Source organism: Tenrec ecaudatus, chromosome 15, assembly GCF_050624435.1.
Source record: "Tenrec ecaudatus isolate mTenEca1 chromosome 15, mTenEca1.hap1, whole genome shotgun sequence".
NCBI lineage: Eukaryota > Metazoa > Chordata > Mammalia > Afrosoricida > Tenrecidae > Tenrec > Tenrec ecaudatus.
The window spans coordinates 26,182,562-26,467,274 of NC_134544.1; the positions used below are offsets into that span (position 1 = coordinate 26,182,562).

The following is a 284,713-nucleotide window of genomic DNA, read 5'->3' on the forward strand; positions in this document are numbered from 1 at the left end:
GGGGCACAGCCCGGAAAGGCTTAAGTCACACACAGGACTGGAGGGGACCTGACAGGAAGAGGTTGAACTAGGGTGAGTCTCAGGAACTGAGGCCACCTACTCTTTGAATTCTTTTCTTACAGTGGGACCACCCCACAACAGCGTGGACCGGTGAGCACATGGTGGTGGGCTTCCGGGTCCACGCTGCTCTAGGGCGCCCCACTGTGGGAGGTGCTGCTTCTATTACTTGGCGATGTGACTATTAATCTACTGCCTTTGAGTTGATTCTGACTCATAGCTAATGTTTAGGCCAGAGTAAAATTGCTGCCCCACAGGATTTCCCAGGCTGTGAATCTGTGCTGAAGCTGATTGCCTCCTCTCAGCCCCCTGTGCCTCCCGGGTGGCCTTCTATCTGTGTGTATAAGCATAGACATACATGTTACATGGTATTTCTCCTTTCATCTGGTGCAGTGGAAGAGTTTCCACCTTCGGGCTGTTGTGCGTAATGCTGCAGTGAACCGCGGTGTGCAAATATTAGCTTGCTGCCACTTTCAGGCCTTGGATGTTCATCGGCACGGAATAGCTGAGTCACGACTATTCTGCGTTGGTGGCTTGTGGAGGAACTGCCAAGCTGTCCCACAACGGCTGCACCGTTTTATATTTCCAGGGCAGTGGGTGAAGGTTCCAGTCCCCATATTCTGCGTGGCTTTGCGGAGGGTGTGGCAGGGCGAATGGCCGTCTTGTGGGTGTGCTGTGTTACCTCACTGTGGTTTCGACTTGCGAGTCCCCGGTGACTATTGGTGCTGAGCGTCTTTCCTGTGCTTCCAGGCCGCTGCGTGTCTTCTTCGGAGAAATGTCTATTCAAGGCCCTCGCCCCCCTTTACTTGCTGGTTTTCCTCTATTCTGGTCCAGTTGTAGGGATTCTTCACTCATTCTGATCAAAACCTGACCAGATACATGGCTTCCAAATATTGTCCCCACTCTGTGGGTGATCTCTATGGTTTTTTGAGAAAGTCCTTTGATGCACAAAAGTCTTAAATTTTTAACGAAGCCCAGTTATCTATTTTATTGTTGCTTGTGCTTTTGAATTCAGAATTCACTATTTAAAAAACAAGGTCTTAAACACACACACACACACACACACACACACACACACGGTTTTTTATTTTCTAAGAGTTTTATGGTTTCAGTTCTTACATTTAGGCCCTGGCGGTCAGCAGTTTGAAATACCAGCGTTGCGAGGGAGAAAGATGGGGCTTTCTGCTCCTGGAAAGAGTTAGTCTCAGAAACTCCAGGGGCAGTGCCAGCCTCTCCTTATAGGACCGCTCTGAGGCGCCATCGACCGTGGTTTGAGTGACTGCTTCACCAGCCACGCTCCTTCAACATGTTCCACTGTCACGGAAAGGTCAGCGGTGGGACATCTGAAGAAGACCTGGGAGGATCTTCTCCCATAAAGGCCTAGAAAACTCCATGCGGGGGGGTGGGGAGGGGGGGAAGGAGTGGGGGGAAGCGGAGTTCTACTCTGTCCTGTGAATTGGAAGCTCCTGGATAAAACATGGTAACAAAATCAAGCAATCTATTGTAAGCTAATTTGCATTTATGATGTGAGGTTTGGTTCATTTTTACTTCTTACCACAAAAGAACTCATCAATTAGGAAAATCCAGGGGAAACACACACACACAAACAAAAAAACCCTATTGAGGATCATCCCTAATCTTTTTTTTAAGTTCTATTTTATTTATTTTTAATCATTTTATTGGGGGCTCTTACAACTCTTAAAACAATCCACATATCAACTGTATCAGATACAGTTGTACATCTGTTGCCATCATCATTTCCGAAACATTTTCGTTCTACTTGAGCCCTTGGTATCAGCTCCTCATTTTCCCCAACCTCCCACCAGCTTGACCCTTAATTATTATAAATTATTATTTTCATATCTTACACAACTGTCTCCATTCACCCATGTTTCTGTTGTTCCTCTCCCACCCCCAGGGGTGTATACGTCGATCGTTGGAATCAGTTCCTCCTTTCTCTGATCACCCCTCATCTTAACACCTTTCTTCTTAAAATAGGGTTCTTCCCCTTTTTCTAACCCTAACCGCTCAAAGATTGTTAAGTTTGGCGGGAACCCTTTCTGAACTGAACCTTGTATCCCCAGATCCATGGAGTGTTTTAAACAAAACCAGCATCCGACCACAGTACAGGTCCTGTTCCCCGATGTGCTCCAGGCAGTGCTTATTTGTTGCCCTCTCTGTGTGGGCAGCTGCAAGACTCACTGGGTGACTGCGTGGTGGTTTGGCATCCTCTCATGGTTGACAGGCCAATGTGTAATTTTTTTTTTCTTTTTGTAAACTCTACTCCTTCATTCACTCACTACTACTTTTGAAGCAGAGGCTCCCTCGACTTGGCCCGACTTAGATCAAGTTGCCCTCTAGGTTTGACTGATTTTGGTAGCAGCATGAGTGGGCAGTGTCTCTACTCTTGATATCACTAGCCTTTTTTTCTGTTTTGTAAAACACACAGGTTGACAAATGTGATCTTGTTGCCAAATGGTCTTTTCTTGACAAGAGTGAGGCTTTTGTTTTAAAAAATATTTATTGGCCGTTTGAAAGAAAGATGTAGGTTTCTACGCCCGTAAAGAGCTGGTCTCAGAAACCCGCGGGTCGGTTCTGGCATGCCCGGTAGGGCCTTGAGGAGCCGGAATCTACTCAAGGGCTGTGAGTTTGGTTTTGCGTGGATTAGCTCTTTGCATTTCCTCGATGAGATGTTAACTTAGAGATCGTTCCCGTGCCCTTACTGATTTGCAGGCGCTTTACAAAGAATGGACAGGGACACCATTTCTGTACATCTGTGACGGTGTCTTCCTTTACTGGGATTTACTTGCCGGTTTGTGTATGGAAGGTCTTTCCCCCTGATGGGTTCTGAACCGGTGTCGTGCTTGGTTCGCCAAATTCTTGAAGATGAAGTTTTGTTTTCTTTGGAGTCCAAGTGTCTTGACATGCATTGAGTGATCTGGTAAATGAACTGATACTCGACGATCTACTTAATGTGTTAGGTTACAATCTATTATGCCGTCTCCTGCCCCATTCCCAACACACACATACAACCCCTCCCCTGTAGCCCCAGTTTGAACTCCGGGTATCCCTGAGGCCCTTTGGAACTCTTTGAGTGGGATGGGTGCTTATTCTTTACGAACAGACTCAAAGCCATGGGCTCTAAACACAGGCTGCTCCAGTGCCAGAAACAGCAGCTCTGTCCTCTAGTCTCCCTTCCCCTGGAAGCCCTGCGACCTTGGGCTGGCCTTGAACCCTTGTGGTCCACTGCTCCATCAGTGCCTGCCGCACCGCCGCCCCTCACTTCCTGTCTCTTCCGATGCCCAGCTTGGGGCAGGGTCCGCTCCTCTGGCTTTCTGGCCCGCCATTCTCCTCGCCTCATCAATTTCCATCTTGGAGCCTTTCATCTCAGGCCCCTTCAAGGCAGGCCGTTATTCACTGGATGCTTCTCTTTGTTTCGGCGGGCTCTTACATGGGTCTGCCTCGTTTCCTGGACTCTGTCTCTTGCAGCTGAAATTAGAAACCTGCAGAAGCATCACAGATGCTAGACTCTTGGGCTGTTATCGGCCTGAAATAGCCCAAGACAGAGTCCATCCGGCTGTCATTCCAGCGACAGCCCCCGACACAGGGCTGCACTGGCCCGGGAGCCACAGGGGGCTCCTGTTCCTTCCAGCCTCTGGAGGATGGCCTCCTTCCATTGGGTCTGTCGTCGCCTCATGGAACCAGGCACTTGCCTTTTCTAGTCCTGTTTCCCTCCATCATCACCATCATCATTATATATTATTTAGTGTGTGACTTTCAAAAGCTTCAGAAACGTTTCAGCGCAAGACTGCACGCCAGTGAGAATTCAACTTGGCTAAAGCTGCAAGCAGATACTGAACCTCAGCGGAGGGATGCTGGGCTGTGGATACCACGGTGTGGTGTCAGGGCAGGTGGCTCTGGACCGCGTGGCTCATTTGATCCGCAGTTGGCCGCCCCAGCCTCCTGCAGGGGGCGCAGAGCTGCCGGCGCAGCGCAGAGAGGCAGAGTGGGAGCCAGATTTAGGGGTATGTTTCAGAAGTACCAGTGGACTATGACATTAGGTACCTCCCTTTTCCCGATGATACCTACCTCATGAATGGCTAAGAGAATGAAGGGATGCAATTCAAGTCTGCTCAGCACTACAGAGTGCGATTTATAAATGGCAATACTAACTACTGTATTTGCAAGGTCAGTAGCTCTTGAATGGTCAAGAACACAAGCCTGCCTACAAGTAGCATCGTAGGACAGGTACGCAAATAGGTTGGATATAGTAAAGTTTGTTGTTTGTTTCGCAGAAGGCTTTCAGGGAGGATGTGGGTGTAGAAGGGAATTCACAGCATTTACACTACTAATTAATAGCCATCAATTAATCAGAGCCATGTGGAATGGACACCCAGACCCTTCTCGCGCCCTTTGTGAACGTCCAGCGCTGATGGACGGATGTATCGATGATAGTCGACGTCTTTGTTCCATTTCCTTTGCCCGGATGGCAAGTGGCCAACACGGCCCTGTGTGCAGGTGGGGCTCTTTTTCCTGCCTCTCTTCCCACTCCTTTCAGGTGGAATGATGCTCTTTGGGTGGCGGGACAGGCCTCCTAGTGTCGTATTGGAAATGTACTTCCTCGTGGAAACACGTCACTGTCTGTTGGGTCTTAGCTAGTCTGTGTCAGCGATCCTGCCAGCAGCCACACCGGTGTGGCGGTGGAGTGGCTTATCCGTTGGCCTACTAACTGCAGGGTCAACAGTTTGAAACCACGACCCGCTCTGTGGGAGAAAGATGAAGCTTTTCGCTCCCTTTCAGAAACCCACTGGGCCAATTCTACTCTGCCCTAAAGGGCCGCTCTGAGTGGGGCATCCACAGGATGGCAGTGGGTGAGAGGGTGGTCTTGGGAGTTTGTTTCTGAATTCCAAACAGAACTTAGAACACAGCTTGTCTGACTGTTGGTAGAAGGAACTCTCTCTCTTTCTCATGCCAAGAGGGCAGGCGGGACACTGCTGGGGGAAGAGGCGATGGCATGACATCTCTTCGGGATGGACCCAAGAGACAGTAGCCCCCCCTTCTCCTCATGCTGCGCTGCACTGCCCGCAAGGTCGGTTGCAGGGACTCCTCGGGACATAAAGCTCTAGGAGTGTGCTCTGCATTGATTCCTAAAGTGGTGTTTTGAAACCGTGGTTGAGAAAGACCATCGAGTCAACCAAAGAAGGTCACAGCAGCAGCAGGAACCTATTCACATCAGGCAAGGGGAGATGTCCCAGTTAGAGTCAATCCTGTGGTTGACTGTAATCCTGGGAGGGCGGATGGTTGATGGCTGATGGAGAGGAGAAACCCCGGAGGGAGACCAGCTGCTTTCTCATGGGCACCGTTCCCGGGCTCCCCACGAGTGAGTCGTGACTTTATTCTCCTGGGTGGACCCAGACCCACCCTGTCTTACACGAAGACCCTTTGTTAGTTTTCACTCGAGGAGAACTGTAGTTTCCATTAGGTGTCTGCACCACTGAAGAAGGGGGCTCCAATAGCTTGAGCTTCAGCAGAGCACAATCCTAAGGTGGGTGGACTTGCTCTCTGGAAGGTGGCTTTTGCAAGGTGACTGGTCAGGACAGAGGAGCAGATCGGGAGAATCCCCCCCCCACCCCCAACCCTTGAGGAGATCTTCCCGAGGCTGGGGACAATGGAAGCAAGTCAGCAAGGACACTTAGAGGTCAGTGAGCAAGGGCTCGAGCAGACCCAGCCTCTGCTGGGTAGAGTGTGGTAAAGGAACAAGGGACATAGGGACACGCTGGTCTTATTCAGAAGCAGTGCACGACACAGGCGGGCTGATGGAGGGTGGGCTTCTAAAACAGCAAACTCCTGACCTATTGTTGTGTTACAAATAGTTCCGTTTTGGAAAGATGAGCGTATCAATGACACGTTCCCGAATGAATAAGTTTTCAATGACAACATGCTCAAAGGAGTGATCCAGACAATTGCAGAAAATTGGCAATTTTGAAAGTCAGGGCTGGCGCTACCCCGTAAGGGAAGGATGGTATGAGGGGCTGTGTCGCATTGTACAGTTGAATAAAAAATGTTCTTATCTCTCCATTGCTGTTGCCAGGGCGCCAACCCTCAGGTTAAATGGAACCTTCTGGTCTGTGCAGGCCAGAGTCGTCTGGAACGTATTGTCTCTTTGTGCTTTGACCGGTGTGGCCGACTTCCACGGGCTTCGGGATGTATGGTGGCTGGTCCCTGCTGTGGCTGCCAGGCGAGGTGCCTGGAGCCTATGTAGAGCTTATGTCTGAAGTCCTCTCTCCTTACTGGGGTGTAGAGGATGCCCTGTGGTCCCCCTGTAGCCCGACTCTGTGACCTTTTTCCTTCTCCCTCTGTTTCTGAGGGGCCAGCGTGGGGGAGCAGGAGCCTTCTCACTTCCTTGTGGGAGCCCCAGGATCGGGTCCCTGCCAGTGTGCTTAGTATGTGTGGCTCATGGTGCCAAACTGGTCTCAGCAGCGTGTCCAGGCTAAGGTGTATGAGGCAGAAAGGCCAGGAGATCTGTTCATGAAAACCAGCCACGGAAAAACTCTGTGTATCACAACAGTCTGATCCAGAGCTCACTGGGGGGCGGCACCGAACCAGGAGGCATAGGGTGCCAAGTGCCCAAGGTCACCACCGGCTGGGGCCGGTTGAACAGCAGCTCTCAGCAACAACTTCCTTTGATATAATAAACCCACTGGCTCCCCATCTCAGCTCCTGCTGCTGCGCTCTGGGGCTCCCCGTCCCAGCAGGGAGCCCTGGCATGCAGCAGTTAATGCATTCAGCGGTTCACACCACCCGCCACTTGTCTGAGAAAGAGGTGGCGATGCGCTTCCCACGGAGTGGTTCTGCTCCGTGCTGTGTTGACGGCCACTCTGCGCTGGCACGGGCGCCACGACAGTGGGCTTTCTGGCGTATCTATTTCCTGGCCCTGCGTGTCTGAGTCTCGCACGTCCTTAAAGCTTTGCTCAAGGGCTACCGCTCCCCCGTCACCTCTGAATACCCACAGAACCCACCCTCGCTGCTCCTCCTGCCCTTGGTACGTTCTCTTCTGAGGTCTGAGCCTGCGTACCAATTTTCCTGGGCTCCGGGGGCGAAAGGCAGGGTCCCCAGGCCCCTGCTCCCCTGGCTTGGCTTCAGCTGGCATCACCTGTGCTGCCCTCACAGGAGAGGCTACCTTCCTGAGCTCCCCACCCACTGCCAGCGAGTCACCGCTGACTGCCAGCCGCCCCAGGGGCGGGGCGTTCTCAGGGTTTCAGCGACTGTCTGTCTTCATAGGAGCGGAGGGCCGCCTCTTTCTCCTGGAGGAGCTGGTTGGTTTGAACTACTGACCTTGTGGTGGTTAGCCCGCTCCACCGCCAGGCCTCTAGGGGGTGCGTAGATACGCTCTGGGGTATTTGTGGGGACCAGGGTAAATCAGGGGGTTCACAGATTAAGCTCGGATACTTTTCTCTCTGTCGTCTTTGGATTTAGTTATTGTCATCTGAGGGTCATACAAGTGAATTGAAACATGGGTTTTAGAGGACATAATTTAGTCCATGGCAGGGAGTTAGATACATTGGGAAGAACCTTAAATCTCGAAGAGTTTGCCTATTTCCTGATAGCAAAACTTCTCCAAGCAGGGGATTTTATGAATAAATTGGTATTTTCAAAACTTGATTCAGTAGTGCGGTATAAAACAGAAGAAGAAAGATACATTGTAATAGTGCTAGAGAAGGGGTGGGAGGAGGGAATTTGAGAGTAAAATAGACACACACACACACATCTTTAAAAGAAGCCATTTGGTAACTGGTTGTGGGAAAAGAGAAGACAGTGAATACATTTTTCGGTCTGGGTTATGACAGTAGAAAAGCTGGGTTTGGGCTAAGGCTAGTTGATTATTCTCAGTTAATTCTGAATACAGAGAGTTAAGTGACTGGTTTATGTTTGCATGCCTAAAAAAAAAAAGTTCACGGAAAACTTGCATTTACAATTTGCTTCCATTTTCCCCCTGGACTTTTTAAAGCCTCACTTGTTATACTTGTCTTCAGAAGAACTCCACTCATGAACCAAGTGAACTCAGGTGCCTTCATCCCCACCCCTGAGACCAAAAGAACTAGATGGTGCCCGGCTAGCACTCCTAACTGCCCAGAAAGGGATCACGTTAGAAGGTCCTAGAGAGAGGGGGAGACAACCGAGGAACAAAACTCCAAATCGTGACAAAGATCAGCCTGATGGGTCAGATGGAGGTTGGTGCAGTCCTTGAGACAGTGGCTCCTCGTCACCCTCTTGTCTGGGAATGAGCCCACCCACCCCCACGGCCTCAGTTTCACCCAGAACAACCAGGCCACGGAGATCCAAGCGGCCAGAAGGACAGCGTTTACCCAAGGACCAAGTTCAGAAAGACTAGGAAAAGGGCGACGGAAACAATCAACAGGAGGAAGTGATGCTACGTGGCAGAATGTCACTGAACAACAAAAAGTGCATATGGATTATTGAATGGAGCATTGATATGCTTGGTGGTCCTATGCCCAATTCGTAATTAAGATGTGGTTCGGAAGTCTGTCTGTCCTGTAGAGTCGCTGTGAGTCCCAACGACGTGTCAGCAATGGGGTGGTTTGTTTTACTTCTTGCTCACTTATTGACAGTCTGGTCTGACACGTCACCTCGACCACAAAAGTCGTCATGGAAAGCATCCTGAATGCACAACTCTGTGGCATTAATTGCACACACAATGCTGTGCTGTCACCAAGCGCTGTTAGACCTTTCCGGCACCCCAAACAAGCTCTGTGCCCACTCTCTCCCTCTCCAGCACCTGGCTGTCGTGGCCAGCTGCTGTGGGCCTGCTTCCAACTCACAGCAACCCTGCCCACGGCGGAGCCAGACATCGCCTGCTCGGCCACTGTCCTCACTCCCAGCCCGTCATTCCCGCAGGTGAGCCCCTGGTTGCAGCCACAGTGTCAGTCCGTCTCGTTGGGGGTCTTCTCTGTTTTTTTGGCTGACCCTCCACCAAGCACGATGTGCTTCGCCGGGCACTGATTCCTCCTCCTGACACGACCGTGTCTTGCCCATCCTCATTTCCAAGGAGCACCTGGCAGCTCTTCTTCCTTCTCTGGGAAGTCCATGCATTCAGGGTTCTACACCAGCACCATAAGTCAAAGATAACAATTCTTCTCGGAGCTGCCTTATTCATTGCCAGACTTCTGCACGCAGGTGAGGCGATCGAGAGCACCCTGGCTCGGATCCACGAGTAGTGTAGGTCCCACAAAGTGACATCTTTGCCCTTTCTTTACCACTTGCAAAAGGCCCTTTGCTGCAGATTTGCCAGATGCAATACATCGCTTGATTTCTTGACTCCTGCTTCCATGGTCATTGCTTGTGGAGCCACGTCAAAGGAAATCCTTGCGATCTTAGGTTTTTCTCCGTTTATCATGGAGTTCTCTATTGGCCCAATCGTCGGACCTTTTTGTTTTCTTTCTTTTTTTTTTTTTAATTTTAACAATTTATTAGGGGCTCCTTTTTGTTTTCTTTGTACATTTTTACATGCATGCTATGTGTGTATCATCCATACTGAGTGCTGTCATCTTGGATCTTCGCCTGCTCTGGTGAGTTAGTGTGTCAGGCACGGGGCTGCTGTCCACCGGGAGGCAGATCGAACCCACCAGTCACTCTCTGGGAGAAAGATGAGGCCGCTTGTTCCCATACAGATTGATAGTCTGGACAGCCATCAGGAGCATCTCTATTTTGCTGTGTGGAGTCATTAGAAATGGACTTGGTGGCAGTAGGTGGGGGTGGAAGCCCCAAGTAACGCGAATCTGCGTCCGCCTGGGTATTTGCTCATTTTCACTATCTCATGTAGGTGGGTCACTCAGTACTCAGTTGTCCTGTGTTCCTTCTACGTCTGGCTGCTTTGACTCAGTGCCATGATTTAAAGTTCCGATCATCATGTCCCAGCAGGGACTAGGCCTTCCTTTCTACTAGTGGCTGAGAACTGGTCCAGGGTGTGCGTGTTCCACATCTTGGTTATCCACTCATCTGCTGGGGGCATTTAGCGCGTCTCCGCCATGACCCCTGGTGTACAGGTACTTTTGCATCTTTAGCGTGCACACTGAGGAGTTGACTAGCTGGGTCATTCACGATTCACTTTCCATTGAAGAACTCTCCCATGGTGGCTGGAGAGGTGTGTGTTGGAGGACGCGTGTGGGTGATGACTCCCACTAGGGAGGTACTCCCCTCGCTCCAGCTGTGCATAGCCCTGGAGACCCCCCTGTAACTGAGCTCATGTGCTCACCGAGTGCCTGGCCCGATGTCGGGGAGGCTTCCGCGGCTGTGAACTACAGTCAAGTGAACTGCCTTTGTGGAATAAGGACGGAGCCCTGATGGCTTGCCTCTGTTCAGTGCCCTGAGGCTAACATGTCTAAACTGGTTTCTTTTTCCCTAAAATCTGAATCTTTCTTTAGTACCAGGATGGTAGTTTTTAGTTCTTAAAGCACAGGGAACTTCAGAGAGAAAGAGACTCAGCTCTTTGTAAGAAGAGAAGCTGGGGGGAGGCTGTGAGTGACATTCAGATCCCAAACCCTGGCAGTGTCTGGTAGACCAGCCATTCTCTTGAGGTAGAAGGGATTGAGGCTTAATTATACATTTTACCTACCTGCTCCTCAGTGCTGGCTTTAGTGTGGGAAAGAGTGAGGCTCTTGATCTCAATTAGCCTGCATTGTTAAGGATGTATTTTAAATGAGGACGATGTCGTTCCTGCCGCCAAGTCGGCTCCAACTCATAGCGACCCATGGACAAGAGGCTGAAACGCTGCCCAATGCTGCTCCATTGTCCTCACCGTTGTTCTGTGCCTCCTGGACGGGCTCCCTCCTCTCTGCCCCTCTGCTGTGAAGAACATGGTGTCCTTTCCCAAGAACTGGCCCCTTATGGTGACATGTAAACCGAAGTCTTGCTTCTCACTTCTAATGACGATCCTTTGGCCAAGACCGATTTGCGGGCTCTTCCGGCAGTCCATGGTACTTTGAATAGTCTTCACTGGCCCCGTAACTCACACGCATTGGCTTCTTCTTCAGCCTGCCTTCTGTGCGGGCAGCCCTCGCTCCTTCCACCGGTTGTCATTAAAACTTTATCTTTGAAAATGGTTTGAGAAGGACGACGGCCACAAATGTAGACATCTGCTTGACACATAGTTGGATGGATGGATTGTGATTAGAGCTGTATGAGCTCCCAATAAAATGATTTAAAAAAATAAACAGTTTTAGCTTATGTGGAATAAAAAAAAACTTTCTCTTTGGTCAGATGCCTGGGATCTTAGGTTGGAGGGTCCCTCTGGAATCCATGGTTTTGCAGGTGGTTGTGTTTGCAGGCCAGCCTGCTAGGTCGGCATATAGTGAATGCACTTGGGCTGTTAGGATGTTCCCAGTGCGGGGCTGAGGCCTGGGAGCTGCAACCCCAGGTTTGGGGTACAGATCCTGGTGTGTTGATAGTGACGAGTGACACTTTGCCTCTTTCCTGTTATATACGGCCCTCTTGTTAGACCTCTGCCAGCCTCTAGAACTCCTTATGGGCCTGGAACCTGACCACACTGAGGCTGCCTTCACCCATGATAAAGAGACTCGCCCAGGTATTTTTCCCCGAATGACATTGAGCTGATTTCTTAGAGGAGTGTGTTTCACTGTGACCCCAGGATGCTGGTTGAGGCATATTTGCATTTTTGGAAAACAGTGCTATGAAGCCTGATGAATCACCACAATGTTGAATGTCCAAGAACTTGGGAAATGGGAAAAGGAATGAACGGGGCAGAAGGTAGCCCCTAGACCAGCCGTTAAGGCCGTACCTCTTTCTGTAGTGGGCTCTGCAAAGCTCAGACCGGCAAGGCCAGGGAGGTCAGGCTGAAAATGAGTCCGGATGTCCAGGGAGTCTTGTTCTGGAAAAAAAAAAAGTCCCCAGAAATAGGACATTTATGTTGCATTCTCATCTATGGTTTGTTTGTTGTTTTTTTGGTCTTAGAACACCTGATTTGAATACTCTCACTCAAAGCAGAGCCAAGACCAGCCCCTACAGCAGCCTCCAAGTGGAGCAGCTCTTTATTTGGGAGAGCTGCTGACTTGTTACCGAGCAGGCTCTGTCCACCTTCCCAATGAGGACGCTCCTCCCTGCTCACCCCTCTTTCCCACCGCCTCGGCAATAGCTGGTGGATGAATCACCTGTATGTACAGCATGGGAGTCAGCTGAATGAGCCCTGAGCTGTCAGTGAGCTTTTGTGGGCATTTAGTGTAAACTTAAAAATAGCAAGTCATTGTTTTCCCATGGGCTGGGGATCCTCTGGGTGGGAGAATATCTGGAGGGTCTCTGAAGCCCTGGGAATAGATAGTCTTGACCCAGCCCTGGCAGCCCCAATGGGTGACTTTGGCTTAAAAGATAAATGCATTCTTGGGGCTACAGATATAACCACGTAACTCTCTGAAGAAATTGACCCAAGTTCCCAGGATACCGGTGTGGGGGTGTGGGAGGGAGAGGGAGATTGTTGAGATGTTGAATGGGGAGGAAAGGTGTGTTGGGAAAACTACTTTAAAAAAAAACAACAACAACCAGGAGATGTTTTCTTGGACCTTTTCTATGCCTTGACTGTCTGTCCTGGAATCAGGGCGGTCTCCTTCCCACCCCCTTCACAGATTTCCTCCTTGATTCTAAATCAGTGGTTCTCAACCTTCCTAGTGCTGGGACCCTTTCATGTAGTTCCTCATGTTGTGGTGACCCCCAACCATGAAATTATTTTTGTTGCTACTTCATCACTGTCATTTTGCTACTGTGATGAATCGGACGACCCCTGTGAAGGATCATTCGATGCCCCCCACCCAAAGGGGTCAAGACCCACAGGTTGAGAACCGCTGCTGTAACTACACTGTCTTCAGGAAGGGGCAGGTAACTGTGGGCAGTTAGGTTGGTGGACCCAGTCACTAATACTAGCCCCTGCCATGTCAGGCTGTTCCCAAGGGCTCTTGGAGACCCCCCACAGTTCCCTTTCCACAATATAGGGATGAGAGCCTCCTTCCCTCCCCACACCCTTCAACTCAGAGGGGTCCCAATTGTGACTTCCCAGCTTGATTGTACCCACCTGCCCCAGTGCAGAACCACATGGGAGGAGGCAACGCGGACAGATACTCCTATGGAACCTTCCCAACTGGCATGTTGTCTGGGGGTGAAGTAGCAGGCACTTTGATGCCCAACTCTGAGGCAGAGTTTCCTGTCCTGAGCCTCATGCCCGCTCTCTGTGCCAGCTCCCTGGAGACTTGGTTCTCCACGAGCTTGGAGAGTAGCAGACAGTGGTCCAGGAGAGCTGGGAGACATTCGTGCAACCACCCATTCATGGTCTCCAATGCCGGGAGATTGGCAGGTGTTTAAAAGTGGGTGAGATTTCTTTCTTCCAGGGCAAGAAGGCAGGACTGTGCTTGCAGGAAATGATTCAAGAGCCTTTCATCACACATAGCTTTTAGATTTTTAAACAAAGGTGGAGGGAGGGAGGCGGTGGTTGGTTCAAGGGAACTCACAGGTAGGTTGTTACCCCACTGCTCATATTTGGGGAGATAAGTATGAGGAATGTTGTTCTGTGGAGGAAATTTGAGTGAAAGACTCAGGCAGCGGGGGTGGGGCTGGAAGGGCTGATAAAATAATAGAAACCAATGTAGGGAACTTACAGAATGGACTGTCGATAAACTTTTTATTGAAGTAAAGCACATTCAGAAAATAGTTGCGTCATAGAAGCCCTCGTGGCATAGTGGTTACATGTTGGCCTGCTAACCCCGAGGTCAGTGGTTGGAAGCCACCATCTATTCCGAGGAGGAAGACGGGGCTTTCTACTCCATGTAAGAGGCAACAGTCTCAGAAGCCCACAGGGTAGTTGTATGCTGTCCTCCAGGGTTGCCATGAGTGTGATGGGAGAGAGTTAGTGAGACAACTTAAAACACTGTCACATTGGAACACACCTGTTAACAGGACCGCTATTGTCTTTTTCAGCATTATCTTCCATTAAATTTTTTAAAATGCAAGTTCATTTGTTTGGCCTCCTTGGTTGTACAGCGTAACTGAAACGCAAAGGAGAGTGTTCTTTCTACTCACCACCATTGCCATACTGTTCAGTGTCGCGTTACTCAATTGAGAATGCGCTGGAGGATTTTGGGAATGTTGATGGCAACCTATGTACAGGTGTGCTTCGTTCAGTGGAATGATGGAGTGCCATACGATTTGTAAGGGTCCCCCAGTAAAATGGTTACTAAGGAAAAATTAAAGCGTATTCTAGAAGGACTGAAAGAACAAACATGAGTGGCTCCTGAATTCATATCTGACTTTTTGTGAGGAAGGTAAAGGTAGGTCGGGAGAGGCCCCAGTCCAGGTGTCCAACTATTGGCAACTGTGTGTGTGTGTGTGTGTGTGTGTGAAGGACACGGGGTCTAGCGAAAGCATGCCTGGGCCATCTTTAAGGGGAGTTTCAGGTGGCATAGTGGGTTACACATTGGACTGCTTACTGCAAGGTCAACCATCCATGTCCGCCAGCAGCTTCCAGGGAGATGAGGCTTTCCCCTCCGTAAGGAGGCACAGCCTCAAAACCCCCAGGGGCAGCCCCGCTCTGCCCTAGAGGGCCACTGTGCGTCGGGATCAACTCGGCAGCGTATGTCTGGTTTTCAGCATTTCTTCACGACAAACCACTAAGGGAGGGCTCCCTTGCTCACGCCTCGGACTGTGACAAGCCCACGGTGGCCTCATGAAGGAGCTTGCAGAAACAGACGCCTAGTGTGTCCTGCCCAGCGCGCAGCTGGGAGAAAGGGGTCTGAGGTACCACCACGGACGTCTGCGTGTCCAGTGCTGCCCTATGCTTCCTGAACAGTGTGCGCAGCTGGCCCTGGGGACAGCTGGGATCATAAGGGAGCTAGCCGGGCCACTGGTGCCCTTGCATTCCCATAGTGCTGGCGCGGTTACCAGTTGGGCTGCGATCGGCATGGGCGGCAGTTCGAAACCACCAGCAGCCCTGCGGGAGAAACACGGGGCTTTCTACTCCCATCAACAGTTACAGCCTCGGGATCCCGGAAACCGCAGGGGATCGCTCTGAGTCAGCAGCGACTCAGTGGCAGCGAGTTTGGTGTGGGTTAGGTGGAGCAGCTAAGGAAACCACCCCTGAACTGTAACCTTGACCCACCGATTCCCGATGAAAGATGGAGGTGACCTTTGGTGGACAGGCTATTGCTTTTCACTCTCTTTATTCCTGTGCCTCTGCTCCGGCCTTTCTTGCTCTCCCTTCCCCTCCGTCGTCTGTTGCTTTCATCCTCTGGAAGCGAGGTGTGCTCTCCCGTGCCTGGTGCCCCTTGTGCTCTGGGTGTTTGGAAGCCACTGGCCTGCTCGGCCTCCTGGGGGGGCCTAAGCTCATCCCAAGGCTCGCTTCCGTTCTGCCCTGAAGCAGGGTAGGGTGTCCGGTTCATCCCAGGCAGTGTCCGTTAGCAGTGAGCGTGCTTTGCCCCTGGCTTGTTGGCATGCCCTCTGCAATTAGAGAGAAGCACTCTGCCAACCCTTCTTCCTTGTTTGCCCTCATGGCCCTGGCTCCATTGGAGGCAATCCTGCACATCATGAGATCATCCAGGGGGTGTCAGGGCTCATAGAGGATCCCTGAGGCATTTGGGATGCAGATTGTGATCTGCAGTCAGACCTGGCGAGTCCAAGTCCAGCCCTCCTGATGGCCGTGCAGGGTGGCATGCTCTGGGCTGCTGTCTGCTTACGGCACAGTGCCACGGCCGGCGCTGGCATCTGTCTTCTGAGAGGAGGGGCTGTGGTGCTGGGAGGGCCTTGGACCAGGTTCTTGGCTCCACGTTCATGTTAGGGCTGAAAGCTCTTTTCTCCTGGGTCCAACTTGAGCATCAAGCTTGTTTATAGGGGACGTGGGCCGCTTGCCCTGATGTTCCTTTCTTCTCTTTTGGCAGCCGAGAGCTTGCAACCAGTCTGACCTGAAAGAACATAGTGTCGTGAAGGTGGAGGGAGGGCTTAGACTTGGGACACACGTAGGGGGTCAATGGCATGCTCGGCCATCGCCGTATGGCCTGAGAAAGACACACCTTCTGTGGGCGTTGGCCTCTAGAAGGCATGGAGATGAGTACTCTAGTGTTCACTGGGAAACGCCATCATACAGATGAAATGACACTGGATAAAAATACTTAGTACCGCGGCAGGCATGTGGTGATCAGAGAAGTCAGTCCCTTTCCCTCACCGTCTCTAGAGACGAGCATGACAGAGCCGATCTGTGCTTTGGAATTCTTCACGCCCTCCTGCCGTGAGCCCCTGCACTCCCCTCTCCGGCAGAGTTTCCGACTCGGAGTCCTCAGTGCCTTGGGCTGAACCTGAGATAGCCTCCTGCCCCATCTCCCCTGTCTCCTTTCTGGGAAGCCTCACTCATGGGATTCCCACAGACCCTTAGCACCCAGGCCAGGACAGCTGCTGTGCCTGTTTCCTCCAGAGGTGAAGAATCTGTAATACACCTGAGTTTCTCTAGGTCAAATAGGTTATAAAACCCAACCCAACCCAACCCAACCCATACTGACTCCATATAGGGTTTCTCAGGATGTAAATCTTATAGGAGCAGAAGCCTCATCTTTCTCCTTGGGGCAGGTGGTGGATTTGAACTGCCAACTTTGTGACTTGTGGTTCAATGCTCACCTAATAGTGCCTCCAGGCCTCCTTAAATTGGGTCTGGAGTACCTACCAGGCAATGCTGTGGGCACGGGACATGACAAGACATCTTGACTGAAAAAGTGGTGGGAAGACTAGGGGTTTTCACGCCCGCAGCTATGATTATGGGCAGGAGACAGGCAAGCGCTGAGCCAGGTCCTTGACGATATGTGCTTTGAAGACAGTACGGTAAGAGAGCTTGTTGGTGAGTGGTCACAGGGGGCTTTCGGAAGGTGAGCTCAGGGAGAGAATCACGAAACGCCATGTGGGAATCCAGGAGCAGAGGGTGGGAGTTGGGGATTGCAGATTTAAGGGCCCCAGGACAGAAAAGGAGGCTAGGGCAGCAGTTGGGTGGCATGTTCAGAATGGGGAGAGTGTAGAGGGGCAAGTTGGGGCAAGAGACCATGCAAGGCTGTGAGAACTTCAACACAGAGTTTTTATTTGATTCGTCATGCAGTGGGAAGTGGCATGAACAGATGCCGTTTTCCATGGAGACATTGTGGCTGCCGTTTCTAGAATAGTTGGGAAGAGGCAAGAGTCGGAGCAGGGAGACTGGGAAAGGGGTGCGGGGACAGTCCAGGAGAGAGGGGAAGGGACAAGTGGAGAAGCATCAGATCCAGAGACCCTTTAGAGGTAGCGCTAACAGTACTTGCTAATGGCTTGGCTGTGGATCTGCAGGGAAGAATAGAAAACAGGGTGTGTTAGTCCTGGTAGACTAGAGAAACAAATTCATGGGCACTCATGTGTATAAGGAAGAGCCTTATATACAAGAGCAATTAAATACTGAGAAAACAGCCCAGTCCAGAGCAAGTCCACAAGTCCAATATTAGCCCATACGTTTGATACCTATCTATAAATTCTTCTTCTGACTCAAGAAACACATGCAATGATGCCGAATGCAGGAAGATCACAGGCCAGTGGGTGGGAAGTCTTGTGGGCCCAGTGGCGGTAGAAGCATCTCAGCACTGACTGGGGGCTCCTCCAGCTTTAGTTGCATCAGTGTTGCTTCATCAGGCCAGTCATTAGTGATGTCTCACACGAAGTGCGCATGTGTCCTGCCTCCAGTGAGCTATTTATCTCCTTAGCAGCTCCAAATGATGTCATCAAGCTGTGATCTGATTGACAGGCTAAACCCCACCCTTTCACTCTTCAGTCTCAAATTGACAACAGATTCTATAACTACCATACAGGGTGACTTCCAGGCTTTGGGCTTGAGCAGCTGAGTGGCGTGAGGTCTTGTTTTCTGCGATGGGAAAAGGCGAGTGGAGGCAGTGTGACAGAATTCGAGAGGCCAGTCGGGTCTTTTTCTAGCTTTTGATGCATGTCTTTATTGGCGATGTTAGCACACTGCCCAGTTGATTTAGACTCACAGTAGCCTGACAGAAGAGAGCAGAGCTGTCCACAGGCTGCCCTAGGCTGCAGTGTTTATGGGAGCAGATAGCCAAGTCTTCTCTCCCACCGGGCTACTGCTGGATTCGAACCATTGACCTTCCGGTTCACAGCCAAGTGAGTAAGTACTTCACTATTGCATCACCAGAACTCCTTAATCCATGTGCAGATACCAGGGGGAAAAAAGACATTAGACTTGACAGGCGGCTAGTCTCAGTGAAACACTCGTGTCATGTTATTTACAGGAGGAGGAGGAGCCTGGAAACTGAACAAGGTCACCTCAGTGGGAGGTACAGAAGAGAGGAGGGGACAGAGTAAGATGCCTAGGGGAGGGAGGGATGGAGAGGGGGAGCCAGTGAACTAGTAGTGGGGAATAGTGTCCAGTGGGCAAAGGGGAGACCAGAAGTGGGGTCAAGCAAGCTAGGTGGGGCTGGAAATCTGGCTTCTCATGGTGAGTTCGTGTGGAGGAAGACTTCTCAGGCTCCGCTCAGAAGAGCTGTCAGTCACCAGCTTCAGAGGTTCTTGCCTTCCCTGGCCTCGCCGTTCCGTCAGGGTGCAGAGTTTGGTTGCATGATTCCATGGATATGTATGACCCAGTGGCTTGTCCTGTCTTGGTTTTTAATGTTCTTCCTCTGCCATCAGGTGCCCTTGGCATAGGGCTGGGCCAAGAACAGCAGTGACAACTGGTCTGTGTGTAGTACTCCTCCGTAGTGACAAACACTGCCTTTCGCCTTCACCGCCCAGCAACTTGTCCCTGGTCCCAGGCTTCCGCTGCGTGCAGGGGTAGGCCCAAGTTTCTGAGCTCTGGAAGGATATCCTCTGCCTTTCTGAGTTTCCCTCCAGGATGCCTCGCTGCCAAGCCCTGGCTCCAAACAAAGGAGCTGCCGGGACCATCAACCCTGTCTCTTCTGCCCCACTCTGTGCCTGGTCATATAGTGGGCCCCCCCTTTGGTGGGACCTTCCCTGGGGCTGTGCCAGCCAGGCCTGAGCTCCTTTCAGCATTGGGGGATAGGGGACCAGTTGGGGAGAGCCACTCACCAGTTCGATTCTGGGCTGAATTCAGCCATCTACCTCTGACAGATGCTGCTTTGCCAGGCACAGGTGCCAAGTGGTCAGGGTTCACATTGGCCCTGGGGCACAGGGGGACCGGGCTCTTAGGATCCAGATGGTGTTCGTTGATAATTTGGGAGTTGTGAGCCACACCTGACTGCCTAGTTTGTCACAGTCAAAGCTCCACTGAAAGCTGTTTAGGATCATACCCCGAAGCCACTCAAACCCCTGCCACGGAGTCTGTCCTCGCTCAGGGCGACCCTAGTGGCCAGAGCAGAACTACTCCCAGGGCTTCCAAGATGGTAGCCCCATCTTTCTCTCGCTGGTGGGTTTGAATGCTGACCTTGGGGTTAGCAGCCCCGCATTCTAACAGACCACGAGGGCCCGGACGCAGCATAATGCAAACCTCCTGAGATGGACGGGTGCCGAGAGCACGGGAGATGCCTAGGCTGGGTCTTGAATCCAGGGCTCCTGAAAGGAAGGTGAGAATCTGTCCCTCCCCATCCCCAGTTTTGTCCACTTAACATGCCATTCATGCCCCAGGGAGGCCATGAGCCTGAGAGGGCTTTGTCCCCACCATTCCCACCAGTCGAGTTTTGATTGTTTACAGAGTGCGTTTGGGACCTGCAAGTCCACGGAGCACCTTAGTATGCCCTTCTTGTGCCCAGCTCGATGCTTAGTACCTGATTGGCGCCTTTCTCTTTCCATGCCCTTGTGAGGCGAGGCAGACAGGTCCTACCAGTGAGGACCTGAGTTGGAAGTGGGTCCTAGGTCACACTGCAGCCAGTGACAGACCTGGGGCCAGCATCCGGGCCACCTGCCGCTGCCGGATTTAACATGTCCCCAGCCCACACTCCCAAAGCGTGGGACTGTTGCTGGCCTCCTCTGTACATCCTGTGCTTTGCTACAAGTGTCCCCTATTGAACAGACTTGGGAGGAGACCTGGGGGCATGTAAGCGCCTCGCTGGCCTCTGCCCTCACAGGTCAGAGGCAGAAGTGAAGTACTGTTGGACTTTTTTTTCAGAATCCAGGTTACCTGTGCTGGACTCTGGGTGGTCCCAGCGTACCCTCCTGTGCAACATGGACTGCCCCGGGCTGTGTCCACAGTCTCTGAGCGGTCTCACAGGGAGAGGCTGTGGGCCTGATGGGGCCCGGTGGTCCCCAAGAGACAGCAGTGCTCTCCACACCGGTCTCTCCGCACCGGCTGGCCTGGGATTGAGTCCGATCCCCGGTGTATCCGACTAGAACAGCGCTCCTTAGGGTTTTCTGGTGGCGGACGCTTGAGAAGTCGATCTCTTTCTAGGACAGCGGTTCTCCACCTTCCTGATGCCGCGACCCTTTAAGACACTTCCTTGTGGTGTGGTGACCGACCCCCCTCTCCAACCATAAAATTATTTCTGTTGCTACTTCATCACTGTCATTTTGCTACTGTTGTGAAACGGGCGACCCCTGTGAAAGGGTCGTTTGAACCCCAAAGGTGTCTTGACACACAGGTTGAGAACCACTGCTCTGGGAGGCCTCGGACTACTAACGTTTCTGTTAGCCAACCATGTTCACCTTTTGTCCCCCATGCCCCCGGGACTCTTCCTCAGTGACTCATCCTGCCGCCTCCCTCTCGCCTGGGCCCTAGGACAGGCAGCTGTGGGGTGCAGCAGATGGCAAACCTCCCCTGTCGCTCGCTCCCTTGTTATCAGAAACGGGGCAGGAGCCTGGGACTTTGTGGACCGTCCCTTGGACCGCTCCTCCGTAGTATAGACCTGTGTTCTCGGCGTCCTTCCAGTGAGTCTCAGAGAAACAGCGGACTCTGCATTTATTTAGCACACCCACTGCATCGGGCTTTCTACATCTGCAGGGCCCAGCAATGCCCACCGGGCCCGGCCTTCTGAGAGAGAGGACCCCAGAGCCACGGCGCCCGTGGCTGTGCCCACTCTGCAGAGAGAAGTGCAGAGTCGCCAGACCGCTGAGCCCGGGGTTGGAAGACAAAACTGCCCCTCGCCTCACGCAGATGTTCCCGAGCGCGAGCTCGTGCCAGCTGCGCATTGATGTGCCGTCCCGCTAGGGCTATTTTTAGCATGTGTGGTGGGAGAGAGGCTGTAGCGTCCCGCTCCTCTGAGCAAGAATCAAGAATCGGCTGTGCCTTCCCCTGCCCCAGACCCTGGCCTGTATGCAGGACTCGCCAGGACAGACGGTGTTTGATGCGTGCTTTGGGGAGAGGGGGCAGAGAGACGTGTGTCCGAGGGCATAGACTGTACAGTGTTACAGCTGAAGGCCAACATGATAAAAAGGGAGAAGAGGGGCATGATGGTCCAGATACTGCCAACGGTTCCCCTGGGGATGGTTTTGCCCCAGGTGCTCACTGATTGCTCCAGAAGCTAGCCTTGGAGAACATTGGGCCCGGGTCGGACTGGAGGTGAGGCGGGAAGACTGATTCAGACCAGACTGTGGCCTGCAGGGGAGAGGCGATGAGCACTGCCTGAGGCAGAGAGAGGCATCCTGGTGGACGCCCCGCTGAGGGCCATGCACAGAGGTCGGTGCATGTTCTAGGTGCTGGATGAATGGAATGGAGCGTCAGCCCAGCCCTGCCTTGGGTAGGGCGTGAAGGGTAGGAGGGACTCTGGCTGGGGAGTGCCTTTTCAGGTCCTTCCCTTCTTGGGGTGCTGAGCTTGGGCAAGTCCTGGGCCCCGGCGTCCTTCATCTATAAAGCACGTCCAAGAACACACCTGTGCTTTCTATCTCGCGGCACCCTGAGAGTTTGTATTTGTGAAAAGCCTTTGAAAGTGCAGTGCACCACCAAGGTGAACCACACTTCTATCCGTACCCTGTTCAGGAGAGGGGGGCAATGGGAACCGGCTGGCGTGAGACCTGAGTGTGGGATGGGGATCCCATGGATGGACAGTGGACAGTGTGCAAGAGGGGTGCTAGTGGACGGTGGGGGAGAATGTGGAAGGTGAGGAGTTTGGATTTGGTAGGAGAGAAGCTCAGTGACCTTTGACCCCAGCTGTGTGCAGTAGAGGCTGCCTGATCTTGGTCCCTCTGAGCAGTGGAACAGTCTGGAGCTAAGCATGCACCAAAATAGGAGTGTGCCGTGTTGGGCATGGGCAGACGGGGGCCCGGCAGGAGAGAGTGCGGCAAACACCTGGGGATGGGGGCTCACTGGTGGTGGATTGTTTGGCTGTGCTGTGGGGCTTTGCTCCTTCCACCGCTTTCGTCAGTTGGGACACCGTTCGAAGTCTGGGCAGCAGTGTGCTCTTGGACACAGCCCCGGGGGCTCCGTGGCCCTTACTTTGTGGACCTGCCTGGAGACAAACACTGGACTCTGAAGGCTTCCAGGCTCCATGAGAGGGCCTCCCACCCCATATTTTGTGAAGGTCAACCTCTGAACAGTTTACGGTGGGCCGGGCAGCCGTCTTGACTGGGAAATCACAAGCTGGTCGACAGCTAGCTGCCAATGGGGAGTGTTCAGGACTCACGTGTATTTCAGCCTGCTCATGGAGGAAGCAAGGTGTGGTCCCCAAGATGGCAGTGTTCAGGGCGGTCCTGTCCACCCAAACGTGCTGTCCTCCACCGCAGGACATGGTCACCTCTTGCTTGATAGGCCCCGCACCATGTGCTCAGCGTTGTTCGGTGGGAGTGCTAGTGTGACTCAGCCATGCCCAGACATCCTTTGGGCATCTCCCACTTCGTTTGGGTGCGGCCTGCCTCTGATCATGTCCCTCCTGGTTGGAGGGGTTCTGGCCATCCCTTTGGGTAATCATCCTGGGATCTCGTTCAAGGTGTCCTGAGTCCCTGAAAAGACCTTGGGAATGGGAGTCTGGCCAGGGCCACTGGAGAAAGCTGGGGTCGTCGACGATCCATGATGTATCCTAGCTTAGGCCCTGAGAACAGGCAACAGTACCATGTGATGTAGTCTACACCCAGAACCTGGGTGATTAAACACCTGGCATGCGCACCTCTCTCGGCACCCACCATTCACTGACTGACACACTGGACTGATCGCATGCAGCGGTTGGCCGCGTGGTGAGTGAGGCAGCCGGATGGGCGTGAGAATTCCTGGATGCCCCGAGTTTCTGATCTGCTCTGCTTTTAAAGTGTATCCAGTGTAAAGGTATTAAGCACACAAAACTCTCCCAGCACTTGCCTGTGGTACGCTTGGCATAAGACTGGAGTGCCTTCTTGTTACCCAACCCCCTGGGCCACTGGGCTGTTACTAGTGGCCATGGTCCTGCAGACACTGCCTTCCAGAGCATCGCCCTCACCTGACGGTGTCTTGGTGCTGCCCAGTGTGGTGAAGGAGGCAGAGGGCAAAGGCTTCCACTTCCAAGGCCACCATTGGGCCCAACAGTGGTTTCTTGTGTATTGTTATGAGTGGGCAAGTCTCTAGGTGAGTGTAGAGCTGTCCTGTGGGCTTTCCCAGGCTGCCATCTCTACAGGTGCAGCCTGCCGGGTCTGTTTCTCCCATGGAGGAGAAACTGGGGTTGAACTGCCAACCTTTTGGTTAGCGACCAAGTACTTAACTGCATATCCTCTGCAAGAAGGCAGACCAGCTCTTCTTCCCAACCGCAGACCCACTTTTCAATTGGACATGAGAACACATTTCAGTGCGAATCTATATCTGGATCTGTCTCAAAAGCACATTTATTTGGCCCGGGAGAGGTAGAGTTCGCCACCATCGTCCGAGAGAATCTATGGCCACCCTCTGACAGGCTTGTCTGCTTGCTGTTCACCTGGGTGGAGCTCTCCAGAGAACGGCTCAGCTCCAAGCAGGCAGAATTCATTATCGATCCCACTGGCTCAGCAGTAATGCCTCTGAAATCCAGGATGGAAATCACAGAGCCATCGCTCCGAAGTCTTGGGATCCCAAACTCAAAGTGTCGGCGCTGGTCTCTTGAAGATAAAACAAGTGAAAACCCGTGCGGACTCTTGTCCACTTGCAAGGCTCAGTTAATCCAAATCCATCCTCTGAGAAGAGTGGGGTCCATCTGCATTGCCTTTTTTATCTGGAACCATGAAGTATTGCTCGGGGATGATGACTAGCCCTAAGAGGGCCTCTGTCGGGGGCTGGCTGGGGGCATTCAGAGCAAATGACGACACCGATCATAGGGGGCGGGGTGCAGGGCAGCAGACGAACAGAACTTGGACTTGGTATTTCTGGAGCTGGATCTGTCAACTCATGTGTTCCGGGGATGATTTAAGATTCTGTGGTGGGTTTTTTTTTTGGAAAGCAATATGCTCACCTTAGATTTAGAGATCAGGAATCAGGAATCTATCCTCACAGAACAAAAGAGTGACCCATCTACACAGTGGAGGCAGAAAGTTGGTGTACCCTTAAGAGTTTAGATGGGTCTAGAAAGCGGTTTTAAGTAACTTCAAAACTGAAAATGCCAAATTCATGGACTCAACTGATCCATATGAGGAGATTTTGCCATCCAAGAGCTGTGACTTTGGGTTTTAGCTTTCTGATAGGATCCAGACATGCATTGAGCTTCCTAAGATGGACTAGCTTTAAGTAAATCCTTCTTTTTGTTTCTCTGGCAAGCAGGTCAAACCGACCTAACCCCTAGCCCTTCAGAGCCCACTTGCCATCCACACACCACCTTTGAAAAGGGGGCATTTTTAGTGATACTTTCTCTCCACTTGGGCCTTCGGTCTCCAAAGGTGCGTCCGCTGGTGCTCAGCGTTCAGGCTAAAGGGATTCTATTCCAACGTTACTTGAAGTATCTGTGCAGGAGATGCCGAACTCATATGAGACGGCCTGTTGACCGAGTTAAATATTGAAGCTAGTTGTATGACCAACACATTGTGCGTTCTAGCTGTTTCTAAGCCGCTACCGTCCTGGAAGTGCCCCCCCCCCCCCCCAGCCAGTACCCACTGGTTACAGGAAATGGCTCGGCAGTGCTCCCCGACACCAGGCACTTCCCATCCTCAGTTTGTCCCCCAGGACATCCTGCTTACGCTCTCTGGACATCTGCACAGCCTCCCCCCTTACATTCCTTGGCCCCTGGGCTCTTCATCAGCTTCAAATGCAGATAGAGACTGTGAATTAGATGGAGCTGTGACTGATGACATCATTGAATAGTGCACGGAGATAGGTCTTTTCTCAAGAGACCGCCGGGCTCTGATGACAGCGTGACAACCACAGAAGATAGCAACTCTCAATAATAGGACTGTGACAGCCGGTCCTTTCTGTTCCTGCTGTGCCTGTTTTCTTTCATTTAAATGATAGGGAAGTTATAATAACCCTGCCATTTCATCAAGGGCATCGAATCCTTTACAGCTGACGAGTTCTCCTCTGTTTCTGTCTACCTGGAACCAGGTAGTCCATGGCTGTTTGTTAGCCCTGCTTGGGCACTGCCATGTGGCATCCCCTCCTGGCATTCTGGTTGGCTTGCTCTCCTTTAGGGGAGCCGGAGGGATCTGTGTAGAAAGACAATGGATTTGCAGACACTTGGCACTTAAGGAACTGGGTGGTGCAGTGAGAGCACCTGACTGTTCACTGAAAGGTGGGCAGGTCGAGCCCGCCAGGTGTGTTTCAGTAGGGTTGAATGCCTGGGGGAACTCCTGGGGCAGAGTGGACTGAGGGTCAAGGGCTTGGTTTGGTTTTTTTGGTCCTTGGCTAAGGACAAGGGAGTGCATTGACATGTCTGTAATTCCCTCTGGAACCGAGTGACGGGAGTGTGGAGAGAAGGTTGTCACTGGCTGGAAATGGCCCCGGGAAGCTTGCCTTTCACAAGAACCAGTAAACAGGACGCTGTGAAGCTTGGCCTGCTGCTGGAGGTGGAGTGGGCGGGCTGGGGAGATGCGGAGGAGCTTGTGTTCCCAGGGCGCTCTGTGTGCATGCTGGGATTATTATTTGGCTGTGTCTGTGCTCCCCTGGAGGGGATTCTCTGGGCCGTCTCACCCCAGGGCCTGAGCACCTGCCACTGAGCACAAGCTGTACGCCATAGACATTCTTTCCTCTGATCCCTCCAGCAGCCTGATTCAGGAGCTTTTTCTCCTCGCTTGATGAGAAATAACACTGAGCCCCCGAAGTGTAGACTTCCACCTGATGATGGGGAGCTGAGACTAGCACCCAATTCTTGAGCCCTCACCTCCTTCTGGCAGTCTTCCTGTCTTCCACCGTGGAGCCCAGGAGAAGGGAAAGGAAGATGCCCAGGAGCAGACTGGTGGGGTGTTCTTGACTTTGACCCCAGGTTTGGAGGAATGGCATTCTCACTGGGTGTGGAATGCATTGGGGTCGGACCCACAGACACGGTCTTTCTGTCCGCTAAATGTGGAGAGGAGCATGGCAGAGGGGGGAGGGTGATCTGTTCCCCGAGGGTAGTTACTTTGGAAGAGGTTTCCACCACCCTACTCCTGCAAGAAGAACTGTTACTATTACAGTAGCAGCTTCCAAATGGGCTTGTTTATACCAAGCAGAGGCCATGTTCTGTGATGTTCTTAAGAAGCATTTAAACGTGTTCTCCTAACCTCATTAAGAACGGAGCTGTGAATGCTTCTGATTTTCAATTAAGGGGCGCAGGTTTATGTGGCTGAAAGGTATTTTAGTTTGATAGGGCTCTCAACTTACCATATATGTGGACCTGGGAGCCAAAGCTGGGGAAGCAGCATGCTTGGGTGTGACACAGCATCTGATTGCTAGGTCCATGCAAGGTCAAAACCACCAGGTGCTCTGAGGGAGAAAGACAAGGCTGCGCTCAGGAGTTAACCGGCTCAGAAACACACAGGGACAGTTGTGCCTTGTCCTGTAGGGTTGCTATAAGCCAGAATCAACGTGATAGCAGTGAGTTTGTTTGCTTTTTGTTTGTTATGCAATGGTGGAACTCAAGGCTATGGCAAATGAGCTTACCCAGTACAATAAGTGATGTGGTTGGAATTTTCATCTAAACTGCCTACTGCTAGGGCCCTTACACTTAACCATAGAAATATTCTGTGTGATCGTTAGTCTACATGGGCAAAGGCTTCAGCCGGCCGCAGTTACATTTTAACAGGGGATTTATGAAAAAAGTGCTTTTTACACTGGGGAAAGAACCCGTGTGTGTGGTAGGGGGTAGGAGTGGGGCTGGGCATTTCATGTCCACCTAGACTGGAGGCAGGCGGCCTCTGGGAACCTGGGGCTCTGTGATGCCCCAGCTAGCTGGCATGCAGGGTGGTGGGGTGGGGTGGATGTGGTGGTGGGGGTGGGTTGGGATTTAAAAAGCTCCCCACATGATTTCAATGTTCAGCCAGGGCCTCTGAGAACACTCCCCCAAGGCAGCACTTCCTCCAGCTGTGCTAGAGTAGAGAAAGGCCTGGGGGCTGGTCCTGCAGAGCAGGAGAGGTGAGGAGGGGTGAGGAGGGGCAGAGCTCCCTGCCAAAGCATTTGCATGTCACACCTTCCTCCAGTTAATGCCCAGGACGCTTTCCAAAAGAAAAGTCCCGAGCTTTCCGGTGGTAATTAGATCTGCCGCTTATTTTATTTCCTTGGATAAGATGGGATTAAGCATTGTTGTAACAGGGCATTGATACACTGAGCAGCACTGTAATTGGGTTATGTCTCTCCTTCAGTCCGCTGCCTGGCAGGCGGGTGAGCTGGCCCAGCCTGTGTGGTTGAGGGGACCCCCTACAGGTTGAGAGGCATGAAGAGGCAGCAGAGGCCCTTGGCTTTGGACCAGAGCTCTGCGCTCACTTTCAGCTCAACGCTCAGAGGAAAGGTTTCCTATGGACAACATACTTGTCCTGGCTGCTTTCTCAGAGGCTGGAAGCGAGTCCCCCTCCTCAGTAAAGGGTGGGCTACCCGCGGTTTGCATCTTCTGCAGCCAAAGTCACCGTTTTCTTTTTATTAAGGAAAATTTCCAAAAACCAAGCTCACTGCCATTGAGTCGATGCACTCCTGAGAACCAGCTGGTGGTTTTGAACTGCTGACCCTGTGGACTGCAACCCAATGTGTGACCACCACGCTACCAGAGAAAACCTCCCACAGTGTTAAAACGAGCAGTGTTAAAGTGAACTGGGCCTTTGGTACAGTCGTAAGGTTGGGTAGCCCCTGCTGCTAGGACATTGGCATTGCCCCAAAGGGAACTCTGGTGGCATCGTGGTTCTGCATTGGACTACAAACCAAAAGGTCATCAGTTCGAAACCAGCAGCTGCTCTGTGGGGAATGAGGCTCTCTACTTCTGTAAAGAGATACAGACTCAGAAACCCACAGGGACAGTCCCACCTGCCCTACGGGGTTGCTTTATGAGCTAGAATCCACCCAAGCGAGTGCATGTGAGCAGGAACCCTGTACCCGCCCAGCGAGCTCCCAGCCCCTGGTTACCACCAGCTCGCATTTTGTCTCTGCATGTTTCATAGAAACCGAGTCTTACAATATGTGACCTGGCTTCTCCAACATGGCGCTCTGGGACGCTTCCCCAGGCGCCCCTCCCCAGCACACATAGCTGCTCACAGGAGCCTGCAGAGGCACGGGGGCAGGGGTTGAGTGTGGGCACCCTGGGCTCTTGTAGGAAGCACCTCTGTTCCCTGCCTCTGGGTCTCCCACCTGGTCAGCCCATCCCATGTGTTCTCACCAAGTCTGCCTCCTATGAGTCGGCTGCTCTGGAACCTGTGATGGCTCCTGGTTGGCTGGCTGAGGACAGCAAGGTCGAGGTCACCTGCTGCAGCAACTCTCACCCCTCCCCCCCAGCCCCCACCTCCCGATGCTGCCTGGCAGCCTGTCCCTTGTGAGTGTGTCCCGCTGGCCCAACTGTCACAGGGTCCCTTCTTGTAGGCAGGCATTCACTGCCTTCCCTGCCCACCATTCTTTCCTTCTGTAGAGCTCAGATCGCTGCTGCCTCTCCCCCTCCCTCCAGTCTCCCCCTCCCTCCAGCTACTGAGATGTGCCTCCTCTCTGTGAGTGGTTCTGCATAGTCGCAGTCTGCCTGGTACTGCTGCACCTCAGAGGCACTACATCTGCCTTGGGGTGGTGGTGGGGGGTCTATGGGATGGGGGTGATGGGAGAACAGGAGAGGGAAGAAAGTTTGCACAGCCCACCCCTAGAGGGCCATTTTTGCTTGTGGTTAAAGTTGTCCTTGGAAATCCCAGATGCTGCTTGAGAGTTGTGGTGTGCAAGGAAGTGGGCACACAGTCCTGCCCAGTAGTCCTTGGGCACAGCAGCATTAGGAAGCAACACTGTGGCAAAGGGCAAGGAGGCGGGACCAGAGAGGTCAAAGAACGCTGACAGCCCCCCTACCCTCCACACCCTTCATTCAGACTTCACAGTGTACCACCGCACCGCCAAGCAGGTATGTCCAGGTGTCTGTCTTCTCTGTGGAGGCTGAGAAATCCTGGCGGCAGCCAGCACAGAGCTGGCTTGGTGTTGGAACACGAGTATTTGCTGGATGTGAGCCTGCAGCTTGCTTGGCCGGATCTGAAGACAGGCTATCGTTTGCAAAGCTGGAGAAGAATTTGGTCCCCTCTCTCTCTGTGAGGAGCCCTGGTGGCATAGTGGTTGTGCGTTGGGTTACAAACGTCGATGCCAGCAGCTCAACACCACCAACCGCTCTGCCCGACCTTCTAGGGTCGCTGTGAGTTAGCGTGGACCCAGTGGCAGTGAGTGTGGTTTCCTCTCTCTGGCCCCCACTCAGTAGTCCCCCTCACTCTCCTTTTCCTAGGGGTTGATTATACCACCCCTTAGAGTATGTCCTTGGGCACTTAACTACCCAGCTCTCTTCCTTGATTGATCTCAGTGTGTTCCAGACCAAAGGGGCTTCAGAACGGCGGTGGGAAATTGTAATGAAGAAATAATGGACGTTTTCTCTGAACTTGCTGAAGCCCCCTTACAGTCCTAAACCAATATGCATATTGTCTGCCCACCGACTCTTGTGCTCACTGCATGTTTAATGAGCGTGTGCAGCGTGCCAGGCAGGTGCTGGGTCTCAGGGTCTCTGAAAGATGTTGCAGCAATAGGGTAAAAATTAATTATTATCAGAATCAGTGCGGCCACTGGGAAGAGTAAAGCTGGGGGTAGGGGCTTACGGAGAAGTTTTCCTGGAGGAGAAGGTGCTGGACCCCAAGCTCTCCCAAAGGTGGACAGGAGACGACAGGACATGCACTGACCAAGGCAGGGATGAGGGGCTCTCAGGGGAGGGCCAGATCATAAATCACTTAGACCCTGGCTCATTCAGTCTCTGAGCTACTCAGCTCCGGCATGGACGTGCCCTCGCACCACAGGCAACACACAAACGGTGACTGCGATTGTGCGCACTCCAGCTTGTACTTTTCATGTCATCCCCGACACACGCCCACACAGTCCTTGAGCACATTGATAGATCATCCCCAGCTCTTGGGCTGTAGAAGGCCAGGCGGTGTGTCGGACTCCGTACGTGGTCATGGGCAGTGACAGCCACAGGCCTGCAAGTGCGGGGTTGCGGTGCTGCAATCGAACCACGAGTATCTGGGCTGAATGTCGATTCCGCTTCGGGGAGCCGGGGTGGGAGCAGAGCCTTTGCGTTCTTAACGAGCACCCAGCTCAAGCTGATGCTGCCAAGCCTCACTTTGAGTAGCCCAAAGTTAAATGCGATCTGAGTCCTGCAGTTAGAAACCACCAGCCACCCGAGGAACAAAAAGGGGCTTTCTATTCCTATAAAGAGTTACGGACTCAGAAACCCACAGGGCCGTCCCACGCTGTGCTATAGGGTTCCCGTGAGCCAGAATCGACTCAATGGCAGCTGGTTTGGTTTTGAGATGTGCTTGACAAAGTACTCACTCCGGTTGGCGCTGTAGCTTGGCGTCGGACTACTCACTGCAAAGTCGGCGGTTCAAACCCACCAGCTGTTCCAAGGGCAAAAAATGAGGTTGTCTGCGCCTGTGAACCTTCAGTCTTGAAAACCCTATAGAGGGTCACTGTGAGTCGGGATCAACTCGATGGCAGTGGCAGTGAGTTTGGGGAGCAAGGCCCCTGCTAAGGAGCCCTGGTGGCTCAGTGGTTAAGGTCTCCACTGCTAACTGAGAGGTGGTGATTCAGGCCCAGCAGCAGCGGGGAGACAGGATTGTCTGCTGCAGAGATTACAGCCCAGGGATCAGACTGGGCAGCGGGCACAGGCGCTCTTGGAGTTGGACTCAATCCAACAGTGGGTTTGGGTTGGGTGTGGCCCTGATGCTGTGCTAGGTTCTGTCCACCCGTTGTTTCCAGTCTGTCAAAAGCGATCTATGTAGGTAGAAAGGCACATGGCCTCTCGCGGGGTCAGTTAAGCAAGTCACCCCACTGAGCCCGATGTCACAGCTGCCCGGGGGCATCGCGGTTAGGCTCTGCTCTGACTGGCCGGCTGCCGCGTGAGAAGGGGGTGGTGGTCTGCTTTGGCACACCCTTGGGTGTCACCTTGGGGTTCTGGCGCAGCGGCCCTCCTGTGTCTCAGAGCATCTCGGAGTCGGAATCACAGGACAGCCGCAGCTTGCGGGGTTGGTTGTGCATGGACAGTGGAGGTGAAAAGTAGGTGCCTGTCCCTGGGGGAGATGGAACCGGGTGTGACGATCGCCACCTCACGTCACCCCCATGGCGTTCCTTTAGGGACTTCCTCATTCTTCTTCCATCTCTGTCACTCTGCCGCTCTGTTGTCCATCTGCTATCAGCAAGCCATTCTTCCGCTTCTCCCTAAGCGGGGACTGTATTGAGCAGAACTCCTTAGGTGTGCGTCTGCCCACCCGAGGTCTGAGCACTGCTCAGAACAGTGCGGGAGGATGAGGAAGCACCCTGGCACTCACGGACAGGATTAAAGGCCACCGTGGATGACTGGCTTGAAGGACAGCAGCGGGAGCCAGCTGGAAGACTGACTGTCCTCAGGGAAGGTCAGCACACGCCCAGAGAGTTGTCTCGAGAGATGCTTCAGTACCTGGGTACCATCTTCCTCTCCCAAACTCGAACTCAGTGAAGCCCCTCGTGGTGAGGTGATGTCTTGCTGTGAAGCAGCCTCTGAGGCAGAGGAAGCCCAAGAGCCTGTGCACGTCTTGCTTCGTGGCCTGAACTGGGGTGGCGGGGCCATGCACCGGTCCCTGTCTGCCTACTTATTGGTCCACACCCTGGACCTGTGGCCTTGACGATTCTGTGGCTTCACACTGAATTCCGGACTCGCTGCTATCAAAGGCCAGTGCCCGCCCCCCCTTGCAAAAAATCAAAAACGCCATTGTCACCATGGCTGGTTTGTGCTGGGGGCTGGTGCTCCTGGCTGGGACGGGTCATGCTGACCCAGGTGTGTGCCTGAGCTTGACCTCCCAGTCAACAGTACTGTTTGTTTCGGGTTTGTAGGACCACGGGGCTGTGTGTGCTTCTAAAGCGGCATGGCGGCTTCTAAACCGAGGGCCCTTGGTAGAAATAGCACACCCGTGAAACGAAGACTCGGGCACTGGTCTGGCTGTGCCAAGGAGGAGGTGGTCAGGGGGGACAGCCAGGAGACCCAGAAGCTGCTGTCCTTGCATGATCACACCCGTGGGCCAGCCTGGGGGCCCCTGAGATTTGCCCTGTGAGCTTTATACCCCCTTCAATTCTGCTTTGGCTGCCCTGAAAGGGCACCCAGGGGGCATCTGGGAAGTGCCCCAGGGATTCTCATGCCCAGAGAGGCTGAGGATCCCGGGACCCACTGATCGCGAGTCTAGAGAGCTCCTGCTTCGTCACATGCAAAGGAGCTTCCCCATGGCACTTGAGGAAGGCTTCCAGGGCTGGCTTGTGATTTCACAAAAGGACAGCTCCGTCAAGTTGCTGACGACATAGGTTACTTCCCCTAAGAGAGCCGCCACCTTCCCTCCCTCTTGCAGGCCTTGCAGCCTTTGCCCCTGCAGACAGAGCGTGAGCAGAGTCCCATGTGGAAAAGCTTCTCTCTGCTGCCTTGCCGGCCTTTGTGTGTGTGGTGGTGGTGCTGGCTCTGCCTGGGACGTTACTGCCCTGCGCCAGGCTAAGAGGCGATGGCCGGTCCCTGGCGGCAGACTTGGCCGTCTCCCGGGTAGCCTAGTCTGTTTCCTTGTCTGTGAGACTCTCCGAGGATTTGGAAGGTGGTCTTGGCTACCGACCCTGTGAGCTGTCTTACCTATTAGACGCTCACTCCTTGCGTCTTGGAAGGTGGGCAGGGGAGAGGATGTGCGGAGCTGGCTTTGAGAGTCCCCCGGGAGAGCTCCTGAGAAGCAGCCACGTGACTTTGGTAGCCGGAAAGCATCGCTCTGGATCTAAGTCTCTTCTGTTTGAATCTTCCAGCACACCAGGGTCTGGATCCCTGACCCTGAAGAAGTGTGGCGTGCGGCCGAGCTGACCAAGGACTACAAGGAGGGGGACAAGAGCCTACAGCTCAAGCTCGAAGATGACACGGTGAGGCCTGGTCACGGGGTGGAGGTGTCGGGGAGGCGCTCCGCGTCTGCTGGGCTGGGTTTGGCTGGAGGCCATGAGCTTTGCTTCTCCCCGGGGTCAGCGGGTTTGAGCTCCTGGCATTCCCGTGGTTGCTCCTGGCTGACCATGACTGATAGCGCTAACCTGTGAGCCTGCTCTCTGACCAGGCATGAAAAGCAGTGCCCACTTGTTAAAGTTGGAATACCGTGGGTGGTCTGGGCAAGGATGGTCTCAGTGGAGTGGAGGGGACGGGAGGGTTCCCTCTGTGGGGTGGAGAGATGGGTGTGACCCAGGAAGGCAGTTACTCATACCAGAGATGGGCAGTGGAGCCTGGGCTCTGAAGCCTCCCTGTGTTGGGATTCTGGCGGAATCCTTACCACTGTGGGGACTTGGGGCAAGTGAGTGATCTTTCTGTACTCACTACTTCACCTGTAAGATGCTTGGTCTAAGGCCACTTTGAGAATCGCCCTAGTTAATGTATAACAAGTCTGTAGACTAGTGTGCCAGGCTTATAGACACTCTCAGCCATGCCAGTGGCTCTAGTGTGGTTCTTGTTAGTTGATGTCTCAGGTAGTTTGTCTCAATAGGAAGACAAGGAAGTAACTATGAGATCCTACCCTTCCTGCTTCTGGTGCACCCCCCACCCCCCACACACTCCCTCTGTGATGTGTGTAGTATTTCACACGCACTTACATGCTTGGTACGTGCACTGGACTAGAGGATGGCTTTTGCATACTGGTGAGTGGTCGCTGTCCTATTGCTTGGGGACAGCAAACATTGAACCTGAACATAAAGTGAGAGTATCGTAGCAAACGGCAGGCATGGGTGTCGGGAAGAGGTGCAGGGAGAACATGAAGGACTCTGTGAGGTGAGGGTGTTGGTCGAGACCAGGACTCGAGGAGGGCCCCAGAGAGGGAGCCAGCCATCAAAGCCAGCAGGCAAGGGCAGAGGGTGCTCCTGGCAGGAACTGCGTGTCAAACTCCCGGGATCTGGATATGCCCCTGGTCAGGCCAGGTTTTCTAGAATATACATGTCTAGAAAGAGTTTCCTATCATGAAGTCCTCCTGCATCAATAAAGCATCCTAGCCCAACCCCACTCAAGTCCATAGCCACATGCCGGTGACACCGAAAGGTGAACCAGGAAGCAGGAAGGTCCCAGACTGGTAGGTGCACAGTCCCATGGATCCAAGGTCAGTGGAAACGTTGGCAGGACGTGCTGGCAGCTCTCAGGGTCAGGGGAGCCCTGTGGGGCTGCCCCTCGAGGCAGGCAGAGCCCCAGCCACCAGGAAGGCCAGGTGATCAAGAGAAAGAGGTTCCCAACGTATTTTTGTCAGAAGGCCACATCCCCAAGGAGGGGTCGACAGGCTGGGTGCCCCGAATGGCAGGTGCACCTCTACCCCCTGCACTGTCATTTGGACTTAAAGCCGTCTAACACCCACAGCCCTGAGTGCTCAAGGAATGGCCAAGAAGGGCACTGAGAGAGAGATGGGTGGATAAGGCTGAGGATGTAGGTAGAGGCCGTTTATGTAAGGCTTGCAGTGGAGCAATTGGGGAGAACTTGATTTCTGTTTGTTTTTTTTCTTTTTTACAAAAGTTTATTCTTAAATGTACAGCAGGCTCCAAGACAACACTTCATTCTAACTATAAGTGGCAACAAAAGTTCTAGTAGGGAATCCAGATGTCTACACAGGAACGGGATCAAGGGCCATCATTGCCTCAGCCACCAAGAACAGCTCACTTTTTGCCAGATTTCTTAATTCCACCTGTGGCCAGGGGCCCCTTCCCCGCGACCTTCGCCTTTAGCTCCTCCAGTTTCTTTTGTTTTTCTTTCTGTTTCTGCTTGAAAGCCTTCTCTTCCTCGTCCATCTCCTTGTTCTGCTTCTTGGGTTGTTTCAGGGGCTTCTTCTTGCCACCTTCGCGGCCCGACATGGCGCCTGCCGCCCCTTTCCCAGACCTGCCACCGAAAGCCTGTTTGTTTTTTTTCTTAAAAAAATTTTTTTTAATATAGCACCTTTTTTCATGGAAATGTAATTTCTTTGAAAGCGAAAGGAAAGAAGCATTTTCCCAATGTTTTGTGCAAGGACATGACTATTAGGCTGTAGGTCATTACAGAAGGAAAGAGCAAAGGCCACACACCGGGGAGTGTGGAGTCGCAGGCCCATGCTAGCAGGCCTACGTGAGAAGGCTGAGGGTCCTGACATGTGTATATACCATCGACATGCGTGGGCGGGGCCTCAACATGTTTATGGGAAAACTCCATTGCCTTTTCTTTCCTTATTTTAAAAATTATTTTATCAGGCGCTCGTTCAGCTCTTATCACAATCCATCGATCCATCCACCGTGTCAAGCACATTTGTACATTTGTTGCCATCATCATTCTCAAAACATTTTCTTTCTACTTGAGCCCTTAGTATCAGCTCCTCCTTTATCCCCTCCCTCCCCTCCCCTTGATAATTTATAAATTATTATTTTCCATTTTCTTTTTATTGCATCTTTCCCCGCCAACTTTTTGAAGCCACCTCGTATAGCAGGATAGAATTTGACCAAAATTAACATTATGGAGAAAAAGTCTTCTTGGGCTTGGCCCAAGTCATCTGCTAGCGATACACACCTGGACGCTATTGCATGTGAAGTTGTTTTCCAAGCAGGTGAATAGGACCGTGGCGTGAAGACATCATTAGTGCCCCCAAAAGAGATGGCTTTGAAGGAGGCCGCAGGAGGAGGTCGGGAGTCTTCACTGGAATGCGTGGAGTTTGAAGACTGCACAGAGGGCAGCTGGTGGCGGGAAGGTTTGGGCTAGAGGGATGGACCACCTCCCTCTGGGCTCCCGACACTCAAAGTCAGTTCCACATAGGTTAGCCTTTGATCATTTACTGTCTGATGGTTTTAATTCCCTCGCGTTTCACTCTGTCTCTCTCCTGGTAACATCTGTTTGAGAAATGGTACCTGTCTGGCCCGTTTGCTCAGGAAGTACCTATTGTGGTGGGGGATTAACTTGCTCACCAGTAGGAAGGTTGGGCCTCCCGCACTCCTAAGGTCTCTTTGGAGTTAGGAGAACACGTCACTGGGTAAAACTGAACCCGTAGGTGTGTTGGAACATGGTGACTCCCAGGTGTATAGTCCCCACCTTCCTCTTCCTGGCAGGGAGACTTAGGGAGCCCCTCTTGGTGTCGGGGTGAGGACGCATACTCCCCACAGATGGATTGTGTTTACCATGTTGAAGAACTTCCCACCCGCACCTGAAACAGACTGACATAAGTTCACCTACGAAATGGGCCCACCTTCTACTGCAACAGATCCCCTGTCCGTAGGCGTATTGGGAAAGGCTGCGTGGAAGTGGGGGGGGTGAGCCCCGACGCATGCCGCTTTGCTTAAACAGAGCAGATGCTCGCCTCCTGGAGTGAAGACGAACTCAGCGCTGCGTGACTAATCCTGGCAGCCGCCCAGGGCCCGTCTCCTCTCTCCCTGCTACCCCAACCAGGCAGCGTGTAATTGGAGGGCAAGCCTGGGACCGGAGATTAGACGCTGTTGAGAAACAATGAGCGCTGACTGTCTGAGTCTGTCCAGTTCGCTCATGGTCTGAGCTGCGCCCGTGGCCAGCTCTGAGTCGTCATGAGCAGCTCAGCACACCTGTCGGGCAGGGGCTGGAGCCCAGGAGCTAGGTGATGCTGGGCCTCGGAGCCATCTCCGACCCTGGACAAGAGAGCGCCTGCTGATGCTGAGCCCATCCTGGAAACAGCCCACTGCTCCCCCCCTCTCCCCCCAGCCCAGCAGTCTCTTCCCACCTTGCTTTCTTTCCTGGGAGTGAGGTCCTATGGGTTTATCTGCAGCAGCACAGATTTAAAATAACTTAGATCCCCTATTGGAACGCCAGGGAGCTTCCTAGTCCTGGGTTTGGGCAGGAACTCTCACCGGACTCCTCCCGTGCCCTCTGCCCAGGGTGATCAAGCTGCTCACGGTTCCTCCAAAATGAAGGCTGGGCCATCAGGGCAAGATATGGAGTCCTTGCGGGTCCTGAAACATGGGCTGCAGCCGGGCAGTGCCCACAGCGGCCTCCGAGGTCACGGAGGAGTTTTCGTCAGGGCAAATGAAGTAAGAACTGTTGCCTTCGCGGGGAAGACAAAGACGGAAGCAAGCAGTATGAAGACAACACGCAGATGTTTGGCCTTCGCGAGGGCTCGCACATCCCACCAAAAGGAACGGCAGAAGCCTGTGCTGGGATGCCGATGGCGCCCCTGAAGGTGAAGTGTCACGAGAATCACAGATGATCCCCCAGCCCCCAAACCACCGACTGCTTGGAAGTTCATGTAGAGCAGGCGTCCTCAAACTACGGCCCGCGGGCCACGTCCGGCCCACTGAGGACATTTATCCGGCCCACCGGGTGGTTTTGCCCCTTTTGTTTTTATACTTCAAAATAATGTGCAGTGTGCATAGGCATTTGTTCATAGTTTTTTTTTAAACTATAGTCAGGCCCTCCAACGGGTCTGAGGGACCGCGAGCTGATCCCTATTTAAAAAGTTTGAGGATCTCTGATTTAGACGAACCATAAATCCAACTTCAGATTGGATTTCACTTCAGAACAATATGCATCTTTGTCCGCCGCCAGAAAGAAGATTCCGGAGTGGGTCCCACTTTCACCTTCTTCACCTTACAAGCAACAACCGTGGCAAACACCTGGAGCAGGCAACAAAACCCAACTTTTCTTGCTTGCCATTTTGTTTTGATTCTTGTTAGTGACCCCATTACAATTGTTAGACTAAATAATAATGGTAATAAAATGGTGTCTATTTGCACCGATAGGATCATGGTAAATGTCTTGTGAAAAGAACAGGGCCGTCTCCCCTGTTCTCGCTGCAGCTCTGGGTACGAGGTGTTTAGATGGGCCAGCTCTCTGCACTACGCTCCATTGCCAGATTGGACCAGGCATTTCCGGGCCGGCACACCTGGCAATGAATGTGGCCCTCTTGTCACCTGGCTCCCCGCTGCTCAACAAACTGCTCAGCATCTGCCCTCTACTGGCAGAGAAAATGGGCTCCAGTCTCCATGGGCTTGCAGGTACATTAGTTTCCACTGCAAGTGGTGTCCGGTGTCCCAGCAACCACACTGATGCCAAACACTCTGTGTTAGTCCAGATGGACTAGAGAAACAAGTCCAGAGGCACTCATGTGTAAGAGAGAACTTTATATCAAAGAGCAATTGTACATTCAGAAAACCTCCTAGCCCAGTTGTGATCAAGTCCATAAGCCCGATATTACCTCATATGTCAATAATAGTCCATAAATTCCTCTTTAGACTCAGACATGCAGCGATGCTGAATGCAGGAAGATCATGGGCCAGTGGGTGGAAAGTCTTGTGGATCCAGTGGTGGTGGAGGCATCTCAGTGCTGGTGTGGGTCTCCACGTGGCTCCTCCAGTTCCAGCGCTCTGGCTGCATCAGTGTAGCTCCATGTGGCTTGTCAGCAGGAAGAAGAAGCAGAGAGAGTCTTCCACTTCCAGGAAAGAAGTTGCTAGAATCCTCAGGAGAAGGCCATGCCTACACAGAGACCTCATTGGCTATGGCCTGATTGACAGGCTAGACTCCACCCTTCACAGGTTGACGGGATTATGTAACTGGCATGCACTCTGTGTGCAAGCCCCTGGCTGGGTCGGTGCTCCCCAATGGGGGGAAGATACGGGGAGACACATGTGCTTTGACTAGAATAAGGAGCTCCACCAGTGTCTGGGCATCTCCAAGGCCATGGAACTGTGGGACAAGGGCAAGAGAGTACTCAACGTTAGTCCACGGATGATTTTCTTAAAATCCTCTCATCTTGCACCGAGGAAAACGGAGGCTTGGGGGAGTCAAGGCATGGGCTCAGACCACATAGCTCTCAAGTTCACTGGTTTCCAACTTTGGTCGCAGAGAAGCCTGCCTTCTACAGACACATGACAAAGCTCAGATTTCAGGCCAGATTAAGTGAGACTTTATGGGTGGGATTCCGGCATCACGATCATTTTACAAAGCTTCCCAGGGACTCCAACGAAGGAAGAAGGAGCGACAGCTCCATTACTTGTTGGGCCAGGAGTCACACAGGCTCTCTCTCCGAGTTCAGTGCCACTTCCATCGGCAGACGACCCGTGTAGCCCCTGTGAGTCCGCACCCCCCTCTGGTCAGCTGATAACCCTGCTATTACTAGCTGATTTTTTCTCTAAGGGGCCTTGGTGGCGCCGTGGCAAGTGTCCAGCTACTCGGTCAGGAAGGTTGGGGGCTGCGGCTTCCCAGTCTTGGGGCCCTGTGGGGCAGCTCCCTTTGGCCGTCATCAGCATGGACTTGATGGTAGTGGGCCTTCTCTGTTTTTTCTCTAGGTCGTCCTCTGCTCCCAGGGGCTGCTAAAGAAAGCTAGTGCCCTTCTCCAGCTCTCTCTACCACGCATGATGATCGCTAGCTCCAAATTCGTGGGCTGGGAGTAGTCATCCATAGATGGTTTCATATTTAGGTTCTCTTGCTACAATCCCATGTGACACGGGCAGATTGAGATGTGATAGAGGCCGTCTCTAAACCAGACATTCATCGAAACTTATAGTTTTGAGTGCCTACTAAGTATTAGGAGGAGCCCTGGTGGCGTAGTGGTTACACGTTGGGCTTCGGTCTGCAAGGTCAGCAGTTCGAAATCACCAGCCACTTGGGGTGAGGGGAATGGAGAAAGACAAGGCTGTCTACTTCTTTCAAGAGTCACAGTAGAGAAGGCTGTCTACTCCTACAAAGAGTCACAGTCTAGGGAACTCACAGGGGCAGTTCTACCCAGTCCTGTAGGGTCACTGTGAGTCGACATCGACTTGACTCAACTCCAGGGCCCTGAGCTTGCTTTGGTTTGAACTAAATATTGGAGAATCACAAATGCACAAGAGTGTAGGGCAAGCCGAACCAGTGCTGCTCAATAGAACATTCTACTCTAGTGGACTGCTGTCTATCTATAGTGTCTGCTATGGAATTCACTGGGCTCATGTGGCTATTTGGTACTTGAAACATTGCTAGTACGGACTAAGTGTGGACTAAGACATGGAAGTTTAACTTAATCGCTGCATTTGGCTAGTGGCTATTAGAGAATACAAGTGTATAGACCAGTCCTGTAGCCTCTGCCTCTCCTGAGTTCTTATCTAGTCCCATGTTCTAGGTGGGGACCAAGGGAAACCTGCCCATTCTGATTCCCAGCTCCTGGACTCAGGGAGGATGGCCGTGGTCAGCTCCCCATGGGTGACTGAGCATCAGTAGGATGTGCTTGGGGGAGGATTCAGCTCCCGCTTTTCCTCCAATGGCCCAGATTCATGACTCCTGGTCACTGCCACAGACTCTTAGTTTTCAAATTAAACCATGTTAACTGTAAATGTTCAGCACCAGCAGTCGTGTTAGATTCAGATTTCTATTAGAGAACACACAATGAGTCCCTGAGTCTCTCCCCACCTCCCTGTCTCCCGCCTGCCTTCCCTCTGGGTGCGCGCACTCCCAAGTCCATAGCTGCAGATGCTGAGCTTGCAGCTCCGGCCTGGTTTCTGCTGCCCTGGGCATTTTCAGTCTTTATCAATTTTACTGTAACCAATACCACGAGCTGATTTGAGGACTGTGTTTCCACAAAATTGAATGTGCGTTTCTTTCCACTTGCTCCAGCGAGAGATGAGAGAGAGATTTGTCTGAGGAAGATGGAATGCCAGCCTTCCTGCCTCAGGGTTTAAAGATACTGGGCTCTGATACAAACTATCGGGTCTGCAAAATGAGAGGTTAGGCCAGGCAAGCAGTGTGTGTGGGGGGGTGCCTCCGATTGGCTGTTCCCCGTGCTCCAGAAGAGTTGGGACGGGTGGAGAGCCACCCAGGGAGATGCTCCGTGGGGCCCTTGGGGTAAGGGGCTCACCGAGGGATGTCAGAGCCGAGTTTGAATGAGCAGATGGAGAAGGCGACCAAGTCTAGCCTGTCATGAAGTCAGAGCCCACTCAAAGCCGGCCATTTCTCCGGCTTCCCCCACTTTGGGAAACGTTGCTGCTGCTTCCTCTGGTGGTTAACTGTTCACAGCTCCCTTGCATTGGGGGCGGCAGCAGGGGTGGGGATGGGGGTGGGGTAGGGATGGGGCGGTTATTGCAGCAGAACCGGTGAGAGCCGGAACCCGGCAGGGCCCGGTGCTGCCTTCTTTTCATGGGTCTTGAATGTGCCGGGCTGCGGTTTGACCAATTTCTATCGCTCATTTTAGTGCAAACTATTTGGTTTTCCTTCTCTGACAGGTTTCTACTTTACACAGGTTCTGGCTTTTCCAGGTTCTGATGAAAAGAACTTTTCACAGATGAGGAATCGATACGTATCTAATAGATACGTGTAGGTATAGTGTGTACACAAGGTACACATGCCTGTCCACACACGTGAGGGTTTCAAAGTTTGTGCAAAAATTCCATTATTTTTTAATTCAGCTTTCCTGTTCTTGAGGCACCCTTGTAGTCATTTCACACACACACACACACACACACACACACACACACAGCAGACATTCAGAAACTGTCTGAAGGAGAAAACCTCACGAGCCCATACATTTGTGGGAACATGAGCCCAAACACGTTGATACCCAGTTTCCAGTAAGTTGAAGGGACACTGTGTATTCCTTGGGTGACATGGCTGGCAGTCAGTCGAGGTGTCCATCATGTTGGATTTTCACCGAGCAGGGCTTCAGTGGTTCTATATCTTTGCCCACTTGTAAGATTGTCTCTTGAGAATAAGGAGGAGTCTATTCATGAAAACCTCTGAATAAGTGTTATCAGCTGGTCCCCCTCACACCACCCCCCCCCCAAGAGGCTGAAATATCTGCCCCTGCAAGCAGCATGCCAGCTGCCCAGCACTTGTGAGTTGTGGTCTTATCCGCCTTTTCATTTTGACTTAACACCCAAAACCACATTCACCGTTAAGTGGATTCTGTCTCATGGTGGCCTCTTTGTGTATCCGGATTGATGACTAGTTTTCTACGTGAACGCGTTCTGCTTTTGTACCACCCTTTAAACATCCTACACATTCCCAACCCCCCTAAATTCATCCACATCTTCTTATTGGGTTTAATGTTCTTTTGGAGGGGATTTGATTTTTCACATCTCGGTGTGATGGGCCCCAGGGAGGTGTGTGTGCCTTTGTCGGCTCATTTCAAGCACCCTCATCATGGTGCTGTCATGCTGGCTTTATAATACACCTCACCACCTGGCAGGACCAGTCTCTCCAAAGCAGTGTCTCTCCACCTTCCTAATGCTGCGACCCTCGGATACGTTCCTCATGTGGTGCTGACCTACCTCCCACTCACACAACCATAGTTAATTTTGTTGCTACTTCATAACTGTTATGAGTTGGCAGCCCCTGAGAAAGGGTGTTCAACCCCCAAAGGGGTCGCAGCCTCCAGGTTGAGAACCATTGCCCTAAAGGGTACGTGTGTGAGAAGGGGAGAGAAGACCAGAACAGTGAGCGTCTCATTCTCTTTTAAGCTGCACTGTCTTCCCTGTCATCAACTGAGCCCGTGTCCAGGGGATTTGCTCAAAGGCTGGCATGGAACGGCGATGCTCAGTAGCAGGGCGCCTCTGTTCCCTGTATCGTTAAAAACATCTTTTTATTTGTATTTTTTTTTTTTCAGTCAGGTTCCTGGGCTCTTCAAACATGGTCTCTAGAAGTTGGGTTTTAGGAAACCGATTTTATGTACTTGCCAGGTGATTCTTGGGGCGGGCATAAGAAACGGAACCCTCAGATCCGGCAGGGTGAGCTGCAGCCACATTGCATTTGGTTTTGCTGGTCAACCTCCCTGCAGCCACCCACCACCTTGCTGTGGCTCATGTGTGCACCCAGGTGTTTTGTTCACTTTGCCTCCCTCCGTAGCGTACTTATCATCATTGCAGGTGTTCGTGTGCCCGTTGAAGGCAGGCTGTTGATTGCAGGCTGACGGCTTCCTAACTGTACCCTTCTGTGCCCGCCACTTGCCCTCCTTCAGATACAGGAGTACCCCATCGACGTCCAAAACAACCTGCTGCCTTTCCTGCGGAATCCAGATATCTTGGTGGGAGAGAATGACCTGACCGCCCTCAGCTACCTGCACGAGCCTGCGGTTTTGCACAATCTGAAGGTCCGTTTCCTGGAGTCGAACCACATCTACACTTACTGTGGTGAGTGGAGGGGCATCTGCAGGCTGCCCATCTTTGGGAGCGTGGACAGTCCTTAGCCGTCTGTGTATTTAACACCTAGGCCATAGAACAGCGCCCGGTGAGCCCACCGATACACCTGGATTTAGTTGCGAGGTTGCTTCCGCGTCATTCTGTACCCCGCTGCTGGGTGTATGTTTTGACGTCTGTGAAGGGGGCCATTGAACAGCTGGTGCCAGGTGGCCGTTAGTGACCAGAATGTGACGACCTTATTTATGATATGTGTTGCAGGTATTGTGCTTGTCGCCATTAATCCGTATGAACAGTTGCCAATCTATGGACAAGATGTCATCTATGCCTACAGTGGCCAAAATATGGGCGACATGGACCCCCACATCTTTGCTGTGGCAGAAGAAGCCTACAAGCAGATGGCCAGGTGTGGATAATCTCAGCTCAGAGGCTCCTCTGGGTGGTCGGGGGCAGGGGGGAGGGGAATGGTGGGGTGAGGGTGGGAGGGGGAACTCTCCTTCCTTTGCTACTGCTGCTCACTGGGCGGAGTGAGGAGACTGAGATTGAGGAAACTTCTTAGATACTCAACCAGCCCGAGTTCTACGTCTTATTGTACGTAGTTACTCAGGTGCGTTTCTTGTTCGCATGAACCCAGGAGGAGGCTTGGGGAGGCGCCCCTCCTGAGTCTTCTGGTTTTGAGCAGCTGGAATACATCTCTTGCATCTCCTTCCTCCTGACTTCCTTTGGGATCTCTTCTCTCCCTTTCTGGTGTAAGGGAATGTTTCCGAGCAGTGGTTCTCAACCTGTGGGTCGTGACCCCTGTGGGGTTAGAAGGATCCTTTCACAGGGGTCACCTGATTCATAACAGTAGTAAACGTACAGTTGTGAAGTAGCAATGAGAATAGTTTTATGCTTGGGGGTGTTCACCACCACATGAGGAACTGTATTAAAGGATCGTGGCATTAGGAAGGTTGAGAACCACTGCTTTAGAGCCTCCCTCTGCCCTGGAGGCGAGCTGAGTTCTACACTGTTGAAGGCCACCTTCTAGAATAACCAAGACTCCATGACAACTCTGTGAGAGCCCAGGCACTTGGGTCAGAAATGGAAATTGGGAATCTGCCATCTTTACAATTGGGTTTTGAGCCTGAAAGTAGAGTTCTCTCTACGTGCTTAAGAGATCTTTCCATGTTTGCTATGTTTGCTGTTCATTTCTAGCTCCGGGGGGAAATAGATACAAGTGTGTGTCATCCAAAAATTGACGATGGGATGGTTGTGAACTGCATGCACACAAAGCCGGGAAAGAGGGTGTACCAGTGTCTGGAGGGAGTGCATATACCAATTACCAATAACATGCTGAATCCTTCCTGCCATATCCTTCTCCCTTTCCGTTAGCATGGCCATCTTCAGGGGATGGTTACGCTAATTTTATTAAAGGCAGGATTGATTTTTGTGGGAGGAGACTCATTGAAGGTGGTTTGTGCTTCAGTGGGCTGTGTAGTAGAATGTTCAGCCCAGTGGAGGTTCCCACGAAGGAAGATTGCTTTATTGGCCTTCTTACTGGTTTCCAATGTTTCATTGCTGACTGCAAACGCCTGCTTCTTCCTGACCATACAGTGACTGTGTTCAGACACAGCAGTGATGGGGAAATCTAATAAGCAGAATGACTCATCACCCACTTCGTTTCTAATGTGGTAAGAATATGGGGACCAAAATGATTGCAACCTGTGGTCTCCCGAGGGCCATCAGGAATGACACACACGGTATTGATCTGCCGTCAGGATGTCGAAAGTCACTCGGCTTGGCCACTCCGTTGCTGCTCTCTTCCCAACTGCACCTGTGGTTCACAGTCAAATGCTGGGGACGGTTAATGCACTGGGCAGCACAGCACCTCGCCCTCCTTGTGTATCACTGCTCATGGTCAAGTGCAGGATGAGTGAAGGCCATGTATGCAGTACAGCACGGGAGGTCTGGAGGCCGGACAGACGTCTATACCTTGAGCACAAACATTAAGCGAAGTCATAGTTTGTCCTCCTCTTTTGCAGAATAGTTTCTTTATGACTTTTGAACCAAAAGAGGGGAGTATGCAGAAGCTGGGCTCTGATCATTTCCACCATGGTAAAGAGTCCAACAGCTCTCTAACATTGTCCTCTCTTGAGTTCCATTTCTCTCTCTCTCTCTCTGTGTGTGTGTGTGTGTGTGTGTGTGTGTGTGTGTGTGTGTCGTTTAGGTACTCATTTAACAACCAAATTCGTGGTCCATTGCAGAACCCATCCCCATTGTGTTGTGTCCCCTAAGTGGCCATCCCTTCACTCGGACGGCACTCTTTCCACTTCCTCCCTGTGTTCCTGCTTCCCACTTGACCTTCACTCATGCCCCTTCCTGCCATCTGGGCTTTGCTTTCGGGGACCTTCATATTTGGGGGGACTTACTCGCCATCGCCTCTTGTTGAGTCTGCTGCCTTCAGACGTATCAGTAGCTGCTGCTTTTCCCTTCATCAGAGGCCTTTTGAGGTCCCACGGTAGGTCTGAGAGTCTTCTCCCCTCCCACTGCGTCCACATCGTAGACCCTCTTGCTGGATGCTTCCATGCGCCATGGCTGAAGATGGCCCTACAGTTAGTCTCCACTTGAGCTCTTTCACCTGGCTGGAGCCTTGTGTGCACTGCTCAGAGGGAGAGGGCCCATCGGAGTCTAGGTGGTGGGACTGCCATCTTGCCTACGGCAATGCACTGAGAGATTTGAGTGTTTAGATGTTCAAGTTGGACGAGGATCTGCTTTGTTTCAGCTTTTTGGGTTTATTCCTTTTAACCTGCTGAGTTCCAAGGTGGGGCCAAACCGTTTTGCTGAAACTCATATGCAATGTTTGCTCATGAGCGTGCATGAGATGAGTAAGTGCTGCACGCACGACCACAGGAGCGAGCTACTTTTGAATTAGTTCTGTTGGCAGCAGCTCGGGTTCCTGTGATTCATCTGAGAAGCCCCAGCAGAATCTTTATTCTGTTCCACAGAAGGGGACCCATCACTGGTCAGCTACAGGGAAGAGGGGGTTTGCTGTCTGTTCATTTTCCAGTGTGGCCATTCTCTGTTAGTTTCAAATACTGGGACTTATTCATTTAGCAGTCCTGTTATCTGTGTGCTGTGCGCTCCCCGGACTTATCCGTCCGTTTTGAATTCATCATGTGGTGCAGGTAGCCGTGGCTAGCATGGTGTCCTCTGAATCCGCCCTTCGGGAATCTCTAGGTGGAGTAAAGCACGTAAGAAACTGAAGCCATTCACTTCCAGACTTGGAAGACAGTGACACTAAGGGTCACTCTGGACTTGGGGGTTTGTCCCTCCATTCACTCCAGGGACTTGATTTTCCTTCTTGGCGCGGCTTTGAGTCTTGATACTTTGAGTGGTGGGTGGACTCTGTGGAAGGGCCCCATCCTGAGCATTCCAGTTAGTGCTGAAGAGAAAGAGGAGACATGAGTAAGCAGAGTGGCTCAGAGTCCCCCTCCCATGGCACCCTCTCACAGTCACCACGTTGAGACTTCAGCGTAACATGGAAATTCATAGCAAAGAAAATAAAGACCAAACTAGTGTGAAGCATCAGAGTCACGAATTCTGTCCTTTGCATAAGGACCTAGTGTTCCTTTGGGAAAGGTGACAACTCCCCCTACCCCCCTTCTCCTCCTGGTCCAAGAGTCAGAGTGTCCTGCTCTCTGCACGTCCACCCTGCCCGAAGCCAGTTTCAGAGCCCAACCACAAACAGGGTCTGCAAACACTTAGGATGTTCCAAGCACTTGACATAGACTTCTTATTGGCCACCAAGAGCTGTAAGACCCGGGTCCAATTCCTAAGGAGCTCCTGGTTGGAAGGAGAAGATATCAATAAGCAAAGGAGCATATGGCTGTAGGAAGTACGAATAGAAAACAATGCCGCAGAGTCGTTTGGCAAGATCCAGGAAGACCATGGAGTTTAGGGTGGGTCACGATGAAGTGGTCAAGAGACATTGAAAACATGGCCTCTCGGTGAGTGGAATCGAGTGACCATAAACTCAGAAAGTGTCTAGAATTTTTTTTAAATGTTGACAAGGATATAGAGAAATTGGAACATTCCTACACTGCTGGTGGGAGTGTAAAATGATGTCGCTACTGTAGTTCCCCCAAAGGTTAAACACAGAGCTACTGCTTTTTAATAACCATTCTTATAGCAAATGACACAGGGGTTTATATTTTAGGTTACCAGTTTTGCAGGCAATGACTTATGTTATTTGCCAAGCCCCCCAATACCTTGCCTTATGCCCACCTGTGACTTACCTCCTCCCTCTTATGGAAGACTCTCTTCCGTTTGATCCCAGTGATTCTATATAATACAAATACCTTACACACCAAAAGCTTGTACACAATGCCCGTGGCACCATGATCCATGATGGCTGCAAGATGACGCCATCGAGTGATGAATGGAGAAACAAAATGTGGTACATTTCTGAAAGGACCATTGCTCAGCCATTAAGAGACGGGGGTACTGGTACAGATTGTTACAGGGATGAACGCTGGGAACATTCTAACACAGAGGCCCCAAAGAGCGACCACATCGTGTACAGTTCCGTTGAAAAGACATGCCCAGGAGAGGTACCTTCTTAGAGACAAGCAGCAGATTGGTGGTTGCCTAGGACTTGAACAGAAATGAGGACTGTTAAAATGTATAGGAGTTGGTGAGTGATTAAAAAAGTTCTTAAATGTATTGTGATGGTCGCACAACTTGTACAAAAGCCTATGAATCGTGCACTCGACATTCACTCCCCTTACAACAAAAGGGTCAGAAGGTAAGATGAGGCAGGCTCCCCTATGTGGGGAGAGGGTCTGTCAAAGAGTTGGGGGCTGTAAATCTAGAGATCGGTTGGGACCTGATTGTGGAGACCTTTGAAGTCTATGGTGTCTCTGGGTAATACAGATGGGTACATGCTTGACTGATGGAGAACATGCCTGGTAGTCTACCTCTGAAAATTAACCACCGAAACCCCGCGGGGCATAGTTCTACTCAGACATGCCCAGGGATGCCCTGAGTTGACATTGACTCAATGGCAACCGAGGTTGAGTTTTTTGAAGTCTTCGTGTGAACTTTGGGGGAAAGTGTGCTCTATGAATAGAGGGTTCACCGGTGACCCAATGAGCATCAGAACTCCTGAAGCAGCCAAGGTAAAGAGCTACATTTCAGGCAGGGCTCCTGAGAGGTTTTCAGTTGACTCGAATCCTGGGTCTCCCAGGAGGGAATGAATCATGGTGGGCTTCCAAGTCATAGTTAAACACAAAATGGCTTTCAAGGATTAGCTCAAGAGACGAATGCTCTATGGAACGCCCTGTAGGAAATATGGGCCTAGAGCAATGGGGACATCCTGGAGTTTCTTGGATAAGGAGGGAATAAGATGAAGGAATGGTCATCCGAGAACTGTTCTCAGATGGGTCCCTGCTTCAAGGTGAGTCTCCAAGGATGGAGCGCACCTTCTTGCGCACAGCTCCGATCATTGTGGGGACCACTGGCTTGCTGTAAACGACCTGCAGGTCACGAATGAGAAGCAGGGAGCTATCAAGCACGAGACTGTGGCAGGGGGATTTTCTTCTTCTGTCTGTCACATGCACTACTGTATCCCGGGGCGTGTGGTTGGTGCTCGGGAAGAATAGAAAGAAAGAAAAAATCACCACTTAAAGTCTTCTCACAAATGCTACTCATTACCCTCAGGAGGCAGAGGATGGTAGAGGTTTAAGAACAGTGAACACTCATCCATGGTCAGGAAGGAAGGAACTGGGCAGACGTGGAATTCAGACCCACTCTATTAGTGACCAAAGCCCTTGCCTTAGAAGTCATGCCGCCCCTGGGTGATCGCCCCTGGGTGATGCCTGTTGTGTGGACCCAGGCTGTTTGTGCAGAACCAAGCAGGACATCACAAGGCTCCAAACCACGTGTCCTCACATTTCCAAAGCCACCTGGCTACATCTGGGCCCTCAGTGGTTCAAACGTGCCCAGCGTTCCACGGAGAGACCAGGGCTGGGGTGCACGGCCAGCCTTGTTGGTGGGAGTGTCCATCGGTTTGGGCTGTCTGAGGCTGAATCTTTCTTCAGCTGTCTTGTTTTTCGGAGAGGGGGAGAGAGAACTGCAAATCAGAGTTTGCTTGCGCAGGGAGCCAAGGTAATTGAGCACCCACATGCCCCATCTGTCTCTGCCGTGCTGCCAGGCTGTGACTAAGCATGAGCGATGGGGTGGCTGTGCCTGGGATTCTGGAGAGGCGGAGGGCAGTGAGGCACACCTGGGGCCTGGGGCCCAAGGGATGGCTGAAAGGGACTCTTGCCCACAGGAGGGCTCCCAGAGAGGATGTGGGATGTGCTTTTCCAGCGTGACAGCTGGGCTTGCTGTGGGGAGGGACTCCAGTGTAGATACCTGAGGTTTGTAGGAGAGCGTATCTTGCCCTGTAGAGGTCCCCACAAGTGCACAAAGCAGGTAGAAAGTTTGAGGGCATTCTGGGGGAGCTGTGAGTCAAAATGAACTCGGTGGCAGTGAGCCTGCTGGGTTTGGTGTCCGGGAGGAGTCTCCAGATGCTCTGATGATCCGCAGTGAAGAAAGGCGGTATAGTTGTTTTTGTTAGGTCTCATCAAGTCGGCTTCAGCCCAGAGCGAGCCTAAACACAACAAAACGACACCCTGCTCCGCCCTCACAACTGGTCCAACTCGAGTCTGTCGATGCAGCCGCTGTGTCAGTCCATCCCATCAAGGGCCTTCCTCCTAGTCACTGCCCCTCCACTGTTCCAAACACGATGTACCTTCTCCAGGGACTGATCTCTCCTGACAACATGTGCAAAGATGGTAAGACAAGGTCTTGCCATCCTTGCCTCCCCACGCCCCTCCCCGCCCCCAAGAGCTGAAAGCATCCCATGTAGGCAAAAGGGGAAGAGGGTTAATAGCTGTTGGTGTGATGGAATGAAGAGCTGGCGTCAGAGAGCACGTGACCTGCAGGTAGGGTGAGGAGAGAGGCGATTGTGGAAATGTGTTCTGGAGGATCTTGTAGGGGACCTGGATCCAAGGAGGGGTGAAGAAGACCCTCTGAAAGCGGTTGAGCCCAGCAAGCCTGTGGGGGCGGGGGGGGGAGTGTACTCACAGATGACTCGTATGAGCTGGAATTGAACCAGAATCCCTGGGAAGGCTATTTTATTTTATTTTTGTACCGTAAACCCTGTAACCATGGCTTCTGCCACCCGACTCTCTTCATAAAGATAATTGGTTGAGGTAGCTTTGTCCTCCCTCCCATTCATTATGATTTCAAATCAGGCCAAGTCTTCGGTCACAGGCGACAGTCAAGGTGTGGGGAAGACTGATCCTTCCTTCTGGGAGAGATTTCTCTAGAGCATCTTACTTTCAGATCACACCCCAAGTAGCTTTGTTTGGTCGAGCTTCCTGCCTGGGCTGCTCTCCTCCTGGTGCGGTTCCTGCTGTACCTGTTCTTCTTCCTCGCCCACCTGAGCCTCCAGTTCTAGGACTTCTTCTTTTTAAAATCATAATATTAATCAGCACTGTATTGGATGACATGAGAGATAAGCATGATCTATAAAAATTAATCATCTATAAAAATAAATTCACATAGAGTTCATACTGCACATGAATAAACAGCAGTTACTTAGGATTTATAATGATTATCTGTAAGGAATTGTCTTAAACATGTGTCTGTGATCCCCAATTTTGACAACTTCCCGAGCTTACCCGTTAGTGTACCACGTAAATATTATTCCTGTAATCTATCAAGGAAGTTCAGATATTACTTTTGCTATTTCTGAAGTTCCCTATAAAGCGTGCTGTCCCTTTGCTGACATCTCTTTGCTGTCCCTTGCCACCTCTCTATTTTGAACCTAGAACTGGGCTTGTTCGGCAATTGCCTCTGCCCATCTAGGACTTCCTGCGCACATGGCCGTTTCCCTCCCCGGCTACGAGAGAGCGGCCCTTCGCTCCTTTAACTCTTAGACCGTGGTGTTTCTGTTTCACAGTGGAGTGCTTAACTGTCTCAGGGCAGAGCCAGAGTGCTTCCCGTGGGCAGGGAGCGTGCCTACTGACGATGAAGCAAACGGGCAGTGTGACTCCTTTGTCTAACCTGACCCTTCAGAGGCCGTACAGGGTAGTGAGATTTGTGTGGCTGCAGTGTGCCCTCCTCATCCTCTGAGTGGTTTTAAGTCCTGGATTTAAAAACAAAGCACAGTGTTATAAGATGTTTGGGTTTGCCAGTACCTGGGGGATCATGGAACTTCCTGAAGGAAAATGCCTCGTCTTCTGGCCCACCTTGGTTGTGCACAGTGAGCATTCCCGATACCGTCTCCCTGGAAAATGGGACCGTAAGTGCCGAGTGGCCGTTCCCAGGACAGGTCTCCGTTAGCCGCTTTCCTTTCTCCTTCACACAGCACTTCCTCGGTCACCACTTGCTCCCCCCGGGTCCACGTTCCAGCCCACGTTGCTGTGTCGGCCTGTAGGCATCTTCTTACATGACCGCCCCACTGTCACATCCCTGCCTCCCGCGCTGTCGGCTCAGAACACTGGCTGGCTCCCATAGCCTTTCTGTGACCTGTGATTTTCAGATGGCAAATGATGACCGTCATAACAGCCCATTCTGCTCGCCCCTGGACACCATCTGCCCTTTCCTGGGCGGCCACTGGGCAGTCTGCTGAATGAGGTGAAAGTTGCTTCGTAAGCAAGAATTTGTCTACGGAGCCCCTGCCACCCTGTACATTCGGCCACCATGCCTGTGGGCGACTTTTCCTAAGCCTGCAAGAGGTTCCATTTCTTTCCTCCTTTAGTGCACACACATGTGCGTGCAAACACAGGCATGTACACACTCACAAGAACTGCCTGATGGTTTCAATGAGACACAATGGACCATAAACTCTGTATATTTAAAGAATCCAACCTTGAAAAGCTCTTGACACATAAACACCCGTGAAACCTCACCACAATCGAGACCACCGGCATTTCCATAACTTCCCAACATCTCCTTGTGCCCCTCTGTAGAGCATCCCTCCAGCTTCGCCCCCAGGGAACTGAGGGTCCCTTTGCTGTCACTATCAGTTCAAGCAGCTCTGAAGATGGTGTGCAGGCTGGACTTGGGTAGCCGATTGCTCATGTGTGGAGTGGGATTCCGCCCCCGAGTAACCTCTCACCTGTGCCCCTTGTACCCCACGAGATCATTCAGTCTGAAGGTCGCATCTGCGATGCCAGAGCTCCTCAGCTTGATGCCAGGATCCCTGGAGGTGTAGTGGGTTCTGCATTGGGCTGTTCACCACAAGGCCAGCAGTTCAAATTCACCAGCCACTCCATGGGAGAAAGATGAGACTTTCTACGCTCACAGAGATTTTCAGTGTCAGAAACCCACAGGGACAGTTCTCCTCCGGTCTTGTAGGGTCATTGTGTATCAGAATCGCCCCTAGGACCGTGAGTTCACGTGTTGCCTATGCAAGCACACTCTTCTTCTTTACAAGTGTTGGTCTGGATGGATTCTGCCAACACTCAAGAGGCAAGTCTTTGTCTGGGTCTGCATAGCCTGTGGTTCCACAGCCTGTGGAGACCTGCGCCCGCCGCGTCGCTGGGCGTGGTTTGTTCTGCATGAGGAGGAAGGCCGGCACAGACCCTTGGTGGTCCTGGCTACATCACTTCCTTCCTGCGTTCCACCCAGGCCAGATTCCGTGGCTCAGGGAGCCCCCGTTTTCTGAGCTGAAAAACGAGAGAATGCGCGCAGGTGACTCAGGTGGGCACGGGCAGCACCCAGGCTGGCGACCAGCACCCCTTGTTCCTGGTTCTTGTCACACAGCCTTGATCTGATGCCGAAGTGAAACCCACCCCCCTCCTGGAGTTCTTTCAGCACGGATAGTGACGGTGACATGTGAATAAGACTTCGGTTTCCAAGGCGTCCGAGCTAATTATCAGCGAAGAAACGCTAACACAAAGTGAAGGCCAGAGGATGAAGTGGCCAGCCTGCTGGCATCGTGGTAATGCCTTTCACGCCGTGTTAGCACGCGCTCTTTTCTGTCTTCACGGCATACTTTACACTTCCATCCCCGGAGACAGAGGGCGGGCTGTACACCTGTTCTGGCCCCGAGCCGGAGCTGGGGGTTATGAAATACTCCCAGATGCTCTGTGTGAGGCAGACGTGGGGGCCACTGTGGATACCACCTGTGTAACCCAGGTAAGCCAGGTGGCCGTGGTCACCAGCTGAGCCCTGAAAAGGAGGGAACTCTGTGGATGGGGACATGTTGCAAGAAGGGCTGCCGGCGGCACAGCATCCCCAGGAGAGAGCACCATGCTTGGGGCCTTGGCAACCTCAGTGGAGGGTCTGGGAGCAGATGCTTTGTGGGGTCTGCCTGGCTCCTGCCCCCCTGAGAGAGTAACACACTTGGAAGCCGGAGGACCAGTCCCTGTGGCCAAGAGATGACAGAAATTAATTTGGCCCTTGGTATTCCCAGAACTAGAGAGTAAAATGCCGCGTGATCAATGACCAGCTTTTAAAATGATGTCCTTTTTCAGTTCAAAATGGAATTAACCTGCCTGAGAAGAGCAAGTACCGAGAGTGCTTGGAACGATGGGACCCCTTTTTAGAACATGCCCTGCACCTAGCGGCAGTGGAAGGAGAAGGGGCAGGGGCCGATGCAGCACCTGTGCCTCTGCGCCTTCTCTGAGGGATCACCCGCACTTGCTAAGAATGACTGCCCCCCGCCCACCCCACCCCCACACCCGCTCCAGTCTGGGGGATTACTGAGAGCCTATTAACAGAGGTGTGTAAACTGTTTAAAGTCCGTCTAGCTGCATTTTGTGTACATGTGTGGTGCTGGCCTTCAGTTAGGATATTGAGGATCAATATCTGCTTGCTCCAGTTTGTTCTGCCTCCCCACTGGGTCGTCGGGCTCAGAGAGTTTTATTCCATTTGTCATGGCACTTATTGATCCATCCCCATTACCTGACAGTTGCAGACTCTAGCTTAGTCATCAAAGCAAAGAGCAGGCCTTCTCATTGACATGGGGTTAGCCTGTCCACCGTTACTTCCTTTGACTCATACCTGTAAATCGCTGTGTAGTTTGTTCCGTGGGGTGTGTGCTTGCACCCTCAAAGGACTAAGATTTCTCCTTGTAGAGGTACAAGGACTTTGGGGTCAAATCATGCAGGGCAGCAGCTCCTATTTCAGCATCTTCACTTTCTAGTACCTAGTCTGGGCTGGGAACACCCAGTCCCTCAGAAGACAGCCACACTACAGCTGAAGTCTCTCAGAGATGACTGGACACCTGCCTCCCTGTCATCACCCTCGGACCTGCCTCTACTGGGCAGTCACCAGACAGATTGCTTCCAGAAAAAAAAATCGCTTTGTGTTTCCTTCTTCAAGCTTCTGCTTTCTGCTCTGGTTAGCCCTCCTCATGAGACAACCTGTAGTCAGTCTTCCCTTCGGACGTCCTTGGAATATATTGTCATTTTTTTTTACCTAGTCCTACAATGTGGCATCCCTGAATGGACCAGAAAGTCTAGATCTGGACTGGTCAGAGGCCAGGACAGGGACCTCCCACCTTCTCCTGGGATCTAGATTCTTCGGGGCTCTATTAATAGAAACTTAATTACTGATAGGTCCTTGCCGTGATGGTTGATCACGAGTGGACCAGAATGCTCCTGTACTTCTCATCCGCACTGTGGTCAGAGCCAGCATGGGTCTGGTGCCATGCCCTGGTGAGCTATGTTGCTGGTCCATCACCATTGGGGAAGGTGCCCGGGCTGCATGGGAAATCGACAGTGTCCATCTCAGAATCTGTTTTTTTCTCTTGTCTTCAGTAATTTTCTCTGCAACTGTCTTGGGCTGGTGATGCATAGTGTTCTTAGAACTAATAAAAGATGCCTTTATGGTCGCCAGAATTACGCTTTTCACAAACCATTGTAGCGTGTCTAACAGCCATAAGAAAGGAATGGACAGGTGGTCCTTGTCAAAGGAAGCCTGGAAGCCCCTTTGAACATCCAGAAAGAGAAGAAAATTCCACATCCCAGTACCCCACTGCTCACCCTGGGATCATGAATCGCTCCCTTCACCGGTACTGGGAAGTGCCTTCACCCATGGGCTCTCCCAAAGTTGAACTTGAGTTTACCTCCTTGCAGCTGAGCATCTTCATCAGGCTGGTCCAGGGGCTTTCTCTAAACCTGTCTGGCGGTTTCTAAACCTGGAAGTGAGGGTGCAGGGACAAGTGGGTAATGAAAGCACTTCAGGCTTCCCTGGGGATCCTGATGCACCCAGGCAAGTGAGACTCCCCTTATTAACGAGTTCCTGTCTTCCTTAGTTACAGGGAAACTCAGGCTCACATCTGCAGGCCTGCCTTTTGACATCCGAATGGGAGTTTAGCAAACGTAAAATGTTCCTCTCTTCACAGCAGCAAGATTGCAGGACGATTGCATTCAGAGTTCAAAATCCTGGTCTTGATAGTCAAAAGCTGAACTTGAGCACGTCTTCTTTGTCTTAATCCTAATAAAGTAATGCTTGGAGCCAAAGAAGGGGAATGGCATGAACATGTTGTGTTAATGCCGTTCACACAGTTTCCTGTGTGCTGATAGGAAGGGTAGCCATCAAGAATATCCACGACATTGTACGTGATGTACAAATGGTCTCTGACCATCGCTGCCATGTTACCCCACTTTCATAGGCTTGGCTGTGGAAGGAAATGCAGAGAAGCTGTGTGTCCTGTCTAAGGCCCAGGGCTGGGGGTTGGCAGAGATGATATGAAGCCCAGGACCCAAGCTCCTTGGGTCCACTGCCTCTGCTGAAAGGATGACTCCTAGGTTCCTGGCTTGGGAAACTGGGGAAGTAGGCATTCCATCTGCCAAGAAAAAGGAAGATGGTGAGCAGGAGGAAGATGTGGGAGGTTGAAAACGAAGTTTCTTTGGGACATGTTACATTTGCTTCTTCCCCAATGTAATAGAACTGTCTAACTCACGCCTGACTGTATGATGGAGTTCACGGAGGTCTTGGGACTACCGAAAGCCCTTAGAGCGTGTCCCAGTCTGTCCTCCGGGTCCTCAGGCTGTGGAGGGGCTTCTTGGTGCGTTCCAGGGTCCGGCCACTAAGGCTGTTTGCTGTTTTAGGTGAGGTGGACCTTGTGTCAGCCCCTCAAGGGGGCGATTTCCCCAAACTTGCAAAGCTCCAAATTATAGCCAACCTAGCTGGGTAGTCAAGGACTGTCATGTGTCTGTTGGAGCACCTGAGCCCCTTCGGGCTCCCCCTCCTCCCTGGTTCTGTGAGGTTCCCACGTACTCAGAAGATGGTACTTCCTATGCCATAGAGCCAAGAGACACACTCCATCTATTTTTTAAAAATATTTTTATTGGGGGCTCTTACATCTCTTATCATAATCCATACATTCTTCCAGTGTGTCAAGCACATTTGTACATATGCCACCATCATCATTTTCAAAGCATTCTCTTCCCACTGGAGCCCCTGATAACAACTCCCCAATTCTTGCCTATCCTTCACGAACCCTTGATAAGTTATAAATTATAATTTCCATATCTTACATCATCATCCTTTGCCCCTCACCCATTTTTCTGTTATTCATTCCTCTAGGAGGAGGTTCTAGGTTGATCTTTGTGATCGATTCCTCACTTTTCTCCCGACCATCCCCTGATCCTCCTGGTATCACTACTCTCCTTGTTGGCCCTGAGGGATTCATCTGTCCTGGATTCCCTGTGTTGCTGGCTCTTGTCTGTAGCAGTGTGCATGCTCTGGTCTAATCTGATTTGTAAAGTAGAATTGAGGTCATGATAGTGGGGTGAGGGAAGCATCAAAGAACTAGAGGAAATTTGTGTGTTTCGTCGGTGCTATACTGTACCCTGACTGGCTTCTCTCTTCCCTGTGACCTCTCTGTGAGGAGATGTCCAATTGTCTACAGATGGGCATTGGATCTCCACTCCCTGCCCCCCCTTCACTTTGGGTATGGTTTTATTCTGGGTCTTAGATGCCTGATACCTGATCCCATTGACACCTCATGATCACACAGGTTGGTGTGCTTCTTCCATGTGGGCTTTGTTGCTTCTGAACTAGCCGAACACTTGTTTATTTTCAAGTCTTTAAGACCTCATATGCTATATCTTTTGATAGCTGTGCACCAACAGCTTTCTTTACCACATTTGCTTATGCACCCATTTTGTCTTCAGTGATTGTGTTGGGAAGGTGAGCATCACAGAATGCTGGATTGTTAGAACAAAGTATTCTTGTATTGAGGGAGTATTTGAGTTGAGGCCCAATGTCCATCTGCAGCCTTAATTCTTAACATATAGATATGAGTACATAGTTCTATTCCCCTTTCTTTCATATGTGTGTGTGTACATCTATGTGTGTGTGACCTGTATTTAGGCCTCTATAAATGTCCTTTGCCTCCTGGTTCTTTCCTCTATTTCCTTTGACTTTCCTCTTGTCCCACCATCATGTATGATGATGTCATCATGCCAGGTGTTCATTTGTGGGCATGTCAGCAACTCGAGGGCCAGTTCTTATTTTATCAGGTGGCCCGAGGCCCCAGTCAACAGAAATCCCTCATGGAGGGCATAGGGAATCATTCTTACTCTTTCACAAACAAGGAAGCCGAGGCTCAGAGAGGTTAAGTAACTGCCCATGGTCATTCAGCAGAAGTTATATTGATCGCAGAGCCCCGTCTTGTCACCACTTGGCTAAAGCGTCCGTTCCTGGGTCATCTTAAAGCAGGTCACTGCGGACATTATGAATCCATGATTTTGTGGGTTCCACTGTGAGATAACCACACCAATATATGCTTCCCCCTCATCTATTTTCTCCATCATTTCGAGGTCTTCTTTCTGTAGACAGTTTAAAAACATGTCGCAGTCTTCAATTCGTCAGGTCTGCTTGTCTCCTCTAAGAGCCGCTGTGGAGGCCCGTCTTCTCTCCACAGTTTTCAGTCACCGCCTCAACTCCATTCAGACACGCTGCTTGGTTTACTAGTGGGGTTCCATGAAGCCTTTGCAGAAAGAAGATGAAGGAATTAAGTGCAATGTAAGCGTCAAAGGTCCATAAGTGAGAATTGAATATTCAAGTATAAGCTGACCTGGTATTTTCCAAATATTTTGAAGTTTGGGAGTCGGCGTATACTCGAGTATATACGGTACTCATTTCCTGAGTCCTTCTTGGTGGATTCAGTCGGGAGCAACTAGGCTGTAACCTGGTGAGTTCTCACTTGCCACACCCACAGCGGGCCCCCCCCGGCATGGGGGTGGGAAGGAGGAAAACTGGGTTCTGCCACAGCCACCCAGGCATTGGGTTCCTCACGCATTGTCCCCTGTGGGACCTGACTGGCCTCACGTGGACAGTGGGAAGGCAAGCTGACCTTTCAGAGACGATCACGCAGGAAGGTCGAATGGATGTCGAATATTGTGCAGTTTGATGGTTGCTGTTAGGTCAGCCTCCTGTTTTGCCACGAACTCTGTGGCCACTGACATCTGAGCTTTTGAGAAATGCACACGAGCGTGAGGACAGGAGGTACGAAGACCTTGGTCATTCTCACTCCGTTCGAGTGATTAAAGGGTCCTGTGTTTCTTTGGGGCGGGGGTGGGGGTGTTGTGGCTGCTACTGCAGACGTTCCAGACCTTGGCACAAGTAGAGCCTTCGCTCATGGGTTGAAATGGCCTCACTGGCCATGGTGCGATCTCAGGGGACGGGAGAGAGGGGCAGGGGGCACCTTGGCTGACTTAGAGGCCTTTAAGCATCCTTAGGAGTGGAGGTCAGCCCATTGAGACCGTAAGTTAGGCTTCTCCCACATGATACAAATCTCAAGGCTGCACCCATGGCTTCTGTGGGTTGAGCGAAGGGAGTCGTCGTTCTCAGTTTTCATTTTTCTAGAGATGTTTCTGAGCCTCAGCCAGCTTTCCTGGCAGCCTCGTGAATGATGGATTTGCTTTCCATGGTCAGGTCTTTTCCAGCTTATTAAAGCAAGTTTTCCTTTGAGGACTCAGATGTGTTTAGGGATCTGGCGGGTATGACGGATTCTATCCCAGCATCCACAGACTGGAGCCACTGCGCCAAAGAGCGCCATGCATATCAGAGTGCTGTGGATAAATGGCCAGGACCGTCATTGGGGGCTTGATCTGGGGGTTCACTGTGGACTCGGGGAGGGCATGGACTATCTAATAAGCTAGGAGATTGACTATATCTTTGTTTGGACCCTTTCAGTCTGAGACGGGTTGTTTGGTTGAGCGGCCTCCTCTGTGGGGCAGGTGAGGTGTTTGCGGGGCTCTGGCAGGGTAGGAACAGAGAGTGCTGAACCAGCTACCCAGAGGCCTGGGTCCCCCAGGGCTTGGCAACTGACGGCGGTGACATTAATCAAGTCATTCGGCTTCCGTGCACCTTATCTTCTCCTGGAGACTCCACAAGCAGCCACCTGAGAGGCTTCCGGGTGCCATGCAGTGATTCACACCCACCGTGCAGGGGAAGCACCTTTTTTTTTTTTTTTTTGCAAGCTGGGTTTTCAGAGAAGGTCTGCTTGTAAGGTGGGCGCCTTTTGAATTTGCCTGGAAAGGAGAGAAGGGGGAACTTGGACATGAACCCATGGCAGGGAAATGGACAGGCAGAATTTTCTGTAAAATGAAGTAGGTCAGGAAAGATGCAAGAGGAGCATGTGGCTGGATGTGAGGTTGTGCCCCATCCACCCACCCCACTTGGATTACTTGGAGCTGAGAACAGCTTCCTCGGGATTCATAGACATCGATGCCCATTCTGCCTGGGTGGAGCACCAGGGGTCAGCGGATGGCTCTCTGTGCCTCAGGCTCTGTCTTAGGTTTCTGCAACTTCATTTCAAAATCTCTGGCTTCGTCTTCACTTACAATCTTCATCAGTCCCTGTACGTCAGGGTGTTGGTCCCTGGACCTAGGGTCCCTGTCAGGGCCAGGAGTGCTCAGCACAGTGGGGTGCCAGCTCTGTACCCCTGAGTGTAGCGCCCGCTGAGGATGATCTTGGGCCTGGCCAAGTGAAGGGCTTTCCCCAGGAAGGTGCTCACCCTCACCCCCTGCTTCTCCCCGTCTCTTGGGGAGATGACAGTGAAGTGACTGTGGAAGCACGCATCGGGCTAGGGAAGAGGGTGGGGAGGGGAGGAAACTTGGGAAAGAGTCTGAATTTTGAAATCCAGAGCTCCTTAAGAATCCCAAGCATACCCTCTGATCTCTCCAGAGTTCTCTTTGAAGGAAGAAAGCCTCTTCTGGGCCATGGACCGATCATCAGAGCATGAAGAGAGATGCTGAAAAAACAGGTCCCCAGGCTGATTTGGCCTACCAGCCCCTTTTCAGAAAAAATTAAAACATATCTGTAAAACGCAGCCACCTCCCTGACAATGAGACGCTTGTGAAATGCAGCCCATCCATCACCCGGGATCCAGTGTAGGTATCTGCTCCTGCAGCCCCGGGGTCATTCCAGGATCCTCCAAGGGATGGTATCCCCCACTGGGAAACACTGCCCTGAAACTTCCTCCTGCTAGCTGCATAGTTTGCTGTGATACTCCGGCTGACTTTTGTCTTCAAGAACGATCCCTTCTTCCATGTATAGAACCCCCCATCTCATGGGACCTTCATTCCCACCGCCGTCACCTGGGGAAATGTCCTGACGTTGGACTGGTCTGAGGAATGAAGGTGCAGATGCATGCTCTGCTCTGAGCCTTGCCTACTGCCCGTACAGCAGCCACTGTCGTTCCACTGATGCTGAGGCGCCCCTTGCTGGTAGTCAGGCTCATACTTGAAGCAGCCCCTGCTTTGGCCTGGCTTTGGCACTCTGGAGTTCACTGCCTAGACCTGGGATGGGGAACATTGATTCCGCTAAGGGCCATTTGGATATGTAGAATACCATTCTCGGGTCGCACAATCATCAACTTAAAAACGAGCCTGCTGTATTGGGTGAAACATTTAATGAAGCCACTTCTCTTTGGGGAGGCGCGTGATGGTAGCTGGCATGGATGGTATCAGGGGCCTCACACGGCCCACAGGCTAGACATTCCCCAGCCCTGGTGTAGAGAATCCTGCATGAGCTCCCCAAGGCAGTCAGCATCCCCTGCTCCAGATCTGTGGATTATACCTGAAGGGGAGCCGTCTCTCTGATTCTTAAAACTACTTGGGCAAAACATGATGAAGATTGTGCATTTGTTTTTTTTATTGAGTTAAACGCTTGTTGGAGAGTTAGTCTGATGTTTCATGAGGTTCACGGTCCTGTGCTGCAGAATTCCGGCTCCACTATTAGGTAGTGGGATGGATGGCTGTAGCTTTACCTTTCCACAGGCCAGCTGTCTTTTAGGTCACTTCTTTCACCGATGCTGTCTGGTCCAGCGGTTCTCAACCTTCCTCATGCCGCGACCCTTTCATAAAGATCCTCATGTTGTGGTGAGCCCCCCAATCATAAAATTATTTCTGTTGCTACTTCATCACTGTCATTTTGCTACTGTTATGAATCAGGCGACCCTTGTGTAAAGGTCACCCGACCGCCAAAGGGGTCGCGACCCACAGGTTGAGAACTGCTGGTCTGTTTGCTCATCATGAATGAATATCTATGGCATGCTGACAGGACAGCAGACTCTGGTTGCTTGATCACAGCATGGCCTGTGGCTGTCCCTGTCTCACATGACCGGGCTACAGCTGTGAAAGCTGTGATTCAGCCCTAGTTCACACGATGGTGCAGCTCAGCCAGCTTTGCCTGACGGGCTGGAGCAGGAGGAATGGCGCTTGCCCTCCCGAGGCCCTGTGGGTCACTGGGCACCCTCTCGGGGAGGCAGCATCAGGAGCAGATTTAATGGGGATTGGAGAGTTCTGTCTTGGACTTACGGGCATCGGAGGCCTCTAGGACCTCTGGGGGGAGTGCTGGCGCCACAGTGGTTAAAGCACTCGAGTGTGAACTGAAAGCATGGTGGTTCAAACCCAGCAGCCACTCCATAGGAGAAAGACAAGGCCCCCTGCTTGGAAACACCGAGCAGCTTGGAAACAGAAGCTTGGAAACACCGAGCAGCCCCATCGGGCTGTGATTGGAATCAAGCTGACTACAAGTGCTTTTGATTTTGTAGCTCCACAGGTAAGTTGTTTGGTCCTCAGAAGAGAGGTTTGGATTGGGACACATATCTGAGGGTGAATAACCTTTGGGCGGCAGTGACAGGCACATGGGAGACAAGACACACCAGCGGCCACCTGGAGCAGGGGAAACCCATTGTCATTGTGTTGACTCCAGCTCATAGGGAGCGTGCAGGACAGAGCAGAACTCCCAAGGCTGCAGTCCTTCCGGGAGCAGACAGCCACCTGTTTCTTCCAACGTGTGGCCCGTAGGTTCGAATTGCCGACCTTTCAGTTAGCTGCTGAACGCTTAGCTACTGAAACACCAGGACTCCTGGAGAAGGTGGGAGGACGTGATGAAATTGACCTTGAGAGACACCACAAACTTTTAAAAGGAGTGGATGAAGCAGTTTCCATTCCACAAATGGTGAGAGGCCTTGGATCTGGGCGGGAGCAAGGCAAAGGGCCGCGTCAGGAAGAGGATGGGCTGTCGGGGCTGACATCCCAGCAAGACTCAAGACCATGGAAAAGCGGGTGTCCTTGGATTTGCTCCAGTGCTTTCCTTCGTTGCCAAGACAGTTTTAAGAACCAAATCATGGTTTTGGGAAGGGGTGTTTGTTTGAGGTGACTGGTTCCAAATAGATGTCCATGTTGACTTCACAACATGCCAATGACAGCCTGAACTAAAACACTGCCGGATGGTCTACGACAAACAGGGAACATGGCCTTTCTGGGTTCTGCATGGCGTTCTGAGCAGCGGCGGGGCAGTGTTGCTCAGGTGGAATGTGCTGGCTGGAGGCTCGCCGGGCCCTCAGCATCATCCTCGGCCCCTTAATTTGGGGTGTGGAAGCAGGCCCGGGCCTGCTCGCTCTCTAGGGAAGCAGTTCTCAACCTTCCTCATGCCAAGACCCTCTCATACAGTTCCTAATGTTGTGGTGACCCCTCAACCATAAAATGATTTTCGTAGCTACTTCATCACTGTCATTTTGCTACTATTGTGAATCGTAATGTAAATATCTGATATGCAGGGTGTATTTTCATTGTTACAAATTGAATATAGTTAAACATAAGTAAAGCATCGTGATTAATCACAAAACAATATGGAATTATATATTGTGAAATGTTTATGTGTTTTCTGATAGTCTTAGGTGACCCCAGTGAAAGGGTCTATTGACACACCCCCCTGAAAGGGGTCTCGACCCACAGATGAGAACCACCGCTCTAGGGCTTACTCTCACTCTGACCCTGCTGGCTGGAGTGGTCACCGCAGCTCACTGCAGGGCCCGGTCTTTCGGATCTGCCCATGGGGGTGGGCGTGGGCTTGGTGGGTCTCCCCAGGACTCTGGCCACCGCTGACATTCTGTGATGTCATCGCATCTGGATGGAGACTGTCCGTCGGGGACAGCACGTTGGTGGAAAGGAAGGACTTATGTCACTGCTCCTAGATCGATCATGTGTTACTGAGACTCCCGTCATGCAGCTGGTTCCCAAGCAGCCCCGTATAGTTTCCAAAGCTGCTGATCTGTATGGAAGCCGAGGGCCACATCTTGGTCCTGCAGAGCATCAAATCTCTGGGTTCAAACGGCACACCTCCTGGGAAGCATGGGAGTGCTCCAACACCTGGGCCACCAGGTGTTACCCCCTTACATCATCATACCCTCCCTTATTGCCACCCTGGGGGACAGAGAGCCGCTCCCTGCAGTGTCTGAGCCACGAATGCTCCACAGGAGGAAACAGCCTCTTCACGGTGGCTGGTGGATTTGAACCCTCAATGTTTCAGTTGGCATCTGAGCACTTTAACCTCTGCACCACTAGGGCTCCTTACATTATCCCTAAGGGAGTCTGTGGGTAGAACTTGGTGCCACAGAGCCGATGTGGGAAACCAATCTGGGGAGAGTCAGTGCTTATCTCCCGCCCTGCCCGAGGTTTGTGTCCCCTCACCAAGGGGACACAGAGGTCTCGGACCACTAAATGCCAATCACGCAGTGTCCATGAATATGATGCACCCCAATGTCACGTCTCCAGGGCTGGGCCCAGCCAATGTCAGCACCTGGTGGTGAGGGGCCTGCATGCTCCACCCTCAGGTGCCCAGGGAATATTTGCCTCTTCCTGATTTTACCCTTTAGAGTCCCCTCAGCCTCAGGAGGAAGGTTCTAGAATAGTGACTCGACTCTGTGCGGAGCTGAAATCTGCCTGAGAACCATTGCTGACTCCTCCTTACTGATGAACCCCCATCCCGCCCCTGCCCCTGGCTTGCCCTCTTCTTCCTGTGCACAAAGCCAGTTGCCTTTCCACTGGACTCTTCGGCGACAACCTAGCTCCTCCCCCAGCCTCCCTCCCTCCCTCCCTCCCTCCCTCCCTCCTCTGTAATAGGTTTTTAATACAGCTTTGCATCAATATAGTTTAGTATGCTTGTTTCCATAAGCAAGGTGCTATTTCATCTTGCTGCCTGTGTTTACATAAATAGAATCATGCTGCATATTTCAGCACTGCCGTTTTTGAAGTCAGCATTATTTCTAAGCTTCTTCCATGATTGTTGCCCGTGGCACCAATGGATTCATCTGCACTGCTGTGAACTGAATCCCATCGTGCATTTAGACATCCCACTGCCCATGGACATCGGTGACCCCAGTTTGGGCCTGCTCTGGCCCCCCTCGGCCTTGTCTCCGGTAGCCCTAGGTGTGAGTCCCTCTAGGACTCGACCTAGCGCTCCCCCACTGTCCTCCCTCCCATTCTTCACCTCCCCACCATAGACATTGCCTACAGGGGAGCTTTTCACTTAGATACGTTCTTACGAATGTGCGAGTGTGCTGTTTTGTGTACAGACGTGAATTCCTACAGCTATTTCATCCTCCCCCGGGGATTTTTCGCTTAGCACCGTACTGCCAAGGCAAACCCGTGTAAGCTTCGATACACCTCAGTTTTCTTTCACGTCCGGTATCTGTGGATGTATCTACCATGTTTTACCCCTCCCTCCTCACCAGGCTGCTGGCACCTCCCCACTCCCTGCCCCACACTGCTTTGTGAATTGCGTTCATTAGCGCTGAAGCAAGGTACATTTGATGGAAGATGGGTTTTTACCCAGAAGGTAGAACTCCCTGGGACACGGTGGCTAAAGTGCTCAGATGCCAACCGGAACATGGAGGGTTCAAACCACCGGCCACTCCAGGGGAGAAAGAGGCTGTTGACTTCTCATTTACTAGCGCATCCCTGGGTGGGTCAGCTTTTCAGTGTGTCTTTGTAGCCTGTGTATCCTTTGCCCTTCTTTGACGGGGAATGGGGGGTGGTGGTTCTTGTCCAGTTGCCCAACAGCCTTCTGTAGTCCAGACCGTAACCTTTCCATGTGAGACATTGTCCTTGTATTTCCCGATTAGCCACAATGCAGTGAAGCACCTTTGTCCGTGGTGCTGACACAAATGTGTTTGTGTAGCAGAAGTCTGTCATGAAGACGCCGTCGCCGCCCTGCTCCCTGGCACCGCCCTCTTTGCTAGGGCGGGTGTGATGAAAAGACAATTAGAGAGTCTGATACAGATGGGCAGGAAGGGGCAGATTGATTGTCCCATTATGAAGAGAATGTATTCTACTGGCAGGCCCTAATTTTCAGATGGTTTGTCACCAGAGGAAGGAGGGACTTCACGAGGTGTCCCGGGCTGCCGTGCCACAAGGATCATGCCATGGCAAGCCAGGCTTCCCCCTCCCTCTTGCCTTGAGACTGGGCTGTGTCTGGGAACGTCAGGATGTGTGGTTCCCACCTGTCCGTGTTCTTGGCAATCCCCGGCTCAGGGAGATAGAGGTGCAAGTGCCTGAGGCCAAGGGCGCCCTCACTGTCCATCCCCTTCCCGTGAGGAAGCAGGGAGAAGATTGGGCAAAGACCTGCGACCACTAAGTTCCGTTTCACAGATTGTACATTGCACAACACTGGGGGATACCAGCCACTGGGCTCACAGGGTCCCCCCCTGACACAGTCCATATTCTGGCCTGAGTATCTGACTCCTTGTGGCTGGAAGCAGGTCATCCTAGGACTTAGGTTCTAGCAGGTGTGAGAATGGCGGAAGGAACATGAGGTAGCTGAGTGAGCTATGCGTACCTTGTGCAGTCAATGCTGTGGCGAGCTAGGGTGGTTAGGGGAGTACCTGGAGAAGGTGATGTTTCCATTGAGGATGGGAAGCCAATTGGGGTCACGACCCTGTTGACACCAGATGAAGGAGCCAGGGTTCCTGACCCTAAAGCCACCACCTTGTGCCTTCCCATCTTCTCCTCCATGCTCCTCCCACCCTTGTACCCCCTGCAGGAGGGCACGCCCCTGCGTCTGCCCCAGGCCAGGAGGCACCATCTCCCTCGTGTACTCCAGCCAGAACTCCAAAGAGAGCCCCTACCAGAATGTCCTATGAACTCAAACTCCAGTCCACAGTCTGCTCGAGTCTTCTGTGCACTTTGTAGTCCATGCTCCCATCATCTCTGACAGGTGTCAGGACAGCAGCCTTCTGCCCCGGCCTGCCTATGTGACCTCCAGAAAGTGAGTCCTGGGTCACATCTCTCCTCCGCTCTCATCTGCCACCACCACCCCTCCCAAGTCAGACCCAACCTCCAATGGGTCCAACACCCCTGTGATCCAGCACCCACCTTTTCCAGGCTCCTTCATCTCCTCCTCCTCCTCCTCCCCTTCCTCCTTCTCCTCCTCCTCTTCCTCCTCCTCCGCAGCCTTTGATCTCACAGCTCCGCATGCCTGGCACTTGATCACGCTATGTGCACTGCCAGCTCATGTATTACTGTTTCTTAATGTAATTAATTAACCTCCACCCATTGACGTCACGCTTGAATGGTTTGCAAAACTCTCTGTCATGTCTCCCTTGTTTGAGACGATTGGACTCCAGTCTTCTCATTTCCTAGAGGAGAAAGACTGAAGCTCAGAGAGGCATGAGACAGTTTCTCGGTGAGAAGAATCCCAACTTGAATCGTCTCGTCTCTCCTTGCCCAGCTCTCCACTGGGTTGTTCCGTGGCTTCTGGATCCCAGCCTGGCCCTCCTCCCAGGACCATTGAGCATCCAGGAGCAAATGCCCTGCAATGTATCTAAGCCCACAAGAGATGGGGGAAGAGTCTAGTGTCAGCGGGCTAGAGGCTGAGGTGAAGATAAGGTTAGAATGTGATAGTGCCTTAGAACACCGATTCTCAACCTAGCAACAAAAATAATTTTATGGTTGAGGGGGGCGGGTCACCACAACATGAGGAACTGTATAAAAGGGTCGCGGCATTAGGAAGGCTGAGAACCACTGGCTTAAACTGTTATAAAACAAGTGATGTGTGGGACTTTGGGAGATAAAGAGGTCATTTCTGGCCCGTACGTGTGGGTCAGGAATTGAGAAAGAAGGAGCCCCCAATGACAGAGACTATCAGTAGAAAGGACAGGCATTGATGTGGTTTCACAGAGAGCCCGCCACGTAGAACAGTGGTGGAAATCTGCTCCAACTCCAGGCACTAGCAAGTAGTCTGAGTGGGCAGAACTGAGATGGCATGACCTGGTAAGGCATGGAAAGGCCGTCTCTTAAGATCTCACAGCAAATGTGATCAAGGGGGAGTAGCCCCCATCACATGGGAAAGCCATGCTGACCAGAAGAGCCTGCTGATGGCAGAGCCAGGAGTCAGGCCAGGCCCTTCGATGGGACTTTTCACAGCATCACCACCTGCCTTCTGTGCTCTCCTTGCTGAGAGGTTTGGTGTTTAAGGTTGTCTCGTAGAGACTTTCACATGCCCAGGTAGGTATTGAAGGTGTTTTTGAGTGAGGAGCACACGACCAGAACTGGGTGCTTTAGGGTCTCATCTGGTAGAGTGAGATGCTAAGGATACATTTGAGACTCAGGTGACTGTCCAGGAGACTGCCTAGAAGAGCGTGGGGGTGGTTGGGGTTGCCTTCGTTCTCTGGTGCGACTATAACGATACCACAAGGGGGTCGCTTAACAAACAGAGATTTATTTTCTCACCGATTCAGCTAAAAGTCTGCATTCAAGGTGCCTGCTTTAGGGGATGGCTCTCTCTGTGTGTGGATCCTGGGGGAAGGTCCTCCCAGCATGGGTGGGCCCAGGTGTTCTTCGGAGAGCTCCCCATGTTTTTGGCGTCATTCTTACCCTGGGTCTAGGAGGTTCTCATCCCAGGGACTCCCAAGTCCAAAGCATGGGCTTCATTTCCAGTTCCCTGGTAAGCGGGTTTTGTTCACCTGGCTTCATTTCTTAGTATCGCAAACAGACAGGCCCAAGATACAGCCCGCTTTGGTGGACTGTGTCTGACCTCATGATCACATCTGCTTTGAATCTTGCTCCATTCACATGAAGTTGGTGGTGGTGGTGCCATAGAGTCGGCTTTGGCGCATAGAGACCCATGTCCAACCGAGGGAAACACTGCCTGGCCCTGCACCATCCTCACGGTCATGCGGATGTTTGAGCCCATTGTTGCAGCCACTGTGTCCCTCCGTCTTACTGAGGATCTACCTCTTTTCCACTGCCCGTCTACTTACCGAGCGTGATGTCCTTCTCTGGGGGCTGGTCTTTCCTGACCAACATTTCCAAATAGATGAGATGAAGTCTCATCTTCTCCTCACTTCCAAGGAGCATTCTGACGGTCCTTCTCCCGACACAGATTTATTTGTTCTTCTGGAAGTCACAGAGGTTAGGATTTATAATTAAATCAGAAGATAGAGGATAAGTACAAAGTATGAGAATCATGGCCCAGCTCAGTTGACACACACAAGGAGACTTCACAAAGCTTGTGGGAAAATGGGACTGAAAGATAATGAAAAATGTCCACAAGCATTTTGAAGACCTAGTATTCTACACATTGAATAAAGAAGACCGAGAAGAATCAATGCATTTGAATACCGTGTTGGCAAAGAATACTGAAAAGTCACATGGACATCCAGGAGAACACAGATCTCCCTTGGACAAAGTACAGCAGGAGGCATTGCGAGGCTTCATCTCTGGGCATGGGATCAGAGCGACCAATCCCTGGGAAAGGACTTCATGCTTGATAAAGCAGATCAGGGGAAAAGGAGGAAGACCTTCCAGGAGATGGATTGGCAAAGTGGCTGCAACCATAGACTCCAACAGAGCAACCATTGTGAGGTTGGCACAGGGCCGGGCAGCATTGGGTTCTGCTGTGCACAGGGAGGCTCTGAGTCTGCTTGGCCCCAAACACCAAGTATTTTGGAGGAGCACAACTCAATCCCCAACAGGCTTCAGGATCATAAGATATTGGAATAGGATAACCCGAGGGTCCAATAACTTAAATACTTTGGCCAAAGTCCCATGAAGTTCAAATTCAAGTCTTTTTTAAAAAAAAATGTTATATCCTAATTCTAATGACTTGGAAAGAAAGCCAATATGGGTAGAAGAGGGAGAAAATGTCATTGAACATAATCCCTTAAAGCAGCTTGATGGCCTGTGTGTTAGTCTGGGTACTTTAGAGAAACAAATCCACAGCAACTCATGTACAAGAGAGAGTTTTATATAAAGGTTAAGTGCACATCAAGAAAACATCCCAACCCAGTGCTGCCCAAGCCCACAAGTCCAACATTAACCCATATGTTCCACACCAGTCCACAAAGTCCTCCGCCATCTCACAAAACACAACAATGCCAACTGCAGGAGGAAAGCTGAGTCAGTGAATGTGTAAATATCTCAGCACTGGCAGGGTTCTCCGCACGGGTGCTCCAGTACCCAGGACTGCATCAGGGTAGGTCCATGTGGCTCCTCCTTGGGGATGTCTTGCAGGAAGTGAGCCTTGCCAGCTGAAGCAGGAAACCAGGGAACAGCTAAGGCAGCTGCACCCTGGTGCGACCATCACAAAGCAAGAGACCCAAGAACTAGCCAGGCACAGGCAGGAAACAGCAAGGCAAGTCACCAACAGTCAGCCAGATGACAGGGTCCCACAGTCCCCAGCTCAAGAGATGTAAATTCCAATTATGTGGCAAAGCAGGTCTTGAAGGAACCTCAAATTACAGCGACACAGTCTACAGATTAGGTGTCCCACAGGTAGTGTAGCTTGCAAATTGAGGCACAGAACAAGCAAGGCAACCACACACTACTGCGATGATCAAAGAGCAAGAGCCCAGAAAGGTGAGGCTCACTGAGCCATTTACCTCTCCGCCCTTCAATTAATCCCACATGTGTTTATAAACCTGGTTGTCACAATAAACTAACTACCTCGGTCTGCTAGCAAGTAGTGTGCACCTAGCCCTGGCCTAGGTTGGGGAGGGTAGTGTGTGGTGTGGGCACAAGAATTGTCATGGAGCTAAACAAAAATCTATTTTCCCAAGCACTTTAAATAGAGCTACATGAGGGAAGGGATTATGAGGTGTTTGTTGGTCCAAGACAGGGTGACTTGATCAGACTTTATCCTGCCTGTATGTCAGCAGCAGGTTTCATAGCCACCAAATGTATTAGGGGTTGGCTCCAGTGTCCATTTATCTTACTTGTTTCTCATGCCCAAACCAAAACCAGCCAAACCCACCACCACCAAGGTGATCCTGACTCAGAGTCATTGTGTTAGGCCGGGTTGACTAGAGAAACAAATCCAGAAACTCTCATATATGTATCGTAAACAGCTTTAAATAAAAGAGGAACTGTATATTGTGGTCTATTAAGAAAACATTATATTCCGGTTCAGATCAAGTCGATAAACCCATAAGTCCGCTACAAGTCCATAAACCCCTCTTCAGACTTGGGCAGTACCTGCAATGATGCAAAATGCAGGAAGATCACGGGCCGGTGGATGCAAAGTCTTGTGGATCCAGTGGCAGTGGAAGCATCTCCAGGGCTCTTGCAGGTCTCAGTGTGGCTCTGCATGGCTTGCCAACAGGAAGGTGAGAGGAGAGAGAGTGTGTATAGCTCACCTCCTGTGACAAAGAGGAAGAGGCAGGTCTCAGAGAGCCATTGATCTCAGTTGCCCTCCAATCAAACTGCCACCTGAATGACAGGTCCACATGTTCCTGTGGGAGCCATGTTGGCACCAAGCCCTAGCTATCACAGTCACCCTATAAAACAGGATAACTGCTGCTTAGGGCTTCTGAGGCCATACCTCTTTACGGGAGCAAGACAGTCTCGTGGTTCTCTTGGGGCAACTGGCAGGTTTGAATTGCCCACCTTGCTGTGAGTTACCACCAGGGCTCCCTGTCTCGTGCCCAGAAATCTTAAATGTAAAGATTTTTAAACTCAGGGACAGTCGTACCTCCTGATGGCCGTGTGTAGATGGTTTCATTGTTGTCGCTGGAGCCAGAGAGTCCATTTTGACTCACGTGTGATTCCACATGACAGAGGACAGCTGGAAATAACCTCGTGGCGTTCTTCCCCAGGCTCTCATCTCTCAGGCACAGCATGCTCTGATGGCAGAGTAGCTACGTATTGACCTGCTTCACCGCAGTCCAAACCACCAGCCGCGCCATAGGAAAAAGACAGGCTTTCTACAGATCCTGTAAAGCAGTGGTTCTCAACCTTCCCAATGCCGCGACCCTTTCATACAGTTCCTCATTCTATGGTGACACCCAAACCATAAAATTATTTTCGTTGCTACTTCATCACTGTCATTTTGCTACTCTTATGAATCGGGTGACCCCTGTGAAAGGGTCTTTCGACCCTCAAAGGGGTCACGGCCCACAGGTTGAGAACCACTGTTGTAAAGACTTACAGGGCGTGAGGGAGGGAGGAAGGGAGAGGGGGAAATGAGAAGCCGATACCAAGGGCTCAAGTAGAAAGCAAATGTTTTGAGAATGATGAGGGCAACAAATGTACAAATGTGCTTGACACAATGGATGGATGGATGGATTGTGATAAGTGTTGCATGAGCCCCTAATAAAAGATTAATAAATAATAATACATACTTACAGGCAGTCAGTTCTCCCCTAATATGACAGTTACATAATCTACAGTCAACTTGAGGAAGGGATGAAGTCCAACTACTAATCAGGTCACAATTGACCTCATTTTGAGGCGTGGCAGAGATAAATAGCTCACTGGAGGCCAGATATACTCTCTCCCTGCGAGACATTCCTGTTGACAAGCACATGGCGCTAATCTGATAGAGCCAGAGCCCTGGAGCTGGAGGAGACAGGTGGAGACCCACACTAGCACTGAGATGCTTCCACCACCGCTGGATCCACAAGACGTTCTACCCACTGGCCTGTGATCTTCCTGTATTCGGCATCATTGCATGCGTTTCATGAGTCTGAAGAGGAAAGTATAAACTGATAACAGACACATGGGCTAATATTGAACTTATGGACTTGAACTGGACGGGGCTGGGATGTTTTCTTAATGTACAATTGCTCTTTGATAGAAGTTCTCGCTTACATACACGTGAGCGTCTATGAACTTGTTTCTCTTGTCGCCCTGGGTAGCTATGAGTCGGAATCGACTCAGTGGCAGTGAGTTTGGTTTCGAGTCTTCCCGGGAGCAGGTCTCCCGTCTTCCTGCAGCAGCACGGGTGTTGCTGGGTACCTTTCAACGGCCAGCCTTTGGTTCTCAGAAGAGGCCCTAACTGTCTGCCTCCACATGCTTGCCATCCCCCCACCCCTCCAGTCCCAGCTCCATCTCGCTGGATCCCTTCTCCTTTGGACACTTTGTTGCCACAGAAACTAGCCCCTTGTGTGAACTTCTTGGGTCACTCACCCTCAGCGTGGACTGCCCGCGGAGTTTTCTCTCTTGTGTATGAATCATTCTTCTTCCTGAGTGGTGGGTGACTTTTCAGTCATTCCTGAGTAATGTGTAGGCCATTCCCATCTGGATACTGCAAGTGAAAGGTGGCAGCTGTCATTGGTCTGTGCCAGTGGTAATACTTTGTGGGCATCGCCCAGAGCTCAATGTCTTCTGCATGCGGTGCCGCTATACGGGAGCCTGGCCGCCCTCCCCACCAGCTGCTTCATTCCTCTCTGGCATATCTGAATGCTGCTTCCTGGGCATCCTCAGTAAGTGCCCAGCACAGTCTTTCTGATGCTCCTCTGCTGAAGGCTGAGGCTCAGACCCACGATGTGCTCATCCCTGTTTTTTTGGAATTAAACATGCAGACTTTGGGGCAAACGCCACGTTTGGCGGGGGGGGGGGGCGGCTTCTACTCTTTGTGTGTACAGAGAACTTTAGAAATGGCATTGAGACTGTGTCTTTGTTATCCGGGTTGACTAGAGAAACATTCATAGACACTCGTGTGTATAGGAAAGAGCTTTACACACAAGAGCAATTAAATACTGAGAACACATCCCACCCCAGTCCAGATCAAGTCCATAAGTCCGATATTAGCCCACATGTCCCATACCAATCAATATATTCCTCTTCAGACTCAAGCAACACATGCAATGACGCCAAGTACAGGAAGATCACAGGCCAGTGGGTTGGAAGTCTTGTGGATTCAGTGGCTGGCGTTGTAAGCATCTCAGTGCTGGCATGGGTCTCTACGTGGCTTTTTTATTCAATGTCCAACTTTCACATGCATATGAGGCCATTGAAGATATGATGGCTTGGGCCAGGCACACCTTGGTCCTCAAGGTGACATCCTTGCTCTTCAGTAAGCTAGAGGTCTTGCCCAGGAGATCGCCTCAGTGCAACGTGTCATTTGCTCTCTTGACTGCAGGTTCCATGAGCAATGATTGTGGATCCAAGTGAGGCAAAGCTCTTGACAATTTCAATCTTGTCTCCATTTATCATGTTACCCATTGGCCCACTTATGAGGGCTTTTGTGTTCTTGAAGGTGGCATCCATATTGAAGGCTGCAGTCCTTGCGTAGCGTTCACCTTCTCTACTTGTCCAGCACACAGATTGAATAAAGTATGGTGAGCAGATACAACCCTGATGTCCGTCTTTTGGGGTTTTTAAGCCATGCAGTGTTGTCGTGCTCTGTTCTTAATCTGTGTACAGGTGTGTGTAGACCTAGAGGGTGTTTGTAATGCAGTGATTGAGGATGCACTGTGCATGGAGAGCACTCCCGAGAGATAACCAGCTGGCTGTCTGTCCCTTCCTCCGGATCATGGAGAGGGGTACTTGCTTGCTTGTAAGCCCTTTTCTAGAATGTCCCCCCACCCCCATGTCACTTCAGATTTTGCGTGGGCAGAGAATGGAGATGTGATCCCTTCACACTGCTCCCTGAAAGAGGGGGTGCTTCTAGTCAGGTGTGGGTCCTTGTCAGCCTCCCTGGAAGGCAGCAGAGGCTCTCCAGAGCCAGCCACTGAGCAGAGCCCCTTCCCTTCCAGAGACGAGAAGAATCAGTCCATCATCGTCAGCGGGGAGTCTGGAGCTGGGAAGACGGTATCCGCCAAGTACGCCATGCGCTACTTCGCCACGGTCGGTGGCTCAGCCAGCGACACCAACATCGAAGAGCGGGTCTTGGCATCCAGTCCCATCATGGAGGTAAGGCCCTCCAGAACCCCCGGCTGCCCCCAGCGGCGTGGCACACCTCCAGCTTCCCCCTCACACTGTCCTGTGCGCCTGCTGTCTGCCATCAGGCTGCAAACACATATTCAAGCATGGTTTTATCCCCTTCGATGGGACGCTTAGTTGGGTAGATCCTAAGGCTGGAGTTGCATGGCCCGGCTCTCGCCCCTGGGCAGAGGGTGTTCATGACCATGGCCTGACTTCCCTTGGACATCTTCCGTGCCTGTAGTGAGGTAGCTAAGAGAGCACCCCAAATTAGCATCGTGTTTTCACCCCTAGTTGGAAGGCTCGGTGACAGGACCTTAAGAGATTGCTTCCTGGGGAGAGGGTGCAGTCCTTCCGCAGGGCAGGGTCAGAGCAGGCAGTCGTCAGCTGTCCCTTGATATGTCTCCCTTGTGTTGGCCGAGGCCCTCCAGAGAGTCACAGAACCGGGGCTGTCCCAGACAAGGACCCTGCTGGACCCAGAGCCTCTGAGGAGCCGGGTGTGCTAGGCACTGGGTTTTCTGCCCCAGGCTATGAGCAGGTTCCCTCCCCACCATATACCCCCGCCCCCCACACCCACAACAGCTCTTTCTAACCCCACCCAGGTTCTTCCTGGTTGTAGCTTGTCTGTGATTATTTCCGAGCATCTTCTCCAATGAACTAGTACCAGCTCAAAGAACAGCCCCTAGAAAGGGCAAAATCTACATCGGACAGAGGGAGCCTTAGGGATTCACGCAATATTTGCTACGGAACCCATTTGCACAATGCAGAAAATTTAAAATGTCTTAAGCCCACACCACCGAAACACTTATTTAATGCCATCTTGTAAGCTTAGGCTGCTTTATGCGCAAACCTCCTTCGTAGACACTTGCATCTGGACCGCCTCTCGTGGATTTTCCTGCGTGCGTGTTGACCTTAGTTAGCTCTGTGCTGCTGTACAGAAATGCACTTAAAGGGGCTGCCCAACAGAGGTGTATTTCCTCATGCGGAGAGGCTAGGCGTCTGAAGTCAGGGTGCTGGCCCTCAGGGCAGGCTTTCTCTCCCTGGTGGCTCTGGATGAAAGTTCTTTGTCCCACGCTGAGCTTCAGCACCTACGTCTTCTTCATGTGGCTCGGCCTCTCCCTGGCCCCTTCTCTGCTTCTCTGGCTCAGTGGTTTCATCTCTCCTTTCTCAAGAGAGAGTGATTGATGACGCACATGGGTCATGTCCCCTTCATATACCAGAGACAGCCTGTTCCCAAGTGGGGTTATGCTGCCAGGAATAGAAATGCCAGGCAGAGTAACCCCTCTGCCTCTGAGCCCTTCCGGTGCCTGGTGACCTTATGGGCAGACCTGCCCCTGTGGGTCTCCATGGCTGTAGATGTTCTGGAATCAGAAAGCTTCATCTGCCTCCCGAGGAGCAGCCAGTGGGTGCCAGCTGCTGGCCTGGCACCTAGCAGTCCAACTTATAACAGACCCCACCACCAGGGGCCCTACTGCAGGCGTAGAGGTATGGATGGTGCGGGGCTGCTGGCCCACCTCTCCCGTGCCAGTGTCCTGCCATCCTGCAGTCTACCAGCCCTGGACACCGGGAGCAGGAGCCGGTTTTAGACCGTTGGTATTGAAAGCTTATTTATCCCCCGTGTCTCTTGTATGTGTTTGGTCATATGCAGATTGGCCATCCCTAAATTCCCGTCTGGCTGAATAAGGTCTTTGTTCCATCAGTAGAGATCAAGTAGGTTTTTTTTCCCCTTCTCTGTTTTGTCCAGAATAATTCCTTGTTCTCTTTCTGAGAGCAATGACACTGTGTCTTTGAAATCTTTATTGCCTCAAAAACGAATGGATTTTTAATACCTGCAGCAAAGCGGAGCAGCTGAACAGTTGTTCTGTTTGAGAGGCATCTGGGTCTCACTGCAGAAGGACTACAGCCAGGAAGGGCGGTGGGCTTAGAGCGTTCTGGTAGAATGTGGGGAGAGAGAGAGACCAGCGCAGCACAGAAACACCTCAGAGCCTCTCCCTCTAGCCTGGCTCCCTGTCCAAGGAAGCCCATCGATTCTTTGGAGTATTCTAAGCAAAACAAAAACCAAACCCACTACCGTGGAGTTGATGCCAACTCGCAGCAACCCTAGAGGGCAGGGAAGACCTGCCCCTGCGAGTGTGTGAAACTCCTTCCTGTGGCGTAGAAAGCTCCCATCTCTCCTCGGGGGAGCAGCTGGTGCTTTAGAACTGCTGGCCTTGCCCTTAGCAGCCCCGCGTGTACCCACTGTGCCACGGGGTTCCCATAACCAACAGACGGCAGGGTGATGACCGACTGCACTGCCCCTGGCCTAGGGAAGGACTGCACCTCCCAACGAAGCAATCTCTGTGGTCCTGTGGCCACCCCAGGATTTCCAGCCCTCGCGGACGTTGCCTGGGGAGAGCAGGCGTCCAGGCAGGGGGAGGCGGAATTCCCAGTGGGCCCTGTGAAGAGGCAGTTGCACGGAGGGAAGGTGGCTCTAGGCTGAATTGGGATGACTAAGCAGAAGCACTAGAGACTGTTAGCTAAGCTGCATGACTGCAGCCTCCTAAACAAGACCCACTCAAGCGCCGCCTCCCAGAGAGTGAAACAAGAACCCACGGACCACGCATTGGCAGCCATCCATCTGGCGAGAACATATAGAAAAGCTCAGGCCCTCACCCCCCCACCACCAAAGCCAGACAAACTCAAATTCACGGTCATCAGTACCAACTGAGAGCAGCCTTCCAGAGCACAGTCAGAGCTGCCCTTGTGGGTTTCCAAGGTAGCCAGTCTTCCTCTTTCCCCCTCCAAGTAGCTGGTGGATTTGAACTGCTGACATTGTGGTGAGCAGCCCAGTGAATTAACTGCCCCACCCCCAGGGTGCCACAGAACCGCAAGCTACCCCATATAAAAGAAACGGGCAACGAACATGAACAGGCACTTCATCAGAGAAGATACTCCAGTGGCCGGTCAATACATGAAGAGATGGACACAGCCAGGAGCCATTAGAGGCAAATTGAAACAATGAGCTATCAACTCGGCTCAGTAATAATGACAGTGATCAAAGACAGGCAGGCAGAGACACTCCTGCTGACGAGCCACATGGAGCTATGCTGATGGAACTGGGGTCCTGGAGCTGGAGGAGCCACATGGAGACCCACACCAATGCTAAGATGCTTCCACCACCACTGGATCCACAAGACTTTCCACCCATTGGCCTGTGATCTTCCTGCAGTTGGTATCATTGCATGTGTTGTGTGAGTCTGAAGAGGAATTTATTGATTGGTATCAGACATGTGGGTTAATATCGAACTTATGGACTTGATCTGAACTGGACTGTGATATTTTTTTAGATCAATTACTCTTTGATCTAAAGCTCTCTTATATATAAAATAAAAATAATTTTAAGAGCAGGCAAGAAACTGCACAGACCAGTGAAGGTATGGGGACATTGGAACTGTGCCTAGCTGGGGGATACCTGAAAATGGTACAGCTACCATGGAAATGAGATGGCACTTCCTTAAGAAGTTAGAACTTTAAGAGAGATCAGACCATCCTACAATGTTCCTATGAGATGCATATCTGAGAGAAACGGAGCCATAATGAACACAGACACAGGCACACACACATTCACAGTACGGCAAAAAGATGGAAACAAGGAAACCACCTAAGTGCCCACCAACTGATAAATGGATAAATCACCGTGCATACACACACTGGATTATGCAACATGAAAGATGGTGGAGCTGCAAAACATCTCACAAGGCAGATCAGCCTGAAGGACCTCGTTCTGAGTTAATGGGTCAATTGCAAAAGGACAAATATCATATGAGAGCATTATAAAAATTCATGTACAGAATTCCATGATTCTCACCTTTCTGAGACAATCACTTTTCTGAGATAATCGTTGAAGACAAAGCGGGTACAGAAGCAAATGTGGTGAAGAAAGCTGATGGTGCCCAGCTATCAAAAGATAAAACGTCTGGGGTCTTAAAGGCTTGAAGGTAAACAAGCAGCCATCTAGCTGAAAAGCAACAAAGCCCACACAGAAGAAGCGCACCAGCCTGTGTGAGCATGAGGTGTCGAAGGGATCAGGTTTCAGGCATCAAAGGGGAAAAAAAATCATATCATTGAGAATGAGGGGGAGTGTGGAGTGGGGACCCAAAGCCCATCTATAGACAACTGGCCATCCCTTTCAGACGGTCTCGGGGAGGAGACAGGCCAGTCAGAGTGCAGGGTAGCAATGATGAAACATACAACTTCCCTCTAGTTCTTTCATGCTTCCTCCCCCCACTATCATGATCCCAATTCTACCTTACAAATCTGGCTAGAGCAGAGCATGTACACTGGTACAGATAGGAGCTAGAAACACAGGGAATCCAGGACAGATGAACCCATCAAGACCAGTGGTGAGAGAGGCGATACTGGGAGGGTGGGGTAGAAAGGGGGAACCCATGACAAGGATCTACATATACCTCCTCCATGGGGGATGGACAACATAAAAGTGGGTGAAGGGAGACATCAAACAGTGTAAGACAGGACAAAATAATAATAATTTATAAATGATCAAGGGTTCATGGGGCGTGGGGAAAAATGAGGAGCTGATGCCAAGGGCTCAAGTAGAAAGCAAATGTTTTGAGAATGATGATGGCAACAAATGTACAAATGTACTTGACACAATGGATGGATGCATGGATTGTGATAAGAGTTGTGTAGCCCCCAATAAAATGATTTAAAACAAAAATGAAATGCATGCACAGAAAGATACTTTTTTTTCCTGTTTCGCAGGAGCAGAGGGTATCTCCACATAGTGTCTGTGCTGCAGGGGTTTCCGGGTACATTGTAGAGTATACTGGGGCCAAAAAATTTTCTTTTTTTAACCTATTCTTTTTTTTCATTAAAAGAACATTTTAGCTTTATACAATGGATGTATGTATATGTATGAACTGTGATAAGAATTGTATGAGCCCCTAATAAATTGTTAAAATTAAAAAAAATAAAGAGATAACGAAAAAAAAAAGAACATTTTATTGGGGGTACTTACAGCTCTTTCAGTAATTCATACATCAATTGTATCAAGCATATGTGTACATCTGCTGCCATCATTTTTTCTAAACATTTAATTTCCCTTGATACCTTTTCCCCCTCCCTTCCCCCATCTTCATGACCCCTTGATAAATTATAAATTATTATTATTTTCATATCTGACACCGACTGCTGTCTTCCTTCCCCCACATTTTCTGTTGTTAGTCCCCCTGGGGTGGGTGGGGTGGTGGTGGTTATTGGACATTGTGGTCAGTTCCATCCCCACCTTTTCTACACCCTCCTGGTATCACTACTCCCATTTATGTTCCTGCTTTCCATGTGTCATGTCCGTGTCTCTGTACATGCACATGTTCCAGTCTAGCCCGCAGTGAAAGGCAGGACTGGGGTCATGAGAGTGGTGTGTGGGGAAACCTCAAAGAACCAGAGGAATAGTGTGTGTTTCATCGGTGCTATACTGCGCCCTGGTTGACTCATCCCTTGCCTGTGATCCGTCTGTGAGGGGATGTCCGATATTGTCTACAGATGGTTTGGGGGGTCTCTGTTCCAACTACCCTCATTCTTAACAATATTTTTTGTTTGTTTGTGGGGACAGATATTTTCAAACACTTTGAAGGGACTGAGTCACTAGGCTTGAGGGTTTGAGACCATAGTCATGGGGGGAGGGGCAGGCATCTAGGTCTGTGGATGTAACATAGTCCATAAAGACAGTATTCTACATCCCACTTTGGCCAGTATCCCCGGAGGTCTTAAAAGCTTGTCAGCAGCCATCTGAACTATAATTGTCTCTCTTCCAATTGGAGCAAAGAAGATTAAAAAACCAAAGACTCAAAGGGACAAGCAGTCCAAAGGACTAAGGGACCACAGCCTCCACGAGCCTGAGACCAGAGAACCAGATGGTGCTTGGTGTCCACTACTGACCACTCTGATCAGACCCCATTAGAAGGTCCTGGACAGAGTGGAAGAAAAATATTAGAATCATAGAAACGACTAGACTTGCTGGTGTGATAGAGGCCGGTTGAATGAATCCTTTAGACCATGGCCTTCAAACCTGCGACTGAGCCTGTTCCTGAGAGCACTTCCCGCCATCCGTGCCCAGGTGTGCAAGTGAATGACAACATCCATGAGGGACCTGAACAATCTAACCCGCGGAGACAGAATGGGCAGCGTTTGCCCCCATCATAAAGGTGGGAAAACAACATGGGCAGAACAGAGGGGAGGCTGGAAACAGAACCCAGAGAAGAAGTGGGGACCGCGTTTCACATGGAGGGGGGATGGAAACGGGGGCCATGAAGCCAAAGGCATGCAAACCGCTGGATGGAAAATGAATTGTCTTTGTTAATTCTCACCCAAACCAAACCAGAATAAAATGCCTGGTTCTCTCTACAAGAAAGAGAGAGGACATTCCCAAAGGAGCAAGTTTCAACTGAAACTAAAAGACACGCCCAGGAGCTGAGGGGGGTGGGGCTCCTTTCCCAGCAGAGAGGGAACAGCCTGAGACCTGGGGGGACGTGGGGAGAAAGAAAAAGGAGCTGAGGGGAGTGGGAGGCCTGAGACCCACCCAGGGTAAGAGCATGGAGAGGCGAGGCTGAGGCAACCCCACGGGCCTTGTATAAGACACACCGGGGCTTGAACCCTTGACCTCAGAGGCAGTGGAAGCTGCTGAATCATTTTACTGAGGGGAATGTCAAGTTCGCTAGAGTTCCTCTGGTGGGAAAGTAGAGCACTGACAGTCGGAGACCAGTGGGAGGAGGGAATCTCCCCAGAAACTGTCGTGCATGTTCAGGAAAGAGCTGATCGTGCCTGGAGCTCAGACAGTGGCAGTGGGGCAGGGCTGTGTGGAAAGGTTGTGTGGTGTTGTGTGGTGTGGTGTGGTGTGTGTGTGTGTGTGTCTTCATTCTGTGGCACTGCTATAGCAGAAATACCACAAGTGGGTGACTTTAACAAGCAGACTTGGTCCCCACAGAAGGATTTCTCACAGAAGCCCAAAATCAGAGTGCCGACTTCAGGGCATGGAGTTCTCTCTCGATTTGCTCAAGGGAAATCCCTCGTCTCCTTTCTGACATCTCTACGCCTAGTGTTCTTTGGCGATCCCCACGTGTCTTCCTCTGGGTCTAAGGAGTTCTCGGCACAGGGGCCCTGGGTCCAAGGACACACTCCCCTCCTGGGTCTTCATTCTTGCAGGCAGTGAGTCTCTCTGAGTTCTTCTTGCTTGATTCTTTTCAAGCTCAAAGCCGTTGGACGCGATCAACCCAGGACTGTAGCTTGTATCTTGCCTCATAAACCGACTCTAATCCTGCCTCATTGACTTCTTCGAGGCTGGGATTTACAACATGTCGTATGATGACATTGCACCACAAAATGGATGATCATTACATAACGCTCCGTGCCATGGCCCAGCCAAGGTGACACACTAAAAACCGAACTCACTGTCCTGCATAGCGACCCCGTAGGACAGGATAGAACTGCCAGTCATGTTCCAAAGGCTGTCACTCTTTACGAGTCGAACACTTGGTCTCTCTTCCCCCTCTCACTGAAGTAAGGCTAGACAAGAGCCGTATGCACCTGGTCCAATTCTTAAAGGCAGAGGAATGGATCTTGTTCACAAACTGGGGACTACCTGTATCCCCAAAGGCCACCTTTTAGCTCAATAACTGACTCACAAAATAAAGAATATTACCTTTGAAAACCCAATTATTTCCTGCTTTGAATTTTGTGTCAAAACCATGTGTCTAGCAATGGAAGGCATTTTGGAATGAAGCAGGGAAAAATTTGAAGTCATACAGATTCTGTTACAATAACTGGGACGCATGTGTCCTAAGGGGCATCCAGTGTGGCATTGGTGGGATGCCCCTTTTCTTTAGAGTCACAAAGTTATAGAGGTTCACACCAGATGGCACACATGCTAAGAGTGGGATAACACTTTCCCACCAAACCCCACATGCTGAACATATAGGTAGACACTAGCTCATTGCCACTGAGTCAGTTCTGACTCATTGTGACCCTAGGGGACAGGTAGACCTGCCCGGGTGAGATGGTAACTCTTCACTGGAGTAGAAAGCCCAGTCTTTCTCCTATCGAGCGGCTGGTATTTTCAAGGGCTGACTTTGACTGTGCAGGTAGCAGCCCAGGGCGGAACCCGTAAGCCCCCAGGACTCCTTGTCTTATGAGTAAGAGGTTGGAAAGTCAGGCTTTCCTCTTCGTTTTTATTTCTGGTACGTCTGCGCACATTGGTCTCTCCATATCGGGGACTCTGTCAGTGAGGACGGGGAGAGAACAGAAACGAGGTCCCTGACTCTAGATGCGACCGCAGACACCGTCCCCAAAGAGTCACATCTCGCTGGTTACACGGCTCTTCTGTGTGTTCTGCCCAGGCCATTGGAAATGCGAAAACCACCCGCAACGACAACAGCAGTCGCTTTGGGAAGTACATTCAGATCGGCTTCGATAGAAGGTACCACATCATCGGAGCCAACATGCGGACCTACCTGCTGGAAAAGTCCAGAGTGGTCTTCCAGGTGAGTGTGGGGAAGGGCTTGTCTCGCAGGCTTCCCCCTGGGGGAGGCCCTCGCACCTCTGCCCCGCTCCCAAAGGACGCCTCTCCTCTTCAGAACCTGCACGGCGATGCAGTTTTCCTCGGGGATTTCTCTCTCTCCTTCCATCAGGAGGTGTTTATTGATAGGCCACAGACCTTAAACCAATCCAAGCTCACTGCCACCGAGTCGTGCTGACTCACAGCGACCCTAGCGGGCAGGGGAGAAATGGCCCCTGTGAGTTTGCGACTCACTCTTTGCAGGAGTCGAAGTCCCGTCTTCTCGCGCAGAGCTGCTGCTGGTTTCTGACCCATCCTGTGATTGGCGTAACCGACAGACCAGGACACACCAGAGCTGGCTCAAGACCTTGGGTCCTGGGGCAAATGCCAAACATCTCCTCCAGCATTGCTTTCTGGAAGCGGAGTATTCTTTTGAGAGTTCATCAGCAGACACCTACGGCGTGTCTGTTACGTGCCGACCCTGCACTGCACTGCGAAGGCATGGTGGGGGATAGGATAGTCCATTCTGTCACAGAGTCTGATTCTTAGGGTCAGGGGAATGTCGCAGAGAGCAGGGTCAGTGGGCTCCTGCTCTGGCCAGGAGCCTAAGGAGGTGGGTTAGTCTTCCCTGCTCGCTGCCCACACCCTCCACCCCAGCAACGCTCCTGGCTTCTCTGTAGCCACCTTCCTCCTCCTCCCTGGTGGGGGTCAGTGCCATTCAAGACTCAGAGCTGTAATATCCAGAGCCTGGCTCCCTGTTGACCACCTCCCGCTTCCTTGGTACACGCTCTGCCTCTGAGCTTCATGACATCCAGGCCCTTGGTTGAACACCAAGATCGCTGCAGCTCTGGTTTCTCCGTCTCCTGTCTCCTCACTGGGGCTGAGACGATGTCTGAGGACGTTGATAAAAGCCGGCTGCTGGCTTCCTTCCTTTTTGCCCCGGGTGCCCTCTCTCCTTCAAGGCTCTAGAGGGCAGGCTCCCCTCCCTCCATGCGGTTCCTGGGACTCTCCCCTCTTCCTTCACATCCCTGGGCTCTGCCCAGTCCTCCTGGACAAGCCCTCCCCCAGCGCTCAGCCACCTGAACGTCCCATGTCAGTCCCGCCTGGACCTGGAGCCTTTCCCGACTGCTCCCGCATGACCCGATGGGCAAGGGAATGTAGTTTGTTCTTGCATCCAAGCCTCCCAATGGAGCAAAGCCACTTCTAGCAGGGAAATGACAGGCTGTGGGGAGTCTTGGCCCAGCAGCAGGGAAGGCTGCCTGCTTACTTACTGCCCGGCCGGCCCCCCATTGATGGAAGGAACGAAGGAACAGTGAAATACCTTGTCTCCCCAAGTCTGTGTCAAGAGGAGAAAATCCTCAGATAGGAAAAGGGTCCCTAAAAGTGAGTGAACACGCTGGAGAGAGAGGGGGACCTGCCAGGGGACTGGTGGGTGGGGGCACACCACCTGAGGACTTGAGCTGGGGAGGGGCTGATCCTGAACCATCTTCACTGTTTCCTCCTCCAGGCAGACGAGGAGCGGAATTACCACATCTTCTACCAGCTCTGCGCTGCTGCCAGCCTCCCGGAATTCCAGGAGCTGGCCCTCAGTGAGTCGGGGGCCCAAGGTCCTCAGGGGGCTGGGGCAGGTGCTACCCAGAGGCCCCAGATGTGGGCTTTCATCTCAGCTGTGCCTCGAACACCGGCACATCCCCCGGACCTACCTCTCTATGAACCACAGCTTCCCCCATAGGATCACAGGGCCCCTGACTCCCAGGCATCTGCACTGGAGAGCCTGAGCGTGTGTGGAGCTCAGAGGCCGAGGTGGGAGAGCGTTCTGCTGAGTGAGCGTAAGGGGCTTGGCGTGATTTAAAGTCCTATGTACCCTGAGGCATCCTAAGACAGGTCTCTAACCAGGACCCTCCAGAGCAGTGGTTTGCAACCTTCCTCATGCCGTGACCCTTTCACACAGTTCCTCATGTTGCGGTGACCCACCCCCACCATAAAATTATTTTTGTTGCTATTTCATCACTGTCATTTTGCTACTGTGATGAATCAGGTGACCCCCCCTAAAAAATGTTGTTTGACCTCCAAAGGGGTCTCGACCCACAGGTTGAGAACCGCTGCTCTAGAGATTTTGCTAGTACGCATCACATACTTGTGACTGACATGTTCACACCAGAGTGGAGGGCTGAGACGACAGGAAAAGGAAGAAGGTCAAGGTGGCCGTGCAGGGCAAAGAGAGGTGGCTGGGGAGGTGTGTGGGCACACCCAGGCATTGCCAAAGACAATCGGGGGCACTGGGGACAATGCCACTCAGGACTGCAGGCATCAGATAGCCTGGGTGCTCTCCCCTGAATGGCGGGAAAGCTGACAGCCTCGCGACACTGTGCAAGGGCGGGAGGTGGCTGTACCCAGGGCCTGAGGGGCGAGTCTCAGGTGGTGCCCAGCAGGCAGAAAGGTAGCCCTGCAGTGGGTCCAAGTCCTCCTTGGTGCCCTTGAACTCCAGCCAGCTTGCCCCGAGGCTGTCGACAAGGAGGGGTAAGAGAGGAAGGCAGAGTATGTGTATCAAGCAGGCCTTAGTTCTTAACACCACACGGAGATCGCGCGGGACAAGGAGCCCTGGTGGGATGGTTGTTGTGGTCGGTCTGTGATCCACCTAGTCGGCAGTTCAAACCAGCAGCTTTGGGAGAAAGACCCAGCTTTCTACTCTTGTCAACAGCAACAGTCTCAGAAACCCACAGGGGGTCGCGATGAGTCAGCATTGACTCCATGGCAGTGAGTTTTGCTTTTGGGGCTCAGAGTCCCTGGAGGCAGCTCCTTCGCAGGCTGGTATCAGGTCCTTGGCTGGCCAGAATGGAGGAGCTGGGTATGTGGACCGTGGTTCCCCAAAGTGAGTGACAACCCACCTCCCCACCCCCGAGGACTGGAAGGATCCAAGTGGCGGGGGCAGGGGAGGAGGGCACGAAAGCAGATACCTACACTTTGCCCCGGATGATGAGCAGACACGTTTGTTTTTGCCAGGTTGGAAGCCCACCTCTCTTCCAGCATCTGTGCTTTGCTGGTTTAATCTACTCTTGGGGTCTCCGAAGAGGATTTGAGACCTGCCCCCCATGAGTACCACCTCATTAACCTCACAGAGAAAGCCCATTTCCAAATGGGATTCTAACCCCAGGTTGAGGGCTTAGGATTTATGACACCTATTTGAGGGGGGGGTGGGGATCCCAACTCAACCCATACCGGGCCCCAAAGAAGAACCCCCTTCTGGATGCTGTAAGATGGCTTCGCACTGTTCTCCGGATGCCCGTCAGGCTGATTCTCAACTGCCCCTGCTGAGGAGAGCAGGGCGGAGCAATGCCCTGGCGGGGTCCCTGTGGCTCCGTGGTTGGGGACCAGGCCACATAACACCCACGGGCAACCTCCTCTTTCTTTCCCAGAGCGGGATGCAGGCTTTCGGTCACCCTGCAGGTGTCTAAGGTGAGGTTTGCAGGCAGGGTGCACAACTGGCGAGATTCACTTGGCTCCCTTGAGACCAGCTCGTTCCACTGGCGCTTTCAGGTGCCCCTGCTTCTTTGCCTCCTCAGCGGGGTCTGTCCGTGGAGGTGCGCAATGCCATCCTCACTCGGTGCCTCTCTCAGTGACTGCCTCCCAGTGCCCGGTGAGAGCAGTTGAAAGCCACCGAGCTACTTTGATCGATTTCTCGCCCTCCTGTCCCTGCACACCCTCTCCTAGAGCATCTCAGGTGAAATGAAGAACTCTTGGAAGAGCTTTGGTGCTGGGGCTCGCCTGTCTCTGGCCTGAGGTTGGATTAGTGGCAAGCCCTGCTGCTTCAGCTTAGAGCCCGGTTCCACTGATAACCCAGCCTGGGTTCAGTGAGTAGCCAGAAGCGTCAAATTAACGAGGGCTTAGCCAGGGGCTCTTGAGTGGCTATTTAGAACCCACGTACATCCATCCCGCCCCCTCCACATCCCTCTCCAGGCTTCACCTCAAATAGGTGGCTCAAATGACAAAGTCTCTGCCAGACTCTGCCTGCAGTTGTGCACCTGTCTGAGAATGGACGGAGATTTGCATCCAGGCATGCCAGCCTGCCCCGTCACCATGGCCTGTGGCATTCAAAATGATCATTCAAACCAAGCAAGGCCTCTCCCGGCCAACTTGTTAGAACAGGAGTACACGGTCATAAACATACAGGTGTTGTGGGCCCCCATTCCCTTAAATACTACTTTGGGCATCTTTGCTCCTTTTGACTTTGGAGCATTTCGATAAGCAGGCTACCTCTCTGGCCTTGCACAGGTCCCCAGGTGAAGCACAAGGTCATGACCTTGGCTTCGATGGTCCAGGGCTCTGATTGCAGGGTTCACCCCCCGGTGGCCTGTACGCGGTTGATTGATGACGTCGCTCTCAGGGGTGGTAGGTGGTGAAGTCTTAGGGACCGACCTGCAGGAGAGGTGGGGCCTGGCAGGCAAAGAGGGTAGGGAAGGCAGACTGCAGTGTATTTGACTGGTTTATCAGTCGCCTGGAACCTTCCTTTGGCAGCAGGCGATTGGACCCAGGGCTGTGGAGACCAGCATGGAGACAATGAAGAGACTTGGATTCTGAGATCCAATTGGAAGGATGAGGTGTTGGGGACGGAGCAGGAATTGAGATGAAGATGCATCTGAAACTTGCTTAACTTCTTTGCATCCAACCATACATTGTCAGGTCAAGAGGAAATATTTCCACCCAGATTTTCCAGGGGGATTTCTGACTGTGTGCCACTGTTGTCTTACATGTTGACCTCTGAGTCTATTCTCTCAACAAGAGCCAATTCTTCCGTCCTCCCTGTAGCTCAAATACTGCCCTTTGCTAAGGTTGCCTCTGAACAGAAGACACAGCCTGGGCCACTCCTGTCCAGCCATCCCCAAGGCAATTACCAAAGGGCTGATGGGAGAGGAAGTAACCTGGGGGTGGGAGCATCCCTGTGAGAGGGTCTCCACCTGCATTTTTTGTACCTCCATTGTTCAGGTGTGTGCCCCAACTTCGTGAAAAGGAGACACCCATGCAAAATGCCCAGATGTCTCCGACTTGCCAAATGAAGTTGTCAGACTAATACTGTCTAAGGGTATCAAAATCTGTGATTGCGTCTAGGCTGGGTAAACATTGTATCGTGTTCATCAGATCCTAGTTGTAGAAAGTCTATCTGTCCATTGAACTACTCATGACTTTCCTTGGATGGGAGAGAGAGAGAGAGAATGTGTTTTCCCACATGCCAATTTTTTAAACCTGGCAACACATTCCGTTAGAGTAGTAGAACTTTATGCAAGAGCCTTCCCCATTTGCCATTGTGGAGAAAGACTGTTTCTAAGGACCTGGCTTGTAATCCTGCGAGGATTGGGGCTGGGAGCTGCACACCGAGGGAGTCGAGGTCATCTGGGGCCGTCCCCTGTAGGGGAATCCAGGCTGACACTTCCCTCCTTGCCTCCCGCAGCCTGTGCTGAGGACTTCTTTTACACGTCCCAGGGGGGAGACACGTCCATCGAGGGGGTAGATGACGCGGAAGACTTTGAGAAGACCCGCCAAGCCTTCACGCTTCTCGGTAAGCAGCTCCTGGGTGGGGAGATGGGCGCAGAGGGTTGACTTCCAATGGGAGAAGGAGGCCTGTCCTTGCCAGCCATCACGGGAGTGGGGGAATGCCCACTTGGTCACGGTGAAGATTGTCTTACTCTCTCTTTCCCTCTCAGTCATTGAAATCCTAAGCTTCAAGGTCAGAGCTTTGTGACCTGTTTGAGGTTCACTCTCTCAGATAACTGGAGAAGGTCTCTTTTCACTCCTTCGGGCCACTGAAGCCCAAAGAGAAATACCAAGTGTAGCCACGTCTGCCCGTGATTGGTGTGGTGGAGGCAGTGTCCCTCTGGCAGAGAGAACATCCCACTGGGACCGGGCGCTGGTGTCCCGCATTGTGGAATCCGAGTGTAGGCAGATGGTGAGAGTCTAAGCTTTGTCGTGTGCCGGTGTTATAGCTGGTAACTCTGCTTCCACTGAGAACTTGGCAGTGGTGCTCTTATATCAGCCAGATCAATCTCTCTCCCTCTCTTCAGGGGCAGAGGGGGAGTCGAGCTAGGGAAAGAGCCCCCTCCTCTGCCCATTTTGGGGGAGCAGGGCCCCAGGTGATATGGTTAAAGGGGGAGAGCCTTTCTTCAACTGAGGAATGGAAGTGGAAGTGGGGGAAGTCAGACGGAGGAAGGGGAATGCTGTCTTGCCATTGTCTCCTAGCACTTACTCTAGCGCCCAGCTGGCGGAGGAGACATGTGTGCCAGCTCCAGCCCCACTCTCCCAAAGCGGAGAGCTGAGAGGGATAGCCCCAGCACCCCTGGCACTCCCACCCCCACGGTGCAGACCTGCTTTGTTCTCCAGAGCCGGAAGCAGGTGTGGAGGAGCTTTGACATTGAGCAGGGCGGCACTCTGAGAGAAAGCAAACCATCTCTGCAGCTGCCCCTGTCTTGCCATTGTGGGCAGTGGGCATGAGCTCATCCAGGGACAAGGTAGTGTCCTGCCAGCCTCTAAGGAGACTGAGCACCCCAATTCTCAAAGCAAATGACCCTTGGAAGAACCTCTTCCCTTCTCTTGAACAAACACATCTGCTCTTGGATTCCAGCAAAAGGTCAGCCAACCTTTTCTGAAAGGGCAAGCCGGTCGATATTTTAGGGCTTGTGAGCCTTACGATTCTGTTATAAGGACTTCACTCAGAAGTGGCCATGGGCTCAGTAGGTGGCTGGGACACTCTAGGCCCTCATAACCAGTGATGTTTGGACTTATTGGACTTATTGTTCCCTACTCCACACTTTACGGAGCCCGAGCCCTTCTCCAGGGACGGGCCTTCCTGAAAGCATGCAAAGCACGTGACACAACGCCTCACCATCCGCGCTTCTGAGAAGCACCCTGGCTGGACTTCCTCCCAGGCAGAGCTGCTTGTCAGGCAGCCCGTGGCACATTCTTCTTCAACACCGCAGGTCAAAGGCATTCACACACGCCCAGCCCTCACATGCGTATGGAGGCGCGACTGAAAATGGTGGCACCACGTCAGGCTCACCTTCGTCAAGGTGATATCTTTGTAGCACATGTCCAGAGGTGGTAACCTGCTGACCTGCCCCACCCAGTCGGCCCATGGGCATTGAATATACACCCAAGTAAAATTAAATCCTTGACGGCCGCACTTTCCATTGATTGAGCTGTTATTGCTAATTAGCTGTTATGCTAATTAGACTTGTCATGCGTGTGTTTGGGGTGTGTGTGTGTGTGGAAGAGGAACCCCCACTGAAGCCTGTAGTCCAGTGGTTCTCAACCTGTGGGTCATGACCCCTTTAGGGTGGAATGACCCTTTCACAGGGGTCCCCGATTCATAGCAGTAGCAAAATGACAGTGATGAAGTAGTAACAAAGATAATGTTATGGTTGGGGGATCCCCTCCACATGAGGAGCTGGATGAAAGGGTCGCAGCACAAGGAAGGCTCAGAACCACTGGTACAGTTTGTGGTCTCCATCATTCAGTTCAAGTCCTTTCTGCTTTCTGCAAGCGAGGTTGTGCCCCCTGCATATTGCAAGCTGCCGACTGCGTCCCCCTGCAGTACCGACGCCGTGTGCTGCATCAGGTACTCCGGCTTGTGCGAGCATTTGCTCGCGTGCAGGCTGGACACTGAAAGAACGCCACGCTGACATACACGCTTTGCTAATTTTAACTGCTGGTGCATCCTCTCGTTCTGTCTGAGTGACCGCCTCTTGGTCTATCTACATACAGTTTCTGCGTGCCCACGATTAGTGTCCTGGAGTTTACGTTCCTTGCAGTGTTATCTGTAATCGCTTATGATCCGTGGGGTGGACACCTTTGCATAATCAATACAACACAGCTGAACAGCTTCCACATCATTGCACCCTGGGGAGGAATAGAGAGCAACGATTTTATTTCTCAACCTCCTATTTACATCATCCCATAGCCTCTCTTTTATAAGTCTGAACTATTTCATAACTTTAAAAGAAGCGATAATGCCTAAATCTAAATATGAACGCGTAGGGATTAGCTGTGTATTTGGTCCTGCATGTAAGTAAATTTAACCAGAGGCATTTCCTGTGACATTGGGTCCCCGTGCCACATAGCCCTGGGGTGAAGTTTCCGTAACAGGGAAGGAGCACGGAATGTGGAAAGGGGCTGACGAGCCTGCTGGCCATCCAGCTTTCCCTGGAGAAGTGCCCCCTCCTTTTTCCTGTTGGCACTGTGGATACCTCTCACACAAGTCTGCAGGATATTATGTCAGGGGGGAAACAGTGGCAGATAAATCACCATTCTTGTTAGACACATAAAAAGATCCAGAAAGGTGGACCGACACAGTCCAAGAGGAGTCTGCGTGATTGCTGCCTGGCCCTGCTCCTGGCGGTGTTCAGAGGGTAGCGTGGGCCCTCTGGTTTGATTGGGGCAATTGCCGTGAGGCTATTTCCCTTTTAGTTCGGGGAGGGGGACCTTTGCCCTCGGAGCTGTTGCCAAGAGCGGCAATCACTGGGTGAGGAGCCCGGATCATTTGGGGAATCACTGGCCCAGAAAGGAAGATCAAGCCTTATTTTTTGTTAAGGAGTTCTTCAGAAGAGTGAGATGCCCTTTGTGCCTTGCCGGGGAGATTGAGTGCCATTCATTCGTCTTCATCATCATCATTTTTGTCCCTCCCAGGAGTGAGGGAGTCCCATCAGATGAGCATTTTTAAGATAATTGCTTCTATCCTGCACCTGGGGAATGTGGAGATCCAGGCTGAGCGCGATGGCGACTCCTGCAGTGTATCGGTAAGTTGCACACCCACTCCAGAGGCACTGTGCGCACCTGGCCTCTTCCAGCCTCTCTCCGGCTTTTACATGCTGGCCTTGCAGTGAGAGGACACTTATTCTTAACAGCAGTGGTGTCTGTCCACTTGCTGATAACGCCTGAGGAGCACAAATCCTTTTCAAATCGACTGCTATCAAATGTCTGTCACACACTGCCCCCCCCCCCGAGATTAGAATTTCCTGGCTGGCCAATATGTTTTTTTCCTGATGGGTTGATTTTCCATGGAATGCTGGGGGCAGTCATCTACCCACTGAATGCTTTCTGAGCTGTGGAAGATGCCCAGTGCTGTCAGGGATATGATAGTGGGGTGGGGTGGGGTGGGGGACCTGTCACCATGCTTGGGGGCTATCTCTGAGGAGTTTATGGTCTGAGTAGACAAGAGAAATGCCAACATGAAGGGGCAATGATTAGTGCCAAGGAGAAGGAAGAGGGTAGATGAAGCAGGGGCATAATTAGTCCAGAGGACAGAGGGAATGGCAGGGACCCCAGCCTCCATGACCCTGAGACCAGAAGAACTAAATGGCACCCAGTTACCACCCTGGACTGCCTGGAAATGGATCAGAATAGAAGGTTGTGGAGAAAATGGGGGGAAATGCAGATTCAAACCAAAGCCCTAGAGACAAGGCTTCCTGCTTGGATAGAGATGGCGTAACACCCACCCTTGCAGCCAACGGCCCTCAGACTTGCTGCAGGCTCAACTGTCAGCCAAACCCTAGGAAGGGTTGATCTCGTGAAGCGTGACACCAGCATCATCAACCACAGGAGCTCCCAAGGGGCCAGCATTACCTCAGAGAGGTCACGTTGAGCAGGCTGAAGGGACATGGCAAACACCGGGAGGGAAGATTTGGGCCGGGTGCTGGAATGGGAGCGGACAATGAATGTCACCACACAAGGAAGGCATGAATCGTTGAGTGGAAAACCAGTTTCCTCTGCAAAGTTTTGCCCAAGCCACAATAACGATTGTCGACAACAAAATAAGAGCCACACGACACAAGGTGTTAACAGTATAAAACAGGACACGAAGGGAGGCATCTGGGTGAAGCAACAGCTTGTGCAAGGTGCTACTTTGATTGCCAGTTTCCACTGCTGAGCTGTAGGCTCCTGTTTGCCGTGCTCCCTAGTAATCTAGCCCTGCCCCGCCTCCCCCGTGGGGGCCCTCAGCTGCATTGGTACCCACTGGATGTTTGCGTGTAGTTGGAATGAGGGGTGGAGTTTCAGCATGCTTGGGGAGGAGAAGGTGGTGAAGAGGGTGGATGGGAGGGGGAGGAGGGGGCAGAGAGGGGTAGCTGGCAGATGAGAAGGTTGGGGTACCACATGGTGAGGTTTGCCCTTTCTCTGAAGGATAACAGGAAGGTGAAGCTAGCCTGAACTCTGAGTCAGGACTGCCTGGCCCCCCAATCGTGGGATGTGTGACGTCGGGCAAGCCCATGTTCTCATCTGCAGGGTACAGAGGATATGACTATTTCAGAGGACTGCATGAGGCTTAAGTGAGACAGGTAGACCCCGACTTACGACCTACTTGAGTGTCGCCAAGCTGTACGTAGGGACATCAGTGACTTCGGATGCATCTTATCATTAGTGGCATGTACTACTCATAGGGTTGTCATGTGTGGCTTGCTGACGTAACCATTTCCAGATGTTCACTCACAGATGTAAAGAGACTGAACACAGTGCCTCACCTAGCATTGAGCATGTAGTGTCAGCTGGGGAAGTGCTCCTGGGGCGCCCCTGGAGGAAGGGTTCGGAATTACTGCCTGGGTACAGAGGCGGGGCCGCCTGCTGGAAGGACTGTCTCCAGACCAGCAGTGCACCTTCTGCTCCATGGCTCTGTTTTTAATTAAAGTATGAGAGTGTGGCCCGCGGCGGCCAGGGTTACCTTGGAGATGCAGCAGCAGGCAATTACTTGGACATGGAGAACATTTGTTTCTTGAGTTTGGCAATCGAGGCCCATAAACCGTCGCTGCTCCCTCTGAAGTTGGCTATTTTTAATGACTGTAGCACCATTTAATTAAGCTCAAGTGTAATTGCATGACGTTAAATCAGTTTCAGTTAGCACCTTTCATCAACAGTCGGGGCCAGTCATAGAGGCGAGCAGGCCACAGCCAATTGCCAGGATGGGAACCTGGGCTCTGGGGTGCTTCTCAACCCACCCCCTGGCTTGGAGGCTTGTTGGGCCTCTCTTGCTGGCACCAGGGAGAGAAGGGCATGTGGGCAGGTCTGTTTGCTGCCAGTCACCCATTTAAATGCCACAGCATTGCCAGCAACAGTGCTGGGCCCAGAAATGAAGACGTTATTGGAAGAGGGTCAGATGAACAAGTTAGAAGCTTGCTACCTCTGGACCTGTCCCCTGTACACCTAAGTCCCCACACTTTTACCACAGAGGGCTCGCCTGGCCTCGGGTTCCTCAGCTGAAGAAGAGGGAGCTGCGGTTAGCACCACTCCCCGACTGTTTTCCCAGGACCCTTGACCCTTGGCAATGTCCTAGGGAAACCGGGGCTCTTTGGTCCACTCAGGCTAGGGACTGTCATAGAGTATCAGCCTCCTAGTGTATCGGTGTGCTGGGAGAAGCCTGGTACTAGCCCTTCTCTGCTTCCGCAGTTACTGCTGGAGGAGTCTTGGCTGTAAGGGTGTGTGGGATGGGGATGGGCCGGTTATTGTGTACCCTGACTCCTTGTAGCTCCCTCTGGTTGCCACAGACAGATTTGAAATATCTGGAAAGGGGGAAGGAAAAAAAGGCCTGGGATCTGGTGCCCAGGGAGGAATGGCATCATTGCTTGTGCTCATTCTCATTGAGCCAACCCTCCTGGAAATCGTACAAGCCTCCTCATCATCAGACACGGAGTCCCACAGGGTGCTTTGGGCCATCAGTGCCCTGTTCTAAAGGATTTCCTTTCTGCCCCAAGGTTCTTAATAAGCTCTCCAGTAGGCTGACAGACGGGCTGGGCTCCTGGCTCCCAGACAGCTTTAGATGAGGGGGTAAATAAAGGGCAAGAGGAGCTTCGAGAAGTGCAGGTTTTGTGGGGGTAGATTACCTGAGGGATCTGTGCTTGGGATGAGCCAGACCAGACCCCAGCAGAAGTATGGTACCCTTGTGACTCAGAGGCAGGCTGAGGTGATTGGTACACACACCTCTGAGAGCCTGGTGAGTGCCTGCTGCATGGGCAAACCATTACACCACTGGGACTCGGCTTCCTTACCCGGGTGAGAAGGGGCTTCCACTGGGGGCCTTCCCACCTTCTTAACAGCACTAAGCGGGTGGATGCTATCAGTTATGCATGAACTTGAAGTGATCTTTACAGGTCAAAATCAGTGACACAAAAAAGCCATTTGTCCTGGCTTTCCACGTTCCCATACCCTTCCCCCAGGGCAGCAGGGGCTTTAACGTGTGTGTGTGTGTGTGTGTGTGTGTGTGTGTGTGTGTGTGTAGGAACCAGCCCATGTGCTACAAAAGGGTTGAAGTCTGTTTCAATGTTACTTTTCCCATTAGTAACCCCTCAGACAGTGTTTAGAGCTGATGGGGAGGAGCCTGTGTTAATGAAGTGCATCACACCTTCTAAGTGAAAACCCACTGAAAAGCAGTGTCAGTGGCGGCCCCCAGCCCTTCTGAGCACACCCACTGGGGCCACGGGTCCTTCGAAAACCCCTCTCCTCCCCAGTGATTCCAACCCAGACAAGAGCCGGTGTATTACTGTCCAGGAGGGGTCCCGGAACCTCTGGAGGGGGACAGCAGTGGCTGGATGCCTCTCACAGCCCCTTCCTGCTGTGGACATCCACAGCTCATTCCTGGGTGCACAGGGGCTCCTCACAGGTCACACGTGTAGGGGACACATGTAGAGGGAGGCGAGGACTGCTCTGGGGGCATGAGGGAGCACCTCATGGGGGCTCTGCAGATGGAACTGCGCGCTCACTGGTCTGGGGCTGCCGCCTCCTGACTCCTTACGCTGGAAGGAGCGTCCTCTCGGATGCTGTCCATTCCCATCCTGCTGCCTTCATGCCGGGCAGCTCTCCCCGCAGTGACCCTGCAGCAGCCTGGCGGTAGAGCAGAAGGCGGGGAAAACTCGGAGGGTTGTGTGTGTTTTGTTATACTGATAATCGAACCATTCACAGGTGTGAAGGTGACCTTGAGCACCTCTGCTTGGACGGTACTTGTCTCCCTTGTCGGTGTGGGGGTGAGGCCGCTGCTAAGGAGGAAGTGGCCGGGTTCTGGAGTGCTGAGCGGGTCTTGGGTTTTGGCTTGTTGTTCCCTCTGGGCAGCAGTGGGGAGGAAGGGACCCCACAGTGGTGGGCTAGGCCTCCACGCCCATCCTGAACCCCTCTGCCCTGTGTCTTGCTCAGCCCCAGGACGAGCACCTGGACAGCTTCTGCCGACTGCTGGGCGTGGAGCACAGTCAGATGGAGCACTGGCTGTGTCACCGCAAGCTGGTCACCACCTCGGAGACCTATGTGAAGACCATGTCCCTGCAGCAGGTGATCAACGCCCGCAACGCCCTGGCCAAGCACATCTATGCCCAGCTGTTCGGCTGGATCGTGGAGCACGTCAACAAGGCCCTGCACACCACCCTCAAGCAACACTCCTTCATCGGGGTCCTGGACATCTACGGGTAGGCTGCCCCCGCTTACCCACTGGTCAGCAGTACCTTCCTGCTGGGAGCCACGGGCTAGCCCGGCCTGTTCCCGGCGATTCCCAAGCAGAAGTGAACTCACCCCAGTAGCCAAAATGGGATCAAAACCCCAAACCAAACCCACTGCCATCAAGGCGATGCTGATGCACCGTGACCCCATAGGGCAGAGTAGAGGCCCCTGTGAGTTCCTGAGACTGACTATTCACAAGAGAAAGCCCCGTTGTCTCCCACAGGGCTGCATGGGGGTTTCGAACTGCTGACCTTGCAGGTCGCAGCCAATGTGCCACAGCTGCACCACCAGGCTCCTTTGATATGGGGAGGGGGCACATGTGGGGTTGTCACAGTGACGGGGCGCCCTCTTGGCAGCTCAGGGCCTGAGGCCCAGGTGCTAGGTGGCCTTCATTAGGGAGGACAGTCCCAAGGAGGAATATCCAGCTGCTGCCGAGTCCTCTCTGATTCGTAGTGACCGTGTGTGTGTGTGTGTGTGTGTGTGTGTGTGTGTGTGTGTTGTTGCGGGGGGAGTTGTGGACTAGAACTGTGCTCTGTCTGGGCCTCGGGCTGATTTTCCATGAGCAGATTGCCAAACCTGTCTTCTGAAGGTGCCCTTGGGAGGGGGGGGGTTCAACTCTCCCCTCTAACGGTGGCTAGCCTGTTCACTGTCATCATGCCCCCACCCCAGCAAAACACGCATCATCCTCCTGCTGAAACATGCCCACCGGGCATCCTTTCTCCCCCCAGAGAGGGCGATGACGGCCCGATGGCACACTGCAAGTTTCTGTGAGGAGCGGACACTGGTTATGTTTGGTCTCCAGTTATCCCGAGCCCTCCCAGACTTTGCCATCAGGCAGGGTGGTGATTGTGGGCAGTCGGTCTTGGAGTCCTGCACCCAGAAATCTGCCCGAATCCAAAGACCCATTGGCGGGAGCAGTGTGTACCATTACAGGCAATGGGGTGTCATGGTGGCCTCGAAAGTGTGCTTGCTTTGGGCTGCTGTCTCCAGCCACCTGTCAATGGCTCTATGAGGACCCGGCCCCTTGGTGGGCTTTGGTTGTCACAGCTTGGAACGCATGCTTTGAGCCTCCGCCTCTCTGAGCTTCTTTCCAGATCATTCTAGAATTAGTTGGAATGGTACCAACTGGGCCGCAACCTCCCTTGCACATTTCCCCCTTGACTGCAGGGCTGTCCTCCTTATACTGATAGTGGGTAAAATCCTCCTATATCTTTAAATTATACAAGCCATGGCTTCTGTTTAAATAGAAGTTCAGACCCATGAAAGGGCAGTGCTGGCCACTTGAAAAGCCTGCTCAGGCAAAGCTCTGGCAGGCCTCGCCTGATACTGAGAATGTAAACCAGACCAGCCCCACTGCCCTCGAGTGGACACTGACCCACAGAGGGTGAATCTTCAGGAAGCAGGCTGCCACATCGGTCGCCTGGGGAGCGGCTGGTGGGTTTGGACCACCAACCTTCCAGGTAGCAGCCCAACACTCAGCCACTCAGCCCCCAGGGCTGCTTAGGTGGAGGCCACAGTAGAGCCACATCCCTTCTAGAATCGACCTCCCTCCGCATGGAAAGATCTGCCTGCCACCCTCTCTGCAGCTCTGATGTACCAGCTGATCACTGGTTCCAAACCAAACTAGCTCGCAGCGATGGGGGAAGAGATGAGCTATGTGACAGCGAGGCAGTGGGGGGGGGGGGCAGCGGGAAGCGCCCAGCCATGGGCTCTGTGCAAGAGAGGAGGGCACGCTTGTTTGCAGTCAGGACAGCTTTACGCAGAGCTGAGACTGGAGCTGGATCTTTTAAAACATGGAGGAGGAAGGAGTCAGATTGCAAGAAGTCCTGGGGGGTGCACACAGTTTCGTGCTCAGCTGCTGGAATCCACCCCACGGCAGTTGGCTTGGGTGGTGTGTGTGTCCAAGTGTGTTAGTCCCGGTTGACTAGAGAAACAAATCTAGAGACATCAATATGTGTGTAAGAGAGTTTTGTATCAAAGAGTAATTGTATGTCAAGAAAACATCCCAGCCCAGTCCAGATCAAATCCATAAGTCCGATGTTAGCCCATATGTCCAATTCCAATCTATAAAGTCCTCTCTGACTCATGAAATACATGCAATGATGCTGAATGCAGGAAGATCACAGGCCAGTGGGTGGAAAGTCTAGTGGATCCAGCAGTGGTAGAAGCATCTCAGCACTGGTGTGGGTCTCCACTCAGCTCCTCCAGCTCTCTGAGCTCTGGCTGCATCAGCATAGTTCCATGTATCTTGTCCGCAGGAAGGTCTCGCAGGGAGTGAGGGTGTGTCCCGCCTCCAAATTAGGTCATCAAGCTGCGACCTGATTGGCAGGCTAAACTCCACCCCTTCACTCTGAAGTCTCAAATTGACAACAGATTACATAGTTACCACAAAGAGGGAGATGAAGGTGAGGACCTCTGTTTTAATAGGAAGGACCATTGAACAGATAGGAAGAGGCAGAGCGAGGAGGAGCGGAGCAGGGACTCCAATCTAGACCTGGAAGCAGGAGAGTGTGTGTCCCCCACCCCACCAGGGACCTGAAGCCTTATGACAGATTGGCTGGTGACCATAACCCCTAGCAGGCCCCTTCCTCCACCCACTGAGGCCCCCTTTGTGCTCAGCGCCTGGAGCCAGCTCAGCAGAGCAGAGGCCAACTGTACCCCTGCCACTGTGCTTTTCTCCTGCCTTCTGGGTTATTTCCATGAAATGGAGCTAGCTCAGAGGTACCCTGCTCCCCCGGCAACCTACATGAGAACCTGCGTGCACTAAGGCTTTAATGTGGGGCGATGAACATGCAGACTTAATAGCACATAGCAATATTGTGGCTTCGGTGTTCTTGTAACGTCAGACACTGCTCCTCTGTTCTGTTAGGTTCATACCTTTTAGCAGTGCCCAGCATTCACATAGCCTGTGTGCCCCTCCCCTACCCGCCACCCCACCCCCAGCATCATCTGTGCATCTGGGGAGGTCACCGTGAGCTGGGCTCCTGGTGCTGCCCAGTCCTTGGCTGCCCACTGGGCCCATGGAAACAGGTTTGTGCTTAGCGCCGCTGTGTCTGTAGGTACCCATTACCTGTGGCCTGAAAGGTGCCATTGTCAGTGGATGGGACAAGAGTCTCTGTGACTCCGTTCCCGATTCTAGAACCCCTGACCTGCTTGTCACCTTCATCACGCAGGGACGCATGGGTGTCTTAGAGAATGCCGGATAGCTTTTCAGGGAGACCTCAGGCCTCCCACCCCACCCCCGACCAAAGCGCATCTCAGGGCCACATCGGGGGACAGTCAGGAGCAGCGTGGGCTGTGGTCACCCCTTTCTCCTTCCTTCTGCACAGCCTGTGCTCCTTGAGCATTCTGCCCCTCCTTTGAGATCTTTATTCTTTTTTGGGAGCAGATTTAGCTTTTTGTTTGTTTAAATCATTTTATTGGGGGCTCGTACAACTCTTGTCACAATCCATCCATCCATCCATCCATTGTGTCAAGCACATTTGTACATGTGTTGCTCTCATCATTCTCAAAACATTTGCTTTCTACTTGAGTCCTTGGTATCAGCTCCTCATTTTCCCCTCCCTCCCCACCCCCCTCCTTCATGGTCCCTTGATAATTTATAAATTATTATTTTGTCATGTCTTACACTGTCTGACATCTCCCTTAACCTACTTTTATGTTCTCTGTCCCCAAGGGAGGGGGTTATATGTAGATCCATGTAATCAGTTCCCCCATTCTACCCCACCTTCCCTCCACCTTCCCAGTATTGTCACTCTCGCCACTAGTCCTGAGGGGTTCATCTGTCCTGGATTCCCTGTGTTTCTAGTTCCTATCTGTTCCAGTGTACATCCTCTTGTCTAGCCAGATTTGTAAGGTAGAATTGGGATCACAATAGTGGGGGCGGGGGAGGAAGCATCAAAGAACTAGAGGAAAGTTGTATGTTTCATTGTTGCCACACTGCACCCTGACTGGCTCATCTCCTCCCCATGACCCTTCTGTAAGGGGATGTCCAGTTGTCTACAGATGAGCTTTGGGTCTGCACTCTGCACTCCCCCTCACTCACAATGATATGATTTTTTTGTTTTTTGATGCCTGATCCCCTCAACACTTCACGATCACACAGACTGGTGTGCTTCTTCCATATGGGCTTTGTTGCTTCTCAGCTAGATGGCCGCTTGTTTATCTTCAAGCCTTTAAGACTTCAGATGCTATATCTTTTGATAGCTGAGCACCATCAGCTTTCTTCACCACATTTGCTTATGCACATGTTTGTCTTCAATGATCATCTCAGCAATCATGTTGGTAAACTGAGCATCATGGAATGCCAGTTTAATAGAACAAAGTGTTCTTGCATTGAGGGAGTACTTGAGTGGAGGCCATTGTTCACCTGCTACCTTAATACTAAACCTATAAATATATGCACACAGATCTATTTTCCAATCATCATATATAGATATATTTATATATGTACATGCCTGTATTTAGACCTCTATAAATGCCCTTTGCCTCCTACTTCTTTCCTCTGTTTCCTTTTACCTTCCTCTTGTCCCACTATCATGCTCAGCCTTCATTTGGGTTCAGTAATTCCTCTCAGTTACATTGTCCTTGATCAAACCCTACCAGACCTCCTACACCCTCCTTGCCACCCTTATTGTTCCCGTCTCTGCGGATTTATTTTTTAAGGAGAAATAAGTTCATACACTTACTGTTCTCAGTGCCCTTGAAATGTGGGAGGGCACACTGTGTAGGCAGAGAGAGAGAGACAGCCATCTACCTGGGACCCACCTCTCTGGCTCTCTAACCAGCCCCTCCCATTTCAAATGCACGCCTGTCTCCAGCCTTCTCTCCATGTGGCAAAGGTGGTTCTGTAAGGAGCCTGCCATCCTGCACAGCCTCGGGATGCCCAAGCTTTGCTTTGCCCTCACCTCTGCCATACTCATTCATCCTTGGCTGAGAGGATGGGGATGCCTGGTGCCCATCACGGGTGTCCTTGAGGTAAGCTCTTGGCTTCGATTTCCTCATCCCACCTCCCACCCCATCCCCATCACTTGGGACCATAAGGTAGACGCTGGTGGGACAAGGACTGGGAGGGACCTGCTCTGCATGCAGTGAGCGCTTACTCGTTAAAGGAAGGCAGGAGCAGGAGTTGGAATGAAGGGCCTCAGCCATCCCTCCATGCCGACTCCTCGTGGCCCCCTCGGGCACAGGGTAGAAGTGCCCTATGGGTTTCCAAGACGATAACTCAGTAGACCATCTCGTCTTTCCCCCGTGGCTTGGCTGATGCTTTTGTTCATTAGCCCAACTCGTAATCCCACCACCACCAGGGCTCCTTCTGCATTTGCTGAGCATGGTGCTAATCCAGGAAATGAGTCCCTCTCGCTCTCCGTGCCCCTGCCTGAGAGCGTGACTTTCTTCAGCTGGCGTGACTGCCCCCAGTTGAAGCACAGGGGCCGTCTCGGGTGCTGCCGCCCTGGGATGGGCTCATTGCAGAGACTACGGGCTGTAGAGCAGGCGAGGGGGACCTTTCCCCTGCCGAGGGCCCTTTGCATACGTTGAACACCGTTTGCAGGCCATCCAGAACTATCGACTTCAATCTGAGCCCGATCTCTTTGCTCAACCCTTTAATTAGCCATCCCTAATGTGATGGCTGTGAGGAGCCCTAGTGGCATAGCGGTTATGCTTTGGGCTGCTAACTGCGAGGTTGGCAGTTCAAAACCACTAGCCACTACACAGGAGAAAGACGAGGCTCTCTACTCCCATAAAAAGTGACAGTCTCAGGAACCCACAGAGGCAGTGAATCTGAGTCAGAATGAAAACGGGCCAGAATTGACTCGATTGCAGTGTTGTTTTTTTAATGTGGTGGGTAGCATTGCGTCTCTGATGACGCATGTGATGTTACCTGCTCTTGATGATTCTCTGGGCCAGACGTTCCCCACCCTTGCTGTCGATGAACCATTCCAGTGGGTTTGTTTTATTTTGTTGGTAAATATCTCAGCTGTGGTTCCGGCGAGTTTCTCCCGGAGTGAACGGACCCTCCTCTGTAGAAGGACGCATATGCTGCTCCCCGCTTCCTGGTGCTTCAGGGGAACTCGTCCCTTCGCCCTCTGAGCCGGAGTGCCTGTGGGAACTGGGTGGGCCATGCCTGCACCACTGGGACAGGCCTGCTGCTCAGAGCCCTTTCCTGGATTCTCCTGCTGCTTCCCTCCCCCGTCCCGGCCCTTCCCCTGCCTCCAGTGCCTGGTACTAAGTTCCCTACCTCCCACTCCCCTGCCCAGGGCCCCAAGATGTGCAAAGCAGGCAACACCCGGAGCGATTTTGCCAACACACGCCAAATGCTTCCCATTGACTAAGGACCTGCCTGCCTTTGGGGTTGTTGACTGTGGGCAGTAGTGAGACTGGGGCCCTTTGGCTGGGCATCCTCCCAACCTGCCCTAACCAGCACTTGCATCTTCAGGCTGGAGAGGCTGCACAGTTGCCTCCGTGCGGAAACAGGAAATTAATGGCTTCCGTTTGAGAGTGGTGGGGGGGAAAGACTCATTTCTTTGTCTCTGACTGCAGCCTTCAAAATGCCAAGGTAGCAGAGCAGGGTGGCCTGTGACCCAGAGTACATAGGGAGCAAGGCAGGGTAGAACCCAAGCCTGGCAGGGAGAGAGGAGGGTGGGAAGGAGGAAGTGGGCGTTTTTGAAGCTAGGAAGCAGGAAATGGGATCTCCATTCTTGCTCCGTCTTGGTGTGGCTTTCTCTGTCTCTCACAGATTCCTGCCTTGGAAGGTAATCCTCCTCAGCCCTTCATCCACCTCTATCAGCTGGATGGGGTGCAATCTCCCCTCTTTGCTTGGTTTTTGTTGTGTTGATCTCACACTCCAAACGGGAGCTTACAGGTGATTTCTTTAGCCACGGCCTTGCTGTGCAGGGAGACCCACTCGGTTCTCCTCTGACTGGCGGTTCATCGAAGAGAGAGGTCAGGGTGGTACTCACTTCCAGTGCCGAGATGGCATGTGGCCCGGTGTTGCAAAGCCCAGAAGGTGTGCCTAGCCATGCCCCACCCAGACCAGGCCTGCCTGGCTGGCTCCAAAGCAGCTCTAGGCTTCACCCTCCTTTAAAACTACCTGTTGTCCATCCCTCCTCTGCACCTTGGCCACTTATTGTCTCCTTCCCAATAGCTCTTTGTTTCAGGGGCAGCTTCTTGTCTCCTTCCCAAGAGCTCTTTGGTTCTGGGGCCATGACTGGCTCTCTTCAGCCATCACTTACTGGGGATAGTTGGCCAGTGGCTTGGGAGAGGCTCACTGGATGGTAGGCATTTTCCCGTCCCACGGGGACTTCCTGGGGTCTGAACACACTGCTAGCCAGAGGGCTTTAGGTCCTGCAGAAGCGGGGCTCCTCTGAGCTTCCAGTGTTTGCAGTGCCTAGGATGGTTCTCTCCCTGGAGGGCAAGTCTCGGTGGGGACACAATGGCACAGAGCAGAGAAGCCCACCCAGAGTTAAAGTCCTGTCCTCCTTAGGTTCGGCCAGCATCCTGGGATGGCTTAATAAAGGGATCAGGAGCTCTGGCCGGTCCCACAAGCCCTAAGAGCTCTCAGGAGTTTCTATGGACTTCGGGATGGAAAGGGGCCCTGCGCGTGGCCATTGGACTCATGGCTCTGGGCCCACTGAATGATGGCCCTGTTAAACACCTGTCTGGAGAGAATGTCCCTGCAGTCCTTCTTCTGTGTCTGACTTTGGGGCATGAGCATTCCCAGGAACCACTCCTTCCTCTCAGACCTACATCCCACGTCGTCATCATCATCTTCGATCTTGGGCAGCATGGCGGCGATCTGCCGTCAGATACAGAGAAGTGGCCGCGCTGAGAGACGCCACTTCTTGACCGACCCTCAGGGGGAAGGATTTCTCATCACTGCTTCAGGTCCAGGGGCGTGAGGGGCATGGGGCGGGTTAATCTTTAGCACAGAGTAGCCAGCTGGTTTTTATCGCATGTTCCCATGCTGCAGAAGGCATTCTATTTCAGAGCCCCTTGCAGCCCTTCTGTCCCTTCCACTCGGAGGGGCAGGAAAAGAAGACAGTGACGTTTGCACTGCCTTGACAAGATAGAAGGAGCTAGAAGGAGAGGTGATCATTGAATCACCATGAGCACAGACCCACCTCTCAGCTTCGCACCTTGTTTTCCCCTCCTTTGACCTTCCTCCCTTTGGACATGCTGTCAGCAGAGACCTGTCCCTGGAAGTTCAAGGGCCTCAGCAGAGAGGAAGGCCTTGCACGAGATGGCACGATACAGTGGCTGCCCCCTAGACTCAGCACAGGAGCCAGTGTGAGGATTGGCACAGGGCCGGGCAGTGTTTGATTCTATTGTGCCCGGGGCTGTGATGAGGGGGTCACGACTCAATGGCACCCACGACTGACAGCAGCCCACCCCAGGAGTCTGGTCTAAGTATCCCCCACATTGATTTGATGCCGGAAACCCAGCGCCCTCCAGTGTGCAGACGTCTCGGTGGGAACTAGGAATGGACCCACTGATGAGGCGTCTCTACTGATGGGAAAATGACTCCAAATATAGTTTCAAGGGAAAGCAGAGGTGACACATGCCCCACCCCACCCCGCCCCTGCCTTGGCTGTGATTTCCTGAGGTGGGTGCCTTGCCTGTCTTCCTAGCCCCTCATTCATCTCCACCCCTCCCCTCCAGATGGCAGTGATGACACTAGATGACAGTGGAATTGTGACCAGATCATACCTTTTGAAACAGGGAGGTCGTGAGCTAATTGCAGGCCATCGCCAATTAACAGAGTGTCCTTTGTGGAGGCTACTGATATAAACCTTTAAAAATAACAAGCTGTTTCCATCCTGGTGGCAAAAGCCCAGCCAGGACCCCCAGTCGCCATCCTCTGGCCAACTGCTTGGTCGGGCATTTATCCTCCGTCTAGGTTGAGTTCACTCATTTTCCTCCGGGGCTTAGGTGCCGGCACCCTGTTTAGGTGAGAGGAAGAGAATGAGGTTCAAGGTGAGTGGGCTGAGTCTACAGGGCCTTCGACTGGTCTGGGAGGGCCCCCACTAACATTGTGGCTGGCGGGCATGGTGCTTCCCTCTGCCCGGTCTGCGGTGCGCGGGGCTAGCTGACTGCCTTTATCCTGGCTTGGGCAATGCATCTGTGACCTTGCTTTCTTCACCCAGAGTGACTTTTCTTCCACATGGGCATGGCCAAACGCTGTGCTTCAATCTGGTTGTCTCTAAACAGTTGACGTCTTTGATTGCAACATGATTTTCCACTTTTCCATGTTTTACATGCGAGAGAGATGTGGGGGGGGGGATAGAGGGAGGGAGGGAAGGAGGGAGAGAGAGAGAGGTGAGAGCGGGGCAGGGAGGAGAAGCCTGATGCTGTCTGGACACTGGCCAACAACCCTACTGAGTGCTGTATCCCGTTGTGCTGGTCCTCCTGCCTAGAGTCCCTTCTCAGCACCCCCTCACCACTCCCACCCCATCCCATCCCAACGCCACCTGGGGGCAGCTCCAATGCGTCTGGTGGAAGGTGGTGATTAGGAAATACAATCGATTTAGATTAGAGGTGGTGTTGAATCAAGTTAAAGGGTCAGAAGAAGACAAGCCCTCAATGCGATGGATTGACACAAGCCCTCTGACAGTGGGCTCACACACACCCGTGACCAGGAGGATGGAGGCACCGTGCAGTTAGACAGAAGGGTGCCGAGGGTTGGAACCAAGCAGACAGTGCACAACACTCAGCTGGGAAGGCTCGCAGGACGCTTGATAGGATTGAGAAACAGCTGCTCCTATTGAAGAATGGGGACTGTTGGGGGTCGGCTTTCATGTGAATCCGGAACAAGAGAATGGACCCCCCCCCCAGGCTTGCAGGGGAGCACTAGCTGCCTTTGGGCCCCCTCTTGTTCCCCCACGTGGACCCCTTTCCCAATCCCCACTTCTTTAAGGAACAGCCCTGATCCAGGTGCTGGCCTGGGGAAATGCTCACCATGGTAAGGTAAGTAACCAAGACAGGCAAATTTTACATAAAATTCTAATCTTGTTCAAAAGTAAAAAGCTACCGAAAGGAAGCCCACCAAAATATGAAGGGGCTTCAAAACATTTGTAGGAAAATGGAATTAAAAGACAATGCCGTTTTGCCTACAAAATGTCTGAGAGCCCCTTATATAGCTGATGGCCAATCTAGGTAATTGAATCATTGGTAACTTCCTTTTTTTCCTTTATAAATCTTTCTATTGTCAATACCTCTTTTCTAATTATGACCCTAGAGACAGACTTTACTGTCCTAGTGGGTAGGGCTTTCCATAGTGCCGAAACCAACAGAGGCGGGCCCCTTTGAGCACAAGAGCAGGAAATGGGGATTCCCTACTGGGTGAGAGTGGGAACTGGCCCAGCTCACTGTATTGATGCCCTGTTGACTCCCACAAAGTGGTGCAGTGGGTTATACATTGGGATACTAACCACAAGGTCAGCAGTTTGAAACGACTGCTGGGAGAAAGATGAGACTTTCTACTCCTGTAAAAAGCTGACAGTCTTAGAAAATCACAGGGGTAGTTCCGGTATCAACACCATGACCATGAGCATTGACTCCCTCATACAAGCTATCTCTCTGACTTTCTGCCCTCTGTCCATCACACAGGTTTGAGACCTTTGAGATCAACAGCTTTGAGCAGTTTTGCATCAACTATGCCAATGAAAAACTCCAGCAGCAGTTCAACTCGGTAGGTGGTAGGGGACATCTGGGGGCATTGGGTGGAAAGAACTTACCCTCTCCCCTTCCCATGGCTCCCCCTCCCCCTGCCCCAGGGGGTGGGGTGGCAAGTGCCAGGCCACTTCTCTCCTGTCCAGGGCCAGTGGGCTCTAGCTTGGCCTTAGCCATCCCTTGGTGTCCTGCTGGTGCCCCAGCTTTGGGAAGACACTACTCCCACTCCTCAACGGAGGTTCACACTGGGCTGTGGGGAAGGAGCACATGGTCCTCTCCTTGGCCTTGACCCCCTACTCCTCGTGAGCCTGGCCTTCCAGGAGCACTTCAGTAAGTTCTAACGATTAGAGTTGCGGTCTGCCTGCGCAGGTGAGCATAGCCTGTCCGGGGGAAGGGCTCGCACAGGGAATAAGAATCAACTAAGCTTTTCTGCTCTACACTCCAACCATGCCTTAGACCCAGACCTGCTCCGTGGGTGTCCGTCGCCCTCTAAGATGAAGGACGCGTGGGGGGAGCACGCAGGGGTGATATGAAGGCACGCATGTAGTTCGCTAATCTTCATCTTGAACTCCGCTTCCCAGCATGTCTTCAAACTGGAGCAGGAGGAATACATGAGGGAGCAGATTCCTTGGACCTTGATTGACTTCTACGATAACCAGCCTTGTATCGACCTCATAGAAGCGAAGCTGGGCATCTTGGACCTGTTGGATGAGGAGTGTAAGGTAAAACTGATGGGGGCTGCGCTTGAATCAGCTCCATTCCAGGCTTGGCAGGGAGGGCAGGGAGCGCTGGGCAGACCCAGGGCACGTGTGCGATCCTGGAGCGCGAGTTCCATCTGCGTACGGGGGTGTGAGGCATTCACCGTGCCTGGCAGATGCTGCCATGCCGGCTCATGGGTACCTCTGTGGGCAGACACTGGGTGGTATCGTTGGCAAATGTCCTAGGTGCCAAGAGACAGGCCTCAACATCAGGTGCTCCCGGGAGGAAGACAGTGGGAGGCCTCCCACCCGCCCCCTTCCTCCCCATGCCCAGCAGGCCCTCAGGACTGTGGTCCCTGAGTGAAGACCAAGGTGGCTTCCGAGGGCCCATTGCCCAGCACGCTCGTGGGCAGTTGCTCTCTGAAGCTGGTGATGGAGAGAGATGAGGTGGCTTTCTCACATATGCCGAGTCACCTGTCCAACAAGCCATGTTCCATGTGCAGAGACTTGGACAACCTGCCCTTACCTATTACACCATTTCATCGTGCGGTCCTGTGGAAGAGACTCAGACAGCCATCACCACGGTCCATTTCAGAGCCTCTTCTCGCCCATACGCACTTCTGCGAGCTCCCTGTCCCCCAACGGCCTCCCCTGCCGTGCCCCTACATCATCCATTCAGTGATTGCCTCTACAGATGAAGCTGTCCTGGATCTCACATACAGGAAGCCATAAAACAAAACAAAACACCACCAGCAAGAAACACGTGAAAACAGCAGCCATGACAAAACAAAACGGAGAAAATCCTCAGCCACAGAGAAAATCCTCAGCCGCAAAGAAAGCAGAAAATAAGAAAACTGAAGCAACTTTGAAATGGGACAAAAGGGAGATCTAGATACAACGTATTCTTAACGGCTTTATTTAGATGTAACTCAGATACTATGCAATTCACCTACTTAGACGATACCTTTCAGGAGTTGTTTTGTTTTTTTTCAGTGTGTTCAGTTATAAGCCTACCACCACTGCCCATCTTAGCGCATTTTAACCTTTTAGCAGGCTCTCCCCACTCCTCCAAAGCCACTCACCCAAGTCCTAGGCAATCACTAATCTATAGATTTGCCTGATGTGGGCATTGCATCTAAGTGGAGACTTCCCCTTTTGGATGAGGCCGGTGGCCAGCACAGCAGGTCCGAGGCAGTCAACCTGAGAGAGACAGAGCAGGAGTATGCATGTAGCTCCTGGTCTGAGACTTGCTCCACTTTCTTTTGAGCTTGTGTGACACCACTTGTGTGGAACAAAGGCTTTGTTTCAGTGGCATCTTCCAGAGCTATGCGTTAGTCTGGGTAGACTAGAGAAACAGACTCATAAACACGCATATGTGTATAAGAAGGAATTTTATATACAGGAGCAGTTGAATATTGAGGAAACAGCCCAGCCCAGCTCAGTCCAAGTCCATAAGTCTGCTATTAGCTCATATGTCTGATACCAATCTATAAAGTCCTCTTCAGATGCAGGAAACACATGCAATGTTGCCGAATGCAGGACAGTCACAGGCCAGTGGGTGGGAAGTCTTTGGATCCAGTGGTGTTGTAAGCATCTCAGTGCTGACGGGTCTCTATGTGACTTCTCCAGGTTCGGGGTTCTGGCTGCATCAGGGTAGGTCCACATGGCTTCTCCTCAGGAATGTCTCGCAGGGAGTAAGCAGTGAGGGAGAAGTGTCTCCCACCTCCAAGGAGGAAGTACTGGATTTCCCAGAATTTTCAGGAGACCATACCCACACAGAGGCCTCATTGGGTATGATCTGATTGACAGGCTAGACTCCACCCCTACACTCTTAATCCTCTCCAATTGACAAACGATTATATAACTACCACATCACAATACACATACACTCCTTTCCTTGCATGGGAGGATTTGTGGAGGTAAGAGGCTTCCACCTAACACTGCTTCCTGGCTACCTTTAAAATGCCTTCCTATAAAATAAACAAACAAACAAATAAGATGCCCTCCAGAGCCAGCCTGTCTGGCTCTGAACCCCAGCTCTGCCGCTTCCCAGCTCTGTGACTGGGCAAGTTACTCTTGGTGTCAGCATCCTCACCTGTAGCATGCATGTCAGCCTAGTATATTCAGGATTTGAATGAGTCGACCGATATAAATACGTAGTACTGCCTGGACTTTGGTGGAGGTGGAACCCTGGTGGCACTGTGGGCTGCTCTCCACCAAGGTCAGCACCACCAGCTGCCCCTTAGGAGACAGATGAAGCTTTCTGCACCCAGAAAGACTCCCTGTCTCAGAAACCCACGGCAGCAATTCTACTGTGTCCTCTGTGTTGGGCTGCTATGGGCTGGGATCGACTGAATGGCAGTGAGTTTTGTAGTTTGGTTTTTGCTGCTTGAGTCTATGGGCCTTAGGGAGGGCAATTGGGGTTCGTCTCACCTTGTAGTCAGGAGATTCTGGTTCAGTTCGTGGCCAGTGCATACAGCCATGACCTGTTAATGGAGCCTTGCATGTTGCTGTGATACTGGTTTGGTTTCAGCGCTGCTTCCAGGCATAGGCAGACTAGGAAGAAAGGTCTGGTGATCTTCTGAAGATCAGCCAATGGGAACCCTGTGGATCACAGTGATCCACTCTGTTTTACAGGGGCCGGCCGGCCAGCGGGTCACAGTAACACGACCATGGGCTGTGGATGTGACCCGAGAGCCTCATTTGTGAGGGGATCGTTGATTCTTACTATCCTGACCCCATGTGGCAGGCTAGACCTACCCTGGAGGAGTCTCTAGATTCAAATCTTTGCTGGACTGAGCCCCACGTCTTTCCCCCTGAGGGCTGCTGAGTGGTTTACAGCCTAGTGGTCAGCCACTGAATGGTCATGCCACAGTTTGTGCAGGCCCCTCTCTGTCGTCTGAGGTGGAGGATGGAGCTGCTGCTTCAGCAGGACACACATGACCCCAATAGCTGAGCTCCCTGCTCAGTACTCCATGCCCACCTGGGACTGTCTAGGAGTGGGGGGGGGTCCTCCAGCAAGAGTCCAACTTCACGTTCAAGAGCGGCAGGGTGGTCCGGCAAATGTAGGTGTTGGCCTCAGTGGGCTCTCCGTGGTGGCCATCTGCTGTGCCCTGTCTGCCCCCATGACGGCCCTGCTGGCCAGCCCTCTTCGGCCCCCACACCTGGTGTTTCTAACCACCAGAGCCTGGAGATAAATAGATGCCTACATATAAAAAATGCTGAATTTAATCTATTTTTGTATTTGGTCTGCCCAACACAATTAATAGCCTCTCCCGTGAAGACATTATTTTTGTGTGTGTTTCTTTTTTCCCTTTGGCTTTCCCGTGGCCCTCAGCACAGAGTACTCCAGTTACGAAAGTTGAGCGCTGAGAGAACAATCCATTTGCTTACCAAGTATTTGAGAAATGCATGCTCCGGCCTGTAAGCGTTTTCCCCATGACACACATTTGACTATTAATTTACATAGCAAAGCCTTTTTCAGAAATGGCTGGTGGCAGGGTCACCTTCAACCATATCTGATCGAAACGTCCAATCTCAACTGACACACACGGCAGGCAGTCAGTGACTCTCAAATGGGGTGGGAGATGGCCCGGCCCTCGCTCACCGGAGGGGGTGTGATGTGGTGTCCAAGGGTGACGGCAGGAGTAGCTCCCTGTTGGGACAGTCACCAGCCTCCTTCTCGATTTGAATGGAGGTGACCATGACCCAGCTTCTGTGTGGAATGAAACAGGATGTCTTTTTTTACCTTTGAAGGCCTCCAGAAACATATTGAGAGAGACTGTCCATCAGCATTCTTAGCTTGGTGAGATTCCCCTATTCTGAAGGTGACATGGAGACTTCAAAGGAGGGCAGGGACCAGAGCCATGTCACTCAACCACCGGGTTCTGAAGCTCTTTGAGGGGCAGGAGAGATGAAACGAAACAGTGGGGTAAAGTCCTTGAACCCTTCAAGCTGAGATTTTAGAGTGACTGGGAAATGCCCACAAGCCCACGGAAAGCAGACTGGTGGGTGTGTAAGCGTTTCCCTGGGAGAAAGTTCAGAGCTGAGATCAAGGGTGGCCAGGAAGCTTCAGAGAGCAGGGCAGCCCGTCAAGTGCGCTGATGAGCCCAGAGAGGGAGGACAGGGCTTGCTTGCTGCAGGAGGTAACGTGGGCGAGCGAGCAGAAGGTTGGAGTGGGCACCGATGGGTGTGGGCACCCTGGACACTGACCCGCACAGCCTGGCCAGAGGGAAGCCGTTGCTGCCGCCTGTGTGTTTGTTCCCTGGTGGTGCTCTGTGACGTTGGCCTCACCTCCATTCTCTGCCAGGCAGCAGATTCTGGGAGGCTTACCCCACGCCTGCAGGCCCGTGAAAGAGCCCACCCATGCCTGCGAGTGGAGGGCATGGCCGAGCAGGATCCGGAATAATTCTTTCCACAGTCGAGTTAGGGCCCAGGGTCTGAGATGTGATCCTGCCTCTCGGGGTCGCCTGACCATGGGCTCTGTCCGTCCCCCCAAGGCTTCTCTCCCCTTCTCGTAACAGAGCCCTGTTTTGTGGCTCTGCAGGTCCCCAAAGGTACTGATCAGAACTGGGCTCAAAAGCTCTACGACCGGCACAGCAGCAGCCAGCACTTCCAGAAACCTCGTATGTCCAACACGTCCTTCATCGTCGTCCACTTTGCAGATAAGGTGGGTCTCCTCTGGTGGTGACGCTCTGCCATTCACCCTGGAGGGGGTGGGGTCGGGGAGGGACTCGGGGGCTTCTCGGCTAAGACGGAGCCATCCCTATTCAAGGCGGGTGGTCTGAGTCTCCTGCTGTCCTTGCTCCATCTCACACTGTTGTTAGTGTGGACCAACCCCAGAGCCCTGGGGGTGCTGTGGTTAAGTGTTGGGCTGCTAACCACAAGGTCGGCAGTTCAAATCCACTGACTGCTCCACGGGAGAAAGGTGGAGCTGTCTCCTCCTGTAATGATGTGCAGTCTTAAACAAACCAACAAACCCAAGAGCAGTTTTCCTCTGTCCTATAGGCTCACTAGGAGGTGCGGGAATGAATTGGAAGGACAGTGGATTTGGTCTGGGGCTGTGACCGCAGAGAAGCACAGTCTTGTTTCCAGTGAGGAGTTTAGCAAATATCTGTTGAGAGCCTCTCTCCTGGGACTCTGTTGTTTGTGTTAGTCACCATCAAGTTGATTCTAACACAGGTGTGGGGATAGCAGGTGTGCAGAGAACTCTGCCCCACTGGGTTTTTCCACTGCTTTAAACTTTGGGAAGCAGGTCACCAAGCCTGACTTCCAAGGTGCTTCCAGATGGTTCCATGCACCTACCTTTTGGCTGTTGGGTAGGTGCGGGCTTACCACTAGTGCCACGCAGGGACTCTCAGAGATGCAACAGCAAGGGAAACAGCCCTGGTCCTCACCTCACGGAGTGTGGGCAAGAGGAGGGGGCGTGGAAGCTAAGTCTGCCTCTGGTTTGGGGTGACTCTGTGGAATATACCTTGCTCGGCTGTGAGTGGTTCGGTTCCCAGTACCAAGAGTATCTGTCAACTTTTCTAAATGAAGCTCTCTTTGATGGGCACCAGCTCGGTGCTTCTCAGACGTTCATGCGATTAGGGGTTGGCATCCGCTCGGTGGCAGCGAGTGGGATTTCTTAGATGAGCCATCCACGGACCTGCGTGCCAGGTGCTGCTACAGTGTGGGCCCGGGCAGCAGTCAGAGCATCGGGGTCATGTCTGGTTGAAGGCCGTCTTTGGGGAAGGTCTTTACCAAGCAGTCTTTGCCCCATGAAAGGCACGCACAGTTCCCTGGGTGGAATCCCCGTCCCCCAGTGGAACACCTGTGGATTTCCTAGCTACTCACAACTCTGCAGCTCAGCGCAAACCTCTCCAGTGCTGGGGGCGGGGGGGTGTGTGGGGGGGGTGGGAAGCGCGGGAACACACCTGTCCAGTTAAAACACTAACTGCCGCTTCTCTCCCACGGCTGGGGTCCCAGGTGGAGTATCACTCAGATGGCTTCCTGGAAAAAAACCGAGACACGGTGTATGAAGAGCAGATCAACATCCTGAAGGCCAGCAAGGTAAAGAGTCTGAGACGGGCAAGAAGGTCCCGGCTGGAGTTGGGATCCGGGATGAGGGGTGGCCACATCCTACAGAAGCAGAAGCTAAGCTGTTGGCCATGGGGGTGGGGGGAGAGAGAGAGAGTAAATGGGAGGGTAAAGAGTATTTCCGTCATAAAACATTTGGGATGGAGGAAAGACTAGAGGTAGGGAGGAGGCAGATGGGGAAAACACTAGCTAATGGAAGATGCGGTAAAGAGCGGAGGGGCTGAGAGAAGTGGCCATCTGAAGGGGTGCGGCAGGAATGTACGCCAAGATCATTGAATCTTACCTCCTCCTTCTCCTGCTGCAGATGTAACATGGCTTCAGCCCATTCAGACCCTAGTATCCATGCGGTGACTCCTGGTTAGAAGGCGGTAGAACTCCCCAGGAAGCTAAAACAAGATAAATGGAGGAGAAGGTGGAGCTTGAGGGACACGGAATACACTTTGAATTCTCAATTTGTACTATCTAGAGAAATTTGACATTTTATGAGCAGAAGAAAAGACAGTGAGCATTGTGTCCATTCTACAGACAGGGCAAGCAAGGTACCAATTCACCTAAGTGATTGTATCGCTCACCGACCTTGTGAGGCACTTCCCTGAACACCATGTCTGAGTAAGACGGGGTCTACCTCTTGTTGCTTACATTGTAAGGAGAGAGGGGTCCTGATGGCTCAGTGTCTACGAGCTAGGCTGCCAACCACAAGGTCAGCAGTTCTGATCCACCAGGCACTCTGCAGGAGAAAGACAAGGCTTTCTACTCCCGAAAAGAATGACAGTCTTGGGGCCATTCTACCTTATCCCATGGTGTCCCTGTGAGTCAGAATGAGCTTGATGGTTGTGAGGGACAGAGGCTAATGGGCAGGCAGACAAAGCTAAGCACAAGTAACTGTGACCGCAGAGGGTCCTGCGGCCAGGGAGACACGTGGAGCCGGAGTTCCAAAAGACGGAAACACGGGTATGGACAGACTGATGCCAGCGCTGTCCTGCAGAGGGATCCCAGGAAAGGGCTTCCCAGAATTAGGGAGGCTTTCTGCAGAGGCCACATCTGATAACCCACAGGAAACACCAGAGTAGTTTGTCTTGGTGATAAGCCTTAGATAAGTGCAATGGGGGGGGGGGCTGATAAAATGGAGAAAATACACCCAGCAAAATGGAGCCCTAGGACTTAAAGCCAAGTAAACCCCCTCCCTCACGTCTTCCCACGGCAATGCTTTCCGGGGGATTTGAGTAAGGCCCAGTGCTCGGGCTGCCCCGGGCAGACTGCTGCCCATGGTCACCTCCAGGCTGCCTGGACCTTCGGGGAGTGGTTGCCAGCGAGTTATGTTCGCTCTGCATGGGTGTCATTTTGGAGCTCAGCATAGGATGTCCCCAGCTTCTCTCCAAGGATGACGAATGTGAGCTTTTCCTTGTCCACTAGAATTGAGGGCACGGAGACGGGGGGTGGGATCCGAGCAGCCACCAGCCACAGGGAATGAGGTTTGAACACCTGGGCAGCATTGGCTCCTCGGGTGTCGTAGGGACCCCCTGCTGGTCTGACCGGAGCCCAGAGCATCCCAGAAACAGAATCAGGTAGATCACGATTTAATCATAGCTGGGATTTCGGCCCTCCCTCAGTTCTCATCTGAAAAATGTCACTGAGCCTGGATGTGGTCGAGAGTGGAAATTCACGTGCATAGTTCACGCCCTCTGTGGCGCTTCCAGTGACATAAGTGAGCAGCGTTTTTGGTAAGTTGTGGCGGTGAAGGGAAGGGTGTCATTGAGTCAATTCCGACTCGCAGTGACCCCTGTGCACAGCAGAACGAATCAGTGCCCCGTGGCAGGCCATCCTCACAATGGTTCCTGTGCTGGCCATGGCTGCAGACACTGTGTCCATCCATCTCATTGAGAACCTTCCTCTTTGTTCCTGCCCCTCCGCTTCACCAAACATGATGTCTTTCTCCAGGGACTGGTCTCTCCTGACAGCATGTCCAAAGTATGTAAGACAAAGTCTTGCCGTTCTTGCCTCTAAGAAGCACGCTGGCCATACTTCTTCTAAGACAGATAGGCCTGTCCTTTCAGCAGTCCACAGTCTGTTCAATAGCTTCTTCGGCACTTTGATTCATGTGTATTGAATCTTCCTAAGGTGACCAGATTTTAACAGCGGGACACCAGCGGGACCCCGTGGATGAAACTCATATCCTGGCAAAATAGCCACATGTCAGCCAAAAACCATATACCCTAAGTTTGTCGTGCATTCTTTCCAAAAATTGGGACTTTTTAAACCGCGGCGGGTACGGGAAAAATTGTGAAAAATCGGGACTGTCCCACCCAAAGCAGGACGTCTGGTCACCTTATTCCTGGAACTTCCTTACCCAGTGTCCAACTTTCACAGGCCGATGAGCCGATTGAAAATGCCGGCACTGGGGTCAGGCGCACGCCAGCCCGCAGAGTAACCGCCTGGCTTTTCCACGTTTTGTAGAGGGCTTGGGCGGCAGCTTTATGCAACGCAGTCCATGGTTGGCTCCCTTGACTGCTGCTTCCAGGAGCACCGATTGTGGATCCGAGCCAGGGAAGCCTTGCTGTGGAAAAGAACCATGGGGGTTCCGTGACTTGCTCCCGGGAGCCAGCACACTTGGCATGAGTTGGTGCTCAAGGCTGTGACTCGCGTCACAGTGGAAGGATGCGAAGCCAGGGCAGTGGGGGGCGAGCGGGGGGCGGGGGGAGATGGAGTCTGCAGGAAACCAGCACACCCTCCACAAAGGCCGGCCCAGTATGATTGCGCAGGATGATCTTCCTCCCCCCCCCAACCCCATCGGCAAGCGTGGTGCTACGTGTGAAGTGTTGACTGCCACGCAGTCCCCTGAGCCCAGGTGTCCAGGGCATCTAGTGGAGGTGGGTCACGTGGACAACTTTTACCTTAATTTTTGGCTCCCAGCGGGGGAAACAGGTGCTCGGTGCAAACCCAATTGTTCAGGCAACCGGCGCTCAGCGCTCCATCTCATCAGAGGGTGCGAGAACTCCCCGGAGGTCTGCGTCCCCAGACACAAACTCTTCCCCGCACCCAGGTGTCTGTTTTAGAGCACTGATTCGGTGCTGTTTTCCTTTTTTTGATTAGAGATGAAATATAGGCTCACCCAAATTCAAATCGTCTAGAAATATATCAAACCATAGTATGCTTTCCCACTCCTCCCCTACCTTCCCATAAACTCCCATTCTGTGTGTATCAAGCATGTAGCAGGGACATCTTTTTTAAAAGATGAAAAGCAATCGCATCAGGTATCATTTAACCATTCATTGGCCATTACATCTTGGACATTGGGCTGCCAACCACCAGGACCGAGGTTCAAACCCACCAGCCACTCGGTGGGAGAAAAAGAAGGCTGTCTGTTTCCATAAATACTTGCGCCATCGGAAGGCCTACTTTGGGTTTCCGTGTGTGGGAATTGGCTCAGTGGCAGTCGGTTTGGTTTGGGGTTTGGCGGCAGACGGAGTAATTCAGCCCAAGACTAACCCACAGCACCACCAGGCTCCTCGGGAGCATATCATTCATTGCTATGTCCCTGCGTGCAAATTCATTAGTTTACTTGGCGTGCTTTTACGTTGTGGGGGGCTTAATGGCTTTTTAAATTTCACACGGCATCCCTTACAAGAAATGAACAACCCATCGTGAATAATTAAGTAAGTCCTCTGGGATGGGAGACTCCCATCTCTCCACCAGCCAGAGAGAGGCTTGAGTAGATCTCCCACCGAGAGCAGTGAAATAAAACGGTGTTAATGAGAATGTAGTTAGTAAAGCCAGTTCCTCAGTAAGAGGCTATAATGTAGCTAATTACTTTCTCAGCTATCGGAGAGCTATAAATAGAGCCTAAGCACAGAAATGCATCTTAGAAACACGACTCAAAGGCTATGCCATTTGTAGACTGATTTGTGTGAAATACAAATGTCAATCTTTTCCTCCTGGCTTTTGTGTGTGATACAAAAAGCGACCTTTGATCTGGTCTAGAAGCAAATCTTAAGAATTTTGGCCCCCAAAGGTTTCCTTCATCAGCTCCCCCGAGTGGAGGCGGCAGGGACAAGCAGGAGTGGGGTGCTTGGGCCAGAGGTATGGGTAGCCAGGCCTGGGCTGGCAGTGCTGGGCAAGGACACAGGTAGTCCTAACTCTCTTCCATCCCAGCAGAAGGTGTGCTCCCAGGCCATCCTGACCCCAAAGCCTCCTCCCCTGCTCCCTCGCAGGTCCTGATGTCTCCGAGTCACCGTGGCATGGCACAGGCCGGGCAAGAACGCTCTCTCCTCTCCGTCTCCCGCTGCTGCTCCTGGCTGCAGTTCATCCAGGGACGGCGCTGTACAATCTGCACGCGTCCCCTGATGCCCGCCCTGCTCTGCTCCTCAGAGGCGACACGCACATCCAATTCTGAGCAAATGCATTTGCTTTTCAAATAGACGGGCTTTTAATATTTATTTCTTTTATCGCAGCTTTATGGAGCGAGAATTCCACACATAAAGAAACGTTGCTTTCAGGTGTGCTTAAAATGCTTCCAGTTCAACTTGGGTTTGTGCTTGGTGGCTGAAAGTTTCTGTTAATATTTAGACTAAACAGGTCGCTGTGTAACAAAAGAAGCTATTTAGTGAGTACAACAGGACCACCCCCTTTCCAAAGGAACGCCCATGTTTGCCTTAAAAAAAAAAAAAAGAGTGCTGAGACTTCTCTTCCAAAGCCGATTTAAAACCATTGGAAACAAAGTATTTCTCATCTAAAGCCTGACGTTGCCTCTCCCCTCTCCCCCTTTTCTTTCTTGTTTAAGGATAGGCTGGACCACTTAAAAGAACTGATTGGAAGGATCGTGTATTTTGGTATTATTTTGTCTTCTGGTCCCACGGGAACATTCCAGTACTCAGATATGAGTAAAGCAAAGAGGTTTGTTGGGGAGAAGGTCAAGTTTGAAGCAGGGAGACGAAATTCACCAAGTGAAGCTAAGCGCTGGAGGAGCTGAGGGAAAGGCAGAGAGGTGTCCTGGTCACAGGCTGAAGGGCCGGAGGGATTACTGTAACTGTAGGACAATAGCAAGGGAAACTGCTGCAGGTTTGCTACACCCCCCCACTCCTCCCCCCTCCCCCCTCCCCGCAGGCTTCCTAGAACCAATCCAGCAGGTGACCCTCTGAATACTCACTTAAAGGCCTTCCTGCACAGCAGGGGTTCTCTGCCTTCCTAACACCTGGACCCTTCGTACAGTTCTTCATGTTGTGGTGACCCCCAACCATCAATCATTTTCATTGCTTACATCACCACTGTCATTTTGCTACTGTTATGAATCGGACGACCCCCTGTGAATGGGCCATTCGACTCTAAAGGGGTCGCAGCCCCTGGTTGGGAACCGCTGCCCCAGGGCATGTTGAACAAACACTCGCCCTGAATCCTCCTGGCAAGCAGTTCCTCGCTCACCACAGCCTCGCCTCTGCCAGGGTTTGCTGAGGGTGGTTGAAACCTTTCACCAGGGTCTCAAGGCTCCAACCGCAAGCTGTGTTCCTAGAGCAGGCAGGAAAAGAGGACAAGCTAAAGTTTAGCTGGGGAAGAACCGGAGCCCGGACTCAGACTCAGGGCAGCCGTTTCCAATCATGCCAAGCCTCTCCGTCTGAGAGCTTCTCACACAGTCTGCACTTGCCGACAGCCGGTTTTTAAAGGTCCAAGTCCAGGCAGGAGGTAACAACCCAACTCCTCTGGTGTCGGCGGTTGTTTGGTGCCATCAAGCTGGTTCTGACTCAGTGGGCCTCTCTGTCATGCACCAGGACCCTGGCTGATCCAGCACCGTTCGTCCAGTCCTTGCCAGGAGTGAGTCTGTCTGTCTCCCTGACTCTACTTTTCCCTGCATGATGTCCCTCTGTAGAGACCATTCCCTCCCGAAAAAACATCCTAGGCGCATTCGATGAAGTCTCATCGCCCTCACTTCTAGCCGGACTTGGGTTTGTTCTTCCGGCAGCCCTGGTGTAGTGGACATTCTTCACCCGGAGTGAAATTCAAAGAGTGAGTTATTTTAGTTTCATGCATCTGTTTTTAAAGGAAATATGCTTCATTTTCCTATCAACAGAAGTGATCCGGTGTGATGTCCCAGGTAGCAGCTGTGTCTATGGCCACAATTGACCTTGTTCTTTAAATTGTCAAGCGGTCTTTACACCGCCTTCATGTACTTCTTCTAATCCCTTTTCAAATGCACTTGCTTCAGGCTTTTTAAAACCCATCTTTAGACTTGAATAGCAGAGAAATCCAAAGCCTAGTACCCACGAACACATTTCAGATAAATGACAAACAGCATTTGGAAGTGCCGGGTCTGTCTGAAGGTGTTGGCTGGGTGTCTGGGGGTTTACATGGAGCACATGTTAGAGAGGCCCAGCTGGACACTGCTTCCTAGGGCTGCCCCAGGGGAACTGTAGTCATTCCATTACCGGTCACGCAGTCAGCAGGCAGGCTGTCCAGCAGCTTCAAAAGCCTAGTTAGAGCTCGAGAGTTACAGGAAAGGAAGCTTTTCCCTCTCTCAGAACCGCGTGCTTCTAGGACTGATAAAAAGAAGGCAAAACATTGGCACGTGCCCACAGTAGAAGCCTACGGTTGCTCAAGAATAAGGATGAAGCTAGAAACACCGCCTGGCATGAATGGATCTGGGAAATGTTCTGCTGAGTGAAGTGAGTGAATCGCAAGAAGACAAAATAGCGTGTGGGACCAACTGTTACAAAGATGCCAAAAGAAATGGACTTTGACGATGACCCAGGGTGGAGGGCAAGAGAGGGCAGGCAGAGCAGTGGGCTAGAGGGCAGATGCGTGCTCACTTGGGTGCAGGGGAAGACAATAGCTATGAGAGGGAGAAAGAAAGGCAAGCATGAAAGGGAGGGCTGGGTGGGACAGGGCATGTGAGTGAGAGGGTTGACAAGTAGTTGAATACAAAAATGATCGTCTGAAATGTAAACCCCCAGCCAATCAGAATAAATTATTACATACATCTATATTTACCTTTTTCACAAATTTGTCGTGGAGCAAGCATTCCGTGATTATTTTTCATTGTGAGTTTGGGTTTGGGTCGAGCGAGAATCCCTGGGTTGGAGAGGATGGTCTGGCTCCCTCCGGCTCAGGGAGGCTGGGAGCGATCATCATGCTGCTGGCCTGGGTTCTGCTGTTCTGCAGCCAAAGTTAACCACAGCTCCTGTGAGCCCTTCAGCCTTCCGGCCAAACTCGATTTCTCTGTATGTTCACTGAGATTATAGAACAAACTCTAACTAGGATGTGAAGTCTGCTTCCTCCCGACAAACTCTTCTCCCCCTAAATCCCAGAGACTCTTTCCCATTTCCAAGTGCAGTCGGAATAGCAGGGACATAGCTTCTCAAAGAAAACGCCAATTCTGCAGACTAAATCTTGGGGTGGTGTGTGTACCCGAATTCCAGCACAGGGTTGCCTTGGGTGCATACTTCAATTTTTCATTCGCTTCGTTACAAATCCTTTCTGTAATGTACAGAAGAAGTCTGACTTCTTTGATGAAAGCAAGCGAAACCAAGCCCACGGTCATGGAGTCCATTCGGACTCCCAGTGGCCCGGCACGGTGTTCTTGAGCCCCAAGCCCTGAGGAGTTCTGAGTGAGAACTGCCCACCTAACACCCCCCCAACCCCCACTCAACACCTAACCCCTCCTCCACCAATGGAGCGCCTTAAGAGCAGGAGAGAGGGGCTGGGGATTGTAAATCCGCCCACTCATGAGGCTGAAGAAGTTTATTGTCTGGTTTTGATGCATCCTCCTGTGACCTTAGGACTGGCAGGTTTCTCACAGAGAAAGCCATTTATGCTTCCTGGACACTAGACCCCTCCGACTGGACTTAAGACACCCGCCCCCCACAGTTGAAAGTACAGTCCGGTAGCTTCTATTCGTGACCCCAGCACCTTGAGATTCTCTGAAGTGCAGAGAGCTGTACATGATTGAGAACAATTCGCTCAGCCGGGATTTCCCGTTGGCATTGGTGGGCAGTAATGTCTTTCAAATGGGAGCCCACCTTTGCTCTTCCCACCATTTCCCTACGGAGATGTCTCAGCGCTGGTCAGACTAGGCTGCTTGGCCCTCCTTCCTCACACCTCCAGCACCAGTGCGTGGAAACCCTGGGCCTTGGCTGTTCTCTGTGCCGTCACTCCTCTGCTGGCGCCTTCTAGTCCTGCCCCCCACTCCCCACTTCACCCCCAACACCACCACGGGCGAGCTTGACACACGAGATGGCAGCTTTCTGCCACGGACGGCGCGGATCAGCCAGCCGGTCAAGCAGTTCGCCCGTAGGTGGGATTTGTATGTAGAGAACACTTGAGCTGCTGGGTAGAGAATGTGTGCAGGTGTGCCTGGAGGTAAACGCGTTCAAGTTTGAGGTGACTGCCATGGCCCTGGAGAGAGCTTGCTAGGCCTGAACTAGGGCAGCGGGATTCTGATTACGTAATGGGCGGTGACTGCTGCAACAACACCGTGCGTGATCCTTGGGAAGTGGGTGGGATCGGAGGGTGGCAGTCTGTAACCTAGATTTAGGAAGACTGTGGTGCGGGCGAGGGTGCACGGGCCACGTTGACTTGGGAGTTCCCGGTGAACAGCCAGACTGGGGATGATCTAAGAAACGCACCGATGTTGTCAGCACGTTGACACACACAGGTTTCAGCCACCAGCTTTCAAGGGCACGCTCACGAGTTGTCTTTACCGGGGGGGTGGCAGCGTTCTGATAACGTTCCCCTTCCGAGAGAGCGTGCTTCTGACGGAGCGGCCCTGTGCTGCAGGGAAGAGGAGGAACGGGAGCCACTTTCAAAGCTGCTGAGAACGGGAACCGATTGGTCCTCTATGGGCAGCTCAAACTGGGATGTATCCTTGCTGGTCTCGGGGACCCTTAACTGGGGTGCCCTGCCAAGCCACCTGTGGCTGGTATACTTTGGGCCTCTTCAGGGAAGCCTTTTTTGACTGCACATTATAGATGCCGCAGTCGCTTCAAGGGGGCCCTGTGGCTGGAATTCAGACTGTGCTTTGACCAGGAATATGGAAGGCCACCGTGGTGCCAGCCTTTTCCAGCTGCCAAAGTCGCCAGCGGTGAGAAGGCGCGAGACCATCGGGTAGAGAGAACACGATGAGCGAGTGAAACTTCATCCGCGTCTCCTCAGGTTCTCAGGAGAGATCCCTCAAGGTAGTCCAGTGGGCCCATGCCTGTCCTGGCTGAGGGCAAGGGTGAAGAAGCCCCACGAAGATGGCCCCCACATGCCTTATACCCCTTGTCACGGCACCCTGGAACTCAGCCGTGGTTACCCAATACGGCTGCACCTGCCTTGGAGGGGGCTTCTCCCCTAGATCTCGCAGCCACGTTCAGAGAAGTGTCTTGCTGTGCTACCCGCACCCTTGAGCCACTTTGTCCCAACACCAGACTGCACAAGTGCTCTGGCGTCTCTCATCGGCAGTTCCTTCATGCCCCTGCCCATCGGGTATCTGACCCCTAAGGAAGGGGTGAGCCAGCGTGTCCACTGAGTGTAATGGACTGGAGCCCATGTTGATACCCTTCTAGGTCCTCTCGTGGACACTCAAGTGTCGCAGGCCTGTGAGGGGGTGCTATTGGGTTACTCGGTGAATTTGGGACTTGTCCATTGTACTCCCCACGCTGTCGGCACCATGTCTGTGATGGTGACGGGAATGCACCGACTGGACCAGGCCGTGACTCTCGGTGGGTGGGCAGGGGTTATCCTCCATGGTTGGCTTTGAGGTAAGCAGCTGATCTGTTGAGAATGGAGCTCCTTGGTGGGTGTGGCCTGCATCTAATACACACGGAGGCTCCAACAAAGCTTTCTTGTCTGGACCCTGCATCTGGTGCATCATCCTCTGACCTCCATTTCCTGGGACAGGAGCCCTTTGCCCTGAAAACTTGGGGACTCGCCAGTCTCCACACTTGCACAAGCCGTTTCCTTGAAATGTGTGTGTATATCTCAGCTACATGGATGGATGGATGGATGGATGCATGCATGCATGCATAGATAGATCGATTGATAGAGTTTGCACACATACAAACATACAGATGAAGGGGCTTCAAAATGTTTACTTAAAAATTCTATTTTAATTCCATTTTCCCATTTTGAAGTCCCCTCGTATGTGTGTATGGTCATAGACACACATGCACTCATGACTCATACATGTGGTAGATACGTGGAATGAAAGGATGATGAAATTTTCCCATGAGTATTTTGAATCCCCATCACGTCTGAGTACTTGGCCAGAATGAAACACGCTGGGTGAACCGGGACGTAGGTGGTTAGAGTCCAGGGAGTCGTGCCCAGGTGGTGTCCCATTAAGCAGCCTTCTACCATCCCTCAGGTCTGAGCTGCCCTCCCGGGAGAGGAGGCTGCACCCTGAGCGAGGCCTCGCTCACCTTAGCCAGAGCCCCTGCTGTGCATCTGAGCCTGGAGTCAGTGCAGGGGCTGCTTCACGGAGTGCCTGCCCTTTTCTCTGCTTCCTCTGGTTGCAAGCTAGGCCTCACCCCCGTTGGTCTTTCCCCTCCTTGATGTGGCGTGTGTGTGTGTGTGTGTGTGTGTGTGTGTGTGAAGGATGCCTTTGTCTATCGAAACAAGCCCTGACCTGGGAATCTACAGGCAAGGTCCCAGGCCTGGGCAAGCCCATGCTGGCCGCTGTGCTGGGTGCTTGAGGGACTGGAGGTTGAAGTGGGAGTCTGGTGCGCCCCTTTTCCGCATTCTCCTGTGTCTTCACCTCCACAGGAAGGTGGGCCTCGATCTTCGTGGCTTTTCCTGCTCTGAAACAGCAGTGCTGGGTTTCCTTGTTAGCTCCGAGACGTAACTTCTGCCAGCATCTTGGCTTTTTCATTGGAGACAGATTTTTCATGTCTATGAAAGCAATCAAACTCAATCAAACTCAATCCTGTCCCGAAGTTTATGAGCTTGGCACCCTTCTCTGCGTACACACTCCATCGCCCGTCCTCCCCTCGGGCAGAGGGGGCCCAGGAGCAGCGTGTGTGGCAGAGGGGCATGGAGTGCTCTGGGGAAGGAGGAGCGTCAGGGACACAGGGCTGGACCTCCAGGCAGGGGCTGACTGGGACAAGCAGAGAGAAGGAGTGGGGCGGGAGTGTTCCAGAGGGAGTCAAGCAGTGAGAAGGATGCAGAGGGAGGAAGAAGGAACCCGGTGGGGAACGGGGCGGCCAGGGGACCTGCTGGCTAACTCAAGAGCCTTGTCTAACAGACGGGGTGAGAGGGGTGAGCATGCGGCTCCGTGGAAGGTGAGGGTATGAAGTAGGGTGCCTCCGGGAGTAGAAGAGCCAAAGTCTGAGCAGTGGCCTCCTTGCATTCCCTTCCCCCTTTCCCTCAGTCCGATGGGCCGTGAGTGGGGCCTGTGTGGGCCACGTTGCCCCTCTCCCCACCCCCCGGCAAGTGTGGGGTGTGTGAGGTATCCCCGTGGAGTGTTCCTGTGGCACTCTGGTGAAGAGATTCAGAGAAAGGCTGCCCTCCTGTCTGCTCAGAATGACCCTGTGGTTGTTGCTAGTCCATAGCGACCCGTAGCGACCCATAGCGACCCGTTGCTAGTCCGTAGCAACATGGGTCAAAGCTAGCCTTCCTCATTGTTCTTATAGGTGGGGGCCCACGGCCGCTGTGTCATGTGCCAAAACCTCCTCTTGTCACCACCCTCTGCTTTACCGAGCATGATGTCCTTTTCCAGGGACCAGTCTCTCCTGATAACGCATCCCCAACCCCGCATTGCAGGTGTAGTGCCGCCATATCCCCAGTGAAGAAACAAGCGCTTGAGGAAGTTAGCCTGATGAGATCCAATAAGAAGTGTAAAGCGTTTCTCAAAGTGAAGACTTGTAGTAAATCCCTCTTCACCTGGCTGTAGAATTGTAAATGTTACATGCATATAAACTATAATGGATGACAAAAATGCCTATCGTGAATCCTACCACTCTACTTTTTATATGCTATCCCATAATGCAATAATAAAAATAAGAGTCACCTATAAAAACCACAACAACAACAAAGTGTGGAGGGAATGGAGAAAAGGTAGCTTGTTCCAAGCCGCCGGGAAACCATGGTGGGCCCCTCTTTGGGGGCGATGATCGAGTAAGTTGGCCCAGGAAAGCTTTTTGCTCTTCTTAAAACTAAGGGTGCAGTTCACGCCCTTTCAACGTGCACAGCCCAGCGGCTTCTCCCATAGTCACCAAGTGCATCACCGGCACCCCTGTTTAGTTCGCGAGTATCATTACTCTCCTCTCTCTTAGTCACCGTCCCTCCTCGTGGACCCCCTCCAGCCCCTGCAGTCCACTAGCCTCCTTTCTTTTCCTGTGGATGCGCCTCTGCTGGACAATTCAAGAACACGAAACCTCAGCGTGTGGCCTTTTGCATCTGGCTTCTTGGACGTAGGGGAGCGTTTTCAAGGTCCGTCCAGGCCAGAGCATCTGTCAGTACCTCGTTCCTTCCTTTGGTTGGACGATGCTCTGTGACACGGACCTCCTCCGGTGTGAGGGTCACCGACCAGTGGGCGGACGTGTGGGTGGTTTCCTGCGTCGACCAGTGTGAACAGGCACTGCTGGGACCCGTTGTAGATGCTTTCAGTCTTACTCATACGTGTTCTCAGCCCCTTAGGGTGCATGGTAGGACACTGTTTGGAAATCAGTTGATGCAGTAGAAGCAGTAAGAGACCTTGCTCCCTCTTTTCACTGTTTCTAGTTCCCACTGGTGGCTGACTTGTTCCACGATGATAAGGACCCCGCCCCGGCCACCACCACCTCTGGGAAGGGGTCCTCTTCTTCCAAGATCAACATCCGCTCCTCCAGACCTCCCATGAAAGCCTCCAACAAGGAGCACAAGAGGACCGTGGGCCACCAGGTCAGCCCTGGCCAGGCCTTTGTGGCCGGAAGTGGGTGGGCATGGCTCAGGGTGGGGGGCTGCCATCTAGGGGAGGCTGGAGGCGGCCACTGCAGCAGCAGCCAGCGTTGTGAAGAAAGATGCTTCTCCAGCAGGGACTGATAGGAGACAGGAAAGAGGGTGGACTATGACCCAAGGAGGAGCTGTAACCTCTAGTGGGGACCCCTTTGAGGGATTTGAGCTACTTCTTGGGGTCAGGTGGGTGGGGCGAGCAGGCAGGTGGGTCTAAAGGTTTTTCAGGTTGGACTGGAGGGGTATAAACCTCAGAATCAATAAAATTGCAACAACTACTACAGGGTCATTGTGGACTTGGTGTCCAGTGGGTCTCCAATGCCTCAGGGCACCTGGGTGCCCAAGGCTGAGGTCCCAGGACTAGTGATAAGGGGTGCCCAGTGGCCTACACTTGGCCTGTGGTCCCAGTGGCCATGCTTGGCCTGTCTCTCAGCTCTCATCTGCCTTTCCTGTTGTAGGATCCACAGCACCCCGAGTTATCTCTATCAGGGAGTATGCTCCCCACACCTGGTGCAAGGAGCCCGGCAGGCAGGATACAGAGGGATGGGACTTGGGTTCTCTAGCATGGTGGCAGTTATAGAAGCTAAAGCCTTAGACTTCCCCCAGGTCTCAGCATCTCCTCCCCTGTGCTTCCAGAATAAGACCAGTATCACAATAAGCCCTGGCAGTGGTATGATCATGCATTAGGCTGCGATCCGCATGGTCGGCAGTTCGAAACCACCAGTCAAAGGACTGGGCTTTCTACTCCTGTGAACAGTGACATCTGGAACCCCGCAGGAGGTCTCTGTGAGTCAGCATGGAGGAATCATGAGCACACTGGGATGGAGTTTCTCTCTGCTGACTATGCATCCTCAGCGATTCCAAGTAGACCACTCACCAGGTGCTGGCTTGTGTCTCCCTCTCCCCAGTTCCGAACGTCCCTGCACCTGCTTATGGAGACCCTGAATGCCACCACCCCACACTACGTCCGCTGCATCAAGCCAAACGACGAGAAGCTCCCTTTCCAGTGAGTAAAGGGGTCTGAGTCAGTGGTAGCCTGGTTCCTCGCAGCTGCAGCCGGGCCCCAAGGGTATCCTGGGAAGCTTGAGGGGATGGGCACAGGAAGGGCCTGGCAGGGGTCTGCAGCCTCCCACATGGTGGCTAGCCAGGCCTACTTGCCCCGGAGTTTATGTGTAGAATCCAGGTCAGCGGCTGCTTGCCAAGCCCCACTCCCCCCAACACCAGGAGTTCACAGTGGTGGTCGGGGACACGCACACTGGAAACAGACAGAGACCTGTGTGGCAGTGTGTGGCTCAGGATCACATCCAGAGAGGGTCGGGTCAGTGGAGACCTGGGGGACACGTTGAGGATTAAGACGGAGCTCAGTCATTGCCTCAGTCCAGCGGGGTCTGTTACTGCCTCGCACCGGTCTCCCTTCTCTGTTCCGGCTCCTGCTCCCTAGTTTCAAATCCTCTTCCCTTCTTTCCCACAGGAGCTCTGGTGGCGTAGTGGTTACTCTTGGGGCTGCAGTCCACCAGGTCAGCAGTTCAAAGCCACCAGCTGCTCCAGGGGAGAATAATTGCAGTTTCTACTCCTGTGAACGATTCCAGTCTCGTACACTGACGGGCAGTTCTACCTCACCCTCTAGGGTAGCCATGAGTTGGCACCGACCTCAAGGGCAATTAGTTGTATGTGTGTGTGCATGGGGAGGGGGGGGGTTTCTTTCCTGGAATACTGGCCTAAACCTTTACCATGGTCACTCAGACATACTTACAGCCACCTGCTCCATGCCCTGCCTTCACATGCCATGTGGCCAGAGCACCCATCACCGTGAGACTCTGGGCCCCTCTGGGCCCGTACATCATGCCCATCACTGTCTCAGCGTGGTCACGCTGTCCCTCTTCCTGGGTGCTCGACTCCTTCCTGTGTCCCATTGTGCTCCATCCCCAGCTCAGACACCCAGCCTGTGGTGGATCAGAGTGCATACTATTGGATGGGTGAAGGCAAGACCAGTGGGCTGGCGGGAAGGAAGGAGGGTGGGTGGATGTTCTGGCCAATGGATGGAACAGCTGGGCGGGTGAAAAGACACACAGACTGCACAGTGCATTTGCGGACACAAGCGACCTCAGAGGTGCCTGAGAAAGGGGCTTTCCGGTGAGGCTTAGTGGGTGGGGCGTGTGAGCAGTTGAGACGTGACCTGGAAGCACTGTTCTTCTATGTGCTGCCTCGCTCACCAGCCGCCACGGGAAGACATAGATAACACCTGTGCACTGGCCATGTGCCAGCACTGTTCTGCATTTGCAACTCACTACGTTCAGTCTTCCCAGTCACATGAGTAGCAGCTTTGTTATCCATTGTGCACACGAGGCTACGGAGGCCTGCAGACGCTAGCTTTCATGCCCCCTGAGACAGCTGGTGAGCAGTCGTGTCATGGTTCAGACCCAAAGCTGTCTGACCCGAAAAACTCCCCCTTGTAACTGCAGAGCTGAAATAATGCTGCTAGAGCCCCAGGTGGACTCGCTCAGAAAGGGACAGATGCCCTGGTGGGTGGAGATGGCCAGGGAAGAGTCCAGAGAGAGGGCAGAAAAACCTGGGAGAGGTCAGGTAGACAGGGAGGAGCAGCGTATCCCAGGTGAGAATGAGAAGGGACCCGGGGCCTGGAGCAGAGGACAGCGGCTGGGACCTGTGCCTGCCAGTCACCGCTGGATCTCTGTTTCAACATCAGTGGGGCCGCTGCTTCCTCTGTGGCAGGTAGAGGTGGTGGTGGTGGTGCTCGCCTGCCCACCCGCCCTCCTGGTCCATTTGCCGTTCACCAGAGCGTCCACTCACCGTCTGTCTCCGTGTTTTGCAGCTTTGATCCCAAAAGAGCCGTGCAGCAGCTCAGAGCCTGCGGGGTGTTGGAGACAATTCGTATCAGCGCTGCTGGCTACCCCTCCAGGTAACGTACCCCGCCCCCTCGTTTGGAGAAGCCCATTCTTAGGTGTGGTTTCCCAGGAAACGCACTTCCGTGCAGTGGCTGTTTACAGGAGCAGGCCCTCCCAAGGAGCTGCTCCATGCTTAGACTCCCAGCCGGAAGCAGCCAGTTTGGCCTGTGATGGGCAGGAGTCCACAGCAGCACCCTCTGCCCTGGAACACTCGGTTTACGGTGGGCAATGGAACTTCCGTAGAACTTAAGAAACAAAAGGACGCCCTGACGGAGCGCCTGGGCCACGGGCCTCACCTGGGGGTAGAGAGCTGTCTCCGGTCCCTAGAGCTGCTGTAACAGGAATGCCACAACCATGAGCTTTGTGCCCATCGTTGAGGAGGCTAAACCTCCATTACTTAAGGGGCCGCTCTGGTGGGTGAGAAGGTTTGCTCTCTGCTTTGTAAGAGAAGGTCCCTGTCTCTTCAGCTTCAGCTTCCTGGTTCTTTAGAGATCTCCACGAGTCTTGCCATCTCGCAATTCCTGGGTCTAGGAGGTTCTCAGCACAGGGACTCAGGATTCAAAGGATGGGCTCTGCTCCTGGTTCTTCATTCTTGTTGATCGTAAGCTCAAGCTTGCTCATTCTCTCTCTCTCTCTCTCTCTCTCTCTCTCTCTCTCTCTCTCTCTCTCTCTCTCTCTCTCTCTCTCTCGTTCTGTTGCTTTCTCCTTTATACAACCCACCTTCACCCTGCCTCATTCATGTATCAAGGTTAAGATCCCAGGCACAGTTTAAAATATGGAAGATCGTTCCATCAGCTCGCAAAATGAAGGGTAGCCAAACAACACTGTGAATCATGGCCTAGCCAAGTTGACACACATTTTGGGGGGACCCCGTTCAATCTATGACAAGGGTCATCCTGAATGTCAGTGTTGTGCAAGTCAGGCGGCTTCTGCCATCACACGGAGCTGAGCAGTGTCTGCTCCGAGCGTGGGGTGCTCCCACCCCACAGGGGCCCTCTGTCCTAAGATAGCGGGTGGGTTGGAAAGTGGAAGGGGTCAGCTTTGGGTAGAGACAGGAATGTAGTACCAGTAACTCGTGTCCTACTTAGGGACAAGGGTACATACCTTTAACACCATATCCATGTACCCTGACATGGAAACTGGTGACCCAGCGCTACTCTTAGCAGATTCTTCATCACCATCATCTTCCCTTGCTGCACATAGAGCTTCTACATCAGTGAAAAGGCTCTGAGTCTTCTGCCCCACTAAAACTGAACCCCTTGCTGTCAAGTCCATGCCGACTCATCTCAGTACTGTGGGACAGAGGAGAACTGCCCACAGGGTTTCCAAGGCTGCAGTCTTTGTCAAAGCAGACTGCCTCATCTTGTTCTCCCACCCAGTGGCTGATAGGCTGGAGCCAACCACCAACCTTCCAGTTAGCTGCTGAATGCCTAAACCTCTGCATGACCAGGGCTCTTGTCTTATGCTGAAATAACACTAAAAGCCAGCAGTTCTTTTCTGAATTTTATCCTAAGGAGTTGGCTCAAGGACTTACTTGAACTTAAAGACTTGCCTGGGCACAACTCTCCTTGGTGAACCTAGGGACAGCCCAAACAGACCTCCCCGTCCCTGCCCTCTCTCTACCTGACACGCTCACGGTGCAGCTAGGCACCTTCTCATCTAGATGCTGGGGTTAATGATTCCTGCACAACCGAGCTGTCAGCAGTGCCCCAGTGGTAGGCCGGGGACGGGAGCTGCTGGTGGACGTAGGAATTTGCATTTGACCTGGGAAGTTGAGAGCTGTCAGTGGGCTGCAGTGCCCCGGCAGCCCTTCAAAGCCAAGCAGGTTCTAGCGTGGTTCCGGTTCTGCCCCAGCCTGGAGGGATAACTGTTGTTGCTTCTTCCCAACCGTATCACCCTGCTTGGGAACAAAGACGGTGGGCTCCCGGGCCCCAGTGCAGCCCCTGACCTCGGGGCCTGAACGTAGCGAGCTGACCGCTCCACTGTGAAAGAGGTGGGCCACTCCTGCACATTGGCATGAAGCTCAGCCTCCATTTTCCTGGCTTGCACTTTGGTCTCCACTGCGGGCCTTCTGGTGGCAGGAATGGGCTCGGGCCCCAGCAGTAGCAGTTTTGGTTCAAGCCACTGCTGTCTCTGTAGGTAGGCTGCCATAAGCTCCAGGTTCTGAGCTGGACATGTCTTCAGGGTAAGAATAAGAAGCCCTGTCCCTGGAACCCACCCTGTCCCCTGTAGTCAGGCCACCATTCAAACTAGAATGTTTTCAGAGATCAGAGAGCGGTGTCGCCCACCAGAACGGTTTCTGCCATGGAACAGAAAGAGCAGAGAAAGCATCTGGAAGTGGGTCTTGGGCCCGTGCACTGCAGCCCATCCGCAGGTCAGGACCTCGTCTCATGGACTGGGATGACCGTTGGTGATGAAACAGCCAGGGGTGGAAAGGCAGGAGGGCAGTGCGGCAGAGAGAGTCTTCCATCACTGTATACACAGGCGTGGGAGCATTGTATCGGCACGTATTTTACACGAGACCCCGAGGGGGTGCGCTGCTCGGGTCTCCCACTGGGTGGTGGGTTGCGTTAGCATGAGAACCAGGTCTCCCCTGCCCTGTGCCAGTGAAGCTTTGCCCTCCACACAAAAGGGCTCTGTAAGGCTGGAAGCCATGGGCAGCACAAAGGACAGATGCTCTCAGCTGTCCACCGAGAGGTTGGAGGTTGGAGCCCACCCAAAGCCATCTCAGGAGAAAGGCTGGGTGACATGCTTTAGCAAATAGCCAACATCGCAAACCCTCGGGGCACGCACAGCGAGGTCACCGCCACTCAGCATCAACTGGATGGCAGCCGGGCGAAGGGGTAAGAAGTGGCTGCCCTGGGAAGAGGGAGTCTGGGCTCATGGTTTACTCAGGCTGTAGACCAGGAGCCTGGTACTCGGGCTTTGGAGTCATGGCTCTGCTCCTGTTTTCTGGGCCGGTTGACTTTGGGCAAGGACACCTCTGTGCTCCTGGACCCGCCCCACCTCCTTCCAGAGCACGGTGGTCACACTGCACAGACTGCTGTGAGGAACGAGCTGGGGCAGCGGGAGTGCTCGGCACCACAGACCTGAATCCTTTAAGATAGGAAAGACCATACCTATGCCGCGTCTAGGTAAGAGACAGAAGTTGCATCCCTTGCGCGCCCTTGTCTGGGTACGACGTGGCTGCGGTGGAAGTTTCTTGATCTGTTTTTTGTGAAACCTTAGGTTTATCCTTGTTGTAAATTTCTGAAAACTGAGCAATTAAGAAAAATGAAGTCTAATGTGAAAATGTAGTGAAATTCAGATGTCTCATGTTTATTTGGAGTCTCAGTGGTGGACAAGGAGCCCGGTGACACAGTGGTTAAAACACTTGGCTGTTAATTTGGCAGTTCCAATGCCGCGGCCGCTCTGTAGGACCAAGATGTGGCAGTCTGCTTCGAAAACTAAGTGCAGCCTTAGAAACCGTAAGGAGAACAGTCAACTCTGTCCTAGAGGACCCCTATGAGTCACGGTGTACTTGGTGGCCGCTGCAGAGCAGCCCCTGTCTCTCTCTGGTCTCCCTCCCGGCACGCTCCTTGAGCTTACCGCCACCTCCCCAGAGCTGTCGCTCCCTCAGCACGGAGTGATTGTCAAATGAGGAGCATTGACTTTTTTTTAGCCAGGCTAAATGCTGCTTTAATTATTTCCCCGGGGAAATCACAAACTCATAGGGAAAAATGAGACAAATGAGCCACAAACAGCCCTCCTGTGAAAGATGGCCAGGGTCCTGGGGAAGGTCACTTGGGGTGCTGAGTCTCCCTGAAGACTGCAGACTAGTCTAGGCTAGGGGGGAGGGTGCTCTTGAGTTGATTCCCAGTGCCACAGAGTAGAACCTGGGGGAGGGTGGGACAGGGTGTCACAATAGAACCTGTGGGGTGGGGGGGGCGGTTCTTGTCTGGAAATCCTCACAGAAGCAGATCACCAAGTCTTCCTCCCACGAGTGGCTGGGAAGGCTTGAACTGCCAGCCTCTGGTTAGCGGCCAGCTGCTGACAGTTGTGCCAAGATTCCTTATAGATGCGTGCCATCGGGCTGGTTCAGATTCTTGGAATCCCCGTGTCCGACAGAATGCGCCTGGGCCTGTGCCGTCCATCCTCACAATCACTGTCAAGTTTGGGTCCCCTGCTCCCGTCACCCTGTCGATCCATCTTGTTGGGGGTCTTCCTCTTTTGGACAGACCCTTTACTTTAGCAAGCGTGGTGTCCTTCTCCAGGGACTGGCCGGCAGGGCGTGAATTTTAATGGTGGGGTGTGTGTGTGTGTGTGTGTGTGTGTGTGTACTAGAACCCGCTTCCCAGGCACAGTGTGGGCCCCTCACGTTCCCAAACATTCATTTCTTCTGTTTCTCAAGGCCCCCACGGATGGCGAGTGTGTTTCCAAAAAAAGGAAATATTTTTTAAAATTTTTTTAATTTTAAAAAAAGGAAACAATCTCGTTTCTTTGGGCTGCCCGGTAAAAGACCCCAGCACGGGCAGCTCTCAAAAAAGAACTGTGTTTTCTCATAGCGCTGGAGACTAGGCGTCCTTATGGGGCCCTTCTGAGAGGCTTGATCCCTCGCCTCCCTCCCAGTGTCAGTCGGTCAGATGGTTGCTCTTCGTGTGTGGAAGCTGTCTTCGTGTGTGTGTGTGAGCGTGTGTGTGTGAGTATGGGTGTGAGGGGACAGAGAGACTCTGTCCCTGTTGGTCTCCCCCTCGGCCGTCACTTAGAAGGGATTCAGGTCAGGATCCACCCTCCTTGTGACGGTTTGCCCTCGCTGTGCCATTACGGACAGCAAGAGTCATCCCCTCAAGCGATGAGCCAGCCAGGGTGCAGTGCAGCACCGAGAAAGCACACACCATCCCTCTTTTTCTCTAATGCTCCCCGCCCCACTATCATGACCCCAGTTCTACCTTATAAATATGGCTAGACCAGACCATGTACACTGGTGTGTATATATAAGGGCCCTCGGCACATGGAATCCAGGACAGATAAATCCCTCGGGAACAGTCATAGGAATGGCGATACCATGAGGCTAGGGGGAAGGTAGGGAGAAAGGGGGAATTGATCACAATGATTGACATATAACTATGTGCCCCCCTGGGGTACAAACAACAGAAACATGTGTGAAAATAATAATTTATGATTTACCAAGGGTTGATGAGAGTGGGAGGGAGGAAAAAAATGAGGATCTGATGCCAAGGGCTCAAGTAGAAAGCAAATGTTTTGAAAGGGATGATGGTAACATATGTGCAAGTGGGTTTGATACAATGGATGTACAGGTTGTTATACGAGCTGTAAGAGCCCCCAGTAAAATGATTAATAAATGAGAGAGGGAGAGAGACAGACCCTCCTTCCACACCAGGTCGCTTTCCCCGGGAAAGCAGGTTAGGACCTCCACATATGCTCATGGGGACACAAGTTGGTTCTTAGGAGTACTTAGTCTGTCTGCTCCCCCACAGCCCCTCAGCAAGCCGCCCCCCCCCCCGGAGTGCGGGGAAACCAAGAACACGGTCCCTGGAGGCAGCTCCTACGTGGTTTCCGCTGCATCATGGGGACAGCCTGCATACCTGCAGGTGCGGGGTGTACAGTGACAGTTCTCTCTGACTGATGCTTTCCCAGGCTCCAATCCCTATGGGAGAGCTTCTTTTCAGTTGGCTCCCCCAAAGATCTGCAGCCGCGGACTCTTTCTGGGGAAGTTCCACTCTGCCCTACAGGGTCACTATGAGGCGGAATTGGACCTTCCACACGCAGAATACCATGTCTTTCTCCCCTGGAACATCGAGTGGCTTTGAACCACCAGCCCTGTGGTTAGCTAAGCCGCTTTGAGCAGGACACCACTGGGTTGGGAGGCTGGTGGGGCTGTTTTTGCTGCTCTGAAAAGCACTGGCTCTCGGGGACGCTGTCGGTGGCTCTGATGTGTCCAGGCGGCAAGACATGTCCGTGACATGCCTTTGCCTTCTCCACAGGTGGGCCTACCACGATTTCTTCAACCGCTACCGGGTGCTCATCAGAAAGCAGGAGCTGACCATCACGGACAAAAAGGCCGTCTGCAAGTCGGTGCTAGAGAACCTCATCAAGGTGAGCCTGCCCGGGGCTGGGTGGTCCTGGGCTCCGGCAAAGACTTACCCAGGATGCCCTGCAGTGAACAGAGTGTTGGTGGGAAGGGTGGGGAGGGATCGTCTTGGTAGCTTGGCCAAACCTTTCTATCCCTCTTGAAATGTCGGCATCCATTGACCTTCCCACCTGTACACCAAAATGCCAAACCCGGTGAGACACCCCCCCACACACACACTGTCACTGAATGACTACACCTCCCAGTGACCCTCTGGAGTCTTGAGTCTGTAGCTCGAGCGGACAGCCTCGTCTTTCTCCTGCAGAAGACCGGGTGGGTTTGAACTGCCAGCCTGCAGCAAGCAGTCCCAACACTGACCCGATTACAGGATCAGTACAGAGCCTTCACCTGCATCATGGACTTACTGCCTGGACTTCTTGTGGGCCTTCCCACAGGCGGGAAGTGAAACTGTGCAGCTCGCTGAGGCTCATGGGAAGGCTGCCCCTGGGTTCTAACCAAGGCCAGGAGCTCCATAGCTCAGCCCCCTGCAGGGCTCTGATTAAGAGCGCCTGGGCACACACTGGGCATCAGCAGAGGGGACAGTCGCTGTACATCTTTCAGCTTGTCCTTATCACAGCCCCTCACCCCAAGAACCGTTTCAAAGAGGAGAACCGATTCCTTGTTTCACTTGAAATGACCTGACGTCACTTGACAGTTGAGACGAAGGGTATATAAGAATAAAACAGCCGTGGGGACCTTTTGTGACAGGCCCGACTCTGGAGCATTTCAACGCTCCTCGGAGCACTGGGGCTGGGGTGCAGAGTCATAACCCAAAGCTCCTGGCCATTAAGTCGGTTCTGGCTCATGGTGACCCTAGAGGGCAGCGTGGATCTACCCCTGTGGGTATCCAAGCCTGTCAATCTTCAAAGAAGCAGACTACCACATCTTGCCCCTGTGGAGTAGGGGGTGGGGGTTGGTTTGAACCGCCCACCTGTCAATTCACAACCGAGCACTTAACCACCTCACTGCCAGAGACTTGCTGACTCACGGAAATCCTACAGAAGGGGGTAAAACTGCCCTTGGAATTTCCCCGACTGAACCTCTCCATGGCAGTGGAAAGCCTCCTGGTGGTCTCAAACTGCTGACCTTGCAATTTGCAGCCCCGCGTGTAACCACTATGTCACAGGATAGCCAAGTATAATTCCCCCTCTCAATGTGTTCTCGTGTTCTCAGTCCAAACCAAGAACCCAGTGGCCCTGGAGTCCACTCAGACCCAGGGCAGCCCTCAGTACAGAGCAGAACAGCCTGGTGGGGCTTCCACTGCCGACTGCCAGCACCAGACCCATCTCCCAGGCACCTCTGGGTGCTTCTGACCACCTAGCTCTGTGTTAGCAGGTGAGCACCAGCCCCTCTGTGCCACACACCTGCCCCCTCCGGGCAGGGATTCCAGCAGAGATAACCGCAGAGCTCGGTCATTAATGCTCCCGAGACAAAGGATGCCTGCTGCCACGTGTTTGCAAAATGCCCTTTAAGAAAGCAGTAAGAATTCCTATAAAAATGTCAAGTGTGGGTCACTGGGCGCCTGTCAGTCTGTCCTCTGGAGCAGCTTGTCAGCACGTGCTCGGGATTGGAGGGGTGAGGCTCGGTCTTTGGTCAGCGTGGCACAGTTGGCTTCCGGCCTCATCTTGGTCTCTCCTGCCCCTAGCTGGAGGCAGGGCGGCCCAGGGTGCTCCTAAACAGGGTGCCCTTGCGAGGTTGCCTTTGAGAAAGAAGAGTGGGTATTAGTCCCTTTGCCCCCCCCCCCTCCCGCAACAGGGAGGGAGGAGACGGTGGCAGTCTGGCACGGTGAGGGCTGCCGCTGGCTGGACTGTGCTTAATGAGGTTTTCTGGGGCTGGTCGATCAGTGTCTACATTTGCACATCTCATCTTTCAAGGGCAAGAGAGCCCCTGGTGAAGGTCAGCTGACCGCTGTCACACAGAGGCTGGAAGCTGGGTCTCGCCACAGACATGTAGTCACGACTGGCAGGGAGAACACTCTGCCACCCAGCTGTCTCCCCCGTCCAGGGCCAGAGATCCATTTCCTCCCACCAACCCTGGATTTCTTCGAAGTCACCAGCAAAAACTCTGATTTCCGAACGGGGGATACACAGGAGGGCACCCTGGTCAGGCCATATCAGCTTCTGCCCATACACAAGCCCTACAGCTGACACGACCTGGCACTTCTGCCCGGGCCACCCTTTGACCCACTCGGACCTCTTGGCCTTGCCTGGCATGGCTGCCTCTTGTTTGCCCACCAGCAGGCACGGGAGCTGTCCTGGGGTCCAAAGAAGCAGTCCTCATGGACCCCACCTCCAGCCAGGCTACAGAGGCCATGGTTTTGCCCAGGCCCCTCCCCCTCAGTGATGGGCACAGGCCCTGGCACACAGAAGGAACACACTGAAAGTTTGTGGGGTGGATGGATGGATGGATGGAAGGAAGGAAGGAAGGAAGGAAGGAAGGAAGGAAGGAAGGAAGGAAGGAAAGAAGGAATTGCCCCTAAGCAAACTCTTAAGAATCCATGCTGAAATGACCCCTGCCTGAAAGGACTTCCCCTTGTTGCCAGCCTGGCCACCCTCTACTCAGCTCCTGCCAACGTGCTCAAAGACGTTTTCTGGTCTGGAAGCCTGCCTAGCCTCCCAGGCAGAGGTGCTCACTGCATCTTCCAGGGGCCAACAGTTCTCTACTTCTGTCCTCTAGTGACGGCGCCCATCCCCTTGAATCATGGCCATGGGGTTCCTGGCCAGCTCACCAGTCTGTGGACATCTAAGCTTCAGGGGTCCTACTGTGATTGTGTCCCCAGCATGCATCCTAATCATCACTCCCTGCGGTGAATGTAAGGGGACATGAGCCTGCCCTGACTTGACCCCTGCCCAGCATGGCTCTCGGTTCCTGCGTGTTCCTTATGGGCAGTTGGGCACTTTTCTAACTGTATCAGCACCTCCTCCCATTGAACCCTTCTGAGATAGACCCGAGTATTGCCCCCACTTGGCAGAGGAAGAAACGGAGGCACCGCTGTGAGTTGCCCCTGATCCCACAGTCTAAGCCACAGTGCCTACCAACGCAGCCTGCTGAACGTCACAGTGCAGGATGGTCGTCTTCCCGGGGCACTGATGGGCAGTGCTTGACAGCCTACCTGAGACCTTGCGTTGTAGCTTGTTATGCCCCCCCTTTGCCGTAGGCCACCTCCTGGACCCTGGTGCTCCAGGGACTGCGCAGGGAGACAGACTGCACAGAGTCACGTGTTGGCTGGGAAGGGCACCCGCCAGCTCTCGCCCCTCCTGGGGACGGGCTTCATGCCTCAGCACTGTAAGGTGCCTCAAGGTCCCCAGGCGCAGCAGCCACACTGCTTGTGAGGGCGGCAGCAAGAGGCAAAGGCCACTGTCTAAGTGCAGGCGGCGGTGCAGAGGTGATTAAGCAACACGGGTTCAGAAAACAGGCGAATGCTGTCAGCCACAACCGAGGCGGGTCCGTGTGCCAAGTGGAAGAGACCCTGATGGTGTCATGGCTTACCCAATGAACTGCTTAGCACAAGGACGGCGGTTCAAACTCACCAGTCCCTCCGAGGGTGGAAGGTCAGGCTGTTTGCTTTTGTAAAGAGGTACAGCTTTGGAAACCCCAGGGCCCAACTGCACTCGGCCCTTCAGGGGCGGTGTGAGTCAGACTCGACCCGAGAACAGTGGGTTTGGGTTTGCATTTGCCAAATCCATAATAGTGTTTTAAAAAACAAAGAAGTACGGAAAATAGCATTTTCCCAGCATCCTATTCCACAGTGCTGTGGACCCGAAGCGGCACAGGCCTGCTCTGTGTTTCCGTTGGCTTGCCTGTCCCCATTGGCCATGGTGCCAGCTCTCTGTGGGCAAGCATCTTGCTCACCGCTGACTCAGAGCGCCTGGCACAGAGTAGGGACGTGGTGTCTACTGCATGCATAGGCACCCAAAAAGGAGGGATGTGTGTGTTACTTCCGACAACGAGCTGGGGTGGTGGGAGGCATGGGCTAAATCAATGCACCCTCGCTGCTCCGCTCCCCATCAACCAGCTCTCCCCCCACCTTGTAAAGGATCCCGATAAGTTCCAGTTCGGCCGCACCAAGATCTTCTTCCGAGCAGGCCAGGTGGCATACCTGGAGAAGCTGCGGGCCGACCGGTTCCGAGCCGCCACCATCATGATTCAAAAGACGGTCCGAGGCTGGCTGCAGAAGGTGAAGTACCGCCGGCTGAAGAGGGCTACCCTGACCCTGCAGAGGTACTGCCGAGGATTCCTGGCCCGCAGGTGAGCCCCCACCCCCACCCTACCGCAGCCCCCCATTCGTGCATGCCTGGGGCAATAGAGGGGGTATGGTGGGGGGCGTGATCTCTCTCCTCACCACTCACGGAATGGCTCCTGTGAGGCCCATCTGCACCCCAGCCTTCAGCCTCTTACCTCGGGGAGCAGGTCTGGTTCTCAGGTCTCCTGGTTCATCTCACCAGCCCCAGTCGAGGGCAGAATGGTTTTACATGCTTGCAGCCCCAATTCCACAACCCCTGGCTGGGAAGGCCTGGGAGAGGCCCCTGGGAGTTGCTGAACCTGGCCATCCAGAGAGAGAGGTGTTTAAACACCAGTAGCTCCCTCGGGCTGAACCCCCGGCTATCCAGGGAGAGAGGTATCTAAACACTGGCAGCTCCCTCCCTCAGGGCAGAGGGGCCATGGCAACCAGGCCCCAGCCCAACACTGTGCTGTAGCTGCGGCAGTAGCAGCTTGTCTTGAGCCCTCCGTTCCTCCCTGGTGTCGTTGAGTGCAGTCTGAGCTGCGGATGGAGGCCCCAGTCTCCAAGCTCCCAGCCAAGTCTGCAGATTCGGGGCCAAGCCCCAGTTGAAACCAGGATATTCTCCCAACAGGGAGTGGCTTGGGAAGCAGTAGTCAGCACAAGGGAAGGTGACATCGGCAGCTCAGCCTCCTTGGCTTAATTTAACTCTAGGGAACCGAGGGTCCCTGGGGTGCGTGCCCAGAGCTGGCAGCCCGGAGATCCCAATGTAGGAGACCCAGTTCCTTATGCCTGCCTGTGTGGACACAGCCACAGTGCTTGCTGTCACTCATCCCCACCTCCACCACCCCAGCTCAAGACAAAGTCCACAGGAATGAGAAGAGGGTCGGTCATCGAGCCCAAAGCTCATGCCCTGCCTTCTATGTCAGCCAGTGACTCTCACCACGTGTCCCTGACGCGGGGCTCCGAGGGGGCTCTGTGCGGTGAGTGGCGAGAGTGCCATCTCCGTGCAGGGAGTGTGTGTTGCCAGTGCCTTCAGGACCCACCTCACCTGCAGAGAAAGCCCCGAGGAGAACTCCAGGGACAGTCCCTTCGGCAAGCGGGTGGGCTGCACAGAGGGCTATCGGGCATCTTTCTGTCTTCTGAAGCCCCCGCCCAGGTCAGGTGTGAGCAATGAGGAAGGGAGCGGCTAACAGAAAGATGGGGCTTTTGAATCTACCAGAGTTGCCTCAGAAGAAAAGCCTAGCAGTCCTACTAGGAAGCCTTTGAGAGCCCTGGGGGTGCTGCTCTGCTCTGCCGCACATGGGGTCAGCTCGATAGCGCCTGGTTCCTAACTTGCAATGCCCTGCATGTCTGCCTGAGCAGGCACTAGGAGCCAGGTGGCCATAGAGTAACAAAGGGTAGAGAGTGCCAGACTGACTTTCTGCCTTGCTGGAGGGGAGTGGAGTGGGGCATGCAGAAATGGAACAGAGGGAAGAATGTGGGATTTCTCCACGTCTTTTGGAAGCCTCCTCATAAGCCCTCCACCCACAGTGGGCCCTGGCAGGAAGGAGAAGGCGGGAAGGGTCTGTGTGGACCTAATCACTTGCCCTTCAGCAGCTAGTGGACAATCACTCGCTGCACTAGACCCTGGACTAGGTGGAGGTGACACTCAGGAGGAGGGGCAGAAGGACAGACAGGCACCTGGGTGGGAAGTGCTGATGCTGATACTTCAGGACAGCCCAGGTTTCCGGGAGGGACAAGAGGGGCAGGAGGGGCCGGGGTTATTCCTAGAATGCATGTGAAGCAGTGTACAAACCCAGGGACAATTCAGAGGCCGCATGGGTGCTTTCTGAGGGCCCCGTGCTCGGACATTGCTAGAATCGGGAAGGGGTAAGAGATACCTGGTGGAGGACAGAGGGGACCTGCATTCTGTGAGGCTGTGCTGACCCCTTGGGTACCTCCCCACAGGTTGGCCCACTACCTGCGGCAGACCTGGGCGGCCATCGTGCTGCAGAAGCAGTACCGGATGCTCAGGGCCCGCCGGGCCTACCAGAGGGTCCGCAGGGCTGCTGTCGTCCTCCAGGCCTGCACCAGGGGCATGTTCGTGCGGAGAATCTACCACCAGGTAGGTGATCAGCTGCTGCCCCAACCCTCCAGGGCTGCCCCTTCAGAACTAAAGCAGCAGACACATGTGATATACATGAATTCATATCGCCACTCTCCCTGTGTCCTGGTCTAAGTCCCATGGGAGGGAGCTGAGTCACCTGTCTGAGGGCTGGTGAATGGAATTGAGCTCCTCTAGCCTGCAGAGAGGGGGCAGGGTTCAGTACCACATGCTCTAACTCCTCCTTTCAGTGGGAGGATCCGGAGCCTGAGGACTAGTGGACCAAGGGCCCTTGGCCTCCCCCGGCTTGTCTGGTTATTCCAGAGAAGCAGAAATCCTTGACTAGGGAGCCCCGGGGCAGGGCACGTGCGCCCCACCCAATCACAGGGACATGGTGAAGCTCAGCTCAAAGAACGGGCTGTGGTGCCCAAATAGAAACTCCCCGTTCTTCTAAAATGAGCTGCTCCCCTCCCCCCCCCTCGTAAGGAAATCGCCTGTTTTACAAGTCAGGGAAGTAAAGCACTGCATTGAAAACCAAACAGTTGTCATAAGGCCAGCCGTCAGAGTGGAACACACCAGAGCATCCGACAAGGAGGCTTCAGAAAGCACCTGCAACAACCAGAAGCACCAGAGCAGCGGTTCTCAACCTGTGGGTCAAGACCCCTTTAGGGGTTGAATGATCCTTTCACAGGGGTCGCCCAATTCATAGCAGTGGCAAAATGACAGTGATGAAGTAGCAATGGAAATCATTTTATGGCTGGGGGGGGGGTCACCACAACATGAGGACTACATTAAAGGGTCACGATATTAGGAAGGTTGAGAACCACTGAACTAGATGGTACCCACTGGCCACTACCAATGTCTCTGAAAACCCCAGATGGAGTGGGTGGAGAAGGTGGCACCGAATTCATGGGAGACCAGGCTTGCTGGTCAGTTAGAGGCCATGTCCCTCAGTCACCACCCGTGACTCACCTCACAGCCAAACAGCAGAACAGTCCGGAAGGGCAACAAACACCAGGGGTATGTGCACACCTGGTGATGAGCGTGTAAGGTAACAGCTGCAGCCTCTCCTTAGGAGGGAGGAGGGACGGAAAGGGGAACTGCAGGGAGGAGGGGGATGTGCAGTGGGCAGCCCACTGAAGGGATGGCAACAGGTGGGCTGAAACAAAAGGCATCTGAATTGTTGGCTGGAGACAGACGATGCCCTCTGTGAGCCTGGACCTGATGGACAGCTGCCATTACATTTTCTCCATGCACTTTTTGAAGCCCCCTCCCCAGCCCCCACACAGCCTCCCCAAAGCCAGTGAGAGAACCTGAACCAGCCTCGAGAGGTTGGTGACATGTGGGAGGCACAGCAAGCTTGCTGTCTAACCCCGGCTCTGGGCTTCCGGCTCCGGAGTTGGGGTTTCGGGCCTGTTCATCTCGCAGAAGGTCTGCTTCTGGATTGATTGCTTTAGCCTGTACCCTGTTCCCAGGGTGGGAGCCGATGCTGTTCTGTGTCTTATCTGGAGGCTGCCTGCAGGGTGGGGAAAAGCAGTAACTCCCAGGCTCCCTCACTGGGCTGTGGGGCTCAAGGGCGAGTCCTTCGGTCCCCCCCTAGTTCGCCAGCTCTGGGACGGGCCCCTTCTCTGTTCAGCTGGGTTTGGTTTTTTTTTTGTATGACCCTCCAAGTTTGAGGTTCTTGGACTGTGGTTTCCCACCCAGAGAAACAGTCACATTCAATCTGATGGCAGCTGCTCCCTGGGCTGCAGAACCTCTCAAAAACGCAGTCACGGAGCCAAATGCCACCAAAGCATGTGGTCTGGAGGCAGCAGCACCCCACCCCCTTCTAGCAGCCTAGGCGGACCCCAGCACCCCGTCCACACAGTTGCACCAGCTTCCCTCCCGCCCAGCCTGCAGCAAGCTCCCTCACCCCCTCCACGGTGGTGACCCTGTGACTCCTGTCCCCACCAGGTCCTCCTGGAGCACAAGGCCACCATCATCCAGAAGCACATGCGGGGCTGGGTGACACGCCGGCACTTCCAGCGCCTGCGGGCTGCGGCCGTGGTCCTCCAATGCGCCTTCAGGAGCCTCCAGGCCAGGCGGGAGCTGAAGGCTCTCAAGATGGAAGCCCGCTCGGCCGAGCACCTGAAGCGTCTCAACGTGGGCATGGAGAACAAGGTGGTGCAGCTGCAGCGGAAGATTGACGACCAGGTCAGTGTCCGGGGCATCCACCAACGTGCCGGGAGTGCAGAGGTCTGCCTTGCATGTGTGTGTGCGTGCGTGTGCGTGTGTGTGCGTGTTGGGGGGTGGCGACACCCACAGCCTCCACAGGAAGTTGCACGGGCCAGAGACCCAGGGAGCACAGATGTCCCCAGATGTGAAACCACCTCCCAGAACATTCCCGGCAACCCCGAGGTGGGCAAATCCATGGCCCCTCCCAACCTCTCCAAGATCGTTTGTGTCTCCATCCTGGGGACCTGGGGGTCCCTGACCTTACCTGGCCGAAGCGGCTTTGTAAGTATGGTCACGTTCAGGATCTCCAGGAGGAAGGGGAACTTGCCCTGGTTGGTGTGCAGTGATGCTGGGTCATGGAGGACCGCCCGACCCCACCCCCTGGGGTTAGTAAATAAATACAGTTGCCGTCAAAGTCACCAGCTCTGACTTGTCCACCCCACGGGGTGCAACCACACAGGGATATTATGGCTGTGACCTTTAGGTAGGACACTTCCTCGCTGTCCTTCAGTTAGTGACCAGAGACTTACCCAGGCCTGCGGCTCAAAGGGACAGAGGGATGGAAAGGAAGCATGGGCAGGCCAGAGGGGAGACGGTGACTCTGGGAAGTGTCAGCAAAGAGTGGACCAAGGTGATGGTGGTGGCGGTGGCAGCAATAGCATGGCTGTAGCCTGAGGAGCTGCTGACCTATCACACGCGCTCACCGTCTGAGCCAAGCTCAGCCCCAGCGGGAAGGGACCAGCCTCTGATCAGCCTCGGCCTCCAGCCTTGGGCCCTGTGCTGACACTGCCGGCTTGGAGCCGACGTGGGAGGTTAAAAATAAACCTGGTATTTCACAGTCCACGTGCCGGAGCTTCAAAGAGAAACACATTGAAAAGGCCTATTTTTAAAGAAAGCGTTTTTGCCTTACACTTCCTGCTTGGCGAGCAGCTGCGGGGGTTGGCAGGTGTGCACCACCTGGGCAGGCTGCCCTGGGTGCTGAGCATAGTCGGGGGCGAGACCAGGGAGAGGAGCTGGGGACACTGGGTTTTGCTTTCTCGACCTGCCCTCCCCGTGTCGCCTGACCACACACCATTCACCCTTCTGAGTGCCTGCTTCTAATCCCACCACAGCCCCGGGAGAGAAATATCACCACCATTCCATTTTTAAAGACAAGGAAACTGAGGCCCCACCTCCCGCAGCTGGCGGCACAGTGAGACTGGTGCCAGAGTCTTCCCTGCTCCCCCGTCCCCTACTCTAAGAGTCCAGCCCTTGGGGATGGTTGGGTGAATGTGAGGGGAGATTTCCAGCCATGCCAATCATTAGTCTGGTTTGGGGTTCATGCTGACCACCTTGTCCTTGGGGTGGGCCGGCTTTGGTTATGGACTGTGTGGCTTGGTATAGAACATGCTTGGAGCTCTGTCTTGGGTGGCAGCATCGGTATAAGCAGATGCTGGTCAGGCAGGGTCCTGAGCAGGGGGCCAGCCACTAGGAAGTGCCCGGTGTCATGCACCACCACCCCAGCCTGTCCTGCATGTGGCTCTCAGCCAGAAGGCGAGGATCCAAGAGTGTGAGGGATGCCCCCAGCTTTATGACATCACCTGCCCAGGCAGCAGAAGGAGCAGCCAGAGTCCCGGCCAGACTGGGGTCTGGGTTCTGCCTCAGGTGCACCTGCAGCGTGCGTTCTCAGGCAGAAACACGACCTTAGCTCTGGCTGGGCACTGGGTTCTTCATGGGCAGTGAGCCTGAGGTCTCCAGGGGACCTTCTAGTTCAGCCAGGCACCAGTGCCAGCCCCAGGGGCTGGTCCAGTCGGCACTGTGGGGTCACCCTGGAAATTGTTAAAACATCCAAGACCAGCCAAAACATCCTGATCCTAGTACAGGATACCAGTTGGCAGCCAAGTTCCTAAGCCAACAGCAGACAGGAAGAAATTGGGTTGGAGGGGGCGGGTATGAGGGGTTTGATAGCAGCAAGGGTTCCTTTGAGCTTCTCAGAGCTGTCCCTGGTCCTGAAGTGCGGAGACAATGGTGTTTTTTTTTTTTCTTTTTTTCTTTCCATAATCTGTGAGAATTACAGTCTTAGAACCTCACAGGGACAGTTCTACCCAGTCCCATAGGGTTGCTTTGAGTCAGCATCAACTCGATGGCAGTGAGTTTGAGTGAGACATTGATGGCACCCCAGTAGTGTAATGGATTGGGAGTTGGGCTGCCAACCGCAAGGCCAGCAGTTTGAAGCCACCAACTTGCTCTATGGGAGAATATTGAAGCTTTCTGCTCCTATAGAGAGTTACAGTTGCAGAAACCTCTGTGGGGTCACTTCTGCCTCCCTGCAGAGTTGCTGGGTGTGGAGTCAACTTGCTGGCTCCCTGGCAACGAGTTTGGCTTGGGTGTTTGCTTTGCTCTGTTTTGGGTGGTGTGGGGAGCTCCGTCCACACTGTCCTTCAGCAGTCAATATGTGGTCGGTCTCCTGGGAGCACGTGTGACAGTCTCCCTGGTGTGGCACTATGGAACTGCACTGTTCACTCAGGCTAGTTCTCAAAAGGGACCAAAATGATGTCACTCACAGAATCAGTTGGCTGACAGCCTGGCTTTAGGCCCCACTGGACATACAGATACACTTAAATAGAGTTTACCTAAGCAAAGACGGCGCACGCCTGTGGAGTCGGTAGCATTTTGAATCACGTTGGTTCCATTCGCTTACTAGGTACTCGGGTCATTGGCTAAATTGCTTACGTTCCCAGTTACAGCCCCCCACCCCGGGAAGGGGGCTTCCTCGGTTGTTCCATCTGAGAAATGAGGAATTTTTCCCTCATCCTGACCACAGACAATTTCTGTGCGGCATTGAATGCGTTCATGCACTGGGCTGCTCACCAAAAGGTTGGGAGTTCAAACCCACAGGAAGCTCTCCGGGAGAAGACCGGCTGTCTGTGCCATAAAGGCTGCAGCCTCGCGAAGCCCATGGGCCGTTCTCCTGGGTCAGATGGCTGCCGTGAGCCGGCATGCAAGCAGCAGCCCAGGCCACCATCGTAGGAGTTACTGTGTGGGCAGCTCACTCCCAAATGCGGTCATAACCACACACGGGCATCTCGCTGTCTCGGAGATCATTCCAACTCATGGGGACCCTGCAGGATGGAGTAGAACCGCCCCTGTGGGTTTCAGAGACTGTGAGTCTTACAGGAGTAGATGGTGTCGATTTTCTCTACGGAGTGGCTGGCGGGTTCGAACCGCTGACCTCATAGTTAGTAGCCCCACATGTCAGCCACTATAGAGGCTAGGATTTACAACACATATTTGAGGAAATAGGGAGAGGATGCCGTTGAACCCCTAACACTTACCTCACCAAACCTTGAAGGGTAACAATGAGCTTTTGAAACAAACAGCTCCAAAGAGCAGAGTCTGACTTGAGCTCCCCTGCCAGCATCCTTACTGCTGGCTGAGGGACAGTCCCTCCCGGAAGCCCTGCTGCCTGGGGCACAGAGCCCTCCACTTCCAGGGGAGACTCAGACCAGCGTGCACAGACATACCTGCTGCTTCAGTGAGGTCCCAGTTTGCAATGACTCTGAACCAGGCTGCAGGCCAGGCGATCAATCCATCAGACAGACTGTGCCTGGATGGTCCCTGCCAACTGGAGGGACCTTTGTCTTGGTCACCTCAGAAACACATGGTTTGTGCACCAGCATGAGGGCCACAGGCATGAGCCCCTGGCCATGAGCCGAGAGCACAGTGCTGGCCCAGTCCCTCTCCTTCCGCCACTGTTCCTGCTTTCCATGCAGGGCCTTCTCTGCTGGGACTCGGGAACTGATTCTAGACGTACACACTACCACCTCCACCTCCCCCTTATTGGTATTGTCACTGGCAGCTGCAGAGACTAGCAGTGAAAGAGTGATCAGTGACCATTGCTAACCCCACAGTCAGCGCGGTTGAGACCCGCCAGCTGCTTCTAAGAAGAAAGAGGGGTTGGTGTGCGCCTGTCAAAACGTTTCAGCCTCTGGCACCTTATGCAGGGATATAGGGCCGTGCGGAGTCAGAATGGACTGCTTAGCAGTGGGTTTGAGTTGGGTTTGCTTGTTAGCTTGATTCTGTGGGGCGCCCGACTTCTCCCTCTCCCTGTCCCCTTTGACTACTTGTAGCTGACTCCCTCCTGTGGCCCCAGCATCTGACAGTAGGGTTCCCTATCTGAGGAATGGCAAGTGTTAGGGGTTCAACTACATCCTCTCCCCAATCCTCAGATATGTGTTGTAAATCCTAGCCTCTATAATAGGGCTACTAACTACAAGGTCAACAGTTCCAATCCACTAGCCATTCTGTGAAAGACAACACCTTGTACTCCAGTAAGACTGACTGTCAGACGGACTGACAGGGGCGCACCTGGCACAGGTGCTGGTCTCCCGGTGCTTCGTGGAATCGTACCATGCCCAGTACCCTGGGCACTGTACAAGGCACATGGAGGACTGCTTCCCTCCTGCATCATGGCACCTGAGGTACATCTGGAAGTTGCCAGTCAGCAGGGGCTGGTCCATATCACCTTTGCCAACAGATGGTGAGAACGAGCTCCCCCCTCCCTGGCTCTATGAAGGGGCCTCCTTGGCAGAGGGGCACTGAAGGGGTCCTTTGTCTTGGAGCCTGAGATCAGGTTACAGCTCTTTGTGTGTCCAAGGGCCAGGAGGGTGCCGCTCCTCTCCATGAGAGCAGAGAAACCTGAAAAGCAAAGCCTCCCAGTCCCGGAAGTTAGCACCATCGCAGCTCCCCCAACTTCAAGGCTGGTGTAAGGTCTGTCCGATCCAATGCAGGAAGCCAGCCATTGCAGCCGCCACCAGCCCTGCACAGGCACAGAGCCGCTACTGCCCAAAGAGTTGCCGCCCATCCACTTGGCACACTGGTTTTCCAAGGTTTCTCCTTGGTTCCCAGCGGAAGTTTGTTAGGGGGATACCAGGAGATCTCCTGAGCCCGTGACAGTTGGGTGATTCTGAGCACCTTTCCCGCTTCTTCCTGACCTAATCCCCCATCTCTCTGTCTCTCTCCCCTGCCTGTTGGTGGATGCTGGCCACAGAACAAAGAGTTCAAGAGTCTGTCCGAACAGCTGTCGGCGGTCACCTCCACACACACTGCGGAGGTGGAGAAGCTGCAGAAGGAGCTGGCCCGGTACCAGCAGAGCCAGGGTGGGGCACCCAGCCCAGGGCTGCAGGAGGAGGTGGTCAGCCTTCGGACGGAGCTGCAGAAGGTCCACTTGGAGCGCAAAGTCCTGGAGGACACCCACACCCGGGAGAAGGACGAGCTGAGAAAGGTAGGCTGGAGGCCGGGCCATGGACGGGGACTTGGGGAGCAAGGGGCTGGAAAACCCAGAGTCTTGAGAAGGTAGAGTGCCGCTTTCTCACTGGGAACCGCTGAGCAGTCTCTTGGGGCAGGTGCCCACAGGCTGGCCCTGTGTGTGAGCCATTCACCCCACGGTTCCACCTACCCACCCACTCCAGGTCAGCTTGGAATCCACCGGTCTTCCCAGCAGACCCTGCCTGAGTCAAGTGCACAGGCTGGCTCTCCCCCAGGACAGGCCAAACCCCAAGCAGAGCTGGGTTGGTCGGACTCCGAAATAACCCAGCTCCTTTCTCCTGGGTTCCTGAGTGGACAGTCCTCTTCTCCCCCAGCCAACAGGGTCACTGAGGGCCTTTAAAGCAGACCCCTGCCTCCTCCCTCTGCCTTCCTACAGGACAGTTGCTCTCTTTTTCTCTGAGTGAGAGCTTAGGACTAGTGATCATCTTTAAAGAAAATTGAAGGAGAGGGGGCAATAGGAGCTAAGCAGGGCCACAAGAGCGCCTTCCCCAAACCCAGACATTCACAGGAGGGTGGCAGTCACGCTCCGGTGGTCAGGGCTGGCAGCGACCCTCTGGCTCAGCCAGCCCAAGAGGGATGCTCACCTCTTTCCACCTGGGGCACGGGTAGAACAGGCCAGAAGCCTCCTTCTTCCGGGGCTTTCAAAACCGGATTCTGGACTCACGTTCCCAAAAGGCACTGCTTCTGTCTTAATAAACGCAAGCAAGCAGACAGGGAGCCTGCTCCACACTGAGCAAGATGGATGAGACGAGAGGCGGGAGTGGGCTGCTGGTAGATATTTAATTAATGCATCTGTTACTTCCACATGTCATCCCGGATCGGACCAGTAGCCCTGAACACGCTGATGGGCCCTGGGCCCTGGGCCCTGACTATGGGCATGGCAGGCCACGGGGCTGCCCGGCCGTGGCCTGTGGGGACAGGAGATGATCCCGGCAGCACCGTGATCTACCCATGGGCCCATTGCTCTGGCCTCTCTCCAGGGAGGTTCACATCGAACCCTTGGCCACCTTCCCTTTCCGTTTGGCATCCCTGGAGAAAAGGAGGTAGCTCCCCAGGCTGGGCCCTTGATTCATTAGCCAGAGTGCACTCTGAAGGTTCTTGGTGGGGCCAGAGGGAGACCCGGCCTGGTGCAGGGCTGTGAGGGATTGAGGCAGAGCAGAGGCCAGGGTCTTGGTGTGTGAGGGGTGGGAAGCAGGACCCCGGGCCCTGAGGCCTCAGCCTGGTGGGAGCGGGACATCTGTACCACATTATGCCATCCGTGATAAGACTGCCCGCCACTAGTTGGCTACCTTCGGCCATTCTGGTATGAATGAAGGTTGGGGAGGGGATCTGGGATGTTTTGCCCCCAAGTAGCTCAATCTGGGGTGGTGGGGGGTGGTTAGCCCTTGGTCGGTGGAATGTTTACAAAGTTGCAGCACAGAGCTGAGTCCTCAGGGACCCCGGGGGTCCCGGGGTTCTGGGCTCACACCGACTGCCCACCCCTCGGAAGGAGGACCCAGTATGTCTAGGACTGATACCTTACTGCAGACGTCAGAGACGTGTGGCCCTGTACTCACTCAGCAGGGGGTGACTGAGTGTCGATTTTGTGCTCAGCATCCTTGCTACACCCTGGAGCCAAAGAGCAAAAACAGTTTCATAAAGACCCTTTTCACCAGTGGAGTTTGAAAGAAGAGACTGCCCGCTCCCAGAAAGCATTACAATCTTAGGCGCCCATCCAGCGTCTGGCAGGGGGGTGTTTTTATGACTGAGTTTAGGGGCAGGGAGAGTTGGGGTGGGCGGACAGGTACAGGTGGGAGACCGATGTAAATGACACCCCATGGGCTATAAAGAAGGTAAAGCAGAGGACAGAGTGTGCGGTGAGGGAAGCGGGGTGTCACCACAGTCAGAGAGGAGGTCTCTGGGAAGACACCTGAGAATGAGAGGGGTGAGAGAGCGAGGTTTCTAGATACAAGTAACAAAGGTAGCAGCCAGTGCCCAGTCCCTGAGGTGAGAGGAGGCTGGGCAGGTGTGAGGGACCACCACGGTGGCCAGTGGGTGAGGAGGAAGGAGCATGGAGAAGAAGGGGGGAGGGAGGGGGGAGAGGCACTGAGGTCATCTTAGGAAGGACCTCTGACCTTGAGGACAGCATTCGCCTTTGAAACCTCTGTCTTAGGCACTTCTCCGAGTGTGACCTTAAGGGTGGCAGAGAATTTAGAAGCCATCATAGACCATTTAGGAATAGGAATTTCAGTCACCTTTACAGAACTGCCTTACTGTATTCAAAAAAAAATGTTGCTATTTCATCTTTATGTTAACATCTTAGACCCTAGTGTATTTAAAAATTATTATTAATTCAGTGCTTGCTTTTGGGAAAGGCAATTGTACTCTCAGAAAATAGGCAGGTGGCCGATTCCCTTTGGATGCTGCATCCCCGGTATGGTGAGCAGCAGAGGGAGGAAGCCCTAGCTCAAGCTAGGTAATAAACTCCTTTTGCCGCTTTTGGATCTCAAACAACAAAAGAAAGAAAAGAAAATAGGCAGGTAACCCACGATGGATTGTATCAACATGGTTGCTGTTAGGTGCAGTCCAGTGGGCTCTGCTCAGTGACCCTACCTATGTGCCACAGAACACAACGCCACAGGGGCGGCACCTCCCTCACAATTGTTGCTACGTCTGAGCCCATCGACGCGGCCACTGTCTCTTCCATCTTGTCCAAGGTCATCTTCTTTCCCACTGCCCCTCTACTTACCAAGCTTGATGTCCTTCTCCAGGGACTGCTCTCTCCTGACAACATATCATGTCCAAAGATTAGAACTTGTATCGTCCCTGCCAAGAGTCATGCTGGACAATTCCTATGCACGGGTCAAAACCGGAACACAGTGTTTGCCTGGACGGCAGGGATGGGATGCGTGCCCTATGCTAAGTGGACAGAAAGAGGGGGTTACTTCTCTGGCTGCCTAGTAGTCCCAGAGAGATGGGTGGCTTTTCCCCAGGGGAAGGTTAGGGCTTTGCCGACACCGGTCTCCTCTCTCTGGTCCAGCTCACCAGCTCCTGCCAAGTTCACCACCTGCCTGGTAGCTCGGCTCCCGCGTTTATCTGCCGCTCACTCTGTACTCTCTCAGCTCCAGGGGAGTCTTTTCCTGGCCGCCTCCTCGGGATGCAGTTTCCCTTGCAGCATCTCCACTCTGCCTTCTTCATTCTCCCTCAGCGTCTCTGATCTCCGCTGCTCCGCCCCCTCGTCCTGGGTCTTCCTGCCCCTTTCGCTGTCAGAAATGATCACTTGTGGCCCCTTTGAGGCTGTTGGCACTCCTTCTACCCACGTGTGTGTCTACTGAACTGGGGCAAAGTGGCTAAGAGTCCCCGTGGGCCCCTGCATTCGCTTCCTGGCAGAGTGGCCTTTGGAAAAGTTCCCCGACTTGTCTGTGCCTCCATTTCCTTAACAGCAAATAGTGGCGGCACCTATTTGAGGTGTGAAGTAAACGAAGTAAATGTATAACTTTGATGAAGCTCCCACCCAACTGCACTAGGCAGTGAGTCAGTTCCAATGTGGGGCCACCCTCTAAAGGGTGTCCCAAGGGCACACATCTGGATTACCTGGACATTGCTGCTCTGTCTCCATTGAAGCAGCTGGCTAGTTTGAACCCCCAACTTGTGGTGAACAGGCCACCACCTCTCCTACAGTATCCTCAAGGTGACCGTGACCTCCTTGAGGTCAGGAACCCTAACTTGAACCCCTCCCAGTCCTTTGCCCATACTTGGCTCCACTCTGTCAACGCTGCCTTGAACAAAAACGATACGGAGGCTGCTGGGCCGGGAGTCTGGCCCCGTCTTTACATCTCCCCGGGGCCCTTCTGAGGATGGTGGGGAGGATGCCCTTGATGAGGGGACAGAGCACCCCCTCGAGCAGTCAGTGTCTTGGATCTCACGCTCCTCGTGGGTGTGAGCACCTCCCCCAGCCGCGGAGACCTTTGGTTCAGATTCTGCACCCGCACTGTCCTGCCCTCCTGTCCTTCCCCTTCACTCTCTGCTGCTGAAGCCTGTGTCCCGTTCACCAGATATAGCCTCCCGTTTCTACAGCAAGCTCATGCTAGTTTACCTAAAGCAGAGGGCAGCAAGCCTTGCCTGGAGGGCATTTCTCCATCCCTTTATCCCAGGGATGGTTTTGTTTCCTGCTAGAAACTTCGCAACTGCCTCACTTTGCAGAAAATCAAACAGGTATGCCACTTGGAGAAGACAAGTCAAGTCCACACAGCACAAAACAGCTGCAGTGATGCCCCCAGAATAAACTAGTAAAGACAGTTCCTTCATGTAGTATGGACTCGAGTGTATCAGCCCAAGAGTTACAAGCCAAGGCCCCATGTGGCCTTCAATGAGTTGTCCCAAGCAGCCTGGCTGAAGTCAGACACATTCTGAGTCATATGGGCCGCAAGCATTGAAAGGACGAAGCACCTCACAAGTGGAATTAAATGAGCCCTGGAACCTCACGAAGGTTGTTCCCTACCAGGCTCAGAGGCAGGGGCCATACCCCCCTGGTTCCGTGTTGCCAAAGCGTCTCTCAATACACCCCTCATCTCGCACAGCTCGCCAAAGAGAAGCCACGTGCAGACAACAAAACTCTCCACTGCTGGCTGGGAGCACTGGGGGGCGGGGCTCGAGGTGGGTTCCTGGGGAGAACCGATTTGGGAAGCATTCTCGGACCTCCTGAGCTGTGGAGCTGAGTTGGTACAACCATCCCTTCCTGAGGTTCCCTGAAGAACAGGAGGGAGCGTGTGGGCCGACTTCCGGAGTGGTCCAGGCGTGGAAGAAAAGCAAATCTCCCCCAATGGCACTTTGATGTATGGCTCAGCCGCCACAAAGGCGGGTTCATCAGAGGCCTGCCTTGGCTCGGGAATCAAAAGCCTTGGAGGAGAGGGGGCCCGGAGAAAGGAGGCTTAGAAGCCATGGAAGCTTTCAGTGGCGCCCACTGTTAGGCAGGGCTCTCCGGAGCTGTGGCACCAGTTTTCGATCACAGGTGGTTACCAGGAAGGGCATGGCCTTGAACTGCACTTGTAGGAGGGGAGATGTCAGGTCTGACAAGCAGTTATAACCAAGACCCTCTGACGGGAGAGCAGGTGGACCCTAGGGACTGTGAGATCATCTCTCTTCCTAGAAGCAGTCCCACCATCTGGGCTTGGCTACAAGGCACATGCTAATTACGGTATGCTGTGCTCTTGTCCCACGTATGTAAGGACCATTCTCCCCTTAGTGGATCATAATGTCCCAACCTGGGCAGACTCAGGACGGGAATCAGAGGCAGTGAGACGGTCAATTGGGGCATCAGCCTTGGCAGCTGTTTGTGGAAAAATGAGTCCCCACAGACCCAAAACTAGGACCCCTTCTGACTCACTGTTTTCTCTTTGTCCCAACGAATCCCCAATCTGGTGCTCAGTTGATTGATCGGTGGTGGAGTGATTCTGTTAATGCCTCAAACGAGAGGATTTTCTCTGTTAATGAGTGGAATGTGCCTTCCAAGTAATCTACTTCACACAGACAGTTCAGTGCTTTGTAGCTCATCTTTGATGTGGTGACAAATGTGTGGAACTTCTCACCGCAGCCTGGTCACTGAGCACGAGCCAGCCCAGATTTTGTTAACCGCACTCACTGGCACTCCATCCCCATCAGGGATTGTAAATTAGAAAAAGAGGCACTGATCCCAAAGGGGGGTTGGGAGGGAGCCAGCCGGACCCAGAAGCAGAATGATGTTGGAGTAATGAGACATTGCTGTGCATAAGCCTGGGCTGAACCTTGCTTGTTACTCTCCTCCCCCACCACCCCCTTCCGTACTCATCTTGCTGCTTTTCTGCCTTTTTTCAGCAGGGATCACCTCCTGTTGGCTTAGGGAGTGGGGAGGTTGTCCTCAGAAAGGAGATACTAGATGGGAGAGTTGACCAAGGTAGCCAGCCACCCTCCCTACCCTACCCTTCCCTGGGATCTGGGCGGGCCAGGAAGGACAAGTCAGAAGAAAACCAGAGCCCATGTGTGAGCCAGTGTGAGAGTGTGACCTTCTTCAGACTCGGATTAGACGGGCACCCAAATGGCAGGGTGTGAGAGTCTGCTGCCTGTGCACATCCCTGGCCGAGGCATGGCAGTGTGGTGTGGAGACTGTTCGGGAAGCTCCCCTGGACCTTGGAAGACCATCCACTGTGATGGCAAGCTGAGCTCCTCTGTCTTTATTTTAATTTCTTTTCAGCCTCTGATCTTCTCCTCAAAATGCAGGCAGTGTTTGCTGACTTGATAATCTTAAATATTAATTAAAAATTTCTTTATCACATGGGGTTTTTTTTAACCTGCTTAAACCAAACCAGTCGAAATTCAGACCTTACAAGGGTAGCCTTGCGTTTGACCAGCATCACAAGGGGCAACCCCTCTCCCCGTTGTTCTCTCTTACAGCGAGTGGCCGACCTGGAACAAGAAAATGCACTCTTGAAGGACGAGAAAGAACAGCTTAACAACCAAATCCTGAGCCAGTCGAAAGGTACATCCCACGGTGCTTGGTTTTTGTCGGGGGTTCCCTCTCTTTTCCACTCTAATTTTCCTCGCACGCTCCCAAAAGACTCCCAGCCGGAGTGCCGTCAGGCCTTCCAGTCAGGAAAGGGTTTGCCTACAGGAGAGATGAAACGGGTCTGGTGATCTTAGGGTCCTGCTGTGTACTTGGATTCGGGAGTTTAATGAGGCAAGACACACAGGCTGAGTGATACATATGAGGGGGATTCGCAGAGTTCAGGGAAAGATGGAGATAAAGGAGAATGGGATGCTTCTGTGTACTTGTTAAGGTCCCTCAGGTTTGCAGGGTGGGGGGGCTTTGTGGGACTTGGTGGTAAGGGAGACCTGGATGGGAAGCATGCTTTTACCAAAGGCCACTGCGTGACCTTGAGCAGGCTCAACTTCTTCATCTGTACCATGGGTGTACTGGTTCAGACCCCGGAGGGCCACAGAGTGAGATGCCATGTGGCACTTGCTGGGGAGCCTCAGAAACTGGGTCTGTGGCGGATTTGAAATTGGACTTTGGCATTCATAGTACCCGCCATGATTTCTGCTACCCAGTGGGCCAGCTGTCTGTATCTGCTGATGGGGGCCAGCATCACAGCCCAGTTCAGCCTCCCTCAGTCACCTCCTGTGCACCTTTGGTCCCCGTACCCCTGGCTGTGGGAGAAGCTGTGAGAGTCTGTGCACCATGTTCTTAGTGGGCTTGCTGTGACCCAAAGTCCATCCCACCTACCCCGTGGCTCCCTGCAGACAACCTTATTGAATGGATCAATTTTTTTTAATCTCCTTTAAGAAGTGTTCCTTTCCAGAGTTTCAAAAGTTCATGGAATCCAGACTTTCTGGAGTCATCGAGTCTGGATGGACTCCCAAAAATCATTGCCCCGAGAGCATCTTGCAACCTTAAAAGCCAAAAGATCTCCTGGGGTCCTGTTTAAAGAAAGTCAGAGTTCAGCTGAGTTAGTAACGGATCCCTGCCTTGAGTCTGGGGCTTTTCTGCAGAGCTGTCCACATGCAGTTCAAGGTACAGCAGTGAGTCAAAAGGCCAGCAGGGAGCCTATGGGGCTGGGAGCTGATGTTAGTCAGGGAGGCAGGATTCGGAAGAAGAGGGTAAGAATGAGCAAGCAGCTGGAAGGTCATTGGATTGTGGTGTAGACACTACACAGGTGGCGTGGTGCTCTGTGTATTGTCAACAGCAACAAAAATACTTTTTTAAATGGTCCCTTTCCACTGGTATGAAACCTACATCTTGGCAGGAGACAAACCCATCCGGATTATGAATTTGCCAACCCTCCTCCAACCTAACCTTCCAGCCCATACTGTCTGTCTCTCACACTTGTGAAACTCCAGCACTCCCCACAGCCTGGAAAGGCCGGGGCTTGGGAGGAAACTGCGGCAGAACCATGACAAGTGGCAGAGAGAGGAAAGGGCAGTGGGTGTGCCACTACCCCGACTTCTCTAGAGCAGGTGGCTCTGCCCCTGTCGGAGGTCTTGGAACAGGGCAGCGAGCTCAGGCAGTAAGGACAGCAGCTCAGTCAGTTCCCCAAGCCCTCTCCTGACCAGCCATGAATCCTCCTCGAGCTTGGTCAATGGGTGGGTCGAGGTGTGTGCAGAATCCGCACAGAAAGCCGACTCACTGCGCTCCCTTTGCAGATGAGTTTGCCCAGAACTCGGCCAAGGAAAACGTCCTGATGAAGAAAGACTTGGAGGAGGAGCGCTCCCGGTACCAGAACCTGGTCAAGGAGTATTCGCGGTTGGAGCAGAGATACGACAACCTTCGGGATGAGATGACCATCATCAAGGCAAGGAGGGTGGTCCTGCGTACCGGCCCCCACCCCCACCCTGTGGCAGCCCCTGACACTGGCGCAGGCTCCGCCCACGGCACAGGCTCCGCCCACGGCGCAGGCTCCGCCCACGGCGCCAGAGCCTTACATGTCCACTTGCTCATGCTGCGCCCTGGAGAGGCTTTGCACACAGGTAGCTGGGCTGAGCGACTCCCTCCTACAGCCAGCTCCTCTTCCCACCCTGGGAGTCCTCTAAAGCACGAAGTTGCGCTTTGAAGGCAAATTCCAGCCGGCCGCATACTTTCTTTGTGTGGCTTCCGGTTCTGGAAGCCCCTGCCTGCGCTTTAACGGATGGTGGCGCTGCATCATTGGTGCTGCTGCTGGACGGCCCTCGGAGGCCTGCCCCATCTGATCGCTTCTCAGGGTTACTGATAAGAGGGCAGGGGGCATAGGAACATTTTCATGATATTTCAAGATATCAGCCCTTCCTTTTTTAGCCACGTAAACATTCCCCCAGAAAGGCCAACGCAGAGGAGATTGAGTGAGTGAATTGCATGGAAACCAGGAAGAGACGCGGAAGAGGAACATATATAGACATCTATAAGTCTTTCGGAGGAAGCTCAGTCTACTCGCAAATCCAAAACAGATACAAGGGGGAAAAAGCTGGAGGGTGATTACTTCAGAGTGATGTGCGTACACCGCAAACTTTCCGTGAAGTTCACATTTTCATAAACACAATTGGTGGAGTGCAGTCTGAAGGGAGGGTCCGGTGGGGGCAGGCTTCCACCGTATTTGTCCAGAAGGGGTTGTGATTACAGGACTCCCTCTGTGCTGCTGGAAGGTGATCCCGGGAGGGAAAGGTGATGTCACCAGGGCCTGGTGGCGTCTGGGGTTACACCCATTGGGCCTCTAACTCCAGAGTCAGCATTTCGAACCCACCTGTTTCTCCTCAGGAGAAAGACGAGGCTTTCTGCTCTCATAAAGATCTGCAGTTCTTCCCTGTCCCCTGTAGGGCAGAACTGACTGGATGCTAGTGAGTTTGTTCGGTTTTGTGTTGGAGCTCTTGCCCCTTCTGAGTTACAAGATGTGCATTCCATTAAGAGACCATGGAGCTAGGTTCCTACCAGAGCCAGCTTCTCATCAATTACCATTTTATTCCATAGCTGGATGGCTGCCTGGAACCCCAGTGTGGCTGTTGGGACAGGGGTTGGACTGCTAATGGCAGGGCCAGCGGTTCAAACCCACCAGCAGCTCCTTGGGAGAAGGACGAGGCTGGCTGCTCCTGTAAAGATTTAGAGCCTCCGCAGCCCCATGGAGGGTCATTAGGGTGGCTGTGGTTTCGATGGGTGACTGGTGTGTGGTGGGAGTGGCTCTAGTGCCCATGGGTCTAAGAAACTGTGATGGCTCTTCTTGGCAGGCAGCCAGGAAGGGACTGGACAGTGGTCAGCGTTGCCACTCACTGGGCTCTCCTTCTTTTCCCTCCTCCCACAGCAAACTCCGGGGCACAGGCGGAACCCATCGAACCAAAGCAGCCTGGAGTCGGACTCCAACTACCCGTCCATCTCCACGTCAGAGATCGGAGATGCCGAGGATGCGCTCCAGCAGGTGGATGTAAGTTGTGTGCCCACACCCCCACCCCAATGCTGCCTGTGCTCCCAGGAAGCTTCCCTGCAGGGGTAGCATTGGTAGGTAGTGAGTTACCAGAGTGCCCAAGGCCTCATTCTTGACCACAGGGGCCCCTCAGTCTTCAGTGGCTCTATAGACAGTTCTCTAGATTAACATTGACCTAGCAACGCAGTCCGGAGCTCACCCTGAAATGGAAGAAGGAGCCACGCCCCGATTGCCCTCTCAGCACTTAACACCAGTGCATGTGGGCGCTTGAGGAGGACCAGCCAAGCCACGGAAGCAGATAGCTAGAAGGCACCGTCCCTGTTTCTGATCACAGCACATGTGATGACGTGATGTGACATGTGGAGCAGTTCACCTGGAGAACAAGTGGTTGAAGTGGAAGGATGCAAGGGGACTGGCTTTGCCGGAAACAGCCTCTTCCGGTCACTTACTGTTGTGCTACACAGTGGACCTCATGTTGTGCGTGTCTGTCATTTTGTCAGAGGTCCAAAGACCCCCAAACTGTCATCTGCCATCTGAGAAGACAATCACCAGCACCCATGACCCCCTGCTCCCCACACCCCCAAAACGCTCGGAGCCAGGCCTCAAGGAGAGCCAGCTGTAGCATAGGTGTGCAGACCTGTTTGTGTTGTCTGATGGCTCAGCAGGAGTGTCAGTAAACACAGTGGCTGTGTTGATTCATGTCACTCAGCTATACACGAATAATGGCAAACTTCTTGCCACGTGTTTGACCACCAAAACACAATCGTATAGCTTTTTTCTTGATGTTTTTCTAAAAGGACCTTCCTCTGGTCTAGAAAAAAAAAATGTGTGTTGAGCGCTGCCCATCCCCCAACCTTGGAGCCAACGTTACACCTTGGAGCTACAGGGGCAGATGTGACCTGATCTGGGAAGGTCCCCACCCTCACAGAGCTTCTCCGGTGGGGAGTCGGGCACTGGACGGCCAGAGGGGCAGCTCTTTAGTGGTGCATAGGCGTGCTCAGAGCTAGAAAGAAAGGGAGATGAAGGGCAGTGACAGAGTGATGGAGCTGACATTAGGAGCCGGGAAAAGGAAGGCAGGCCCTGGGACACAGGGTCTCTCATCTGTTGTACAGCTAACCTGCTCGGGCCAAGTGCTCCGAGGACCCGCCAAACAAGCCCTGCTTGGGGGCCCTCCATTTTGCTATCCCTGTCTCTGAAATCCAGGCTGTCCCCCCACCCCCACCCCTAACGGCGGCTCCCACCTGCCTGAACACAGATGCGTGTGTATGTACCGCGCTGATATTAGGCAGTGCCCCCCCCAAGAGGGTGCTGCTGGAGGAAGCTGAAACACGGAACCACGTGCTACCACATGGGCTCGTGGATATGCTCATGGGACACACATGCACAGGGTGTTACATGTGTTTGTACATGCGCACGCATACACACACCTACGCATGCTTGCGCGTACAGATCACAGCAGCCTGGAGGGCCATCCTGAGCGAGTCTGTTCAGGGGCCAGTCCTCCAGGAGGTGGGCGCTCTGGGGTCTGTCAGGTAAACGAGCTCCAAGCAGGGACGACATGCAGCCAAACGCATCTGACGGGCGCGTCCCAGAGAGGCCTCATCAGGAAGCATTCTGTGTCCAGCTTCACCATCTCTCGGAATGAGCCCTCTTGACTTCTTGGTCCGCTCGTTCCCAGCCCCTCTCAGTGGCTCACACAGAGGGGCAAGTAGCTGAGGAGCCAACGCTGCCTAGCTCAAACGGGAGCCTGGTGCTCCAGCGTTAGTGGGCAGAGTGGTGGATGGCAGGCATGGGCTTTGAATCCAAGGGGTGGATGGAGGGGCCCCTGAGACATGGACACAGCTGAAATCCCCTTTTTTCCTGCTCTCCCTGACCCGCTGAAGGAGATGGGCCTGGAGAAGGCCGCCATGGACATGACGGTCTTCCTGAAGCTGCAGAAGCGAGTGCGGGAGCTGGAGCAGGAGAGGAGGCGGCTGCAGGCACAGCTGGAGAAGCGAGAACAGCAGGACAGCAAGAAGGCCCAGGTGCCGGGCAGGGGCGGGGCTGGGTGGGGCGCCCCCCACTGGACCACGGGGCATCATCTGTGTTGGAGTCCCCACTTAGTCCTATGCAAGTGTTCCCTGCCCCCTCAGTTGGACAGGAGACAACTTCCTGGATGGCCCCAGGACAGAGGAGTCCCACTGGCCATCTCGGAGGGGTCTGTGGCATGGCCACTCACTCAGCCAGCGGGAGGGGCATCCAGGCACAGCTGTTGCCTGGAAGAGAAGAGAGGGGCTCATGCCAGGAGGCAGTGTGGTGTGGGAGTGTGACGGCAGACAGGGGTGGAATCCCAGCAGAGAACATCAATCGTCCTTTCAGAGCGGGGGCTCCAGCACAGCCTGAAGATGAGTCTCACGGGGTGGGGAGCCCAGCAGGTCTCCCCACCATCACCCCACCCTGCTGGCTTCACCCTCCCCTCCATCCCCTTGAGCACCAATCTCTCGGGTCTGGAAGGGGCTCACACCCACCAGCTGCTCCTGAAATATGAGGCCACTTGCTTCCCTAAAGATGTGCAGTTGAGATGGGGCTCACGACGAATGAGAATCAACCGCAGGCCGATGGGTGTGCTGCTTTGGTTTGGGTTTTGTGTGGTTTGAAGGCGGCAAGATCCATTGTTTATCTCCTTGGAGGGAGCACTGAAAAAGACCAAGCCCCTTGCTGTTGAGTCCATTCTGACTCCTAGTGCAACGGCTCCACGGGACCCCCGAGGCCATATGCAGCCACGCTGCCCACGGAATAGCTGGTGTAGGCACCAGCCCCCAGCCTTTGCTTAGCAACTGAGTGTTTAACCTCAGGGCCACCGGCTTCTTTTTGTAAAAGTATCAAGAATAAACACCCCCGCTGCCATCAAGTCCAGACGACTCACAGCTACCCTACAGCACAGGGTAGAACTGCCCCTGTGGGTTTCCAAGACTAACACTTTTGGGGAGCAGAAACCCTGCTGAGGAGTGGCTGGTGGATTTGAACTGCTGACCTTGCTGGTCACAGCCCGACATGTAACCATTTCGGATAGTGCAAAACCCTAAACATCCCCAGGCAGTTCATCTGCATGAGGATTGGCTTCTAACGGGTTACAGGCCAACTCAGAAGTGAAGGGTATCATTACTATCATTGTCAGTTTATCAGAGGCCTTTGGCCTGTCCTTGGGCTCAAATGACCAGCTGTGGGGCTTGACCGATTCCCTGTAGCCGCACCCGTGTTCTCACCCCTGCACAGGCTCCCTCTGTAACCCCTGAGGTCCCTTCCCCATCAAGCACAACACAGAGCCTGCCCCGCCTTGCTAGGAAAGTCCTGATACCCTTGTGAGCACTCAGTGGGGAGGGAGGTAAATCTTGCTGAAGAATTTAAATCTCAGGTGGATTAGCTCAGGCTGGAGAGGGAAAGGATTAGATTTACAAATGACTCATTCATTTGGAAGAGAGGCTGGGCAGGCTGACCAGCACTCTAATCAAGGCTGGGCCACATCAGACAAGCCCTGCCGGAGGGGTGCCCCACCCACCCAAACCCTAGAATCCATCCTCGGGGTTCCCCACTGCAGGCACCCTAGCTGCACGTGGACACTGGGCTTCAGAACTGATGTGCACCTTAAAGCCAGGGGACAAAAGACAGCAGGACAAAAGAATCAGAACGTCTTCCTTTTTAAAACGGCAACAAGGAGCGCCCGTCAGTAATTCAAGGAGCCCTGGCGGCACAGTGGTGACTCATTGGGCTGCCGACTGCAAGGTCAGCAGTTTGAAACCACCCGCCTCGCCCGAATCAAGAGAAAGGCAGGCTTCCTACTCCCATGGAGAGTCACAGTCTCAGAAACCCCAGGGGCAGTTCTACCCTGTCCTCGAGGGTCACTCGGAGTCAGAATGACTCAATGACAGTGAGTGTCGTTTGAGTTTGGATCAACAACAATTGGCCTGCAGCTCTGTTGTGTGTGTGTCGGGGTCTCCCTTGAAGGAGACTGGCTGTGTTTCTTGTCAGTGTAGCCAGGAAGGAGGGGGCAGGGAGAGTACAGACCCCCCCCCTCCCACTGCAATGTCTTGCCCCTGAGCTCTGACATCGTGCCCAGCCCCTGACCTCCGCTGAACCTCCTGGGTCTGCAGAAAGAGGGCCCCGGGGCTCAGCCAGAGAGAGGAATGGCGGGGAAGGCTGGGGTGTGTCATTGTGTCGGCCTGGGCTGATTTCTCAGTCAGTAAGGCGCACACGGGTCAACCCGTGCCTTCCCACCACTCTGCAGTGGGCACCTTCACCTGTCCCCCACCACACCCAAGCTGTGGTGAGACCCACGGGAAACAGCTTACCGCAGAGCAGCAAGCAGAGTTAAGCCCGTGCTAATGTACTTGCTGACTGTGAGCCAGGGCCTGCTGTGCTGACTGGTTAACCGCCCCCTCCTCCACCCATGCCAACCCGGTGGGAGTGACTGAGCCCACTGTCACCCAGGACTTCTGTGCCAGCCTGTGTCTTTGAAGGCTCCCTCCACTCAGCCCCCACACCGCATATCTGACAAGGCATCTGGGTCACCAGGGTGCTTCTAATGGGGCTGCCCACCTAGCAACCGCAGCCTCTCGGGTCCCATAGGTGCCTCCTTAATGCAAGCTGCTTGTGCATGCACCACCTTTCAAGGGCATGCTGCAAACCCACGCTGCGGGGCACGGACAGCCTCCCTCTCACCCAGGCTGTAGGCCAAGAACGGGCCCGGTCCCCTGCACTGCCGGTGGGAGGTGACAGACACTCCCTGGGAGAGGCCTGGGGACAGTGCTGTCTGCAGGACCCAGGTCTAGATGGAGCGGCAGGAGGTGCGCCCGGGTAGTCCATCTTGCCCATCTACAGCTCAAGGCAGCCGTCCATGGGGCGTAAAGATCAATACTAAAAAAACCAAACAAACCCAAAACGAAACCAGTTACAGCGAGGTACCCCCATAGGTCAGAGTAAAAGTGCCCACTCCACGCCGACCCCCACATCTTTCGCCTGTGGAGCAGCTGGTGGGTGTGAGACTGTTCCACCAGGACTCCGTTGGAAGCCAACAGCCCTGCAGAAACCTATGCACTGTTGATTTCATATCGGGGGTCACCACCCACCCCTGGAAATCATCTCGAGATGTGTGAAGCTGTTTCTGCCCCTCCTCCGAGGGCAGTTCCGGCTGAACAGCTGCCAGACAGTGGAAGGCGTGCTTGGCTCAGCTGTGTCCTAATGCACTGGTCTCGCAGGCTCTGGCGTGCACTAACCTGTGGTCCTGACATCACGCAGTGCCGGCCACGCCGCTGGGGTGACCACCTGAGAGGAGGAGGTGGATCCCAGCAGACAGTACATGTGTACACACGGGACCCCAAATAGCTAGTGTGCTTGTTGATCCCCTGAGTCGGTGTGCTGGTCTCACGGTGTGATGCCTGCTCGGCCTGGAGGTGTCTGGGGATCCAGGTCTTGGCACCACCAGGGCAGTGGAGCCTGGTGGTAGGGTGGTTTACACTTAGGCTGCTAACTGGAAGGTCAGTAGTTAGAAACCACCAGCCACCGGAAGACAGGCTTTATGTTCTCTTCAAGGGTTACGTCCTCAGACTCCCACAGGGGCAATTCTGCCCTGTCCTGGAAGGTCCCTGTGAGTCATAAGTCAGAATCCACTCTAGGGCTTGTGTTTGGTGAGTTTGGTTTTTGGAACCTGGTTATGGAGCACCCCCTGGTGGCCTTGAGCATTGAGCTGCACTTCACAGGTAGAAAAGGAGGGATTTAGGCGCCCCAGTGAAGCAGGGGGTTAGTTGCACGTGATTGGACTGCTAACTGCAAGATTGGCAGCTTGAAACCACCAGCCGCTCCAAGAGAGACAGATGAGGCTTTCAATTCCTGTCTTGGAAACTCACGCATTCCCTGTAAGTAGGAATCGGCTTGCAGGGCGTGAGTTTGAGTTTGGGGTCTGAGCACCCATGTCCAGGGAGGAAGGAATGCGTGCTGCCCGGGGTCAGAAAGGTCGTGGTTACCTGTGCAGTCGATCCCAATGTACAGCAAGCTTGTGTGACAGAGTAGAAGTGTCCCATGGGCTTCCTTGGCTGTTGTCTTTCCGGAGGCAGATGAACAAGTTTCTCCCCCCAGGAGAGGTTGCTCAAACCGCCACCCTCTGCGTCAGTGATGAGCATTTAAGCACTGTGCCATGTGCCACAGCCACGCCGCCTCTGCAGACCCCGTGCCCGCAGTCCCTGCTCACACTCCTGCCTCTCTCCCCGGGCAGGTGGAGCCACCGCAGAATGATGTGGACTTGGACCAGGATGCAGACCTGGCCTACAACAGCCTGAAGGTAAGGCTCTGGGGGCCAGCTCGCTTGCACTCTCACACCAGGGACAGACGGCAATGCCCCCTCCTGCCTCTGTGCTTTAACTTCATCACCTGTGAGATGAAGGGATGTCTGTGTCTGCTACAAGAGCAATGATACGTGCCTCAACTTAGCAGAAGCGGTTTCAGTGGAAATAGAATGGGAATGTTATTCCATCGGAATGAAATTAAACTTGGGTAACAAAATTGCTCTGGAAGTCAGGGCTGTGTGGGACGATGTGAAGCAGAGGCCTGGCCAGTGCCCAGAGCTGTGCCCTCCAGGGAGATGGGGTGGATCATGGAGAGGGCACTCGGTGGTGAAGCCTTTGGGAGCACGGGGATCCACCCATGGCAAGAAGTGGATGGGAAAGGGGTGCCGAGCCAGCCCCCATTACTGGATGCTTTAATCAAGAAATCAACATGTTCTCATCAAAATCAGTGGTGGTGTAGGACAGAATTTCAAATTCTTACAGAGTCCAGGCTTCCTGGGCCCAAGTGATTGAGACTAGAAGGGCCCCCCAGACCTATGACTCTGTGAACATCCACAAACCATGTGTCAAAATTGCCCTCAGAAGTGATCGCAAAATTACCAGACCTGGTTTAGCCAAGGCATTAAAGAGTGTGCCCCATAAGCATGGCATTAAAAAAAATATCTCTATGGGATGAAATGCCAGCGTTTAAATTCAAGCCTATGGCTGTTGAGGTGGTTCCAATTTCCTAGCAACCCTGTAGGACAGAGTATATCTGCTCCGTAGGGTTTCTAAGACCAGAAAAATCTCTGCGACAGCCAGCAGCCTCATCTTCCTCCCAAAGAGCAGCTGGTGGGTTTGAAGGGCTAATCTTGAGGCTAGCAGTCCGGTGCCCACCCCTCAGGGCTATAGCGCTCCTTGTGAAGAGTTTAAGGGGTTGAAGCAGATGGAAGCATCTTCGGGGCTGCTATCACCTGGCCAAGTGTTGTTGCTGGAAGGTGAAGTCGTGTGGCTGTGGGGTGGACCTTAGGCCTTCCTCAGGAGGGCCCAGGGCCATGGGGAGGGTGACAGCAGGGGGTCAGGGTCACCTGGGCAAACAACTCACCACTCCCAGGCTGAGGGACAGGCTGAGCAGGCAAGGAGCCAGTGTCCTGGCCAGCCTCCGAACTGGTTGGGCAGAAAACAGGCCAGCCATGAGCAGGGCTCTTTTTCTGGAATATGCCTTTTCAAAAGGAGAGCTTTCCATTTTTTTGTGAGCTTATTAAAGTTATTCACATCTTAGGTGTGGGGGGGGGATTCATAAAGGGAAATTTAAATAATGTTGTTTTAAATATATCTTCCTGATAATAGTCCCCTAGAGGGAGAAGAGAAATCAAGGAGCCAGGTATAGGGTAGACTCCTGAGGTGGGGTAGGGAAGGGGCTGCTTTGATTAGCTGGTTTGTTAAAACTTGAATACAGATTCGGTGATCTGATTTGTAAAACACCACCAAGTTTACAGTAAAAAATTGTTTACATGCTAAGCACTCCAAGAAAAAAAATCCACCTTCCTGGTGTTGAAGGCAGCCTCCGGTACGACGTGGGCATTTCTTTCTGCCTCTCCTGTGCGTGTTGCTCACACGGCTGAGGCCATGGTCTCACAGCTGTAGACAGGTTATAGAGTGGTGGGTGTTAGCTGCCAGCTGCTGTCATCTGTCATGTCCATTCCCCCGTGTGTGTGTGTGTGTGTGTGTGTGTGTGTGTGTGTGTGTGAGAGAGAGAGAGAGAGAGAGAGAGAGCTGCCCAGTAGGCTCAAGGAGGCTGGGACATTTGGGGGAAGATCCAAGGTGTCGCTGGTTGGATTTGAACTGCCAACCTTTGGATCATTGCTTAAACTATGTCCCACCCAGAGGGTTCCCCCTATAGCCTCCCCCACCCCACTCTCACCCCCCACAATCTTTGTAACATTCTTTTCCCTTAATACAACAAGCTCTTTGTAAACAGGCTTTCTGATGTGTGGTTAATATTTTATAGCATGATTAGGATGATTTTCTTCACCGTCCTAGAGTTACTAGCATTTTAATTGCTTCTGTATTTTACTATCATAAATAAATAATGCCGTGATGAAGCCAGCCCTCTTTTTGAGAGAGAGACCTGGGCGCTCCCTATCTATTCTAATGAAATTCTCGAGAATTTCTAGAGTCCTGGGCACTGGTTACCCAAGGGCTCCACTGGAGACTGGGCAGGGCCCTCCCGTTGACCTTATTTCGTGGGAAGACTGCTGCTCTGAACTACGACCGGGCCGTGAACCTGCCTGTTGACGGGGTGGGGTTCCAGCTCCCCCTCCTCACAGGTGCACAGCTGCCGACGGCTGCTGCCCGAGTCCCCCGTGAATGCTTCCCTGCTGTGCAGTGGGCCTCTTGATGGGGTGCCCTGCAGGCGGTGGCACAGAACCAGTTAGACCTGTGCTCCCTCAGTCGCCCTCCACAGTGTCACCGTCACCCAGCCTGGCTCCACCTCACCCAGGGCCAGGAGCCTGTGAACTTGCCCTGAGCCTCTGCTCTGCCCTCTCGTGTGTGCCAGGACCCTGCCAGGGATTTATGTGTGCTAAGCATTGGGCCACTAACCCAAAGGTCAGCGGTTTGAAGCCACTCACTGCCTGGCGGGAGAAAGACGAGGCTGCCTGCTTCCATAAAGACTTCTTTAAAGCAGCTCCACCCTGTCCTGTAGGGTGGCTGAGGCCGCGTCAACATGACGGCGGTGGTGAGTTTGGCTCGGCTTATCATGCTTTATCGTGGGCACAGAATTAAATGATATGCTCCCCAGACTTTTTATCTTGGATGATCGATGCAGATTTATTTCCCTGCACAGGCAAAGAGGGTTGGTGACCTTCCAAGTGGCCCAACCAACAAAACTGGGTCCCAGGAATGTTCTCCAGAATCTTGGTCTGGGTGATGAGCCGTGAAACAGGAGGGGTCCTGGGACTCCTCTGACCCAAAGCCCTATGTTGTGTGTCTCCCTGGGGCAGATCACCCATCAAGTCAAACCATTGACCCAGCAATGAGGACTTCAGGGCCACATAGACACTAGCCAGAGCCCGTGTGCTCTGACACTGGGGAACGTGGCCACAGAGGTGGGAAGCCTGGTGATGCGAACACTTACGCACTTGGCTGCTCATTGCACCATGGGAGGGTCTCCCCCATCCAGCTGCTCCCCATACAGGAGGACACACCAGCTGATGGGCTCCCTGAACAACTGACCAACCAGAAAACCCCATCCCACGGGGCTTCCCTGGACCAAGCACCTGACTGTAGCAACAGTGGAGATGCTGACGTCCACGCCAGTGGCTGGGCCATGGGAGCTCAAGTCCAGGCTCCAGTGCCGCCCTTTGCTGTCAGCGAGAACCCCTGCCCATCTTAGCCACCAGTCTCACGGGAGGGATGGCAAAGGTGCTCTGGGCTTCCCCAGAGGACGGGGGGCTTGGTTGAGGCAGGTGCCTGGGAGTCAAGGAGTGTCGCCCCCCACCCTGTCTTCCAGAGGCAGGAGCTGGAGTCTGAGAACAAGAAGCTGAAGAACGACCTGAACGAGCTGAGGAAAGCCATAGCGGAGCAGGCTGTGCAGAACAACTCCACGCCCGGCTCCCCGGACGGCTACAGCCTCCTGCTCAACCAGCTCCGGCTGACCAGCGAGGAGCTGGAGGTGCGCAAGGAAGAGGTGCTCATCCTGCGGACCCAGATCGTCAGCGCCGACCAGCGCCGCCTCTCCGGCAAGAGCCCGGTAACCACATGGCCGCTGCCCCCCGGGGAGACTGGCTGGTGGCACTGGGTCACAGGGGGTGTCTTAGCCATGGAGATCTCTAAACCTGAGGGAGCGGGGGTCTTCTGCTCGGGGTCCCCTCCAGAGGTAGCACAGGGAACGGCCTTTCTCCTAAGAGGCTTTTCCTGGAAGAGTGAGCTGGCATCTTTCCCAGCACCTTCTGAAGTTGCTCAGTTGGAACATGTTCAAACTGAAAAAGAAAAGGCACGGACGAAGACAGGCAGCTTCAGGAAGGACATGGGCTCTGGCCTGGGCTGCCCACCACGGCCCTTGCTGTCTCTAAGCAAGAGTCCGTCTCCTCCCTGGGCTCTCCCAGTGGAGTGAGCTCGGCCTGCACGTGTTCCTGTTGTCCCCACCCCGGGGACAGGGGTGCAGCCAGAGGGAGTGAGGGTGGTAGGGCTACCTGGGCCACTGTGGGCATGGGCCCTGGGCAGCATGGGACAGGGAATAAGTCGACAATAATGAGTGTGGAAAGTCCATTCCTTAGCCCAATTCTAAGTGTGTCATCTGAACTCGGGCCGTCTCCTCCTGGGCACAGAGTCCTCTCCATCAGCCCCTTCCGTCCCATGCCTCACTCCCTGTCCTGAGCAGCCAGCGGCCTGCTCTGTGTCTCTCCCAGGGCGACCCTTAAAGGCACTTCCTTAAGAAATAGAAAGCCACCTCCCTTGGGTTTACCTGCAGTTTTTGGAGGAGGGTCTTCCTGGGCCCCCATGTCGTAAAGTTGTTTTATGACTCCATTACTGGAGCTCACTAGCTCGTTTGTAACCTCGGGCCTCCTAGGAGCCGAACATCAACGCCAGGACAAGCTGGCCCAACAGTGAGAGGCACGTGGACCAGGACGACGCCATCGAGGCCTACCACGGGGTCTGCCAGGCAAACAGGTGGGTGGCACCGCCGGGTGGGCTGCACCTGGAGGCAGAGGGGAGGAGAGGGGGTTCACGGCTGCTCTCAGGCCCCTGCTCTGGAGGACACCTGAGAGGATCAGGCCCATGGGAGCTGCTTCCACAAGACTCCAGTGATAACGGAAGCATCTGAACCCAGATGCCCGCAGAGTGTTAGGGGGGCGCCCCTGGGGGGCATGACAGGAGGAAAGGGGGGCAGGGAGGGAAGCCTGGGTCATCACACCGCCTTCACCCAGCCCAGATATTGCTCAGAGTGTCCAGATTGCAGCCACTCCCCCCGTCAGTAGAGGTGGGTACTATGTCAGTAGAGGTGGGTAAATGTCAGTAGAGGTGGGTACTATGGATACACCCTTAAGGGCAAGTATGTCCTGGGGACTTGGGAGCCACCCTGTCCAGTTCCCCCCATCCAGAGGTCTTTCTGCAGCTGAGGGAAGCGACATCCAGGCTTGGGCTGCTCAGCCCCCACCGCCCACCCCTGCTTCCCTACCCCTGGGCCCAGGCTGGGCTCAGGAGGCTGGTGGTACTCCCACCCTGTGCTGAGATCACCCCAGGCGATGTCTTCTCGGGGCCCCAGGAGGTACCAATTCCATTCCCAGAAGAGATGGTATCATTTTCCCCAAAAGGAGAGGCGCGGAGATGGACTGAACCCCGCCGTGCTGCGGCAGGGATCAGAATTCTGTCCTATACCGTTCTCTGGGGCGCAGATGGAAATGTGGGGACAGAGAACGCTTCGTGTGCTGCTAGGGGGTGGGGGTAGGTGGGGGGCCATGTCTGCGGAGCTCTAATACCATCTCTCTCCCAGGGGCCGCTCGGCCCACTGATGGGTCTCCTGTACAGCAATAATGATGGCGGGGCCGGCATAAAAACAGCTGTATCCTGTCTTAAAGCAGTTCTGCTCCCAGCCAGCCCCGGGTCCTGCTGTCGGGAGCTGAGTGCCTGGGGACGCCCGTGAAGGACGGGGCAGCCGCCAAGAAGCGGGGCTGTGGAAAATATGTTACAGTGGCAGGGAAGGTTCCTTAGCGCCCCTCCATAGAAGGGGCTGCCCACAGTGGACAGGGTGCTTTAAAGATTGTCCTCTGACCACCACCACCCCCTGCCAGTCCCCATTGTGCGGGTGGACTCTGACTCCTGGTGGCCCCGCGTGAGTCAGAGGAGAGGTGTGTCTGCCCATGGGGCTCCAGGGACGGGAGGTTCTGAAGCAGATTGCCAGGCCTTGCTTCAGAGGGGCCTCTGGCGAGCTTGAACCCCCACTGCTTGGTACCCAGCTGAGCCCTCGGACGGTGCTCGCCACCCGGGACTGTTCAGAGAGTTGCTTTTCCCTTTCCAACTCTCTTCCTGGTGGTGTAGTGGTTACATGTTGAGCTGCCAACCACAAGGTCAGCAGTTCAAATCCACCAGGCCCTCGTAGGAGAAAGACAGGCTTTCTACTCTCTCAATGGGTCAGAAACTCATGGAGGCAGCCCTGCAATGGTCCCAGCTTTGACCTGTGGTTTCTCACGTACTGTTTTCCTGGAAAAGAGAGATTTTTCTAGGTTAACTGTAAGTTGTAGGGAGGGTGGGGCAATGGGACCCTTTAAAATGTTACCTCCTTGTGGGGCGGGGAGGGCACGGGGCTGGGGGGAGCGGGCTTTAAGTGTATCCACTGGATTTTACTTAGCTATTTCAAAGGTTCGCAAACCAAACACCAAACTCACTGCCATCGAGTCGATGCCGACTCACAGCAGCCCTGTCGGACAGGGTAGAACGGCCCTGTGGGTCCCTGAGACTGACTGTAGCTTGGTACAGGAGTAGAAAGCCCTCTCTTTCTCTGGGAGGTTGCCAACACCACCCTAACTCCCCGGAACACCCCTCTAAGGCCTATGGACCCTAAGTGAAGACCTTTCCCCTTTGTTGATGCACCTGCTTCAGAGTTCTGTCTGGCCCTTGTCTCGGCCTTCCCTCTACTTGAACCTGCTGGGAGAAGCCGGGCCGGGCCAGCTGTGGGCCGAGCTGCGGGGACACATGCCACAGCCTGGCTTTCAGCAGGCGCTCTGTGAGAGAACCCGTGTCAGCTGAATGAAGCCAGGTGGAAATGGAAGGAGCTTGGCGTCTGCTGCCGTCTCTACCCACTCCACCTTGATCGCCCACCTGAGTGGGCAGTGAGCCCCTGTCCAGTACCCAGGGCTGTGAGAGAGGGTCAGAGGGCCAAGAGGACAGCAGAGGTTTGTTCTCTCTCTCTCTCTCTCTCTCTCTCTCTCTCTCTCCAGCATGTGTCCAGGGCTCAGGTCGGGATCCAAGAATAGGGCCCCTTGGCCACCAGCCACATCCGTCCTTCAAGCGCAGAGGATGGTGCTAGTGGGTTGACCCTCTTCTCCCATCCCAGGGGGCTCCATGCAGCCCTCCCCCAAAAGGCCCTTCGCATCAAGGCCAGTGTGGTGGTTGTGTTCTGGCCCTGCGCAGGTACACCTGGGGCCGCAAACCCCCTCGCACACATTCACATGGCCAGCATCGTGGGACTTGGCTTATCGTGGAAGCGGTGGGCGTGGCCTCCTTAAGGTCCATTCGGTGTTGAACACCTGTTGGCGGCTTGAGGCTCAGCTGGTCCAGGTTGGCAGTTGCGGGGGTCCTGCACCCAGAGGGGGCACGGCTGGGAGCTAACTGTCTGCTGGCTCCCACTCTTCAGTCAGTTTCCCACACCGAGCCTAGCTGTTCATCCTGCTGCCGGTGCACATGTGAGCGTGGGGCCTCGGGACAGTGACGGGGACTTCTCCAAGAATGTTCGTTGGTGTGTCCATAGACCTCACCCAACGCACAGGCATGGAGTTGACTGCAGCCCAGCGACCTTACAGGACAAGGAAGAAATGCCTGCCCACGGTGTTCCCAAGGCTCTGAATCTTTCTGAGGGCAGACTGACTCCTCTTTCTCCCGGAGAGTGGGTTTGAACTGCTGACCTTTCGTTCAGCAGCTAAATGCATAACCCCTGCCTTCTAGACAATTCCAACTCTGTCGTAGGCCAGGGCAGGGCTGCCCTGTGGGTTCCTGAGACTGTAACTCTTTACGGGCGTAGAGCACCTTTCTCCTGGGCAGCGGCCGGTGGTTTCAAACTGCCGACCTGGCCGCCAGCGCTCCAGAGTGCCGCCACTGCAACCAATGCCCTGTAGAAAGCATGACGCATGTGTCCGTTTGTTTTTCATTTCAAGTCTGGTTGTGCTGTTCGGCTTTTCCCTTGCCCTCCACCAGGCAGCATGCCCTCCCTGGCTTTTGCCCGACATGGTGAACGTGGAGGAGCGGGACTCATCTCCCCTCTCTCCAGGGTTGGACTTCAGTGGGAACAAGGGCCGGGCTTTGGTTGATTGGTTTCTGCTTTGACCTTTGTCCTGATGCCCTGCGGTGGCATCATTGGGATCTCGGGGGCGATGTCATCCCGTTGGGGCGATGACAAGCCAGGGAGGTTAGTTCCTCCTGTGTATCTGAGTCAGCGGTTCGCGTTGCTGCCTTCTGCCCTGGTGGGACCCCACGTATGAGGGCCAGCCCTGCTGCCCTCCCCATCTCCACCTCGGGGTCCTCCCACGAACAGCTGCAGCTGGGCCTGTGACTCCCTGTCCTTTAGGGTAAAGCGCTCCTTCCTGAAAGGCCCTAATCAGATACCTGTGTAACACCAGTCCTCTTCAGTTGGCTGGTCAGTTTGGGCTTTGCTGGGACAGAGGGGACCCAGTGTGGACCCCTCCTGAGCCCACCTTCAAGACAGAATGACATTGGCAGGCACCCCACTGTGCCAGAGGTGGGAAGGGAGGGTGGTGCTGCAGCATTCCATTCCATGGGCAGAATGTCCCCACTTTCTGGGGGAGGGGGGCTGTCCACCCACCTTCTCTTGCTGTCACACCAGACGCCCTGGCTTCCTGCCCCTTATTTCTAGCAGGGCTGAGGACTGGGGCGGTTTGGACGAGGATGGAGAACAGGGCCTGGCCTACTGGTGCCTGAAGCAGGTGGCCTGGTCACCTCTCTCTTTGCTTCCTGTCTCCACTCCATCTGTTTGACCTGCTCATGTCCAAGCTTAAGTGTGTCGCAGCCCCAGGGGGTACAAGGCAGGAGTCACGTGGGGGGCTGGCAGCACCCCACCCCTATGTCCATGGCTGCAATAGTTCACCAGGCCCTCGGAGCCCACCTGCTCTAGCTCCCCAGAGGTGTAGATGCACAAACGGGCGAGGGGTCCTGGGGGCAACAGGTGCCCGGTCATTCAGAAGAGGGTGAAGAGGCATTGTGGTTCTGGGCCACCTGCTCTGCGGTGGTGGCCCCTGTACTGACCCTGCCGAGCACCCACTGGCTGTGGGCCATGCTCTGTACCCTGGCACCGCTCAGAGCTTGCCCTGGGTGCACACGTGAGTCCCCATCCCAGGGAACACTCTATACTGTTTGTGGCCCGCAGGCCCCACGGGGAGGGCTGCCCCAGGTGCAGTCTGCTCAGCGTGAGGACATGAGGGCCTGCAGCTCACAGGGTCAGGGGTCCCTGCTGGTCAGAAGATGCTAATCTGAGCCTGGTTCCACACCCACTACCCACTGCCCTTCAGCAAGGACCGCTAGTCATGCACAGACATGGTGTGGTGTGGCATGGCATGACCTGCCCTTGATGCCCAGATGTGGCTTTCCAAGGCTCTGGCACAGCCTGGTTCATTCGTGCCCCATCCCCAGCAGTCAATGGGGGAAGAAGAAATGGACCGGAGAGGCACAGAAGGTATGGGGCAGAGTGGGGGGCAGGGTACCAGGCCTCATACTCAGCCTCGGGGGTGGGGGACAGCCCTCTTGCACACCACCTCTGGATGCTGCCTGCCAGGGCTCCGTACCCCACAGACAACAATCACAGTCTCCCAATAACCCACCAGGCAGTCAGGTCCCCAGGCCGGGAAGCTGTTCTCTGGGTCCAGTGCAGGCCCTGCCACCTGCCAGCAAAATGTCCTCCTCGCCTGAGCTGCTTCACAGGCCTGGCCCCATGGGATCGTCGTGCTGGGTAAAGTGAAGGCCGGGAGGTGTTGCCCGGCCCGACCAGAGGAAGCACTGAATGGGCAGCGGCGCTCGTAGTGTGGTCCTGGGTACAATTCAGAGACAGGGTTCCGGCCTGTGTGTGAAACCAGGTGGTTCTCAGGCCCTGGCTCGGCCGACTAGGTGTGGTTAGGGAAGAAGTCAGCAAACCCCAGAGTAAAGTCAGCAGATGGCACCCCCTGCAGGGCCGGGGCGCTGGCACCTGCAGCCACTTCTCGAACTCCTTTTGATGGTAGTCACCTAGCCTGGAAGGTGGTCCAGGTGGGAATCACTGTGCCCCCCAACCCTCCCCCACCCTACCTGCACTAGCCATAGGCTCCTGGGAGGAGGGCAAAGAGGCAGACGTCAGCCTGAGTCAGTGTGCCTGGACCCCAACCCGCCATCCTCACTCTGTCTCAGCTTTTTAACTTCCCTGGGGTGGCTCTGAGGATCCAATGGCCAATACCGACTGCAGTGTAGGCAGGGTACATCGTTGCCGTGCCAGCCTCATGGCAAGGCACTCACTGTGCTCCATGCCATTTACGTGATGCCCCGTGGTCGTGTACCTGGTGAATGGGCAAGCCGCTCATCACCTCTATCCAGAGATCCCTTCTAGTGTTCTTTTGTTGCGATCAGTCTGGTGAGGCCATGCTCGTGGTGTAGACTTGGCCCTGCTCCCTCCTGTCTGGTAGACAGCCATCTCCTCCCAAGTCAAAAGCGTGGTGCCGCTCTCCTCACCCCGGGCAGCCCTGGGCAGGCTCAAATAGCTGTCCTTGGGCCCCTACCTGTGTGGTTACCCTGGGCCCCAGTGTTCTCTGCATCCCAGGTCCACGGGGACCTGGTCCAGGGGCTTCTGACCCTGCATTCATGCAGTGCCCACCCTGCCCATGAGGCTGGGTGCACATGAATCAAAGCTGACTCGAGGGGGATGTCCCAGAGGACGGCACCAGTTACATGTGTCAACGTTACACTTCCTGGGGCTGGGGCTGCTCCAGAGTCTCTACGGCCTGCTCCCCAGAATGGCCTAGTGACCTGGCCCCTCTGGGCCCACACTTCTCTCTGCTCTGCTACACCCCTCTCCGCACCACAGGGTGCAAGCCCATATGCATCTGCAGGAGGGCAGGAGAGCGAGGAGCGTAGCAATGAAGACCCATAGGAGGCCGGGTCTGATCTGTCCATCTAAAACATGAGCTTGGCCTTCAGGATGAGCTCGGTCCGCCAGTGTCTTGCCTGAATGAGGAGGTCAGCACTGGCAGGCATCAGGCCGCAGGGCATGGTCTGACTTAGCATATGAGAGGCGACGATTGCTGTTGGTGGCACTTGGACAAGGAGTCCATCTCTCCGTCCCAAACCACCAGCCCATGCTCCCAGGTGGAGGAACTCAAGGCTGTAGTAGGTCAAGGGAGAAGGAAGGGCATTGATGGGGACCTAGGGTTCCTGTCCTTGAGAAGGAGACAGGCTGGCCTGCTTGCCTGGTGACCCCAGGCTGTCTGTATGCCCCTCATCCTTGCCCCTCTGAGGCTGCGCCCTGCGGCACTGAGCTTGGTCGGTGCTCTGCTGTGTCTCCATCCCATGGCCCTGCCCCGAGGACGCTGCCTTGAGCAGCAAGGTTACCCCCCACCTCCCTCCCTGGCCCAGGTTGCTGGAGGCCCAGCTGCAGGCGCAGAGCCGCGAGCACGAGGAGGAGGTGGGCAGCCTCAGAGGCCAGGTGGAAGCCCTGAAGGATGAGCTGGACACACAACAGCAAACCTTCTGCCAGACGCTTCTGCTCTCGCCGGAGGCCCAGGTGGAGTTCGGCGTCCAGCAAGAGATGTCTCGGCTGACCAATGAGAACTTGGTGAGTGACTGGCCTCCCGGATGGGCGCTGGGAAGTCACCTTCAGGCAGCAGACGGACCAAGGATGGCCTTTAGGCAAGTGGGCAAGACAAGGGTTGGTAGAGCTGCTTCCGTTAACCCATTGCTGTCTGGTGAGCCACCCAGAAGCCTAGGTGCTTAAACCGCCACCACAGGGGGCAGGAAGGAGGATCCAGCTGGTCTGGGCACTCGCTGACTGGTGTTTTGGCGGTAGATGGCTAGGCTTTCTTCCAGGAGCCCTGGTGGAAGGCGTAGGGGGTGTGGTGAACGTCGCATAGGAGAATTAATACCAGACACTGTAGCCTCAAAAAGGTGGGAGGTTAATGATTCCCGGAATGTCCAGCTCTCCCAAGACGCTCTTCAGGCCCACTCTCTCCCCACTCTTCCCTGGAGTCCCTGGGGTCTGCGATTCACTGTAGCGACCCACAGAAACTCACAGAACTTTGAGGAAATGTCCCCCAGGGTAGAGGGTGCTGTTTGATCCCAAATCCGAAGGTGTTTTGCAGGCAGAGGTGAGCCGGATGCAGGGTCCACAGGCAGAAGCCAGAAATGCCCTGAAGTCACAGCAGGGCCTCTTGCAAACCCTGAAGCTCAGTCGGGACACACAGGCAGGCTCAGGAGAACTGGACGGTGGTGTTAACATCCCAGTCAGGGAAACAGAGGGTGGAGTCCAGAGTCACACCCTCTAGTCTGAAAGACACCCCCAAGGAAACAAAGAGTGTGACTTAGCTCACACCCTCCCCTACGCAGGTCTCGCTGCCACCCCAATTCTGTCCCTTAGCTCCCTAGAGAAGGCCCTCCAAAGTGGGGCTCAGGCCAAAGGTATATCAGAACCCTGGGCTCTGCCAGAGTTGTAATACATCAGATAACCGACGGCTGCTAGAAGAGCTGTATTAATTGACCGCAACTCAGTGGGTTACACATTGGGCTGGCAGCCACAAGGCCGGCAGTTTGAATCCACCAACCACTCTGCTGGAGAAAGATGAGGCTTTCCGCTCCTGTAAAGAGTTACAGCCTGGGAAGGCCACAGGAGCAGTGCTGCTCTGTCCAGGGGCCCCATGAGTCAGAATGGAGTGAGGGAGTTTCCTTTCAAGGAGCCTCAGTGTGGACTCCAACCCCCAGCCTTCTTTCTGTCTACCAGTTGAGTATGCCAGCCATCAGCCCCCACCCAGGAGCCCCCTGTATCCTTCCAAAGAGCCCACCAGGGGGGTTCCCAAACCTCACAAGGCACTGTTCTACTCCCACTCCCTGGGGTCACAGCCAGGTGGACTGGACTCGGTAGGGATTGGATTTTGAGAGAAACCTGCAGCTTAGATTCCCAGGCTGGCCCGAGTCACGCTTCATGGACATGGCACCACCTTGCCTGCACATCAGAGTCATCCCATAGGAATGAACCCCAACTCGTGGGGACCCCATTGTGTCCGAGCAGGGCCATGGTCCCTGGAGGTTGTCAGGGGCCGGGCTTTTGGCGGGAAGCCACCAGCGCTTTCTCCCAAGGTGCCTCTGGACAGACTCAAACCTCCAACTACTTGCCAAACACAACACCCATCTTCCCAGGAGGTTTTTAACACCCAGTGGCCAGGTTGTGTCAATACTCTGAGTGGACTCTGAGCCAGGCACTGTGCCTGTTCAGGATCCCAGGTGACACTCAAATGCAGCCCACTTTGGGAACCACTGCCTTACACAGTCCACTTGGCAGGGCTCAGGGGTGTGAGGTGGTGTCTGCTTCAAACCAGAAACCAAGCTCACCGCCATCGAGTTGATCCTGACTCAGAGCAACCCCTGGGGGTTTCAGAGGCTGCACATCTTTACGAGAGCAGGTAGCCTCATCTTCCTCCCATTATTTGCCCTCCAAGATGTCTTCATGATTCATGAAGGGTGCAGGGTGCTCGCCTCTCCCTTCAGAGCCTTGGCCGTAATGGGTAGGGCGAGACCCTTTCCTCCGCCATCCAGCCTCCTGGGCTCCCTGACTGGACCCAGGGTGCCACTCACCGGGACAGCAAAGTCCCCGCCCTCTTCCCTCCAGAGCCTGCTGTTCACTACCCCACAGGGCTGGCTGGTTACCAGGGGCAACTGTTGCTGGGGCACAGGCAGCAGCAGAGGTTGCGTGGCTCTGGGCCACTTCCCACTGCGCGCTGCCCTTCCCTCCTATGGGCTGGACCTGCCAAGTGCCCTCCCCTTCACTCTCCACCGTCCATTCCTCCCAGGGGCACCCAGGCTGAGGCTCTCAGGGAGTGGACCTGGCAGTGGAGGGGGCAGGGCTAGGGGAGCCCAGGGATCCAGCCAGGTGCCAGAAAGTCTGAGGCGGGTGGAGTTCACCTGCCTTTATGGGGCGAAAACACTGACTCAAAGCCTGGCCGGGTCAATGAGCCTGGTGCTTGTCCATGGATGCCCCCCGGGCCACCTCTCACGAGCGTTCCACCAGGCAGGGCCCTGGACTGTTCTCACTCCGCCGATCTGCCTTCAGGACTTTAAGGAAATGGTGGAAAAACTGGAGAAGAATGAGAGGAAACTCAAGAAGCAGCTGAAGCTCTACATGAAGAAAGTCCAGGACCTAGAAGGTGGGTGTGCGTGTGTGTGCACGCGCGTATCGATGTGCACCATGTGACTGCCTGGTCAGTGCGTATGTGAGTGCTGGTGATGTACGGGTCCGTGTGTTTGTGTGTTGATTAGTTCATGCTGCACGTCTGTATGTATAAATGTGTGTGCTTGTGCGAAGCAGAAGGCCCCTGGCCACACCTCACAGAAGTGGCTCACCTGCCCTGCCCTGATAGCTGTGCCCTGTCCCGCCCCGGGAGAGAAGGGCACTGGCCCTGACAGACTGGCCATCCTCAGTTTGCCAGGGCTGCATGTAGACCCTGGAGTCAGCAGGCATCTGGGTACTGACTCTGACCAAAGCTCTGCAGGGACAAGGAACCAGCCAGGCAGCCCTATGTCCCTGTCTTCAGAGAGTGAAAGCTGAGTGGCAAAACTTCCCAGTATGAAAGAACATGCCCAGTAACAAACACACACACACACACACACACACACACACACAGTTGCTGGGGGCCCGTGCTGACCCAGGGCAAACCTCTGTGTGTGGGAGGTGAACTCTTGCTCCTCAAGGTCTCCGATGGCTGGTTTCTGGGAAGCAGAGAGCCAGGCCTTTCTTCCAAGGGACCTTGTAGTGGGGGGAAGCTCCCTCTCCAGGCTGAGTTGGGCCTCACTGCTGGGGAGGGGGGAAGGAGGAGAAAGGGCAATCCTGTGAGTGAAGGTCCACCCAAAGGTCAGCACAGAGAGGTCAAGGAGATGCTTCAACAGCCCCCTGGGGCCCCAGGACTGGTCTCATCTCATTCTGACCTCTCTGGCCCCGAGTCTGCTCGACACTTGGTGCTGCCGCCTCCCTCCAGCACCTGCTCAAGGCCCACGCTCCTGGATTGAGTCCCCCACCCCACCCCCGTACCCTGCCCCATCAGCCCCTGCGTGTCGGTGGCCACATCACTGACCACAAGGGCTTTGTTCGATCTCTTGCCATCCACTGCTGCTCTAGGAGGGCAGGGACCTTGGCTCCACCAGCACATGACCACTGTCCATTCTCCCTACCCGCTCTCCATCCGTGGGTGTCTTCCTGGTGCTCCTGTGCCTTAGGTCCCTCCCACCCCACCCCCTACCAGCCCTGGCCCTTGGCGACCTGCAGGCCACCAAGTCCAGCAGCTACTCTGCCTCGGCCCCCCTCCTCACTGCCTTGCACAGAATGCAAGCCTGCTCCCCCTTCTCGGTCCCATTCAGCCGCCCAGGCCCTGGCCCAGAGCGACAGGAAGCATGACGAGCTCACCAGGCAGGTGACGGTCCAGCGGAAAGAGAAGGACTTCCAGGGCATGCTGGAGTTCCACAAGGAAGACGAGCCCCTCCTCATTCGGAACCTGGTGACGGGTAGGACCCGCTGTGGCTCCCCTCGCTCCCCACCCCCTGCCCCCTCATCCCTCTCTCACTAGTCCACCCCTCCCTCACCTCTGACACCCCCGCCCTTACCTCTGACCTTCCTCACGGTCACCCTCCCCGTGCCCCAGGAAGTGGCTGTTTCTGCAGGGATGTTTGGAGTTTCGATGAGAGGTAAACATCAGCTCAGAGAAATTGACTTGAAAACCCGATAGAGCTGCTGCAAGCCTGCTGGTGGGGAGGCACCCGGCAGAGGCCGGGACAGACCGAGCGCCCTGGGGCTGAGGCTGGGCATTTGACCCTCTGTTGCTTACCCAGCCGGCTGCTCTCTCCATCAAGTGGCTTCACCCTTCTATAGACCAGGGGTGGCCGTCCCGAGTGGTCAGCCATCCTTAAACAGGCTGACCTTACCCCCACACTGCTGGGGAGGGAACATCTGCTTCACAGTATTGGGGTGAAAGCAAGCTCAGGAGACCTCTTGCCTCCTCCCAGACGAGTGGCTATCAGGCACTGGTACAACATACCCCTCCCCCCGCCCTTGTCAAGGGTGGCCCCGCCAACCTACAGACACACAGACCTGACCATATGCTGAACCCCTCTCCAGCTACTCAGCTAGCTGCTGTGGAGGGCAGAGGAAAGCTGAACCCAAAGTCTCTGCCCACCAAAACCTAAAATACAGCCACGGAGTCAATTCTGGCCCATAGCAACCCTGTAGGACAGAGTAGAACTGCCTGTGTGGGTTTCCCAGACGGCAACTCTTTACAGGAGTTTCTCCTGCAGAGTGGCTGGTGCTTTTGAACTGCTGACCAAGAGAGGTCACCCACTGCACCACCAGGGCTGCACGTCACTGGAAATGCGAGCGTTCCGCAGCAGAGCAAACTGTTTGCAGATGGTCTGCATGGGGGCCAGGCTGAAAGCCATCTACCGGCCGGGAGTCTGGGCCCTCACTTGCGTTTTACTTGTCAACTATTATGGACGGTCTGATTAGCATCAAAGGCCGGTCCAGAGGCATCTCTTGAGCCTATGCCCTGCCCGGTGGTGACCCTGGTGCCTGCATTGTGACCTGAGATGCACATGTCCTAGAGTGGTGGATCTGAGGGGACAAAGCAAGTCAAGTGCCAACTGGAGAAGCTGGCAGCATGTTCCCAGCCCCCACTGGGGCAGCCCTGGCAGACTATTGGAGGGTATGCCCATGTCCTCCCTCTGACCCACCTGCTTGGAGCCTGCATTGGAGTGAAGGGGGTGGGGGGCAGGAAGGGGTGAGACTATAATGCTGGCCAGCAGGGGGAGAGCTGCCTGGTTACTGCTCTGCCTCCCTCTGCAGTGGCGCCTCCTCCTGGGCTGGGCTGGGCTGGGCTGGGCTGGGCTGGGCTGGGCTGGGCTGGGCTTTTAATGCCCAGTGCTCTGCGCCTGTGGATGGCCTCCCATGCTCTCTCTAGAATGAAGAGTGGGCTGACAGCTTCTCTCTGCCCCCGGGGAGCTGTGTGTGAACCTGCTTCGGCTGGGAAGGCTCACTGCATTTTCCATCCTACCAGAGCAAACCTTACAGGGCAGATGGAGGGTGGGGGTACAGAAGTAGGAAGAGGTGTCGTCACTACTCCAGACCGAGGCAAGTACTGGCCACAAGAGAGGCTGGTGGAGACCAGCATGGCCCTGGAGAGGGGCGAAGTGGCCATGGCCAGCAGTGGGCTGCTAGGTCTTTGTACTGGGAGGCTATGGCCAAACTGACAGCCAAGTGGGCCAGAGGCCTCACCTGCCTACCCAGCTCTCTGCCAACTCCCCGTGGGTTTGTTAGCACACACCATGTGCCCCTGGGGGCTGCTCCTTGCCCCAGTGCCCATGATGGGGCCCAGAGACACAGAGGAGTCGCGTTCTCATCCCAGTGGGGAACCCACCCCCTCTACAACCTGCCTCTGGCCCAGCCCCCTTGGCTGTGGGTCAGCTCAGGCCGAGAGCTCCCTGCAGGCTGCCTTCCTCCACGTGGGAAGAAGAGCATTTGGAGCTCATGGGAATGTAAGAACCTGAGCAACTCAGAACATGCTTTTTTAAAAAAAAATAGAAAAAAAGATATTTAAGTACAGCTTTCATAGGAGACGTAACAGTGGTCAAGAGATGAAAGATACTCCCTAATGTGTGTAGGTACAATGGTAAGTGAAACTACTGCTTCTAGGCTTTTATAACCCTGGTTTATTCCCAGGAAGACGTCCTTAAGCATGCTCTGAGATCAGTGGGTGGCTGCAGGCACGCTCCCTCCATGATGTGCTTGTCTTAGTCTCCCTCCGATGAAAGGGTCCGATCTAAACCGTGGCCACCAAGGGGACCGGCCGGCGGCAGAGAAGCCAGCCCGGAGCAGCAGGTTACAGGGACCACTTTCTGAGGTCCCAACGGGGTCATCGTTATTGGTTGTCAGAGGGCTGCACGGTGACTGTCGCAGCTGATTTGGGGGGAATTTTGAGGAAATGGGGACTGCATCTTTGAGGAAAAGGCTAAGGACCCTTGTGCAGAGGGATGCTTTTCCCGTCACAACAACGCACCTGCTCACGCTTCCAGCGGGGCAAGGGCTGCCGCAGGAGAATTGCACTGGCAAACCTGATGTGATGCACCCCACGGCCCTGGCCTTGCCCTCCCAAACCTTTTTGTGTGAAGAGCTCAGTGTTTCAAAGGAGCAAGGTCTGAATCTCGAGAAGATGCCGACACAGCCACTTTGTCATGGTGCAACTAGAAGAGGGGAGAATTCCTCAGGGGAAAGCCCTCCCCATGGGGTGGAAACACCCATGACCTTCAGGCGGGTGTAGACCTACGTGGGGGGGGGGAGGTGCCAAGAGGCCACACTCGAATGTGTTTCTTTTAACAAAGGTTTCTAGGATGTCTTTGTAGCGATACTTTTTGGATATGTTCTTTTAAAAAAACTACCAATAAGAAAAAACTCAATGGAGAAGCAGGCTAAATATTTTAACAGACACAGAGTGGGGGAAATCTGATCAATGAACATATTAGCTCAAATCCACCACTGTGGTGGTTCTCCATTAAACTCACAGCCAGTGATGAGGCTGGGAGAGTGGACCTTCTCCTATGCTTCTGGTGGGCTACATACGGAGAGCTGATTTAGGAGCCAGGTGGTGCAGTGGTTAGGCACTCAACGATGAACTAAAAGACTGGCAGTTCAAACCCACCAGTTGCTCAGTGGGTCAAAGAAGATTAATGTCTTGGAAACCCGATGAGGTTACTAGAAGCCCTAAGTGGCTTAATGGGTTACACATTAGACGGATAACCAAGAGATCAGCAGTTCAAAACCACCAGTGGCTCCCTGAGAAAGATGAGACTTCCTACTCCCATAAAGTTGCAGACACAGAGATGCACAGGGCCAGTTCTCCCTTGTCCTATGGGGTCACTATGAGTCACTATGAATTAGCTCGACGACTGTGAATGTTGTTTTTTATAGGATTGTTATGAGTTAAAATCAGTCCGAAGGTGACGATAACACAAACAGACCTCAAACCCACTGCCACGGAGGCGATTCTGACTTGAGGAAGGAGCCCTGGTGGCACATTGGATTACAGTGGGGCTACCAACTGAAAGGCCGGCAGTTCAAAACCAGCAGCCGCTCCCCAGGAGAAAGATGAGGCTTTCTGCTCCCATAAAGGTTTCCATCTGCAGAAACCCATGGGGGCAGTTCTAGTGTGCCCTGTAGGGTCAGTGACTTGGCAAAAGTAGACAGCACATTTGATAGAGCATACAGTCTGGGCTCCAGAAACTCTTACCTGTTGATATTCGTAAGGAGCATACTGTTGTTGGTCTTGCTTTTAAATGACACCTTCTGTACCTGCTCTTTCTGGGAGTAGGGAAGAATGGTGTCCCCCAGGGCAGCTACCCCCGCCCCCCTCAAAAAACACTACTCTGGGAAGAGCTGCAGAGAAATGTGGGGAGAAGGGTGCCTTTCAGACTCGGATGTTCAGGGCTCCAGGTGTCCCCTGTAGACCTGACCCTTGCTTGTTGGTGGCAGAGCTGAAGCCGCAGAGCCTGTCGGGCACTGTGCCCTGCCTCCCCGCCTACATCCTCTACATGTGCATCCGGCACGCAGACTATATCAACGACGACCTCAAGGTGCACTCCTTGCTGACGGCCACCATCAATGGCATTAAGAAAGTCCTGAAGGTGAGTGTCCCCGCAGAGGGAGGGGTGCGTGGTGGGCCAAGGGGACCCCGCACCTCCTCAGTGCTGCTCTGCGCCTGGGTTAGGAAGCTGTGACTCCTCCAAAAGCGGTGGCTTTGGGCACAGAAGCACTCCCCTGAGTCCTTGGGATGCCCCAGGAAGTCCCCAGGGGAAGCTGTTCTGGCTCCAGAATGGCAGGATGCCCTGGAACCCCCTGAGGCCTCTAGGGAACCCTGGGCGCTCACAGATCATGAGGGGCTGTGGGGTAAGGAGTCTAGTCTGGCTTGGCCCTGTCCCATGGTGACTGAGGGGCAGGGGTTGCTGAACAGAAGCGGGGCTGCCTCCCCTGGCCTGCCAACCGGCGAAGATGCTAGAACGACATCCTGTCTCTGCGCTTAGTGGGGCTCCTGACCTGGAGTGAATTTCAGGGGCAGGGCCTGAACCTAAGCCCTCTCCAAGCCTTTCCAAAGGACACTTGCCCAGAGCATCGGTGCTGATGTGCTTCAACTGCCATTAGAAGACAGCACCAGAGCCTGCCTTTGTGACTTGGAAGCAATTTCTTAGCTCTGACAAGAACACAACCAACCAAAGGAAAGAGGTAGATAAACTGAACTTCCTGAAAGTTAAAAACTGCTTCAAAACACACAACCCAGAAAATGGACGGAGAAAAATATCTGCAAACCAAACATCTGATAAGAAACATCTCCAGAGCGTATAAGGAGCACATGCAACTCAACCATAAAAAGATCCCTCAGTTTAAAGATGGGCTGAGGGGACGTTTTCCCAAAGAAGCTGTGCAGACCACCAACAAGCACGTGGGAGGGCAGCAGCATCAGTCAGTAGTGAAATGCAAATCAAAAACACAATGCGATACGGTTTTGCATCCACCGGAGGACTATAATAAAAATGGACACATACTAGCAAGTGTGGGTGAGCATTTGGAGAAAACGGTGGGCACAGGGGGTGGGGAGACCTCATCCATTGCAGCCACTCCGGAAAACAGTTTAGCAGTTTCTCACAAAGTTAGGCCCAGGATTGCCATATGACTCAGCGGCTCTCCTAGCGTATGCACCCAAACACACACATTCATGCACAAGCGTGTACCTGCCCAAATCCTGTGGCAGCCGTAACTGTTAACAGCCCCCAAGTGGGAGCCATCCAAGTGTCTAGTGACCAGATGAAGAGATGCACCAAATGCTGTCTAATCACATGGAATATCATGCAGCCATAAACAGAATGGAGGATTGATAACGTGCCACATCACAGCTGAGCTTGACAACACGATGCTACATGAACAGGCCAACCCAGAAAGTCTTTTTGAGGGAGGGCAAAGCCAAAGAAATGGAAAGTTGACTCACAGTTGCCGGGAGAGGGAACGACAGGGAACGATGGATACGGGCCCAGGGCTTCTCCCCGGGCTACAGAAGTATTCTGGAATTAGACAAGTGATAACGGGCCCGCACTCATTTGTGAATATGATACAAGGCACTGACTCGCCCACCCAGAGAGAGTCCATTCAGGGCATATGCATTACAGCTCCAAGTCAGGAGACGACTTCCAGGGTTCCAGTGTGACTTAGACCCCAGGCTCCTCTCCGTCCCCGCCCACGGTGGACTGCACAACCCCATGCCGTGTACGCGCACGGCCTCTCCCCTTGGGCTCGCCAGGCTCCCGCCTGACCCCTGCTTCCCCCAGAATGCTGCTCTCGCTCCCTGGATTGCCTCGCCCCTCTCCCACCCGATGACCGATAACCGCTGCCTGCTCAGCTGCTAAGCCTGACCTCACAGGTCACCCCACAGAAACCTTCCCGAAGCACCTGGGTCAACCAGCATGCCCGCCACCCCCCCTCTCCCGCCCCCCGGCCCCTCTCTTATCCACGTCCTGCCCTTATTCTTGTCAAGGCTCTCGCCGCTCCCTGAGCAGCCGCTTAAAGATAATCCCCCCCTGGCTGGCAGGATGCAAGTTTGTGATCCGTTTCCTGGCGCCCTGGTTGTACACCCTTTTCCATGGAGTTAGGCTTTGCCATGGTTTTCCAGAAGGTTGGAGCCGTCGGGACTTTGGACCACTAGACAGATGCAGTCTCAGAACACGTCACCGGCACATTAGAGAACTGACCCCCGGGCAGCTGGAGCCTTGTCTGCGGCCCTCAGCTTTGGGTCTTTGGCCGTCACGGGGGGCTGCAGGTCCTTCGTTTGTGCACACGCGCATGTGCCCCAGATCAGGGGGCCCGAGGGAGGCACTGCGTACCACCTCCAGTAATAGAGGGATAGTGGGGGCCCCTCTGCGATCCTCAGCATGGGCTGGAGCATGCTGGGCAGAGGAGGACGAAGCTTGGAAGGAATGGAGCCAGGTAGGCATGGAGCCCCATGTGGGCACCACTTGCTCACAGCTGGGGGTTGCTCTGTGTTTCTGCAGAAGCATCACGATGACTTTGAGATGACGTCATTCTGGCTGTCCAATACGTGCCGCCTCCTGCAGTGTCTGAAACAGTACAGTGGGGACGAGGTGAGAAACCCACCCCGGTGTGTCGCAGACACACGGTCCGTCCCAGCTCTGTCCTCATACCTGTCTGCTCTCACTAACCACCCTTTGCAGCACCCTTGACAACCACCCGGCCAGTAACCACAAACCGTGTGGGCATTGTTCGGCCTTTTCCGCACTCCAGGAGCCCTGGTGGCGGTGCTCACGACTTGGGCTGCTAACCGGCAAGGTCAGCAGTTCCAAACCACCAGCCTCCCCCCAGGAGAAAGGTGAGGTTCTCTATTTCCCGTAGAGTGACAGCCTTGCAAGCCCACGGGGGCAGCTCTGCCCTGTCCTGCAGGGTCGCTGGGAGTTCAAATCACAGCAGCTGGTTGGCAGTGAGTTTGCTTTTGTGGGTTTTATCTTTATTCCATCTCTTGGCTGGAACACGCTGGTCCAGACGTGCTTCCCGGATGTGCCAGGCCCTCCATGCAGATATCTGTCTCCTTAGAATCAGAACTTGGTTTCCTTGCCAGCTTTTATTAAGTCCCTTACAAAAGGGCGAGTTAAGTGTTAAGCGACTCATTTTTACTATGTTATTGGAAGACGTGACGACCTTCGGTTCAAGTCTTCCCTGAGGGTACCCTCATACTGTACAAACTTCTCCTTCAGCACAGTTGGTACTCAGTGCTACCACATGGGCGTCCATCATGTCACCCAATGCAGTATGTGTCCTCAGTGGGGCTTGTAGGGGGTCGGACAGGGCCAAGTGCTCCATGATATTCCAGCCCACGGCCTCTGAGACGATTCTGCCTCCTATCGGCCATGTAGGACAGAGCAAAACTGCCCCCTGGGCTTTGTTTCTGAGCTGTCAGTCCTGACAGAGGCAGACTGCAACTGCTGAGCTGCGGCTGGCTTCTCCCTGGTGACATTCTGGTTGGAGGCCAGGGCCTGTCACTGTCCTGCCAGGCTGTGACATGGAGCTACTCTTTTGTTCCGAGACAAGGGCCCAGCCCACCACGACCTGGTCTGCACAGTCCACGTCTCAAGGGAGAATCCAGGTGTACATTTCAGAGGTCAGGCCGCCCTTTGTCTCCCTGCCTTTGTTTGTATTCAGAGTTGGCTGTGGAATGAGAGGCTTCACTGAAGATGGGCACTTTAAAAAAAATAATTTTATTGGGGCTTATACAACTCTTATCACAATCCACACATACATCAATTGTGTAAAGCACATTTGTACATTCATTGCCCACATCATTCTCAAAACATCTACTCTCCAGCTAAGCCCCTGGCATCAGCTCCTCATTTTTTCCTCTCCCTCCCTGTTCCCCACTCCCTCATGAACCCTTCATAATTTATAAATTATTATTTTATCATATCTTACACTGCCCGGCATCTCCCTTCACCCACTTTTCTGTTGCCCATCCCCAAGGAAGGAGGTTATATGAAGATCTTTGTAATCGGTTCCCCCTTTCTATGCCCCTTCCCTCTTCCCTGCCTGTATCGCCACTCTCACCACTGGTCCTGAGGGGTTCATCTGTCCTGGATTCCCTGTGTTTCTAGTTCCCATCTGTACCGCTGTGCATCCTCTGGTCTAACCAGGTTTGCAAGGTAGAATTGGGATCATGATAGTGGGGTGGGGGGGCCGTTTAAGAACAGTCCCGACTTCTCTGTGGTGCTGGCTTTTTACACCACCTTCAATGGTCAAGGGCCACTACAGTGGGGGGGCGGGGGCGGTGCAGAGGTGGGAAAACATTCTTTTTTTAATTTTATTTTATTGGGAACTCTGACAGCTCTTAACACAATCCATACATATCTCCATTTTATCAAAACACGTCTGTACATATGTTGTCATCATCCTTTTCAAAACATTTTCTTTCTACTTGAGCCCCTGGAGTCAGCGCCTCATTCCCCGCCCCCCCTCCCTTTCCCCCCTCCCTCATTTATGCCCCCTTGATAATTTATAAATTACTCTTTGTTTTTCATGTCTTATACCAACTGCTGTCTCATTTCACCCACTTTTCTTCTGTCCATCCCCCTGGGATGGGGGCCATACGTCAATCATTATGATCAGTTCCCCCTGACTGCCCCCCTCCGACCCTTACTCTCCCAGGATCGCTGCTCCTCTTATTGGTCCTGAGGAGTGCATCTGTGCTGCAAGCATTCTTAAGAGCAGAGAGACTGGGTGGGGCGGCAGGGATAGGAAGCTTGCCCCTGTGACTGGAGTGACAGGTGTCCAGCCGAGCACAGACCGCAGACTCGTCTCCCTCCCTCCACAGGGCTTCATGACGCAGAACACCGCCAAGCAGAATGAACACTGTCTCAGGAACTTTGACCTCACGGAATACCGTCAGGTGCTCAGCGACCTTTCTATACAGATCTACCAGCAGCTCATCAAAATCGCTGAGGGTGCATTACAGCCCATGATCGGTAAGCTGACCACAGGAGGTCCCCATCTCTCATCCTGGGGCCTGGGGAGTCGTGGCCAGCACTGCCAGTTGGTGGCTGGGTGCCACCGATTCAGTTTCAACCTACAGTGACCCCATGTGCCAGAGCCACCTGGGTGTGTTTGAACTGTCCACCTTCTCATTGAGTCACCTGGGCGCTTCTGCATATCCTTAAGGAGCTGGATCTACAAGGGAGCTTCCAAAAGTTCAAGGAGAAAACCCCCATGCTTTTTTAATTCCATTTTTCCATGAACACTTTGTGTGTGTGAACCCCCCACACCTTCACATTCAGAAGGGCCTCCCACCAGCCCTGGGATGCAGGCGTTGAGAAGAGGAGCTAGGGCTGGCCCACACCATCCCACAGGACACAGGGTCACGGGCCGTGGGACTCTAGTCCCTTTCTCTTTCTCCTTTTTCTGTAGAATGCTATAATTTTCTTCCAACATGAGGGAATTTCTAGTAGGTAACAAGTAGAAATCCAAAAAGGGAAAATGGTTAGACAGTGAAAAATTAGAATCCCCTTGCCCATGATAAGGGAGTCCTGGTGACCCAGTGGTTAGGAGTTGGGCTGCTTACTGCCAGGTCAGCAGTCCGAAACCCCCAGCTGCTCTGTGGAAGAAAGATGAGGCTGTCTGCTCCGGTAAACATGTACAGCTTTGGAACCTCCGGAGGCAAATCCACGGTGTGCTCTGGGCTTGCCATGAGTGGGAATGGACCCAGTGGCAGTGAGGGAGGGAGGGCTGTTGGGAGACTCAAAGCGACTGAACGCAGTGGGCTCATAGGCCAGGGCTCCTTGCTTAATGTGGGTATGTGATCTGCACCCAGCAATCATTCCTCAAACTCTAGGCCCTCGGTCCCGAACCAAAACCAAATCCCACTGCCATGGCTCATGGCGGTCCCAGAGGACAGTGTTAGAACTGCCCCGGCACTCTATGGGAGCGACTGCCTCAGCTCTCTGCCTTCCTGGAAAGGTTTGGAGGTTGGCACTGCCCATTGGACCCACAGCACTGCCAAGGCAGCTCCTGAGCACAGACGGCAGCATAGGATCGAGCTGATGGGGCATCAGCTCGCCCGTGACCCATCAGCAGTTAACTGATGTGGAAGATGTGTTCCACAGCTGTTTGTGCCATGTGGAGACCGGCGGGGTATAAATTCTGTGTCTCGCCTGGCCGGGGCTGCATGTCCCCCGCGCTGCTGCCCGCCTCCGGGCTGGCACCGTTGTTCAAGGCCTGACCGGCTCAAGAGGGGATAATCCCTGCCCTTCCAACCAGGCTTTGCTTTGCAGTTTCTGCCATGTTGGAGAACGAGAGCATCCAGGGACTCTCTGGCGTGAAGCCCACTGGCTACCGCAAGCGTTCCTCCAGCACATTGGATGGGGACAATACCTACTGCCTGGAAGCCGTCATCCGCCAGATGAACGCCTTCCACACGGTCATGTGCGACCAGGGCTTGGACCCGGAGATCATCCAGCAGGTGTTCAAGCAGCTCTTCTACATGGTCACCGCGGTGGCCCTCAACAACCTGCTGCTGCGCAAAGACATCTGCTCCTGGAGCACTGGCATGCAGCTCCGGTAGGGGCGCCATGGCCCAGGCCGCATCACGCCCTGCTCACGGGAGGGACCACTGCTCACGGGAGGGCACCAGCCCGCCGCCCAGCCACGAAACGCCCACCTAAGGGCTCTGGTTCAACAAACCAGTCCCAACGGAGAGACAGCTGTGTGGTCTGGTTGTTTGAAGCTGGTAAATGCCAGGCGATGAGGTCCAAGAGGGAATTCCAGGGGCTTGGGAGCATGAAAGCTCACATCAAAATGTAAAGCTGTCTGCAGATGTTAAATATGTGAATTGCTTTAATTCTGTAAATTGAATTCCCCCCTCGCGTGCGCGCGCGCGCACACACACACACACACACACACACACACACCATACACACATCACACATGAATGTATACAGAGACTAATGGTATTTTCTCTTGGCTGGATGTTATTCATTCAGTCGGTCACTCGGCCATTCAGCAGCATCTGGGTGCCAGTCCCTTTCCAAGTATTCCCTCCTGGGAGGAAGTTCAGGTGGGTGGGACAATGACCCCAGCCTTAACCAGACTGCACAGTGGACCCAGTGGGCGGCCTCTGGGACCAGCTCAGCCCGCTCACTGTTGACCTGTCTCTTAGGTATAACATCAGTCAACTGGAAGAGTGGCTCCGAGGCAGAAACCTGCACCAGAGTGGAGCCGCCCAGACGATGGAGCCGCTGATCCAAGCCGCCCAGCTCCTGCAGCTGAAGAAGAAAACCGCAGAGGATGCAGACGCCATCTGCTCGCTGTGCACCGCCCTCAGCACCCAGCAGGTGCACCCTCTCTCCTCTTTGCTCTGTTCTAAGCTCTTATATCACTGTCCTCCCAGCCTTCCCCCACCTCGAGGGCGCAGGCCTGCAGTGTCAGCCAGTGGGATTTCCCCGAATGAACCTAAGACCTCTTTGTGAAATGAGATGCGGCAGGGACCATTCGTCAGTGGCTCTCCAAGCCGGCCGGGCCACTCAACCCACAGACCGCAAGCTGACGCAAAAACTGACTTGAAAGCAAGCACTTGTAGAGTGGTTTTCACTTCAAAATTTAGGATGAAAATATCCCTCCTCTCCCCGCCCCCCCCAGAAATTGGCACCATTAGCATTTGGCATTAAAAATACTTTATTGCCCACGGTCCTGCCATGACAGTGGGGATGTACTTCCATGTCGTGTCAGAGAGTCATTAGGGCCTTTGGTTTGGCTCGTTCTGACTCAGGTGACCCTCTAGCAGCAGAAGAAGCGCTGCCCTCACAATTGGTTTGTGTCTGAGAGCACTGGTGCAGCTGGTGTCCGCCCATCTCAGTGGCGGTCTTCCTCATTGCGTGTGTGCGTGTGTGCCACCCTCTGCTTGACCAAGCATGATACCCTTCTCGTGTCAAAAGTAAGGGAGACAAAGGCTCACTCTCCTAGGAGCATTCTAGGAGCTTCCTAGGAGCATTCTGACTGCGCTTCTCCCAAGGCAGGTGTGTCTTCGAGCAGTCCGCGGGACTTCCACCATCTTTCAGGTGTCCCGGTTCTTTCCCGGCTTCCTTAGTCAGCCTTGGAACCCAGAGGAATTTAGACGTTTCTTTCATGGTAGCTGTTCCTCCCCTCTGTTCCAAGCCACCCAGGGCCTAAAAGCAACACGGGCCGCATTTGGTTGCAAAGAGTCTCCCCATCCAGAGGCGCCCCTCCTGCACACAGCGAGATGCGGCTCTTCAGCGGGCATGTGCCGAAGGTCGACCCAAACAGAACCACACTCAGAAACACAAAACGCATCCCTCTGGGTGCAGCAAAGTGAGCGTGCCTTTAAGAGCTGCTTCCTTCCGTAAACATACTGAAAGTTTCCCATCTTTCCCATCGCTTTCCTAACCTCCCCTCGAGGGCGCAGCTGGCCTGGCCTCCTCCTGATGGCAGACCACTAGACAAAAGACAACCCCCCACAAATAAATGTGCTCCTTTAAAAAATGGTCCTTTTTGGGGGGGGGGGTCTGTGGGGGGATGGTCCTGTTTAATAAGACCTTATCTAAGATAAATTCCCAAGTTCTCTCTTGAAGGGACTTTAAAATGACTGGTTAATGAGAGGCTGAGGACTTTGGACAGCCAAATAAGTCAGCAGGCATCGGCAGAGCTCTGGTGGGGTACTGGTTATGCATTGAGCTGCTAACTTCATGTCAGCAGTTCAAAACCACCAACCACTTGACCAGAGAAAGATGAGACTTTCTACTCCTGTAAAGAGTTACGGTCTCAATCCCACGGGTCCTGTCTCAATCCTATGGGTCACTGTTAGTCAGAATCAACTCTCTAAGGCAGGGAGTCTGAGAGTAGGCACTGGGAGGGGGCAGTGGGTGTGTGGGATCTACTTTCTAGTCAATGTAGTCAGACTCCAAGGCACAAAGTCTCTGAAGCCCGTCTAAGCTGGGGATCTTCTCTAAAGAAAGGCGTCCTCTGTGCCAGCATCGTTGAACTATTTCTCACAGGAGCTCAAAAGTCCTCGTCTTGCGTGCATTGAGTTCTGAGCGACACTTCTGTTTGTCTCCCAACAGATTGTCAAAATTTTGAATCTTTATACGCCCCTGAATGAATTTGAAGAACGGGTAACCGTGGCCTTTATACGAACCATCCAGGTGAGTGTTCAAAGACAGAACCCTAGGGAAGTGGAAAGTCTGGGTTCTAACCTTGACATTGTTTCTGTTCCTTGAAGATTGGTCAGGTTGTAGTTGAGAAGAACCTATGTCCGAGGCTTCCTGTTGGCTAAACGGGCCATCACCAAATAACATACGTGTCACGTGCACATTATAGTCTCCGCCACTCAGACTTTAGGAAGGCCCTTTGCCACTTTGTTATTTTAGGAAATCAATTTGGCTTCTCAAGTCTGTACTCTAAGAGTTGTGTTTGTCTTGGGACATGTGTGTGAAAGAAGATACTACGGGAGTGGTTATTTAAATCGATCTTAAGGAGCTCCATAGAGCACAAACAGTTAATTCACTCTGCTGCTACCAGAAAGGCAGAGGGTTCCAGGCTGCTTCGTGGTGCCTCAGAAGAAAGGCCTGGTGATCTACTTCTGAGAACTCCATCAGTAACGGCCCTGTGGAGCACAGTCTGCATTGACTCGATGGCGCCTGGGTTTTGTATTGAGTGTCAGAACTAGCCGATGAGTCGAACAGTCCTGAAGGGGGAGTGAGGATTAAGGGAAAAAGAGAGACAGAAAGTATTGGGAGGGCAACAGTCTGGTGGACTGAAGCACCCGAGTTTATTCTGCACACTCCTTCTGTCCATGCAGAAACAACCCGGGGATAATTATCTCATTGTTAAGCAAGCACATTTGATACACATAGCAACTTGATCTTCTGCCAGCCAGACGTCCTTGAGAAAATGAAACAACCTATTTTTCCCAGACCTTGCATACTTTCTTGTTCTTAACAGTCTGTTCAAAGCATTAAGTCACAGAAGAAATCCGCAAACATTGACACATAGGTCATGAGACTTCTCAGCCATTTCAAGGCTGAGTCTTCATGGCCTTCAACAATTGCAAATATGGAATTTTAAAGAAATGTAATGATCCACTTTCTATAGCTGAGGTCTAGGTGAGCTTGGCCACGTGCCTAACCTTCTCTAACTGCCAGCACCTGACTGATAAGTCATGTCGGAAATGCTCGGGGTAAAGGGTGCACATTTACCCCACGATGTGCCTGGGAAGTGCTTTGAGAAAGGAGACTCCTTTCCCAGACTCTGAGAAGTGATGCCAACCCCAAACCCAACCCACTGCCCTCCCGCTGATTCCGCCTCCCAATGATCCTGTGTAGGGTTTCCTCGGCTGTCAGTCTTCATGGGGACAGACAGCCTCACCTCCGAGGAGCACTGGATAGCTTTGAACTGCCGACCCTATGATTAGCAGTCCCGCGCTTACCCAGCACAAGACCAGTATAAAAGGGAGAAGAATGGGATCCGTGAAGGGGAGGCGCGAGGAAAGGGCTTATCACATGCATTGAAGACGCTGCAGAACAAATGGGGCCTTTGTACAGGAAGCTGTTTCCTCTGAAACACTCCTGAGATTTTATGCAGAGTGCCTTGCCTCAGGTTTCAATGTGGGTAGCCAAAGCCATGAACCTTGAACTGCAAAAGTTTCCAAAGAACGATGGCAAAGAATAAATTCACCTTTGTGTTGTTTGAGGAAGAGAGGCAACACTCGAGAAAATGATGCCAAGTTGGACTGAAGGTGACTCTCTTAAGAGCAGTGCAAAGGGCAGGCAGTTAAAGACACAGACTACAGAGAGAAGCGGGCGCGAAGATGCCCAAATTAGGAGACCCGGAGTGGTGTCACGGAAAGTGGTGGTGAGTGAAACTTTAGGGCTTAGGAGAGAAGGAAAAACAATCAGAATCTATTGTTTTGGAACTCTGGAATCTGACCAGCCACTGAGAGCAGCTCAGGAGTGTTTGATGGAGGAAAGGGCAAGACTCTGGAACACAGCAGGCTGTCTTAGGGGAAGTACACGCAGAATGCTCCTTAGAAGTGAGAACAGCACACAAAAATCAGTTGAATTTCTGTACACTAGAACAGTCTGGAAAGGAAACCGAGGCACATCCATTCGTGATCACACCACAAAGAACAAAGCGCTCAGGAATAAGTTTAGCCAAGGAGGTGTGAGACATGGTAAAAACTTACTTACTTAAACACTGCTGAAAGAAATTAACCAGAAAAAAAACAACCCACAAACCCACTGCCATTGAGTCCAGGCTGACTTGCAGTGACCCCCTGTGCTTTCTGAGAGGTGGCTTTATAGGAGTAGAAAGCCCAGTCTTCCCCCAGAGTTTCGACTGCCGACCATACATATTGAAGCCCAACTTGTAACCACCACACCGTCGGCATTTCTGTGGGAAGAAATTAAAGAAGGCCTAATTAAGTGGGGGAAATACCCAGCATTCCTGGGTTCCCAAACCCACTGCCACTGAACTGATTCCAGCGCATAGTAACCCTTGATAAGGTTTCCAAGGCTCCAAATCCTGATATTGTTCAGATGATGATACTAATCAACCTGATCTGTAGACAGAATATGATAATTGTAAAACTTACAACAATAAGAGCTTTTGCAGATTTAGAAAAACCCGCCCAATAGTTCTCATCAAGAAACCCCAAATAGACATAATCCTGAAAAAGAACGCCAAGGTGGTATACTCGCATTTCTTGATTTCAAAACTTAGCGCAAAACCAGAGTTATCAAAACACTGTGGTGTGGGGTAACAGCCCCCATGATCGAATGGGTCCAAGGGGCGGTTGCGTAATTGATGTATAAAAGAGACATCAGAAAAAAAAACAGAAAAAAAATTTTAAAAAGACATCAGACAAGATAAAGCACGTAAATGCTCACCTCCGGGACAGGCATGATCTCGCAGCCAGATCTGCAGAGAGAGCGAATATATTTCTAACCAAGGCTTATATACACTTAGGGGACGTGCAAGCCCCCCTCATTGCATCGTGACAGGAAGAGGTTGTACAATAGGCATGCATGGAATAGGAGGGGACGAGCTAGGGGTGTGCATGCCATAGGAAGGGGTGGTATTGGGGTACACATGTGACAAGATGGGCAGACTCTAGAGTCAAGAGAGCAGTCTAACCTTGGTCCTCCTGGAGTTGGCTTGGCCTTAGTCTTTGGGCTTTCTTTCAGGGGAATAATCCGTGGGTCCTACTTAGGGTGGGACTAAAGGGTCTGATGGCTCTAGACGGCTGATAACCCTCAGGGAGGTAACCTTTAAGCAGCTGACCTCCAAGTGTGTGGTCATTGACCATGTGTTAGCAAGCAGCACCTTAGGTTTGGCATATATTATGGGGGACAGCTGGGGAATAACCTTTCTGCTTCCCACAGTGTGGTACTGGAAAGACATATAGACCCGTGGAATGGAGTCTAGAGGCCAGAAGTAAACTGTCATGCATGAGGGGACTTCCAAAAGTGTGTGTGGGGGGGGGAAGGAACGGAAAGAATACGTAGTGATTTTCCATGAACTTTTTGAGGTTCTCTCGTATCTGGCCCATGGGTTTGGAAAAGGGCACAGGCCATCAATAAAGGAACGGTGCTTCAGCAAACGGAGCCTGGGAAACTAGGTGTCCGCACAGCAGACGTGTGTTTATGATCAGGTTGTTGTAGCCTGCTGTTCGTTCCCAGAAAGAAAACAACCCAGACCGACGAAGTTCAAAAGAAAAAGTTTTATTTCCCCACGCAGAGACTGTCAGCCCTCTTGAGAGGAGACGGAGCAGTCCCCCGTTTACTTTTCCAAAGGTTTTATACTGTTGCAACGTGCAGGTCCGCAAGCAAGCAGAGCACAGAAGCGGGATATTGCAGGTAGCCATTCTTAGTCAAATAAGAACTGCTCTGAGTTGGACAATGATCACTCTGTTCTCTCATGCCTCCTGAACATACATTTCCTTCGGTACAGTCGTTGCGCAACGCTTGTCGGCACAGCCTGCCTCCCTCCTATCAGCTAGTTCATTTACAGTTCACAGTAGCTTCTTGTCAAGGCTGTTCAAGCTTTTCCTAAAGTTACTACAGGATTGCACAGAGACGAGTTGTCTAGAACAGGCAAGTTGAAAGAGACGAAAGTCGATCAAAAGTTACTAGGGCTGGAGGGTGGGGACAGTGGGGAGGGGTTGCTCCGTACATCGTTTTGGTTTGAGGTGACACAAAACAAAACATCTTGGGAAAGAGGTAGCGGTGAAGGTTGCCCAGCACTGAATGTACTTCCTGCCAAGCAAGGATGTGTTGAAATATGGCTGGAGGAAAAAAGCATGACTGAACTGTTTGTATGCTTCTCCATAAGAGTCATCAATATAAACTCTTGCATATAAACATGTTTCAGGCGTATGTATGTATGCACGCAAGCCAAGTAGGCGAGCCCAAGTCCTTCAAACCTGGCCTCACCGGGCCCCCTCTGGAAGTGGCAGCACCAAACCAAGAAGGGGTGAGCGAAAGGGTCTCCTGAAGGTGCCAATCTCGTCACCTGCTTTCAGATGCCACAGACAGAAGAGAAGCCCCTGTACCTACAAGTGCTGCCAGGAGAACTGGCAACGCACACACACCAAAGGGCATGTTGGCCGAGCCATGTTAACTCTGACACATATTAACCTGAGGGGGAGCCGGAGCAGCAAATGACTTGGCACAGCACTCTCTATTGGGAGAGAATTCAGGCCGTAGGTCAGCCAGTCAGAGGCAACTGTGGAGAATGGGCAGAGAGGGTGGAGGGTAAGGGTGGGCCCCAGGCCGGCTCTGAAGGGTGGTGCGGTCAGGTTTGGAATCTTCCTCAGTCACCTGAGTCAGGGCCCACAGTTTCGTCTGAGCTGCTTGGTCTTTGCGGGGAGCTTTGGCTTCCCACCGGTGTTCACGGTCTGTCTTTCCATCCGTGGAGCGCAGAGGGATCAGAGAGCAGCTAACACCACTTCCTGGACTTGAGCTCACAAGTGCAGTCTGCCCTGTTGCTCACGGCAGCAGACCATCAGCCTGGACATCCTGGACACGACATGCGGACTTTTCAAAAGCACATCTGAGATGAGTCAACCAGGGCGCAGTATAGCACCGATAAAACACACCCCATTCCCCTGGTTCTTTGAGGTTTCCTCACCCATCTACTATCATGGGCCCAGTCCCGCCTTTCAGTCTGGCTAAACCAGAGCACTGGTACGGATAAGAGCTCAGGACACATGGAATCCAGGTCAGATAAACCCTTCAAGAACAGATAAGGGGAGTAGAGGAAGGGGGAACCGATCACGATCACAATGATCAACACATAACGTACCCTCCCGCGAGGGGCGGTGGGGGAATGAACAACAGAAGGGAGACAGTGGTCAGTGTGTAAGATATGAAAATAATAATAATTTATACATTATCAAGGGGTCACAAGGGTGGGGAAGGGGCATAAAGTGGAGCTCCTACCAAGGGCTCAAATAGAAAGTAAATATTTAGAAAACGATGATAACATGTACAAATATGCTTGATGCAAATGATATATGGATTGTTATTAAGAGCCACCAGTAAAATGATATTAAAGTGAATGAACACATAAATAGAAAGCCCGTGGGAGATGGGAGTTGTGGTGATGTGCCCCGTGGAGCCAGTTCTGACGGGTCACAGCCCTTTTGTAGGCCGCAGATGGCCAAGTCTGTTCTGCCAGACATAGCTGGCTTCGAACCACTGACCCCCTCGGTCAGCAGTCAGATACGGAACTGCTGTATCACCTGGGTTCTTTCAAAAGCAACCAAACAAACTCACTGCCACTGAGTTGATTCCAGCTCACAGCGACCCTCTAGGGCAGGGTCAAACTGCTCCTGTGGGTTTCTGGGACTGCAGATCTTTACAGCAACGACCTTGTCTCTCTCTGCAGAGTTGCCCGTGGTTTTGAACTGTTGACCTTGCGATTAGCAGCCCAGTGCGTAACCGATACACCTCCGAGGCTCCTCTCGGCTTTAGGAAGTTATAGCCTATCGGAGGCTTATGAGGGAGGACACAGAGGCCTACGGAAGGCCAGGGACTCATCCAAGGTGGTGGCAGGATGAGGGCTGAAGCTGCCCAGACCCTTTCCTTCCAGCCCCATCGCCCCAGACTTTGCTGCTGAGATGTAGTGATCTGGGCACCTGCACGCGACCAATCTTTGTTCCAGACAGTTGAGACAAGCGGAGATGCAGGGTCATCTGCTCCCTGGCAAGCCTGGTCCAGGGTGTCCCTCCAGGCTAGTGGGGGACACCACAGCTCCTGGTCCTGGTGTCCTGCTCGGCCACCTTCACGGCAGTCGCACCAGAACAAGGTGCCAGCTGGCCTTTGAGACTTCCCGGAAGCGGCCCTGCTGGGCTGCGTGGGTGCCTGACCATGTCTCCCCCTCCCTCCCCACAGGCCCAACTCCAAAAGCGGAACGACCCTCAGCAGCTGCTGCTGGACGCCAAGCACATGTTTCCGGTCCTGTTTCCCTTCAACCCCTCCTCTCTCACCATGGACTCCATCCACATCCCCGCAGGGCTCCACCTGGAGTTCCTCAATGAAGTCTAAAGGGGCCCACACGGGTTGGGCGTGCGGGGCAGCGGATGGTGGCTCGGGTTCCAGGTTCAGCATGAGCAGGTCGAGGGTCTGCACAGAGCTCTACAGAATGAGACGTGGCTATGCCCTTATTGTATTTTATTTTATTTTTTTGTATCTACTGCTCAGAAATAAAACACTTGAAACACGGGAGGTTTTGGTGTTTCAGTTCGATTTTCAGCTGACCCAAGTCCACCTCCTAACTCACAGCTGCTATCAAAAGAGCGCCACCGGCTCAGGAAAGGGCAGTCGCCTGTCTCGTTTGGGTCTTTGCAGATAACCAGAGACCCTCCAGATTCAGATCGCAGTGGACGTGTCTGCGTTGTGTACCTTGTCCCGAGAGGGCGGCTAAGAAGCGATGGTGCTCAGAGCTGTAGTGGACACGCGCCACCCCCACCCCCACCCCAGGCAAGGAGGCTGGTGGCGAGGTGTCCGAGAGGCTTCCCAAAGGTGTTTGGGACCGTCTGCTGAGGTAGCGATGGCTGGAATAATGACCTTCAGCCCACAAAGCTCATGAGTCCTGGTTTCTGAAGCAAAATGAGAAAAACCCAGGCCCCACGGTGCTCCCACCTCCCTACGAATTTCTTCTTGGGTAAGTAGAAGCGGTGTGTGAAAATGCTGCTGAACCCAACTGCTGCCGCCAGCTGGATGGAAAGCCTCACTGCCCCAGAAGGGAGTCCATGCTCGCCCAGCAAAGCCGCTGCAGGCGTATATCTCAAAGGAGGAAAACCATGTTTTGTGTACAGATGTGCACAGTCCAGCCAGTGTGAAGGCCTGGAACCCCGCCTCCCCCCAGTCGGGCACCACCTATGCACTCCTGGTTCTGGTGCCCGAGAGTATAGGGTGGCAGCATGTGGCGGCTGAGAAGAAGATGATGTGGGCAACCATGCAAGGAATGTTCCGGAATTACTAAATTATTACTGAGAGGTTAAAAAAACAGCTGTGTTACCTTTCCCTCTCCAGGTTATTTTCAAATATGCTATGTAAAATCATTCTAGATATCTCTGCTTTGAAATAGATTTTTTTAAAAGAACAGGATATTCCGTGGTAATATTGTAACCACAGGCTTAGACATTTGCTACTTTGTATCCTGTGGCCTCTTTTCAAAAGGAGGCATTCAGTCAGAAAGGGTTGCCTCGTCTTTATGCCCCTCCTTTGTTTTTGTGCATTTCCGGGAGATGACCACTGGATGCTGGAGCCCCTGTGACAGACAGGAGCAGATGGTGTTTGCAGATCAAAGGATAGCAAACAGCCTCTCGCTTCTGTGAACTCCACCAGCCCCTCCCAGTACCTCTTAATGTCACTCAACTTAAAAGGTCCTTGCAAACACAACCCATTTCAAGCCCCAAATACTCACTCTGCTGGGCCTCCCATCTTGGCTTTCTCATTCATCCTCTTTAAGCTGAGAACCCCTAGTGGCATTGAGGTTATGCCTTGGACTGTGGCTCCAAAAGCTAGCAGTTCAAAACCACCAGCCAGCTCTGAAGGAGAAGGATGGACCTTCCTACTGTTTGTCTTGGAAACTCATGGGGGCAGTTCTACCCTGTCCTACAGGGGCACTGTGAGTTGGCAGTGAGTTTGGATTTTTTTGGCTTTTGTTTTAAGTTTGGTGAAGCCAGAACAATGCAACACTCAAAACTCTTGACCCCCATCCACTGGCAATGGATTTGTCCCCTCTCTCCAGTCAACAGCCTCTCCTGCATTCCCCAGGGTGCCCTTCTCAAATAGATTGAACTAGAAGTACCCCTTCATGGGACAAATGCTCCATGCCAACTTGGACGGCCAGTCTAAACCAATTGGGTCAGTGGCTACGTCTTCAGAGTTGTTTGTTGAGAGGTCATTTGAACATTGTAGAGCAGTTGAACTCTACACTCGAAATCTGTCTTGGTTTCTTCAAAGTCTTGACCACTTTTCCTACTATGTGCCTTGCACTGAATCAATTATTTCTCTTCAGTGAGTGTTGCTGAGGGCAGGACTGTCATGTTCAACATAGCATCCTGTCGGTTTGATATGTTGTTTGAAACTTATTATCTTTTGAAACCTTGAAACGCATTTTGAAGAGGATTTATGAATCAAATATTTATAGATCAAATACTTGTGTTTTAAGTTTTATAGGTGTTTTCCTCTAATCACGTGTTGTGTACACAGCCATGATAAGGGATGCCAGAGCTGACGAGTGTATCACCTACGTGAATTCTCCCAGCGCCATTAGAGTTGCAGGAATTAAGGCCTTTAGAGTGAATGTTTGATGATGAATTGATGGTAAGGTCTGGAGATATTTAGGGGACAGAAAACCCTTACCATCAATTCATCATCAGACATTTACTCTAAAGGCCTTAATGCCTTGCAATGATAAGCCACAGAGAAAATCAGAACCCATTGCTCCTGCATATAATCAGTGGTGTGTGCACTCTTAGCCTAATTGTGTAGCAGCCAGGCATCCCTAGTTGGAGCACTTGCAGGATGCCTGCAGGACCCAGTGGTGACCAACATGCAACAGCAGCATGGGGCAGGAGTCTGTAGTCTCCATTCCTAGAATGTTTCTCTGTAAGGTTGCTCAAATCCATTTGTTGCATGAGCCAAACATCGGCAGAGTCACTTTTTGTGCACATCTGTGCCACCATCAGAGAGCAAAGGTGGTCCAGAAGATTAAGCTAATGCCAGTGAAAACAGCAGAGCTCTTTGGCCTCGCTTGTTACAGAGCTCATTAGACACTAAGCATTGTGTTTCCAACCACCCTTGGCTGATAACCACGGGGATCCATCAGAGGGGAATGCCGCTGCTTCCCAAAGTGAGGTCACGTTCAAGTTTGGATGTAACACTTTGCCTACCGATGTTTACATGAAGGACTGACCCTCGGAACGCTCACATTCAGGGATGACTCAGACAGTGTGGAAGAAATAATACTGATGAAAATAGTGTTCCACTTGGAACAAATCTGTAAAGTACACCTTTGTTTTGATGCTTGTAATCTTTAGCTATACTGTTCAGCTATGAATGGAAACTTGTGGAAATAAATACTTTTCAATAAATGAAGTGGTGTGCCAAATGTACCTGAGAGTGAAGCTTGGCAGTTACCTTTGGGCTGACAAGTTCTTAAAGATTCCTGGAGGAAGGGCACTCCGGGCCCACCTGCCCGCATGCCGTGTGGTCATTCGAACCAGGACCGGCCTGTGGCCAAAACTACCCCCCACTGTTTGGGTACAACCTGAGGGCAAGGAATGACTTCTACATTTTCAAATGGGTAGAGAAGAAAACATTTTAAGGTAATTTTGTGACATGGGAAGATGGTATGAAATTCGAATGTCAACATCCATAAAGTTTTCTTGGGACATCGGCCACCTTGTACGTCACCTATAGGCACTCTTGGCACCAAAGTGACTCAGTTGTACATGGCCACGAAAGTCCTAAGTCATTATCCTAGTTTTGATAGACGCTTCCTGGTCGCGGCCCAATAGGACAGAGTAGAACTGGCCCTGCGGACTGCTAAGACTGTGATTCATGGGGAGAATAGAAAGCCAAGTCTTTCTCCCGCGGAGCATCTGGTGGGCTCCAACTGCTGACCTTGTGGCTGACCTCAACGCATACCCACACTGCTACCAGGGATTCCAGAGTGTGGCTGTGAATCAGAATGGACTGGACAGCAGTGAACTTGGTTTGTTTTGTTGACAGATGTCTGCTGACCTTCCTTCAATGGTTCATTTGGACCCTGGCACTAGGTAGCTGCTCCTTTGTTTGCTGTCCCCTGGGACTTGTTTCCATGTTTATATGGTGATTTCCTCTAGGGGGGTGCCAGTGACTTAGGGGACATTTAACTCAATAAAAAACAAACAACCTCTGCCATCGAGTGGATGCTGAATTGTATCAATCCTGTAGAACAGATCAGGACTGACCCTTTGCGTTTCTGATACTGTAGCTTTTTAGGGGAGTAGAACGCCTTGCTCTCCTCCCATGGAGTAGCTGGTGGTTTCGAACTGCAGATGACCTTGCTTAACCATCAGGGCTCCTCTACAGAGGGTTAAATTGGGGAAAATCTCCATGTGTAACTAGTCCCTGACTAGGACAGGATCCCGTGTCAATGTTTCTCTAAGTCCTGATGAAAGTAGACAACTTCTTTAACTTTCATTGTTACAAGTATCTGTATAAACCTGATCTTTGTCTCTGGCAGTTGGACACACTACATGTAAACTTGCAAATATATTTTAACACAAATCATGAAAGGATACTCTGAGAGTGAAGAAAGAAAAAAAAAAAAGTTGGCGGATGCTGGCATTTTGCCGGTCAGGTAATGTCTTCAATCATGGGACGTTGTTTTGGCTGGATGAGCCTTGGGAATGGGGATGGCATTTCCCTTCAGAACATTCACCAGGGTGGTCTAGCTGCTCCTTGCCTTTTTTCCTTGTTTCACAGGACGTCATTCTGCATCCTGAATCAATCCATCTTACCAAAGTCAACCACATTTAGGTCTTTTTTTAAAAAATCACTTTATTGGGGGTTCTTACAGCTCTTATCACAATCCATACATCTATCCATGTGTCAAGCACTTTGTACATATGCTGCCATCATTTTCAAAACATTTTTTCTACTTGAGCCCTTGATACCAGCTCATTCCTCCAGATGAAACCCTTGAAAACTTATAAAAAATTTTTCTCATAACTTACACTGACTGCTGTCTCCCTTCATCCACTTTTCTGTTGTCTGTCCCCCTGGGAGGGGTTATATTTCAATCATTGTCACCGGTTCCCCCTTTCTCCTCCCCACCTTCCTCCTACCCTCCTGGTATTGCTACTCTCTTTATTGTTCCTGGGGGTTTATCTGTCCTGGCCTCCCAGTGTTTCAAACTCTTTATCTGTCTGTACCAGTGTGCCTGCTCTGGTCTAGCTGGATTTGTAAGGTAGAATTGGGTCATGATAGTGGGGGGGGGGGGGAAGGGGAAGCATTAAAGAACGAGAAGTTGCATGTTTTGTTGTAGGCCCATATTTTCAAGCAACAGAAACCCTTTCGTTTAGAAAACACTTGAGCTAAACCTTTCACAGTGAACTTATTCATGAATCCATTATATCTGAATCTGTCAATCCCTACTTCATGACCTATGAGCTGCCCATCAGCAACATTCAGTTCTAAATTCAGCATCGGATGATTTTCTCACCAATCTCTCACCAGACGGCAGTGTTCTGAACAATAAATCCTAATCTTGAACATCTGCGAACAATAGCATCAGTAAGTGATGCACCGTAGCATTTTATATTTGATCCACACGTGATCCTGGTGACACCCGAAACCAAACCCATCTCGTCAAGACCCTACACAGGTTTCTGAGGCTGTAGAGCATTACAGGCGCAGAAAACCTTATCTTTCTCCCAAAGGGCAGCTGGGTGGGTTAGTAAGGAGCTCCCTAACACGAAGCTATAGGAAAAGAGGTAAGTGCATCGTACGCGAGGCCAGGCTGTCCTCCTTTTGCACACAATCTCATAAAACCTATCAGACAAGTGATGGATGAAGTGAGACAAAGTCACTGTGCAAACCACCAAATAGCTAACGTCTTCTCAGTGGCCAGGTGACTGAGGCAGCTTTATCACCTACAGCCAAGTGCTAATCTCTCCTTCCAGATAACAAAACCAAGCTCACTGCCATTGAGGCCATTCCGCCTCACAGCGCCCCTATAGGACAGGATAGAACTGCCCCTGTGGGTTTCTGAGACTATAATGGGGAGTAAAGGCCCGTGTTTCTCCTGGTAAATATGCACTAATATAGCCAATCAGAGAACAGTCTCCACTTCCAGACAGCCCTAATCCAGAGAAAATCCTCACTTTCCTGAAGCTTACCCCCAAATATCTAACCACAGCCCAGTCCTCTAACTCTTTTCTATCCCTCTCTGAGGAGCCCTAGCCCTAGCCCTGAGGTACGGTCTCTCTGGCTGCAAAGAGCATTCAACCCAACTTGTTCAAGTGTGTTCGTGGTGGCCTTGGGCTGAAGGTCATTGACAGTGTGGTTTCCTTCTACTCCCTCTGGCACGTGGCAGACTAATTTTAGGTCTAAGGAGGTAGGCAGGACAATGAGTTTCTCTTTCTGGCTCAGGCTGGGGTCCACTCCGCGGCTCCCTTAAAGAACACAGCTAAGAAACCAGCGGAGCAGGTAGCTGGGGTGTGGGAATCAAGAAGATGACAGCCGAGGTCTGCATTAAAAACAGAGAGCATTTGATGAGAGAACAGATATACGGTGTGATACAGTCAAATGTTAACATCTGCCGACTACTGGGGGAAAGTGTGAGTATATGGGTGTAAATTGTACCCATTTTTTTCTGTTCACAAGTTTTCATAATAGAGTTGGCTTAAACAAACCCCCCCAAAAAGCTTTCGAAACGCCACCGAGGCGTTTGAAAAGCAGGATTCTCAAGCCGACCAGCCCTGAGGACTCACGGATGAGACCGATCCAGCCAACAAGCCCCCCACACCCGGAGGGTCGGCAGCGCACTTCCGGCTCGCCCGGCCTCAGTCCGTGCTTAGCTCACACTCCATCATCCGGTTTCCAAAACTCAGATTGCGCAGTGGTCACGTCATCACCGACCAGGGCTCCAGCACACCGGCGGAGGCGCCCCTAAACCTCCCCTCTCGCCTAATCGGCTGCCCCTCACCTCACCTGCCCGCGCCCGACCCCCTGGCCCCGAATCGCCTACCGCGTCTCATAATCCTCTCAGGCGCCGCCCACGACGGGCCCGATCATATAAGGAAAATATCGCAGGCTCACGTGGGGATGGATCGGGGATCGGGAAGGCCCCAGCCCTACTCTCCCCTCCCTCCCCCCCCCCCCACCCGCTGCCTCCCATCTGGGCCACCCAACTCTTCCCTACGCCGCTCAGAGCCTCTCACCTCCAAAGCCGCCCAAGCCTCTGCTGGGGAGTCTGCGCACACGCAGCCGAGGAACCCGCGGGCGAGCCAGCCAATCCTGCCGCGCCGCCCGGACTTCCGGTCCCGCCCCTGCCGCGCCTCTTCCGCTGCAATCTCTAGATTGCAACTCATTCCCTGACTTTACAGAACCACGGAGTAGAACTTCCGCTGTGGGTTTCTGAGGCTGTAACTCTTCACGGGAGTAGAAAGCCTCGTCTTTCTCTCTCCAGAGGAATGGCTGGTGGGATCGCACCGCTGGGCTTCCTGCTAGCAGCCCACGGTGTAACCCACTGCGCCACCAGGGTTCCTGCAAACTTCTTCCATGTCTGTGCTCCGGCAGGATAGGGTGGAGAAGAATCAATGCGCGATTTATAGAGGGCAGGGGTAGGATGGATAAGGGGAGTCCACCGTTATCTTGATTTGGACATAGAAATGTGTTTTAAAATTTGATGTAAAGATCATTCAAGAATAACCATGAAGCCGGAACACATTAATAAACCTACTTTACAAACGTAAATGAGCCACTTGTTTTTTCAGGTGTGTGTGTTTTTAACAGCTTTAGCACTCCATCCACGTCATACAATTCAAGAATTCGTCATATCAAGGACAGCTGGACAATTATCACCACATTCAATGCTAGGACATTTTTCTTCTTCCCTGTACTCATTGTTCATTGTTATTCCTGTAAGCTTTGTACCTAATTGTGGCAAAAATACACAACTTCTACATGTATACTTCAGTGCCATTGATTCTACTCTTCATGTGGTACAGCCATTATTGATAGCCTTTTCCAAACTATTCCACCACCATTAGCATAAACTCAATGCCCTGACCAAGTTCACGGGAGTAGAAAGCCCCATCTTTCTCCTGGGAGGTTTGATAAGTTGTTTAAAATGGTGTGTTAGTCTGGGGAGACTAGAGAAACAAAATTCATAGACACACATTGAGATAGTTCAATTGTATTGTGCCAACCTGGCCGATAAACACGTGAGGTTAATTAAAAGGTGGGGAGATAAATGGTTCTGAGAGCCTCTGGTTCTCGGGTCTCTTGCTTTCTGATGGTCGGACCAGGGTGCAGCTGCCTTAGCAGTTCCCTGCTTCAGCTGGCCAGGCTCACTCCCTGCAAGACATCCTGAGGAGAAGCCACATGGACCTACTCCAGTGCAGCCCTGGGTGCTGGAGCAGCTATGTGGAGACCCCTGCCAAGTGCTGAGATGCTTACACGCTCACTGATTGAGCTTTCCTCCTGCAGTCAGCATCATTGCATGTATTTTGCGAGATGGAGAACTTTGTGGATTGGTGTCAGACATATGGGCTAATGTTGGACTTGTGGGCTTGGGCAGCACTGGATTGGGATGCTTTCTTGATAGTCACTTACCCTTTATATAAAACTCTCTCTTACACATATGAGTTTCTGTGGATTTGTTTCTCTAAAGTACCCAGACTAACACACTGATATTTTATAAGAGTTTTATATAAATGGTAAGTGTACATTAGGAAAGCAATCCAACCCAGTGTTGTCCAAGACCAGATGTCTGACACCGATCTACAACGTTCTTCACAAAACACACACACAATGGTACAGAATGCAGGAGGAAAGCCAATCAGTGAGCGTGTAAGCATCTCAGTGCTGGCAGAGGTCTCCATGCAGCTGCTCCAGCAGCCAGTGGTGTATCATAGTAGGTCCATGTGGCTTCCCCACAGGATAGATGGAAGGGAGGAAGGAAGGAAGGAAGGAAGGAAGGAAGCCTTGCCAGCTGAAGCAGAGAACTCGCTAAGGTAGCGCACACTGGTCTGGTCCGACCATCAGAAAACAAAAAGAGCAGACAGGAGAGGCTCGCAGACCCATTTATCTCGCTGCCCTTCAATTAACCCCACGTGTTTATTGGCTAGGTTTGGCACACTAAACCTTCACTATGGCAAATGGTAACTGCCAAAAAAAAACCCGATGATCTGATATGTAACCTCCCAACGAATTCACAATTAAGGGGAAAAAAAATAGGTGAGGAGAGAACATGTTGGTAAGGACTTTCTTTTATCCGCTGCCCGCCGGCCCACGCCGTCCTGGAGGCCTTGGCATCGCACTGGGTGCAGCCAGCGGCAGAGCAGCACCTGGGGAGGGGGCGGGGCGGGGAACTGGGTGAAAGGTTGGGGGCGTGGCCTGCCACCCCGCCCCTCCCCCGCACTCTTAAGGCCAGAGCGGCGGTGGGCGGTTGCTCTGCAATCCTCTGGCCTCCCGATTAACTGAGCGCTTCCCTCCGCAGCCCAGGACCGAGCCACCGCCATGGCCCTGCTCCGAGGTGAGTGTCCAGGCGAGGCCGGGCGCCGCGGCATCCTCCTCGCCTGCCCTGGGGTCTTCCTCCCCCGGCCAGGCGTGCACTTCCGCTTCCGGCCGAGGCCCTCCGGGCGTGGGAAGGCCGGGGGTCGCAGCCCCTGGGGTGGCCGTTGAAGAGCCCCGGCGCTGACGAGGGCAGTGATCTCGGGGGAATTTCCCCGAAGCGTGTCGAGCCCATGGCTTCCTCGCCTCTGACCTTGAACATCGCAACACTGCTGCGAGAAGCAGTGGCCCCTCAAGTTCAAGCGCAGCGAACAGGGAAACTGGGCTCAGGTCGGACGCACAGGCGGCCTGCGGGATGAGGGCGAGGGTAGACCCCGACTGCAGGGAGGAACGGATGTGTTTAGCCTGAAAGACCCGCCCCCAAAGGCGGGGTAGCCTTCCGTTGGACCCCCTGCTGCGTTCCCGGTCCCCTTGCGGAAACTTCCAGGTCGCTCCGGGAAAGGGTATGGGTCAACAGCCACGGCAGCTTTAATCTAGAAGCCATGAAAGCGCCCAGGAACCCTGTGGACACAGTTCTAAGCAAAGGAACACATTTCTTTCAGAGCCCGTGGAGCCAGGAAGAGCCGAGGATTCAGAGTCTCCCCTTGGTCTCTCAGGACGGGCTTTTCAGTGGGGTACTAGCAGGTTCTAAAGCAGAGGCGTGACAAGATGTGATCCACACAGGGTGCGGGCTGGGGGGCTGCCCTGACAATGAGGGGACCCCCCCATGTGTGAAGAGATGCCAAAATCCAGGCAGCAAAGATGATGGCTAATTAGAGTTGGGGCAATGCAGTTGAGGGGGAGAGGGAAGGGGCCATAGTTAAGTTCCTGGAGAGAGAATTGGTCCCAATTTGGTAATAGAATTTGATAAGGCGGGCTGCTGAGGGAAAAAAATGAATAATTTCAGGTTGCTGGCTTGAGGAACTGTTCACAGGCGTATGCAGGAGTGAAGAACAGGGAATGAATGGACTTCTCCATTGCTGTATTCACAAGTTCTTTTTGCTGTTGTTGCTGCTGAGACTTTGGCCGGTAAATCTTACACCAATTCAGCATCTTTACAAGTTCTGAGTGCAGGGCCATTTGGAGCAGAGCGCAGATTTCTAGCGGCATGACCACCAAGCATATATTACTTAAAGAATCAACAGGCCGGACACACACAGCACCAGCCTAAGATCAGCTCCTGGCCACAGGGCATGGGTGTCCAGAAAGGTAGAATGGTGAAGCTATAAAAATACCGGGAGGTAGTGGCCGAGACCAGAACCCCAGCCCTGGTCTTCAGATGGTGATTGTTGTAGGTTGGTTAGAATGCAATATAAAGTCAAAACCAAAAACCCACTGCCATCAGAGGAAACCAGCTTCTAACAACCACAGGGTCCATAGGCGCAATTGTATGGTGCTAATATATAGAGATCATCGTAAAGTCATAGAGGATGGAAGAGAGAGTACAGTACAGGAGTCAGGCACATTTCACGGTAGCATGTTCACCTCAGCCCCTCTTGATGGTCCACGTGAGATAGGAGAGGAGAAAGAAAGTCTTTACTATCTTGAGGAATTTATAGGTAGCCACAAGACATGCATATTCAGTAGCCACAAGACATGCATATTCAGTAGTCACAAGATATGCATATTCAGTAGTTGCATACATGCTACAAGGTGGGTGGTAACTACAGTAAGGTCCCTTAGCTCACAGCTGAGGAAACCTAATACCTGCCTGCATTGGGGGAAGGTATGAAGGGGACTGGGTGCAGTGGCAGGAGGAGATAACAAAAGAATGTCTGCTTCTATAGGGAGATAGAACCAACCGTGTGCTCACTGTAAGGCAGCATAGGTGTTAGGGGAGAATCTGTGGGAATGATATTTAAGGCAGGATAATGTAATTAGACTTTATCGCTAACTTACCAAAGTGGTGGCTTTCCTACCATGGAATACTAGCTTCCCAGATTCCTTCTGTTGTCAGGGAAATGCAGTCCTCGTCATATTTCCCTCGGTGTTAGTTTCCCACACACTGTTATCAAGTTGACTCTGAATCAGAGGAACACCCTCTAGCATTTCCGAGGCTGTACATCTCTAAGGGAGTAGATAGCCTCCTCTTTCTCCAAGGAGCGGCGCGTAGGTTTGAACTGCCAACATAGTCAGCCTCCCAACACCTAACCCACAGAACGCAGACTAGAGACATGCCTTTCTCAGCATACCAACTTCTTATAGGGAAAAAAACAAACTCATGAATCAAGCCTATTCTGATTCACGGTGACCCTAAACACCAGGGTAGAACTGCCCCTGTGGGTTTCCAAGACTGTAACTCTGTAGGAGTAGAAAGCCTCCTCTTCCTCCCACAGAGCAGCTGGTGGATTCAAACTGCCAACCTCGTGGTTAGCAACCCAAGGTGTAAGCATGATACCGCCAGGGCCCCCCGTGCTTGTAGGACTGGTGGGTAAGAGAAGCACATGTGGGTAGTGCTTGCAGGGGCAAGACACATCTGAATGGGAGCATATATGAACGGTGGTCGAGATGCTCGTTAACTTACATACCGTAGCCATCAGGAAGAACCGGTCATTGCCAACTGTCAATTATTTAAAACCAAAGAGCAGGGAAAGGAACTTCTTGGAAACAGGACAGCAGATCAAAAATAATGAGTGTCCTTACATCGGGAAGAGTGGCATCAATGTCCCGGAGCAGCCTGTACGGAACGTGTTGGCTGGGACACTAAGTCACTGTGTGAATCTTCATGGAGAATATGATGTTTTCTTCTTAAAAGGAAAAAAAAACCCCTCAGGATTTTTTTATCAGCACCCAGTCCGAGTGTTTGGCCCGCACTGAGTGAAGAGTGGTACTCTGACAGCCTTTGGGATTATCGGGTGTGCTTGCACATTTCCTGAAGGCGGGCAGGGCTGCCAAAGACCTTTTACCTTGAAATCAAATCGATGCAGCCACAGAGATTTGTCTTGGCTGGTTGCTGCGTAAGTGAGGATCTATTGACCTCGCTAAAAATATTAGGAGGAGCAGGTGGTGCCAAGGTGAAGTGCTTGGCTGTTCACCGGGATGTTGCTGGTTAAAACCCACTGGCCGGCCACTCCATGGGAGAAAAGGCGACAGTCTGTGCACTCGCATAAAGAGTCACAGCCTTGGGAACGCCGCGGGTACTTCCTAGCTGGGCACTGAGTTGGGATGAACTTGGCAGCTTTGGGACCTATTGTGATGGAGAGGAAGACAGCATCGCCTACTTTCTCGTCCGCACGTGTATTTCCACCTAGACGGTGTAATCGGCCCATCTTGCCAGGCCCCTTCTTGGTCCTCCCTGCTTCTTACCCACTGTACAAATAAGAGCAAGCTTGGAAAAGCGCATGGGGAAATTCCATTGTCTTTTCATTCCTTTGTCCACAAACTTTTTGAAGCCCCCTTGGATGTTAGTTTTAGGATTTACCTTGAAGATTTGTTCAGATTAGATACTAGGTGAAAAGTGAGCCAGTGCCCAGCACTTGGTAGGCCGTGGGGTACCAGCCCCCACAACCGAATAGCTCCAAGGGGCGGTTGTGTAATTGAGGGGTAAAATTAAAGCGATGTCAGACAAGATAAAGCAGGCAAGGGCTCACCTTCGTAGCCATCACTTCAAAGCCAGGTCCATGTAGAAAGAGAATATATTTTCAACAGAGGCTTAAATACTCCAGGGGGTGTGCACGCCCCCCTCATTACAGGTAACCACATAGATAACAAAGTGGGCTGTACCCTAACCCTCAAGGTCCCTGAGTTCATTGGAAGAGTAACCCAACACCAGTGCCGGGGGGCAGGGGTTGGCGGCAGGTAAGAGGATGTGGCTGTCTTCAGAGCCTAGATAGACAGCAGTAACGCATCTGCCTCTGTAGACCCTGTCAGACCGTAGCACCGCCTTAGCAGTAAGTCTTGATGAAAGTAGGTTGCCACATCTTCTCCAGAAGTGCAGCTGGTTAGTAAGCGAGCGATTTAACCCCTGTTCTAGCTGGACACCAGAATGCATGTCTGACCTGCCATGCATTTGGCTGGGATTAGAATTGGTAAGCCCAGTCAGATCAATGCGAGGAAAACCCATTCATTTATAACATGGGTTCCCAAACTGATTGGCCTACCTTTTCAGAAAGAAAAAAAAATTACTTCCCCCTGGCAATGAAAAAAAGTTTTGTACTAGATAGCCCATAATCCTAGATAGCATACAAGCATCCACTATTACAGTGTACATTGCCCCCCCCCCATACACAAGGTTTCTAGAGTTCCCCAGGGGCAGTCTGACCCACTTAGGGAAACACTGATGGGTATTGTCCATTCCCGGACAGGCTGCTTCACACAGTGGAGTGTGCCTTCTTCCTGAGGTTTCGAGCAGAGGTTGGAGAGAACTCTTGTTGGACGCTTTCCAGAGGGGCTTCCAATAGGGTTTGATCGCAGATGACGCCAAACAGCCGTTTGTTTGGAAAGTCTTGGATTCTGCGACCGGGCCATGTGCTCCGGCACCCGGAACGGAACCCCTGCCGTTGTAAACAAATGTCCCTAGCACGTCACTAAAGGACAAGAGTGTGGTCCATCCTGAACGGATTTCCATCCTAGACGGCAGTGCGCCTCCTGGTACCTGCACACGGTTTCCCTGGGTAAAGAGTTCCAGTGACCTCCGTGAACAGTCGGCTCGGCGGTCAGGTTTCCCAGCGGGATGATGGGCAGCACAGACTACAGTGGTTGACGCTTCTCCTCATCACCACAGGCGTGTTCATCGTGGCAGCTAAGCGTACACCCTTCGGAGCTTACGGCGGTCTCCTCAAAGACTTCACGGCGACCGACTTGACAGAGCTCGCTGCGAAGGCGGCCTTGTCCGCTGGCAACATCCCGCCGGAAACCATTGGCAGCGTCATCGTGGGCAATGTCATGCAGGTTAGTAGGGCAGAAGGGAGGCATTTGTCCATCTTCTAAAAATAGCTCCTCTGACGTGTTGCAATAGCGAAGGAGTTACTAACAGTTCAGCGTATTTGAGATTTGCCGTGGGAGCCTGCCTCTGATCCCCGAGCAGCGGCACCCATCATTCGAGAAGGGTTGTCCTCTGAGCACGTCAGGTCTGTGTGCTTCGGCATGCGTCCCAGTGCCTCTGCCATGCCACATGGACCTGTCTGACAGTGAATTTGTCTTCTCCGACTGTCTGCGGAGGCTTCCACGAGCTCGTGGGAAAATGGAATTAACCAGAGAATAGAATTTTCCTACGGACTGTTTGAAGCCCCCTGATTATGCCACTAACGGAGGGTAGCAAGCCCAAACAATAGAACGCACATCTCAGCATTTCTTACACAGGGTAAGAGGCTGGTCAGTGTGGGTGGTGGGAAATCAGATGTTCCCCTGCCCTCTCTTCTGTTCTGCATGGTACTGTATAAAATAGACCGTCTGTGTGTCCAACCAAAAACCCCACTGCCACCAAGCCCATTCCCACTCAGTCATGCTAGAGGACAGAGTCGCACTGCTCCCTAAGGTTGGCCAGGCTGTGAATCTTGATGGGCGCAGATAGCTTCATCGTTCTCCCAGATCCCTATTGCAAATAACTGAAAATGACAATTCGTGCCTGCTGAGAGGTTATCTGAGAATTCTTCTACTAGCCCAAAGGGGACAATAAGAAGTCACAGTCTAACAAAGGAAAGATGTGTGCGTGAGATAAGTTGTATGTTGCCCAAGGAAAGAGAGTAGAGATGGACACAGGAAAGCCCTAGACCTTCTATTTCGGTGTGATTCAGTTCCTCCGGCCATCCGGTAGCTTCATATCCAGAAAGTCAGCAATGCCCTTGCTCTTACAAACATCGCTGTTACCCCTAAAGTAAGGGCGCCCGCAACTTTGCTGGACTCACTTGTTTGTTCAAAGAGTTTTCAGTGATTCCTTAGGCTGTTCTGTGCGTATGATCATCTAATCTAAAGATTGTTTTCCCTTCTAGTCTGGCTGCCTTGTATTTATTTTGCTTTCGCCCACTTGCCGTGGCTAGAAGCTCTAGCACAGGGTTGAATACAAATAGCCAGAAAGAATGTTCTGTCTTCCTCCTGATGCCTCACATTAACTGGGGGTTTTGATGTCGTGTCAGGTTTGAAGGTTCTTCTTATCCCTAGTTTGTCGAGTGTTTTTATGATGAAGAGGATAGGGTTTTATTACGTGCCTTTTCTGCATCTATTGAGATGATCATAAGTTTCATTTTTTTTCTTCTATTGGTAAATGGATTATATTCATTGATTTGGCAGTGGTAAACCATCCTTGCGTTTCGGGGGTCAATCCCACTTGATCTTAGAGGGTAGTCCTTTCTCTGGTTGCTGGGTTTGTGGTGTGTTTCAACTACATTTTTGGTGTGTTTTAACTTTCTTCCTGTGCTTTGGGTTTGCAGAGGAAATCTGTGTTTTAGTCAGCTGTTCAGACCCATGCTTCCTATTATTGATAGCAATCCCCACAGGGTAGCATCACATCTACCATGTCTTCCCTGTGCTTCCTGCATCAATTCTTGCCCCCATCCTACCCCGTCCTGCCTTCTGAACTTTGTCCTTGGACAAATGGCGCCTCCTTGATCCCAGATGGTTGCCTCTCTACTGTTACTACCTCCCTCAGGCATTTCCCTATTGTTTGGGTGAATACTGAGCCACAGGAGTGAGTTCCTTTCCAAGCCAGGAGAGTAACTGAGGACCGGTGTCTTGCCAGGGTGGGCCATAGTCCCACCAGTCTCTGCCAGTTCTTTTTGATGATTTTGAGTTTGGGTGTTCTATACTTTGGTATCCAGGACTTTCTATTGTGATCCCCTGGCCCCTTCTAGTCCTGCTCTCAGGAAGGTGGAGACTGAAGTTAGTGTGGTCTAATCGTCCTTTGGACTGTTGGTTCCCCACATCTTTAATTTTCTTCGCTCTTCATGGAATGGAGAAAGACCAAGGAATGCCTTAGGTGGCCTCTTGCAAGCTTTTAAAGCTCCATTTGCTACTCATGACAGTAAAATGTGGAACATTGCCTTCATGAGCTGTATTTTGTCAGTTGACCTTGACGTCCCCTGGGACTGGGCTCCTAAGCTCCAGGTCTAGTGATTCATTCCTTCCACATGTTTGGTTACAACTGTGCTGTTTGCATACCTTTGCCCTCTGCTCTGTTATAAACATGGCTATTTTTACAGCATGTACACATGTTTTCAGAAAGGTCGTCTGCCAAGTCTATGTGAGTGTAGCCTCACTTACCTGTTCATTTGCCAGCCTGCCTGTGTGTCTGTTTGTGGATTGCTAGTTGCTATTCAGACAGTGAAGGGTAGGGCATGTGATGGTCTTGACCGTCGTTGTCTGTAGCTCGTGTGCACCTGTCAGGTGGTGGTAGTTGTGTCGGTCACTCCTTTAGTATATGCTGCCTTTCCTGTCACCCAAATTAATATGCACTTATTAGCGAGGGAGCGATTTTCACTTCGCTAGTGTTCTAGCAACACTTCGTATCTATGTTCTTATATAAGACCTTGGCCTGTAGCTTTCCTTTTGGGGTGTGTTATTAGTGTCTGTTTTCAATATCAGAGTAACACTAGCCTCATAAAATGAGTTGAGAAGTAGTCCTTCTATTTGAGGGGAGGGTGTGTGAAGACTGTACTAATAGTCTTTAACTATTTTGTAGAATTTAGCAAGGACGCCATCTTAGACCTCCATTTTTTTCTTTGTGGTTAGCGTTCTTTGTTTTCAGTTAAAATGTGGTAGGATATATATGACAAAAAATCATTTTAATGATTTTTACATGTACAATTCTGTATGACTAATTACGTTCCGTTAATTACATTCACCATGTTACACAGCCATCACTACTATCCGTTTTCAAAAGTGTTTTCCCTCCTCAAAGAGGAACTCGGTGCCTGTGGATATTTAAAGATCGTCTGTTCTATTTTTAAACAGCTCTAATTGTTAAGAACTGTCTGCTTCATATTGAAGACGTACTATAAGAATTTCTTCACATAGCCAGCATACTTTGTGTGTTTTAAACCAGTGCACTAAATTACAGGTTTTATTCAAATTGTAAATACTTACATAAAATATTTTTCTCAAAGCTATGTATTTACATTTTTTTTTCTCAAAACAGTCTTACCACCTTCAAAGTACTCTCCATGACACTTAATACATTTGTCAAATCTGTGATTCCATTCTTGGAAACATTTTTCAAATTCATCTGCTTGGATGGCTGACGACACCTCCTTCGTTTTTTTCTTCACCTCTTCTACATGATCAAATCGCTGTCTTTCCATGTCCCTCTTCATACAAAGAAACAAAATAAAATCACACTGAGTGAGGTCGGGTGAGTAAGGTGCATGGGGCAAGAGAGACATGCTGTTTTTCGCTAAAAACTGGAGCACTGAGATGGCTGTGTGAGCAGGTGCATTATCGTGGTGGCAAAACCAGTCCCCCATCTGCCACAAATAGGGCCTTTTTTGTAACACACTCTTATGCAATCTTTTTAGAACCTCTAAATAAAAAGCTTAATTAATAGTCTGACCAGGTGGAACAAACTCCAAATGCACTATGAGTCAACAGTTTTGTTTGTTCAGGAGGTTGACAGACATCCAGACCGAGGTTTATCATCAATCAACATTTTACCTTGTTTGAAACGAGAAAATCACTCGTACACTTGAGTTTTCCCCATAGCACTGTCTTTGTAAACTGTGTTCAACATCACAACCGTGTCTGCAGCATCTTTCCCCAGCAGAAAAAAAAATCTCACAGCCACACGCTGTTCTCTTAAGTCGGCCATCACAAAAAAAAACAAAACAAGGTTTGAGCGAAACTGTTACCAAAAAATTCACGGTGATCAGAGAGAACCTTCCCAGGTGATGCCACTGGGTGCACTAACTCAGAGTGAGTGGCTTGATGCTCACCTAGCAGGGAAAAATGTGTTCTTACAAAAGTTCTGCTTCACCCAGTGAAATTCAGGGGTCTTAGGGGGTATCCCCTCATTTATTATTTTTGACAAATTGCCACAATTTCCATGTATTATGTACTGGCTTTTCTTAATCTCTAGATTTATGGCCAAATTTCTTTTTCTCTCTCCCTTGTTCCAGAGCTCATCAGACGCTGCCTACTTGGCAAGGCACGTGGGTTTGCGAGTGGGAGTCCCTAAAGAGGTGCCGGCTCTCACGATTAACAGGCTCTGTGGCTCCGGTTTCCAGTCCATTATAAATGGATGTCAGGTAAGGGCAGCATTTTATGCGATTCCCTCAAAATATGGTAACGGTTATGAGACGAAGTGCCCTAATTCCACATCACATTGTAGCTTGTTATTTTGTAACACTTGTTAGAAGCCACGATTGGAGCTTCCCAGGTGAGGGCACCCCCAAAAAAAAGAGATTCAAAGGAAAAAAATATCCTAGTCAAGGCTAATTATGGCGGCCGTTTATTGAGTGACTCATGGAGTCAGCAGTTCAAGAACACCTCCTCAGGAGAAGGCTGGGACTTTCCACTCCGTAAAGAGTGACAGCCTCAGAAACTCACAGGGACGGGTCTACCTTGTGCTGCAGCCTTGCATCGAGTCGGAATCAACTCAATGGCAGTGAGTGTGTTGGGGTTTTTGTTTTGAGTAGTCTGAGCTCCTGTCCTTAACTCTCAATGCTGCCAACGCTCCTTAAAATATTTGTGGGGCGCTGTTGTTCATGCAGAAATGTGATAAAGTTCGTCCCCCTCCCCCCAACCACACGCAGAATGGAGCCTTTAACATTTGCTTTATAGTTACTTTAAAATCACTTTCTTTTGCGATGTGGTGATGAGTTATTAGAGCTACCCTTTGTAAAACCTAAGAACGGAACGCTGTCTGGCAAGAAGAAAAAGTGGTTTGAATGCTTTGTGTGTTTTCATAGGAAATCGGTGTTAAAGACGCTGACGTTGTTCTGTGTGGAGGAACCGAAAGCATGAGCCAGGCCCCCTACTGTGTCAGGAACGTGCGCTTTGGAACCAAGTTTGGATCAGATCTCAAGGTTCGTCCCTTAAACTTCAAGAAAATGATCCCTCTTACTAGTATGTCAATAATTTTAATAACACTACTTACAGGGTGGAGAAATACTTATCGAACTCATTTTTGTTCATGGAGATTAGCAAAATGTAAATGATTTGCAAAATGTTAACTATTTCAAAACCATAATCAACTATTCATTTTGGTATAACTCATCTGAAATTAGACTTCCTCCCACTGTGGGCTCCAGCCCCCATCTGGATGGGGTTTTGTAACTGTGGGGAAGAAATTAAGAGGCACATGTACAGTGGGCTCCAGCCCCCATCTGGATGGGTCCTAAGGGTGGTTTTGTAACTGTGGGGAAGAAATTAAGAGGCACACGAAAGTTCCGGGGTGCTCATCTCTCTGTGGTATCAGGAACCAAGTCCAGGAGAGAAAGAGAGAAAATGTTTTCTTATGTCAACTTTTATAGTCTCAGGGCAGGCAATCCCCCTTAATTACAAGTAACCACATATGTGACAAAGTGGGCAGTACCTGAACCCTAGAGGTCCCTGAGTTCAAAGTGGGCAGTTCCTTAGCCCAGAGATCCCTGAGTAATCTAACACTAGTGCTAGGGGACAGGTAAGGGGGAGAGTGACTGTCCCCTGAGCAGGGAGAGCAATTGCAAAATGTCTGCTCCTCTCGATAAAGCTGCCGGCCGGATAGCAATCAGCCCTGTGCTTGGAAGAGGTAACTTTAAGGTAGCTATTATGGGAGGACATTGTGGGGGTTAATCTTAATTACGAGGAGATGATTGAAACTCATCTCTAACCCACAAGTGTGAAGGCCTCCCTCCACCCAGAACCCTGGCCTCCCAGGCTTCCTAATTATGAGAATAAAGAATTTGCCCTCATCCACTCTCTTCCCATTCCGTGGTTTCCCACATCCCACCACACCTCTGGCAGTGGAATTACGGTAACTAGTAAAAAATGGTCCTAGACATGGGAGAGCGAGAGAATCCCTCAAAAAGTAGTCCAGGATCAGTGGCTTTACTGGTGAATTCTACCCAAAAATACAAGAGCAGGAAGCACTCCCTATTTGATTCTGTGAGGCTAGCCTTGCCCAAGTAACAAAGCCTGATAGACACCACAAAGAAAGAACACTGCAAGCTGATACCTCCTGTAACTGTAGATACTGAACTCCTCAGCACGATCGCAACAAACCAAATCCAGCAGCATCCTCAGACCGAGTAGGACCTAGCCCAGGAATGCAAGGGTGGTTCAATACGAGACGTCACTGCCGCACACCACAGTGACCACATGAAGGGCAAGGACTGCAGGGTTGCCACAATCCAGGCATAGATGGCAGGTGACAAAAGTACACGCCCTATTATTATAAAAACATACAGCAAACTAGAAATAGTAGAAAGAATAGGGAAATTCTGCAGAATGATCGAGGATTTTTATGAGAAGTGCTCAGTGAAGATCACACCCCGTGGGTAAAGACGGAAAGCTTTTCTCCCACGATCATAAACAAGACAGCCATGGCCTGCTTCCCTCACTGCCGCTCAGTAATCTGCTGGACGCTCGAGGCAGGGCAATTAGGTGAGAAAACTAATAAAAGGCATCCAGATCAGAAAGGACGAAGTAAAGCTACTTGCTGACAGCATCAGCTTATATATTGAAAATTCCAAAGAATCCACGAAAGCGAGTGGAGACTTGAACATGAATTCAGTAAAGTGTCAGGATATAAGATCAAGACACCAAAATCAGTTGGGTTTTTTAATGCATCAGCAGTGAAAAATTTGAAAAGGAAATGAACTATTTATTCTATTTCTCATACCATCTTAAAAATTCCATTTCATAGGAATAAATTTAACCAGGGAAGAGAGGGCTTCCAAAGGGTTCATGGGAAAATGGAATTAAAAAATAATGGGAATTTGTGCATCAAAGAACTTTATTAGCCAGTGAAGAGAAGACATCCAGTCTAGGAAAAAAAATACTTAGGAACCATATATCTGATAAGGATTTAATATCCAGATTCTAAAAACTACAACTGAATAGCAAAAAGGCAACCCTATGAAGAAATGGGTAAGGACAGCTCTCCAGAGGAGCTATGTTCACACGTAACAAACGGCATGCTGTTCGGTCATTAGTCACAAGCTAGGCTTGCCGCCAGCCAGTCAGTTCCAGCCAATGACCCGACAGGTACAACTCCCCCATTAGAGTTTCTGAGACTTTACATCTTAACGGGAGGAACACGCTCATCTATCTCCATGGAGCGACTGGTGGGTTGACCTCGGCGTGAGCCTGTTTTGTTTTATCTAGCCATCCAAGCCACCGGGGCTCCTTCCTATTACTCACTAGGGAGTTGAGTATCTAAACCACAGTGAGATCGCGTGCCACACTTAACTGGCCTGGAATATAAATAAACCCACTGCCTCGGAGTGGATGCCAACTCACAGCGACCCTGGGAGGGAGCAGAGAGCCTCAGCTCTTTGTGACTAATCACCAAACCTATGGCCACCAGCCCAACACCTAACCCACAGCTGCCAGGGCTCCTTAATATAGCAAAACGGGGAGGGACGGGACACGTGGTGAGGAGGTGGTGGGTCAAATCCTGTGTGCTGCTGGTGGGGGTGTGAAATGAAGCAGCAGCTATGCAAAACGGCGCGGCGAGTTCTCAAAAAATTGAACATACCGTATATACCCGAGTATAAGCTGACCCGAGTATCAGCACCTAATTTTACCACAGAAACGGCATAAAAAAATGGGCTGAAGAACTCAGCTTTATACTTGAGTATATAAGGTAGATTTACCATGTGGCCCAGCATTCCACTCCTGGGTATGCACGGCACTCACTCCAAACACTTGAGCATAGGAACACAAAATAGAAACTTGAATAACACTCATGGCGGCAGGCTAGCCAAAACATGGCACGAATACAAATGTCAGTCAGCAGAGGACTAGATAAAGCAAACTAGGTCCATCCAGGCAGAGGAGTGTGCTCGAGCTCTAGAGAAGTTCGGGCACACACTGTGACACGGGGGATGCTTGAGACACTTGGGGTGAGTTTTGAGAGAAGTCAGGCAAACACCAAAGGTCAAACATTCCATGGCCCTGTCCTTAGAAATCCCTCGAGCAGTGACGAGAGAAATACCACCCCTGAGTAGCATTAAAGGCCAACTTATGTTCTCACGAGCCAGACAGGGCTTCATATCTGTGCACGCTCCTCCCCGGTCTTTAGCACGCCTATTCAGCACGCCTGTTCAGGAGTTTCCACTGGTTGATTAACAGCAGTTTCCCTTGAAGATGCCTTTCAGAAGGCTGTGCAGCTATAGTATTGCTGGCTCTCCGTGACGCCCCGCATGTATCGAGAAATGAGAATCTGTGCGATTTATGATGGCATTGGCTGTTTAGAAAAACAAAATATTATGGAATCAAATATGAATAATAGTCGCTCCTAGTAAATGCTTACCAGAAAGTCTAATTTTATTTTTGTGTGTTGGACCTCTATGAATCACCTCAATAGTTAGGAAATTATCAGACATTGCTTTCAATCGTAGGCTCAAACAAATCACTTTATTCATGGTTTTCATAGATGGAAGATTCTTTGTGGGCCGGATTAACGGACCAGCACGTCAAGCTCCCCATGGGAATTACTGCGGAGAATCTTGCTGCCAAGCATTCAATCAGCAGAGAACAATGTGACAAATACGCCCTACAGTCCCAGCAGCGGTGGAAAGCTGGTTGGTGGCCCATATGTCTATCACTATAGGGTGGGCCACCTATAGGACATTGTCGTCATGTCCCAGAGACCCCTGGTGGTGTGGGAGGATACAAGTTAGGCTGCTGACCAAAAGGCCATCCCTTCCAAACTGCTAGCCACTCCCTGGGAGCCCAGTGAGGCTTTCTGCTCCTGTGGAGATTGACAGCCTCTGAAACCCACAGGGCCAGTTCTGCTCTGCCCTGCAGTGTCCCTGGGAGTCAGAATAGGACTTGACAGCCGTGGGCGTGATGGTCATTTCCCAGTTTCTCCTATTTCAGCCAACGATGCTGGCTGCTTCAATGAGGAGATGGCGCCCATCGAGGTGAAGACGAAGAAGGGAAAACAGATGATGCAAGTGGATGAGCATCCTCGGCCGCAGGCCACCCTGGAGCAGCTGAGCAAACTGCCTCCAGTTTTCAAGAAGGAGGGAACCGTCACGGCAGGAAACGCATCGGTGAGGGTCGCTGCAGAGCCCGCTGAACACTTGCGGAGGGGCTCGGGGCAAAAGAGGCACGAGGAGTCCGTTACGTACTCTTTGTCCTCGCGTTTGGTTGTTGAGCTGAAACTAGTATAGTGCTCATGGACCCCTGGTTACAAGTTGGGCTGATAACTGCCGGGTCAGTGGTTCGAAACCACCAGCAGCTCCATAGAAAGATGGCTTTCTACTCCCATAAAGAGTTACTGTCTCAGAAACCCACAGGGCCAGTTCTACCCTGCCCTGCGCGCCAGCACGGCCTCAGTGGCAATGGTTTGTGTTTGGTTTGCGTAGTCGACACAGGAGTGCTGGGTCGGACCAATGGTGAGCACACTCCCCTGCTAATCGAGAGACGGAGGCCCGCGTTCCTGCGGAGGCCTCTTGGAAGGAAGGCCTGACGTTCTGCTGCTGGAGACGACCAGGCTTTGAAAACCACCCGACCCACAGGGCTGACCACAGGTCGGCTGGGTGGCAACCAGGTGCTTGTTTCGTTTGGTTTGGTTTTTTCAGCAGTGTTCAGACTTGTATTGATTTGGATTTTTGTACTCCAAAGCCGAGCAGTAGTTTAACTGGAGGCCCTTATCCAATGCGCTTCTTAGTTCTAGTCTCCAGAATGTTGCAAGGAAATCTAGCTGGTCTTTCATTTGGATTGGGGTTATTTGTTTTTGATGTTGCTCACGTGAGCAGCTGGTGGCACCGTGGTTCGGTGCTCAGCTGCGAACTGAGCGCCGCGTGGTTGGCACCTCTCAGCCGGGCGGCACACAGAGAGGGGGCAGTCGGCGTCTGTGAAATTTGCAGCCTTGGAAGCCCTGAGGGGCGGTTCTGCTCTGTCCTGGAGGGTCACTGAGTCAGAATTGACTCCATGTCCAGGAACTTGATTTAAACAATTGATCGGGTTTCTTACATTCCCCACATCTGGGCGGAAGTTTTTCCTTTCCCACGTTCCTGGAGGGGCTTTGTGCCCGGAACAAGCGCTGTATTCCACCCAAGTCTCACTGGGATGAAGCCACTGCTCCCTTTGTGTCACCCTCGTGCCCAGCTCTGCTCCGGCCGCTCAGACCTTGCTTCACCGCCTGGTTGCTTGTTGTCTTTGATTCCAAGGGCGTGTCCGATGGCGCTGGAGTGGTCATCATAGCCAGTGAAGACGCCGTGAAGAAACACAACTTCACACCGCTGGCGAGAGTCGTGGGCTACTTTGTGTCTGGGTGCGACCCCTCGATCATGGGCATTGGTAAGTGCATGGTGAAAGAAGCTTGCTCTGTGTCTGGAGGTGCGTGTTGGCGGGCGCTCAGGTGCCACGCGGGCACATGGCTACATCAGGAGAAGAGGTGGATCATCCAACATTTAAGCAGTCCGTTTGGATGAAGTGTCTAAAACACTCAGACCTGTGCCGGGCACACGAGGGAAACCGAGGCAGTAGAAACTCCTATCACCACACACGGTGGACTGAAATGGTGTAGAGAGAGGCAGCCCGCCCCCTCCTGGGCCCAGCATGTGGTTTCATCTGCCCACAGCGCCCATGGCGAGGCTTCATTGTGGAGAAGGAAGTGATGATGCGGGGATTCGTACAAGGGGGTTGGGATGACGTTAACAGCCAGCCACCTGTGCAGCCAGCCCCTTCAGAGGCCTTCTCTCTGCCCAGCGCTCTTCAGAAAGAATGCTGCCGGCTTGCTTGCCATCTTGGACTGTGAGGTTAGGTGCCAGGAACCGATTTCCACTCCTGGCGGCCCTGGGTGACAGAGAGCTGCCCCATGGGGTTTGAGAACTGCCGTCTCGTCTGGGCACAGGGAGAAAGGATGAGTCCTGCGGCACAGGGACAAAGAGCAGTTCCCTGTGGACAGACAGCCACCCTGGAACTCCACTGGCCGGGACTCGGGGTGGGGCTCCGAGTGTCTCCAGCTGCAGTGTCTCTGGCTTTACCAAGGAGTCTACTGCTCATTCAAAAAGACACCCATTCAAGATAAGAAGGTTCACACCCACAGTGGCGCCCCACCCCCAGGCCCCCCTGATAGCTTTGGGTGGCAGGCCCCACGAGAGAATGACAGGTTTATTTTCCCAACCAAGAGGCCTAACCCTTCCTGGGTCCCGGTGAATAGCAAAGGGGCTGGGAAGAGCCCTATGGACACCCAGCAGTGGCCTTGCATGGTGTTGGATTCTGCGTCAGCCAGAGTGTGCGGAATGGGGCGTCGTGGGTTTGGGGCGGAGACCGGGGACTCTGCTGTCCTTTCAACGCAGCGGAGTGCAGCACCGTCTGCTTTCACCTTGGCGGCAAGGTCATCCGGCGTGCGGCTGCCCAGCTTTGTACCTCCGAGTTACGGAGGGACCTAAGCAAATAGCTGCCACAGAGCGGCGCTTCCCCTGGGAAGGGGTGGTTGGTGGCCCTGAGCAGACTGTTGTCCCAACAGCATTTGGACAGTGGTGACAAGATTAACTTTTACATCGACACGATTCCGTGCTTTTCCTGTAAAGGCTGACTTGCTGTTTTACTTCTGTGTGTGTTGGTGGAATTTTTCAGTGACTTGACTACTTGAATTCCGTGGAAATGCCCCTTGTTTTCCCACCGAGACATTTATCACACGCCCGTTCTCTGGAATCAGACAGGTAGAAAAGTCGGCTCACTCTAGTCAGGCTTCCTTTCCTCTGGGGCCGGGCGGGATGGAGCCGTTTTAAACCATTCTTGGTGATCACGGGAGAGCTAAGAACTACTGTTTGTTTCAGAAATGCTCTTCTTGGCACCATCACGGCTGGCGTCATCAGCGTCTCCCTGGCTCTTGGTTCAGTGGGTGTGGGCTGGAGACACCTTTCCCTAAGCGTCTCCTGGCGCCCTCCGTGCTCTGCCTAAGCGGCGATGGTGCTCTGAGTGCAGGCCTGGTGTCCACACAGCCGCGGTCACTCACTCTGTCCTGACCCCAGGGAGGCACCCAGTGGGCCGCTCACTCACTGGCCATTAAGCATGAACCGCAGGCATCTGCCAGAGCCTGCAGCGGACTCCTGGTTGACGGTGATGCTGAAGCCATGGGCAGAAGTCTCCCCACGGCACAGAGTTAGCGCGCTTTGCGGCCGGGTCTCCTCTGCTGTTTCTCATTGTTCTCGCGGTGAACCGTGTGCCATCAAGGCAGCGAGATGCGTGGCGGCTAATAACCGTCATCATTTCCTCCGTTCATCTATTATGCAAGTGAATAAAAGACGGGATTTATTTTTATCCCCCCGCAGGCCCTGTTCCTGCTATCAGCGGGGCACTAAAGCGAACAGGACTGAGTCTGAAGGACATGGATCTGGTGGAAGTAAGTGTCCTCTGGTTTATGTAGGGACCCTCAACATTCTGAGTGGCCCCTCCGTCTGTAGCATCAATGACTTCTCCAGGTGTCTGTGACTCTTCTCCAGTTAGCGGCGTAGCAGGAGGCCTGGCGGTGTTGTGCATAACAGTGGGCTTGTGTTAGTCTGGCTAGACTAGAGAAGCAAACTCATAAACACGCATATGTAAATATATATATGCATATATATATAAACGTTTTATGTACAAGAGGAATTGAACATTGAAAAAACATCCCAGCCCAGTTCAGATCATGTCCATAAGCCTGATATTAACCCATATGTCCAATACCAATCTATGAAGTCCTCTTCAGATTCACAAAACACGTGCAGTGATGCCGAATGCAGGACGATCACAGGCCAGCGGGTAGAAAGTCTTTGGATCCAGTGGCGTTGTAAGCATCTCAGCGCTGGCAGGGGTCTCCAATTGGCTGCTCCAGCACCCAGGGCTGCATCAGGGTAGGTCCATGTGGCTTCCTCTCAGGGATGTCTCACAGGAAGTGAGCCTAGAGAGAGAGTCTGCCCCGCCCCCAAGGAGGAAAAACAGGAGTTGCCAAGATTCTCAGGAGAAGGCCAGGCCTGCCCACACAAAGGCCTCATTGGCTATATCTAATTGACAGACTAGACTCCACCCCTTCACTCTTAATCCTCTCAAGTCCCAAATTGACACCAGATTATGTAACTACTACAGGGCTGCTAACCACAAGGCCAGCAGTTAGAAACTTCCAGCCGTTCTCTGGGAGGAAGACAAGGCATTCTATTCCTTGTGACAATCTTGGCAGCTCCGGTAGAGCCGCCATGACTCAGCATGGACTCAATGGCAGTGAGCTTGGGGTTCTGTTTTTTTTTTTTTCAGTGTAGTACTGTTAATGGGGCCAGTCGAGGTGCATCTAATGAGGATCACCTTCATGACACGCCCTGTGTTGCTCGTTCCCTCGCCTGATTGAAGTGCTTCACTCATTTGTGAACCACCTGGCAGCCTTGCTTCTCCCACGAAATTATACAGTCCTGGACTGCAGGGACCCTCACAGGTGTCCGAGCTCAGGAGGCCCTTCCGGGACTTGGTCACGTTTTCAGTGGTAAGCACACCTGTGAGTGGAGGTGGACGCTGTATGAGGCAGGTGAGAAACAAGGAGCTGTCATCCACTTCCAGATGGAAGTGAGGCTGTAAGTCAAAGAATCCACCTATGGAAAATCGCCCTCCAGTGCCAAGTCTAGACAGTTCTTTCTCCCCTCCCCAAGCTGAGGGCTCCCGGAACTTACCTGGGACCTGAGCCCCGTCGTTGGGGCGTCATTTACCATGTACTTAACGCCATCTGCTCCTACCCTGGAGCAGAAGTTGATTGTAGGGTCATTTTGTTTTTTAATGTTAGAACCATGTGGGGTATGTAGCAGAATGAGAGAGGAGACGCGCGAACAGCTTCTGCAGCTGAGTGTACGCCTTGCTTCAGGAGTGTGTGGAGACAGCGGGTAGTTGAGCACACGGTGCTTGGTGTGCACCATCGTCGAGGTGACAGAGGAACGCTCTCAGTTTAAATGTCACTCTAGGCGCGGGGCCACTTGCTCTGCCATCACCCAACATGTAATGACACACTCTGCCGCCAGGGCTCCTAATAGATGTCTACAAATAAGATACCACTAAATTTCTGACTGCAGACTTCGGCCCACTTAAAACTCATCTATCAGTTCTACCAAGCTGTTCTTTATACCCCGTCAAACCAACTCACTGCCATCGAGTGGGTGCCAGCTCAGCAGCCCCGTGTGTTTCTGAGAGGGTAACTCCCTGTGGGAGTGGACAGTCCCCCCCTTCACCTGACCTTGCAGCCCAGCGTAATCCATGCCACCACCAGACGCCTTGCACACACGCATAACCTCTCAAGGGCATAGTGGTGGTGTCTTGAAGAGTTATCTTCCTTAGAACCCATTTTCTCATCTATACAATTCCCGAGTTAAGATGACAGTAAATTTCAAAGTATGAGGGAAATCTCAAGGAGAGTCACTGTCCTAGCCAGGCTTGCTAGGTCTACCAACAATGCGCTTCTTGCCAGTTCTGCCGCGGGTCAGCACAGTAACCATACACGTGATGTCTCTGACGCTGAAGGCTTAACCTTTCTCGTCTACCAGTCGGTTTGGGAACAGGACTTCTAGGAATAAGTCAGAAGAATAGTAGCTTCCACTTACGCCTGCTTGGTTTGAGCCAGGTGAATACACCAGACTAGGGTGTCAGAGAGTTTAAGTAACAGGCACAGGATCGCACACAGCTAACAGACACTAGAGATGCGCCGAACTCCAAACCCTATGGAGAGTCAGCAGTAGCCCACCGTCCTTGCTGGGGAGTGTCCAACCAGAAAGTGTTTCCCAAAGTGGGGCAACGCTGCCCCCTGGGGGACTCTGCAGTGATCCACATGGGCTTTGGATTAGGAGCTGTAGTACAAAAGCTGTTCTTTTCTAATAAATCATTGTATTGGGGGCTCTTCCACACATCAGTTGTGTCAAGCACATGTGAACACATGTTACCGTCATTATTTTCTAGACATTTTCTTTCTACTTGAGCCCTTGGTATCAACTCCTCCTTTTTTCCCCTCCCTCCCTCACCCTCCCACCCTCGTGAACCCTTGATAAATTATAGTTTATTATTATTTTCATATCTTACCCTGTCTGCTGTCTCCCTTCACCCGCATTTCTTGTTAGTCCCCCTTGGGATGGGGGTATTATACGTTGATAATTGCGATCAATTCTCCCTTATTCCCCCCTTCTCTCCCAGCATCAACTCAATGGCAGTGAGTTTGGGGGTCTGTTCTCCCCCCACCTTCGCCCTACCCTCATGGTCTTACTATACCCATTATTATTCCTGGAGGGTTACCTGTTCTGGATTCCATGAAAGTTTTTAATTGCCAAGGAAGTGCTAAGGTTTTTTTCCCCTGAAGGTTTGATAAGTCTGGGATCCTCTGCTTTCAGATGCATTTGCTTTAGAGCATCATTTAATAAATATGCCCCTTTTAACCCTGCTAACTACACAGAATGACTGACAAGAAGATAGCCTTCCTGGTCATTTAAAAAGAAAGAAACCGCCAAGTTGCTATTATTAAAATTGGCCATTAATCCCCAAACACCACACCAAACCCACTGCCATTGAGTCCGCCCTGACCCGCAGTGAGCCTGCACAGGGTTTCTGGGATGAAGTCTCAAGGAGAGCAGAGTAAATCTCTCTTCCTGTGGAGCAAGCAGCAGGTGGATTTGAACCCCCAGCCCTGAAGCTAACAAGCTAATGCTCATCTCACCGCGCCTCCCCCACCACCCCCACCCCGGCTCTTCATAGGGCGGGCCAAGTCTCCGGTGACATTCTGTTTCTGAGCCAGAACTCGAGTCCGTGTTTGCATCACCGTTTTGTTTGTCAGGTGAATGAAGCTTTTGCCCCGCAGTACTTGGCCGTTGAGAAGAGTCTGGGTCTGGACCCGAGCAAGAGCAACGTGAACGGAGGAGCCATTGCTCTGGGTCACCCGCTGGGAGGTTCCGGGTCCAGAATCATCGCGCACCTGGTGCACGAATTAAGGTACAGGGTTTCAGATGTGCCGTCTGCCCCCGCGCCCTGCAGCATCTCCTCGTCTCCCCCTCGTGGGCTGCTTCACGGTGAGGTGGGCACGTGTGTCTGCCGGCTTTACAGATGGTTGTGCACCTGACCACGCACTCTTCCTCATATTTGTTCCACTCCCCGTGCAGCCACTGGGCACGCGCCACTGGGGAGCATGTGGTCATTCCCTGGCCTCAATCCCCTCCTCAGGTCACCTCCCTTACTATTTTTTGCTGTTGTTTAAAAATACACGTACAAATCCAGCTTTCTGAATTGCCTCTCCTCCTGTGAGCGTAAAGCCGTGTGGAGGATGCGGGCAGCGCTCGGGCAGCTGTGGCACTGAGGAACGCCAGGGCGGCCATTTATCCTTTCTGTGCACGACCCCCTCCGCTGGTGCCCCACCGGTGTAGGGTTTGACCGCTGCTCTCCTCCCTAGGCGTCGCGGTGGGAAATACGCCGTGGGGTCGGCGTGCATTGGCGGTGGCCAGGGTATTGCGGTCATCATTGAAAACACAGCCTGAGGAGGACCACGAGTCGGCTCCCAACAGCCCGACAGGTGGCGGCCGGCCAGCAGAGCAGCTGCAGAAGCTGACCGGGCCCCGGGGCCCCCCGAGTCTGACCCGGAGTGAGGTACGGAGCTGTTGTCGTCCCGAAGAGCCCCCAACCGCGGGCCAGGCAGACATTCTCTCTAAATTGCCTGGTCAGTGATGACATATTTCTGAAGTAAAGCCCAACTCGAAGCCTTAAAAGAAGTGCTACCCTGGCCAAAGCGCCACCACGGATGCCTTAGGGAGTGTGAGTGCCGGGAAATAGCCAATAAATGCCTTGACTCTTCCTTTCCCGTCGTTTCTTGTGTTGTTTTTCGTTTGTTTCAAAATATTCGGAAAACTAGTCTAATTGGTATGTTGAGCTATCGGATTTCCTTCTGAGACAAGCATCCAAGGAACAGAGCCTGGAGCCTGTACTTATCTTTGCATGTGATAGCCCATTGGATTATTCCCGAGTCAGGGCGGTTCTGATCCTGTGTTTTAACTCTTCACATGGGCTTGTGGAGATACTGTTTCCATGAGGCATATTCCTCTTCATCTGAAGGTTCGTAATTTTTTTAAGGGAAAATTGGCTGCTAAGAGACCAGTACACCAAAGTGGTGCCTGGATTTCAGGGCCCTTCTCCCACTTTCCCTGCTGATCTGCCCAGCCCTCCAACCCCTTTCCACCCCCCATACCCATGGGTCCTGTGACTCACATTTGGCTGGCAGGATGAGGTCAGGCCAGCTCCCCACAAGAGAGCGTGGCCTGACTCTTGACAAACCCTGCCAGAAACCTACTAAAGCCACTACCCCGGTCATGTGTGTGGTTATGTGTGTGTCCGTGTTGTTCTGTTTTTGTAAGTGACTAGTATTCCCCTTTCCGAATTTTCCTGCCATGACTATAAACCGATACTGAGCACCAGGGATGGGGTTGGAAGGATGAGGAGAGCCAGAACAAGGGTTACAACTGTGACTGCCCCTCGTCCCTCACTGTATCACGGATGCCCAGTCAGCACTGGACCTACACTGACCTACTGCACGCCATGCGGCAGCCTTTCTCCTCTCCTGCCACGTGTGGGTCTCAAGTCTGGCGGTGGCTGCAGCGGGACCAGCCCTCCCCCGCCCCCTTACAAACTCCGGAGGAATTTGGAGGTGCGTGCTAATCAGTTAGGCCATCCTGTATGAGCTACCAGCTTCCCGCCCATGTTCTTTCCTCCATTCACCTTTTCCCACCATTAAATCAGGTCTTAATTCTTGGAAAGTTTAGGGCCCAACCGGTCAAGGCCCTCTGAGGTCTTTGTTGAGTGTTCCTCCGTCGGCACCACGGACTTTTTCTTTACTCCTTATCCGCCACTCCCTCAGGCACATCTTGAACCGTGGCTCACTAGAAATGGCAGTGCCTTCGGACCTTAAGCTTGAGTATCCCACTCCAGCCACAGCCTCCAGTCCTCTCAGCTGACCTGCAGAAGCCCTCCCACCCTAGCTCTTAGCTCGTGGACAGCCCTCTAAGGTGCATCCATTGGTCTGTCCCCATCCCAATGGGAGAAAAGTGATGAAAATCCAAGACACATGGAAACAGCTAGTCCTGTGGACAAAAGGAACCCCAAAACCAACCATCTGTCTCCACAACCCTGAGACCAGAAGAATAGATGGTGCCCAGCTACCACCACCAACTCCTCCGAAATGGTCACCTTAGAAGTCCTGGATAGAGGAGGAGAAAAACATGGAACAAAACTCAAAATCATAAAAGAGACCAATCGTACTGGTCAGATGAGACAGGTGGGACCCCGAAGATTGGCACTAAGTCACTCTTTAACTGGCCTTTTGGTAAAATCGTCCACCATTTAAGACCAAAGGGTCACTGTGACCCCAGGATAAAGTTCAGAAGAATAAACTAGCGGTTCTCAACCTGTGGGTCACGACCCCTTCAGGGGTCGAACAACCCTTTCACAGGGGTCACCTGATTCATCACAGTAGCAAAATGACAGTGATGAAGTAGCAACGAAAATTCTTTTATGGTTGGGAGTCACCACAACATGAGGAACTGTATGAAAGGGCCACGGCATGAGGAAGGCTGAGGACCAATGGAGTTAACTCCGGAAACGGGGAGCAAGTGGTGGCACATGGAGCAGCTTGCACTGGACGAGTTGGAGTACAATGTGTGGGACGTGCTGAACGTAAACTGACAATCTGCTCTGTCAACCTTCATCTCATTCACAAATAAAGGTTATAAATGGATGGATGGATGGATGAAGTACCCCCACTGCAACAGTTCTTGATCTCAGGACACCCATTCATGGAACTGTCCTTGGTAAATTGTTAGTGCTTTTCCCCAGAAAGATCTTGTTTCCTTCAGCTGTTCTTGGAATGAGGCCTTTTTACATTTTACTCCTAATCCTATAGGCTCAAGATGAGTCGGCATCAACTCAATGGCTTGAACTTGGTTGAGTTGGGCTGGGTTTGCTTAGTGCTGATGAACAGCGTTTCAGTGCATAGCGCCTTAATGTTCTCTATTTTACTTCTTGGGGTTCTAATATCCATTTCAATGGCTACAAAGAAACTCACATAAAATTTAGGATTAAAGGGTTTCTTAAGGAACCTAACAAATTGTAACATCAGTGAGAAAGGCTCAGGGTAGTTATTTACCAGGGCATGCTACAAAGTTTCAGGTCTGCTAATAACTTCCCAATGGGCATTCCCCTCTGCTGCATGCCTCCACCCTAAGGCATTTCGCTCAAGCTCTGGAAACCAATCAGCTCAAGTGCCAGAAACCAAGCTTTCTGAATCCAGCGCAGAGAAACACCCACCCCCACCCCCCCACACACACCAGTAAGCCTCAACCCGAAGGCACTTAGCTCCACTTCTGTGGGTCAGCAAATTCAACCTCCCCAATGAAGTGCCTGAGGACACCCTACGCCACAAGCCAGCCTCCTGCTCAAAAGCACTCAGCTGAGCTTGCTCCATGGCTTAGGCCGTCCACCACTCTGCTCCACGCTCTGGATTCTGGTTCTGCCGCTACTGCTCTGATGAGAGAGCTGCCACCTGGATCCAGGACATTCGCTGTCCCGGAATCTCAGGTCCAGAAGACAGGTTCCACTGCTGGCTCTTGCTGATAATGAGATTCCCTCCTCCTGCTTCACACAGGGCTCATCTTACACACAGCCGGGTGCCACTGCAGGGAATCCTGCTTGCAATGGCTCACAGATGAGTCCTATCAGTGGCTCCCCACCTTACAGTGCAGAGAAAGGTCCTTTGGAGGGAGCTGGAAACTTGGGCTACCAGGAGCCACATTACAGCGTGGCCCCTGCAAGGTGTTCTCTGTCGAACCACATCGCTGAACCTTCCATTAGTTCCAATCATCCACACCACAGGTTCCCAGACTTATTTGGCCTACTGCCCCTTTAAAAAACATAAAAACACACACACAAAAACTCAACGCCCCTGGCAATGAAGGAGTTTTGTTCGATAGCCCAGGACCCAGGATAAAGTGTAGGTATCTGCTTTTTAAAAAAATCATTTTATTGGGGGTTCTTACAGCTCTTGTAACATTCCATACATCAATTGGATCCAAACCTTTTTGTGCATATGTTGCCTTCATCATTTTCTAAACACTTTGTATTTGATCCCTTAGTATCAGCTCCTCTTTTTCCCCTCCCCCCCCTAGATATCTGCTTTTGTAGCCCCTCTGGATCGATCCAGCACCTTCAGGGGAGTGGTCTATCCCACTCTGAAACGCTGATCTAGACAATATCATGTTTATTTTTCCTGAGTTTTTGTACTGGCGTGGGATCTCCAAGATTAAAAATAATAAAGAATTGCACGTGTTTCATGAGTCTGAAGAGGACTTTATAGATTGGTATTGGACATAATATCTAATATCAGACTTATGGACTTAATCTGGGCTGGGATGTTTTCTCAATATTCAACTGCTCTTGTATGTAAAGTTGTTTCGTATACACAAAATAAATAAAAAGGAAAGGAAAAAAAATCAAGACATGGGAATGCTTTCATTAGTGAGGTGTGATGTTGAAATAGGTTTCAGACAGATGAAGGCAAGGGAGTGTTCTGCTGCGATTGTAGTGAAGCACTGTTATGAATGGACTCCAGTCTTCAGACCATTCCGAGCTGGCTGCCTACCCCACCACTTGACTAAACTCCCCTTGCTAACGTCACCGAGCACCATGTTTCTGCCACCACAGGATGGCATCCTGCTCATCCTTCAAGTCTCAGACACCTCCTCCAGGCGTCTCTGCCCCCAACAAGGGCCTCTCCGCATGGCTCTACAGAAGCAGACTGGCCTGAGTGGTTCTCGCCTGCGCTGGTTTTTATTCCTGCTCCGTTTGCTGACTGCTACCCTCCTGGGAGCTTCAGCTCCACCAAAGCAAGGGCTTCGTGTGCCCGCACGGTGCCCGCTGGCAGGTGGCACAATGAATCGAAGGGGCTTCCAAGTTTGTAGAAAATAGTCTTTTCACTCCATTTTCCCCTGCACATTCTTTGGAGCTCCCTCATTTTGTTGAGGGGATGCATGGGCAATGTTTGTAAATAACTGAAGCAGAGGAACTGCCCGACGTTACAGACAGGCAAGGTGTTGCTCTCACACAATTTACCCTGGCCCGGTGACCGTGGGGTGTCTGCCTGTTTGCCCGTGGGTGCATGGGGACCTGATGTTGCCAGGGGACAAGGATGGGGAACAGAAATGATAAAGGAGGCAGCTAGATGTCAGGGCTTGGCAGGGAGCAAGGGGATACCTCTGGGCAATGTACGCTGAGCCCAATTCTGAGCTGGGAAGAAGGGTTTAGGGAGAAAGTCAGATGCATCCCAGGATGACCCTAGAATCTAGCATGCCACACAGGTGACCGTAGGAAAGTGAAGGGGACACTTAATGCTTACCTTGGGCTGCAGTGTGCTAACGTTACCTTGTACAAGAGAGTCCGGGGAACAGTGTTTGCGTCTGGATTGTCGGTGTGAAGACTATATGGTGTGTAGTCAGAGCTCAGGGAGCGCCTGACAGTTGAGCAGTCACGTGCAGGAAAGTTAGCCCCAGGGCTCTCTAGAAAGAGTGAGTGTATGGCCCTGGGGGCGGAGTGACCTGCAGGAGACAGGTGTGAGAGTGGCGGGAGGGGGTGTGTGAGAGGGGGATGTGCAGATCACATCGGGTCTTAAAGCTGCTGTACGGACTTCCGTTTCACGCTGAGTGTAACTGAGAGCGCTGCAGGCTTCTGCCTGGAGGAGAGACGTGGTCTGGCAGCGTTCAGAAGGGCCCTGTAGTGGTCTCTTGAATGAACTGCAGACCAAGGTAGGAACAGGGAAGCCAGCCAGGTGCTACTGCATCCTTCCAGGCCCCAAAAGAAGTGTCTCGGCTCAGGGGTCAGCTACCGAGATGGTGGGAATCCGGCTGCTTCACAGCTAGAGCCTGGTGCTCTCTGGATGGATTGCTCAGGATTTCTCCAGGATGTGTGGGCTTGGCCACTGAGCGGGTGCAGGCTGTCAGGGAGCAGCTTAGGAGAAAGGTCAGGTTCAGTGAGCCTGTTAGACCTCTGAAGCAGAGATGCGGAGCAGGAGCCTGAGACCTTGGGGAGCATTTGGGATGGAGCTCCAGACCCGGGAGTCACAGCCACAGAGATGAACTTAGCCAGACAAGGCGTGAACAACAATCTTTACCCTCTTAGATTTTCCACGTAGATTTGTATTTTTGTGGTTTTGTTTTCTTAAGGAAAAAAAAATGTATGACAATCAGAAGCATCTATAAAACCAAATATATCTACCTTGTCCTTTTGGGTAGTGACCTATCTTTTTAAACATTGTTTTTTGTTTGCTTGTTTGTTTTGTTTCAAGTAATACTTAAAGTTCCATATTCCTCCCTCTCCACGGGGGGAAAAAGTTTGTAAATTTCTCACTAACTTAAATCACTTAAACTGTCGGATAGCAGCATAAATTGTAAAGGTGCTTTAAAAGTTATACCTTTATAAATTATATATTATGTTATGCTATGTCATGTTATATATTATTTTATTTTATGTATATTATGCTTGTTGTGTTGTGATATGATGTTTTGTGATGTCCTGGATAATGTCTTTTATTTTTTTCAGTCATTTTATTGGGGGCTCATATAACCCTTGTCACATCCATCCATTGTGTCAAGCACATTTATACATTTGTTGCCATCATCATTTTCAAAACACTTGCTTTCTACTTGAGCCCTTGGTATCAGCTCTTCATTTTCCCCCTACCTCCCCGACATCTTTTCTTACCTTTTCAATCCATCCCTCTGTCTGAAATATTGGTTCCTGGAGTGAGCTGTGGGCTTGGGCTGGCGAGACTCTTCGCCTACCGCTAGGTGGTGCCACAGGACTGTGCCTCCTGGGTCCTTCCTCAACAGTGGCTCAGAGCAGGTTTTCAGCTCCTTCAAAGGAGCCCTGGTGGCATGGAGGTTATGGATTGGGCTGCAAACCATGAAGTTAGCTGTCTGAAACCACCAGCCCCTCTGAGAGGAAAAATATGGAGCTTTCTACTCCTGTAAAGACTGACAGTCTCAGAGGCAGTTTTGCCAGGCCCTCTGGGGTCACTAGAAGTTAGAAACAAAATGGGTGGTGGTGAGTGTTAGTTGGATTACTAGGTTACTTCCTATAACTAGGGGACGGAAGGGGCTGGTGACTAGGAAACCTAGAGCAGATTGTGGGGGCCAAATGTCAGTCCCTGCTGCTGGCCGCCCCTCTGACCAAGGACACTGCCATTATGTCTTAGTGCAAAGATCCAGTGAAAGATCACGGTCCTGCTGATGCCCTGACCACCAGGGCAAGGTGGTCTCCGCCTGCCCCCGCTCAGGACACCTGGAGGCAAGTGGGACCCAGATTCTGGTCTTTCCCATACCTCCCTCACAGATACCTGCAACCTGGTGGCCCACATCTTTCCCCTGGACTCTGTGCTTATTGAAATGTCCACAGCTGCCCACAGAGCAAGGGCTGTAGGCAGCAGTTTGTAGACCCCTTCCTCACTTCCCAGGACACAGGCTGACTCTAGAAACCATGACTAGCCAGGGCTGAGGGCAGTGGGGAGCAGCTATGACAAGATGAGTGGGGGACCTGGGGCCTCTGCCTTACTTCCAATGAGCCCACAGGCTCCCCCATCTCCACTCCACTCACACCCTCATATGTGTCTCTGGTACGGTACAGTATGTGTCTCTGGTACATGTGAAGAACCAAGCATCTGATGATGTGCAATGACTGGTCCAGGCCACCCAGGCACACCTGCCTGTCACCTGGAGCTCCGGCCTCCTTACCATGTCACCAGGTTGCAGTATGTTACAGCCAAGCAAAGTAATGGCAGGGTCATCCCAGGCTGTGGCCCCATCTCAGCACAGCCTCTGTGCAGACCCGTGTTCCAGCAACCCAAACCTGTTGGGGACACAGAGGCGCTGGCAGGAGAGCTGGGCCCCAGATTCATTCCTGAGAAACCTCCTGTGAAGGAGCCTCCTGAGCAGCAGCGTTGAGACCAAATCAGAAGCTGCAGAAGGAGCGGATGTGCGGGGACCAAGCGCAATCTCTGGGGGCTACTGGCATGCATAGGAGAGAGTTATACCTCAGACTTGGTTACAAGTTGCAAAAGGAGAAGCGAAGTCCACAGGAAATCCTCAGGAGCTGAGGCCCAAGGCGCCCTCTCAGTCCCGGGGTGTGGAACTGTGAGATGATGGACTCACTCATGCAACCTCCAGCACCCCTGCACCCTACCCTCCTGTTTGGAGGAAAGAGCAGGGAAGTGATGTAATGGGTGGAGGTAGGGCAGTATGTCCCCAGGGGGCGTGGGAAGGATGGCCAGGGGTGGGCGGAGTCAAAGCAGATACCTACACTTTATCCTGCATGGTGAGCTAGGGTACACATGTTTTTAATTGTGGGGGGGGGGCTGAGGCTTTTCTCTTCTGAAAAGGGGGCTTACCAGCCCATGTCGGCTTGCTGGCACCTAGGATCCCAGGAGCCCTGGCGGAGTGGTGGTTAGTCTTCAGCTGCTCATGGCAAGGTCAGCAGCTCGAAACTTCCAGCCCCTCCAAGGGAGGAAGCTGGGACTTTCTACTCTTGTGACCCACTTGGAAACCCACAGGGGCAGTTGCCCCCTGTCCTATGGGGTCACCATGATATCAGTCTTGATGGGTTCCATTTCATTTGTGATGACTTCAAATTTTCCTAGATTCATGCTTTGTTTCGTTCAGGATCTGATGATTAACTGATTCTGGCAGCTGTGTCTCCTCCTTTTCAGTTATGCCCCATCAGCAGATGGGGGTCCTGAAGGCTCGACTCCCCCAGGCTTGACTCCCTCCTCCTCCTCCTCACAGTTGACTTTACTTTGAGAAGCAATCAGCCCTTCCTCCATCGTATTTACCAGGCCTCAGCATCTGCCATTGTTCTGAAGCTAGGAATAAGCTTTTCAGCAACTAGCTCCTCTGAAGTGGACAGCCGATTCAGCCTTCTTCATCGTCTGGAGCAGTTACATAATATGTCACCTTGCGAAGGGGTGGAGTCTAGCCTGTCAAACAGGTCACAGCTTGATGACCTTATTTGGAGGCGTGACAGAGATAAATAGCTCACTGGAGGGAGGTGGGACAGAACTACACTCCCTGCGAGACATTCTTGCTGACAAGACACATGGAGCTAAGCTGATGGAACCAGAGTCCTGGAGCTGGAGGAGCCACGTGAAGACCCATGCCAGCACTGAGATGCTTCCACTGCCACTGGATCCACAAGACTTCCACCCACTGGCCTGTGATCTTCCTGCATTTGGCATCATTGCATATTTTGCGTGAGTCTGAAGAGGAATTTACAGACTGGTATCGGACATATGGGCCAATATAAGACGTATGGACTTGATCTGGACTGGGCTGGGGTGTTTTCTCAGTATACAATTACTCTGTGATATAAAACTCTCTCTTACACACATATGAGTGTCTCACTGGATTTGTTTCTCCAGCCCACCCGGACTGACACATCACCTGTGCTTAATCTGGAAACTGCTGACACCTCTTCACTTTGGTGACCCTGTTGCTTTTAGAAATGGCCAGGACACCGCTGTCTGTATCCTAGCAACACACAAGCCACCACAGTATGACAAACGGACAGGCAAGAGGTGGAGGAAAAGGGATGAATATGTTTGTGAAGCTCTGTGGTCCAGGGCCATATGTCCCAGGCCTGCACCATGTGAGGCAGAGGAGAGGGACGGGGCCCAGCTGAGAACTGTGTTGGGGCTTTGGGCTGGTGACTTGGCCGTCCTGTGGAAGCAGGCTCAGAGCTGGCCCTCCAAGGATTTGTGGTGTCTGAGCTGGGTTCATCCTGTCTCATCTCCTGGTTGAGACACAGGGCTCCAGGCGTCATTTGGGGTCCTCACTACCACACGCCCCACATGGGGCTCATTCTGAGCCCAGCCCCCTTTGCTCCAGGGACAGCTTCAGGCAGCGACTTAGGGACCCTGCATGGGAGTTACAGCGTGCACACGTGTGTGTGTGTGCGCGCACGCGTGCGCGCACGTGCAGGCCTCAACAGTCACTCTCTTCCTGCTCCAAGCCACAGGAAACACCCCATTCACCTGTCCCCTGCCCCCTGTACTGGCTGAGTGCCTGGCCCAGTTAGAACAAGGGTTAGGAAGACCCCCTCCTGAGAGCCCAGCCGAGCCCCACTGGAGGAGCTGGCTCTGATCTGCATCCACTCTCCGCCCCAATCCTGACTGTCCCTTCTGGCCCTGAGCGCTGCCAGGCCTCGTTCCCCAAATACCTCTGAGCATCTCCACATCTCCCAGCACCCTTCCTGGGAGGTCAGCGCATTCTCAAGGAAGGAACCCGCCCACGCAGACGCACAGATGGTGATTATCGGGTTGATTAGCTGGGTGCCGGGTGGGCCGGGGCTGAACACATGGAATCCATCACTTAGGGCGGTGGGGGGACTGGAGGGCTTGGTGGTACCTTACAGCCCCAGAGGCAGAGCAGGGACTCAATGGATCTCTCAGCTCCTTATCAGCCCAGGAGCTGGGAGAGAAAGCAGGGCCACTGCCCATGACGATGAGCTGGCAGGGTGTTCTCCCCACACCCCACATTCCTGAGGGCCAAGCCTCAACAACGTGGTGGCTTGTCCTGTGGGGGCTCTCAGAGCTCCTAGCTGACCTTCCAGGGAGCAGAGTGCCACCTTGGACAGCTAAGAAAGACCCCCTGAATGAGCCCTTGTCCCCCCCTCCCCCGCTAGGCTCTAAGAAGGAATCTATTGAGACTCATTCTAATCCTTTCTGGGTTGCCCCTCCCCAAACTCCCAACCCTGGACACACCCCTCCAGAACCCCACCACCAACAACAACCCGGTCCATCTGCTTCCCCATGAGCCTGCTGTCAGGGGCAAGGAACCCCAGGCCTCCAGACTGACCCGCATTCTAATGTGTTCTGTGAATGAATGCAACAGAGGGGGCAGGGTGTGTGTGTGCTAAGCTATCAGAATGGGGTTCCCTGGGCAGCTGTATGGGAGCCTACTACAGCAACCCCACTCCAGGGCCCCCAGGACAGAACAGGATGTGTGTCTGCTTACCAGGCCAGAAATCTGTGACCCTAGGTGAGGACAGAGGAGGAAGGACATGTGGGGCTTTAGATTTTCTTGTTAGAGATGCAGGAGGCGGGGATGTGGGGGGAGGTGAGGGGAATTGGGGTGGGGGGGTTGCGGGCAGACAGGATGGGTGAGGGAGTGTGGGGAAGGATGGAGGCAGGGAAAGGAGGCAGAGGGAGAGGACCAACCCATCCTGCCCCGCAGCATGGGCAGGGGTAGGGGGCGTAGAACTGATACTACACAGGCTCCCCATCAGGGGGAGGGAAGGGACAAAGGCACCCCTGTCCCTTCACCTGGCTCTCCCTCTGGTGTCCTTGGAGGCAGCAGACGCCTGGGCCCAGAGCCCACTGCGGTGGCAGGTCCCGTGTGGGCAGCATCTGACTGAGGAGTGACAACTTGGTTTTATTCAGCCCCCTGGGGTCGAGCCCCAGCCAGACCAGGAGGCAGGAGGTGTGGGGCTGGGAGTGGCCAGGGGCTTACAGCCACTGCTCCGCCAGGCAGTCAGCCTATCCTCTCTCTCCTTCCAGCCAGGCCTGGACCTCCCTCCCCAGCCCAGAGCCTGTGGGGCTCCCCTAGCACCAGCCACCCCTCCACAACCTCTCCATGGGGCCCCCTCACACCACCCCTATCTGCAGGGCACCTTGTGCTTCACTGCCATGGACGGGCCTGCAGGTCATGGACCCTGTGGTCTAAGATCCCATGTGAACAGTAGCAAGCACATGAACATCTGCCTCAGTTTACCACTGTGGGGGACACTTTGACATGATCAGTGTTCACTCCAAAAAACCTAGCTTGGGAGTGGGGGCAGCCTCTTCCCTCCTCTTCCTGACTTCATGCTGGGAAGGTCCCACCCAGCTGTCTGCCCTGCCCTCCTCCCGCACCCCCCCCCCCGCACCCGCACTCCCCTCCTCCCACTCGAGTATGGCACCAGTACACTCATCCCTCAGCGGTCTGTTTCTGCAGACCCCATCCGCTGAGTGTCCACCTGGGATACCTGCTGGCCGCCCTGATGCATATTTGCACGCTGAGGACCCACATGGAGTCCCACAGCCTTCATCCAAAGGGTCTTTCTCATGGGGTAATTTCCTGATGACATAGTGGTTAGGCATTGGGCTGCTCACTGCAAGGTCGGAATTAAAAGGCACCAGCACCCTGCAGGAGGAAGGCTAGACTTTCTACTCCTACAAAGAGTTATAGTCTGGGAAACCCACAGGGGCAGCAGGGGGGGGGGGAGTTCTCCCCTGCCCTATAGGGTCACTCTGAGTCAGCATCGACTCAATGGCAGGGCGTTTGGGTTTTGAGAGTTTGTTTGCATTACAAGGCATTCGACTTGTATCCAGTATTCATGTCATTGAGGGTCCTGAAGAAGAGGCAGGTCTAGAGATGAAAGAGAAAGGGGATTTGTGGAACTTGAGCCCTCCTAGGTTAGTGGGCTACACACTGAACTCCTAACCCCAAGGTCAGTGGTTTGAACCCACCAGCTGCTCTGTGGGGGAAAGATGAGGCCGTCTACTCCAATAACATTTTAAAGCCTCGGAACCCCAAGGGAGCAACTCTCCTCCACCCAGCAGGACTGCTCTGAGTCCGCACCCTCTTACAAGCAATGAGCTTTGTTGGGAAGAGCTGACTGTTACTGGTTTGTTTGCATGTAATTCACATGTCCTACATCCAGCAGATCAATCATATTAAGAACAGTTGTGCAAGCACCACGACAATGTGAGACCATTTTCTTCTTTCTTGTAGTCATTGTTGTTAGCTCCTCATTGCCCTCCAACTTCCCCTGCTATGTCCCTGGGAAATTATTAATCTAGTTACCGTCTCTCTAGAGATTTACCTATGCTGGCTTTCATACACAGAAACACACACAAAACAAGAAACAAACAAACCAAAAAGCCCAACAGCAATGGCAAATAAAACAGGGGAATAGAGGTAGGTGGGAGGGGGCTTAAAAGAAAAGAGAAAATATTAAAACCTGAAGAAAAATAAAACACTTTAAAATGGGTCCAAAAAGAGATCAAATGGTAGGGTAGCACATTTTAGCTGCATCTGTTATAATCCACTTCACAAGGCTCTCTGTCTGGCAGCAGTGCTAGCTAGATACATCCCTGGACTATGGACAGAGGGAATTTGTGGTAATTATATAATCTGTTGTCAATTTGAGACTTAAGAATGAAGGGGTGGAGTTTAGCCTATCAATCAGGTTGCAGCTTGATGACCTCATTTGGAGGCGCTAGGGAGATAAATAGCTCTCTGGAGGCGGGACACATACTCATTCCCTACAAGACCTTCCTGTTGAGAAGACACATGGAGCTACGCTAGAGCCCTGGAACCGGAGGAGCCACATGGAGACCCCTGCCAGCGCTAACATACTTCTACTGCCACCAGATCCACAAGACTTTCCACCCACTGGGCTGTGATCTTCCTGCATTTGGCATCATTGCATGGCTGCCTGAGTCTAAAGAAGAATTTATGGACTAGTATTGGACATATGGGCTAATATTCGGACTTATGGACTTGATGTGGACTGGGCTGGGCTGTTTTCTTAATGTACAATTACTCTTTATATAAAGCTATTTCCTGCACACATATGAGTGTCTATGAGTGTTTCTCTAGTCCACCTGGACTAACACAGGGTTCACCAGAGGCTTAGTCCACACGGGGACCCTGAAAATTGATTTGGGCGTCCACTGCCATCCGTAGTCTTCTGCAAACTGAGAGTTCATCATTTAAGCTCTGATACTGTTCCCTCCTCCAAATTTTGATTCCATTATTCATAATCCTTTGAGATAGTTAAGGTTTATTGTGCCAACCTGGCCGATAAACACATGTGAGATTAATTGAAGGGCGGAGAGCTAAATGGCTCGGTGAGCCTGGCCTTTTTGGTTCTCGGGTCTCTTGCTTTCTGATGGTCGAACCAGGGTGCAGCTGCCTTAGCAAGTTTCCTGCTTTAGCTGGCAAGGCTCACTTCCTGAGACATCCCTAAGGAGAAGCCACATGGACCTACCCTGATGCAGCCCTGGGTGCTGGAGCAGCCGCGTGGAGACCCCTGCCAGCACTGAGATGCTAACTCGCTCACTGATTTGGCTTTCCTTCTGCAGTTGGCGTCATTGTGTGTGTTCTGTGAGACTAAGGAGGACTTTGTAGATTGGTGCCGGACATATGGGCTAATGTTGGACTTATGAGCTTGGATGGCACTGGATTGGGATGCTTCCTTAATGTGCACTTACCCTTTATATAAAACTCTCTTATACATATGAGTTTCTGTGGCTTTGTCTCTCGATTCTACCCAGACTCGATCACACAAGCAGTGCTTCCTCCGGGCGGACTTGGTTGTTGCCTCACTTAGATGGTTGCTTGTTTGAAGACCAGCCTTTAAGGCCTCAGACGCTATTCTTTCTGATAGGCAGGCACCATCTGACTTCTTCAGCACACATGAGCTGACAGGTATTGACTGCTTGCTCTCACAGCCCTTCTTCAGAGACCCCACCTGGATGGAGCATGCACTGGTAGCGGGGGGGACGGGAGGGGCAGGGGGAAGATGTTAGAAAGCAGTGAGAGTGACTAGAGCTACAGCTGTCTTCAGACGCTGGCACCTAGCACCATGACCTCATCTTGCCCTTGAACGCTCCGCTCCTCCTGCCCCTGCATTCACTCCTGCCAGACTATCTGGGTAATTTCTCAGCCTCCCTGAATTCCCCTACAGGCTCCCTGCACCCCATGAAGCCACGCACCTCGCCCGCACCCCACGCAGCCACGCACCTCGCCCTTCCCTTCGCCCCTTCTCTGGCCAGCAAGGAACCTCCTCTAGCCAGAGGTACACCTGATCCCTAACAGGCTGGGCTGTCATCAAGTTTGTCCACGCATGGAATCCACATCACCTCCACACACACTGCCTGGGTCCCCTGGCAGCTCTTGGGGTGAAGTAAAAACTGGGGTTTGGGAAATAACTGAGTGGATTGTATAGGTTTCTTAGCTGTGGGGCTTCGCAGGGGGTTTCGTGACTGGCATTATTCATCGGCCTTCCAGAAGAGGGTGCGGTTCTATGGAGCTACAGGGGCTTCCCATGGGGGTGTGCCCATCCAATGAATTTGACTCCAGGGACTGGTGTTCCGGGGAACCCCCTTTGGGAAGCCCTGCCTGGGAGTGCTCCACACCAGCATTGTTGGTCCTGGTTCAGTGTAGGCTCTCTCTCTGTGAGGCACTGTCTCCAAGCTGCAAGGATGGCTAAACCTGGAGACTCTGGGTCTCCATTCCTGTCCTCTAGCCTGTCCTCCCCTCTCCTCCCCTGGAGTCACCAACTTGAACTTGCTGACCATCTAGAAAACCACTCCAGATCAGCTAGTGGAAGAAAGGGTGACATGGGGGTTTTAGAGACCCCGTGGGAAGGAGAACCTTTGGGGCCCTTGGGAAACCCTGAGTGGGTTGAAAAGGAACCAGAGAGATAGGAGAGAGAGAACCCTGGCCCCACTGCCATGATCCCACCAGTCTGGGCCCTGAATAAAGGGAGCCATCCTTTCGGGTGCTCTCTGCAGGGTCCCTGCATAGCCATTTCTTTGTTTGGTCCCAATAGTGCCTCTGTGCAGTGACCAAGACAAATATTGCCGCATTCTCCAGTTCTAGAGAGGATGAGTGACCAGGACAGAGGCCCACAGCAGCTTGTTGGTATTGCCTGAAGTTCTTGGAAGCTGGGATTTTGACATGGCCTCGGGGGATTTAAACCTGCACACCTGCTGAGAAGGGTACTGTGGATCACACTTATCCAGGGTTCATGTGCGTGCACGCACACACACACACACACACACACACACTGCCATCAAATTGATCTGATTCATAGTGACCCTACAACAAGGCAGAACTGCCCCTGGGGGGTTTCCAAGACTAACCCTTCACAAGAGAAGAAAACCTCAACTTTCTCCTGCAAAGCAGCAGCTGATTTCGAACTTCTGACCCTGTGGTTAGCAGTCCAGTGTGTGACCCCTTACGCCCCTGGGCAGCAGGCATAAAATGGGACCATCCGTGTAAACCATGCTATAGAGGCACACGGTCTTTAACCTCGTTTCAGCAGACTAAACATTGTAAAGTCAAAAGCAAGAGGAAAGGGGCCCCCTGAACGTGTAGAGAAACCCATGCAACCCCCCATCCCTATAGGTTCCAGAATGACTCGTGTCAGGAGCAGGGGAGGAAGAGTTGGGTCTTAGACCAAGCCAAGGACTCGGGTTAAAGAGGAAAGGCCTTACGGGGATTACGACGCCAGACCCAGCTCCCCTGGCACCAGGGCACTTTCCACCTCCTCTCCCTTGGGCAACAGGGTGGAGGTTGACCAGAAGCATCCTGGGTTGGGGGGTGTAGGGTAGGGGGAGGCTGAGCAGGTTGTAGGACTACATCTGCCTCCTGCATCTGGTGTCAGCTGAGCATCAGGTCCTTACTATTTGTCAGGAAGAAGAGGAGACCGAGCCAGGTAATGAAACCTTTATTTTTTTGAAGTTAAGAAAGATTTTATTGAGGCAGGGAAAGAACTCCGGGAAGGGAAGGGGGCGCAGAGAAAGGGATGGGGGCACGAGCCTCCGGGTGGTTCCGAGACCCAGCGAGTTAGGTCAGAAAACTCGCCAGGTCATGAAACCTTTTCTGAGCACCTGAAGCCTGGAGACCCAGGTGACTGTTGTTAGGGCCATGCAGGTGATGCACACTCCTCTGAGAATCAGGGACCACCGGCCCGCTGTAAGGTCAACAGGCGGTGCGGGGAAGCTATGCTCAAGCGCTTTCACCTGCCCGACAGCGTGTCAGAGATCTCAGCAAGCTCTGGTTTTATTGACATCCTTCTTCCTCCCTTTGAAGCACCCCCATTTCTCTTGACGCATGAGTAAGGCATTCTACTGGTAACCCAAAGGTGGGCAGTTCAAACCCCCAGCTGCTCCTGGGGAGAAAGCGGTGGCCAGGCCGTCTGCAATAAAGATGACCACTCCACTCTGTCCTTGAGGTTCTGTGCGTTGGATGGCTCCATGGCAGTGGGGGGTTGGGTTTTTCTCTCAGGATGGGCACCTCAGAACCGACTGGCATGCCTTCTTGCTCTTCAATGGGCTCATTTGATTTCATCCCTCATTTCTCCTTGGCTCCACTGTCTGCCGTGGCCTGTTCGCGGGCTGGCTTGACTGCAGCAGAGGGACTTTCTGAGGTCAGGCCTAGAGGTGGCAGAGCCATCATGGGGTGCTACCTCTCTGCCTGGGCTCTGGAGGGGTGCCCCTGGGGAGCTGATCACAGTGCTCCCTGAAAATGTCACTCCCTGGGCCCTCCTGATCCCCCCTCCCCCAGGGAATAGAGGGTAACCATTTAGGTCTGTATGGACCAGGAGTTCCCCAGAGAATTGTGGGGCAAAAAAGAATGATAGAGTCTGCGACTTGGCGGTGGTGGAGATACTGCTCATTGGCAAGACCGGGTGATGAGGGCCCTGCCTGGTGCCAGACACTGTACTGGGCACCGGGTACAGCAGTGAATGAAAGGTCTTTGCCCCCAGAGAGCTGATTCTAACAGACAATTAATAACTAGAGATAGTCAGTGTGCACCATCTTGTGTACCACACTCACCCACTCAGTTGAATGGATCTGTAACCCCACATCAGTACAGTGGCTTCTCCAGGGTTGGCATATGCCCACATGTGCATGGTGGTGCAAACCCTGAGGACCCGGGCATGCACATTCCCAGCTGATGTCAGCAAGGCTGCTCAGGATCCCTAATTCACTTTCCCCAGGTCCTTGTGGGGCACAGTGACCCCAGATAGCAAGCCTCTGTGCCAACATGCGCCCTGCACCGGCCTCACAACTGTCCCTCTGCTGGAGCCTGTTGCTGCAGCCACCGTGTTGGCCCCTCTCCTGGGGAGCCTTCCTCGCTTTCTCTGCCCTTCTGCTCTATCAAGCATGATGTGCTGCTCCGAGAACTGGTCTCCCCTGACAACAGGTCCAAAGTGTGTAAGATGAAGGCCGGCCATCCTTGCCCCTAAGACACCCTCTGGCCTTCCTCCTTCTAAGACAGCTCTGCGTGTCCTCTGGGCTGTCCATGTCCAGGATGCTTCCCCAGCGCTACAATTCCCATGCATCGGTGCTTTTTCAGCTTCCCTTCCCCAGTGTCCAACTTTCGCATGCCCATGAAAATGCCACGGTGTGGGCCAGGCACACCGGAGCCCTCCAATAAGGTCCCCACTCTTCGACACTGTAAGGAGGTCTTGCAGCTTGGCACAGTACCGCGCATTGTTTGATCTCATCACTACGCGCTTCCGGGAGCATCCACTGTGGATCCCAGCAACACAAAGTCCCCGACCCCTTTCATCTTTTCTCAGGCTTGCCACGTGGCACAGGCCGTGTATGCTCGGCTGCTAACCTAAAGGCTGGGAGCCCGGACCTGCCTAGAGGTTAAGCAGAAGAAAAGGCTGGCGACGTGCTTCTGCAGAAATTATAGCCAAGCACACTTTGGGGGCAGTTCTGCTCGGTACCACATGGGGTTGCCGGGGTTGCCGGGCGTTGGAGTCAGCTTGACTCCCTGGCAGCCAACATACAACAAGGCGGTAGAAAGTGGTAACTGGGGGCTTGGAAGTGCTGCTGTGTCAGACGAGAGATTATGAACGTTTCTTTTTTTGTGGGGGGGGGGGGGTTGTCTCAAATCAGAGAGCTCACCTATTTAGCCGTCCGTCTCTTAACGCAGAATGGTACAAAGCAGGAAGGAGAGGAAGAACACAGGGTTTCCCAGTACACGTTGCAGGGAGCAGGTCACGGAGAAACGGTAAACCCACCAGGGCAGGATGCCCATGGGCCTGCGTACACCTGGGTGTCCCACGGGGGCGACCCCTGGTAGACCCAGCCTGGTTCCTCTTCACATTGGGCCTGGTTTTATGACCCGTTTTCATTGGACTGTTCGGCAGGAATGGAGTAAATGAATCCCCAGATTCATCACAGTAGCAAAATGACAGTTATGAAGTAGCAACGAAAATAATTTTGTGATTGTGGGGTCCCCACACCATGAGGAACTGTATGAAAGGGTGGCGGCATCAGGAAGGTGGAGAACCACTGGGTTAGAGTGACGCTCCTGGGGAAAGCACATCCCGGGCCAAAGGAAGGGACAAGAACAGGAGAGGACAGCCCTGCTTGACATTCTGTTCTGAAACGAGGGCAGGCGCTGAGGCTCAGGAGAGCAGGGATTGAACCAGAGGCAGCAGAGATGAGAGCGGTCAGGGAATCGGCCCAGCCTGTGGGTAGATTTCAGGCCTTCTGGGCAAAGGGCTTGAGTCTCAGCCAGACAAATGAGTGCCCGAGGCTGAGCGTACAGGAAGCATTGCAGGGAGCAGGCAAGGGTGATAGTGGGGATGGCGGCAGAGACAAGCCCATCTTCTGGGCCAGTGCTCTGACCTCATCATGGCTGCAGGAATGCCTTGCTTAATTTGGCTCCGCTGATCCAGCACTCGGAGCCCTGGTGGTGTAGTGGTTACGTGTTGGGCTGCAATCCTCATGGTCAGCAATTTGAAACCACCAGCAGTTCCCCGGGAGAAAGACTGGGCTTTCTACTGCCCTCAAGAGTTTCAGTCTCGGAACCCCACAGCATGGACTCAATGGCAGTGCGTTTGGTTGGGAGGCTGCATTGCTTGACCCACAAGGGTCAAGTCTACCGACGCCATTTTGCCCAGCAATGGGCGCTCATGTCGTGTCTTCTTTCTGCCAGACATTGGTTATGCTCACAAGATCTCAAACTCTTTCACAATATTGAATAGACCCCACGCTATAGGGTAAGCTGTTTTTCTGCTCTGGAAGCAGAAAGGGCCCGGTGACTCACTTTGTTGCTACAGTCACTTCATGGGGGTGGTCTACAGCGGAACCCAAAGTACCTCTGAGGCACGCTGGGAACTGGCAGGGCTGACACCAGTTGCCAGGGCAGCTCTCGGCAGCTTTGTGCTCAGAGCACTTTCCCACCTGTTATCCCACTAGATCTTAGAGCCACCCCGTGAAGTCAGTGGGCGGGATGGTAGTTGGAGGCCAACTTTCACTGGTTGCTTAATCTCCCTGAGCCTGCGTGTCTTCATCTGTAAAACAGAGGAGCATCTACCCAACGGAGCTGCTTTGAGGATCGGATGAAACCAAGTCAGGGAAGGAGATATAAGTACCCACGAGCTAAATGAAAATAGAAATCATCCCCATTTTCCAGATGGTGAAACGGAAGATGGATTCTAAATACCCATGACTCACTCCCTTTCTCAGAATCTAGAGAATAAATGACCTCATTGAAGTACAGTGGAATGCCCTAAGAAGCAGACACGCGCGGAACATCTGTGCAGGAGTTGTACACGTCAGCGCTTTTCATGTGAAATGTCGAGCTGTGTGTCTGCTTACCACACAAAAGTGTTTTAAGAGAGGCAAGTTGGAAACGAGGGAACGACTCTGTCGTTCATTCCTCTGGATTCGAATGCAGAACATACAGAGAGCGCCTTAAAAGTTAGATAAGAAAACGACCGCTAGCTGGGGTCAATTCTCTCGTGCTGCTTCACAGAAGCACTCCAGTGAAAGCAGGGATGCATTCTCTCGGGGTTCAGAAGTCCAGTTTCGGGGCACCAGCTCGGGGAAGGCTTTCTCTCTCACTTAGGTCTAGGGTAAGGTCCCTGGACTTCTTGGGGAGGTGGGTATTTGTTCTACCTCTTTTATATGGCAACCCCCGCCCCCCCCCCCCCCCCCCGCACAGGAATGTTGACTCATTTAACATAACGTAACCAACCCACTCCTTATAACCTTGGCCGTTATAACCTTTTAACCATGACCATAAACAGATCAAGTCAAACTGGTGGCCATCAAGCAATTCTTACAGTGACCCTACAAGACAGGGTAGAACTGCCCTGGGGAAGCAGGAAACGACTGCCGAATCTTTCTCCCTCAGAGCGGCTGACTTTTAGTTAGCAGCCCAGTGCTGAACCACTGCGCCACCAGGATTCCTACTACGGGCATAGAGGTTAGGAATTATGACACATAGCTGGGGAGAGGAGAATACGATCTATACCACAGACCCAAAGAAATTGCAAACTATATGAACAGGCAAATTATACGCCATCAAAAAAACCCAAGCCAAACTATGAAAATGTATTCATCCTGACTCATAATCAAGGAAAAGAGACTCAATTGGCAAAATTAAAAATAATCCAAAAACCAAATTCACTGTCATCGTGTTATGTCCAGCTCAGAGCTATCTTCTAGGGCAGAGCAGAGCTGCCCCTTTGGGCTTTTGAGACCGGAGGTCTTTATAAGTATAGAAAGCCTCATCTTTCTCCTGAACACTGAAAACGCGGACCGCTTATCCGGAGAGTTTACCATAGTAAACCTTCAGTCACATTCCCATAAACCAACTAAATGAGGGCGCTTCAAAAAGGTGGTGCGTTGTGGAGTGTAACATGATCATCAGCAACGTCACCCTTCCCTAGCCCGCAATCCACCGTGAAAGCGCATTATGTGCACATGGTGGGGGTGTTCGGCGCTATTGAGTCTGTGCTGACTCACATTGAGCCTGTGAACAACAGACAAAATGCCATCTGGCCCCGCGCCATGCTCACGATTGTCCTTATGTCCGAGCCCATCAAGGCAGCCACTCTATCAATCCACCATGTTGAAGATCCTCTTCTTTGCTGCCCCTACACGTTCCCAAGCATGATGTCCTTCTCCAGGGACGGTCACTCCTGACATGTCCACAGTACGTCACACGGAGTCTCTCCGGCCTTGCTTCTAAGGAGCATTCTCGCTCTGTTTCTTTCCAGACACGGCTGTTTGTCCTTTTGGCAGTCCATGGTACTTTCAATATTCCTCAACAACACCACAGCTCCCCCCTCCTCCACCCCCCAAGCGCCCCCAAAAAGTGTGTGGATAACTGATGTGATGGTTTATCAGGGACGGGGGAGGGGAAGAGGGAATGTCTTGGGGGAGCAAATAATGCCTGCTGAATGCGGAGTGTGGAGGGAGCACTAGAAGTCATTGGGAGGATGTATATATAACTCGTTCCAAAAGTGACTTAATTATGGAAGTGTATGACACGTGAATTTTGTATCAGTAAAGTTGTTTTGTTTTGTTTTTTAAAAAAACAAGAGCTTGAGTGGAGAGGTCCTGTCCTTGAAAGTCTCTGTGTAGCCAGGACAGGGGTCGGTCTAGGTGTCCCCAGCTTTGGGAGGTACCCTCCAGTTCTTCACTCTGTGGTTTCAACTCACTGGCTGAGTTTTCCTCGGGAAGGGGCACTGCGGTAAGGTACAAATGAAAAGGCTTCTTGACTGTTAAAAAAAACATGTTTGTAGGAAAATTCCATTATCTTTCTATTTTATTTTCCCATGAAGCTTTGGAAACACATACATGTGTATATAGATAGCACATAGGTGTATTTGTGTACACACACACACACTGTATTTGGTGGTATTTTGTGATGGAGGACCAAAAGAAAATTGACTCACAAGGAGAAAAATAAGGCCAGTGTCAACCGTCTCTCCAGCAACAGTGGGGCCAGAGGAAAAGGAGGCCTGTCCAGAAGAAACAGGCAGTAGAGGCCAAGTTGGTTCGATCCAGCCAAATTGGAGTTTAAGTATAAAGGCAGGAGGCCACAGTTTCAGACATGAAAGGACTCAGAAAAGAGAGCAATTATGAGTCCTTTTTAAAAAGCTACTTGATGGAGTCTAGCTAAGCCAAGGGTGGATTGAAGAGAGTCCAATTATACCAGAATAGTAGAAGCAGGCCTGGTGGTGAGCTTGGAATTCACTTACATACAGGAAGACTAGTAGACACTCGAGAGAATTATCGTTTCAGAATCTAATGCCAATGTTGTAGACCTCAACAACATAAGAATATTTTTTATATTTTCCTATAATAGTTTTTTGGCCATATCTTAGACAATCCAGTGAATCCATTCACATGCAATTCCGTTGCTCGATCCCATTGAGTAGGGTTTCACAGTCATCAGTGCTGTCAGCTCCCTATCTCCCGTACCCCCACCCTTTCCCACACCCTCAGAGAACCATTGCTCCTGTCACTGTTTCTGAAGGGTTATCTATCTTGGCTTTCATGTACCGAATGATCTTAAAAATACAAATGGACAGATGTAAATCTAACATGATTAATGAGGTAAAACTAGTAAAAACCATAATAGTAAGTGGAGGAAATATTACAGACTAGAGGATAGTTATGTAATCCATCAGTGCTGTATCACCCCCTGGATCTATCAGCCCTTCTGAGAGGGACTGCCCAATCACCTTACAGGTAGTCTTTGGGTCTCCACTAGATCCACACCCCTTCACATCGATTTGGTTGCTTCTTGGGAGGGGAAGGAGGGGATAAAGGGGAGCTGTTATCAAGGAGTTCAAGAAGAAAGCAAACATTTTAAAACAGATTGTAGTATCAATCGTATAATATTGCTTGATGTGATTGAACTATGGAATGTTATGACAGCTGTAAGAGCTCCCAATAAAATGATAAAAAAAACAACAACAACAGGAATAAGAATCATTTAAGCACCAAAGCTGGAAGGAAGGAGAGGGCAGTACAGAAGACGTGTCTAAGTGTCAACCTCTTATTTTTTCTAGTAGCGCATCAATCAATCAATCTCTTCTGTATGGAAATGACATTACACACACACAGATTCTAGCTTCTTGAAGTCCCTCCACATTGCATCTTCTAGGAACTTACTTCCATTTCTGGGAGAATGATCTGAAATAGAGTTTGACATAAGCTTTTGCTCCTGTTAAATTCATTTAAAATTCAATGGACTACTTTTTAAAAGTCTGCCATAGTGTGAGCCCAGGTAGACTAGAGAAACAACTCCAGGGAGACTCATATGTGTATAAGAAAGAGCTTTATAGAAAAGAGTAATTGTACATTAAGAAAACATCTCAGCCCAGTCCAGATCAAGTACATAAGTCCTATATTAACCCTTATATCTCATACCAGTCTGTAAATTCCTTTTCAGACTCACACAACACCTGTAATGATGCTGAATGCAGGAATATCACAGACCAGTGGATGGAGAGTCTGGGGGATCCAGTGGCGGTGGAAGCATCTTAGCACTGGCATGGGTCTCCACGTGGATCTGGCTGCCATCAGCATAGCTCCATTTGGCTTGTCAACAGGAATACGAAGCAGAGAGTGGCTGGCCTCCAGTGAGTTATTTATCTCCTTCATGCCTCCAAATGAGGTCATCAAGTGGTGACCTGATTGACAGGCTACACTCCACTGCTTCACTCTTAATAGTGTCGAGTTGACACCAGAGTATGCAGCTACCACAGTCATACATAGCACGATACCATACATAGACAGGCATTTTCATCAATCTCAATGTCGACGACCTTAGGCACCTTCTGTACAACAGAACACAACATTGCCTGGTCCTGAGCCATCCTCACTATCAGTAAGGTAGAGCCCATGGTTACGGTCACTGTGTCAACCCATCTCATTGCGGGGCCCCCTCTGTTTCACGGCCCTCTGCTCTGTCAGCCAGGATGTGCTTCTCCAGTAACTGGTGCATCATGATGGACCTCATTCCCGTGGTAGTTTTTCTAAGACTGAGGTTCATTGTTATGGCGGTCCATGATATAAGCACTATTCCCCATCAGTAAGACAAACACACCAATTCTCTATTCATGCTAATTTACGCTCATAAACAAAACTTGTCTAAGTTTCAATTCTGCTGAAAGTTTCTCTTTCTGGTAAATGGCCTTATCTGTTTCTGGTAAATGGCCTAATATTTGTTGAGCCTCGGCTTAGGGAAGTCATTTGAACTCTTGCCTCTATAAAACTTTTATACGCTCATCAGTTCCCATGAAAATGGGATGAAAAACTGGAGAAACCCTTTCCTCCACTCTCCTGATCTGCTGCAGATGCTATAAATGCACCAAACCTCAAGCCTACATGCCCATGCAGCTTGGCTCCTCCTTATTTTATATATATATATATATATATATATATATATATATATATATATATATATATATATATATATATATATATATATATATATATCCTTTGAAGTTCCCTGGTAGCCCAATGATTAAATGCTTGGCTGATGACTGAAAGGTTGCTGGTTCAAACCTACATGTTCCTTCAAAAGAGAAATGGCCTAGCGACCTCCTCCGCTTAGGCAATTCTATGGGTGACTTCCACCTGTGCGTTAGACTCTACCCAACAGCACCAAACAGCGAGAATGACATGTATACTGTACATAGTTCTAGAACCATGCTGATTGATCTATGTCAGTTCCATCTTAATTTAACTCCTTGGCTTCCTGATTAGTTGTCCATTTACAAGCCTCACAATAAATAGTGCTAGAAATTGCTCGTTCTGGACCTCGTCTACACTCGCATTATGGACTGAGTTATGCCTCTCTCCTCCCCCAAAGTCTCACCATCTTTGCCTCCAAGGAGTACTCTGGCCATCCTTCTTCTAAGAAATACTCTGGACATGTCAGAAGAGACAAGCGCTGGAGAGGGATATTATGCTTGGTAAAGTGGAGAGGCGACAAGAGTGGTCCTCAAGGTCCTCAAGGACATGAGTTGACACAGTGGCTCCCGCAGCAGGCTCAAGCATGCGGACAATCGTAAGGATGGCTCGGGACCCAGCGGTGTTCCATTCCGTTGTGTTTGGAGTCGATGTGGATGGAACGGATTCAATGCCACAGATCTGTGTCAACGTGGCTGGACTGTGAGTCTCAGTGTCATCGAAATTATCCTCCATTTTTGTGACCTGGTATAATTATCTTCTGTATTACAAATCTTGACCTCTAGGAGGTTAATAAGACAGGATTAGAGGTTGTTATGTTAGTGAGGCAGGATGCAATTTGTACAGGTAGGCTGTATCTCTTTTAAGAGATTGAGTGAGCGGAGATCAGAGGAATGCCATTGCCACTAAAAAAGAAGATGCAGGAGTAGAGTGTGTGCTTTGAATCCAGGGTCCCTGTGCTGTGAACCTCCTAGAGCCGCTTGATGATGGATGTTAACACACAAGAAGATCTCCATAGACCACCAAGACCACAGATGTTGAAAAGATACAAAGTCCTCCCCCCTGAGCCAACAAAAGAGAAGGTCTTTCTGGTGTTCTGAATTCAGACCTCTGGTAGCACAGTGGGTTATGTACTGGACTGCTAACCACAAGGTTGGCCGTTCAAACCCAACAGATGCTCCTAGGGAGAAAAATGAGGATTTCTGCTCCTACAAAAGTTTTCAGCCTCAGCAATCCAGAGGGGGAAGTTCTGCTGTGTCCTGTGAGTCAGAATTGACTTGCTATGTTTAGAATTGACTCGGTGGCAGTGGAAAAACTGTGGGAGAATCACATTTTGTTTGCTAAAGCCATCCTCTCATGGTATTTCTGTTTAGCAGCACAAGAGACCTATGGCAACTGGGTTTTAATATTCTGTTGAATCTTTGCCAATTGTTTACATGAAAATATTGTAAAATTTAAGTAAGATTTGCATTCCTTAGATTAGCATAAGTTTGAGCGCCATCGTCCTTCAGGGTTACGAGTCCATTGTATGTCTTCCGTCCTGTTCTCTGTCATTTTAAACATGGAGGGTACAATTAATCTTGCTGAAAAGCCCATGCTCATTTTATGACAAGATTATTAACCTTCTTTTTTATGTGGCAAAAAGATTCTCAATAGTTGGCTAGTCTTTTGACATTGATTCTAAGAGTGATCTTTTTAAAGCTAAGTTGTTGTTTGAAATGTCCATGTAAACAAATGTTCAATCTGTCCCTTGAGAGAAAGGAAGGGAGATGCATTTTAAAAGGTGACAGAGGAAGCTGGACTGCGTAGGAAGATCTCAGGAAGGAGCCGTGGACAGTGTCCCCTTGGACAGAGTGGCGCTCACTTGTGTCCTCAGACAGGAACTCCAAGTCACAGGTCCACTGCTGGAGACCATGACGAGGTTTGAGAAGCCAGCCACTGCCCCTGCAGTAAGACAGATTTCTAGGGACAGACTTAATAAAAGTAATAACTGGCAAAGTGGCATCTGCCATGCGTTTGCTAAATACATGTCTGTGAGATTCCTTCCCCGAAGGCCAGACTCACTATGTGGAGCAAGAGACAAAGCTTATTTATAGCTGCAGACAAACAGACTCTCTCTATATACATAACCGTTTGAGAATATCCCTGGGGAGAAGGGTCCAACCAAGCCTACTATGCTGCTCTCTCTAGTTTGTTCCTCTTCTGGAAATTTTAAAGGAAGGTGTAGTCTTCTAATGTAAACCGCGGTCAGGAAAGAATAATAAGCAGCCCAAATACCAGGAAACCAACTCCTCTCCCCTGAAGAGCAAAACCGTCTCCAAGAATCGCTAGCATCCAGAGGCCTCAACCAGGACAGCCCATGTTGCTCCCAAAAGAAGAGGCCCAGAAGCACTCTTTCCAGCAGGCAACTCGGCTTTGCTTGACTCCCAGCCCAGCAAGAGGTCGTGCAAGTCAATGCCGGAGAGAGCTATGGAACAGTTTGATTTCTTGAGAGTTTTGTGCATAAAAGTAGCTATTTGATGTCCCAGAAGAAAAAATCAGGGGGCCCCCTGATCAAGTCTTGGCCCTGTTCATCCTAGACCCCACCCTACAGGACTAGCCCACACGCTGGAGCACCGTACTGGGATCTGGTGCTTCCCCAGGTGTGACCATGGACGTGACTATCACACCATTTGTTAATCACCTCGCAGCTGAGTCTGCTCATAGCCTCTCCTCCGGAGCTCACAAGGCTGCAAGCAAGTCATCAGAGGCCTCTTGTGAGCCCTGGGGTCCTTGCTCAAGTTCACAGGATCGTTTGATGGACTTGAGTTCCTTGCAGCTGTCTGACGGCGATGCGAACTCACTCTCACTCCCTGCCATCGAGTCAGAGCTGACTCATATTGCCCCTCGGCCACAGGGGAGCACTGCCCTTGTGAGTTTCTAAGACCAGGAGTAGAAAGCTCTGTCTTCTTCCCTTCAAAAGGATGGTGGTTTTGAACTGTGGACCTTGAGGTTAGCAGCCCAGTACGTGAGCATAACCCACCAGAGCTCCCGGAATATGGCACCGTGTAGTATAACACACTATGAGTATAGTGCGGTATAGCTACGATGTAGCATAGTGCAGGATCGCCTAGTATAAAAACTAGGGTACTATAAGTAAAGCCTGTGAAAGCCAGAACATGCAGAAGACAGAAACCTATCAGAGCAGGAACATGAAAATAGTTTTCTCCTAAAACCAGCAGTAGGTCAGCGGTAAGACTGCACTCTGTCAAGGGCAGAAAACTTGAGACTCACAAAACAAAGCAGCCCCATCGAGTTCCAACTCTCTCATAGGTTTCTCTATCTTTATCATGTGTGTTTGCGAGCGATACACACACAGATGTCTGTCGGAACTGACATGATGGCCCCTGATAACAACAACATGCCCTTGATCTCTGTCCCTGCTTGTTTATCATTCCAGTCTGTCCTTGTGTCGCATTCCGACTATAAACCCCCCTGTGAAACTTCCGAACGAGGGATGGACGAGTGAGTACTGTTGATGAGACTTCATGGTGCTGTTTTGCCCGGCGAGATGCCAAGCCTTTTAAACAGCCCCTCTGTCATTTTGTGGTGACGGGGAGACTTTCACGTGGCTATGATGCAACAAGCGATGCCAGTGATTTTTTCAAATGCCAGCAATGATGACCATGGTGGATGAAGTTCAGAGGAACATCCCTGCTGAAGCTGGAAGGCCTGGCGATCTACTTCCAAGGAAAACCTCAGGGACCGCAACAGAACATCGCCTGGCGACCAACTAAGCATCTCGAAGCCGGGGCAGGACCAGACACACTTTGTTCTGTTGTACATGAGGTTTCCGTACATCGGAGCAGCAGGATCTCAGGATGGGTCCCTTCATGCTGCCTGGCTCTCCTTGGGTCCCTCAGGAGCCATGGTAGCAAAGGGGTGATGTGTTGGGCTGTGACCCATAAGGCCAGCGGTTTGAAACTACCAGTTGCTTTGCAGGAAAAAAAGACTGGGATTTCCATTCCAGAAAAGAAGAACAGTCTTGGGAACTCAGAGGGGTCGTTCCTCCCTGTCCTATAGGGTCTCTATCAGTCGGCATCAACTCAATGGCAGTGAGATTGTTTGTTTGTGGGGTTGTGGTTGGGTAGGGAACTATCCAGAGCATAACACAGGGTTTACTGTATAATTTATCAGTCACACAAGGATTGCCATCCCCTGAAACACCAGTCCCACAAAATTGAGATTTTCAATACATGGTGCTATGGTCCTGTGAGTTTGGAGAGGCTCCATGTCTCTCTCCTATTGGAGCTTCAAAACACATCTGAGCATAGGAAAGGCACAGAGAAGTCCTAGGAATGGCTATGGTTGGATTCTGACAAACAGCAGAAACTTTGGCTGCAGTGCTTTCAACCATACAAATTCCACCCTCCCCTTCTTGACAAGAAGCCGGGAGAGAGATGGTTGCTGGCCCTGCCTCATTGGTTCAGTCTCTCACGCCAGAACACATGCTCCTGAGGCCTCCTTGGCTCTCCTCCAAGTCACATGGTGGATCCTGCTTTCATTTATAGCCCAGAGAAGAATGCTGGGAAAGTCTCAAGTTGGTCCTCTGTATTTTGTTTTATCATGAAGGTATACGCTTTCTCAGAGGTGGCCACCCTCTTGGGTGTCTGTTTAGACCTCATGGGGTCACATGCCCACCCTTCGATGCCAGAGAGACTGTAGAAGTATGTGCTTAGCTATCTTCCCATGCACAGTGAGAGACGGCAAGGTGTAAGGAGGTGGGTAGACCACCTGTTCATGAGACCCTCTTCTGGTCTCAAATGGGGAAAGGAGGCGAGCAGTCCCACTGAGTGCTGAGGCCTGTCAGTCCTCAGTAGACCATGGCCTTTCTTGAAAGTCTTCTCTTTCCAGGGAAGCCTTCCTTGCCCACCAGTTCCAGTTAGTTGACTAGAGAAACAAATCCAGAGATACTTATATGTGTGTAACAAAGAGCTTTCTATCAAGATGTAATTATGTATCAAGAAATCAGCCCAGCTTAGGTGAAGAGAAAATGTTTTGAGAATGATGAGGGCAATCAATGTACAAATGTGCTTTATAAATTGATGTATGTATGGATTGTGATAAGAGTTGTATGAGCCCCTAATAAAACAAATAATAATAAAAAAAGAAACCAGCTCAGCCCAGTCCACAGGAGGTCATCAAGCGGCAACCTGAATGACAGGCTAAACTCCACCCATATCTTCTTACAGGTGTTGGCACAAAAAAACCCAACTCTCACATGCAGTTTAGAAATTTGTATCCTAAATGAGTTGGCCTCCTGTCCTCTTAACTTAGAGACACAAAGCCCAACAAATCAAGCCTTTCTTGTGTCACACTCAAGAAAGTCTCCTTATGAATGTGTGCATAAGCAAATGTATTGAAGAAGGCTGATGGTGCCCGGCTATAAAAAGATATAGTGTCTGGGGTCTTAAAGGCTTGAAGGTAAACAAGCGGCAATCTAGCTCAGAAGCAACAAAATCCACATGGAAGAAGCACACCAGCCTGTGTGCTCAAGAGGTGTCAAAGGGATCAGGTATTAGGCATCAAAGAACAAAAAATCATATCATTGTAAATGAGGGGAGTGCAGAGAGGAGAGCCAAAACCCATTTGTTGGCCACTGGACATCCCCTTACAGAAGGGTCGCAGGGAGGAGAAAAGCCAGTCAGCATGCAGTGTAGCAACAATGAAACATACAACTCTCCTCTAATTCTTAAATGCTTCCTCCCCACCAAGAAAGGCCATGGTCTACTGAGGACTGACAGGCCTCAGCACTCAGTGGGACTGCTCGCCTCCTTTCCCCATTTGAGACCAGAAGAAGGTCTCATGAACAGGTGGTCTACCCACCTCCTTACACCTTGCCGTCTCTCACTGTGCATGGGAAGATAGCTAAGCACATACTTCTACAGTCTCTCTGGCATCGAAGGGTGGGCATGTGACCCCATGAGGTCTAAACAGACACCTAAGAGGGTGGCCATCTCTGAGAAAGCGTATACCTTCATGACAAAACAAAATAGTGTCCCTACACACTGTTGGCCTAGCAGGTGTCTTATGAGTGGTTCGGGAGGTTGGGCACTTGGGGAGGGTCCTTTGTACAAGGGTCTCTGTAGCATCTCAGGACACCGTGGTAGCATTTCAAAAAAGCATTCTAGGAGGTGAATGAGCGGCCACTGTTGACCGGTGGCCCTCCCTCAGGCAGAGAAAAGGACAGTCCACCTGACTGTGCTGCCCTGAGCTCCCTTCCCAGGGCCATACAGAGCCACCCATTTCCTGAGTTCCACAGTAGCTGGTCTCTGAGTCGCACGCCCCTCCTCCCCTCCCTCGGCAGAGTGAGAAGACGGGCAGTGGGGACATAAGAGGGACACTGGGCGAAGCCCAAAGGTACCGATGCTCCGGTGCCAGTTCACAGGTACGTGGGTTTGTTCCCAGCAGCACGTATTTTCAAATGTTTCTGCAATCAGTTGATGGCTGCCGGGAAGTTCTCTCAATAACACAGTTGTCTGAGTCTCATTAGGGGGCAGAAGAAAACAAACATTCAATTAAATCAGTGGGTCCTGCCAAGTCAGTTAAAGCCAAAGCATAAAGCCTAGAGGTCAGCTCACAAAGGACCCAGGACAGGGTGGGAGCTGATCGCAAAGGTGTTTTAAGAAAATCGACGCTACATTGGTGAGGAAAAAAAAGCCCAGAAAAAGAAATGTTTTCCTCACAATAAGGCATCTGCTCATTTTTTCAAGGATAGCGAGGGCTGTCCCGCAAGAATTTTTTTTTTTAATTTTAAAAATCAGTTTATTGGGGGTTCACACAGCTCTTATCACAGTCCATACATCCATCCATTGTGTCAAGCACATTGGTGCATTGTTGCCATCCTAATTCTCAAAACATTTGCTTTCTACTTGAGCTATAAGCTCCTCTTTTTCCCCTCCCTCCTCCACTCTCCCTCCCTCACAAACCATTGATAATTTATAAATTATTATTATTTTATCATGTCTTACACTGTCTGATGTCTCCCTTCACCCACTTTTCTGTTCTCCATCCCCCTGGGAAGGGGTTATATGTAGATCCTTGTGATCTGTTCTCCCCCCACCTTCCCCTTCCCCTCCTGGTATCGCTACACTCATTGTTGATCCTGAGGGGTGTGTCTGTCCTGGATTCCCTGTGTTTCCAGCTCTTATCTGTACCCGTGTACATGCTCTAGTCTAGCCAGATTTGTAAGGTAGAATTGGGGTCTTGAGAGTGGGGTCGGGGTGGGAGAAGAAGCATTAAAGAACCAGAGGAAAGTTGTGTGTTTCATCGTTACTATACTGCACCTGACTGTCTCGTCTCTTCCTTGTGACCCTTCTGTAAGGGGATGTTCAATTGTCTACAGATGGGTTTTGGGTCTCCACTCTGCACTCCTCCTCATTCACATTGATATGATTTTTTTCTGGGTCTTTGATGTCTAGTACCTGATCCCATCAACACATCATGAGCACACAGGCTGGGGTGCTTCTTCCATGTGGACTTTGTTGCTTCTCAGCTGGATGGCCACTTGTTTGTCTTCAAGTTGCTGTTAAGACCCCAGACGCTATATCTTTTGATAGCCGGACACCATCAGCTTTCTTCACCACATTCGCTTATGCACACTTTTTGTCTTCAGCGATCATGTCAGGAAGGCGAGCATCATGGAATGACAGGTTATTAGAACAAAGTGTGCTTGCATTAAGGGCGTACTTGAGTAGAGGCCCAATGTCTGTCTGCTACCTTGATACTTAACATATAAATCTATGTACATAGATCTATTTCCCTATCATTATATAGAAATATATTTACATATGTACATGCCTGTATTGTGTCTTTAGACTTCTATCAATGTCCTTTGCCTCCTAGTTCTCTATTTCCTTTTACATTCCTCTTGTCCCACTATCATGTTTGGCCTTCATTCAGGTTTCAGTAATTCCTCTCGTTGTGCAAGAATTTTGTTGAGAAAGCTGATCCCATCCACCTACAGCCCTGATTTTGCCCCTTCAGACTTCTTTTTGTTCCCCAAATTCAAAGAACGTTTTCAAAGGAACGCCAGTTGAGTCCCGGGAGGAGGCCCAAGCAGCCATTTGGATGTGGCGTCCGTCCATCCAAGAGCAGAGACTCCTTTGAAGATGGGCCAGAGCGACGCAAACAGTGCCCTCCAAAGGATACGGACCTCGGGAGAGGGTATGTCAAGACGCCACGGTTTCACGTTTTGAGGATTTGATATATTTAAAATAGAGGTTTCTGTAATCTTTTGGCAAACTTGTTTTACTTCCTCTTTGCCATGGACCCTGGGGAGGGTGGAGTGGGAGGCTCTCGGAGAGGACTCTGGGTGAGGTGTGAAGGATGAGCGGTCACCACACAGGTGGACTTCTGGGAACAGGCAGCATTGCGGAGGCATGAGGGTGAGGGGGCTCGGTGAATTCTGGAGACAACACAATGTTCAGTATTGCCAAAGCATCACGTGTTACAGGGGCGGGTGGAATCGGGGATGGCAAGGGAGAAGGTCAGAGGCTTGTAACGGGTCAAGTAAAATCGACCTGTTTTTGATCCTGTCTCATATTTGCTCCTCTGAAACCTCTCAAGATGATCGTACTGCATTCTTATTCTCCACACGTTGTCGTTAGGTGCTGTTGGGTTGGTTCCGACACCTGGCGGCCCTATGTACCTACCTGGTGGTCCTGCACCCCCTTCACAGCTGTTATGTTTGAGTCTCTTGTTGTAGTCCTTGTGTCCATCCATCTTGTCCGGACCTTCCTCTCTATCACTGCCCCTCTTCTTTCCGAAGCACGGTGTCCTTCCCCAGGAACTGGCCTCCCCTGGTAACAGCCAAAGTCTCACCATCCTTGCTTCTAAGGAGCATTGTGGTTGCTACTTCTTTTAAGACAGATTTGGTTTCCTTTTGGCAGTCTGTGGTCTTTTCAATATTCATTGTCAACCCTATAATGCAAGTACTTACACTCTTCTTTGTTCTTCCTTATTCAATGTCCAACTTTCACACGCATATGAGGCAACTGAAAAATACCATGGCTCGGGTCAGGTGCACCTTAGTCCTCAAAGGAACATCCTGGCTTTACAGCACTTTAAAGAGGTCTGTGCATTACCCAACACAATGCACCTGTTGATTTCTTGGCTGCTACTGCCATGAGCATTGATTGTGGATCCGAATTAAGAACAAAATCCTTGACAATTTCAATCTTTTCTGTTTCTCATGATGTTCCCTACTGGTCCCGTTGTGAGGATTTTTGTTTTCTTTACATTAAGACGTCATCCATACTGAAGACTGCAATTCTGATCTTCATCAGCAAGGGCTTCAAGTTCTCCTCAGGGCCCCTAAGTAATGTCTCTCCTTCCCTTCTACTCAGGAGTCCTGGTAGCACAGGGGTTATGCATTGGTCTGCTCGCTGCAAGGTCAGTAGTTCAAAACCACCAGCTGCTCTTCAGGAGAAAGATGGGGCTTTCTACTCCCTTAGTGGCTTTCTACTCCCTTAGTGGCTTTCTACTCCCTTAGTGGCTTTCTACTCCCTTAGTGGCTTTCTACTCCCTTAGTGGCTTTCTACTCCCTTAGTGGCTTTCTACTCCCTTAGTGGCTTTCTACTCCCTTAGTGACTTTCTACTCCCTTAGTGAGTTACATGGGCAGTTCTACCCTGTCCTATAGGGTAGCTGGGAATCAGAACTGGCTCGATGGCAATGAGTTTCCCTTCTACCTGTGTACATTTGCCTATTTCAAATAAGCCAGATTCCACACTATCTGTCCTTTTGTGACTGACTGACTTGGCTCAGCATGACCTTTCCAAGGTTCACCCATGCTGTCATCACTCATTGCTGTTCAGCCATTTGCTGCTCTTGGTGCCCCCACATGCGCTGAGCTAAACTCCAGAAGGTTTTCAGGGCTGTGTCCTTTCAGAGATCGCCGGGCCTGTTCTCATAAATGTCACTGAGTGGGTTTGAACCCCCAATATTTCAGCTAGTGAGCACCCCCAGGGACCCGGCTGTAACATGGCCCAGGGCTTCAATGGGAGATGGACGGAACTCAGAAGCAGGCTGGGTGACAGCCAGCTGAAAATGTCTCTTGGACCAGGGTTGACCTGTCAACGAGAGCAGGTGTCACACGGGCTGGTGTTGAAATGATCCCCAGAAGGCCCAGCCCTTAAGGGCTTCCCACTGAGATTCTCTTTCAAGGAATTAAGCCAGTCATAATCCTTTCCGTAGGAGGGGAACTTTATCCTCACCAGAGCCCTTTCCCAGTTGATCCTTACAACACCCTCAGAGAGAACCAGTGTCAGAATGTGACCCCCTGGCCCCCTCCTACTGCCAACATGTAAGAGGTGAGGCTGTGGGCCAGGCGCGTTCAAAGAAGCCTTGAGAACAGGGGGCGAGGAGCAGCCAGGGCTCCTTGATGCTGATCTCCTGTCCAAGCTGCTAGGGCAGCGGCTGGACACTGTGTTGACTGAAGCTGAAAGGGGCAGCATGAGACGCCTGGAGCGCCTGCACTGTCCAGTCCACCAAATGTCCCGGTGAGAGAGAAAGCATGGCCAGCCCACTTGCTTGGTCTCACCCATTTCTTAACTGAATGAGTTCTTAAGAGTCATTCGGTGGGGGGAGGGATGAGGAGCTGGTGCCAAGGGCTTGAGTAGAAAGAAAATGTTTTGAAAATGATGATGGCAACATATGTCCAAATGTGCTTGACACAATGGATGGATGGATGGATGGATGGATGGATGGATGGATGGATGGATGGATGGTGTTAAGAGCTGTAAGAGCCCCCAATAAAATGAATTTTTTTAAAAGAAGAAAAAAAAGAGTCATTCAAACATTTTACAGGTGGGAAAACTGAGGCCCAAGACAGGAAAGGCCTAGCCTAAGGCCATTTTGAGAAGGGGTCTGGTGACACTGTGGTACAAGCACCGGGCTGCTAATGGGAAGGCCAGTCGTCCAAGCTCACTGGCCACTTCTTAGGAGAAAGAAGAGGCTGTCTGCTCCCAGAAAGGTTTATAACGCATCAAAAGAGTAAAAAGAGAACCCAAGGACTGGGTTCTCATGACTAAATCCTTAGTAATGACACAACAGACAAAGGACTAATCTCTCAAATCTAGAGACAATTGCAATATCACCATAAGAAAAAAAAGAATAATCCAATTAAAAAGTGGGCAAAGGCTATGAACCAACAGTTTACTAAAAATGACCCCCAAATAACTAACAAACACATGGAAAACACTCATGACCACCAGCCATCCAGGAGATGTAAATCAAAACAACAATAAGCTATATCTATTACCTTACATTGATAATGCAGCCTAATTACAAACAAACAACCCAACAAAACTGAAAAGAACAATGGCTGGGAGAGTGCAGAGAGATTGGAACTCTCAGACACTGCTGACAGATCTATGAGTATGTACAACCACTGGACGAGGGACTGGGAATAGCAATTCCATATAATCCAGCGATCCCTCCGCTAGATATCTGCACTACAGAAGTAAGAGCCATCACATGAAGAGACGTATGCATTTCCATGTTCATCACGGCTCTGTTCACAAGAGCAAGAAGTTGGAAATGGTTTGAATGCTGCTCATCTGTAGAAGAAGAGATAAAGAAACCTTGGGACAAACATACAATGGCATACTATGCATTACCAAAAAAAGCAATGAAACCTCATGACACAGAGACGCCTGGAGAACATTATACTGAGTGAAATTCATCAATGGCAAAAGGACCACTGTGTCTTGATGCAGGTACAAGTCCCAAATGAGCACGATGTGGTGCTCTGGGACTCCCATGCTTCCCAAGGGCATCCACGGGTTGTCGTGGTCCACGCAGCTGAGAGCTTTGCGCAGTCAATGACACACTAGTCGACATCTTTCTGGTGCTCCCTGCCTTGTGCCATCCTCCATCTGACATCACCAGTGACAGTCCCTGTTCCACTTCCCCTTCTGAGTCCAGCCCGAACCTCGGGCCGCTCCCTGCCAATGTCCTGCGGCAAGAGTTATTGGATGACCACAAGCAAAGGTTTATTGTGTGCTACGTCAGTGGTATTGTTCTACAGCCTGAGCACTATTGGGACACCTTTCTTCAGAATGGGCACAAACACCTATCTCTTCCAGTCGTTGTTCAGGTAGCTGTCTTCCAACTTTCCTGGCATGGACCAGCGAGTGCCTGCGGTGTTTCTTCAGCTTTGTGCACCATTTCAGTGGGTAGGCTGTCAATTCCTGCAGCCTGGTTTTGGGCTGCCGCATTCAGTGCAGCTTGAACTTCTTCCTTCAGCACCATTGGTTCTTGCTCATATGCTACCTCCTGACATGGTGGACTATTGACTGTCTGTCATACACTGATGGCTTGTGTGTTGCTGTGAGGCTGGAGGCTATGTCAATGGTGTTTCAAATGCCAGCAGGGTCACCCAAAGTGAGTAGGTTTCAGCGGAGCTTCCAGACTAAGAACAGATAAGAAGGTCTTGGCTCCCCACTTTGGAGGAAGCAGCCGCTGACAACCTTAGCCTTTGTTACTCTCACCAACTGACCTTAGTTTTTCTGAAAGGTCTGGGTGAGAAGGTGGACAAAGAGACTGATTAGGATATAGGACTCAGCTCTGAGTACTTGTTAACTCTGGTAGTTACATAATCTGTTGTCAATTTGAGATGTAAGAATGAAGGGGTGGAGTTTAGCCTGTTAATCAGGTCACAGCTTGATGACCTCATTTGGAGGCGCTAAAGAGATAAATAGCTCACTAGAGGCGGGACACACGTTTACACCCTGGGAGTCATTGCAGCTGACAAGACACATGGAGCTTCGCCAGAGCCCTGGAGCTGAAGGAGCCATGTGGAGACCCCTGCCAGTACTGAAATGCTTCCACTGCCACGGGATCCACAAGACTTTCCACCCACTGGCCTAAGATCTTCCTGTATTCAGCATCATTGCATGTGTTGCGTGAGTGTGAAGAGGAATTTATAGGTTGGTATCAGACATATGGGCTAATTATCAGACTTATCTGGACTGGGCTGAGACGTTTTCCCAAGATTCAATTGCTCTTGCATATAAAACTTTCTTTTACACATATGTCTCTGGATTTGTTTCTCTAGACAACCCAGACTAACACATTAACCATATTAATTATGATGAATTCATATGATTAGTAATAGTCATCTTGCTGGGTATAAAAAGACTCATCTCAATAGCAAGAGGGAGGCTTTTACTACCAACAAAAGCAAAGACCCAGGAGTGTGTCCTTAGGACACCCAGTGCAGAGGTGCCTGCACATCGAGCCCCGATATGGGGAACATGGTTGATGCATGACAGAGGAGCTGCAACTGCATAAGTGGGAGCCATGGCATGAGCTGGGCAAGGAAAGCTCTGGGTGCTCCGGGCAGCAGGTTGGCTTGTAGGGTGGGGAGCCTCTGGGTACTGAATTGGAGGAGCTGAATGTCTTGGGTTGAGGCTTACAGAAGAGTGATACAGCTCCTTCAACCCTACTGTCCTGCATTAAGACATCTGGCTTCGTGTCCCTTGCTTTCATTCCAAACACTGCAGCGGATTGATTCTGATGGATAGTGGCCCCTATAGGGCAGGGTAGAACTGCCCCTTCGCATTTCCTAGACTTTAAGTCTTCACAGGAGTAAACAGCCTCATCTTCCATGATCAGAAGGTTCAAACTGCTGACCTTGGGGTGAGCAAGTCACTGCCTAACCCGTACCACCAGAGCCCCTGCCCAAGCTTGAGTAAGTCCTTTGGAGCCTGGCAGGGAGGACGAGAGAGCTGCACAGGGTGTTCTCCGCCCTTTGCAGGGGCAAAGCTCAGGGGTGCGGGTCTAGGGCCAGACAGTCCGAGTTTAAATCTGGTCCCTACCATTTATAACATGTGGAACCTGGCCACATTCCTCAGGGTGTTTCCCCTCGAAAACTAGGATTCGACCACAGAGAGCTTGTGGTCTGGATTAAATGAAGTGAAACGTGCAGATTCAGCACTGAGATGGGCGTCCAGTCAGACTGGAAGCAAAGAGGCAGCTTATTATTAGCAACCCCCAGGAGCTGCCACTCCACACACCTCGGGTCAGCAGGAGTCTGGAGCACGGGGTCCGGCTCTGATAGCTGCAGATGCAGTGTGACATTGGCCTTCAGCCCCACCCCTCCCCTCCCGCCCAAGCCCTTAGGACTTCGGTATGATGATGAGAACAGCCTCCCTCTTCTTCTCAAATATGGTTCCAGAAAGTGGAAAACACAGGTAACCATGGCAGCCAGAGGGCGGCCAGCAGAGATGGCAGGGAGGACAGAGCTGCTTAGGGTGGGCCTGTGGGAGTTGGGGCCAGCCCACTCTAGATGGGGCAAGGGCCATGGAAGAGCTGCAAACCCCATCTTCTAGAACAGCGTGGTCCTCAACCTTCCTCATGCCGCGACCCTGGAATACAGTTCCTCACGTTGTGGTGAGCTCCCCAACCATAACATTATTTCCACTGCTACTTCGTCACTGTCATTTTGCTACTGTGATGAATCGGGCGACCCTGTGAAAGGGTTGTTCGACCCCCAAAGGGGTCGCGACCCACATGTTGAGAACCACTGTTTTAGGTTTCAAAGAACAGTGGGAGGCTGCATGCGTGTGTGCCTGTGTGTTGACGCCAGTTTCCGTCGAGGACCCCCTCCTGGATGGGGCTGCGACAAGACCTGCTCTCCAGGGCCACGCCTTAAAACCCCAGCCCAGAATGAGCTGCTGCCGTGGAAAGGAGTGGAGACTTTTAACTGCAAGATTAGAAAGTCTTCCCACCGTTTCAATCACATCAAGACTGTTGGCCACAGGGACAGACAGTCGGATTGTGAGCCAGGGACGGGCCACGTGGCCTGTTCCTCACACAGCAGACACATGGTGTGGCAGACTGGCCTGTCTGACCCAGTCAGGACTTGCTTCCAAGTGGCAGATGGTTTCCAGAAGCAGCTGCAGCACTGGGACCTGGAAGGGAGATGCAGGGAGGGGCCTGTGGGAGCCAGGAGGGGTGCTGGGCCTGCACCCTCCCAATAGGAGAGAGACCAGCTTCCCTGGTGATCAGGAGATCCTCCTGGCCAATGGGAGCAGGGAGGAGGCCGGGCCCCAGTGACTCAGCCTGCAGATGTTCCTAGGCAGCAGGAAAGGCGACTGGGGTGTTACTATTGGCTTACCATTCCTTTTTTATTAAACCACCTACTATAAGGAAGTAGGGGAGGGGCTGGGGTGGATGGCGGCTTCGCTTTACAGCCTCACCCCTTGTCCCAGCCAGGCCGTCAACCAAGGCTGACCTTCCTGGGTAGCAGGAGACAGCCGACTTCCCAGGAGCAAGGCCCCTCTCTTTCTTCTTCCTTTCATTCCAGAATGTTCTTGTTCCGGACAATTCTGTTCAGTCCGGTCAGGGGTGAGGAGGAGGAGAGACCCACAGGTGGCTGGGGTCTTGCCTCTGAAACCTCCCAAACTCTGGGAGGCAAAAAAGGACCCATGGACTTAGGTCCTCGTTCTTGAAAGTCAGACTCCAATGGCCCAGCTTCTCTCTCTCTCTCTCTCTTTCTCTCTCCCCCCCCCACCCTTTCTTTTTTAATTGAGTCAATCCCAACTCATCATGATGACCCTGTAGAACAGAGCAGAACAGCTCTGTGGGGTTCCGAAGGCTATACATCTTTCTGGGAACAGAACTCAAAAATGTACTGTCATCAAGCCGATGACACCAATTCATTACGAGACAGGGTAGGACTGTCCCTGTGAGTTTCCGAGACGGGAAATGTTTACAGGAATAGGCAGCCCCGCCTTTCTTCCTCAGAGCCGCTGGTGGGTTAGAACTGCTGATCTTGTGGTGAGCAGCCTGACTAGCAACCCACCACTCCACAAAGCTCACTGCCACGGAGTCCATTCGGAATCCTGATGATGCCAGAGGACAGGGCAGAACTGTCCTTGTGGGTTTCCAAGACGGAAACTCTAGACGGGAGTGGAGAGCCTCCTCCGGGCCCCTATGGTTCACTGCTAGGAGAACAGTCACTGGCGAGCTATTCACTGGCTTTGTCTCCAGGCCCAGCCAAGTTCATCCTTGATTTATAAGCTGCACTAGGCATGGCTACAGAATTTTTGGAGCCCAGGGCAAAGTGAAAACACAAGGTCCCTTTTTTTAAAAAAAAAACACTTTTTTTTCTTTTAAGAGTAAAGAGAACAATTGGTGTTAGCTATCAACTCGGCAACATTTAGCAGAAACAAAAGACACTGGAATATAAAAAGCTTTCCACTCCTCCACAATTTCTTGATTCACTTATTAGGCTATTCTTCTCTAAGTGAAGAAAAATTAAACTTTAAATTCTTCACATGTTTTACTGGTCATCCTTATATCATGCAATGTCTCTTAAATGCAAATGTAAGGGCATTTCACTCCTATGTGGAATCGATCAAGTTACATAATTCATATTTTATAATTTATACTTTATTCTCTCTAGGCCAATGGAAGGAGCCCAAGTGGTGTAGTAGTTACATGTCGGTCTTTGACCCAAAAGATCAACAGTTCAAAACCACCAGTCACTCCAAGGGAGAAAGACAAGGCTTTCTACTCCCATACAGAGTTACAGTCTTGGAAACTCACAGGGGCAGCTCCACCCTGTCCTAGAGGGTTGGGTCGCTGTGAATCAACATCAACTCGGTGACAGTGAGTGAGGACCAATGGACCCACGACACACATGCAGCTCAACTGTAGTCTTTCACGTCTTGTCTAGACGTGTTCATGCCTGTCAAGGCGAGGAAGCTCATCGGGACTGAGAGGACTCATGCTGCGCTAGTCTTTCGACTTTGGGGCCATCACGTTCGGCATGGACTGGGATCAAGGGGGACATGAGAAGAAAACAACGCGATGCGTTTGCTCGTCGCCCTTGGGGTACCATCACGATGTCATCACCTCCTCGCCGAGCTTGAAGGGTCAGTTTCAGGGGAAAAGCACCCTCCTTTCCTTATCCACGTGACCTCCATTCTCGTAGCCTGAGTCTCGCTGAGCGCCACACACCATGGATGGATGCGCCGGCGTCAGGCCCACTCACAGCCACGCAAACCGCTTGCATGTGTTTGGCTCATATTCGTGCTCTGGTGTCCCATCAGGTGTCACTGACAGACACAAGTCCAGAGACAAGGTTATGCAGAACTTCAAGATGGTGACAGGAGCGTGTGAAAGGGAGTGTTAGCTGATCTAGATCGCGGGGCAGAACCAGCCCTGAGCATTGAGCAAAGCAAACAAGGGGCTGGGTCTCGTGGTGCGATGATGAGGTCAGCAAATGGAACCCACCCACCATCCTGCAGAAGAGAAGACGCTGCGACCTGCTCCTGTCAAGGTTACACGGAGCCGTGCGACCCTGTCGCACAGGGTTGCTGTGGGTGGGAAGTGTCTGGATGGCACCCAGCAACCACGAACCCCACGGTTGGCCCTTCGAACCCGCCCAGCAGCAACTTGGAAAAAAAAGCCTGGCGACTTGTTCTCATAAATGTTTGTGTGAGTCCGGGGGGCCTAGAGAAACAAATCCATAGAAACGCATGTGTGTGTAAGAAAGAGCTTTATATGCAAGAGCAGGTGAATATTGAGAAAACATCCCAGCCCCGTCCAGATCAAGTCCATAAGTCCGATATTAACCCATATGTCTGATACCAATCTATAAAGTCCTCTTCACTCACACAACACATGCAGTGACACTGAGTGCAGGAAGATCACAGGCCAGTGGGCGGAAAGTCTTGTGGATCCAGTGGCAGTAGAGGCATCTTGGCGCTGTTGTGGGTCTCCATGTGGCTCCTTCAGCTCCAGGGTTCTAGTGTAGCTCCATGTGTCCTCTTAGCAAGCATGTCTCATAGGGAAGGAGGGGGGAGAGAGAGAGAGAATGTCCCGCCTCCAGAGAGCTATTTATCTCCTTGGCACCTCCAAATGAGGTCATCAAGCTGGCACCTGAATGACAGCCTAAGCTCCACCCCTTCACTCCTAAGTCTCAAATCAACAACAGATGAGATAACTACCACAACGTGGCAGCTGAGAAAGCCCGATGGAGCAGATCTGGCGGCTCATTCACACTGGCTAGTCCCTGTGAGAGAAGTTGACTTAGTGGTCAATTTGTCGCTTGATGGTTTTATTCTTGTTGTTTGGGGTCTGCGGAGTGACCGTGCCCAGCCCCGGAGACGCAGGTGCAAGCTGGACTTAAGCTCTGCTGGCGAGGCATTTCAAAGGCTTCCAAATCTCAAATTTAGAGCACTTCAGCCCTACCTGGGTGCTCCTGAGCAGGGGCGCCTGCATTCTGGTGGGTTCTTGGCTTTGTCCCACTTCCTGCTGTGAGTCTTCTCTTCCCTCCAGTTCAAGTACTGACTTCTCACGTGTCTTATCTTTTCCTTCGCAGGTAATGCATGGCTCGCGTAAGAAAGGGCCAGCTCGAGGTTTCCAGGTGCCCGCAATGCCAGTTCAACCAGAAGCCATGGAGATCCAAGTGCAAATAGCCCAGGAAGGTGCCTCTGCCCTTTCCCAGTGACAGCTCTGCCCTGAGAGCATGGGAAGCAGGTAAGTCATCCTCGGAGGTTGCGGATACAGAGCCAGGGTTAGCTCATTACTGGCCATCTGTCACCTTATGGAAACAGTGAGAGCCATGCAAGTTGAGCACGTCCCCTGTGCTCACATGCGTGCCACGCTGGGTTTCTTCCTGGCATGTCAATGAGGGCAAGGACTTGCGTTCGGTTTCTTCCGCTTTAGCCTGAGCTTGCATTTGAGTAATGGAGGGGTTGTCTCACGGTGGGTCCCTGGCCTTGTGCTGATCTACACGATTGAGCTGTTCCTCATCTCTTCCTGCAGATGTGGTCAGATTGGTTGCTGAGTATTCTATCTGTGGAGGTCCACGTGAACGGTCATCATTTATGTTACTGAGAAAAAGTATTTGCAGTAAATGGTCGGTTGGCCTTGCAAAATTCACTCATGTTGCAATGCAAGGGATGATTGAATACGGCTTTTCTACTCACAGCCTTCATTGCTTCCACTAAACGATCTTCCTTTTCCGGGTGGGTCTGGGTACGAGGATGGGGGATTCAGCTGTGAGCGATGGTTAACAGGGTTCATTGTGAGTGCCAGACTTCTGGGTATAAAATCAGCCATCTCAGGAGCAGGAGTGGGGAAATCTCACTACCAGATAGAGGGGAAAACCAGGCATGGAACACAACCTTGGGATCCGGAGACCCCTGTGCATTGAACCTCCTCGTCCCAGGAGACAGCTCTGTCACCAGCAGAGGGGCAGAGGAGCAGCAGAAGCAAGAGCCAGAGCAGTGGGCGTCCCAGCACACAGGGCAAATAAAACGGAGGGCCCCAGGGCAGGAAACTGGCTTGTGGAGTGGGGTGCCTCTGGGCACTTATTTTGGGAGTATGGGTTTGCTAACCCATGGATCTGGAGCGGCGTCCCTTCAGACTGAGGCCTATCTTGGAGTGGCATGCCCTTTGGTCATTTATTAGCAGCCCTAGAGCGCTTTTGTGTGAACAGAACAAGGAATGCTGCCTGGTTTAAAATCGGGAAAAGTGTGCGTCGGGGTTGCATCCTCTCACCGTACTTATTCCATCTGTGGGATGAGTAAATCATCTGAGAAGCTGGACTATAGGAAGCATGTGGCATCAGGCTGATTAACACCCTGAGCTATGCAGACGACACAACTCTGCTTGCTGAAAGTGAGGAGGACTTGGAGCCCTTGCTGAGGCAGACCAGGGACAGCAGCCTCCCGTGTGGATGACAGCTCAATGTAAAAAAAACAAAACTCCTCACAAGTGGACTAGTAAGCAGCGCCGTGACACAGAGAAAAGATGGAAGATGTCAAGGATTTCGTCTGGCTTGAATCCACAAGGATTGCAATCAATCCTCCCTCCCGGAAGCAGCAGTCAAGAGGGCAAACAGCACATTGCATCCAGTTACTCTGTTGCACAAGACCTCTTTGGTCTTAGTCTTAGCCTTGGCAGAATTTGATCTCTGTGCTGGTTAAAGTTGTGGTATCTACTTAGCTGGGCTATCATTTTGTGTTATCAACTTAGCTGGGCTATGACTCTCGGTGGTTTGGCAGACATGCACTAATGTAAACATCACCTGTGATGTGGCTGGAGGCCATCAGGCAATCAGTTGTTAGGGACACTCCCGTGGGAACACAGTCTACATTCGATTCGCAGGTCGGTGTTCTGGCAAAGTTCACTGCCTTGGCTGGATCCCGCCTCTGGCTAGTCATCATCCAGCCTCTCGGGACTCGTCAGCCTCTAAGCCAGCAGCCTGCTCTTTTACCTTCCTGTCTTGGGTTCATCAGCCTCTGCAGTCCAGGAACCAGCAGCCTGCCATCATACCTACTGATCTACGGACTTTGGGCTCATCTGCTCCTGCCGGCACATGAGTGAGGAGCTATCTGACCCATGGGCATGGCTCTTACCAGTCTCCACAACACAGTAGGGCCCATGAATATATACAGTCACTGGGTTTTCTTCCCTAGAGAACGCATCCTAAAAGAGTCTAAGTCTGCCTTTCATTACAACATGCCACCATGTGGAAAGGGGACAAATGTCCTCTACTTCGTTTTGCTGGGAGTTAGTGAGAGAACATGACGAGTGCTGGAAGACCAACCACAGTGTCTGAAGTTACTCCCCTCAACCATGGAATCCACTGTGCCCTAAAGTCAGAGGTAAAGAAGGCAATCAAAGGAATACAAATTGCCCTTGAGAACTCCTTGAACTTCCCAAAGACCGCAGTACACATGACTTGTGTGCAAAGTCCTCTTTCTGCTCCGGTGATGATCAGTCCAGATTTTCTAAGATCCTAAACTTCTTCTCTCATTCTTCCTCCAGGACTTGGACTGGTCCTCATGACTTAAGTCTTCATTGAGTTCTTGTCAAACGTTTTTTGATAGATCTATTTCAGTTGATTAGTTTACAAATAAGCAAAATAAGTGTTTTCCCTTGCTTAGCTTCCCTGACTGAAAACACATGGTATCAACCACTTCAGAGCAAAAACAACCCCAAACAATTGGGTGAAGAGAAAGTGAAGTGGCGTGAATGGTAGCTAGAGCTTGCATCAGCTGCCCCCCATCCTGTGCTTCCCCTGCTGGAAATTTCCCAGAACAAGGACTTGCTCCTTCTGGGAACCTAAGAGGAATTTGGTTCATTTTGTTTACTTTTAAACTAATCAACTTCGAGCTACCCCAGGCCCAATGAGGCTTTGATAGCACCGAGAGGGGAAAGGGTGCGCATGGGGGTGGACCGCAGAGCTTAGCTTGACCCAGATCCACACAGCTGCGGTCAAGCTGTGTGCTCACGGCCTGGTTGCCTCTGACTGACAGTTACATTCGCAACCATGAGCTTCCTCAAGACGAGGGGGCTTTAGAAAGCTTGGGGGAGGAGTGGGGAATCCATGATCTCTTATTGCCATTTTCCCACCAACATTTTGAAGTCCCCTCATACCTTCTCAGCGCGCAGTATCGTACCAGACACATGGCAGTTCAGGGGGAAAGCTAACATCGAACACGCAAACACACAACGCTTCTTGCTTAAGGGGTACTTTTCCAAACTCTCTGGGAGTCCCTGGTTCTGCAAACAGCTAACTGGAGGCTCAAGTCCACAGAGAAATCCTGGAAGACAGTCCTGGCTTTGACATCTGGTCATCCAGTCGTTGAGAGTGGTGGATGACAATCCTCCTCTGACACACACGGGTTGCTTGTCGTGACTTGGTCAGCTCCACAGCAACCGGGTGACGGCTCGCTGGGTGCTGTCAGATTCACAGGCTGCTGTCGGCAGAGAAGGGACCAAATAAGCAGATTTCTCTTCTGTTTACAGCCGGGAGCACAGTGCCTTTGCTTTATTTGTTTTACCCAAATATTTGGAAAATCCACGCGCAAGATCCCTTTGATCTGCTGACCTCACTGTGGCCCACTTCTTGGAGCAGTGGTTCTAAGGAGACTAAGGGGCGGTTGTGTAATTGAGGGGTGAGTTAAAGAGACATCAGCCAAGAGAAAGCAAGCAAGGGCTCACCTCCACGGTCATGACTTCGGGAGCCTGGTCCGAGCAGAGAGAAGTATAATGTCGTCTCACGAGTTTATAGAATAGAAAAGGGGGGAGGGTACCCTCGACAGGAAGGAAAGCCCCTAGAGCCACACACGGAACAGGAAGGCGCATATGTAACAAGATGGGCGGGCTTTAGAATCAAGTTGGCGGTCTAACCTCCCTGGTCTCTGAGCTGCCTTGACCTTAGCTGACTTTGAGCTCTTCTTCAGAGGAACAATCCACTATCCTTATCAGAAGGGAGTGGGCCGTATTTAGGGTGGGACAGCCAAATAGGTCTGGTTGCCTTTGGTGGCAGTCAACTTTCAGGCAGATGGATAGCCTTCAAGCAGCTGACCTTTAAGGTATATGTAGCAGCCACGTGCTTGCAAGTAGCACCTTAAAATCAGCCTTATTATGGGGGACATTAAGGGAAATATCTTTTACTTAAGAGATCGAGAGTGGGACACATCTCCAACCCACCAACGTGAAGGTTTCCTCCACGGGATCCCTGGCCCCCAGGGCTCCTTAATATATAAATGTTGAGCGTTAGTCTGCCCCACGCTGTCCTCCCAGTTTTCATTTTCCCCCAGCTCCCTAAGGACAGATCCTCATACACCCAAGATGCTTGTCTTCGGAAAGCCAGCTGGGCGGAATGAGACCTTCCAAGAAGACAATTTGGAGATTGTCAAAAGTCAAACTTGGGGTGAGGGGCCCCAGTGGGCGGTGAGGTTTGGAGAAAGGCTCACACAATGCAGAAACGGCCATTAACTGGGGACAGCCAGGCCCGCTGGTTGAGAACACCTCAAAAGTTAAGAGTCACACGGAACCAGAAAACCCTGGCTTCTGATGGTATTTGCCAACAAACGGGAAGAGAGGTGCTCTCATCTACCGCTCCTGGGAGCTGCTGGAGCCTCACCAGCTGGGTCAGTGAACACACGTGGGAAGGGACTGAGCTCAATACAAGCTCCAGGTCTCTGGAGAAGAGGAGGCCCCAGCACCACCTTGGAGAGACATTGGGGTGAGAGGGTGATGATCATTTTTAACTTTAAAAAGCTGGTTCTCAGAAAGAAAACAATCCGATGGCCTATTTTTTGTGACTCCATTTATTTTAAAACTTCTTAAAATTATGAAATAGATAAAGTTTACAGAGCTGATAATATTTTTATATTCAACATCTCACACACCTGTCCCACCTCCTTCCTGTGTCTTCTGTCTCCATATTCCTCCCCCTTCCCACTTCTCTGAACATACAGCTTTATGGAGATATAATTCACAGAAAATAAGCCATTATAATAAATAATAAGGCTTTGACTCCATAACAGAATAGATTCTGTAAATAACAGAGGTCTTGATATGATATGATACATAATAAACCAACTAATGTTTAAAGTGTATGATCCAGTGAGTTGTGACATACATGCACATGTCTGACATATATGTACACATCTGAACTCTTCACCTCGGTCAACATACAGAACATTTCCATAAAAAGTTCTTCATGTCCTTGCTCCGTGTCCGCTTCCTGTTTCTCTGTCCCTTCCTTCCGCGGCTGCAGTCTGCTTTCTGTCAACACGGGCTTAGCTGTCCTCGGATTATACATCAAGGCAGCAGTAAAGTACAGCCCGTCCTAGTTTGGGAACATTGGCTTACGGACAAATCCTACTTATCCCTTAATGTTATGTACATTTCCCACCCTTTCGAAAGGACTGAACCACACTCCAACAAGTTCTTGCTCACAATCACCTTGGGGAGCTGCACACGCCATTCCTTCAAATGACTGCACACGCTTCAAGCCTTTTCTTGAGCTACCCTCCCAAAGCCAACTCCCTCCACCCATTGGGCCTCGTGTTGGCGGTGTGAGGTGCCATCCAGCGGTCCGGTGATCCTCCCCCTGCCCCATCCTCACCAGAGCTGCTCGGTTGGCGCCCTCTGTGGTAGCCATTCTCTGCCAATCCATCTCGTTGAGCGTTGTCCTCTTTTACTAGCTGTGTACTTGACCAAGTGTGATGTGCTTCACCAGGGACTGCCTCTCCTGCTACCTTGCCCAAAGTATGTGACAGGAAGTCTTGTGTCGCACTAAGGCGCATTCTGTACGTTCTTCCCAGACAGATTTGTTTGTTCTTTGGGCGGTCCTTGGTCCTATTGGGATTTATCACCAACACCACTCTCCTGGGTCTTCCTAATCAATGACAGACTTTCAAGGGCACAGGAGGTGACTGAAAGATGAGGTTTTCTGCTCCTGTAAAGGTTGACAGCCTTGAAAACCCACAGGGCTGGTTCTACTCGGTCCATCGACTCAGTATGAACGGGCACCGGCTCGATGGCAATGAGTTTGCGTTCGGGTGATGGTGAGATTCGTGTTGTTGATGCATCAGAGGCCCGCTCCTTTTTGCTCTTTATCAGTATCCCCTTGTGCAGTTGCACCTGCTAACAGGCATCTGGGTTGCCTTCGGTTTGAGACTATTATACCTGCCACGAACTTTGTGTACAAGTCTTCCTAGGTTTCAGCTCTTGGGTAAAAACAGAGGTGGGATGATTGGGTCATATATTTTTTTGGGGGGGTCATATTTTTGTGTGTGCCTACTTTAAAAAATTTTTATCCCTTGCTTGTGGATTACATGAAGGTTGACAGAGCAGTTCCTACAACGGATGTGGCTGATTATGCTTCCACCTGGCAGGAGTTCCAGTCCAGACCTGAAGGGTGATTAAGAACCCTGTTTAGGAGGTCCCATCTAACTCTTCCTGACCAATAAGCCAGAAGCTCTTTTATGCATTTGTTTTTTTAAGTATTTTATTGGGGTGTCATACAGTCCTTTTAAAAAATTCATTTATTGGGGCTCATACAACTCTTATCACAATCCATCCATCCATCCATTATGTCAAGCACATTTGTATATATGTTTTCATCATTTTTTTAATGTTCTTTGTTCTCACTATTATAACTTTGATGATTTCCCCCTTGGCTAGCATATTTCACTTTAATACATTAATCGGTCTTCTTAAGCTGCTCTTTGAAATGTTCTTTTTTTTTAAAAAAATCATTTTATTGGGGGCTCATACTGCTCTTATCACAATCCATCCATCCGTCCATTGTGTCATGCATATTTGTACATCTGTTGCCATCATCATTTTCAAAAGATTTCCTTTCTACTTGAGCCTTTGAGCTCTTTTCCCACCTCTCCTCCCTCCCTCATGAACCCTTGATAATTTATAAATGATTTTTTTTTCATGTCTCACACGGACTGCTGTCTCTCTTCACCACTTGTCTGTTGTCTATCCCCCTTTCTCCCACTCTCTCCAGGATCTTTAATCTGGTACCTTTTGGAGCAGTTGGTGGAGGTAGCTGGGCACCATCTAGTGCTTCTGGTCTCCAAGTTGTGGAGATGGATGTTTGCTCGGTTCTTTGGTCCATTGGACTCATTGTTTCCCTACGTCATTCTGTTTTCCTCACTCTTCTTGGATGGGGAGAGACCATTGGTTGTAGCTTGGAAGGTTGCTTGTGAGTGGTTAAGACCCCAGTTTTGCTCATTGGGTCATACTTGTGGGTTCTTAGACAGGGTACAAAGGATCCTGGAGTTGCCACTGGGAGCAGAGAAGGCGTGTGGAGAAGAAAGCCTTCGCTTCTACTTTAAACATGGCAGCAGCAACAAGGGCTCCCTCCCCTAGGTGCCTTGGTCACTTTCTGAATAAAGACAACCAAGGTGGCAACAAGCCTGTGGCCAAAGTTAGTGGCCTGGGGGGTGCTAGCTCAGTTCCCACGTCTCTTCAAGTTCATGACTTCCGCTGCCCCCAGAAAGCGGAACAGCTAGTGTTATCAGATGAAGCTCTCTTCCAGATGGGCAGACAGTTCCTTGAGAAGCGCACCAAGCTGAAAGAACGCAGCAGGCAGTTTAGGCCAAGGGGTCAGGAAGACGCTGTCCTGGGGGCTTTCCAAGAATTACCCGCACAGGCCTGCAGCACTGGGAGGAAGGGCTTGCTAAGCCTGTTTGCCCTTCACCCTCTGGGAAAGGCCCATCTTCACTTTCACACTCCTGAAAGCCTAGTGCCAAGGACGCACGCTGATCCGTTTCCCTCCTGTGGGTGCAGCTGTCTGAGATGCCTTACACACCTAGGGCATTCAGGTTGAGCCCTCTGAGCCCACCTTCCCTGAGCCCCTTGCCTCCACCACACCCCCAGCCCTGCCCCCAGGCTTCAACTGGGTCAGGAGGGAGCTCTGGGATGACATGGCCCAGCCTCCCTCAGGAGAGTGCCCCTTGATGCCTACGCTGGCTTCCCATCTGCCCTCTCTCTGCCCCAGCGTGGGTGGCTGAAACGTCAGATGAAACCGAGCAGCTCGAGAAATTCGGTCAAACCTCTATGAGGAGGAAACCTCTCGAAGCAGGAACACTCAACCATTTCCCACCTAGCACACGCGATGGAAGAACAGTGGGCGAGGCCCACGGACGCAGGTGCCCTCCTCCTTCTGCTAACAAGCGATGCTGCCAGCAGCTCGGCCACCACACAACCCACAGAGTGACAGTTCGGCCAGCAGGTTCGGTGAACGGTTTGGAGTCGGACAGCGGCCGCTGCCTTCTTGACAAGAACCCAGCAGGCTACTGCCCACGCAGGAGAGTCCCACTGGGCTTGGCCACACCGGGGTCCAAGAGCCGCTCAGTGTGGGGGGACACCAAGCCGTTTCCTTACCGTGTCCCTCCTCCCCAAAACTAAAAAGGAAACAACTTCACTTGGAGTTTCCTCCAAGTCCGGGGAGCAGGACCTCCAACGACACATGCACCTGCATAACTTTCAGCGGCATGCCCTCGCTCTCTCCACCACCAGAAGTGGCTCCTAGGGGCACAGAGCCAGACGAGGAGGCGGCCAGGAGATGGGTGACAATAGAGAGGGGCATGTCTGAGGGCGTTGTCTCGGCTTTCTTCCACCACCAGCAAGAGCCCCCTCCGCCTCTCCCACGGCCGTGTTCAGTTCCAAGCATTGGCTCCACTAGCCAATTTCCCAAGAATGCTGGAGAGGAGCATAGGGACTTTTCGCTCTCCTCTGAGACCAAGGCCGCCCCGCAGCTTTGCTGTTGGGGAACATCCTGCCTTGTTCCAAAGGAGACCGAGACAGCCTGCAGTCCTGTGGCTGTGAAACGCTGAAGACTGAATGCATCATCGGGGTAGTCTGCCAAGTGATTCCAGCAAGAGCAGGTTCTCCCTGGAGCACTCTAGGGAAGAAGTGTGTGTGTGTGTGTGTGTGTGTGTGTGTGTGTGTGTGTGTGTGTGTGTGTGTAGGCGGGGGGTGGGGGGAGCAGCAGGCCAGTTTGGCTTTTCCAGTTCTTTCTTTTTTTTAAAGTCATTTTATTGGGGACTCATACAACTCTTATCACACTGCATCCATCCATCCATCGTGTCAAGCACATTTGTACATTTGTTGCCCTTATCGTTCGCAAAACATTTGCTTTCTACTTGAGCCCTTGGTATCAGCTCCTCATTTTCCCCCTCCCTCCCCACTCCCCCTCCCTCGTGAACCCTTGATCATTTATAAAATGTTATTATTTTGTCACATCTTACACTGTCTGATGTATCCCTTCACCCACTTTTCTGTTGTCCATCCCCCAGGGAGGAGGTTATATGTAGATCCTTGTAATCGGTTCCCCCTTCCTACCCCACCTTCCCTCTACCCTCTCGATATCGCCATTCTCAGCACTGGTCCTGAAGGGATCATCCGTTCTGGATTCCCTGTGTTTCCAATTCCTATCTGTACCAGTTTACGTCCTCTAGTCTGGCCATATTTGT

At 52.2% G+C, this 284,713-nt stretch overlaps 3 protein-coding genes, 1 long non-coding RNA gene and 2 other non-coding genes across 6 annotated transcripts; 2 read left to right on the plus strand and 4 right to left on the minus strand.

Moving 5' to 3' along the window:
- Positions 1 to 32,475: 32,475 nt before the first annotated feature.
- Positions 32,476 to 201,573, plus strand: MYO5B (myosin VB). Its single transcript, XM_075533231.1, has 40 exons — positions 32,476 to 32,568; positions 33,383 to 33,493; positions 43,492 to 43,663; positions 43,931 to 44,075; positions 74,925 to 75,081; positions 83,481 to 83,624; positions 85,146 to 85,227; positions 89,085 to 89,192; positions 92,312 to 92,421; positions 96,797 to 97,062; positions 107,699 to 107,780; positions 108,343 to 108,483; positions 113,006 to 113,128; positions 114,427 to 114,510; positions 127,222 to 127,380; positions 128,340 to 128,437; positions 130,262 to 130,348; positions 136,319 to 136,430; positions 140,501 to 140,712; positions 142,634 to 142,790; positions 144,723 to 144,962; positions 150,013 to 150,246; positions 156,699 to 156,783; positions 158,445 to 158,593; positions 160,067 to 160,186; positions 162,070 to 162,210; positions 166,434 to 166,499; positions 169,997 to 170,236; positions 171,056 to 171,156; positions 175,073 to 175,150; positions 177,811 to 178,009; positions 180,494 to 180,587; positions 181,795 to 181,938; positions 185,948 to 186,099; positions 188,512 to 188,601; positions 190,836 to 190,986; positions 192,289 to 192,574; positions 193,173 to 193,347; positions 195,091 to 195,171; positions 201,421 to 201,573. Exons 1-40 carry the CDS (start codon positions 32,476 to 32,478, stop codon positions 201,571 to 201,573), a joined length of 5,622 nt encoding a protein of 1,873 aa, XP_075389346.1.
- Positions 35,074 to 35,464, minus strand: LOC142427428 (translation machinery-associated protein 7-like). Its single transcript, XM_075532700.1, has one exon. The coding sequence runs from the start codon at positions 35,438 to 35,440 to the stop codon at positions 35,246 to 35,248; it is 195 nt and encodes a 64-aa protein (XP_075388815.1). The 5' UTR covers positions 35,441 to 35,464; the 3' UTR covers positions 35,074 to 35,245.
- A 4,492-nt stretch (positions 201,574 to 206,065) lies between the features above and the next one.
- LOC142427352 (uncharacterized) lies at positions 206,066 to 208,517 on the minus strand. Its single transcript, XR_012780033.1, has 2 exons — positions 208,470 to 208,517; positions 206,066 to 207,775 (listed from the first exon to the last, which is right to left on the minus strand). It is a non-coding gene; the product is annotated as an uncharacterized LOC142427352 (long non-coding RNA).
- LOC142428391 (small Cajal body-specific RNA 18) lies at positions 208,087 to 208,169 on the minus strand. The gene has a single exon (XR_012780301.1).
- On the minus strand, positions 208,247 to 208,373 carry LOC142428438 (small Cajal body-specific RNA 17). Its single transcript, XR_012780339.1, has one exon.
- Positions 208,518 to 210,658: 2,141 nt separating the features above from the next.
- ACAA2 (acetyl-CoA acyltransferase 2) lies at positions 210,659 to 232,500 on the plus strand. Its single transcript, XM_075532889.1, has 10 exons — positions 210,659 to 210,787; positions 215,528 to 215,694; positions 219,849 to 219,977; positions 220,641 to 220,757; positions 224,312 to 224,459; positions 224,758 to 224,933; positions 226,056 to 226,185; positions 228,168 to 228,238; positions 231,665 to 231,819; positions 232,274 to 232,500. The coding sequence occupies exons 1-10, from the start codon at positions 210,772 to 210,774 to the stop codon at positions 232,356 to 232,358; spliced, it is 1,194 nt and encodes a 397-aa protein (XP_075389004.1). The 5' UTR covers positions 210,659 to 210,771; the 3' UTR covers positions 232,359 to 232,500.
- Positions 232,501 to 284,713: the final 52,213 nt, after the last annotated feature.

Excerpts from the sequence above, each read along its gene's own strand:
- MYO5B (XM_075533231.1), top strand. The coding sequence starts at position 32,476 with ATGGCGGCTTCTAAACCGAGGGCCCTTGGTAGAAATAGCACACCCGTG. Across the intron at positions 158,594-160,066 it reads ATGAGATGACCATCATCAAG|CAAACTCCGGGGCACAGGCG; the intron begins GCAAGGAGGGTG and ends CTCCTCCCACAG. Across the intron at positions 186,100-188,511 it reads GCATTAAGAAAGTCCTGAAG|AAGCATCACGATGACTTTGA; the intron begins GTGAGTGTCCCC and ends GTGTTTCTGCAG.
- LOC142427428 (XM_075532700.1), bottom strand. The coding sequence starts at position 35,440 with ATGTCGGGCCGCGAAGGTGGCAAGAAGAAGCCCCTGAAACAACCCAAG.
- ACAA2 (XM_075532889.1), top strand. Across the intron at positions 224,460-224,757 it reads CCAGCAGCGGTGGAAAGCTG|CCAACGATGCTGGCTGCTTC; the intron begins GTTGGTGGCCCA and ends CTCCTATTTCAG. Across the intron at positions 226,186-228,167 it reads CCCCTCGATCATGGGCATTG|GCCCTGTTCCTGCTATCAGC; the intron begins GTAAGTGCATGG and ends ATCCCCCCGCAG.